General features: G+C 39.3%; 4 protein-coding genes and 3 long non-coding RNA genes across 41 annotated transcripts in view; 3 read left to right on the top strand and 4 right to left on the bottom strand.

The window, feature by feature from the left end:
• Positions 1-10,923: 10,923 nt before the first annotated feature.
• Positions 10,924-42,658, bottom strand: LOC111924302 (uncharacterized). 18 transcript variants are annotated; one of them, XR_015277359.1, is made up of 5 exons: positions 42,125-42,658; positions 37,030-37,121; positions 36,535-36,672; positions 30,906-30,999; positions 10,924-11,256 (listed from the first exon to the last, which is right to left on the bottom strand). It is a non-coding gene; the product is annotated as an uncharacterized LOC111924302 (long non-coding RNA). The 18 variants fall into 18 exon arrangements; XR_015277356.1 differs by lacking the exon at positions 30,906-30,999 and adding an exon at positions 16,740-16,834; XR_015277358.1 differs by lacking the exon at positions 10,924-11,256 and adding an exon at positions 23,290-29,605.
• On the top strand, positions 40,895-69,807 carry SP4 (Sp4 transcription factor). 2 transcript variants are annotated; one of them, XM_086854430.1, is made up of 6 exons: positions 40,895-41,001; positions 42,665-42,765; positions 43,226-44,774; positions 63,997-64,225; positions 64,460-64,659; positions 66,167-69,807. In XM_086854430.1, the coding sequence occupies exons 2-6, from the start codon at positions 42,685-42,687 to the stop codon at positions 66,412-66,414; spliced, it is 2,307 nt and encodes a 768-aa protein (XP_086710556.1). In that variant the 5' UTR covers positions 40,895-41,001; positions 42,665-42,684; the 3' UTR covers positions 66,415-69,807. The 2 variants fall into 2 exon arrangements, with proteins under 2 accessions (XP_086710556.1, XP_023776223.1); XM_023920455.2 differs by lacking the exon at positions 40,895-41,001 and adding an exon at positions 41,540-41,990.
• A 7,338-nt stretch (positions 69,808-77,145) lies between these two features.
• DNAH11 (dynein axonemal heavy chain 11) lies at positions 77,146-119,462 on the top strand. Of its 10 annotated transcripts, XR_015277341.1 has the most exons (13): positions 77,146-77,249; positions 83,954-84,119; positions 84,628-84,649; positions 100,183-100,266; positions 101,791-101,909; positions 102,195-102,306; positions 102,741-102,882; positions 103,012-103,055; positions 103,894-103,985; positions 105,929-106,023; positions 107,719-107,952; positions 108,211-108,341; positions 112,169-113,411. XR_015277341.1 is itself a non-coding variant. In XM_086854334.1 (11 exons), the coding sequence occupies exons 4-8, from the start codon at positions 95,835-95,837 to the stop codon at positions 102,767-102,769; spliced, it is 450 nt and encodes a 149-aa protein (XP_086710460.1). In that variant the 5' UTR covers positions 77,146-77,249; positions 83,954-84,119; positions 84,628-84,649; positions 95,669-95,834; the 3' UTR covers positions 102,770-102,882; positions 103,894-103,985; positions 115,415-115,455; positions 117,989-119,462. The 10 variants fall into 10 exon arrangements, 4 of the variants coding, with proteins under 4 accessions (XP_086710460.1, XP_086710462.1, XP_086710474.1 ...); XR_015277342.1 differs by lacking the exons at positions 84,628-84,649; positions 103,012-103,055; XM_086854334.1 differs by lacking the exons at positions 103,012-103,055; positions 105,929-106,023; positions 107,719-107,952; positions 108,211-108,341; positions 112,169-113,411 and adding exons at positions 95,669-95,855; positions 115,415-115,455; positions 117,989-119,462 and having other exon boundaries at positions 100,183-100,351.
• Positions 119,463-134,937: 15,475 nt separating this feature from the next.
• Positions 134,938-208,776, top strand: LOC111924413 (uncharacterized). 2 transcript variants are annotated; one of them, XR_015277343.1, is made up of 18 exons: positions 134,938-135,057; positions 135,848-135,948; positions 150,375-150,469; positions 152,216-152,319; positions 152,540-152,686; positions 156,805-157,000; positions 157,759-157,860; positions 161,125-161,256; positions 169,129-169,302; positions 173,646-173,795; positions 180,927-181,133; positions 192,672-192,799; positions 196,037-196,190; positions 198,061-198,232; positions 199,346-202,057; positions 202,161-202,276; positions 204,115-204,218; positions 208,489-208,776. It is a non-coding gene; the product is annotated as an uncharacterized LOC111924413 (long non-coding RNA). The 2 variants fall into 2 exon arrangements; XR_015277344.1 differs by lacking the exons at positions 134,938-135,057; positions 135,848-135,948; positions 150,375-150,469; ... (6 more) ...; positions 173,646-173,795; positions 180,927-181,133 and having other exon boundaries at positions 192,616-192,799; positions 199,346-199,567.
• CDCA7L (cell division cycle associated 7 like) lies at positions 206,431-239,462 on the bottom strand. Of its 6 annotated transcripts, XM_086854274.1 has the most exons (14): positions 236,099-236,329; positions 230,738-230,873; positions 229,697-229,827; positions 226,558-226,649; positions 225,162-225,534; positions 218,226-218,375; positions 214,878-215,009; positions 214,062-214,418; positions 212,256-212,330; positions 210,983-211,165; positions 209,452-209,586; positions 208,508-208,657; positions 207,720-207,856; positions 206,431-207,372 (listed from the first exon to the last, which is right to left on the bottom strand). In XM_086854274.1, the coding sequence occupies exons 5-14, from the start codon at positions 225,480-225,482 to the stop codon at positions 207,342-207,344; spliced, it is 1,671 nt and encodes a 556-aa protein (XP_086710400.1). In that variant the 5' UTR covers positions 225,483-225,534; positions 226,558-226,649; positions 229,697-229,827; positions 230,738-230,873; positions 236,099-236,329; the 3' UTR covers positions 206,431-207,341. The 6 variants fall into 6 exon arrangements, with proteins under 6 accessions (XP_086710400.1, XP_086710439.1, XP_086710410.1 ...); XM_086854313.1 differs by lacking the exons at positions 225,162-225,534; positions 226,558-226,649; positions 230,738-230,873 and adding exons at positions 236,911-237,560; positions 239,317-239,431; XM_086854284.1 differs by lacking the exon at positions 230,738-230,873 and having other exon boundaries at positions 225,350-225,534; positions 236,099-236,929.
• A 1,100-nt stretch (positions 239,463-240,562) lies between these two features.
• On the bottom strand, positions 240,563-248,219 carry LOC147655868 (uncharacterized). Its single transcript, XR_015277345.1, has 4 exons — positions 248,041-248,219; positions 247,463-247,562; positions 247,253-247,340; positions 240,563-242,903 (listed from the first exon to the last, which is right to left on the bottom strand). It is a non-coding gene; the product is annotated as an uncharacterized LOC147655868 (long non-coding RNA).
• A 30,041-nt stretch (positions 248,220-278,260) lies between these two features.
• The window catches only part of RAPGEF5 (Rap guanine nucleotide exchange factor 5), a 156,419-nt gene continuing 146,321 nt past the window's right edge, over positions 278,261-288,358 (bottom strand). For both annotated transcript variants that reach the window (XM_086854251.1, XM_086854259.1), the window contains 2 exons: positions 285,426-285,480; positions 278,261-281,996 (listed from right to left, as the gene is read on the bottom strand). In XM_086854251.1, coding sequence (XP_086710377.1) covers positions 281,878-281,996; positions 285,426-285,480 — 174 coding nt within the window. In that variant the 3' untranslated portion in view covers positions 278,261-281,877. The remainder of the gene's footprint in view (positions 281,997-285,425; positions 285,481-288,358) is intronic.

Below are 288,358 nucleotides of genomic sequence, written 5' to 3'. Positions count from 1 at the left end.
GTAAAACGCTTCGGGGTGTGCGCTTTTCAAATGATCTTTCTGGAGTTCATGCGAACAGCTTTTACAAAAAAAAAGGAGCCAGTAAGCGGAAATCTCTTCCCATGGGGAAGGCGCAGAACCCTGGCAGGAGCAGGCGGAGCCCCGGCCCGGAGCGGCTCCCGGCGCTGCCGGCGCCACACGAGGGCGCTCCAGCTGCTCCGGAGCTCCCAGAGGCGCCGTCTGAGCAGCAGAACTCCCCATTTCCCCCTTCTTCACCCCAGTTCAAAGATCGTACCTTTTACCCCTTTAGATAACGAGGTGGTGAAAGGATGGAGCCGAAAATCCTTGATGTGTCGCTGCACTTGTACAAGGGCTCGCTCAAGTTATGTCTCCCTGCTGCCATTGCGCTGCTCGAGCGCCCACAAACTGTTCAGTTCTGCTGAGGGCATGGGATACGCCCGAAACCATCACTGCAGAGATTTATTCTATGGACAGACTGAGCTGTTGGGCAGCATTAAAGAGAAGGAGAACTCACTCTTCAGAATGACATCAGAAGTGGGTGCAGAGCTCCCGTAGTACCTGAGAAGAGGGATTACACCGAAGGGACACGGTGTGGGTGTAAACACACCTCCACAAAATCTGTTTTTCTAGCAGGCTATGCCTTGAATGCAACATATTATACAGATAGCAGATAGCTGTAAGTCCTTGTACCTGACCCTGAAATATCTACTCTATTAGTCATTTTAAGGGTGATACACAGTGGCATGAACATAGAAGCTTTTTTCAATGTGTCTTTTCTATTGGAATAAATAATATTTTCTAATATTTTCTGCTGCACACAATAAATAAGGAACATTAACAAAAGTTTACAGGTATATTTATAAACTAGACACAGAAGGCTACCTTGTTTTTTTCAGTACCCTAGACCATATATAGCTTTAGACCACACAAGACTAATCTTCTAAGTAGATTTCCAAGTAAGCTTTCCAAGAGGAAAGCTGTCCAGGAAAGGCATAGGACAGTCCTTTTTGTGCCCATGCATCAGTCCTTTTAAAAGCACAGGGTGCTTTTCCTTGACAGCTGTATCACAGCAAGGGGAGGGGTGTTGATGTTTTCCAGCTTTTAAACTTGTGACAGTCCATTTCTGTCTGGAAGGCCTTTCTCTGCACACCATCATTATCAAACCACAAGCAAGCTTGGGCCCTTTAGCTGGGCCTTTACCAGGCCCATACTGGGTATTGGTATACAGTGACACACAGAAAGAGGGATAAACTTCACTCCATAGTTGTAGATTGTCTGTGGCCTGTTTCAAAAAATTGAAATTTTTTTTCAACTTTTAGCCTTCTTTCCTTCCCCTTGGCCACAGAAAACAAAACTGGGAAGTTCGATTCCCTTCACTGCAGTGCTCATCCCCTGCACCCTTTGAGCAGAGAGGAATTTCCCCTGCTCTGCTACCACTGCATGTTTTTGTATTACTGTGCATTCTTTGATAAAATCATCAGGAAAGGGCACACTCTCAGCAACAGCTACTGCATTGGTGGCAACTGCTGGAAGTATGCTGAATTAGATGGGCCAATCTGTTATTCTCACAGATAAATCTTTTCTCTTGTTTGAAACTGGAAAACACACCATTGAAAATTGCTCCTGGCTCTAAGTAATGAAAACACAATATATTCTCTTCATGCTGAATCCATCATAAGGTAAAAGTATATTAAGTCTCAAGTCAAATGACTTCCCAATTAGCCAGCCAGATTTGTATCCATGAAAAATGCAAATTACAGATGAGTGATGAGATCTTGTATGTGTTACTATTTTGCAGCCTCAGACTTTTTAGCTGGAACAGTAGTAATAAATAATGTTTCTGAGTGCTCATGCTGTGAAATTGCTTGCTGTTGTGAATACATCTCTTCACTACCTGCAGGTGCAGCAGTGAAAGTACAGGCACTGTTAATCACCCACAAAGTGATGAAAGGGAAAAAAGGAAAGATCCTTCCTGGTAATGTCTTTCATGTAAATCCAATGAATCTCGATAATATGTTATCTTCAGGAACTCAGCAGTGCACCTGTTTAGAGGATGTATTTGTCAGATATCCTCTCCTCTCCTCTAATCCCTTCCCTCTCCTCCTGCCTCTTGGAAAGGTCCCTATGTTGTACAGGAAAACAGGAGCTCTGACCATTTTTAGAGTGAGCAGGCAAAGATGTTATCTCGTAGTTACCTATGAGGGGACCAGCCCTGCAAGCTCTAGACAGCCCTTTCCTGCAGGCAGATGCTGTTGGTGGTCACCACATGGCTCAGCAGTAACTCCTTTCCCCAAGGGTGCTGAAATGGCAGCCTTGAAACGTAAGGCAGCTTACTCTCCCCTTCAAGGTGAGGGTATCCTGCAGAAGTTAGAGTTAATACAATTTATGATGCAGGTATTTCTTGTGTGGTGCATAAAATATTGCAAATATATCTCATGTATTACAGAGAACAGTTTTACATTAAAAATTTCCATCTTCAATCCCTTCTGATGATGGTCTCTGACTCTCCAGTTAATTGTATGCCATTGTCTAACCCATGCCTCCTACCTTGTGCCTGCTCTTAAGGGTGTCAAATGGAATGCTGTATTATGTCAGAATAATGAGGGCAAAGATGTTTGGCAGAACAAGTGGTATTTCTGTGAAGGGACAATATGACTTATAAAGTGTCTGAGAGTGTCCACCTGAACATATCCCTCTCTATTTCCCAGTTCTGCAAGGAAAATTTGTGTATTGTTTGAACAACTGAGGAAACTGTCTGAAAAACATTGGACAGTTGGTAAAATGCACAATTAAGTCGAAACAGATGTTCATCCTTCTGGGTTTCATGTGTTCTACTTGGTAGCTTTTTTCCATAGCTAGTTTCCCTAGCTGTAATACATAGTGAAAATATTATGAGCTTAACAGTTTGGTCTGATAAGTTTTATTTCACTCAGCCTTGCAAAGTGCTTTAAGAACCTAGATATCATCAGCAAAATACAAGAGAGGTTTTTTTATCCTCTCTCTTTCATTTTTATTGTGCCTGGAAATCATAATGTTGTAAAAAATACATATATTCATGTTTTCTTTGAAAATAAAGAAAGGGATGGAATATTTTGCAATTAAATTCCATTTGTGAAATTCACCAGCAATCAATCCTCACACACAGAAAAAAAAAATCATGTGATGTATCTATGACAGTTACACAAAGAAAAATAATATAATTTATCTTGCACATAGTTTCTGCTCTCCATTTGAAACACTTCTGTCAGCTGTATGTGATAAGATCACTTGTCTGTGTATATTATGATAAAAGAAAAACCAGACTAGAACATCTACATTTCTATTACCTCAAGAACTGATTTTTTTCAGCTTTTCAATTACAAAGAACAAGTCTGACTTAGCTGAAGGATTAGGTAGCTCCATCTAAACACTTGTTGCTGCAGTAGCAGATGTTCTGCTGTGCACTGCATGCTCTTTCCTTTCTCATTTTCCAAGTAGCACCACAATAGTGCCACCCAGATCATGTACTTGAGGTGCATTTTTTTCCTAAACTGCAGAACAGAAATACTAGACTCTCTCTTAGACGTTCATAAACATCTAGAGAATTCCTAAAATTGTAAAACTACACTGAACTTTAGAAGTAGGATAGACAAGAAATATTTGTAAGAAAGCGTGATTGTTGCTGTTATCTCCAAAAGCAGAAATGTTAAATCATGCAAAAAATCATGAAATTCAGTTGTTGATTAGCTTGTTGAATTAGGAGATCTGAGATCAAAGCACCCAAGCAGCTTGGAGTCTGCTCTACTGTGGCTTTTAGAGGAAGATTTTCATAGCCTGGAAAACATTTTTTGCTGCTATTTCTGCCAGATCACATCTATATTGCTATATTAAGACCACACTTCCTGAAAAACAGTCTCCTGACCACATCCACTCTACTTTCAAAGGTGTTTTTTCAGAACTGGAGGTATGTGGGCAGTAACACTAAGTTACTGAGGCAAGCAAAGTGGGAAAGTTGTTAAAAGCTATTTTCTTTTAGAGGTATTTCTTTGGCTAATTTTTAAAATATCTGAGGAAAGTAAAAGGTTTTAGTGATTTATTTCAACAAAATTTTTTCCACACTTACATAAATAAATCGGGAGCAAGAGGACACAAAATCTGCAGATGTTGCCAAAATTCTGTTCTAAAGATGTGAAGAAATGAAAAGGAGACAATGATGACTTCTGCCAGAAAATTTTTTTAAACATTAATTACAAGTTTCACCACCATGAAGAACTTCAGGAGGTTTATCTCATTATCTTCATTTCAAAGGTAGCAAAAGTTTCAGGAGGACATGTAAAAGAGAGGGTTCTTCCAGTTGTACCAGGAAGATGTGTAGGCTGAAAAGATGTGTGTGTTGCAGATGTGACTGTGCTCCCTTTGACACGTAGTCTTACTCAGATCTTTCAGAATTTCCCTTCTTTGCATGCAGGTAAGGAAATACTGGTGGAAGAGAGAGCAGGGGAAGCAGGAATACAAGTAAAGGTTGGTAATTATCAGTCCCTCTTTCCTCATAGGCTGTGTATAGGGCACTTGGGTGTGTCACTAGAGGAAAAGCAAAGCCCTACAAAGGGTTGTCTTCAGTGAAAGGAGGATGACCTTACCTCCATCACCATGTATGTAGCTGTATAAGCAGAGAATGATGGTGGGAAACAGCTGACAGTAGGGTTTATACTCCTTCAGATGGCTGCCTTCTGTATCTCACCTAGTGCCTCACTACCACTGCTAAGAAAGTAAGTCTCAGTCAACATTTAAATAATTATTTTTTTTTTAAATTATTTTAATTCATCTTGCTTAAGGGCTGTCTGCATGACAAGGTTAAGATGAAACATGCAGGGCTTCGTTTTTCAACCAGAATATATAGTCTGCTTATAGCACCTCTCATTTGTCTTTGATATTATTTTTTTCACAGCATTAAAAATATATTTCTTGGAACTAGGTCATGGTGAACTTTAAAATATCAGTGAGGCTATATCAAATTTTTATCAAATGCAAGATACCAACCCTCACTGATCGCTCTCTAAAGTGACCCAAAATCAGATGGCTGTGGTGAAGTAGTGTCAAATCAAAATTAATATAGGCTGTTGCTCTGCTGCACGCAGGGGTATAACTACAGGATATTACATTTAGACTTGGCATGCAGTGAATGAAGTCCCATTGTCAGTCTCATTATTTAAAAGTTAGCTGAAGGTTGTGAGTGGCAGCTGGATTAGATGATCATTGAAGGTCCCTTCTAATTGAAACTTTCCATTCTGTTCTAATCCGAACCTCTCCTCTCCGAACCTCTCCTCTCCGAACCTCTCCTCTCCGAACCTCTCCCTTTAGGTCATTCCTCTTTCTTTACATCACTCATCTTCTTTGGAACCACTGTTAACTTTTCAAATGTATAAAGCCATGAAAAAACATCACATTTCCAGAAACTGGTGATAAACATTCAGGTCTAAGTAGAACCAATAACTAAATGAACTGCAGTTCTTAATAAGTAAATTTCATGTTACAGAAATACCTGTCAACATTTTTTCCATGATTTAAAACATATGTTCAGTTTGTATGAAAGATCAAGCATGATGGATTCTTATGTCCTCTAAGTTCTTACTCTCTGGAGAGAAATAGGTTCAAAATATCTTGTTGTGAGAAGCATGCATTAAGCAAAACATGTGAACCAATCATGACAAAACCTGACACAGAGCAAAATTTGCTATCCAGGTGCTGAAAGAGAAAGATACATCCTTTCACATCTTGAAAACTGAAGCATTAACTCATTAAGCACATATTAGAAATACTAATAAAGAGGTCTGTGTTTTTAACTGTCTAGCATCAGCCTTGTCAGTTCATACTTTCTTCCTTTAAGTTTAAATCACATATTTCAGCATCAATAAACTGATTAATATATAAGTCACTTACACCACCATTATTGCTCATGATATTTGCTGTCAAGAAAATTGAAAAACTCCTGCTTGAGCAACTGCTCTCCTTCTATGACAAGGGGATCCACTTAATGGATGAGGGGAAGGTTGTAGATGTGCCTACCTGGACTTCAGTAACATTTTTGCCATTATTTTCCACATTATTCTACTAGAGAAACTACTGCTCATGGCTTGGAGAGGTGAAAAAATATGTTCAATGGGTAAAAAATATATCTGAATGTCCAGGTCCAGGGTGGTGGTGACTGGAGTTACATCCAGCTGGTGGCCAGCCACAAGTGGTATTCACCAGGGCTTAGTGTTGGGACCAGTCCTGTTTAAGATTTTGATCAATGATGTGGATGAGGGGAACAAGTGCCCCTTCTCTCAATTTGTTAACAGCACTGGGACAGGAGTGTTGATCTACTGGAGGGTAGACAGGGTCTACAGAGGGGTCTGGAGAGGCTGGATTGATGGCATGAGGTCACTTGTATAAGGTTCAGGAAGGCCAGGTGATGGGTCACAGCAACCCTACAGGCTGGGGGCAGAGTGGCTGGAAACCTGCTGCTGGAAAAGAGCCTGGAGGTGCTGGTCAACAGCAGCTGAATGTGAGGAGGGAGCCAAGGTGGCCAAGAGGGCAAATGTCTTCCTGGCTTGGATCAAGGACAGTGTGGCCAGCAGGATCAGGGCAGGGATTGTCCCCCTGTGCTCAGCACTGGTGAGGCCATACCTTGAATCTTGTGTCCAGTTTTGGGCCCCTCACTGCAAGAAAGAGAATGAGGTGCTGGAGAATGTCCAGAGAAGGACAATGGTGCTAAGGAAGGGTCTGAATCACATGTAGAGCAACTTATGGCGAGTGACTGAGGGTGCTGGGGCTGTTTAACCTGAAGAAAAGTAGGTTCAGGAGGGACCTTCTTGTTCTCTAGCTGAAAGGAGGCTGTAGCTAGGTGGGGGTCAGTCTCTTCTCCCAAGTAACTAGCAACAGTACAAGAGGAAATGGCCTCAAGTAATGCCAGGGAAGGCTTAGATTGGATATTAGGAAAAATTTCTTCACTGAGAGGGTTGGTAAGCACTGGAGAGGCTGTCCAGGGAAGTGGTGGGACCATCACCAGGGGTTTTTAAGAGACATGTAGCTGTAACTCTTAGGCTCATGGTTTAATTGTGGACTTGTCAGTGCTGGGTCAATAGTCGGACTCCATGGTCTTAGAGGTCTTGTTCAGTCCTAACAATTCTATGATTCTGTGAAAAGTCAACAAAATTTCAACTTTTTTCCTTTTCCTTACAGAATGACTTTTTGGTAGATATGAGTATCAGATATTGTACGTACATGAACATTCTTAAAAATTATCATATATCTAACATAGTAATTATTATTCCTAATATTCATATTTGTATCTCTTTACATAGTAAAGGATGGCATGACTTTAATATGGCTTGAACCAACTGTGCTTGAATGAAAATTGGGTTTCCTTTTAAAATGACCCAAAACAGAACCTGAGATTGTTAAGTGAAGGTGTGCATATCCAAGAGGAGAGCAGAAAAAGTTCAGTCCAACATATCATCCTCTGATTTACCAAATCAAGCATCATGTAATTGAGAAGTCCCTTTTTCAGTGTGTCCTTCAGGATTTCAATATTAGTACATTCTTTTTATTTTTTAACTTTCTGTAGGTAGAAAGAGGACAATGGTGTTATTCCTGCTAGCTCTGTCGGATTTCCAGCTTTGCACGAGCTAGCCATTAAATCAATGCAGTGTAATATTCCCTGTGTTTCCCTGGGAGAAGCACAGTGGTGTGCACAGGAGTGGCTGACCAAAGCCAGTTTGGTGTCTCAGCAGAGGTGCAGGTCCATGTGCTCACCCAAGGCCTCTGAGAGGGGCTGCTGTCACAAAACTCTGCTGTCAGCTATGGAATGAATGACCTGAGACTGGCACGTGCACAGCTACGATTCCCCACTAGTAAAGATTTTCCAGGAGCACAACTGTGCGTTATCTGACCTTCTACAATACTACCTGAAAGTGATTTACAGCCAGATCTTCCAGTAAATCTGAAACAGATCCCAAAGATCCGTTTCAGGCCATTTATAGACAAAATACAAAGAATTCCAGGGGATCTAAATGAGATTTTAAAACTTAAAAATTTCCCACAGCTTGCTTTCTAGAGTCAAAGATTTGAATTGCAATCCATATGAGACATTAAATACTTAATACATGCACTGGGTTTTTTTTATTATTATTATTTTAAGGCAGTTCATAAATTTATTGCAGTCTTATGGCATACCATTCAGATTGATTTATGGGACATAGCTCAGATTCCTTATAGCTGAATTACCAAGTACAAACCAGGTACACCATCCCATTAAAAATGAATTTACTATGGGAACTGCACATTGAAAGTTAAGTAATGGCTTGATTTTCAAGCTGAAACAGAAATATTTGCTTTTCTGCCAACTAATCCAAAACAGTCTATGAATAATTGCATTACCTTTGCTTTCAAAATGTTGTTTATTTTCACTGAAGGTCATAGTCTTTGGGGAAAAATTTCAGAATAATGAGCATTACTTTACATACTCTGGCCAGTAGTGTCACCACTGTCACGCCTGTGCACTGAAGGGTATGTTTATCTTGGCAAAAAATCTTAGTTATGCTGAAGAGTATTTTTGTAGATATTTTTATTTTATTTTAAGTGAAATTTTCCATATGTATACATACACATAAACAGCTTCAATTCCTATGAACTACAAAATTATGAATGAGTTCCAGATCAACAAAATCTGGAAGAAAAAAAGTTCTTAATCCCAGAAAGCTTATCATTGCCCATTAACTCATATTTCGTAGGAAGTAATATTTAAGCTAATATCCTAAAGAATAAGCAAAAAAAAAAAAGTGTGGGTTCTCCTTTTTATTTTCTTTCTTTCACCAGTCTGATCATAACAGAATGTATGATGTTAGAAGAATGATTCAGTGTAGATGTTTCTCATTGTTTCCATTCCACACTCTATAAGGGTAACAGTGAAAATACAGGGTCCCAGCCTGAAGTGCTGACCCACCCTTCATTTTAATTCTTAAAATTAAATTTAATTCCAAATTAAATTAAATTAAATTAAATTAATAAATTAAATATTAATATAATATAATTTAACAAATTAAATTAAAATTAAACTGCATTTTAATTCCTAAAATTTTCTGAATGTTAACTTTATGATGTTCTTAGGATTGAAGAGAAGATTCACTATGAAAATAAGTCCTCTATAAAATCTTTCATCTGATGATATGGGAATCTTGTCTAACGTATCAGAAGTGATGAGATAAGAAACCACAAGATTTTGATGTATGATGGCTCCTAAAATAAATTAAAATTAAAGAGGAAAAGAGAAAAAAAAGAAAATAAAAAGTAAAAAATAAAAAAATAAAAAGAGAACGAGAGAGAGAGTAAAGGTAAATAATTTCCTCTCCATGCCATTTGCAGTTTTATTTGCTTGGGTGGCTATTTGAACTTGTAAACAAGTTATGGCAGTAATTAAACATTTGAACTGTTGTCCATGCTGCTAGGTGAGATGAGCAGTTTACTCAGGTCAGCTGGGTTAAATCTTGCCCAGCATACTTATTCATAATGAAATCTCTAGTGAGCAAAAAGGATCTTTTCAGTCTCCATCTAGAACCTCATTATGTTCATGGTCTTGGGAGGCCAGATGAAGTCATTATGTGGTGATCCTTAAACACACAGGTGGCACATATTTAGTTTTGGGTTTTCCAGGTAGACTGCCTCGTCTATGTCATTTCTTAAGCACAGAGGTTCCTTTATCCACATATGACCTGTAGTCCCCTCCCATATCCTCCTCCCCACACCATTGCCAAGCACACAGTGCCCATTGGCAGCACACAACACACACCTGGACCAGGTGCTGGCTGAATGCAAAACAAGAAGTTGCATTCCCAGTTGGGCACAATAGAGCTGAACTAAAACTGCAGCACCCATTACCAGGTGAGTGACTTCTTTACCCGTGCTGTGTACTGCTGGCCTTTGGAGGAGGTGCTTGTGTGTCACAGAAGGACTGGTTTGATCCCACTTCTTCCCTGTCTGGCATACTCCCAAGGAAGATTTAAGTTAACTGTTCAAGAGTATGCTTTATGCAGAGAGTAATCAGCATGCTATATGCAGAAAGAACAATTAATTTATGTGGGGTTTGCCTCATTTGTAAGAATCATAGTGAAAAAATGCAGAACCAGCATTGCCTGATTAAAACATGGCTCCTTCATCCAGGTTTTCCTCACTGTTGGTATGGAGTGGTCCCATTCAGCTGTGCATTTGGAAAGCACTCTGGATTACCCCACGTTTATGGCAAATGCTTCACAGTCCTATAGCCAGGCTCTGTATTACCAGAAGGAAATTCACTCCAAACTTCCTAATGCAGGGGATGGAATATAATTTGTTAGGCAACCTACATAGTGTGTTGAAAGGAGACCATGAGAACAAGGGCCAAAAGCTGAGAGATTTTTGTGATAAAAGACTAGGACCAAGGCAGCTACTAGAAAATGAGCCGCATAAAGAGGCACATCCGTATTTATCTACAAATTTTACAGTGTACAAAAGAACATTTATAAAATGTGCAAATGTGATGTGCCTGCAGAGTACTGAGTGCTTCTAACACATTGATTTATTACACCACTTGACAATAGTTTCCCAGTAATGGATCCTAACTGTTAGTGATGATTTTAGAATTCAATTGGAATGAAAACAGGACTTTGTCTCTTTATTCTCTTATGCATTACACACCGTGTTAGAAGTGATAACCTGTGTTGTGATATTCTGCAATTGGCCAGTGGCACAGCATGTTCTATACAAAGAATGTACAGACTAAAGTTATTTCATACCCTTCAGCTTTCCAGCTGTGTTCACAAGTCTTACATTTATGTGTACTTATTCTTTTTAGAGGTACTAATTGCTTGATTTTTATTTCCTGAGCAATTAATACCATGAAGTAAACACACACACAAAAAAAAAGGCTTTATCCAGCACATTCAGAATTTATGACAGTTTAGGTAACTTTAAAAATACTTCCCCATATTTTTTCTTGTTAAAAACTACTTCACACAGAAATTAAAAATGGGTCTTCCATAATGCTTAACAACAGGCATCTGAATCATCTATTCAGTGAACGGGGTGCAGTTCTTAGGAAATGTGGGGCTCTCAGGCTCAGGTGTACTGAAGACACTGTCAGTTGTTAGCCTCAAGCAAGTGATGTTGGACAATCAGAGACAAAGATCAGGAGCCAATCACTCACTGTGCAAAGAGAGGGTTCTATTTTCTCAACTTCTGTCTCCAAGACTTGCACAAATTCTGAGGAGGAAATCATAGAATCATAGACTTGTTAGGGTTGGAAAGGAACTTTAAAATCATTAAGTACAGCCATTAATCCAGCACTGCCAAGTCTGACACTCCTAAGCACCTCGAATACACATTTTTTAAATACCTTCAGGGTCAATCACTTCACCAGTTCCCTGAGCATCCAGTTTGAACCTCCCCTGGTGCAACTCCTCTTATCTGGTCTCTTGTTACGTGGGAGAAGACACTGCCCCCCAACCTGATTACAACCTCCTCCCACAAAGCTGTAGAGAGCAATAAGGTCTCCCCTGAGCCTCCTTTGCTTCAGGCTGAAAACCCCCAGTTCTCTCAGCTGCTCCTCATAAGACTTTTGTTCCAGACCCTTCCCCAGCCTCTGTTGTCTTTCTCTGGACTCATTCCAACAGCACAATGTATTTTTTCAAGCAAGGGGCCCAAAACTGAACACAGGATTCAAGTGTGGGCTCACCAGTGCTGAGTACAGGGGCTCAATCACTTCCCTGGTCCTGCTGGCCACACTGTTGCTGATGCAGGTCAGACTGGCATTGACCTTCTTGGGCACATGGACACACTGGGAACTCATATTCCTCAAAGAACCACTGGTGGGAGAGGAGAGAGGATAATATTTCTGGGAAAACTAGAGTCCAAATTCAAAGTTCCTTGGAATAGCTTTTTCTTTTTTTTTTTTTTTTTTTTTTTTTGTTATATTTCCAATGCTAGAAAGGGCTTTCAGACATTTAAATTTGTCTTTCTACCATTGTTGTCACACTGTTGCCTAGAAGCTGGAGAACTCATCTTCCATGTGCAAAAAAGGTAGTAAGGTCAAAAAAGGTAGAGTTATTATGTAAGTATTCACCTCAAAACTCAGTTTCACCTTCTACTTTCCATCATCAACCTACAACAGTCATACTTTTAAAATATTCCTTACCGTGAAAACAAGGATCAGCTTAAGCAAAGTTGATGGTAGCAAAGATCAGCAGGAGAGGAGATGGGGCACAGTATAGTGAACACTGAATTTTATTCAGAAAATGAGAAAAGATACTGCCTTTGGGAACTAACATGACACACAACCAAACTGCAATAGCAAGAGAGCATCTCATCCACTCTCTTTCTTTCCTGGCATCATTTTGGTAGCTATTTTCTTAAATAGGTAAAACTCTTTTTTTGCAAGTTTCAGCTCATTTTCAGAGCAGAAATCGATGATTGCTCCACAACTCCATTTTACATCCACAGTCACCAGTCATGTGAGAAAGCTCATCTGCCTTGGGATATGCCAGGTATTACTTCTTCTAGTTATATTATTTGGTTGAATAAGGAAGAAATACAGTGAAAGTGTTCCATATGGTGTGTAGGGGTCACTATTAGTACATTATGCCCAAATCTCTGCTCACTTCCTCAGTCACAAAGAGATGGTGACCTTCTTTTCTTTGTTAAACTGTCCAATTGTAGTTTGAACTCTCATTTCACACATTTTCAGAGCAGACCCACTGCTTTGTCTGTTCTCATTTATTTCAGTTTCTTTAGCTAGTTTTCCTTATGTGCAATTCATATGTCGTAAAGGATTTTTTTATTTTATTTTATTTTGTTTTTGTGGGGAGAGAACCTGTTCCCAAGTGCTAATGTACAACTGATTAGAAATAAGCCGTATGCTCCCCTAAATTACTAATCCTGCTTACTAATGAGAAAAATCAGAAACAGTGTTGAGGACTCTGGGTGAAAGCCTCTTACTTTCTGCTATTGTTTATTTAGAAGTCAGAGTAATAATGATGTTCCACCATGCTGGCCCAGCAGCGCAGCCGAGCCTTCTGTCCAGGACCCTGGAGAGTGCCTCTCCCGTCCCGAGGGACCGCCCGCTGCTCCCAGGGCTTGGGGGAAAAGATTTCAAGAAAACACGACTTTTCAGAGGGGAAAAGTGTACTGGTTCGGCTACTCATCCTGTCAAGCGGGAGACAAGGCAGATATTTGTGCTTGTGATTTATGCGAGAAATTTTCCTCAGGGAATGTTTTCTTTGTTCACTCTACGTTCCACACTTCCTGCCTGTTCTTTGCCTCCATTTGTTTAATGAGATTTTTTTATAGACAGCCCTTAAGTTTTCTGGGTTTTTAAAGTTGTACCCTAAAAGAAGACTTTTATATCTTTTGATAGCATAGAAATATCTCTGAGTCCTTCCTTCCTCCCTCTGAGGACTACATAGAGACACTTTATATTCATTTACCTTTGCCTGCATTGTTTACATCCCTCAAGAGCAGTTGCACAATTTTCTTGTGACAACAATAACAACTGCACACATGAGCAGAGTCTTACAGAATGTACAATGTGTTTTCACCTGGCAGCTGTACCAGAGAACTCTCCTCTCTGAGGATTGTTTGCAACACTCTGCCCATCAAAGGGTGAAAACTTTTAAGATGCAGTAAGGTTTGAGTAGAGTTGTCTCTGAAGATGGACTCTAGAGCCTATTCTGGTTTTGGAGTTTCTTTCCCAAAAGGACTTTCCTGATAGGGATTTTACTAAAAATCTCATCCTTGGAATGACTTGATAGAATCCTAAAAATAGGTCACTGAGTGGATGTTAGCATACATGTTTGGAAATATGTGTTCAGTTTTAAATTGAAAAAGTATAATTCAGATCACTTTTCATCTCAGAGTTTCATTGTGATGATCAGCTGGGAGAACTGAAGTGTCTCCTGCTTTTTAATAACTTAGGAGAACAAATTATGCAGAGAAAAGAATGCACAATGGGATTCTTTTTAATACTTAATCAGAAAACAAACCCACACAATTCCTTACCAGAGGTGTTATTCCTCACCAACACAAAGCGCAGAAATTGCTTTAGGCATTCTCATAAAAATAATTTCAGTTATAAAGAGAAACACAAGGTAAGGAGGAAATGTTCACGAGCTGATGTTTTCTCTTATTTAACTGACAGATTCCTTGAATACTTGGCTGGCTTTTTACTTCATATCTGTCAGGAAAATTATATTCCCACAGGTAAGATTCCTGAACAAAAAGAACTCTGAGCAGAATATTTGTTTACTAATTAGGTACCAAATGGCTGACTACTTGCCCATGGATAACATAGATCAATACAGTGCACATGAAAGCACACATATTATACATATCAATAAGCATGTGGGTGGAGGATCAGATGATCACTTTACATCGGCTCCAACATTCCTTTTGGAGACTCTGTCTGTGAGAATACACATCCATGCATAAAGCTTCCTTGTCGATGAAGGATAGGACATGACAGGCATTTAGTTACAGGTTATTAATGATTTGAAAGAGGAGGTGTAAAATGGGGCTCTAAGAACAGCTGCAGAAAAGATTTTTTATTTTTGTAGAGAAAAAAGAGAATGCTTCATAGTACTAGAAAACAACAGATTTGAAAAAGGTCCAAAAGAATATCTGAAATTCCAGATCCTTTTCTAAGACCTTGAGCAAAAACCTCTTTGTGGCTGCTGGCATTAAAGACATGCTATACAGCTTGAGTAAACCTAATGCTTCTATTCAAGACTGTCTCAAAGGAATGAAGCCAACTAAAAGATTAGATGGAATCTGAGTTTTAGACCAGAGATTCATTGGTAACAGGATTCCCTTTAATAGCAAATGCTATTTAATATTATTGATGTGGGCGTTACGGTCCCCAGAAGCATGTCATCTCCTTGAAGAGCTCTGTAATTCCTTTGGTAAGATGACTGTACAGAAGTCCCCTTCCCTTTTGATAACTGACCCAGAGGGCATTTACTGAGTTCAAAGAAAAGGCATATTTTTTTTTCTCTCGCAAAGGCAATCTATATAGAAGAGGGAGTACAAAGCATTTCACTTCTTCCCCCTGCTATAGACACTTTATTTAATATGTATATTCATTAATAATGTTCTTTTTTCTAAACTGCTGATTCATTTTTACTTAGGTGCATATTGTCATACAGCATTCTGAGCAAGTGATGGCATAACCTTATATGTTACACAGGTTTATCCCAAATAACATTCTTTTTGAATCAACTGCCCAAGAGAGCAAAAATAATTACATAATAAAAGATGGTATGGGTGATGACTTGCAGGTAAAAATAACTGTACAAGTTAATACAACAGTGCATGGAACTCAGTACAGCCATTTTTTTGTGATTCTCTGATTTTAGCCCCAAGAAAAACACAGGACTAAACCCTTGAAAATCAGAATGAATCTCTGATAATTTTTTTCTTTTTCTTGATTTCTGAATATTGGTTAATATGTTCAGATTATTCTGATGCAGATTATTCCCTGCTTTCCACAGGGATAAAGTTGATTTTTTTTCCTAATAGCTGGCACAGTGCTGTGTTTTGGATTTAGCATGAGAATAATGTTGATAACACAGATGTTTAGCTGTTTCTGGATTTAGCAGGAGAATAATGTTGATAACACACCCTGTTTAGCTGTTTCTCAGCAGTGCTTATACTTTTCCAAGGACTTTTCAGTTTCCAATGCTCTGCCTGAGAGGAGGTGAAAAAGAAGCAGGGAGGGAGCATAGCCAGGACAGCTGGACCAAACTGGCTGAAGGGATATTCCACACCATGCCCGGGATATAAACTGGGTGGGAGCTGGGCTGGAGGATCTAATGAATGTTTAGGGTTGGGCTGGGCAGCAGTCAGCAAGTGGTGAGCAATTGTATTGTGCATCCTTTCTCTTCCTTGAGTTCAATTCCTGTCTCTCTTTTTTTTTTGGCTTCTTTTTTTGATTACAATAATTATTAATATTATACTCTATTTTATTTCAAATTATCCCACTAGGTTTTTTTTAGTTTTATTTAATTCAAATTTAAAAAATAATTTAAAATTAATTAAAAGTATATTGTGATTACTTCTTTCAAAAGGGAAATATAAACTTTATCCCTAAGGTATAATCCTCCATATCTAAAGTTTTTACAGCAAATCTAACATTGTGTTTAGATTGCACAACATGTGCAAGAACTGCAGCATGTGTTAATACATTTATTTTTTCTTAATGCTGTCCTGTGTATATGTCATCATACATATGCATGCAGAATTTGAATGAAATTAATTAAATTTTAAAATACAAGATTTCTACTTGTAATTCAAGAACAGTACCCAATTTCAGGTTATTAATCTTATATTTTAAGTTTTTCACGTCGAAATTTCCATAGAACTCATTCCAGATTTATGCCAGAGATTGATTGCAAAAAGGCGGCATAAGTAATTTTCAGTTACTTATTAATATTTTTTTGATCTTTGCTCATCATAAATACTATATTCAACATATGTAACTCATGAAGATACATAGCCAGTACATTTTCCTGTGGCAAAGTGCATTAAAACTCTTTCTGTATACCTTTCTTTTACAGGCAAATTAAGAATACTTTTTACTACTAGACTGTCAAATGGTGGACAAAAACCACTTCAGGAAAGAAGAGATTATTTCAAAAGGCCATATTTGCCATTTTTCTAAATACTACAGATTATATGAAGACTATGTTATAATTTACCTTTCATCTGCTTTAAGAGGGACAATTCTCAGCTGAGAGATCTTGACTTTCAGTTGTGTCAGATTTAATGGGAACTGGTGGTGTTCATCACCATCCTGGAGTAAAATTTGAAGAGAACAAAATACAAATCATTGCATTTTGCTATAAACTCTGTAACCTGGCTGGGTTTTGAATCAGATACCATATAATTTAAGGTAGAAAAATATCTCATTTACCTTTAAAAAGTAGGTTCTAAACAGACAACTAAGCGGAAACGCCACAGTAGCCTCAGCTGCTAAAAGGAGTCTGACACTTGGTCCCTGATCTGTGCTTAAGCACCTCCTGACATGGATCAGCCTGTTCCTAGTGTAGAACTTCTGGAGTAAAATAATCACCTTCTAGAGGTGTTCAATTAGTCTGTACAAATCTATAGCTGCACTTTCCCTGTTGCATACAGAAACATCGAGCACTGCAGACCAGACTGCTGCACAGCTAACATAGTTATCACCTGTCTATCCATAGGTGGAGACATAGATCTTCCAGGGATCTCTACAACTTTGGTGCTGTGAAGAAGAGGTAACACATATCCTCAGTAAAGCCTCATCTTCTCCCTTGCTGCTCCTTTTGCTGTAGCAATGACAGATCGGGTAAAATGGGAAGCATCGACCATCCCCCTGCTTCTTCACAGAATTCACTGCACAGGCTGATAAGGAAAGTGCTGGTGCTCAGACATGTCTATCACTATACTGGCCCTGTTTCGCATTCACCCAGTGAATTTTCTAGAAAAGAAAATGGTAAATAGATTTTTATCATATCCCTTTCATACCTTCTCCATCTTTGCAAGCCTTTCTATGGTTTTCCCAGCCCTAATTCATTCTCCTACCCCTTTTCTGCTGGCCCACACAGTCGGGGTTTCACAGCTCACCTTGACATCAGCAAACTATTTTTTCAGCAAGATGATGATATTTACTTCAATACTGGAAGCAAATGCTTTAGTAAAAAATTAAGCAGTAAGAGTAAAGTGAAAGATGCCTGATGAAGACACAGAAAAATTTAGATGACTAAAGTGAAGCTAATGCATGTGGGATGTTAATCAGTGAGATGACCTCTGAGACTATGTGGGACAGTTGTTGGAAAGAGCTGCCCTTCTCTCCTGATACAGCCTGAAGGAAGCTCATTTTTTGCCTTCAGAGCTTGATAGGTTGACTGATGAGTTGCAGAAAAAGCAAAGATATTGGAATTCAGTATGGAAACCTATAGTTTATATTTCCCCAAGTTTACAGTCAAATGGAGACTCTTTGATCTAGGCTACTAGAAGATAGCAACCCTTTGAAGAAGACATTAGAAATTTATAAAGTATCTCAGAGATTTGGTGACAAATAACAGATAGCATTTATGCAGCAACTTTAAAGCAAATAATCTTTCATTTTCTTACAAACTTCCTATAGAAATTAACCCCATTGCTACTAAATTTTTCAAGTACATTTGAATAGCTTGTGTACCTCCTTGAACATCTATCTTTTTCCATGTTAGTCAAATGAAATATTTAGGATAAATATTTGTCACATAGTAAATACTAGCAAAAAAAGGCCCAAGTAACCTTTTAGTTTTATGTATCTTGTTTCTTATCTTCCTCATAAATACTATATTCAACCTTTTAGCTTTGTATATAGTTATGCTGTGCTAAGGTTAGCACAGACATAAAACCCTTCATCTTTATAATTAATTTTATCCAAGTTTGCTCTTTTAGGATTAAAATAATAAAATAACTGTTAAAAAGAAAACTGTTAAAAGACAAATCATTATTTCTATAAATGAAAAATGGAATTATTTTTTTTTTTCATTTTGAAAGGTAAAAAATTGAGATAAAACCTAGTGAAATATATGTAGAGGTGTCTGTGGCAGACTGTCAGGTATAACACAGCATGCAAACCAGACATTTACCAGACATTTAATAATTTTAGAATAAATTCTTTTAGAATTTTAGAATAAAATTCTTACGATGTTTATGCTGCTAACACACATGAAAAATACAGAAAATTACAAGATTTTGTTGCTTCTGCAGAAGCAACAAATATTTGCAGCAATGTTATCCATCAACTTTCATGTATACATCACCTGTTTGTGACATATAGTTTTCCAGGTTGCACTCATGTTAAAATACACATTTATGAAGACCAAATGTTTTGTGTTTTGCCATGAGCTCTTTAGCTCGTTTTTCAGCTGAGACAATGTTGTTGCAAAATCTTATTGGGATGGAGTTGTCTTCATCTGTGGCCTCATGGTGCCTGTGACTATGGACATTCCGAAGTGTTTCTGATATCCTAGGCTACCAAATGGTTAAAGAATAATAATGTATTTATTATATAGAATATAATAAATTATATTGCCTTAAATATATTTTCCTTATCTGCTTAGAATTTCCTGAAGAAGACACCTGTTTTATTTCTCTGAAATAGATGGGAATGTTAGGGCACATTCTTCCAAGGGGATGCTGTCCTGGTTCTAGGTACTTAAAGAGGTAGGTAAGGTTTTCTTTCACAGAAACACAGAATCACGTAATGGGAAAGGTCGGAAAGGTCTTCCTAGAGCCCGCTGCACAGATCTGCATCCAGGCAGTTCTTGAATATCTCCAGTGAGGGACACTCCACATCCTCTCTGGGCAACCTGTTCCAGTGTGGGGTCGCTCACACAGTAAAGTTCTTCCTCATGTTCAGGTGGAATTTCCTATGCAGCATTTTCTGCCTCTTGTCCTGTTGCTGGGCACCCCTGAGAACAGCCTGGCTCCATCCTTTTGGTGCCCTCCCTTTAGACACTGACAGACATTCGTGAGGTTCCTCTCAGTTGTCTCTTCTCGAGGCTGATCAGCCCCAGCTCCCTCAGCCTTTCCTCGTAACAGAGATGTTCCAGTCCCTCAGTGAACTCTGTAGCTCTGCTGGACCTGCTCCAGGAGCTCCATGTCTCTCTTGTGCTGAGGAGTCCAGACCTGGATACATTACTACAGATGCAGCCTCACCAAGGCTGAGAAGATGGGCAGGATCACCTCTCTCAACCTGCTGGAAATCCTCTTCCTGATTCCCCCCACGATTCCTTTGGCCTTCTGGGCCTCCAGGGCACACTGCTGTCCTTACAGTGGTAACAAATACAGAGCTGTGGCTAAGGAAAGGCTGGATAGAGCACCTTGCTGAGGGAGAGCTGGAGAGTCCAAGGTCGGACTGTGGTTACTAAGAGTCCTGTGATGCATTTGCATCAATGGGAGTTTTGCAGGGCCACATCACTACGTGCCTCATTCTCTCCTGAGCACTTCCTCGTCTTTCAGCTTCTGCCACCCCCATCTCCTCACTCAAGACTGCAATTACAACAAATGACTATGACTTCTGATGCTGCTTAGCTTTTGCCCTGACCAGTATAGACAGGTTATTAAAGGAAGCTACAAGAAAGCTGTACACGCCTACTGACTCTGAATAGGTTTTTACTTACGCAGCAAATCAGAGCCTATCCCAACATCCAGGCTGTGATCAGAACTAGTTTAAGCCTAGGCTACTTCGGAGAGTATGTCCTAGCTGGAATAAGGCAGGGAAGCACTAACAAAATTAAGAATTATTCTAAGTAAAAGTCTTCATATTTGCCTTATGAAAAAAGCACAATCTGAAACTAAACACAGATCAAGCTTGTGGTTTTTTGACATGGTTAGCTCAATCTCCCTGTGACTAGCTGTTGTTTTTATAGCTACTGAAGAAGTAACTGGAAGCATCTGCCACATAAAATTAAAACATAATGTTTCCAGAAAACATTGGTAAGTTGGCTTTGCTATCTGTCATTAGAGAATAATCTTTTTTGTTGTTTGCTATCTGATATACTTGTAACTTGCCTCTTTTTCATAATAATTGTTCTTTTTTCCACCTGAGTAAGCTAACAGAAGGATCTGGGGTTTGAGCTTGTCATTCTCTCTTCATTCTCTCTTCCTTTCAACCAGGCACACAGAAAAATAGCTCTTGTTCAGTGCCAAAGTACTGGATCCTATCTTTTCAGTGCTGAAAAGAAAAACCACTGACTTTTTTTAAAAAGCCATACTTGTCATTCTTCCTGTTCAAGCCTAATCACAGATATTTAAGGTGTCTGACAGCCACAAGTGACATTGCTTACAGTCTCTTGAAACATGCACTTCTTAGTTTTAATACCCTTTCAAATAACTGTTACTTGTTACTTTCATTTAAAAGAGAAAACTGCTCATTTTTCAACAGCATTTCATTAATGCAAAATAATCTCTCTGGGTTTGTAAGAGACATCTGTTTATGAACCTAGCCCCTTCTTGTGCCTTCTGTGCAGCTGGCAGGGAAGCTGGCTGGGAAAAGCCAAGGGGCTGACCAGAGCCAGACACCTTTCCCCAGCCCATTGTGCAAGGGCCTGGACAGACAGATGAGATTCAGATGATCAGCTGTTCTAAACTGGTGCTTTGTTTCATTTGTTTTCTACTTCAGTTGGAACAGACCTGCAAAGATCTTCCAGTCCAACTGCATGACCACTTCAGGGCTGATTGAAACTTAGAGTGCATCATTACCAGCATTGTTCAGGGCCTCCTAAACAGTGACAGGGATAGCTGATCCACATGGTCTACCACCTCCCTAAGAGGCAACAGAATAGGATAGGAATGGAATGGAATGGAATGGAATGGAATGGAATGGAATGGAATGGAATGGAATGGAATGGAATGGAATGGAATGGAATGGAACAAGAGGTTTGTGTTGGAAGGGACCTAAAGGGTCATCTAATTCCAACCACCCATAGGCAAAGACATCTTTCAGCAGACCAGATCACTCACAGCTCCATCCAACCTGGCCTTAAACACATCCAAAGATGGGGCCTCCTTAACAATTCTGGCAGCTTGTTCCTGTGTCTCATCACCCTTACAGAAAAGAATTTTTTTCTCATCTCTAATCTAAACCTACTTTTCTCAGTTTGAATCCATTCCCCCTTGTCCTGTCACTAAGTGTTTTTGTAAATAACCCCTCTCCATCTCTCTTGTCTGTTCCTCTCAGGTATTAGGAGACTGTAATTATGTCACTGTGAAACCTCTTTTCCAGGCTGAATGAAGCAGAACTTTGGCTCTGCTTGTTCTCATGGCTTCACTGATGTATACCTGACATTTAGCACTGCCTGAAGTCATGAACACCTTATCATTCTGAGCAGTGATGACAGACTAGTTTGTGAGGAGATGAAGAAGCTGCAGTTTCTGGCATATGGCTTGGAAGGAACAAGCCATGTCATTCTATGTGGATTGGAAACTAAAAACACTGAAAAATATCTCTGCTTTCTTTGCAGTTTCAATTTCCCAGTTGCTCTGAACATCAGGTTGATTTTATCCAAGCACTAGGGATACAACCTGGTAGGTGCTCACTGTGCTTTGAACACTATCCTCAGTAGGTAGTGAGACTGCTGGGAGAAGGCTTCCTTAGTCTTCAAAACTTCATTGGGCTGCTGTGAAGAGCTGATGCTGTTAGTGTTAGAATTTCAGAGAGCTAAAGATCACTTCTGTAAGGAAATGTGGGACAGCCTCAAACAAAAAAAAAGAAAAGGGCATGTTGTAAAAAATTCTTCATTTGAGTATCTCTAGCCAAATCATTTCAGAATAAAGCAGATCTAACAATTTCTAAAACTTCTTATTGGCTAATTCAGTACCATATTAAATGGCATATCAAGACAATGTCTTTGTGATTGTTTAATCATGGTCGTTATTCCACTGGGAGTCACTCAGAGGTGACAGTCCCTCTAGGGGTTTCCCTATCTGTCTTCACAATAATTGACCTAGCAAAAAAACCCTTTCCTTTTTCGCTAAATGAACTCGAAGATACATTAAGCAGGGTGAGCTGATGAAACCACTCCTCACCACGGGAAAGGGAAGAACATTGCTTGTGTTTCCTCTCCTGTCTGTCCCCTATCACCTGCTCCCACCACGTAGGTAGCACTGGGCACCTCTTTGTGAGCTGTTCAGCTCAGTAACACAGCACACAAGCACAGGAAAAGAGAACACTATGAGCAGGGAGCTCCTTGAGAAGTGAGCTCAGCTGGCTTGGGGAGGGGGCTGATGAATATTAGAGCAAGCAGAGAAGGAGAAAGGACTCTGTGGGAGCCACAAGTGCTTGCAATGAGGCCCTGTGAGCATAGGAGAAGCAAAACTTCCCCTTCTCAAGGGACAGCGAAATGTTAGAAAAGGGGATTATGGAAATACATCCTGGAAAATTTGACCTGCTGTTTTTGTCTCAAATGTGTCAGTGTTTACTTGTGTGATTCTTATCAGGAATACAGGTCAGAGAAAAGAAGAAAGATGAAATGCAGTGCAAACAGATTGTTATTTGTAAAATTATTGGAACAGTATTAACCTGGGCAATATAAGAATAAAATATATCACTGCATAATTCCAACATGTTTTTCATTTTTTAAAATATATCACTGCTTGCTAACAATTTTTCATGTATTTAATAATTTCATTGCTTCAAGATTATCCAATAATATCTGTCTTTAATTCTAGCATTTAAAACTAGTTTCCAGTCATTAAATCAAATTCTGAACATCCTGAAAATAATAATTTATTATTATAACACATATAAATAACACATTTATATAGACTACAGAAGAAAATATTGTGAACAGAAAATATGGAACTGGTAAAATAACAACATTTGAACATTTTTCATTTTTCATTTTTCTATAAGAAATGTATTGCATAAAATCAGTTTTATTAATAAAATGTCATAATAAAAATTAAAACATAATTAAAATCAAATACTAAATTATGAATATATATAAATTTTATTGAGTGAAACTATATTCTGGAAAGTAAGGCTAGTCAGACTCGGTCATGCACAGATGTCAAGTCCAGTTCTGTTACCAATAACACTTAAAACTCCCAGAATAAGGCACGTCATAATAAAGTATATTCTGTCTGTGCCACCCATTGAGAAGTCACCTTTCTTTCTTCCTTTGGGCTAGTCTCCCTATATCAAACACAGGAGATTAGAGGTCACACCAAGAATTTATTTCATGTCAGGGAAAATTTCTTTGGAAAATGTTCGTTCCTCATTTTATGCACTTCAATTTCAAATTTGCTTTCTTAGCCATAAAAATTGCATGCAGGTCCACTATAAATATCTCAACCAAACTGCCTTCATATAAAATTGAGGTACAAAATTTAGACCCATGATTATATTCATAAATGATATTAAACACAGAGAAGTATTTTACCATCAATACACTAAAGCAAGCCCATAACACAAATACAGCACCTTATTTCTTCACATTTAAGACATAACTTTAAAATGGATTATTTTATAATTTTTTTCCATGCTATACGTTCTGAATAGGTGCACAGGCTGTCAGCACACTGGCTTTCTAACTAAAAACATCTTGTTCTAGAGCAATGTGAAGTTACTCTATGGAGTACCTCCTTTATTTTTCCAGTGGAATGACTATTCTCAACTGACTTCAATCTCTTAGGGCTTCAGTATAACCCAGTATTCCTTAATTTAAGCTTGTTTTTCATGTCATGGATAATGTGGTTTTTTTTCCCAAAACATTACAGCTTCCATTTTCCTTGCCCATAAAAGCCATCATGTGCATCAGCAGCTATTCTATATCCTTTCTGACCTCCTGTGACCTACATTCAAGACTTCCCTTAGAAGAAAATCTTTCTTTCCACTCAACAAAGTACTCTAAACCCAGCTTTAAAGAACTCTTCATTGAGATCTTAGTGAGACAGCAAAGTTCAGTAGTAAGGAAGACTCTCTTGGATTTGGCAGATGTAAGTTCTCGTTCCACAAAAGCTCTTCTTAGCACTCAAGGCAAGCCATCTAGTGGGATCTATGGTCTTAAATAACCTTTTTGAGTACAGATTTTAACATCTCTGTGCTTTGATATCCAAGCTGTAGTGGGAAAAATAAAACTCCCTTTTTTTACCTGAGTGTTGGAAACATAAGAATGTAACAATTTGAGGGTTCTTACACATCCTGGAATAAACATTTAGTGATAATATGCTCTTTATGAGCTTTTCAGGGATCTCACAGATTACAGACTCAAGCAATTTTTCAGAATGTGTGTATATTGGAATATACTCTTTTTTTACAAACAACAGGAAGATCTTCATTAAACTCTGGTGCAAAATGGGAACTGCACAAAAAAAAAAGTGCTACACAAAAATACACTCTTGCATTATTAATTAAGAAATAGAAGTAATAATTAAATTAAATAGAAAAATGAATACTACTACGATCAGTGCACTTTGTACTATTAAATTATTAAATACCATAAATAGTTCAAGCTTTCCTTAGTGTTCCAATTAAGTTTCAAATGCATATTACTCTATTATCAGTGGTGTACCTGCAGCAAAGGCAGGCTTGAAAAGCATTACCTTCTAGTTTTTGCTGTCATCAGTAATTGTAGAAACACTGTTAACCAGAGTTTATAAAACCTTATTGATGAGTATTTTTACTGTCATTGGCTGCAAGACAGACTGTTCATCTTCGAGGGATGGTACCACAGCTCTAGGCTGCTGACTCAACACTCCTCCACAGCTGATGCACACACTGCTCCCTGCCCTTCCCACCCTTCCTTTCTGCCTCAGCACTGACCACTCACTCCTGATGCTTGCACCATGCCAGCTCCACAGCTAATGAAGTCTTTTTGGGAACCACTTTTAGTCAGCAGTGGGTCATGTCAATTCACAGCAAAGCCTGTTATAACTGGAACAAGGAAGGATGGGTGCTTGAGGAGACGAGAACATGTGGATCAGGAAGAAAGAGAGCAAGGGCATGGGGAGGAAGGCTTTCTTGGCCACTGAGATCATTTCCAGTCACTGCTGACTCTTGCCTTTAATGTGTTCCTTCACTAATAGGAAATATAGGCTAAAAAGGTCACTAGGCAGGGCAGGTTCATTCATACTAAAGTGATACTTTCAGTTCTTCTTTCCTGGAGTGCATTTGGTATCTGCTGAAGAGTCACATCCCAGGCACATTCTTCAGATTTTTGGGTCTTCTTCTGAAGAAATTAGAAGATCGGATACTTGGGCTAACACCAACAGTTTCTTCCCCAACTACTGCACAGCCACACAGCTATTGGCATAAGTATCTTCTCCTCAGAAGCCAAATAGAAAAATTGGCAACAATGGTCATTAACTTGTGACTGGGAGGTACTGAGCTGGTCAAGAACTCTATGTTTGTTTTTTTTTGAAAACAAGTAAAAAAATGCCTACAATAAAGAATAATTACTGTGTATATATATATATCTATATCTATCTATATATATATATATAAAACAAAAAATAATGTCTGTTATAAAATATAAAAAATAATGTCTGACATGTTTTAGACCTGAAATTTTTTAAGATTATGAAATGTCCAGCCAAAGAGCTTCTCCAAATTATAGAGTACTGTGAGACTTGTAGACCCAGTGAAGTGGTAGTGCCTGATCACTCAGTTCAGCTTTTGGCTTAAGAGAAGTGGCTAGGAGCAAGGCCAAAGAGGATACTAGAGTGACATGTCTCACATGCCACAGTGTGATGTGACATGTGTGAGTGACATGTCTCACATGCCATAGTAGCTTTCCAGAGAGTGTTACTGTATTGCACCATTTAAAGCAGCATTAGTCTCTCTTTGTAAATATCTGTATCAGCAACATGATAGACAGGGGATCAACTTTCGCAAGTGCTTTCAGAATGGTAACAGTTTCATCCTTCCTGCTTATTTTTAGGCTCATCCACATATTCTATGAAACTTTAATTATATGCTTTAAAATCACTATGAGGCCACCACATGTCCTGATGCTGCTCGTACACCATGTCTCATGCTGAGTCATTGTGAGACATTCCTCATCCTGGCCTTATTTGTTCACTAGGTGTAACTTAAGCTAACTCTGCCCCATGTGTCCTAATGTCAGACTAATTTCTCCTGTTTGCATTTCCTACTTAGGTTTTCTCTCTTAGTATATCTGTCAACTTGTCCCTGTACAGGTTGAAGCTGAAAACCAGTGTGGATAATTGTGGAGTCTGGGCTTGAAACCTAAGCTGAAGTAACAACTATAAGGCATTCATGTGGGTCATACTGCCAGCAAAGGCAGCTCAGGAGTCCAAACAGCATGCCTCTTTTTCCTACTATGATACAAGCACAGTCTCACAGCACGGCTGAGCCTCTTACAAAAGAGAGGAAGAAGAGGCCTCATGAAAGCAAAGAGAATAGGTGTAGAGGTGTTCTGCTAACCCCACAGTGAAGCAATGCTGTCACACCTCTTGTAGCTGATCTCCACTGCTGCTGAAAGGTGCAGTCTGTGCCTGGCCACATATTCTCACCTTCCGTTTGTGCTGGGGCTGTGCTGCTTCATCACCACAGGCAGCTGAAACAGTTTAGCTGAGAAAATATCTATTGTGTGACTGTTTTTCCAATTGGATTAAGTGAGTTTCTCTAAGCTGTTGCACGGCCACACTTGTACAACAGCAAGGAAATCAATGGTGATGCACACTTAGGCAAGAGGAAGAATCATTCTTTTTGGAAGAGTACCTTCTCAAATTGGCTAAAGGCAGTTGTGAAACCACACAGCTGCATATGAACCCAGCACAATTAAGGACCTTGCTGTGAATCAGCACATAAAACTAAATGCCAAGCCCAGAAGATTTTAATTAGTTAGTGTAGCACTGCATTTGCTAATGACTAGTACTGCAATGACCAGTGGGATCAGTATAGAGCACCATGGTTTGAAAGATCGTGGCTTTTCTGAGACAAGCATTGTCAAGAACAAGCAAACTTAGAGAAAGCACAGATGTTAAATGTTTCTGAAGTCTTTCTGAAACTAAAAATAGGAGATTACAAACTCTGTTAAGAATAATGTTTTAAAATGAAAGTAAAAAATAAAGAATCCACAATACATCCTCTGATACAGAGTAGCAGAAGGGATCAAACTGGCATAAGCCCCAGCATGTCAGTTTTCTACTTCTAGAGCTGCTACCTGATTTTCTGTGCCAGCTATCTCAGCTTTACAAAGAGACCGCAGGAACTGTGCACAAAGTATTTACTGATCACATGAAACAGGTGTCAGGTTCACTTTGGTTATCCTGGTTCACTTTGGTTATCCTGGTTGCTCCCCTTCTCACTCTCTGTTTGAACCAGGAAAAACAGCTAGTGTCAGCATAGGGATACGGACCAGGGCATTTACTTAGAACAGAATTTGTTGCCAAACTGACAAAATAGTTTAGCTGGTCATAGCCAAACATTTCACCTGCACCACTGTGTGGTTTCAGCAGCCATTGTTTGGTTTTCTGCCCCTTCCTCTCCCGAATGATTAAATGCATATATTCCTAAAGAGGGAGACTTAAAGGTACCCAAAGAGTTTGTCACTCCGTTCAGGCTCTTTAATCATCTCAGCTAAGAATTACAGCAATCTTACTCTAGAGTTGTGAGGTGCCCTTGTGAAGCTTCAGGACAGATGTCACTTCAGTGAGAATATCTTCCATTTCTTAATATGTAAAATATACACATTAAACCAGAAAGCTTCTGTCTGTCTCTCTTAATTATGTTTTAATTATTATTTTTTTCAGGTGGGTAAAGAGAGAAACAATTTCCATATTATATTTTATGTTGACCTTTAGTCATTTGTTTGGCAAGTTTAATATTTCATTGTAGGAAAAAAAAAACAAACAAACAACCAAAAAACCCAAAAGATATCTTTCATTGTCTAGCAACTGAATTTAGCAGTGCTCATACATTTGTCATTGCCAGTATGTATTTCATCAGGAAACCACATGAGATGAATTAGATTTCCTGTTCAGCTTAGAGAGCAGCAGAAGGCATCTAGCCAGTGCAGAGTTGTTATCCACTGTTACAAAAGAGACATAACTCTGACTTTAGAACTCTTTAGTAGTTCTTCATCTGAAGACTAACATGAATAGGCTGCATGATGTCAGATTGGTTCTGTTCTCTTCTGTGAGCTGCTTACTTCAACATACAATATATTCATCACCTAGGAAAGCTGTCTTTCATGTCAGGCAACTGTGTCTGTGATCTAAAATATACATTTAAATATACAGCTATAAATTAAGGTGTTCTTCTAAGGCAGATGGAGAGCTGTTCAAGGCCACATTCTTCTGCTAAGAAGAAAAACTTGAACTCTGCAATTTCTTGCCAACAGCTTCTGTGAGCACCATGTAATTCCAAGGAGTATCCAAAAGCAACTTCCCTTTTTCTCCTCACATAATAACTGAAACTTGATTTAAAGAGAATTTTGTTATGATTTAGAATGTGATTTTTAACTCTTTGGAAGTGAGTCTTGGCAATCTACATGAAGCTCTTAACAAAAAAGAAATCACTTATATTTTCATCATAGTTTAACTCAAAAACAAGGTAAAAAGGAAACCACTAAAGAAACCATGAAAGTATGACCAATGTAAAATGGCACATTTACATCACTGTTTTTCTGATATTTTTACCTTCCAAGAGAAGAAGGAACAGATCCCAGTAATCACCTCCCACAACCCATAGCATCAAATACCTGTATTTACAAGGCCAATAGCAAATGGGTGCTTTCCTCCAGAGAGGCTTAAATTTCTCTAACAAAAATCAGTTACAATTGAAAGGTTAAAACTATTTGGTGGATGAGGGGTGGTTTGGGTCTTTTGTTAGGTTTTTTTTATTATTATAATTATCTGGAGTGCCATCTGTTGCAGAAGAGGTATTCAGTTGTGTGATAAAGCTCACCTGCACACCCACAAAGATGCTCAGAGAGACAGTGGAAGGATTGGAAACCCAAATTACACCCTGTCGAGCTACCCTCATACCCATCACAGAAGCCATCAGACCACTGAGGACACATTTCCACAAGTCCAGAGGAGTACAATGGCAGGCAGGAGCCTAGAATCATACAATCAAAGAATCATTTACATTGGAAAAGACCTGTAAAATCATTGAGTCCAACTGTTAATCCAGTACTGACAAATTCATCACTAAACTATATCCTTCAGTGTCATATCTCCACATCTTTTAAATACCTCCAGAGATGGTAATCCACCACATCCTTGAGCAGCCCGTTTAAAGGCTTGGCAACCCTTTTAGCAAAGAAATTTTTCTCCATATTCAATCTAAACCTTCCCTGGTGCAACTTGAGGCCTTTTTATCATGTCCTATCCCAGGTTAACAGGAAAATAGGCTGAACTCCATCTGGCTACAGCCTCCCTTCAGGCAGCTGTAGAGAGCAATAAGGTTCCTCCTAAGCCTCCTTTTCTCCAGGATAAACAACCTCAGCACCCTCACAGGACATGTACTTCCCCAGCACCACTGCCCTTCTCTGGACACTCTCCCACACCTCGATGTCTTTCTTGTAGTGAGGGGCCCAAAAGTGAACACAGGGTTCAAGGTGTGCCCTCACCAGTGCTCAGTACAAGGGGACAATCCCTGCCCTGCTCCTGCTGACCACAGCACAACCTGAACCAAAGACTACCAAGAAACAAACAGTTTTTTCAGGCCCCTCCCTGGACTGTCTCAGCAGGGACCCAGAGTCCAGGTGAAAAAGTCAACATGACAAGGTGCTGCAAGCAAGCAGCTCTCTAGATCCCCTTTCAGACCAAGCAAAGGTGCTGCTTAGGGGTGGGATACATCATTCAGTGCAGAAGAAAAGCATTTGCAGATTGTAGGATGTACTACATAATGTTTAGGGGAGATCCAGAGGCTGGAAAAGGGAGATATTTAGGTGATTTGGGGAGAGGAGCAAGAGTGGGAAAATTGAGGGGTAAGGGATTAAAACCAGCCAGGTTTATGTAAATATAGTATATTTCAATATTTCTGTATCTCACTACCTCTACTCTTTTTTCGTTCACATTTTAATTCTTTTCACCACTCACTTATTTCAAAGAAGCAATTTGGAAACCAGGAATTTATTATAAATGTAGTTTGGATACAGAAAATTAGTATCTAACTAGCTTCTTCTAGTAAGTATCAGCAATATTTAGAAAGAAAAGTATCTTAAAGCTCCAAAGAATACTAATAAACTAGTTATGCAACTTCCCTTCTGAAAAGTTATTTTACTTTATTTTCTGTCTTGCAAACTTTGTCTTTAAAGTGTTTACTTAATTTTCCTCTCTTGACACAAGTGTCAAATACTGATATTGAGAACAGAGACACAATTTTTATGTTCACACAGTGTCTAAATATTTACCTCAGATATTTTCTGTGAAGTGGTCCTAGAATTAAAACATTTCTAACACTGCATTACCATCACTGTCTTCAAGAATTCTTGAACAACAGGTAGTCTGAATAGAGGAGAATAAAATATCATCTTCAGAAAGGAAAAATCAGCAGTCGACATTATTTCAACATCAAGAATAATAATAAATTATTCAACTGACACTTTTAAAGCACCTGGAGGGTCAGTGAAAAAGAGACAGGCAAAAAAGATTTGTTGCAAAAAAAAAGTCTGAGAAACTGCTGTGTTTTCTTTGTGTAACAGATTATCTGTCTCATAGCGAAAGAAGCAGTAGAAGAGATGTGTATTGACTTACAGGAATCTTTGGGCACTGTCTTACTTGACATTCTCATTAACAGGTTACAGAAACATTTTGTTCTGGGCTAACCTGCTGCACACAATAGGTGCATAATTACTTGCAGAAAATACTCCTAGACTTATTTACATTTTGTTTTCAATTAAAAGGATATATAATATAGAATTCTGATGAGGCCTGGCCAAAATCTGATCCAATACAAAATTTTCACTTATTACTTAGTTGATGGAATGGAGAGCACACTCAAAAAGAATGCCAAAGAAAAGGGGTGCAAGGAACCTGAAGGATTAGAATTCAAAATGACTTTGATAAATGGGAGAAGTGGTCTGTAATCAATAAGATGAAACTCAACAAATATAAGAACCAAGTACTATATTGAGGCTAGAAAAAAATCAAATGCATAAATACAAAATTGAGAATACTAACAGCACTGTAGAAAGAGACTTGGCTGCAACAATAAACCACATATTGAATAGAATCAATGCTGATGAAAAAACAGAAAAACTCATCTTGGGACATTCTAATAGATATGTCATATGTAAGGCAGGATTAGTAATTCTTTTTCTTAACTCACTTTTCAGAAGCCTCAGTTTGGGGTAGAGAAATACAATAGCACATAAAGAAGAGTACTTTAAAAAAATTGTTTAAAATATGGAAAATGATTGAAAAAGGGAGAGGAAATATTTGCTCTAAAATTAAAGGCTGATGACAGGTGTGGAGGTGATTTCTCAACCTTCCAATATGTGGAAAATCCTGAAAAGCAGGGACCCCACTTCATGATTGTTCTTCATGACACTGAAGGCATGATAGAACCATGCTGGCTTTAATTGCAGCTGGAAAGGTTTAAGATAAAATAGGAAAACCTTCTGACTCTAAGGATAGCTACAGACAGAAATAGGTTACCAAAAGCTGAGGTTTAATTTCCGCCATTCAACTTTCAAAGAAGAGGTTAGAAAAATACTCATCAGAGTTCCTCCATTCCTTTGTGGAAGAGGAAAACAGTGGATCCTGATGGATTTTCATTCTTGCTATTTTTGTTACAGTCTCAAAGAAACAGAAAGATGCAACTTAAATTAGCTATATTTTTTAATTACTAAATATTTCCATGAAAGTTTCTGACAGTGACTTGCCTTTTAGAAATTCATGCCCTAGTGGTCTGCTCATTTTAAACAGTAATGTCTGCAGAGGTTAGAGCTCTTGCTGACTTTGATCCATTCTCTCAAGACAGCTTAATGTATTTCTTGATGCCTGCAGGTCTTTGATTCCAAATATTTATCTTTTCTTGGATTCTCTTCTGACCACTTGAATTTTACATTTCCTCACAGAACCTCTCTGACACATTCATCAGGTACAGAATTCAGATGACACTGTTCTTGATGCATCCCTGGCATCATGGGGGCTGCTTTTAACTCTTTATAGGCTGATTTATTACTCAAATTATCGAACGCAGTATGTTCATTTAATCATTATACTATAGTGTAGTCAAATATTTACCAGATTGATTTTAAGCATGTTATTTTTTTAAAATACTTTGACTTTTATTTCATGCTTTTATGCCTGTGGATACCCATTCTACAGTTAAGATCACTACACTAATCTTCACTATCTTGCAGCTACTGTGACAGAGAGAGTCAGCTATAATTACTTCTTAAATCAGATCTCATTTGTTACTTAGGACTAAATCTCTTGTGCACCAGCAAAACCACCTACTGCTTAAAGTAGTCCTTTGTGGTAACAAGAATTTGCTGCTCTTAGCTATGTCCTTCAGTGGCATTTGAGCCAATAATCCTGGGTACTTGAAATTATCTATTTCTACAAGTTTACTTCTATCTGGAAATAAACTGCCCTTGTTAATGCACTTCTTTTGCAAGGATTATTCTTCCAGAATAAAATGTACTGAAACTTTGAGCTAGGTAAAATTTAAGTCTATGGCTCATGTTCTTGGCTCCCTCTCCTCAGAAGTTTTATGAAAGTGTAACTGTATCCTACTGAAGAGTCAAGATTAGAAAATATATTTGAGACTATGAAATGTGCTTGTTCATCTGTTTTCTTTTCTATTAGAGTTCAATAGTTACAACAGTTCAATAGGAGGAAAAAAATCTACCTCCCATTCACCCCTCCATCTGCTGTATCTGTAGACTTGAATTTTCAGGTACATTCATTTATTTTCTCAAATAAAAACCAACATTGTAATTCACATGTCCCTCATGCAGCTTTTGTCTAAATTTATTAATACAAGACGTGTGCAGAACTATGTCACTGGTACAACATACAAAATTTGGACTACAAATTGCAAATAACACAGAGAATAGGGTATCCTGTTTATGACTGTATCTATATTACAGGTATGTTAACTAGTATCCTCTAGCTCAACTTCATCCCATTTTCCCATCCTCTGGTGCTTTGTAAACTGGCAGCGCGGTTTCACTGCAAGAAATAGGTGAGAGAGGTTATGAGTCCACAAGTTGAATCCATCATCCTGACTGGGTCCCTTCTAACTCAACATATGCTGTGATTGTGTCTTTGAACTGTTTAAGTTGAACAACTTTAAAAAAACCCATAAAATGCCCTGGACCTATCACCACACCTGCCATCACAGTGTCTCCATTTTTGGAAGATGAAATGAGCAAAAAGCACATATGTGGGCAGGGCAGCAGTGCTTTCGGTGGCAGCACAGATGCAGGCAGACTTCCTGAGCCAGAAGCATTTCCTGCACACAATGGGCCACAAAAAATGAGACTGCAAAGTTGGTTACATCAGACATGACTTTCTGTGTAGTCATATATTGCCAATGATGACAAAGACAGGATCCTTTTGAGCATCACATCTGGCTCTATGAGAAGAGTTCTGCAAAGGCAGGTGGGGCAGCTCAGCAGCAAAAAGATTTCAAGAATGGGAAGTACAATATTAACTATAATAAGTTCAGTCCTTTTTTTGGTGAGAATATTAATGTATAAGCATGTTGTTGAGCAAGTGGAGAAAATAACTAGTCATGCAGAGACCCAAAGCACAGTTCTCCTATCTCAGTGCCCTGGCAGCATTTTGGGACTGGAAAATCAACAGCTAGCAAAGCTATTTAGGAAATTAAAACATTAATTTCATCATTAATGAATAACCTAATTAAACAATTTTGATAGGAAGTGGTAGTAGACTTGGATACATCCTCATCTGCATCAGGGTCACTGATGGGGAAAAAATTCTCTCTGCTATCCTGGCTGCTGCTGAGATAGACTTTTGGTTTGTTTTTTTTCCTAGTAGCTGGTACAGTACTGTAGGGTTTGCATTTAGTATGAGAATAATGTTGATAACACACTGATGTTTTAGGTGCTGCTGAGAAATAATTACTCTGAATCAAGGACTTTCCAGTTTCCCAAGTTTTTCTAGTGAACAGGTAAACAAGAAGCCAGAAAGGAGCACAGTCAGGGCAGCTGCCCAACTAGACAAAGGCATATTCTATACCATAAAATACTATGTCCAGTACATAAACTGGGTGGAGTTGACAGGAGGAGATAATTACTGCTCAGGGCTGGACTGAATGTTGGTCAACAGGTGGTAAGCAATTGTATTGTGCATCATTTGTCTTTCTCGGGTTTTATTTTTATTTCTCTCTCTCTCTTTGTTGCCAACCTTTTCATTATTACTATTATTAAAAATATTATTACTATTATATTTTATTTTATGTTTGATGTTTAGTGTTTTATGTTTTATTTTAATTATTAAACTGTTCTTAAGTAAACTCCAAAGTTTCTCCTCTTCATCCCGCCGGGGCCAGGGGGCAGTGAGCGAGTAGCTGTGTGTTCCTTAGTTGCTGGCTGGGGTTAAACCATGGCAGCCACGAGTCTCCATGCTCTAGATCAAAACGAAGGAGTCACTGTGTTGCAAGCTTTTGTAACTAACCATGGAAGACAAGGCTAGGGTGAGGTGATACATGGAGGTGTATGGTATCTGCATGTCCTACAGCTCTCTCCTGGCCATGCTGACACAAGATTATGATCCCTCAACCTCCCAGCACACTGAGATCAACAGACTGACCCATCAGATCCACTGGACACAGTGCCTGCACCCTGGCAGTGAAGCGCATGAGCTCATCTTCATTAAGACCTGTTCAGTTACTGATTTAATTACCTTAGGGTGATCACTGGCTGGGTGTACTTGTCCATCTCAAAGAAAAATCCTTGATTTTCTGCCAGACTTCATTCTACTCATAGCTTTCATATATATATATATATATATATATATATTACATATTTAAGAGTATCTATCTCCTAATCAGAAGGAACTACACCTCAAGGTTTTTCCTTCCCTATTTAATCTAGCACTGATGGTAGGGTATGTCACATACTTAGCCAACAGGGGCTCTCTAGCTCGGGGGAAAGGAGAAGGCAAGATATCTGCAGAGACTTATACCTGGCAGAATCTTGGGACAGGAGGAGAGGAGCCAACAATACATCACAGCAATGACACCTAGAACCAAGTAATTCCCCGGGTTCAAACATACTTCAGGCAAGACTTGATTTTAGTTTTCAAACTTGTGATAGACTGACCATAGAATAGTGTAGAGAAGAGAAATATCACCCCCTTAAGATATGCAGATCTTCTCTATGCTAGATGACATGATTCTCGGTGTTGGAAAAACACATTTTTGACCTAGTAGGGGAAGCTCATCAGTGAATGTCCTGAAGTCAATTTCCACACTGTGTCCTTGGATATGCTGACATCCTGGATTGCAGCTATCACTTGTTACTGTGACAAAAAAGAAAGTCTGATGTCTTGAGTAATGTCAGATAGATTTCACTTTCCCCTCCTAAGAAAAAACCTCACTTTCACAATGTCTAATACAATGTCATCCAATAGCAGTCAGAGCTGACATGGTAGCAGGGTGCATGGGCCCTGTCTAGAGCCACATAAATCTTGTTCAGAATAAGTGTTTGATTCAGTGCTTGAGACATACCTGCTTTCTCATAGTAACTGCAACACAGTAATGACATGAGAAAATCCTAGGAGAACACTAGGTAAGTGAGAAGCAGGTCCAATGGAATGCAGCACAAGGAAGGGGAGCTTTGTCTTTCAGGCCTGGAGAAGTTAGGACCATGGCAATCATAACTGAAACACTCATTTTTACCACTGGTCTTCCTGAAGGCAGGATTCTGAATCCAATCCTGTGCTGTCTGAGGTTCCCCAGGTTGATGCATTTTCAAAGAGAGGATACTGAAGAAGAAATCACTGCTTGAGCTCCCACAGTGTTGTCAATAGATATTTTCCACAGAATCCAAGTAGGTCAAATACCTCTTGCTTGGTTCACTTGGGATCACATGGAACAATGCTGAAGGAGCTTGCTTGCCAAGTACAAGATTTCCACTGTGGCTCTGGTCCAGGCACTCTCAGATCAGTAACACTAGGCCATCACCAAACTCTTCAAAGCTGCTGTTGATGGAATTGAGACAGTTGTTTACAAAAAAAATACCAGATGTATGAGAATAAATATGCACCCAAACCTGTATATATTTCTTGGGAAAAATTCAATTTCCATGGCAAAGCAGCACCAAGAGCACAAGGGAGCATGAAAGAATTGGCAAAAAAGCTTCATTCAGAAATACGGTTACTGATATTTGATCTTACACAATCCTGGCAGACAAAAATTACTCCTTCATATGTTTATATAAATATTCCCACCACCACCCCCAGCTTGAGTCAAACAGTGTGGTCTTATAGTAGTTCAGCACTTTGTGTCTAAGGGCTGCATTTTTAAACTAATACCAGCTACCTTACAACTGGACTTACAGTTTTGTGAAGCCACCATGTCATTACTGTCTCTGCTGTTTGCAGCTGCTGGCCTCTCATCTCTCTCTGTCCAAACACAACCTATGTAAATGCTGGCAGAGAGTAGAGAAGGGAACCAATGAAACTGGAGCACGCAGACAGCTGTCTTTCCCTCCCCCTTCACGCCCCCTCTTTTTTTCTCCTTTTGTAAAGATATTTGGATGTTGTTCTGTTCAGCATTACAAGCCCCACTGTGCTCTGGAGGGTCATGCCTAAGTAGGTTCAAAAATATCAGTCAGTGTGTTAGGTGAAAAAGCAAGGAGTGCTAAAGACAGCTTAAAGAGCAAGCCAGAAGTGATACAGTAGAAGAGTTTAGAAGCTTAAAAAGGGGAGAAAAAAAGGGAAAAAAAAAAAAAGATAAGAATGCAACATACAGGTGGGGATTTGGGGTGAGAGAATATTTTTGAGGTGGAGAAATGGGTAGCTATTAGAACAAGGAAAGAAAGTAGCAAAAAATAATGGGAAAAGCAAGACCTTGAGAATTAAATTCACACAGGAAAAAGTTGGAGAAAATAAAGTAAATTTAAAGATTAGGAAAACAGAAACAAAACAGAAGAACTGACAAGAGAGAGAAAACTGCACATATGGATAGAGAGAAAGGATAATTAAAGCATCAAAAACAAGGAGCTAAGCTCTTTGTAGTTAAAATATATACACACTGTGAGAGACACAAAGTAATAGAGACAGCATTAAGTGGATTTTCTTAGTTTGGGCTGTTGTGGAAACCAACCACCCTCATGTGATACTATGCCTGAGCTACATCTTGCCAGGAACCTCATATTTCAGTGGGTCTCTGCTCACCCACACATTTCCATGCTGTGCTCTTTTCCTGGGTGACAACACACTTCTAAAGTTCTGAGCCTGAAAGAAAGCTGTGATGAAAGCCTTTTGTTTATTTTTTTCCTGTTTCTGATATTTTACTTTTATAAATCCCCATTAGCAGTTGGGACTCCTGTGCCTGTGACACACATCCCGTGTGTGACACACATCCTCAGACCTGATCTTTCTTTCATACCACTCGTCAGGTGACTATGGCTGACTTCAATCAAAGCCCACAGAGAACAACCAGTGTCAGGGTGCAAAGGGAAGGTACTGGTTCATGTGGGAACAATGCTGAAAAGGGTAGACTTAGCTTAAGCTGGCAGAAAGAATTTGAGCAAGAGTGACATTTGGAATTTGGGAAAGAGTAGGTGGTATAGGAAGAACTATGGATGGTAAAAATAAAAAATGAAAATCATGGTGCCCCTACTGAAACCACCTACACCACCACCATCTTTTATCTGTCACTTCAATCACTTGCTGAGTTGACACAGATTTTACTCTTTGCACCCTAGAGCAAATTTTTCAAAAGTACTGTACCTACAGCCTCAGATGGAAAGCCAGTAAAAGTTTAAAAGCTTCCACAGGACTTAAAACCTCAGTCTCTCACTAAAAAAACAAAAAACAAAACAAAACAGAAAAACAGGAGGGTGACATGGTAGCATATTTGCCTGTTCTTCATACATCCTCTCCTTCAGGAGGTGCCCCATACTCTGCTTCCCAGAGCTGAATGCATGGGAAAGCTGAGATGCTCTGAACAGCCCGACTGTACACTCCCACACAATGCCCAGGGGCTGGAGCTCTCATGGAGCTCAGCCCTGGTCCTGTGGTGGAGGTGGCCCAGTCTCCTGCTCATCTGATGACCACTGGATCACCAGCAGGTCTTGTCACTACCTCAGACCTGCTTGGATGTGAGGGATGGTGCCTTGACCAGGAGGGCACTGCCCTGCCTTGGCAGGGTGCTTTCTAAGGGGGAAGCCCTACTCTTGCTGCTCCCTGGCACTGACTAGGAGGAACTGGGACTTGGATGAACTGTAAACTGTGAGCTACTATCACTTGTTTGTCTGAACACAAATAATTCAACATTTGTTAGGGCCATGATCCCTTCCCAACTCCCAATTTTGTTGTTCCTGTGCAACAAAAGAAAAAAAAATGCCATGTAGATAGGGCAGGAATTCAAGCAGTTTTTGGGAATTTATAGATGAAAGAAAAAAGCTTTAGTTACGTTCTCTAAAAGCACAATAGTGGTATGTCCTTAGAATTCCAGTTCACAGCTGGGCTGGACAGTTTAGGGGAGCAAGAAGTGAAAATACATTTATGTGTATTTTTTATATATATTCTTTCTGTGTAGAAAACACAGAAGAAACAATCTTAATTATGTTATGTGTGCTACCATTTCTTTGTACCTTTCTTTGGTATGTTGTTAGGAAATGGGTCAATTTCAGGAATGTAGTTTTTAATTTTCACTACTACAGTGGGTAAACTGATAGCCTTTCAAAAATACGGAGCAATGCTCTGGGGATAAAACTACACCACAGTGACTGACACACAAGAAAATTGTCTCTTTAGAAAACACAAACCTTTAGAACTGAGAATTGTGATGGATTTCAGAAAATTACTCTGTCTAGCCCTGCTCTGAGGTGGAATCAAATACTCCCAGACCAGCCTGGCACGTGCACACCCTAACTTTACAAAAACTTCCTGTTAAGGAAGTTCCTTTGGCCCAAAAGTTTGTCTGTTCTGGTGTTTCACCACTACAATACCAAATAACAGAGAAGAGATTCAGAGCATGTCTGTTAATAGTAGGGACAAACATCATCCATTCACTGCTATGACAATGTAACACTCAAGTTGGATTTGATGATCCTTGTGGGTCTCTCCAATAGAGAGTCTCTCCAGACTATTCTGTGTGCTGTAATTTTCTGCTTGTGACCTGTGATTTTTGTCTATACAATGTCTGGAAACAGCCTGTGCCATGCTTACGTCTATCGCTTTCTTACTCTACAACGGTATTTCTACATTTCCTTTCTTCCAGAGGGTTTGCTGGAGGCCTGGAGTAGAGAGTGGGTGGAGGATGGCCTCCTCCCTTTGAAGGATGAACAGCTGGTAAAGAACTGTTTTGGCACTTTCGTCTTTGACTTATCATAGAATCATGGAATGGCCTGCATAGGGACGAGACTTAAGATCATTCAGTTCCAACCCTTCTGCCATGTAAGACTCATTCCACAGGTTGCACAAAACTCCATCCAGCCTAGCCTTGAGTACTTCCAGGGATTGAGCATCCACAACTCCTCTGGGCAACCTGTTCCAGTGCCTCACCCCCTCCACAGTAAAGAATTTATGCCTAGTATCTAATCTAAACCTACTCTCAGACTGAAGCCATTCTCCTGTTGTCCTATCACTACAAATAATCCTTGAAAATAGCTCTCTCCATCTTCCTTGTAGCCTCCCTTTAGGTAGAGGAAGGCTTCAAAAAGGCCTTAAGCCTCCTCTTTTCCAGGCTGGAAAAACCCAGATATCTCAGCTTTCACAGTAGGAGAGGTGCTTCATGCCATTAATCACCATGGAGGATGGTGATACTTCACTTGACAAACTTGAGCATGTAGTATTGAAAATTTAAACTGACAAAATTTGCACACGTGCACCAATTTTTTTCCAAATCTGAGTAAAATTAACAGGCTTTGCCACGGAGGTGGTTATTGTAGATTTACCATATTTGTACCCCATAGCTGCCACGACCAGCTCCGGCTTGCCCAGCTATTGCTCCAAAGCAGTCAGGCTGAGGGGGGGCCGAAACCGCAGGGAACAGCGACACAAGCACCGGGAGGAAACAACAGCACCACGGCAATTCATCTACTTGGAATCCAACAACAACCAGCCTAGTCCAGCACAGCACGCCGGGGACTGACTCCCGCTTTGTGAACCTGCAGCGAGGCTGAGCACTGACGGCTCCGGGCTGACCCGCCCCGAAGGCACCTGCCGGGCACCGCCGCCACGCATGCGCGCTCTCGTCACCGCCAGCCCAGAACTACATATCCCGGCGTGCCGCGCGCGCCCGCCGCTGCGGCCCAGCCAATGTGGAGAGAGGAAGCAGTTCCCGCCTCCACACAGCAGGTGTGGACGCAATGCCGGAGCCACCCTTCCCCCGCCCGCAGGCAGAGGGCTGGCGCGGGAGCTGTTACAAAGGCGTACCGCGGTGGCAGAGCGAATAGGCCCTGCCTTCCCTATGGAAGCCGCAGGGGTGTCTCCTCCCCGCTCCCTGGCCAGCCGGGGAAGCGGGCGCGGGGGCCGCACCTCAGGGGAAGCGGCGGCTCGGGGGCTTCCCGCGCGCTGTCAGTTACGAGCGCGCGAGGCGGGCGGGCGCCACCGGGTTGGCCGGCGGCCGCGCGCGGCCCCGCCCGCCCCCTCGCCGGATTCGCTAGCGACCGGGGCGCGCGCGCCGTCCATCATCGGCCCGAGCCGCGGCGGGACCTGGGGCTGAGGGCTCGGCCGGGCCCCGCCCCGCCCCGCCCGAGGCTCCGCCCCCCCCGCCCGCCCCTCCGCCCAGCGCTGTCAAGCGAGCGGCGCGAGCGCGGAAGCCCGGGCCCCCCGCACGCCCCCGCCCCCGTGGAGCGCGCGCGCCTCGGCGGCCACGCCCCCCCCCGCGCGGCGCGGACGGGCAGAGGACCGGGAGAAGGAGGAGGAGGAGGAGGCCGAGGGCCCAGGGCCGCGGCCCGCCCCCGGCCCGCCCCCTGTGCCTGCGGCGTGGGGAGCCAGGCTGAGGCGGAGCGGGGCGACCGAGGGGCCGGCGGCTGGGCTCGGTTTCCTGCTCAGTGGGCGTCGTTGGGGCCCCGGCGGGCCCCGCCCCCGCACCGCCCACCCCGGCCCCCGACTGTCACTCAAGGCGGCGGGCTGAGGCCGGCGGCAGCGGCGGGCGGAGAGAGAGGCAGCTACGCCACAGCCCAGCGGCGGCCATTCGTGGAAAAATAGGCCGTCCCGCTCCTCCCAGCTCCGGCTGCGACCGGCCTTCTCCCCGCTACCCCCACCCCACCCTCCGCCTCCTCCTCCTCCTTCTCCTCCCCCCTAGAGCGGCGCCTCAGCGGGGCATTAATGCGGGATGAGCGGTATGTAACCCCCTCCCTCTCTCCCTCCTGTGCACACCCCTCCCTCCCTCTGCTCCTCCCTCCACCCTTCATCCCCCCTCTATCCCGCCCTCCCGGGTTCCCCCTTTTCTTCCCTCTGTTCTCCCCCTTCTTACCCCTCTCTTCTCTCGCTGCCCCTCCGCCCATCCGTGCTGCTTCCTCTTATGCCCCCTTTCTTCTCTTCCTCTCCTGCCTGCCCCTCCGGCTTGCCTCCTCCGTACCTCCCTCCTCCATTCCCCCTTTCTTCGCTAACGCTCCCTCCTGTGCACATCCTTCCCTCCTTCATTCCTCTTTTCCTCCCTCTTTCCCTCCCATGCACAACCCTCCTCCTGCCCCCTAAAGCATCGACGGCCACTGAGTGGCCGCCGATGCTTTAGGGGGCAGGAGGAGGAGGAGGGTTGTGGGTGGTTTTTTCCTGCTGTCTCTGGGAGAGGAAACCAAACCTCCCCTTTCTGGGTGTTAACTCTCCAGCCCCCATGGGTTGGGTTTCAAACCACGTTTCTTAGGACTCGTTCTTTTGTAATAATGATTTGTACTTTTGTTTTTATGAAGAGGCAAAAGCGACAAGCTGGGAACCGAAAAGGATATGCTCGTAGGTTTTGTTATTGTATAAATGAAGGTGAATAATTAACCTGTTACACTTGATATTTTTGCAGATCAAAAGAAGGAGGAAACTATGCCCACAGAGGGAGAGAAATCTCCCGAGGCAGAGAATAACAACAATAATAATAAAAAAGGGAAAACTGGAGGCTCACAGGTAAAGAACACACACCCGAATAGGGAAGTGCCCAAACTATTAGCATTTAAAATGAAATGTTCAGCTAACAGCGTTTCCTGCTCAGGGCATCTTTCTTTGGGTTGAATGAAACACAGTTGGTTGGGTGCAATGTTTTTACTGCCTGGACATGTTTGTTTGATTGCATTTTGCAGTGATCAGCTGCTTTCCGTGTAATAGGAGCATTTTTTAAATTTTTTTCTTTATTTTGAGGGGGTGGGAAAGACTGAATTGATGATGCAGTTGAGGTCTTGGCTGTCATATAATCATTGATAATTGATAAATAGAATACTATGTTTAAAGATTATTTACAGCAATTCATACTTCCTTGCAGAAGCACTCTTTTTTTTTTCTTCCTGTGCAAACCTTAATGCTGACTTCTGATGGTTCATACTTACACTCTTCACCTGAATCCTTACTGTTTTCCCTTTTTAATGGATAGGATTCTCAGCCTTCACCTCTCGCTTTGCTAGCAGCCACTTGCAGCAAAATAGGAACTCCTGGTGAGAATCAAGGAACTGGACAGCAGCAGATTATTATAGACCCAAATCAAGGTTTGGTGCAGCTTCAGAATCAGCCACAGCAGTTGGAATTGGTAACAACTCAGCTTGCTGGAAATGCTTGGCAGCTCGTTGCCGCTGCTCCTTCTGCTTCAAAAGAAAATAATGTTGCTCAACAAGGATCTTCTGTTGCCTCAAGCGCAGCAAGTCCCTCCAGCAGTAACAATGGAAGTGCATCTCCTTCAAAAACCAAATCGGGCAATTCTTCTACAACGACCCCTGGACAATTCCAAGTCATTCAAGTACAGAATCCAAGTGGTAGTGTCCAGTACCAAGTGATTCCACAGATTCAGACAACAGAAGGTCAAATCAATCCATCAAATGCTACTGGTCTACAAGACATACAGGGTCAAATTCAGCTTATTCCTGCAGGGAATAATCAAGCTATTCTCACAACCGCAAACAGGACAGCTTCAGGAAATGTTATTGCTCAAAACCTAGCAAATCAGACAGTTCCAGTCCAAATCAGACCTGGTGTTTCCATACCACTGCAACTGCAAACTATTCCTGGTACTCAGGCACAAGTTGTAACAACGCTGCCTATAAACATTGGTGGGGTAACCCTGGCTTTGCCTGTGATTAACAACGTTGCCACTGGAGGAAGTTCAGGGCAAGTTGGCCAGTCTACTGAAAGTGGAGTTTCCAATGGAAATCAGCTGGCATCTACACCTGTCACTTCTGCGTCTGGTAGTACCATGCCAGAGTCTCCTTCCTCCTCTTCCACCGCTACAACCACTGCCTCAACATCTCTGACTAGCAGTGACACACTGGTAAGCTCTGCAGAAACAGGCCAATACACAAGCACAACTGGTAGCAGTTCAGAGCAGGCGACTGAAGAACCTCAAACAACTGCTACGGATTCCGAAGCCCAGAGCTCCAGTCAGCTTCAGTCCAACGGACTACAGAATGTCCAGGATCAGTCAGGTTCCCTTCAACAGGTCCAGATCGTAGGTCAGCCTATTCTGCAGCAGATACAGATCCAGCAGCCTCAACAGCAGATCATTCAGGCCATTCCTCCACAGTCATTTCAGCTCCAGTCAGGCCAGACTATACAGACCATCCAGCAGCAGCCTTTGCAGAATGTTCAGCTTCAGGCTGTGAGCCCAACTCAGGTGCTCATCAGGGCTCCAACTTTAACACCGTCAGGACAAATCAGCTGGCAAACTGTGCAGGTTCAGAATCTGCAAAGCCTTTCAAATCTGCAAGTTCAAAATGCTGGGTTACCCCAACAACTAACCATTACCCCTGTGTCTTCAAGTGGTGGCACAACCATTGCCCAGATTGCTCCGGTGGCTGTTGCTGGTACTCCCATCACTCTGAATGCTGCCCAGCTTGCTTCAGTACCTAATCTTCAAACAGTAAGTGTTGCCAACCTGAGTGCTGCAGGTGTTCAAGTTCAAGGAGTTCCTGTTACCATTACCAGCGTTGCGGGTGAGTGGTCTCAAAGTTTTGGGGTTTTGCTTGTTTGTAGGGTTTTTTGTTTTGTTTTTGGGTTGTTTTTTGGGGTTTTTTTTGATTGTTTGTTTTTGGTTTTTGTTTTGTTTGTGGTTTTGGTTTGGTGGGGTTTTTTTACTACTACGAGAGTACCAGATGATTTTAGATTAACACTCTTTCCTTCAGAATTTTCTGTAATGAACATTAAATGCTTAACTGTGAGGAAATATCTTACACATAACACTAAAATTCAGATTTTAAATAGCTGACACTTTTGCTAAACATTGAATTAATATTACCAATTGCGTCAGTTGAAATGGAACTGTTTGTATTTGATAAACTGTCCTTAAATATTTCTGTCCTCCATCTTACTAAAGACGTGTAGGCTCCAGAAGTGAACATGAGACTTTACTGTTAGAGCTTCAATATGTTTGAAAAACAACCCGAAAAAGCTTTTTCCAACAGTATTCCTAATCTCCTTTTGGGGAATGTAGAATGAGAAGTAACAATATGTGAGCTGGGATACCTTGTGTCCTGGCATGCATTCATATGGAATCACTCATTGCATTCTGCACTAGCTCATGAAGTTGTTCCCTTAAAAGTCTTGAGTTCTGCAAAGAGATTGAGTGGAATGAGGTGTGCTTGCACATAGTTTATGTGGCTTGTTTTAAAATAAAAGGACAAAACCAACTGGTGATTGTACTGCAGTACTTGCTGCTGAAGTTTTGATATGTACTGTGGAATGCCTGTTTGACTATGCTTGTCTAATAGTTGGGAAAGGAGCTGTTAAAAGGCTCTAGGCTGGATTACTGGACTTAGTTTTATGGTTTACTCTGTGCAAGGTCTCTGCAGTGTCCCACAAGGACAACTCTTGATGTAAAATTTGCTGACTTTTAATGTTTCAGATAAAACTTGATTTAAGTAGGAATTTTCTTTATCAGCTTGATAACTAAGCTTGGGTTTATGTCATAGAAGTAAAAGTCTTCTATTGTAGTAGTTACAATTAACTCTTCTCAACAACAGCCTGACTATAGGCACAGTTTTTTTACTATAAAACTGTTAGAAAAAACTCATCATGTTTAACTGCTGTCCAGTCTATCATATTGACTCTTAAACGGTTTGGCTTTTTACAATCATTATGCTAAGATGACAAATGTTTGACTGGGCAATAGATTGTTCTCTTTAATTGAAATGTTTTGGAGGAAACATAACTACTAACATAGTTTAGTAGTTAGAAATCTGTTATTGGGAGAATTTCATCTGCTATGGTACTTCTCAGCATGGAATGGCATGTTGAAATACTAAGAGCTGAGTTAGTTGCACTAAACGTGGCTTGTGTAAAGTGTCACAGAAACATTAATGTGGGTAATCAGAATTAAAATCTTGACCTTGTGTTTGGCTGTAATGGTTCAAAGAGAAGTTTTGGTTAGCTGTAGCTGAACAGCTGCAGTCCTATTTACCTTGGAACGCTTTTTTTCTTGGTGGGAAAGCGCTGGTTGATGGTTTTCTTAGCTGGAAGTCCCTACTTTGGTAGGAGACTCTACAGGAAGCCTGCTTTGGGAACAGCCTAGATTTGGGGGTGCTGGAAAAACCTTTCTGCATCTAGTTTTTGTTTTTTTTTCTCTGCTTACTAATGGTGTACTACTATTCAGTACACACTAGCAGGTATTAGAGCAAGAGATTCCGAATATAGTCTGTTGGTTATATTGACCCTACCTGTGCTTGTATATGATGTCTTTTGGAAACTAAAGGAATTGAGATTAGTAACTTGAGGATGAAAAAAGGGCAATGAATCACAAGTATGGTCCTGGACAAACCAAGCCTTAGTCATACAGTGTTTGTATGTTAACTGGACTATGTTTTGTCACCATTGAATTCCTCTTCATTGTGCTCACTTGCTTCTGCCTTGCTCCCAGTTGACCTTACAGCTGTTTCCATAATTTTTTGGCAGCAGTGAATCATAGAAACATAGAATAGTTTGGATTTCAAGGGACCCTTAAAGGTCATATAGTTCAACCCCTCTGCAATAATCAGGGATATCTTCAACTAGATCATGTTTCTCAGAGCCCCATCCAACCTGGCCTTGAATGTTTCCAGAGGTGGGGCATCCACCACCTCTCTGAGCAATCTGTTCTAGTATTTTGCCACCCTCATTGTAAAAAATTCTCTTTCTTATGTCTAATCTACATCTACCCTCTTTCATACTAAGGCCATCGCCCATTGTCCTATCACTACATACCCTTGTATAAAGTTCCTCCTCAAGTCTCTTGTAGCCCCTTTAGGTATTGGAAGGTGCTATAAGGTCTCCCCAGCACCCTTCTTTCCTTCAGACTGAACAACCCCATTTCTGTCAGCCTTTCCCCATACAAGTGCTCCACTCCTATGAGTGTTCTGACATTTTTTCCTTTCCTTTGCCAATAAGGTACTATTACTCCCCCAGGACTTGATGCTATGGAGAAAGAATAAGCTTTGTGAATGCAAGATTAATTGTAATTTCCTTCTTTTACTAATCTCTGCTTCTGTCCTATGAAACTTCCTTATTCTACACTCTGGGAGTTGGAGACATGGTAGAATGGAAAGTGAAGAACATGATGTGTAGTCCTTAGTGCTGTATTAAGATTCCAAGGAAAGAATGGTTATGAAATAGAAAATTGCAAACATGCTAAGATCTAAACTTTGCTTGCCACCTAAATAGAATAAGCTGACTTGATCAGGGCTGCTAACTTCCTCAGGTTTTCTGGTTTTTATTTGAAATGTTTTTTTCTGTTATTCCCAGGCATCATTACAGGAAACCTTTTGAAAAACAAACAGCTCCTCAATATCTGCAGATTGTATTTCTTTTCTGCAGTACCTGAGCTTGCCAGTGTGAAGTGTCTTGAAAGTAAGCTGAACTCTCCACAAGTAGATCATTCACCACAAATGAGCAGTAGAAGTAGGTGTTAAAAACGAGCTGTATGGAGGATGTCCAGAAAACTTTAAGGAGAAGGCTGAGTGAAGAACTCATCCCATGCATTGATTCAGGTGCTCTAACTTTGTTAGGGGAAAGAAGTTACTTTGTCCTTCAATCAAACCCCTTCAATCAAGCCAGCTGAGTTCCTAGGAAAAAACTTTTAAAAATAAAATTTAAAAAAAAATCACAATAAATAACTTTTTTTGTATTTGTGTCATATTTTTGTTTCATGAACAGTGGTTTTCCTAGTTATTTCCACAGTGAGATGTTTAAGCATTTTTTTTTTTAATTCTTAAGTAGCAAATGAAATAGTAAAGCAGAAATATACTTAGTTTAAAATGATAACAGAGTTGTTAATTTATACAAAATTTTGATAAATGGGGGGAGTTGTGATTTTTGTTGGGATTTTCTTGTTGTTTTGTCAAATACATTCTAAATTCCAAAAGAGAATAGTTTCACATTGGGAAGAAAAACATTAAAATCTTCCGGTAAATATTATATTTTTGTCTACCTTTCATAACCTTTGTTACTTAAAATCTACTGCAAACCTAGCAAGATGCATAAGTGTGTTTTGGGTTTTTTTGTTATGTTTTCAGTAAAAAGTTCAAAAACTGATCCCGGTAAGTAGCATATGTAGGGTTATATATTGCATCTGGTCAAAAAGCAAGGCAAAGCAAAGAAGTTCTCACACTGTTTCACCTTCTGACCTGAAGGAAAACTACAATGTCAATGATAAAAATAATTTTTTTACTGTGAGAGTGACTGAGTACTGACACATGTTGCTCAGAGAAGCTGCAGACTCTCCATCTTTGGAGATATTCAGCAACTGTCTGGACATGATCCTGGACAACTTTCTTTAGGTGGCCCTGCCTGAGCAGGGTGATGGGGCCAGACGCTTTTCAGAGGTCCTTTAAAGTCTACACCAATCTGTGATTCCATTAAATTTTATTAAGGTGTACAAGGTGTCAGTCAAAGGCATAATTAAATGTACAGAAGAAAGTTTTTAATCTTCTCATCCAAGTTTCTGAGTGTTAAAACCAGGTCTTTAAACAGTTGTTTAATTAAGAGGAAAACAAACAACAGGCTACATAAAAACCACTGTGGTTGCTTGAACATTCAGGGATCTACTAATACCTGCCTTGCTATTGGATCAGTGCCTGTCATAGTCTTTTACCAAGCTAGTTCTGCACTAAGTATTTCTTCTCTGCTCTGTCAGTTGTTTTGCACATGGTTCCCTGTGGAAGGGGATAGCCTGGAATGTTATAGGTGGCAACTTCCTGAATTTAGCTCCTATGATCTTGGAGAAAAGCAGATACTACAGAATACCTTTGCCTTTTTTCAGTGCTTCTGCTGTGAGAGTTGCAGATATAAGTTCAAAGGATTCCTGTCCCTGGTCCCTTTTTAAAATAAGGTGTATTTTGCCTCTTTAAAGCTTATTTTCAGGTCCTTCAATTTATCTAAGTGTGTTAATTGACAATATAAGGGACTATGTGAAGGAAACTGATTTTTAGTACTAGTTGATTTCAAGAAAAATATACAGTTCTTAAAATAGTTTCCTTTTGGTAGGTGGGGTTTTTTTTTTTGCTGAGTTCTCTGGGGTTTTTTTTTTGTTTTGTTTGTTTTGTCCCTCATAAAAAAAATTCTTCTTTTTTATGAGAAAAAATAAAGTAATAGATCAAACTCATATCTACCTTAATTATATGTCTTAGAGTAATTTTGTTAGATGGTTGTGGAGGTGTTTTCCCCATACAAAAATGAATTAGATGCTTTTGTTTTAAAATACTGAAAAACAATATTTGTATTTTATGTACACTTGTTCCAAGATTTTTTCTTGTTTTAAGCAAAAGTCATCAGATTCCATCACCTTGCAACACAAGTTCAAGCCTTTTTCTTGAAGATGAGTGGTGACATGGCCTGAATTATGGGAAATTTGGAGTTCATCCACCCAAAATAACCTGGGGCAATGACTTCTGTTCAGTAGAACAGTCTGTTGCCTGGCAATAGTAAAGCTGGAGAGTTTTAAGTCTATTGTAGGGGTGTGCAATGGTCTCCAAAATAGTTCTTAATGACAAGGAAATCCAATTCCAAATGTTCTTATTGGGGTACTTAAAAATACAATGACCCTTGCCATTGTATTTCATACTCTGTAGTAATGTGCTACTACGGCATTTCTCTCTTTGGCCAGATGCTTTCACATCACTGTGACTAGTAGTTATACAAGTTGTCAGTACCTTGAGGTCTCCTGATTTCTTGTGCATTTTCCCACTTGTCTGCATCTAGCTTCAGCCTGTCTTCAAGGCTTTCTCTTCCCTTTCCCTCTTTATTAACTCTTCTTGTGTGACAGTCACTAGTTTTAGGACTTGCAATTCTAAGATTTGATATATTGTTTAGACATGACTGTCATTCTGGGTCAAAGTTTGATGAGGACTTTGAATCATTCTACCCAATTCTTTAAACAGGAAAGAAATGGATTAGATTAACTGTATGTCACTCAGTGACTGGAAGAAGGCAAATATCACTTTAAAAAGTGATCTTTAAAAAGATAATAAATAGACCCCTGAGAACTACCAACCAGTCAACCTCATCTCTGTGTCTGGTACAATCATGGAACATACCTCCTGACAGCTTTGTCCAGGCATATGGATACAGAGGTGGCTAGAGACAGCCAACACATTGTCCCAAATGTACACCAAACGTGACTTCACAGAGGGCAAATCATGCATGACCAATCCAGTGGCCTTCTGTGATGGAGTGACTGAAGCAGTACGTAAAGGAAGAGCTGCTGATAATAATCTACTTCATCTGCCATGAGGTATTGTAAGGATTTTTGACATGTTCCTCACAGTAGCCTTGGAGAGATATGGATTTTATGGATGATAGGGAAGTGGCTGGATGGCCACATTCAGAGTTGCTATCAATGATTCAATCTCCAAATGTAGATCAGTGATCAATGATGTCCCTCAGGAGTCTGTACTGGGGCCAGTACTGTCAGTATCTTTACTAATGATGTGAGATTCTGTGCACCCTTGGCAAATTTGCAGATGGCACCAAAATGAGTGGTGCAGTTGCTGTGCTTGAGGGAAAGAATGTCATCCAGAGGGGTCTTGGCAGGCTTGAGACGTGGGCCAATGTGAACCTCATTGTACTTCAGCAAGGCCAAATGAAAGGTCCTGTACCTGTGATGAGGCAATCCCTAATCTCAGTATAAATTGTATGATGAAGTAATGGATTGAGAGCAGCTCTGTGGAGAAGGACTTGGGGATATTAGTAGATGAAAAATGGGATATGCACTGACAATGTACGCTTGCAGCCTGTAGAAAGTCTATTCTGTCCTGGGCCACATGAAAACAAACAAGGCCAGTAGTCCAAGGGATGTGGTTCTCTCCCTCTTTGCCACTGTTGCGAGTCCCCATCCGTGGTAGTGTGTCCTGTGCTGGGATCCCCACTAGAAGATAGACATGGATCTGTTAGAGATGATCCAGAAGATGGCCATGAAAATGATCAGAGAGCTGAAATACATCTTGTGTAAAGATGGGCTGAGAGAGTTGGGGTTGTTCAAACGCGTGAACAGAAGGCTTTGGGATCCTTCCTGATATACAATGGGATCTTATCAGAAAGATACTTTTTACCCAGACCTGTCCACAGTAACAGCACAAGGGGCAGAGTTTTAAGCTGAAAAAGGGTAGGTTTAGATTGGACATAAGGAAGAAATGCTTTACTCTGACTGTGGTGAGACACTGGAATGGGTTTTTCAGAGAGGTTGTAGATGCCACGTCCCTGGAAGTGTTCAGGGTGAGGTTGGGTAGGTCTTTGAGCAACGTGATCTAGCTGAAGATGTCCCTGCCCATGGCAGGGGGATCAGAACTACATGATCTTTAAAGGTGCCATGTGACCCAAAGCATTCTGTGATTCTATGAAAATTAGAAAAGTGTTTCTTACCCTGTCTCATGCTGACTGCAGGTGATGCATACAAGAGCAGTGCTCACATTCTCTTCCCTCATTCAGTCATCTGCATATTTCTGAGCCAAAAGTGGGATTTTTCTTTAAAACAAGTTTAATAGTTCTTGATGGATTTATTTTCTCTGAATTTGTCTTTTCTGAGTCTGCCTGATTTTTTATGCATTCAGTATTTGTTTGCAATATATTGTTTTAACTGTTGCATAAGACATGTTTTTATTTAAAGTTCTTAAGTTCCTCTATTATAAAAACTTAAAATACCTGATTCATTTTCATACTATTCACAGTCTTCTATTATTCTCTATTATGTATGCTAGATTTTGGGGGAGGGGAAGATGTTTAGTCTAGAGTCCTAGAATATTACACTTACATTGTTGAAAGAAAGAAAATGCATTTTTATGACAACACGTCCCGTGGGGCTCCTCTTGTGTTAAGGTAATAGTGAATATATCTAGAAACAGAACTCAGTGAGTGGTGTAGTTACTCAAGAAGGGATTCCTGTAGGTGGTAAGAAGGCAAAAAGGCTTCATTCAATACATACATAGCCACATTACATGGAAGAAAACTGGCAAATATAAACACCAAAGGTGGAAGACAAAGGAGCTGAAGGATAGGGGTTGCTTTATTTATTTATTTTTTTAAAATAACATGCAGTGTTTTACTCGATTTTCATTGACAAGCAAGATGCAGCAGACATCTTGAAATAAACAAGCTGCAAGCTGTGAAATCTGTAGTAAAAAAATAAGTACAAAGTACTGAGCTGTATTAAAAAAACCCAAACAAACAAAAAAGGATTCTGTCTTGGTCTTTCACTTCGTAGTATGTAACTTGGCATTCTGAGAGCGTAATTGGAAGGAGTATAGAAGTGTAGCATACTTCTTCCAAAGTCATGAAAGGTCACAACTGTTCTCAGGCTGCCTTGAGCTCAAAATTGTTCAGAACCACAGTGTTCTAAATATTATATACTTTTCAAATGTTTCAAAGTAATTACAGGAGGAGTATTTAGTCTCCTAATGACTAAATTACTTTGGTTATAGGATTTTCTTAAACTGAAATTCAATACAATGGCAGAAACAGTTTGACGACGAACTGCAGTTGAAAACAAACATTTGCCATGGTGATGGTAGAATAAAAGTGTCAATATAATGGTTCTGAATTTGATGCCTAAGAAATGTGCAATCTGCCTATTCAGATTAAGTGCCAATGGAGAATAACCCGGTAAATACGCCTCAGTAAAATGAGTCTTTTCTGTCTGACCTGTGAGTAGCAAGACATAATTTCACATTGCTTCTAAAATCAAGTGAGAAGGGGAAGCATTTCAACTACCAACTTTGCTCATAATTACCAGGTAAAATAGGTTTATAATGAGCTATTTTTATGCTATAAACTTCAAGAACAAAGTATAAGCCTTAAAGTCTTCAAAGTAGAAGGTTGCTAAAGCTGTATTTCCATATTAGGTTATGTGTGTCATCGATACAGGTGCACTCTCTTGAGAATATTGGGTTTTGCCATCCCTTCTCTCAATCCCTATTGTCAGAAATCAGAACATATAGAACAGGAAAAGAATTGGCTGAGGTTTTTGCTCATAAAAATGCCAAGCAAGTGAGTTGAGTGATACGGCACATCTTCAACAGCTTCTTAGTATTTTTTTTTCTTTTTTAAAGCATACTTATATCTGCACTAAACCAACCTGCTTGTTCTTCCATTACCACCTGGTGTGAGGGAAAGACAAGAAGCATATTCAAAATCTCATTTCAACAGCTTCCACACTATAACTTAAATTTTGGAGTTCTAAGTCTTGTATGATTTTGGAGCTGGTGGATGAAATAAATAATTTCTTCCTGTTTTAATATATTTAAAAAGCATTTTAATAGCAGTGGTGATTATTGAAAAAGCTGTTTATGGAATGGGGTGTTCTATGGAGTATTAATTTCAAGTGAAACTGTTATTATTGGGGGTTGCCCTGTGGAGAGCCAGGAGTTGGACTCGATGATGCTTGTGGGTCCCTTCCAACTCAAGATGTTCTATGATTATTGAAAAACAACTATTTTTTTTAGTGGTCAGTAATTTTTAAGGGATAATTTAGTTAATAGAAATAGCTTGATTTATATGCTATAGCATAGTAGCTTTGGAAGTAGTCAGGACTGCATAATGAAGTATAATTTTTTTAATTAATATTTTACTCTGGTTATGACACTTTCAGCAAAGCAATAGCTCTGGACATCTGTAGTCTCTTGAGAAATGTAGCATCTCTTAATTTAACGTATGCTTAGTTTAGTTTGGGGCATGGTTATACAGTTATATTGATTTCTGGATACATCCATTCCTAACAGTGGAGTCTCCACTGATGTTTAATGCTGCTGACAATTGGTAGCAGGCATACACCTTGATCAGCTGGTCATTGGGAAAACTGTATCACTCCAACATGCATATTTAATCTTCACAGGTTGGCAGACTCGTATTATTTTGTTGTAAAGAAAGAATTATTAGTTAATATCCCAGAAAACCCCTTGGGATACATGTTAAGTAAAAACCTGACTTTCCTTAATTATAGTGATGTGTGATGAAATTATAATGAAATTGTAGTGAAAAAGTGATGATGTGACTGCTTTTCCCTTGAGAAAAATACTGAGGTTTAAGAAATATGGACCTTGATTTTCTTGTTTCTTTGGTCACCAGGAAGTAACTGGCAAAAGCATGACGCTTTTCAGTTTGTTCTGACCCAAAAAACAAGACTAGGTAAACAGTTTTGTAAACAGTGTTACAGAAAATGTCAGAACTCTTATGGGTTTGGATCTTACAGATTTATGTGGCCCTTCTTTTGGGATCCTATATTATATAGTTTTGTTTGTCCTTGCCTGATGAAGGCTATAACAAAGTTTTTACATCTTTCATAAACAAGTTAGTTTTCATATTAGTCAGCCTATTCATCCATAGGCTGTTAATAAAACCAAAGCTTGTGGCTCATGTTTAGTCTTGCTGTGTAAGATCTTCAAAAGTGTTTTATGAATCTTGTTTTTTTCCTGATAATATCCTTTAAATTCCTTTTAATTACCTTGCCTTTTTTTAAAAAAATATTTACTTTTATCTTGATCAACATACATTTCATATAGCCAAAATACCTACTTTAAGAAAATCCATGAACCTTCTAGTCAAGTGTAAAATCTGTAAGCCAGCTAAAGCATAGTCAAAACCCCATAATTCCCACCCAGAAAAGCCCCCAGCCTACCTCCCAAAATCCAAATAGAGTACTTTGCTTATATTTTCTCGTGTTAGCCTCCTTCTGTCCTTTCAAGATTCAGTTATTACTACTTCATGGCAATCAATACTCATAAATTGAATGGAAATGCAGAAAATTACACTTTCTGTGCATGTGTTTTTGTTGCCATATGGCAGGAGTGTGTAAGATAAGCATTTGATTTTTGTTTTGGGATTTTTGTTTTGTTTCAGTTTGTCAGGTATTGAGCTTCTCTAGTCAGACTGTGGAGACTGGCAGTCCACAGGTTTCTTTCTAGGCCTACCCCTATTTAAGAGTTAGGGGGAAGAATTGAAGGAAATAACTGGGCCACATTGTGTTGTGGCAATAAGCTGTAGAATAACCTGAGAACTGGGGCAAGGGAATGAGGGAGAGGGAGATGTTCCATAAAAGTAAATCTAAGAATCTCAATTTCTTATATCTGCTGCCAGTTTCCATGCAATGTGTCTGATACTTTGCAGCACAGCTGGTACTTGGGTTTTCAGCTGTTGCTCTAAGTTTCAGCGTGCAGGAAACTACTTGTGTTTATCTGCAGTGAAGTGTTCTTGCACACTCACCCTAAATATACTTTTCTTTTTGATTTTTTATTCTATAATGATGAAAATCAAGAATTTTTTTAAAGGGTTTCTTTTCACTAGTTACTTTTCTGATTTCATCTCCTCTTTTAGAATACTTAATTAATTTACCATATTTTCTTGTCATTTTAAGTCACAGTAACCAAAACAACCAGAGACATTGCCTTGCTTTAACTGAAACCACCAGTTGGTTATTCAAGACTAAATTTTGTGAAATTGTAGCTCTGTGTTTGATTTTTATATTGGTTTTATATGGGTCTTTCTGTGTTGTATTTGTGGTAGCTCTTTCTTACATTTAATAAAGTAATAAAAAGTAAACTTGCTTTCAGTTTAATGAAAGGTTCTACCAGCTGTGAAAACTTATTTTTTGTCTCAAAGTACTGAAGTGCCCTCAGGTTGTCCTAAAGCACTTGGGTAAAGCCTTACATTTTGAAAAATCATTAAAGTAACTTGGTGAAACTTCTGGGGCATTGGTTTGATTTTGTGTTACCAATATAGATCTTGAACTAGGGGAAACAAACTTCATCTTTTTTAAGATGCTTAATCCCCTCAAACTTTATTGCCTTAAATTTCACTCTTGAAGCAGTGCTTTCAACAGAAATTAAGCATAGTTATTATGCTGTTCAGTAATTTTTCAACACTCTGAGGCTCAGAAAGCTTTTGGAGTATAACAAGTTCTTACAAATCTTGACAAAGTTAGCCATGGACAAAAGATAAAAACTAGCTGCAGTGCCCCTGTAGGAGGTAGAAAAAACAGATTTCTGTTTGATGCTGCAGTTTGTACTGGAAACTTTCTGCTTGTAGTAGTGTCTGGACACAATGCTGTGATTTGTGATGACCCTTGTAGGAGTTGGGTGAATCCAGTTCCTCTCCTCGCTCCAAACTGATGTTCTCTACAGAATGTGTGGGTCCCTTGTATCAGTGCTTGCAATTTCTGTTCTGGGGAATTCTTATTTTGTCACATATTGTTTCTTCATAAATCTTTATTAACCACTGTTTAGAAGAGAGAGCAGAGTTGCATCATCTTCTGCGTAAATACTTAAATTCAGTGTTGTCTTTACATAGATGTAATTTTAAAATATGATTTGTTCTTCTTTTTTCAGCATGAAACCTTCATAGTAGATTAAAAAAAAAAAAAAAGAGGATCTCTAACTATATTGACACGAATTTTAAACAATATTTAAATCTTGTCTATCACTTAATCAAAGTGCTATATTCTATTATTTAGACATGTTATTATATTGTATTATAAATAAATATATAAAGTGTATAGATATTATCCTAGTATAAATTATGTGTATGCCTTTGTGCAAAAATAATATTAAAGGATGTTTTCAAGCTTACAGTACCTGGTGTATGCAAGGCAAGGGAAGATGAGACACTTTTTTTCCCATTGTTTCATATCAGTGAGTTGTTAATGGGTGAGTTGCTGGATCAGCTCTGATGCCTGTAGAGCTTTTGAACTCTGCAAGCTGTCTTGTAGTGATGTACATTGAATTATGGATTCTAACTGCAACCTTCTCTTTGCTTTTTAGAATACACAGTTGAAAAATTTTCTTTTTTGCTGCATTAGCCACTGTACCTTTAGGTACATTTTGCAAAGTGTTTCTCAGATTTTGCAGTAAGGTGCACCCTACTGAGGTAACTCTTGTCATTGGTTGCACAACAGCAACAGGAAATACATATTTTTTTTTCTAAGGAACTATGTACCAGAACTTAGAAGTATCCTTTTCTTAGTTGTTTCTCTTATTAACATGATACAATTTTCTAATGCTTTACTCTCATGATTTCTGTAGATCAATAAAGTTAAGTCCTTTTCTTCCCTTCTGCTCTATTTGCCTCAGTGAGTAGTCTTTCGTGCCTGCTAGTTCAGGTGAACAACAGTTGAAAAGTAGATGTAGCATGTGGTAAAAGGGAGCTTGGTTTGACTTAAAATGGATGGCCCAGCCTTTTAACTGGTGGCCAATCCCTCTGTAGAAAAGTACTTTTTAGGTACCATGCATTAGATTTCTTAAATCATTCAAGTGCTGTTACAGCTTTGCAAATCAATTTTTAACTGAAATTGTGATTTATGTGCATATTACTTGGTTTCACAATAATTACTTCAAGTTGTTAAATTTTCTTGCATATGTTACAAACTCATGTATGGGAAAGTATATGTGAGTTTTACCTGCTAAGATGCATATTTACTACAAAATTGGAAAGCTGAGCAAGTGATGCTGAAGAATAAAGGATGTGCAATCATTTATCTTGATAATCCTGTATCTCGTGTTAATAAGTAATGCATTTTCTTAATGGCTTAAATGGGAAAGATTAGTGACTAAGATCATGCAGGTTCTTTTATGTGAGAAATTAAAAATTTCTGTTCAGTCATAATCATACTTGTAATATTGCAATAAGTGAAACTTCTGTTGCACTTGATTTGTAAACACTCTATCAGATGTCCTTCCTGTATGCCTTTTGTCCTATGGTCAAATAAATGGTTACTATCCAATAGCAAGAGAGAATTTAGGCCTGAGAGGAAATTAAATGCAATTGAGTATCAATGTTATTTTGTAGCAGTGTTATTTTGTAACATTTGGTTGTAACTTTATATCCTGACAACATACACTAAAGCTGAGACATAGGCAAGTTCAGGAATGATTTTTTAATAAAGATATTTCACAATTTCAGAAATCATTCTTAAAGAAATTATGGGAACTTGAGGGAACTTTCTCTATTCCAAAAGCAAGTGTCAGTGTGTGGTGACTGCTTTCACAGTTCATACAGAATAGCATAAATGAACTGAAGTGTGACTTTGTTCACTCACGTAGTGATTTGTTTAGACCTCTTTCTGAAGCCTGTGCTGGGACATGAGAGCTGTTGTTACTGAAGGGTTTGATTGTGAATGGTGAAACGTAATGACATCAGGTCTTGTGGTTTGGAGTATGTCAGGAAGAAGCAATTTCAAGTGGTCTCTTGATTTTTGCAGCATTTCTGAAAGGCTTCAAATAGAATTTAATGCCTCTAGTAAGACATTGAAAGGAATATTTTTAATAAGACTTTTTTTTCTCCATCTAGAAAGTGTCAAGGGATCATTCTGTTCATGTATGGATGTTATTGTCTCAATCACCTGTTTTTAGAGCAAGCAGTTTGTTTGTTGGGTTTGGTTTTGTTTTTTTCAAATAAGAAGCCAGTTTAGACCTAGATCCGATCAACTGAAAAATCCTCTCTGTTCCAAGCTTTTAGAAGTTGCCTTCATTTAATTTAATAGGCTGCTGATAGACTCATGTCAATATTAAGTTTTCTCAGTATCTTTTCTTTGATAGAGGTGATTTAAGAAATAATTAAATTCTTTTATCTTCCCTTTATATTCCCTTTATTTTCCTTCTTCTTTAATAAGTGCAAGTGATATAAAAGTTAGAGCCCCTGTGATCTAGTATATAGTTTAAAAAACTAGAATTCTAGTCTATAGTTTAAAAATAGATCCCATAAAACTCAGACTCCCCTAGCAGACTCATTTTGAGATTTTTAGGCATGTTCTATCAGTTGTTTTGTGAAAAATGTCTACTTTTCTTCAGGAGAAAAGATATTTCAATGGTCTAAAATACATTCACATTATTCTCAAAGATCAAAGACTTTTATGTGCAGCTACTTTAAAATGAGAATAAATACATTTCTACCCTGTGTATTAGTAGTGTGCTTACTTGTTGGGGTGCTCTCTCAGGAGTTCAAAAGAAAAATTAAGTCCAGTAATTACATTATTGAACTTCACCATGTTTTCTTCTAGCTGCATACATCTTTGACAAAGAATATTTATTGTGTATGTGTACTTTCTTCAGGTACTCTTTTACCTCAAAAAACTAGATTTGCTTATTGAATGTTGTGGCCTGGTTCTTCAAATAAGACAATTTGTATGATATTTTGAGGGCTTCAGAATCTTCTGTTCTGAATTTAGTAAGTGGAGTTCAAGGGAAGGGAGTTTAAAATAGTGACTCCATGTGATTAATTTAAAGAAGAAAAATCAACATGCATATTAGAAAATGTATCTAGTTAATGTTATCTAAAGAGCAGTCACCTAATTACTGTTTAACTGAAACCATGTGGGGAATGTAATTGTCTGCCTGAGCAACCTTACTTGGCATTGTGCCCTTTGTATTTTTATTGTCATTTTTACAGTTATTGTGAAGAATTTCTACTTGAATGTGTCACTGTATTATGTTTAATAAATAGAGTAAGGTTGTAGCTCAGTAGTGTGTATCCTGTGTTCCAAGATATGCCCTGTCCTCACATGGGAGAAGGGAAGTTCAGAAAGGTAAGGTGTGTGCCAGCAGTGGTACTTGATATGCTGAGGTGTCAGAAAACCCTTGCTTAGTTGGTCATTTCATTACTTGGACAGTGAAAATTGGTTCATATGGAATCAGCAAAATATACTAGATTTTTAGAAATTAGAGGCTTCTCTATTAATATGGATTAGTCATATCCTAGAATTATATCTTGAATATTAACCAGTAATCATCAGATGAGAAAAGGAGTCATCCTCCTCAGGGTTCAAGTGCCTCAATTCACATCTTGCTTGAAAAGCCTTGGTTTGGTACCTATCTTGGTTTAGGGTAAATTTAGGGAGGGAACTTTTAAGGGATTTCTTTAGAAAGTAGATTTAAGTGGTCCCTCTTCCAGCCAGTTCAGGAGATAAATTTTTTTCAAGAGAAGCAGAAAAAAACCTATTTCTTTAATGAGCAAAGTACTCAAAAACATTAAAAATTATTAATATCAAATAATAAAACCTCTTGTTGCTCTGAAGAGATGGTAGATTCAGAGTCTAAAGTCTTTTTTGTAGGTATGGCTTTTTTTGGGTTAGCTGTCAAGGCAGCATCCAAGGTGGGCGGGGTGTGGGCCTCTCCACACTAGGGTTTACTGGCATGGGTTCTTGGTGTTGGTCTTCTGAACCAGAGCATCATTGAACAGTTTCTCTGAAGAAGCCACAGTCTAGAGAAAAACCTTTTGTCTCAGCTAATGAACTAGAAGCTACTTTAAAAGTAAAGAAATACCTCTCCGTTTTCGCTTCCCAGCTGCAGGGCTGTGAATTCCAAGAGCATTCTGAGTGCCTTATATTTCTCTGGCTGTTTGTGCTAGGCAGCCCAGTCTATGAGAAAAGGAATTTCAAAAGAGTAAAAATGAAGTTTCTGCAGATAAATGGTGAACATCTCCCCTACCCTTCTCTCTCTTTGTCTCTCTGGGCGAAGTTTAGAGCTACGGGGTCCATTTCTGAGCAAAACTACAGACGATGGGGATACTTTCTTTCTTTCTTTTTTTCAGGATACCACATCATAAAGTCACCTCAGGACAGCAGCCCAGGGAAAGGTTGTATTGAAACTTTAATATCTGTTCAAGAAAGTCAGAGAGAAAGATAATTGTCCTCTTCAACTGAGTTCTGACCACAGACTGATTAGGTCTCGGGACTTCTTTGCTCCAACAGGACTTTGTGACATAGGTGGAGTCATCTTTCTAACAGACTGTAATTAGTATCATTCTTAACAATGTACTCAAAAATGTGATTGAAAATGAAAATATAATAGGAGGCTGCAGTAGATCACAATATCTGTTAGCATCTTTAACTTTTGTAGTGACCATTCACAGACCCTTCATTTCTAGTGCTGGTCTGTGAGTTAAAGGAGTTTGCACCTTGGGTGTGTTTAACAGATGAAGAATGGAATGTGCTCTGCAAAAGACTGCACATTGGGCAAGTTCTTCCTTTTCATTTACCTTTGCCTCACCAGAAAGTGCAACTGTTTTTTACCACAAGCATTCGCATTATCATGTTAACATTATCATATTAGGATAAGCATTAGATATAAAAAAAAAATTAGCCTTTTTTTGACTGTGGCTGTTTATAGCACTCAGTCAGTGTTCCAACAGCTTAACAGCCTAACAAGGAGTTGCCCCAAGACTAGCACTTTCTTTGGAAGCTCTAGTATTCTCTTCAGCTACTGTTACACCAAAGTACTTGATATTACTATTTGCATTTATATCATGATTTTCTTTTTACCCTATCATATTCTCCCTCAAGGATTATCATGAGTGCTTTTCTTTCCCATTAAAGTATGGGAAATAAATATATTTCTAGTACTTTGCTATTCTGTAAAGAAAGACTTGGTTCTGTCCTAAGCATATGAAGACTCTGCACTCAAGGTTAAGCCTGTAATTATTTTTCCTTTGGTGCTGATACCAGAATCCTTTTAGATTTTTTGTTTGTTATACTGTCTGTCCAACAGCAAGTGGAGTTTAAACACTATCTTTTGTGGGCTTGTCCTTGTTCTTTTCAGAGAACTGAAAACATTCAGTGTCTGTCAGTATTTATGGCCTTAAGAAGACAAGGAATTCATGTTTATTCATATCTAGGCAGATCAGTTACAACTTCCAGTCACAAATTAAGGGAGAATACTGGGAAAATTTGGTCAATGCTTCAGGTAAAAATAACCTGGTACTGACCTTGGCAGAAACAAGATTTATTATATTTCCTGTAGCCAGCAGTGGCCTTTAGATGACAAATCAAGTCACTTTGGGAGGTTCTCTGTATATCATGTTCTTCAGTCCTAACCTATGTGCATGTATGTGGTGGTGTTAGGTGGTGTGTGTTAGGTTTCATCTCTGGCTGGTAGCATGGTGTTACACAGGATAGTCTGTCCAAGCATCTATTGCCCCTCAGCAATCACAGGAATGACGTAGTCATTGTCCCATGCAGGGCTGTGTGTCAACTCACTCAGTAGTTGGGTACTTCAGGCTTCAGAGAGAGCCTTCTTATCCCCATTGGTGATGTCTGTTGTGGATGCTACAGAAGTCATTAAAGCCCATTCAAATATCTCTGAATCATGTTATCCCCAAGGACTTTCTATGTTTTAAATTAATATTTAAATACTGAGGACTTTCATGTCTTAAAATATTGTATTCTGCTCTGAAGAATTCTGGTTGCCTGTTACACTCTCTAAATAAGGAGATAGTATTTCTTTTAATTTCACAGTTGTATGAAGGCAGTGAATTTTTGAAAATGGCAGTATCTAATTATATTTTGTCCCATTCCTGTTACTAGGAGGGCTGCTGTTCAGTGTTGTTATATTGTGGCTGGAAGTCATATCTCTGTGTCAGATTTAGATTATTATATGTATTTTCTAAGTCTGTGTATTACTAACATTTAAAACAAACATAATATTACTTTGTTGTTCAAGAAACTACACTTCTTACCTATATTGGAATATAGTTTATTTTGCTTTAATATCAAGCCAGTAATCCAGATTTCATTAGATCAAGAAAGCCAATGAGATAATGGACTTATGCAATCAGGCTGAATTCTTCGTTCATCAAGTCAGCCTTGGAATTTCATTTGATCCCTTCCCTGGGGAGGCTGTTCTGGTGATCGACCACCCTCTCAGTAAAGAGTCTTTTCTTAATGTCCCACCTGAACTTCCCCTGTTGCAGGGGAATGCCATTCCCTCATATCCTATCACTAGTCACCAGAAAGAGGAGAGAGGAGATCAGCATCTGTCCCTCCACTGCCTCCCTTGAGAAAGGTGTAGACTGCATGGAGGTCACCTCTCAGCCTTCTCTTCTCCCAGCTGAACAAACCAAGTGCCCTCAGCTGCTCCCTGTAAGTCCTTCTCTGGAGAATTTTCATCATCTTGCTCCCCTCCTCTGGACACTCTCTAACAGTTTGTTGTGCTTCTCACATTAAGGCACCCAAACCAGCACAGAGTGCTCGAGGTGGGGCTGCACCAGTGCAGAGCAGAGGGGGACAGTCACTGCCCCCTCGCTCGGCTCACTGCACTCTGCTGGATGCAGCCCAGGGTACAGCTGGCCCTTTCAGCTGCCAGGGCACTCTGCTGAGTCTTGTACAGCTTGTCATCAACCCAAACACCAGATCTCTTTCCCCAGGGCTGCTCTTGCTTCTTGTCCCCCTGTTTATACATCTAACCAGCATTACCCCATCATCAGTAGAGAATCCTGCAAAGCAAATCTCAAGAAAGCTTTGGTATGTTAGCTTGTTCAAGTCTAGTCCTAAGTATCTTTTTCATTCTAAAGTTCCTTTCTGGCTCGATGTTGATTCAAGACAGATTGTAAAAGAACTGACAATTCTGTAAGTGCCATAAAGCAACTTGTAATTAGCTAATTGTGGTTTTCTGAATGCAAGGTTATTAGAGAGATATTAATTGGCAATTGACTGAACAATATTTCTGTGTAAGATTTTGTCTATCTCATCTTTTAAGAAAAAGAATACATTTTTTAAACTAGTTAATTTTTCTTAGTATCAGTCAAGAATTTGCAATCTTGTGCTGTTTTAATACCAAATTACATTAAACTAGCAGGTAAGTAGTACTTCAGGAAAATGGCTGGATTTAATTTTTTTTTGTGGCTTCACTTAACAGTAGGTGGATTTTTGTCCATCTGATGTAAATGTATAAAGGTTATTTGTGCATTTCACTTATTGAAACAATTTTTGTTTTACAGGTCAACAGCAAGGACAGGATGGAGTAAAAGTACAGCAAGCCACAATCGCTCCTGTGACTGTAGCAGTAGGTGGCATTGCTAATGCAGCAATTGGTGCTGTTAGTCCCGATCAGATAACACAAGTGCAGCTTCAACAAGCTCAACAAGCTTCTGACCAGGAAGTGCAGCCTGGCAAGCGACTGAGAAGAGTTGCCTGCTCGTGTCCCAATTGCAGAGAGGGAGAAGGAAGGTAAATGTAACTTCTATCAGTATATATTTAAGCATCTTATCACATCTTGCCTCATTTGGGAATGAAGTTGTCCTATATTGTGTAGATTTTTAATGCTTTCTATTAGAAAGTACATTTGTGGGGGCTTTTTTAGATGGGGATTTAAATTGCCTCTGTTAGCATAAAATGTTTCTCCTAATAGCTGGTAATGTTTTAGAATATAACTACTTAGCTGTTTAAATATGATCTTTTTAGAGGCAGCAATGAGCCAGGAAAAAAGAAACAGCATATCTGCCATATTGAAGGATGTGGAAAAGTTTATGGCAAGACATCTCATCTTCGGGCACATCTGCGCTGGCATACTGGTGAAAGACCATTCGTCTGCAACTGGATTTTTTGTGGCAAGCGATTCACAAGAAGTGATGAGTTACAAAGGCATAGAAGAACCCACACAGGTTGGTCATCCCTCTCTGTAGCCATAGTACAGCAAGTCTGAATCGTAGTGGCCATACTTAAACAATGGTATCAAGGGTCTCACTTACTGAGTTAGCTGAAAACTACCCCTAAATGTAAATAAAGTAACTTTTAAGCAAGGAAGAGGTAGATTGTTGCAGTCTGCAACCTCAGGATCCATGTCCAGGGAAGCCACAGGTTCTGGGGACCTGCATGGAACACCAACAAGATGGGCCTCTGTTCATGAAACCATTTATTCAGCATGGGAACAACTCAGATCCAGAGACAGAGAGCTCCGAGCAAAGGCAGGGTGACGGGTTTTGAGGAACAGAACCAGGTTGGAGTTCAGGGTCAGGGACCACTAGAAACACAAGGGAGACACCCCCAGGGACTCAAACCCAATCAGAACTTCTGGGCTACCCTTCACAAGGGGTTTGGGGTGGGACAACTTCATCCAGGGCTCACACTGCCCATCCCCCAACACAGGGTGTCAAAATTCACACACATGGCTTACAGCCATGCCTCTCCTTTCACAATGCTTATCTGAAACTAACTCTTTGCCTCCCTGAGGCACCTCACAACAGTAGATTCCAGTTTTCATTAATTTAGGCTGACTGTAAAATCATATAAATAAAAAGAGATCTGTTCCAGCTTTTGTATGTAGGCTAGAAAAAGATGACCATTTCGTCATAGATAGCTGATGTACATTAGCTAGTGCCTGATCTAAATGTAACAAATTTAGGTAAGGCACGTAGGATTGGCCATGGACCAGGGTTATTGTTTCCTCACTTGGATTAGCTCAGTCCTTAAGAAATTCATTAACCTAGTCCATGCGCCAGATTTGGTCTTCTTGGGAAATTTCCTAGAGTTTCAAGTGGGAAGTGATAAAGCAAATTCTCTTAGCAGTTCAGAATGGAAAAGTTGGTCTTTTAAAAGCTGAAAATTTTATCAGCCTTCATATTTTTTTCCCCAAGAGAGTGTCCCCCCTTCCCTGTCCCTCCTTTCTCAACTTACAGCACCTGATGTCTAAGCACTAATTACATTTGAACAGTGACAGGACATTTTGGTAAATTGAATTTGTCTCTCTTGATGTAGATTTCATACATCTTCATGGAGCATTGGAATTCAGGTTTCTGATTTTTTATCCCATCACTAAATAACAAAAGTATTCTTAAAAAATGCTACCAAGTTGTTCTCTGAGTGCTTTTACCTTCCTTGCTCTGGTAGGTTCATGTAAGTTTATCAAAAATCTCTGGTGTCCTGAAATTCAAACTCCTGATCAGGTAATCACAGCATAGCAAATACTTGTTGAGAAAATGTTTGTAGTGAAGAATAAGTGGCCAAAAGCCTGTGGCCGAACAGAACACACCTGGAAATGAGTCAGATGGAAAAGAAAACATGTCCTTTTAAAGACACTTTGAATGTTGAATAGGGTGAGATTCAGATGATCAAGCAGTGTTCAGCGCTCTCTTTCAGTAACATTTTGGTTTTCTTCTTCTTTTTAAAAAGGTGAAAAGAGATTTGAGTGCCCAGAATGTTCTAAAAGGTTTATGCGAAGTGACCATCTCTCGAAACACGTCAAAACTCATCAGAACAAGAAAGGTGGTGGAACAGCCCTTGCTATTGTTACCTCAGGAGAACTGGACTCTTCAGTTACTGAGGTTCTTGGTTCTCCAAGAATTGTCACTGTTGCTGCCATTTCTCAAGATTCAAACCCAGCAACTCCTAATGTTTCAACAAACATGGAAGAATTCTGAAAGGATCATTTATATGGACACCTAGTGCTGCACTTAAGTTTACATACCTTTCAGGATATGGAAGTGGGCTGGTAAAGTGGATTACAGAGCAGGAAATCTTTTTTTCAGTCATGACTTCTGTAAGTGTTCCAGGTTGGAGGGTCAGCATGGGAAGTGTACACCGGTGCAACAAGACAAAAATTTCAAAAATACAAACAGCGCAAATTGATGACTGGATAAACAGATAGAGGAATAATATTTCCATACTGTACTTTTTTAGTTATATGTCTGTATATTCTGTAATGATTTTAAGTGAACTCTACCCCCCTATTTTAGCACTGTATGTTAATGTGTTTATAAAAGCAGATAGTGTCAATGTAAAATTGGGTGGATCTTGACTAGGATTAATACCATTTGATGAAGGCACTTTGTTTTTAACATAGATTTGTAATATTTTCATGATATCATCCTTTTCCCATAAGGCACAGCAAAACAGAATACAGGATGAACGACAGTGGATATATTTTGGGGTTTTGCTCAGTCCATACAACACATCGGTTAATTTTGGCCATCTTTTCTCAAGTTTTGGAATTACTCAAATAGCAGCTGGGTGATGCATGCTGCAGAGTGGTTCTGAGGTGGGCCTCAGATTAATTTTGACTACTACATTATAGTAGTGTGTATAAATGACAATCAGTGAGTTCTAATTCCTCCCTTCGTGTGGAGAGCTAGGTTATGTAGAATTAGTGTAAACAGTAGGAAAGATAAAACCTTAAGATATTAACATAAGATTCACAAAAGTGATGGTATCTTTATGTAGAATGAAAAAAAAAAAATTGTGTCAATTTTTGGTAATTCATTTCATTTTATATTTCCCTGCCCATGGCAAGGAGGTTGGAACTAGATGATCTTTAAGGTCCATTCCAACCCAAACCATTCTGTGGTTCTATGATTCTGTATTTTAAAACATCTGTGGCCCATTTCTAACTCATAGATAACTTGAATCTTGAAAACTCAACCTTAGGTGTTTGAATGTTTTAATTTTGTTAGAATTCATGGAAATTAATCAGACAACTGAGTGTTGTCCAGTGTCTCCTCTCTGTAAATACTAGATTATTATGTTGTGGATAATGTGCTGAGTTCTTTGTGCTTTGACTTAATAGCCAAAGAAAAGAATTAATTGTCACATTTTAATAAGAAAATAAGTAAGTAAACATTTTATCTTTCCCCTTAAATATTACCGTCTCTTTTTTTCTAGTCCAGGATAATATGTAGGCTGGTAATAAATATCTGTTGCCTATCAAGTCTTATATTGACCCTCTAACCACAAAACAAACTGGGAAAAGAGAAATATTATCATCCTTTTGGGACATGACTTTTGGTCTCAAAGGTTTGATTACATTTTCAGATGTGACAGTGAATATCGAGGAAATATGAAAAAAAAAAAAAAAAAAAGAGAATAAACAACAACAAAAATTGCATTTTCTATGTGAAAATTCCAGTAGGTACAAGGAGGAAAGATGGCCAAATATTTCATACTCAGGATTTTTAATTACTTCCCCTAGGCATAAATATAACCTTTTACATCTATAGTCACTTGTTAATAAATTCTCATGACCAGTTTTTAAGGAGATTTATACACCGAAAATATTTTTAATGTAACTGAAGGAAGTACAGTGCAAGAAAACTAAGATGTTTTTCTTTCCCCTACAAATTATGAAAGGAAGAATGTGTGTGGTAACTGTTGGTTTGCGAGACATAACAGGTACCCTGTGCATTCCCCAAAGAGCATATACTTCTCATCTGAACAATTTATCAATCTTGTGGTGTTTTCTGTATTTTTGAAGCAAAATAAGTACCATTGTTTACACTGTGTACACTTTAGGCCAGCCCTTTGTAGCAAAATACTAAGCTGAGGGTATTTTATACTTTCAGTTTACATAAAAAGCTTTGAGATTAAAGAGAAACAATTTTACACTGTGGTTATAAATTTCAAGTTTCTTAAAGCTTTTTTAGACTTGTGACAGAGTCTTTAAATTTTAGTTGGGTTTTGTACATTATTTTGTATATTTTATTTAAAGTACTCTTAACTGATGTATCTGGATTTAAAACGTCAGAAGCAATTAGGTGTTACATTTAATACAGATGAACATTAGGTAGTATTAACTGTTAATTTTATTATAAAGGAAATGAAACGTCAAAGATATATTTTATCATTATGCTTCACAATCAGTGCTCTACATTACTTTATGCAAAGAAGAACTTTCCTAACGTTAATATCATATTTCCTAAAAGTTAACAGTTTTGTAAACTGAAGTTACAAGCATTCTGCACAACCATTTCATATGTAATTTTTTCATGCATACTTATGTATGCAGATAGGAAACTGAAGTAATTTTTAATCTGCAATGAATCCCTATTATAGATATTTCCAAATCTAAATCTGGTTGGCTTCATAGCATCTCAAGTACATTAACTTGTGTTAGCAGGTGCACATTTTACCGCTGGAATTAGAAACATTCTGCCAGTCTGTTCTGCATACCATTCTGAATCCACTTTTCTGTCTTAAAAGGATCGTAAATTTCAATGTCCTTTATTTGACTCAGTGGGATATAGCTGTTGTAAGTAATAGGGCACAGATGTGCAGTAGTATCTTGTTTAATGGCATTTCACTGTTCATTCCCTTTGCCACCATTAAAAATTTTGCTTTATTGTAATTATCAGTGCAAAGTGTATTTACCATGGTAGAACTCCAGTGTTAGAATAGTTTTTTTCTTACAATATACTTTCTTTGGTTAGGTTTGTGTATGTGTTGCCGATTACATTAGCAATTGGTGTTAAGTCATTATTTATCACATTCTTTCACGAGAGCAGTAATAAAAGTGTGTAATCTAGGAGAAAAAGTTAATTTGTCAAAGTTAAGTAAGCATGATGTTTAGGTCCTATTTTTCAATTTTATAACTGTTTTATTGCAACAATATTTGTATTTAAGTCTTCATTTTAATGCCTTGTGGTGTTTTTTTATGCATGTCACTGAATTGTCATCCCGCAAGAATTGATGTGCAGCATAGGGTATTAAATCTACATAATGATTTTGAAACAGAAAAATAGTTGATGGTAAAAATGTAAATGTTTTGCAAAAATTCCTTATAAAAAAAAAAAGTTTTGTAGTAATATTTCACTTGTAAATTTTTCTAAAAAAAAACGGAAAAGGAAAAAAATGAGAGTAACGTTTCCCCACATGTAGAATTTAGAAATTAATTCTGCCAGCAAAGCCTGTAAGGCATTAATCTGACACTTTTACAATGCTGATTTGTATAATTTTTTGGTGGGTTTGGAACTAAAATCATGTACAAGTTGTTGCCTGCAATAATATTTTGCAAGTAACCTATTAAAATTCCCTTGAGTTTAAAAGGTTTCTTCATTTAATTGCTTACAATATAAAGCAGCAATAAATTATGTTTGTATGATAATCTGTTCATCAAGAAGAACACTAGAAAACAAATGCTTCTCAATGGGGAAAGGTTGGCAGCAGCTTCTGGATTTGTGTAATTAAGACCTGTACTTGCTGGTCAGCGTTTCCCAACTGGCAAACTCCCAGCAGGGAATTAAACCAGCATATTCTAGCTCAGCATGAATTCTGTGGGGTTTGTTCAGCTCTTGCTAATGGAAGCTACGGTTGTTCCTAAATACACCAAAGGAATATTTCCTCTTTTTTTCCAAAGGGAAAAATTTCCTAAGGTAAGGAATATGTATACACACACGCAGACACACAGATGAAATACAAAGTTAGAAAATGGAAGATAATTCAGTTTGACAAAGATAAATAATAGAACTGTCACTTTATTGCACACAGGGAGCAATACAACAAATAAATGGAAACCTGAAAGTACTGACTTCAACTCATAGAAAATATATTGAGCTTTCTTAGTGGAAGTCGGCAGGCTCCTGCATTGTGTTATACTAAAATAACTTTCATGGTATGCCAAATTGCTAATGATATTGTTATACTAATTTTTTTAAATGCTAAACGTTTTTATGCTAGATTTTACCATACTTTTGCAGTGAATAAGTAGTGCTGTTTCACAAATGAAGAAATACATAGAGAATCACAGGATCATTTAGGCTGGAAAAGACCTTTAGCATTGTTGAGCTCAAGTGAAAAGTTAACACTACAAATGCCACTACTAAAATAGGTCCCTAACCACCATATATACACATATGAAGGCCACTTTCTTCCAATTTCCAAAAGAAGATGAATTTTTAATTCGGGATTCTAACCTCGTACAGCAAAACAGAATCATCTTTCCTAATGGAGATATAAAATACATTATCTTCATTATGTGCTTGATTAAATACCTGTTACAATCTCAGTAACCTCTATTTGAATGTCAAACTGCTGAACTCAGTCTATGTCATCATTCAAAGTAAATGGACATCTGACCAACTAATATGTCTTTATTGACCAATTTTTTAGTATTGTGGCACTGGTGTACTTTGAAGCAAATTCTGCATTGCTAGTCCTCTGCTTACACCATTTAAATATAAAATATCAGAAAGTAACAAATTCTTACATAAGGATGGAAGTGCATGTTACATTTTACCTTTTAGTCCTTCAGCTCTGATTGTTCTACTCTGGGAAGCATGAAGTGTGACACCAAATTGAGTATTTCTGTCCGCAACTGTAAATTCACTACCATTGCTAAAATTATTTAAAGTTATATTTTGTATTATTCCATTAGCTTTATCTTCTGTCCAGCAAGGTAGCAAATATCAGGATTAATTCATATTGAACTTCCTAATGCCTTCAATGCCCCTGCTTCCCATTCCTTTTCCTTTCCCCAAAGCTACTTGCTTTCCCTGATATCCTAAGATTTGTCAATGAAAATGGAAGTGCTGTGGGGACCTAGAGCTGGCATGTGCTATCTTTGCTTGTTAGAACACCTTCCATGGAGAGAGGACAGTGAGATACCTTTTCTAGAAGAGCCTCACTAAAAATGACAGAGGCTATCACAAGCAGGTGGATTGGTGCTTTGCCCAACTACTCTGCATGTAGTGATGGGCATTTTTGTTTTCAGTTTATTATGGTTTGTTGGATGATTTTCATAGCAAGTACCAAAAATTGCTTGCTTCTAAATTTCCAGGTGAAGAAACATAGGCATTTCTTTAACTTACGTGACCAGCAGTGTGCAATGTAAGATTCATAATATACAAATTCAAAGCTATACCTATCGTTTCTACTTCTGTGTATGGAAAACGCCTAGTCTTGAGCATTTAACAATTTCTTAACAATATTTTAGCACAACATTTTAAAAAATATGTTTCAACCTTCATAGTTTGTCCTAGGAAGGAGAAACTGTTCTTAACTGAAGTGTATTGCAGACGATAAATATTCAGAGTTTTTTTTTTTTACCACATACACATTTTACAGCATTTCTGGACTTTTTCACTTTCTCTCTTGTATCTTTTCCCTCATGCATCTGTGCTGTATCCTAGCCTAGGTTGCCATTAAGACCTCTCTCATTTCATTTTCAAATGCTATAGTTTTTTATTTGAATAACCTCTTGCTTCTTGCTAAACACATTGCAGAAACACATAGACCAGACAAAAGAAGTACTCTTTCTTAAATATTTATATTGGAAAACTCCTTTGTAAAGTATTTCAGTTGAATGAGATCTCTGTTTCATCCCCACATATTATGGAAACTTAGTCCAAGCTAAGCAAGAGTAAAATAAAAGTTTGCAGGGCAGGGAGTGTGTTATCAAAAAATGTTTGTGCTGCTGATCTAAAATTCTGTTGAGCATTTATTTTTATGTTGCTTTTAGTTGAATGCATAGCTTTGTGTCACTTGTATGTGTTTTAAAGGAAAGTCTTGTACTAAATTCCAGGAAGAGTCCAATCTCAAAGCTGGCTGACCTTTTGGTGTTGACACATTTGTCAAAGTTCTGAAAAAGTTTTAAAACTGCTCAAGAGAAGCATTCTCTGCATAGACCTAGACACATTCAGATTTCTTTAAAAAGTAAGTGAATTAATGGGGTATTGATTTGCTTTCACAGCTCAATTGCCTAACTTAAACTGATGCTGATAGTTAATATGTGTGTCTGCTAAGTGGGCATATACATCTTTCAGGACTTAAAGGTTTTTGAGTTTGTATATCAACAAGCATATAAAACACTATCCTCTAGCTAACTCCTTTTTTTGTCAGTTCTACTTCAGTCTTGCAAATAGAGATTCTCTGCTTACAGTTTTAAAAATCTAAGGGATTAATATGCAAAATTTAACAGGTGAGTGGAGAAAAGCCAAGAAAGTGAGAGTCAAACCAAATGAGGTATTTTTTTCTAGTCACACATTTTACTTTTGTACTGTTGTAATTTTTGCTTAGGCATGCCAGATTTTCATCATTTTATGGTAGTTCCTAACAGGAAACTTCCATAACTGGATGTGGAAGAAGTGTTTATTTAAAGGAGAAAAAAAGGTAGCTAGAGCATGTACAGGGTTATGGTTGGTGTACCTTTTCCCCCTTAGGTCTTCAGCCACTAAAGTTTACTGCTGTTCATAAAGGGAGAAAAGTCAAGATAATTGAAGGAGGCAAGAATTACCTGAGAGGGATGAGAAGGGTGATAAAATACTTAATTAGGAAAAAAAAAATTTAAAAAGTACATTACAAAATAGGAAACTGAAGAACTAAAAGAAACCTGAATGGAGTCTGAAATGATACTACGCAAACAGGAAAAGCAGTAGTTACCATTGTACAATTGTACATTATAGTACATTGTACTACAACAAGTAAGTTACCATGCTGAGCTAGAAGGAGGAGGAGAATAGGTAGGATTTTCCCTTTGCAAATACATATTTTTTATGCTGTTGAATTTTGACACAGCACTGGTCTCGCACGTGGTGCTGGCAGCTTCTTTCTGTCTTTAGCAGAAGTCAGTATTCAGTAGATGCACTATTGAAAGGCCTTTGAAAGTGGAAATCCTTGTTAGTGTTTATTTTTCTAAACTGCTGGATTTCCAGACAGAGTAGAATATGGTTAAAAGTAGAATCTCCTGGGAGCTGTGCATGGGCATAGTAAATGTCAATCATCCTGGATGTTACCATCTGTTTACATTAAGAGAAGCAATCAATTTTTTCAGATTGTCTTAAACCAGAGAGATTTTTCTACTTATATAAAAAAAATTCAATTTCCCTCAGTTTTTTTTCTCTTCCTCTTTTATAGCAGCATGAAACCACACAAATAAAGTTAGTAGCCTTGATGGAATAAATACTCTGGTTTAAATGGTAGGAGCTTAAGACATGAAATAGTCATACATTCTCTTAAATATGAGAAGAAGTGATTCCACTGGCATCCAGCATCAACTTACTGAAAACATTCAAGTGGTGTAATTCAGATATATTGTATTAAACTAAATCTGCACTTCCACATTGGCACCTCTAAGTTTCACTTTTGTTGAAATAAATGCCTGAAGCCTCTTCTGAAACTAAGATTGAAACCTTTGGGTAGTCCTCTATTTTTATACTTGCAGCTTTCAAAAGTAGTTTGGCATTGAGGATCACCTAGAAACTGCTATGATTGCTACTCATTATTGCTATTATCCAGTAATAATGAGTGATTGCACCCTTGTTCTTCCTTTAGTTGTAACTCTTCAATAGCCTCTATGTTCTGCTTGTTTTAGCACAGCAGTCTGTTACCACAGTTAGAATAAAATTTCTCTCTTTTAAGAGCTCTAGTCTATATTAGATTATCTAATTAATTGGTGGTAGCTGACTGATCATGTGCTAAAATGCATATAAAGAGTAGAGAGCTAGAGAACAATGGCCTATGTAACAAGCCAATATGTAAAGAGGCATTACTTGCAAAAATGCTAGATTTAATCCTGTTTCTATTTGATCTCTTCCCTCCTTTCAAGTTCTGCTTGTGCCCTGCAGAAAAAAAAAAAAAAAAAGAAATAATCATCTGTGGTCTTGAGGAGATATCTAACAAACACACAGCAACACATGCAGTGAAAAGAATCTGACTGAGACAAATATTTATTGCAACAAACCCTTACCAGTTGGACAGCAATGATACATGGAGGAAAATCAAAAGTGAAAGTTATTGTGGAAGATGATAACAGATTTCAAGTGTGTCACGGGTTCAGAAAAATAATTTGGAGATTACCTTTTTGTCATATTGAGGAAATAAAAAGTGCATGTACCACAATAATCTGTATGAATCCCTTCATTTGAATGACATGAAAAAATGTACCAGGTGATCCCTCAGCTGAACTAACTGAACAAAACTTCCCACAAAAATTCTACAGGCAGTTTTTAATAAGGATCAGAAAATTACTTTTTGAGGGTGCCAACCTTTTTCATTTCAGAGAACAAAAGCGTCTATTATACTACTTCGCTGAGATCATAGAGATCAATATCTTCTTCACGTATATCTAGTCAACTGTCACCTTATATCCCTCAAAATGTATTATTATGATCTCAAATTACTGTTGAGCTGGTCTGTTAACCATGTGTTAATTGTCCTTCTGACTGGCCAACTAAGAGATTCTAACATCACTCTATACATTGTGTTGAATATGTCTATTCACTGTGCTACAGCTGCAGCAGCTAACTAGAAAATTTGCATTGAAGCTTTTACCCATACTCTTGCTGGAGTGCACTCCCAGAAGATTTTCAGCTGAGTATTTGGGATAAGATTTAAAGAAACAAAAGGATTATCAGAAAAGAATAAGGCAAATAAAGCTTGAGGACAGATTATGAGGAGAGTCACTGAGGTTACAGAAGTCAGGAAGAGACTTTGGGTCAGTTTACAGAATTTTTCATGATTGTTTAATTATAAATCTTTCAAGTTTTCTTTAAAGGGTGTTTTATTTAATTTCATCACAGGAAATGGGGAAATTACTTGCCTTCAATAGGTGGATAGATTAGATAGATAGATGATAGACGATAGATAGAGAGATGATAGATAGATAGATAGATAGATACATACATACATACATACATACATACATAGGCAGAGAGATAGAGAGATAGATGATAGATGGAATGTTTTCATCAGTGCTCATTTAAGTTTGTAGACTCCTTTGGCTCCAAGAGGCAGGTTTGTCTCTAGGGAAGCCTGGAAAAACTCCTGCACTTACACCAAGGCAGGTGTTTTCTCTGCCACTGTGATTCTAGAAAAGAAATGTAGTTCCATCTTAGCTATGAAGAGCTATATTACACAGATCTATGTCTCCAAAGAGCAAGAGGAGTCAAAAAAGAAAAGAAAAGATTTCTCTTTCTGTTTCCTGGAGAAAGGTGGAAAGTGCTTTGAAAGTTGGTTACATGCTAAGTGTTGACCAAGTGAAGCATGAAAAGCGAATGGATGGCACTGGTGAGGGAGCCAAGCTCCAAGCCCTAGCAACACTGCTGAATTCTGGCTGACCCCTGCAGAGGGGAAAGTAATCGCCTTCTCTTAGAATATAAGAACAAAGGTGCCCACAGGAAAGAAACCAGGGGAAGAAATTCAATGTCCCCTGTGCTGTTAAATTCATCAGGCGGCACTACAGATTGCTGCACAAAGAGAGCAAGCCAGCTCCAAAGGTCTGTGGGGCAGCAGCCTGGCACAAGGTGGATTGCTGGGCATTGCCTCTATTTGTACTCATCTCCTGAGAGAGTGCTACATGCAGCAGTGCAGGGCTCTGTGCAGACAGAGGTACCAGTTTAGAAGGTACATTGTTGTAGAACTCAACTCATAGCTCCATCCTAGATGTTTTCTTGAAAACAATCCATGATCACAGAGGTCTCCAGATGCCCATGCCAAGAGCAGGCACGTATTTTATAAGGGTGTTTTTGCATTAGTCACATGGCAGAAATCAACTTTTCCTGGGCTGTCTACAGAGATGTTCTACGGCTTGGGCTGACCACCATGGGCTGGTAGAGACAAAAGCAGCCTGTAGGTGTCAAACTGAAGAAACCTTAGAGAGAAACCTGTCACACACCAAGCGAAGCTGGCTTCCCTCACAGCTGATTTAATGGGTGTTTTTCTCAGACATCCACAGATACTTTGCTTTCACTGGGTTGAAAACATGCATTATGAAAATATCTGTGTTTTGTTTGTGCTTAATCAGATGCAGTTAGGCAGCTTTAGCAGCTGTGAAGTTGGGAAGGCAAACATTAGTGACTTGTTCTTTTTTTTCTGCAACAAGCAAGCCGAGAAGAAGTTTTAAATCCCGGTAGGAAATGTTTCTTACACAGTGAGCCTAGCTTCAGAAAGCGGCTGTCTGCCGTGGAAGAGGCGGTTGCTGCTCTCACGGCCTTAAGTTTAACTAAGAGCTGCCCAAATAAAGCCGCTGTTGGCGCATGGCTTCCTCCTGAGCCCCTTGTCCTTGTGTCCCCGCAGCAGCGGGAGCGGGATCCGCCGGGACCTGTCCCGGTGCTTGATCTGGAGCCCCGAGCGGGAGCTGGAAATCTGTGTGCTCTGCTTTATGTCTAACCACTCCTGCCGGAGGCGCTGCCCTGGCATCCCCAGGGCGCTGAGGAGCAGGTACGGGCAGGCAGTAAACAGTTAATTTATGCACTTTTGTACCTATCTGGGGAGAGAGATGCTGAGACAGGGATTCGCGTTTCACCGTTCCCTGCGGCGCGGAGGAGGATGCACCAGTGCTGCTCCGTAGGGGCTCCAGGCTGTAAACGGTCCGGAATTCCCTCAGATCCCGCCGTGCTGTCGTGCCCTCCGCCCCCGGCCCCTCCCGCTCGGCTCCGCCGCCCGCCCCCGGGGCCGTCCGGGCGGGGGGACCGGGCCGCCTCCGCTCCGCCGGCCCCGCGCTGCGCCGGCGGGCAGGGGCCGGGGAACACCATCCCCAGGGAGACGGGACGCGGTGAGCTGGGGCTCGGGACGGGGAGGCGAGGGGTGTGTGTGTGGAGGCAATAAATGTCTGAGCCGGCGGCAGCGGAGCTGCGTCCCGAGCCCTCAGCGCGGCTCCCCAGGCGGCAGCGGCAGCGGCAGGTGAGCGGGGCCGCCCTGACCCCCTGTCCCCGGCAGAGCTCCCCTTTTCCCAGCAGAGCCCCTTTTCCCAGCAGAGCCCCTTTTCCCAGCAGAGCCCCTTTTCCCGGCAGAGCCCCTTTTCCCGGCAGAGCCCCCCTTTTCCCGGCAGAGCCCCTTTCCCTTGTCTCCTCGGTCCCGCCGGCGGCCGCCGCGGGTGCCTCCTGCCGGCCCATGGAGAGCTTTCCTCAGGGAATTCCAGAGCGTGTTCTTTCCCCCTATGCCGGGGTGGGATAGTGGGAAAATGCAGCGGGGTTGCGTTCCTTATTTTCAGTTCTGAAGGGTTTGTTATTTTGAAAACCTGAAGAGCGACCAGCAGCCAAGTCAGTGAGAATGTCGTCTCTCGATGGATTTTAGCGTCGGTCTGAAACAAAAAAGTTTTTTGGTTGTTTTCTTGAGGGAACAGGAGTTGGACAAAACCTCAAGCTGATTCTACAGCCTTGGTTTGACCAGCAGAGCAGATTCAAAAATTAATTATTTGTGCACCTTTTCTTTGCATCACTGTGAGGCTCCACTTGTATCTCTTATCCAGTAAGCTGGATGCATTTTAAGAACAGTTTAACTTTAATAGAAACCAAGAGGTAGAAATACTGATGCTTTACAGTGTCAATCGTCTTCCTGCCCTCTCCTCCCTTGACTGTGTACGGTTTTGAAGATCTGTGCCATTTACTTAGACAAAGGTCATTGATTTCTCTGCTGTACTGGCTCTGTGACATCTATGTTGAGAACTAGAAATACAAGAACTGTGTAAATCTCGGTCCCAGTTAAAATCTTTATAGCAAATGAGTTGTTTTCATGACCGTAGTGTCCAACAGGGAAATCTGTGAACGCTTTAGTTGTGGAAAGCACAGCTCCCCTTCCCCCTCCCGTCCTTCTACCAATGGAGTCATGCTTATGCTATGGCAGGGATTCCTGCTATTTCTTACCTCCAGCTGCTGACCTATGCCATGAGTAGGCTGACCTTCTCAGAGGAGATTATTCCTCTGCTGGGGAGCTGTCTCTGTCCCTCTTAGCCCTCTACCCTACACCATTCAGTGGGCTACAGCCTCATTTCAGGAGTCACTTAATGCTGTATATGCCTGTTGGTGTGACAGAATTACCCAGTTTCTTGTTGGTAAGGTCCCAGACAGCTCTCAGTTTGGCCTGTACTCAGTAATGGCTGTTAATTCTTTCAGGTAGGATAAAAGCAGCTTTCTCCAATGAAAATTTCAGTGCTGTGTTTCTGAGCAAGCAGAGCAATTCACAGCAACTTGCAGAGCTGCCAAGTCATTAAATACGGAGCCCTGGCAAAGAAGATTCTGAAGAGTTAGTTTATTTTTGGACATGAAGACACAATTTATGATGAAATTACGCTGTCAGAAATATTTTTCCAGTTCTCACTAACTTAAAGAGTCAAGTATACACAGTTGAATGGAGCTAAGTCTGTGAGAGCCTTGTCTCTCCTAAATGCAACTTGCTGGTATCTGGGAGGAGGACCCTGGTTCTATATCTGTTACCTACCAATCAGGCTCTCTGGAAGATAAGACTATATGGATTTTTGGCAGAGCAGAGATGACTAAATGTGATTATGTATATTAAAATATGGCACTGATGAAAGGTGTTAAGGCATATCCAGGGATGGTTTTCAAAAGATTACGTGTATGATCATATTTCCAATCCCAGAGGCTTGGGAAAGGTCACTGAATATCCATAGGGAAAAGCAAGTTTAGGAGGAAGAACAAGGAATATGTATGTTTGTGCAGTATAGGTTCTCTGGAAAACATTTTTTTGGATTTGAAACTTTCCTATTTATATGTGATGTTTTCTTCACTCTGTCCAAACTAAACATGCTGAGGTTCTGACTTCTATTATGCATCATTTGTTGGAGAGCTCTGATGGGCAGCTGGAGCCCTCCTCATCTTTTGTCTGTCTAAAGAGAAATGTGGCAGTGGAATTGTCAAACCAATAACCCACACATCACTTGATTTGGGTGCCACATGAGGTGGTGCAGAAGGCTGTCTGTGCTATGAGGAACACCACAGAGTGCCTCGGCATGGAGAGCAGCAGCAAGGACCTCCAGTTTGGAGAGCTGGCTCAAACACTGCTCCAGCACACAGTGGTCTTCATAGAAGAGGTTTTTATATTTGAATACTTGTGATAAAGCAGGAAAAAAAAGAGAAAATAAGAAGAGAATGATATTTTAACTGGCACCAGAGACAGCTTATGCAAAATAGCTCTTATTAAAATGCCTCCTTAAAAAAAGTAGCTATCCTACTTCTAACTCAATCATCAGAAGTGACTTGGAGCTGGAGGCTTAGCTCTGTGCAGCATGTCACTCTTCCTTTCTTTTTGTTGCCTTTTGTATAATGGATGTGACTGCTGTCATCTGAACTGTTTACTGCATGAAGAATAAATTCTTCCTTGTGCTCAAGTCTCCAGAGCCATCCCCAGTACGGTGCAAGGTGATGTTCTTCTTGTCCAGGGTTCGTCACTGTGAAAGATGAGGCATGAGTCACCTCCCCCGTGGGCAGTGATGAGTAACCGCCTCTCCTTTGGGAGCAACAACGTGGAGCTGCCACACCAGCAGCTGGGCACACAAGGAATCATCACCTCAGATCAGCTCTCTGATGACTATATGATGTAAAAGCAGTTTAGTAAGTTGCAAGATTAAAGACTTTTACAGCTCATAAAAGAGGAAAGCTCATAAGAAGGTAATAAGAGAAGGAATATTTAATTTTGCACGAGTCTTCCTAAAAGTGCACTGCTTCTGAAATGTAAATCATTAAAGATTTGTATACAAGATTTCATAATGTGTCATGTAAGAGTTATTAGGATTAAACTATAAAAGCAATTACTTGTATAAGATTTTCTTAAAGAGAAGCACCTTCTTCTAGTGTACATGTCATAAAGCTCTTTAGAAATCTCTTGCCTTATTAACAATATGTAGAAGACACTTAGAATTAGGAGCAGGTACAAAATGTTCAGGGCAATTTAAGTGTTGTAAATGTTTTGGGACTAACATGAAGTATTTAGTTTTCAGCTTTTCAACTGAGTCTATATGAACACTTAGAAGAAAAAAGAGAGATAGAGAGAGAGGGAGAGAGAGAGAGACTGTAAACCAGACCAGACTCCTATCTTTGCAATAAAATTTCCCTTAAAACTGCTTAGGAAACTCTTCCTTATAGCAAAGGTGGATTTACACTTGGTACAGAAAGGCAGCATCATGGATTAAAGGTTTTGTACCTGGTTCTTTCCAACTCTCGAGTCGTGCCTCTGGTCCTGATCTTGACTCTTTTGGTTTCTTTTCCAAAATGTTGAGGTTTGGCTCACAAAAATAACATGTTTTTAAATGTAAATACTTCAGTTCTGTGGAAAATTTTCTGATGTACAGATGCAGGTCCAAATTTTGGCTGGAGGGAGAAGAATGTACTGGTCCATGTCCATAGCTCAGGCTTGGGGAAACCCAAATTTAAGACCAGGAAAGCCAAACAGGTTTTACAGAACAGTTTTTAATTATTACTCCTGCATTTTTATGGAAGAAAATGAAGTTTCAAAGAGGGAATGAATGTGTGTGCCATTTATGCTGCAGTATTACAGATATTGTGTGTAAATACCAATGGCAATGAAAGGAAGATGAGAAGTATTCTTTTTGTCTGCTAGTACTTTGTTAGCAGCGTTGGGATTTCAGGCTGGTGATTATCTTTTCAGTTTGATCCTGAGAGGCAGCAGTTATGAATAGGGGCAGGGATGGAACCACAACTCCCCCGCCGAGACGGAAATCTCTTCCCGATTGAAGCCCGCGACAAAACTCCCATCAACATCAAAGCAGAAAGATTTCAAGCACAGCAACCTGAATGCATCTGAAATCCACTGTTGGGCAGCTTGGAAAGGTCAAGGTTTATTTCAAAGATTAGTAGGGGAAAGAAAAAGACTGAGAGCAAATCATGCTAGCATAAAGAGAAGAGGAAGTTGGCAACTAACTTCACAGTTCATTGCTAAATCTGTGTTTATTAAGGAAGGTAATTTTTGTGAAAACTGATACAGGCATTCAGCTGGCTTAGGTGTTTCCGCTTCAAATGAGAATGGGATTATTTTTTTCCTTGTTTTGATGTTAGGGAAACAATTATATAAGACTTAGTTGTCACAAGTGGTATCTATAGCACTATTGTGGCTGTTTACTTAACTAGCATATTCTGCAAAGAGAATTCAGAGTTTCCCAGATTACCTGCTAAAGTTTGTGTCTTATGCATATCATAACTTTCAATTTCCATGTGTTTGTGTTATTAAAAACAAATGTAAACAACAAAATATTTGTCATCACAGAGTGCTTAAAAATTTATTTTAAAATATTTTAAAACCTTTTGCAAAGGAAATAATGAAAGAGAAGTAAAAGGTTTTGATATGAATTTACTGCTCACTCTGTATACAGAAGGAGTTTAATTTAGAACTTTGGTATTTAAATCAAGTAGTGACATCTCATAACATGGCTTTAGTGTTGAAAAACAGGAAAATAACCCCCCACAATGACAATTTTTCTCCATTTTTCCATACTGGAGCAAATCCAAACCCTATCAGATTTATGAAGTCTGTGAAGTTTAAGGAGTTTATTGTGTTAAGGAAGTATAAATTACTTCATAAAGCCACAAATGAACTCGTTAAATAAATGTCTGCCTTGTGAGTCTCTTGGGAGCACACAGGCAGTGTAAGGCATGCTCTCCTCACGGATGAGATGGGAACTGACCAGTGTGACAGATGTCAAGAGGCTTTTAGGAGGGGAGGATGGGCTGAGCAAGCAGACTTCTGCTGCCCTGGAGCAGCTGGTGGTGCTCAGGGGCAGGCTAGGATGGAGCCTGAGCTTCAAGGTGCTGGAGAAACTGTTTGTTACTCTATCAGGCCCTAATAAATTAGATTTTTGGGAGAAGGATGATGGTTAAAGCAGATAAATAGAGGTGCTGTGGTTTCCATCGTAGCTTCTCCAGCTTTTTTTTGCCCACTTACTTACCTGTTGCTTTGCAATTTTTACTCACTTAATGCATATGCTGAAGTTGCTCTTGTGCTGTTCATGTCTTCACTGTCAAAACAAGTTAACTGCACCATGAGTTTGTAACTACTTCTGCAAAAGCAGACTTGTATTGCTCTTTTCCTTATTGCCTCCTTTTGTGTTATTTTTCAGTTTCTTGTTTGTGAGTCACTGGCACAGAAAGGAATCAGTGGGACACATTATGGATGTAGCAGCACATCTTAAGCTGCACAGGGACCTAGAACTGAGTTCATAGCAAGGGTTCATCTTCCTGAATTCTGTAACTCAAAGGTTACTTGTCAGTTTTGATGTTTGGCACTGAATGATGTTTTAAAGTATTTTTTTGGTACAATTAATGTATTTTAAACTGTAATTGTTTGGTCATATTGAAATATGAATTGTCAGGAATTTATATTTTGGGTTTATTAATTTCAAAGGTAAGACTTAAGCAGTCTGTAGAGTCATCAGAATTTGGAATCAGTTGAAGCTATGCTTCCAGGGTACAAAACAGCATTATTCTCTTGACTTGCCTTTCAAAAGTGTTTTCAATAGACTGCACTTCTCTGTTGCCTTGAGCATTTAACACGAACTAAACTCATATCATAAAAGGTATCTTATTGTTTTTGACGAGACTAATGCTAATATCAAAGGACAGCATCAAAAAGAAGAGTGCCACTAATTATTCAGGTGTGCTTGTATTGTCTCTAGAGATGGCAATAACATGAGCTGTGTTCCAGAGAGCTCACAGATTAAGCAAACTGAAGTTTTGATTTCTTGATTTCAGTTTGGGACTGACTATGTACAGAGATGATGGATAATCAGTTGTTGGATAAATGAGGATTTATGATCCTGTCAATAATAAATGATCTGAGGGCTCTGGCCAGGGTCAGCTCCTCCTGCCACTGTGTCATGGCAGTGAAGCAGGTGTTCCAGGCAGAATAGTGTAAGTACTAAAATCTCAACTAAAACTTAGGCAGAACTGATGAATTGGCTTAAGTGAAAGGAAAAAAAAATAGAGTGTGGAATAGAATGTAATCTTTAATGCTCCATTAATATTTTACTGAAATGCTTTGCTGTGTATTATTAGTTTCTCTTTTTGTAAACACTGGCAAAGTGTAATAAAACATATTAAATAAGATCTATTTAATATTTTATGTTTATGTTAACTCTCATGTTTATTCAAAAAAACAAATTACCATGTAACATTAGGAAATTAAATAGTAAAATGTATATTTTTCACTTCTGGAATAACTGCAAGGAACCATTCAAAGGATCTGAAGCCAATAATTTTTGAGAGGGTGTTTGGGCATGGTGTTGATTAATAAATACAGCAGAAATGTGATCTCTGTCTTTAAAAACATTCTTTTAGCTCTGTCTTCAGGATTTTTTCTTTTTTAAAATCTTATTCTAGTAGGAATTAAATTCCAAATTTCAGTGGTTTTCATCCTTAAAGTGCAAATAGAAATGGGGGGTGGAGAGATCTGTGTTATTGTGAGGTAGTATTTCCTTTGAAATTCAGGCACTTTTTTTGTATTTTGCAGACTAAATTCTGATTCCAGGACTCTGCTACATGCAGCTGAATCAATGGTGGTGACACTGTGAGCAGGGATTCTGCTGATCTTCTGTGTGGCCATCATACGGGCCTCCAAACTGAGCTGAACTTCTGGAAAGCAAGAAAAGACAAGATTTTAATCAAAAATTAAACAGGTAAGAGATTTCAGGTATCATTGCACACATCAAGGAGAACTTTGTTTTGGATTGCCTTTCTCTATGCACTTTGAAAAATGAGGCACCAAAACGATTTTGTGTTGTTTCATTTTGGCAAATAGCTTACAGTGGTTTCCCAAAGTAATCAGGGTTTGCGTAAATCACAAAAGAAAAACTGAATTAAACATAAGAGAAAGTTGATGCTAAGGGGTTAAACAGCTGTAAAGAATTCTGTTGCTCTTGTCCATCTCATCTAAATTTCTTCCTGTGACATTTCTCACACTCTTGAGTGTGAGAAACTATCTTGAGAACAAAGTTTATATTCAAGAAATTATTGCCAAATTTGGCCATGAATCAGAAAATGTTGATTAATGATAATAACCATAGCTTATTACAAGCAAAATAGCTCTTTTTAATTGAAAAATATAGGCAAGGTTACTTTTCAGATGGGAAATATTGTTGGGAGCTGTGTTTAATCCTCTTCTTTTGTCATGCTTGTTATTCACAGTGTTGTGATGCCATGATGCCAGGTGAGTGAAGAATCCACTTAATTCCCCATGTTTTGACCTTTCCAAAGCTTTCAGCCAGCATGCATCAGTCTTTATTTGTCAGTAGGTTTGGGACATATTTATTCATTAATTCTCTGAGTGTACTTGTAAGTTCTGTATTTTTGACTGGCAACCATGATCTTCAACTGTTCTCTTTCTTTTTTTATTGTAAAATTATAGCTACAGTGTTTTCTGGATAAAAAAAAAAAATAAATAAAAAACCCTAAAATCTTAAAAGCCAAAGAAAGCAGCTGTTATCCTGCTTTTCAGGACGTCTTCAAGGAATTAGGAGATGGTAGAGTGATTGAGATGTATAGTTTGTGTTTATGTGTGTAAATGTAACAAAGTAACCCAAAATTTGTCTTAACATGAGAGTGTAAGTCATGGTACTAAGTTATAAAAGACATGCAGGATCTTTTCAGGTGCTGAGATGGCTTATTGTTCCTTTATTTGTTTGTTTGTTTTAAGCTTTATGTGGATACTTTTCCTGTAAAAAAAATAGGTGAGAGAGATAAAAGTAGCAAAATCAATTAGAATGTGCACTTTTTTTCAGCATTGTTCTTGATATTTTAGATGCAATAAATCTATAGATAGATAAATTCTACTGCTAAAATAAATTAAGGCAGTTAGCAATAAAGAAATAACTAGCTAATATAATATTTTGTCTATAAAATTAAACTGTAATGAAATATAACAAAACACCAGCTTCTCTTATCATGTTATTCAGCTTAGAAGACACTAGTTCTGCAAAAAGCTTACACTTACAAATATTTTTGTAATTTGTTTTACTCCTGGTTAAAGATCACTGATAAAGGTTTGTAATAAAAGCCCATCTTGCAAAAGCCCCAGATATTGAAGTTTATCTGACACCACTGGAAAAATACATTATTCTCTTTTGGAAGATGAAATTCCCAAAGATCTTTAATTCAATCCCACCTTTATTTTACACCATCTGCCTGTTATGGAGCTGCTCTGAGTTCCACAGCACTCCTGTGTGATTCATAGTCACAACCTACTCAGGTAGCTGCAAGTAAGGGGTTGTAAAAGTAAAAGTACCTAATAAATAAATGTTACTTGATACACAGTACACTATTAAAAAATACATGGATTTAATCTGTCTTTTAGCTGCCTAATAAACACCAAGATTAAATTACAGATACTTTCAACCAGTTCTAGATTATTAAATTTGAAGAGGAGATGAATAAATAGTTGCCAGATAGTCATCAGCCATACAGGTGCTCTATACTTAAGAACAAAATAATGCTTCTTGTCTAGTGAAACAAATTCTCTAGAAGCCATATAACCTTTTCAGAATGGGCTGCTACTTATTCTCCTTTGTTGGTATAAGTTTGCTGCCTTTTTTCTTATCACATTTCTTAGTAGGTATTTCTGTTTGTGAATTTCAAAATGCTGGTAAGAGCTGCACACACGAAGAAAATATAGGCTTTGCAAACAAGCTGTGAATGACCTGCCTTGAGGCACTTTTTGGGGTCAATAAGCTTTTCCCGTGCTTCCACTGAAACCAAGTGTACCACTGGGAGCTTGAGCACTTTTAAATGCTGGCAAGCAAAGACATTCTGTAGGGTTCACTGTTCTGGAGCATTTTGTTGGTCAGGAAGTAGGAGACTTATGCATTACATATGCATGCGTGCTAGGTTTGATTCTGGGGTTGGGGAAGCTCTCTTCTGCAAGTTTACTAAATGATAAAATCTAAGAGGACTCACATTGCCATATCTGTATTTGTTGGAACAATATATAGAATTGGTTCCCAAAAGTTATGGCAGTGTTATGTACATTGGGTGAATAAATTTCCAATATTACTTTTATTGAGAGGAAGAAAGTCTCTTTACTGTGTTATTTTCTGAATGTTCACTGTACAGAAGATGATATGTAAGTCAGTTGAGGATGCTCTGGGAGCACCTCAGAAATGAGCATAGCATTATAAGATAATTCTAAAACTAGAATCATTAGAGATAAAAAATTTAAAACACAATACATGTTGAGGTTTGTGTTTATACACAAGTTGAAAAGTAACTTTATGACTGATGTCATGACTACATTTTGAAAAGTAACTTCTAATATTTTTTTCCTGTGGTTCATTTATTTTCATTCTAGTATAGATTGTATCTTTCACCAAAAATATTTTTGAAGAAGAAACTGAAGAAGCATTAGAGTATGTGAAAACAGCTAAAACTACCTTAAAAAGCTTTAAGGATTTATTCTTTAATCACAGAAACATGTTGGAGAGTTATTTTGCTTGAGCCAAGGAATTTAAACCATGGGATTTCACATCTGAGATTTTGTTTTCTAGATTTGGTATATTCCCTCAAAGCTCACTGAGGATTGAGGTATTACTTATTATCTATACTGTTGGATAAATACAGTATCTGAGAAATATGGGCTGCTTTCAGTCATGCAGACAGCAAGGCTCAGGTTTCTAATATCCAGAACACAAAATCACAGTGCACAGAGGAGAATTAAGAGTGCTGAACAGAATGTCACATGCTGTGCAAGGAGCAGACTAGTAATAGCATTATGAGAAATTGCAAAGGTGATTCCTAAATCCACCCCTTCTTAGGGTTTTGGAAGTTGCTTCAGTAAAGTGCTGGTCTGTACATGCAGCCCATGTCTAGAACTTTCTCCTGAGCATGGCACCTGACTCTAATAACTAAGGATTCATCTATTTATAGCTATAACTGGAGAGTTTTAGGCTAGTCCTTGGATGAGACAGAACACCCTTCATCTCCCTTTTTAAATCTCTGCCTTTAAGCACAGGAAATGAAAAATTTGAGGTCAGGAAAAAAGTGCAGAACATTTGTCTAATATTGTATGTAGTTAGTCAGTTGTGTAGGATGGGGGCAGCCACAAGTTTTGGTTCCTGCTCCTGGGGCCTTTTTATTTTTCTTTACTGGAGCTGGAAGAGTTGTAGTAGGAGTCAGGACTGGCATCTGATTAGAATTACAAAATCATAGAACAGTTTGAGTTTGAAGAAGAACATTGAAGGTCACCTAGTCCAATTCCCCTGTGATGAGCAGGGATATCTTCAACTAGGTCAGGTTGCTCAGAGCCCCATGCAACCTGGCCTTGAGTGTTTCCAGGGATAGGGCATTCCCAACTTCTTTGGACAAACTGTTCCAGTGTCTCACCACCCCCTCATACTAAAAAGAACTTCCTCCTAATACTCAGTTTAAATCTACCCTCTTTTAGTGTATTATCCCTTGTCCTGTAGCAACAAGCCCTGCTGGAAAGTTTCTCCCCAGCTTTCTTATAAGTCCCCATTAAGCACTGAAATTCGCAATAATGTGTCCTCAGGGCCTTCTCCAGCCTGAACAATCCCAGTTCTCACAGCCTCTTCTCAGAGGAGAGTTGCTCCATGCCTCTCAGCATCTTTGTGGCCCTCTTCTGGACCCATGTCCTTCCAGGAAATGTGGGGCTCCCTTTTGGGATCTGAAATGGAAAATTATGTACTTCAGCTCTGCAGTTATTGAGGCAGTGTGCTGATCCATCCCACTCTCAAAACACTGAGGGTAAGAAATACAGTCTTACAGTGTCTGACAGTGCCCACCAGGGTGATCTGTGAGAGGGATTTGGGGTGAATGTGTTGGATCTTGGCTGTCTGTCATCAGAAAGACAGGTTGAGGTGCTTTGGCTGAGGGAAGTCTGTAATGACAGTGTTGAGAGGAGGGGTCTGCAGTGACCAGGGGTCTGCCTGGGCAACTCATGACTGCTTTGCTGCTAAGGAGAAGAGCTGTTGCTGAGCTCTAAACATACAAGGAAAAAGTTATTTTTATCCCTTTGGGGCATAGAAAAATTACTTAATTTGAGTGAAATCAGAGACCATAGAAATTAATTTGGCACATGTTACAAAAGAGGTTAAAGTGTGTTCAATTTTATTCCTCTGGGAGAGATTTGAGTTTAATTTTCATAGCAACATTTTCTGTTATTATAATAAATCATGTGTTTATACAAGAAAGTACGTATTTATGAGAGCTTCTCTTTTTCTACTAGGAATTTTTAAACTCAGTCTGCTGAAATTGAAATGGAGTTAAATGTGTGTGTTCTATGGGACATTTCCACTTGTGTTTTAATCCTGGAAGTGAATCAATCAGGATGAAGCCTTGCTGGAAATATCTGTTGCTCCTCTACCTTTTCTTTCGTAGTAATTATTTAAGATAACACAAACTTCTCATTCTGCCAAACCAGAAGGGAAAAGGCCAAATGGCAAAAACCATCTCAAACATAGGTTTTTCATTGACTTTTTTGTAGAGGTTAATTAACTTTTATTAATTTAATTGAGGAAATTTCCATTATTATGTTGCAATTTCAAAAGCTGAAAAAACCATTTTTTTTAGTGGACTCAAGGGGCATAGTTAAAGAGAGCAGAATGACTGAATAGTTTCTGGAAAGCTCTTCAGAAAGAAAATACACAATCCTTTAGATTGCAGTATTATGTTAACATTGCACCCTGTGCACAGGATATTATGATTTCCTTGTTTATTCAAAAGTATCTGTAAACTTAGAGTTGTGACACTGGGAATGTTATATTGCTGAATTGAACTAGATGGGCATGAGAAAGACTCCCAACTCAGCTGGGTACAGTGTCTATTATTTGTTCTTTAGAACAAAAATTAATTTTCTTAAGGATAGATTTCTGGATGCATTTTCCTAATCAGGTGAATTTTTTAGAAGTGTCACATTTAGTAGAGACACATTCAAATGGCTTTTGCCAAAGATTTTTAGCGGATAAACTAAATTTTAGAGAATAAAATAAATTTGGATAAAGTGAAACAAAATTCCCCAGCACAATTTCCCAAATATTTTTTTAAAAAAGAAAAAAGGTTAAATTTTACACATATAAAATACAGAACTGTCAGTTCTGTAAACTTTTTTTCCTGTGTGTTAGGATGCAATTTGCATGCAGTTCTGGTACAGATACAAAATCAGTTAATTCTACTCAGAAGATAGAGAATGTTTTTAAAATGTTGGTTTGTAGAAATATCTTGCAATAAAAGCTCTAATAATTCCTAACACTATGCTCACCACCAGTCATGGAATGTCTTCATGAAAAAACAGAATATTACTGTATTTTTTTTAGACAATTTTTTTTATTATTTTTAAAAATTTTGGTGTTAATTTATTGATATAAATATCTGTGATCTTGGAAAATTAGGTTTTTGGAGGGATTTCATCCCCTTCTAACACAAATTCAAATAAAGAAGAAATACCATAGTATGCAGTTGGCTTTGCCTCCTGCTGGCTAGAGCACTTAGCTGGCAGGAGGGCAGCCAAATTCTGCCTCTTCTCCTTTATTTTTACCCTGCAGCTTTGTGGAGCAGGGTAATATTGATTAAATTCCACTTGAAGTGAGGGGGCTGGTGAAGCCCAGGTGCATCCAGCTCCAGGTGCAGATGTAATGGGTGCCCTGGGATCACCCTCTTCTTCACTATCCTGATCCAGAAAGGGATTCTCCTAGCTGTGCCCCTGCCATTTCCCTGTGCTCCTGGCACCTGTGTGCCCACGAGGCTGCAGGGTTTGCCCAGATGCAGACCATTAGAAAGAAGGTGGGCTATAAGCTTTGCTGGTCTCTGCAGGCTTGGATCTGCAGTGTGGCAATTTTGGCAGTGCGCTAAGGAGAGAGGTTGCTACATGTGTGAGGAATGCATTTTTTTTTTTTTTTTGGTAAGGTATTATATAAACAGGCAAGTTTTTGGAAACAGACACAAATATTAAAGTTGTTAAAATAGCAAATAAAAGCAATTTGATAAAATACATATTAATGATACTTACAAGAAAATTATTAGCAGAATATAGAGATTTACTGTTCCATTAGATGGGGTAGGAAGTATATTCTCTGTGTGCATACAGTGATTTTATTTTATTTATTTATTTATTTATTTATTTAAGTATATATCTTAATCTGGGTAATTAAAAACCCAGAAGAATGGTTATACACCAGATCTCAACTAAATGAATGGCACATACTTAGTTCATGCAGAAGCCTTATAAAGCTGTTAATGCCTTTGGACTAAAATCCTGTTACTGCTTTCAAATCCATGGCAAAGCTTTCTATGTCTCAGGGTCAGGACTCACTCTACTGTACTTCTGAGTTTCATTGCTCCTGATAAAATCCCTTAGGAGTCACAGCAAATTCCTGCTGATCCCTGCACAGAGCTGCCTCAGAAAGGAGAAGTGAATGGCAGCAGTGACCTACTGCTACCTTTTCTTCTTCTGAAGCAGCAGGATGCTCTGAACCAGCCTTGTCTGTGGGAGATGGGGATTCAAGACACCCTTCTGATGTCTGTTGCAGTTTACCTGGTCTTGCCCTTACCTCTGGAGGATTCCCTGCACACCCAACATATAAACATGAATTTGGTGACATGCTTGAATAACAGTTGTAAGCTGCTAGGTAGAGTGCAGCAATTACCACATTTGGTTAGATGAAGACTGTAAGAGGGTCTGAATGGACCCATTTTTGAGGTGATGGGTGCTTCCTTAGTGACTTGACTGACTCAGGACAAAAGCAGCCTTTCTAGCACAGTTCTGAATGAGCATTCTGCACTGTAAATTTGCTGACTTGCCAGCTTATTGCCAGGTAAAGCCCAGTCAGTGAGTATTGGTTTTCAAGTTTGAGCCACTCTTCCTCATGTATGCAATCTTAGTGCTGACAGCAGAAGCACAGGTAAAATGGCAAGCACCAATTACTGCACCCATTTTACTGTCACCGCTGAAATATTTATTTTCCAGGTTCTTCATAAACTATTTGCCTTTGGGTTTTACAATTCTAATCAGGAGCTTTATCAAACAATAGCTGTCGTCTTACAGCTAATTTATTTCTCAGAAGTTTCAGAGTTCATGCTGTTAAGTGCATGATATATGAATAGTGTCCACATATTTCCAGGAACAAGCCTTACATGCTTCTGGATAGGCAGGAATATGTTTGGCTAAAATGTGAATGGAATTTCCCAAAAACCAGAACAGAGCAAAGATCTGATTTGTGGTGTGACTGGGGGCTGGGGGGTCTGATCCCAAAGAGGATCAAAGGATGCTTAGCTTTCAGGGCATAAATGTGGGCTTCTCAGACTAATTGTTTTAAATCAATTCTTGATGAGTTAAATATATAAATTTTTAAAGTGAATATATTCTAATTTAGTCTCAGAACTATATCTAAATTCCTTTATTTGCCTTGGAGAAGCGCAGTAGTTCATCCTGTCATGGGTTTTGTGTATATATGAGCGGTCTCGTACTGTGTATGCAAAAAAAAATTCAAACAAACAAAATCCATGTTAGTTGAGGGATGGAGGGAGTTAGAAAGGAGGAAGATTCTTAAATAAGTCAATTTGATATGCCTATTCAAAGATGCTGGGTTTTATTTAAATGTCCACCTCGGCTACTGATACTTCTACTTGTTTATTTATTTTTCAAGTGGCTTGCTCTAGAAAAGAGATGCAATCTGCAAAGAAAAATATTCTCAGGGTTGATTAACATTTAACATATTTAGCAAAGTAACAATGTATCTTTACATGTATGTGTTGCATGTTGCTGTCTGTGTTGCTAATGGAAAAAAGCAGAAGCTGGAGCTCTCCCTTTACGGCCAACATGAGCTTCCATTAAAATGCACTTCTATTTTCTGCTCTGCTATTATTTTTCCTAAAGTCCTCATCTGTGTACATGGTTAATTACCTTGAGTATTAATAGAGTACATCTGCGCTGTAGAAAATGACTGTTCTGTTGCCTGATACATGTGGTAGCCATGGATTAAGACAGCCTAATTAAATGTAACAATGATTCAGAGTCAAAAGATACTGTTTACTTAGTGAGTTGACTTCAAGTATTTGAGTAGCTGAAGTCTGATGTGCATAATAACCTTCTTATGTAAATGCATAGGTATAATTTGGCCTTGTAAAAACTTGCTGAGAAGATCTCTATTTAACAGGAAGGTTAACAGGATGAAACAGTATAAAAGTATGGAGCAATATAGATTGGAGGCTATCCCTCTCACTATGCTTCTTAAACAGAGGTGTCACTAGTACACACACGTATTGATTTTGCAGTGCTACACTTGCATTATGTCTTAAACTGATATTTAAAATCAATCTGTATTTTTAAGCAAATGTTTCAGTTGCCAACTCAGTTTCTGTTAAAAAAAAAAACAACCCAAACAAGTATCACTGTTAACACTATCGACCATTGCTCATTGGTTAAGAGAGAACTAAAAAATCTCAGAAGTGTGCTCAGTGACAAAAGTGAGCTAAGTGTTTAGCTCTACCATATGCCATCCATCAGACTTTTCTGCCATTGGAAAAACATGTATTTTATGCTTTTCTCTCTCTTTTTTTATGTTTTATTTTTTAATATTACAAGAGTCTGAAGATGATTATAATGATATTAAAGTCAAAACATTGAATCCTAACAGACGTGTTGCCTAAGTTTTGTGTGGGATTTCATGATTGTTCTAGTTTAGAATCTCTGCTCAAAGCCAGTACCCATATACATGAAATTGTTTATTTATTATTAAGGAAGATAGTTTTGTGCATTGCTTAAATTACAGCTTTAGTTAAGCTATTTGTGAATTGAATGCTTTGAAATACTGACATATGTATTGCAGCTGGGAATCAAACTGTGTTCTATGATTCTGTTCTTGCTTCGGTGATGTTCTGACTGCAGGTTCCTTTCAGAAGCTGACCCATAGTTAAAGCCAGATCTAAAATGCACTTCTAAGAAAGAGGGAGATTTTCATCTCACTACACATACTGTATTTTGCATTTTTCTGCATGAGACACGGAGAATGCACGGAAGGCAGGTGTGTCCAGGTTCTCCATCCAGTGTAGCACAGAGTTAACCTGGATAGCTGGAGCACACGTTATTCTTACACAGGAATAATGAAAACTTAAGATAGGAAAAAAATGGCTGGAAACAGGTCTTCAAAATATGACTTAGGAGTTGTAATACATCAACATGAGTAAGAGAAGTCATCTTGTGAAGAAAGAGGTAAGTATGTAAATGTTCAAATGAGTGTCCTGAAAGGCACAAGGATGTGCAATCTCACATTTCTATCAGTCTTGATGAAGCCCCTAGTGGAGTATTGTGCTCAGGAAAAAGATCTGTTGGCTGTCATTGAGGCTGAAGAAGAGAGAGAACAGGCATAAATCTTCAAGAACAATAAGGATTTCTGCATACAGGAAGGAAATAGTCTATTCTCTACACCCAGAACATACTGAACTTAATTTAAAGTGTAAGGCTCAAGTCTGATGACTGAGAAAACCACTTTATGCCAAGCATAATGAATTGCTAGAACAGATTGCTAGAGGAGGTGACAGGCTCTTCATTACTGAAAAATCTTCCAGGGAGAGCTAGAAAAACCTCTTTTGCAAATTGCATAGGTACAGAAACCTCTTCTTGGAGCAGGAATATGGACTAATTACTCTTGAAGTAATTTTTAGATGTACATTTCGGTGCCATTTTATTACAGTCAAACTGTGGCAGAGTTTTGTAAATTAGTTGTCGGTATAAAGCATTAATATTGAATATTTAGCTACCAATTTTGAATAAATTAATTTTCCTTACATTGACACTTTTAGCATCATTAGCAATTAAATGAGTGTCTTGCGTTTAATGTTTACCCTGTCTCTTTCTAAATTTGTTTTCTCTCTGATTTCAGATAATACATACATTATTACATCTGTTCTTTCAAAAGGCAGATAACTTGTCTTAATTTTACACATATCAATGAGAATGGAAGGCAACTTAAAGAAATCACTTCTGCTTGCCACTGTTTTGGTTAGCTTTTACAGGTGTAGGTGCTGCTTTTTTTTCTCTAGAAAACTTTAGCTTACAAGTAAGACTCGGGAGGAAGAGCCCAGTGACTTATGAGAGAGAATATATCTGGGGAGAAAACAAACAAGTTAGAAATGTACAGCATAGAATTTCACTTAAGAAGTTGATTCGATCCTTGTGTGTCCTTCCCAGCTCAGAATATTCTGCGATTTAGAAAGTATCAAGAGTGTGGGGTATATGTCTAGATCTGGAAGCCTAGTTCCATACTTTTCAGGATATGAGCTAATCTGCCATTCTTTAGCATTCTAGAATTCATCTGCTGGGGACATGTTTCGAGCATATTTAGAAATATGTGGTTTGTTGGTAAGCACATGACACATACCAGCAGTGCAGCTTGGTACAGTGCCGATCTCTGTTCCTCAAAAATATTTTGGATGGAATTTCATGTTGAGAGTATTGCAGAAAGAGAACTCTACTGCTTTCTCTGCTGTTTGGGTTTTTTCTCTTTTTATTTTAATTTCAAGCTTTCAACCATATTGGAAGCTTTTTAAAAAAAACCTGCCTGTGGAGAAAATTACCTCAAATTGCAATATATCATTGCAGTTGTTTAGTGAAGAACTAGATAACTGCAAATGAACATGATGAACACATTAAAAAGGTATTGAACGATGTAAAAATAAAAGTGCATTTTCCTGCAGGTTCATAATACCTTAACTTATAGTCTAATAAGTGGGGGGATGAGGAGGATGTTATAATTAAATCATTAACAAAAATACACTGGCTACTTTGGGAAAGCTTAAATGTTCTAAAGAACTGAAGGAACAAGTAAAGAAATTTTGGTTCTACTTTTCAGAAGGACCAGGAGTCCATAAAGAGTTTTAGTGTTCTATGGGGACAAGGTTGTCAAAGATACTCATGGGGGACCTAGACATCCAGGTTATTTGAAAATTGTGCTCTGTCTCTTCCTCTTGTCCTGATCCTAAGCAAACATACATTCAGGTGGGAGTTCGAAGGATGGAAGCTCCTGTGAGAGCTTTAGATACACATAAATTAAATTATTAAATTAAATTATTGAGTAATAATGATTCCAGCACTGAAAACTGACATATATAATAGCATGCAATGAGGGGAAAACTAAAACTTTAACCATAAACTGTTCATGAGGTGCTATCAGTAAAAGAAAACAAAACTGATTTGGTGTGTGTTTTTGCTTTGTACATTTTTTAGAAATTCCAGAAAATACCTTTATTTCTCAGAAATATGTGGAGAAGTTGAAATCTCTTGACCAGTATGAAGAATTAAACCTACAGTAAATGGAACGTTCAGGTGGATTAAACTTGTCAGTTTAACTCAAACCAAACTAATTAGCTGCAATCCTCAAAACTGACTCCTGATGGTGAATTTTGATCCTGAGGTGTGTACTCAGAACAGTAACTAAATGTTTTTCTGATGTCTGTCTTTGATTTCACAGTCAAAAAATGACAATAATCTTCTAGGGCATGAATGAATCTTAGCATCTTATTAGCATCCTTGCATATTTTTATAGAATCATGCAAAAATTCAGGTTGGAAAAGACCCCTAACATCATCAAATACAGCCTTAAATCCAGCACTTCCAAGTCCAACATTAAACCACATCCCTAAGTGCCACATCTATGTGCCTTTTAAATATTCCAGGGATGGTGATCTACCACTTCCCTGAACAGCGTGTTCTGATACTTGACAGCCCTCTCTCAGTGAAGAAATTTCCTAATATCCAATCTAAACCTCCCCTAGCACAACCTGAGGCCACTCTCTCTTGTTCTGTCACTTGTCACCTGGAAGAGAAGACTGACCTCCTCCTTTCAGGCACTGGAGAGATCATAAGGTCTCCTGAGCCTCCTTTTCTCCAGGCTGCACAAGCCCAGCTCCCTCAGCTGCTCCCCATCAGGCTTGTTGTCTTTTTTTTTTCCAGTCTGGAAATCTAGTTGCCCTCTACCTGCTCAGGGAAGAGTTCTTTCCTCAAACAGAGAAGAAAGCCATTACTGTAGTAAATGGTTTCCCCAGAGACACGTGCAGGAATGTGATGGTAAGAGTTATCTCTTACCCTCTAAAATGCAATGGTTCTTTTAACTTTTCAAACTTCAAAAAGCCCTTAAATCCTTACTACTAGATTGCTGAATGCTAATTAAATGGTGTCTCCTGTATACTTCCTTGTACTCCAGTCATTAAAATGGTATTTTAATGCCTTTGTATCTGAGGTTAAATAAAAAGTAAACAAAACATCTTTTTATTGAAGCTTCTGAAAGGATAAATGCAAGATGAACTCTTTCTTCCATCCTTTTAGAGAGAGGCTATTCCTCTATTGAGAGAGGTGAAATATTTGCTGATGTTGAACCAACCCAACATTCCAGATTCTGCTTTAGGTATCTGTTAGAAAAGGAGCAGTTATACAAATCTTCCTGACTGTGGGATGTGTGAGGTGTGTGTATCTTTTCTTTTGTTCTTTAAAGACTTGTTTTATATAATTGATGGAAAATCAGTTTAAAAAAAAGATGTTGTCTTTTGTTGTAATGGGGCCCATGGTCACTTTTTGAATTTTTCTTAATAATGACCAAATTGTGTTCACTTTCATCAACCTCCTTCCAGACCCATATAGAAACTCCAGTGACTGTGTTATACTTTGCCTTCCATATCACAGGTAACAGCAGTTTGGGACTGTTCAAATACAGATTCAAAAGGTAGAATTTGATGGCTGTCAGGTGGTGCTGTCTTACAGACATCCCCAGCCACCTTTTTCCCTATATATTCGGCCACACACCCATCCCAGTTACAATTTTTGTGAGTGGCAAATGTAATTTGGTGGAATTCCCTGAATTGAGAAAATCTGGTTAGAAGAACAGATGGAAAGGCACAACAGCTGTAGGGTTTCCTACTGACACTAAAAGAAGAACTGATTAAAACATTGTTTAAGAGCAGCATCTGCATATGAGAAATTTTGTTTGGTCTGTTTCAAGATATGCACTGAACTGTAAATTCTGTTAAACAGAGTTAGGTGAAAGTTAAACCAATGTTTTTAGTCAAATAATTAGAACTTCTCTCCAGAATCAGTGAGTTTTCCAGTGCATGGTGGAATTTCTATTTCCGTGCCCATCTGGTCTAGTGTTTTAGTAGGATTTTTGGTGTGTACATTTAGCTGGTTTTCTAGTTACTCTGAAGTGACTGACATTCAGGCCTCCCTTTCTTGTACTTTTGATACAGACATAAACTCCCCATCAAGGTATCTTTCCCATCCTGATGGAATTTTTTTTTTCACATTGTTTACTGGATGTTTTTTTCTTGGGGAGATTTGTGGAATGAGAAAGCCATTTCCAGGTCATCTTTACATATTTGAAAGTGTGTTAAAGCAGCAGGTGTAGAATTGTTTTACTTTGTGGAAGATTCCCAGCTTAATTAAAATGAAGTTTTATGTGATTATACATAAAATAACTTGAGTTTATTAAGTTCAACTAATTTATAATTACCAATGATCCATAAAAAATAATTATTTTAATTATATTATGTTTTAGGACAAAAATCCTAGTAGAAACTATGACATAGAGTACAGTTTGAGCTCAATAATTTATTCACTATGATTTTTTATTTGTAAGTAGATGCTTGAGTATTCTCACTGTTAATAAACAGATTTTACTGATATAGTTCTACCATGTGTGATATTTTTTGTTTAAAGAAAGTAAGTAGGAACTCTGTTAAATAGGAACTGTCCAAAGAATGGAATGTCATTGAGACTACAGCTCTGTCAGTATGGCACAAAGTAATTCCTCTTCAGGCATCTGACACAGCAGTTAATCAGAAGAAAATGCACTTTCTTGATGTATGTTGAATTCTGGAATCAGTCCTTTTTATTTCTGGTTTTCTTAATAAGAACAAAGTCAGTGACAACTGACATTACCTGTTCTTCACATATAAGCAGATGGAAGAGAAGGATTCAAAATGGAAGGTCCCTTTCATTTTGATGTGGAAAATCCATACGCTCATCTCAATAAGGTTATGAGTGTTCTCAGAAAAAAGATACTTGCTTGTAATGTTTCAGTACAAAAGTTAATGATATTTCTATGTACACATTAAATATTTGTGAATTGGGTCTTCTAGGTTTTTGTTAGGTTTTTTTTCCACTGGGATTTTTTGGAGGGTTTTTTGTTTTACTGCTGTTTTGGGGGAGTTTGTTGTTTATTGGTTTGGTGATTTTATTTTTTTTTTTCTTCAAGATGCTGGTATAATTCTAGTGCCACCAAAATCAGGTTTCTTGTTTCTCTTCCAGTGTTGCAAGTGCCTATGAAAAAAAAAATTAAAAAATTCAGAATACTTTCATGTTCCTTTACACAGTCATCATAATGTGCTCTTGAGAAGAGTAGCCTAAAGCAGGCTATTAAGTGGTTCTTTCTTAAAACATCATGGGGGGACTTTGTTAAAATTTATACAACTTTAAGAAGAAGTGGTTTAATAAATTAAAGAACACAAGAATATAAATTAACTTCTTTCTATGCAGCTTCTCTTTTGTGGTTTCAATACTGGGCCCTTTGTATGCTTTTGGGTGCTTTCAGAGGCAATGCAAATGCAGGTTTGTAGCCTCCTTGATACAATTCTCTCAGCTTTTCTTATCTTGAATCATGTATGCAGGATCTACAGATTACAGTGACAGGTTAAGTAAGCTCAATATATCCTACAACTGTACTTGCAGTGTTCCTTCCCTTCCCTCTTCCAGGCAAATCAAGAGCTTGAGATGCTGGAAAAAGAAATGTTTCTAATAGAGGAATCTATCTACAGAACTATTTGAAGTATCTATTCCAGGCTACAAGCACATGAAACAATGTTGGAAAGAAGTGCAGCTGCTCAAGAAAGTGTGGGATACTCATGCTTACATTAATATAAGATTTTTCTTAAAATTAACTATAAATTTGGAATATATTTGAATGTTATATTTTTAATTTGATCCTAGAAGTGCTATATATTTTTTAAAAAATTAAATACTGAAGATGTTACTATTCCTTTTGTTTTTGAAATAATAGTTGCTATGTTTTAGGATAGCCAGAGTAAAAATATCTCTGTTCCCAAGTCAACCAATTTCAAGATAATCCCAAAGCAAAACAAACTTTGTAGTTTACTTTAGAGCTTTCTTAATACCCAGAACTTGCTTGATTAATTAAAATGACTGAGTAAAAATTCAGAACTCCGTAAATCTAATTCAGAACTCAGGACTGTACATTAGAAAGCTCTACAAATATAGAAGCAAGTGTCCAGACAAGTCAGTGTACAGACCTGTGTGGGGAATCAGTTTTGCAAAGTTCCATTTCCCTCAAGATGCTGCCTTTCACAGGCAAGGTTAAAAATACATGTGCTAGATCTTCTTTCTGTAATTTTGTTTGTAGCTCCCCCAGGAGGAGTTGCAGGGCATCTTCCCAAAATCTCTCAGGAGTTACTTGTGGATATAGATGTGTGTTTAATAGCAAAAGTAAGTTGTGCATGCATGTTTTTATCAGATACTGAAACAGAAAACTGTTAAAATGCTTGGTCTTTGAGTTGAGTTTAGAGAAGACAGATTATTATGTGTGCTTTCTAAGTAATGGTGGTGTAGGAAAAAATTAAGGCCGGTGAGCTATTGCTGTAGGATGGGCTTTCCCCTGCATCCATTTATCTGTTTTGTAGCAGAAGGTTGTCTTTACCAAATGTTGTTGATGCTTTTATCTGTACTTTCTGTTTCAGAGCAGCATTGATGATTGGACTAAAACCCAGTGGAGAGAGATTAATGTGGAACAGATGGATGTGCAGCTCAGAAGGTTTGCCAAGGCAGGTTCCACAGCCGCCTATTTCTGCAATTTATCTGTCTCAGTGCCACCCCTTCCTCACTCTTCCCACCCACTTGGATGCTTTGGTGGGTTTATTACTCATGTCCAAGCTGCATGTTCTGGAACATGCTTTGTTTTGGGGGCTTTCCTTTAAAACTTTATTTTTCTGAATGCGTTTCCAGCCCCTGTGGAGTTATATGTAAAATCATGATTCTCTGAGTCGGGGCAGCGTGGGAAATAAAAAAAAAGAGGGTGGGGGTTTAGGACAGACCCCTCCAGACAACAATCTCTTTTACAGGTGGAATTTGCAGAGGTTCATCTGCTCTGCTCATAAATGTAGCTCCAGAGGGTTGGGAGCTGCAGGGAAGGTGCTCATTTCTAAAGGGAGGGCACTTCTTTTGCCTGATGTATTTCACTGTTTTGTTGACAGTAGCCCTACAGAAGAGAATTCCAATGGGAAGAGAGAAGTATGAAGTAAAAATAACAACAAAGTTTCACTCCCCAGGCTATTTTCAGGACACTACAACTGTGCCTCACAGACAGTACAGTGGTTGAATAGGAAGTCTTGAACTTAACAGATATAAAGTTTCTTCTTGTTTACACATTTGTTTCATTCAGAAACAAATAATTGCATGCCCATTTGTTAGTCTTCTAAAAGAAAAATCAGACTTCATCGTAGATGTCTTCTCCTAAATTGCTTCAAAAGTGTTAACTCTACTTACCCAGTTCAAAAAGATTCCTGTGGTTTTGGTACATAGGCTGTAACATGGAGCAGTTGTTGGTTTTAAAAATTTGAATAAAACTATTTTAAACCATTTTGAAAAAAAAAAAAAAAGTTGAAGACAAATTTCCATATTTTTTTTTTTCATTTTTAAAATGAAAAAACTGTGAAGCTGAAAGTGTAGAAGAGAGCATAACAGAATTTTTCTGTTTTTCTTCAATAGACCAATGATTTATACCACACAGTTTTAATAAAAACACATTTAAACTTATTTTTAATGCAGGAAGCTCCTAAACAGGATTAGCAAAAAATTGTGATTTTTTTTTTAACAAAATGAAAAAATAATCAATTGTCATTTTTTTCAAATCATAGATAAAAATTTTAAAGTTTTTTTTTTTTTAAATTGAATTTAATTAATCTTACCAAGTAGCAACAAAATACTGCAAATATCCCCATCACTCCCCAAGGTTTCCAGTTTTCAAATACTGAGTATCTTACATCAGCTTCAATGGCAGCTGTGCAAGTAAACTTACCTTCAGTGTTAAAAAGTACAAAACATCAGAGTAAAAGAAAAAATGGGAAAAACCACCAGAAAACCAAACCTATAACATCAATAAGTATTTCTGCTAGGCTGATTAATTCCACACTTTGGTGGAAGATCTGAAAGTGTATCTGGCATCTAGAGTAAATATAACTCATTTAATTGTGTTTTTTACTTAGATGCCATTTGAATACTTTGTTATATACTTATGTCAGACTTTTTCATTCATTTAATTTGCTCCCTGCTGTGTCTTTTCTCTACAGGTCAGGCTTTTAATAGCAGAAGACCTTCTCAGGCCTTCTGGGGCTCCAGTTTTGTAAAGGGAGAAGATGAAGTCCAAAGTGTAGCTGTCGATGCTGTGCATGACTTGAGCACTGAGAAGGTGGGAGGTGTACTTTTATTTTCCTTCTGGTTTTGCAGAATAGTAATAATATATAACAAACTGTTGGTTTAGATCTTGTTGCAAGAAATTAATCATAGAACTGAATATTTTCATGAGACTTTCCTAGGTATCAAAATTCACAGCCTCACAAAATGAACTTATTTTCTGTGGTGTAGTTTACCATCACTGTGAATTATATGTAATTTAATTAAATTCCTCAATTCCAAATATGAAATGTGATCTATATATAGAGACAGACATTATTATTACTCTTATTATTTCCAGATTTTGGAAGAAATCTGCCAAACATGGACTGCCATGGAATTTTCTTACCAAGAGCAGAAAAGAATAGAAATTCCTCTATTAAAGTCCAATGAACAGCTGCTTGAAACTTTAGGTAACAATCAAATAAGAATTTAATTGTTAGAAATATTGTTATTGTATCAATATTATTCACTCCCCTGATGTAATTGGCAAGTTAAAACTTTTTTCCTAAATCTTGATTGCAGATTTATATTTTCTCCAGATGTTAATACTGGAAATTTACATGTACACTGTGTAACAATTTTACATTCCTGTCTCCTTGTAGGAGTTAAAAAAAATAACAGCTTTCTAAGTTTTTAATTCCTTCAACTTAAAAAAAAAATCCTTTAATAACATGCTGTCCATTTTCAGTGTTGAAAGATGTCTTCTCTTATGATATACAAGAATAACAATTACAGGAGAATTTGTTTAGGCTCTTGTTAGCTTTAGTTCCTCTGTTTGATAAACTATTTTGATTAGTGCAGTTTTTTCTGGCTTTTTTTTTTTTTGTTTGTTTTGTTTTTCTAGTTTCAGATGCAAGTGATTCTGAAAAGTAAATATGTGGAACATTTCATTGAACAAGTGAAAGGCTGGAAAAGTAAATAAAACACGGCAGATTCTGTCATTTCTATTTGGATGGAACTTCAACACATGTGGTATCTTCATCAAAGTAATTATCTGCCTTGTTTTCCTTTTACATGGGCCTGTAGGGAGTTGCTGGTGTCACAATTTGAGACAAAGATCTGCAGGTCATTCTTTCACATGTCTTTAATATCTTCTTGTATTTACTCTTTGTTAGCTTTTTAACCTCCTGGAGGCACATAGAGATACAATACTGCTGAGGTGAGGAAATCTTTTCATCAAGCTCCATATCGTTTAGGAAAGTGGTGGTTGAAATACAAGTTTCTGGTCTGTTATTTATTAATGTCTAAAGGTAACTACAACAATCAACATAAACACTTGAACTGACACAAAGAATTGTGCCTTAATTGCTCACTCTGACCAAAAAAAAGTCGCTGATCCCTTGCATAGTAAAGATGATAATTTTGTGTTGCCAATACACCTGTAATTCAATCCACAGATGCCAGGGAAAGTTCTCATCGTGTGCAATTCTGAAAATCTGATATAGGATAATGTTCTACAGGGAGCTTTGAAATTTCAAATATATTTCTAATTGTTTAAATCTGCAATTTAGAAATATTGACAGCAACATGTCTCACTGTATGCCAAAAAAAGTGTATTTTTTGTACAACTTGTGAACCTTGCTAAGAGCAATTAAATGATTTGTGGTGTTTAACATGCATAAGTTTCTTCATGGTGCATATTGGAAAAGGCATTGAGCTTGCATGAGCAGAAATACTCTAAATTAATCATCCTGCTAAAATCTGTCATTTTTCTCTTCAAGAGTTTTTTTGGTATCATCAGTGATATTTGCAGTTCTCTCCATTAATATTACTTTTTCTTCATATTCAGTCTAAACACTGTCAAAATAGGTGTTTGTGGCTTTAATTATTTTTTCCCCATCTAAGAAATAGAACTTAAAACAAAGTGATTAGGCATATTCTTTATTCCCATGTATTCTTTTTCCCCATGTTTTTCCTTGTTTTTCCAGTTCAGTAAACCATATGAAGTAGAAAAAATAAATTTGAGAGTTGAAATAGCTCCCTTTCTTTCTGTACAGCATTTGGTGACTGACATAACAAATAAAGAAAATGTGATGGAAGCTGTAAGAAAACCGAAGGTGTATGAAAGCTTTGAAGCTCTGCAGCAGAGGTAAAATTTCCAGTATGATTACAAACTGCTCTAAAATGTAGTTCTGCAGCAAGCAGGAAATGAGAGCTGTCAGATTGTTTCCTTTTTGTACAGCTGTGAGATGTTCTGAAGATATTTTTGTCATTTGTTTCTATTTGACATACTGGATTTCTACTGCTTTTTACATGACCAGTTAAACTTGAGGCATTGGTTCATTATTTAGGGATGGCATGATGTCAAAATTGTCAAAGGTCTTAAAAAGATGTTCTGTTTGGATCAAATTCACTTTCTCCCTATCCACACTCTGGGAGCTGGGAGTCCTTCTTTCACTCTTGCAACAGGAGGTAGTGGATTTGTGCAACCAAAGTCCGTCCACACACTTGAAGGAATGATTTGAACTTCCCACCTTTAGAAGAGGGAAGCTTTCCCTTAAGAAGCAGCCGTGTTTGGAGTCACAGTCTATTACTTCTTTCAGGAAAATGTTGCAATAGGAAGTTAAAAAGAACCCAACACAAACCCGTTTCTTGAGATGTCACTTTTGTTCTGAGAGATACAAAGCTAATAGCTGGAGTGCATCAGTCAAGCATAAATAAATATGGCTTCTTTTTCTTTCCTGATAGGCATATAATTGAATATTTTGAATCTGAATACCTTTTATTTTCAATACTAACATGTGTTTTCATATTTTTAACTCTTTGTACATCAAAAATATGTGTATCTTTTGTAAAAGTGTTTTCTTTGCTCACCCACTGAACTAATTCTTATCTGTTTTTTCATTTGTTGCTTTGGTGGTTTTCTTTTTAAATTTAACTGCACATAACTGCGCTGTTGAGTTAGAAAGCTTTTTTCTCATCCTTTATTTCCTAAGGCTGGATTCTTTGGAAGGTTGAAGAGGTGTTTCCCCTGGCCAGACTCACCTTTTGGGAGACTTTCCTGGCACAATTCCATTCCCTTGGTTTCCTTGGTCTGAATGAAATTGTTCCCTTCTGTTTTGTGGAAAGGAAATGTGAAAGGCTTGCCAGCATCTCTGATCCTTACAGCTGTGTTCATCGTTATCATTTTAAATCAATAGTGGATTCTATTGTTCTGTTTTAATGTTTGTTCTGATTTTTACCTTAACTGAGAGGGAATTCCAGGCTTTAAGATTATTTAAGGCATGTGTCATTAAAATCTGTCTCTCTTTGTGAAAAAGCTTTGTCAGTATACTTAGAAAGCAAGGGCATACTTTTCCCCCTCTTCTATCTTGTTTTTTCAGCAGACTTGCTAGGCATCCTTTGAAGAGGAACACAGCCAGAACAGCTGAGACTCTTTGTGTATTAATGTACTCAATTTTCTCTACAGAAAGGGAAGTTTTCCAGCTAACCTTGTGAGCTGATAATATCATTGAACTGCACCTTTGTTCTGAGCAAATTTCTAATTTACTTTGAAAATAGAAACATTTTGCCTAAGGAAGGTAGTAAATACTTTTTCCCTCCAGCTAAGACAAGTACAAGGTGTTCAGCAAGAAGAGATGAGAGATGTTACAAATCCCAATCTGTCCTTGCTGGAAATTTAGCCACGTGGAAGTTGCATTTATTTGGGTTTTTGGGTTGTAGGTTTGCAGGAGTTAGAAATGGAAAAGGTCAATGAGATCATCAAGTCTATTCTTCTTCTTCTAGAATTCCAGGCAAGCAATGCATAGTGATGATAAGTAAGACTGAAAGATCTATGGTGTCTGGTAGCTGTTACTGACTGAGCTGCTGACCCTTGCATGAGGCATGTTTTTGTAGCTATCCTTCTGTGTTCCTCTCTTGAACAATGATCTGCTAGGTTTTGTGACACCAGTCTGTGTAAAAACACAGGCACTTTGATGTATTTCAGAAGCTTCATACTGTGTTATCTACATGCCAGATGATACTTCTGGCCTTGGTTGCTCTCCAGCCACGGCCATCAATTCTCTGAGTGCTGTTTTTAGTGTGCCTCAGGCAAAACCTTTTTTTTGGAGGACTGTGAGTTGTAACAGAAGAACTGATATTTTCAGAGATGATGAAGACTTGAACATGGAGCCTTTTCAAACATGGTAGGCCCTCATAGATTCTTCACCTAACTAAATCTCAGGGATTTGTTTCATCCACACATAAGGCAAGCAAACAAATCTTCTGTTTTAGGTGTCAGGCAAAAGAGCACACAGGTGCGCAGACAGTGATTTTCAAATTCCATGGTCTTTGGAGAGATGTGTGGCTACAAAAGGCATTTAGACCTTAACAGGCAATTTGTAAAATAAGCATTAGCCATAAATAATAACAATTTCAAGACTCCTCAGTTTTATATTGAGCATTGTCCTTTAGACTCTTCTGACAACTGACAGAAGTGTAATTAACTCCATTCACTGATTTATCATTTTGGCCCAGCTTTTCCCCATAAAAACCTTGTGTGTAGTAATCATGCAACAGTCAGAGAGTCATCCACTTTAACAGAGGCGTGATTAGTGTGATTGACACAAATCTTATGTAAATGGTTTCCTTATACATCTGGTATTTTTGGATGCAAATAGCCTGTCATCTTACCAAACTTTCTGACAATGTTACTGATCTTAAATTTTAAGAGAATACAGAGGAGTATATAAATGTTGCCCATGGGATATACAGCACAGAAAAGAAGCATATTCTGTTCCATGACATATGCAGACCTAATGATCACATGTGTTATGTGAAGTCTCCTTGATAAATTTTGCCCTATTTGGGATGTAGATTAAATAGATCCTTTCAATTGTGTGAAATGCTACTTTTAATTATATAAATTTGGAAAAAATAAGAAATAATAATAAACCCAGAACACTTTGTTACCCAGTACTCTGTAATTTACTAATAATTTAATACATTTTCTGTCTTCCTCTTGTACATAAAATGTTTTTCAGAAGAAGTGTAGAGAGTACTGTTTGGAAGTAATGAAAATGGAAAAACAAGTATTAAAAGTCACAGTACTACTGATCAAGACTATGGTTGAATGTTGCATTTTTCATACTTTCTCTCTTCTGCTTTTTTTGCTTTGCCTTCTGTTATAGTTTCAGGTCCCCTCTGCCTTATGCTTTAGCACACACCTCTCCAAACCTCCAGCGCTCTCACACATCCCCTATCAGCTGAATGGGGTTTCAGCTGGTCCTGAGCCTCATCTTTGCCAGCTGGCCAGCCAGGATGTGTGCTAACTGGATAGTGGTAGTTCAGGGAGAACAGATCAGCAACTTCTGAGACAATAACTTTTTGTTCTCAGAACAGTGCTGAATGCATTCACATTGCATAAAATCAATGTTGCTTGTGGTTCTAATGATTGATTGTCGCAGCAGGGAGGCCCCAGACTGAATGCACAAGTGTATGCAGCTTGCCTCTTGGAGGTAGTTGCTCCAAGATACAGCTATGTTTGAGCTCATGGAGACAAAAAAATACTGTATTGTCTGTGCTTTACTGCCTGGGCTGTGGACACAAAAATTCCCGACTTTCATGTTTGTAGCTCTAAGACAGTATGTCTGTGTTTAAGTCAAGTGGATATGTAAAAAAACCCAGCATCTGATATCTCATCTAAATCCTACTGAAAGCACAATGACAGAGAAAATGGAGGGAAAATCCACTCTCATTTCAAGTTTGTAAAAAGTGCTGACGTAAAGAAAATCCTTTGGAAGATTAGTGAGATGGTCTTCCTTTATTTTTAGTACAAAATATACCATTTATATTATGTGCATAAATTTATGCATGGTTGGGGATTTTTTTTTCTGCAAAAGCTGAAGTCTTGGTTGCTGTGCTTTGAGGAAACTATACACAATGCAGTTCATCTCTGCTCCATGGAAGCCATCCTGGCCTGTGAAGAGAGACAGAGAGAACAGTGAGTTTTTGACCACCCAGCCCAGGTTGAACTTAGTGCTTTGCAAACCTGATGGGTTTTGTATGCAGAAATGTCATCCAGTAGGCTGAAAGAGAGCTTGGCAACAGCCCTGAAGGATTGCCACAAGAAACAGGTATGGATACCTCCTTTTTGTTAGATTCAGAGAAAATAAATACAGTGTGAAAATAGTCATACAGTTTGCATAATAAATGTTAAACATATTAATATATTACTATTATATATTTAATGTATTATTTTATATATTATATAAAATACATATTATAATATATTATTATATATTATTATTATTTGTTACTATTATATTACTATAACATACTCAACAATACTTTCAGTGCACCTACTGAAAAAAGAAATATGACTTTTTCTTCAGTTTCTGCTACCTCATGGGCATTTTTATCACATCTTAATTACTGGGGCTCTGTGGGATTGTTCTGAACTGAGACAAAAGCTAAAAGTGAAGATACTGCCACAACAGTGTGCTGAGAACAAAGTAAACATTCAGTATGTATACAAATATTACATCTGTATATTTGTGTAAAGAAGCCAAAACTATTGGGTTTGTTTGTGTCAAACCAAGCAGTTTACATCTATGTTTCATTTTAGTCCCATTTCAGTAGCTTACCTCGTGCCATTTGATTTTTTGCTTTACCCTTTTTTACCTTAAACTTCTCCTGAATATCTCTTGCTGTGAGTAGTCTTTCTCTTTGTGAAAACTTTCAGTAGTTTTGGTTTTGTTTTCCAACACAGAATATCTGCTGAAGGGAAATACAAAATAGGAAAGAGACTTTAAAGGGGTCGTGAACATCTGACAGAAATGTCTAAATTTTCCCTGTAAGAGGAAAGGCATTATATCTTTCTACTGATATTTCTATGTATTTTTATATTTTTCTCTTTAGAATTGCATGCAGTAGCTGAGATTGGGGTTTTCCCCCCATTAATATGAAACCTGAATAATTCCATGGTCACTTTGTATTGCATAACTCTGTATAGTCACTTGTATTTTGTTGTCATCCCCTTATTGCTTTGTCTATTTTTGAAATGACCTTTCCTAAGGGCTGTTTTTAGTTTACCAATAAATGTTCTTGTACAATTAGTACAATTTGGCAAAGTCTGGTACATATCTCTCTGGAGATTATAACCACAGAATTTTCAGTTCTATTTCATGTACAACTTCTTATCCATCCATTCCTCCTACCCTGCTTAGCTGACCATCTGCAGCATTTGTCCTCACCTGGATTCTTGTTGTTTTGGAGATGGTTCAGATTTCTGCTTAAACCAGGATTTCTTCTGGCATCTCATGTTGAATATAAAAAAAATGTTCACTTACAAGCCAGTTTTTATGGTGAATTAGTTCATGATGTAGGCAGAACTGATTTCTAGTAGTAATAATGGTAGACAGTACTGGAAGCCATCTGGTTTTAGAGGGTCACATGAATCTTTTCAGGTCGCTGAGCTGGATGCTCCTCATTGCCATCCTGCTCAGAGATCTTTCCTCGGGTGATCATGTAAAAGTCATGGCCAATTGCACCAAAGATGTTCATGGCAGAGATGTGTCAGCAAGCCTTCAAGCCTGGAAGGTGCATGTTTGAATCTGCCAGATTTTGCATCCACAGTTTCTTCTGCCTTCAGTAATTCACAGTGTGTTTTGCCCTCCTTTCAGAGGCATGTGCATCTCCAGAGCATCTCCTTTTCCTGTGGTGACCTTGTATAAGTGCAGACAACTGGAATTTTGAATGTTTATTTAAACCAAAGTGTTTATGTTAACTTCAGGTGAAACTAATGCTGTTGGTTTGAATGAACAAAGTGTTTCACCGGATTGGAATTGAAATAGGAAAGAATTCTCATTTTCCCCCTGAGCCTCAGAAATAAAATGGCCTTTTAAGGTGGCATTCAGATAAGAAGGAACAAGGCTTGAGGAGTAAAATGAAACTCATTGTGGTCAAAGTAAGGTCAGTTCCCTTACAAAGAGTGCATTGTTTGTATGGAGAGGCCTTGTGTTCTGCTGCAGTAGCTCTATTAAAATTACCTTCTATTACACTTGCATCTGTATAAAAGCACAAATGCCTCGAGGTGCATCTAATCCTTTATAACAGACTGTAGTAATTATTAGTCATGAGTGTCTAGGAATGAGGTGTGAGACCTGCTGATGACAGCTGCAGCTTTGTGATGGGTGGCATTTGTACCACCTGAATAGCTCCTACCTGGCACCATGACTCTTTGATGACTCTTAGGTCTCCAGTTCCAGAGCTTTTGCTTGGCTGTCACAAGTGTGTCAGAGATGGGATGATGTCCAGAAACCCTGCTTTGCCAACATTTGTGATGCTTGGTTTCAGTACTTTTATGAGTACTTGGGAAATACCCCTTGTCAAGTTATTACATCTTTGACTGACAGATAATGACTGCTACAAATAACAGGGCCTGGTTTATCTATTTCAGTGAATAAAAAGTTAAATGCTTCTTAACAAGTTCAGAGTTCTTTCTTACCTCATATGTATATTATGAGGTTATCAAGACACAACATATTTGAGAAGGTATGTGCACGTAGGTGTGTGTACTTCAGAAATGGTATGATTTTAATGGCCACTATATTTACATAACTGAAATATTTTTTGCATAACTTAAGCTATATCTATACATTCATTTTCTAGTCTGAAGGGAAAAGTATGATGAGCAGATCTTTGCCAAGCTTAATCATGAGTTTTCAGCAAAGTTTTTTTGTTCATTTGTGAAAGTCTACACCGGTTTGTTTGTTTTTTTCACATCACCTACAGTGAAACTTTTTTTCTTCAGGGCATGTTTTGGCTCCAATATGGAATTTCTTGTTAAAACAAGTGATCCAAAAAGATACACTCAGGCATCATTGTTTGCTTACTGCTTACAACCCTCAACTGGGAGACCAAATTCTGGGGCTCAAGTTTTTGAAATAGGCAAAGCAGCAACTACAGCCTCCTGTTTCCTGTCCTACGTGATCACTGATAGGATCTTCCTTCTTGATAAAAAATGTTGTAGTTAGTTTGCTTTTCTAAAATAAGCATTTTCCTAGTAGTACATGTAGTACCATGATTTTAGATTAATATGGAAGAGATATATTTGTGGTTTAGGACATTAAATTATAATGAAAAAGTGGACTTGGAATAAATTATCCATGAAACATAAGAGTTACAAAAATGCTCCTGATGTTGTAGAAGTTCATTGCAATGTGAACAATCCCTTTTCATATGTTAAGGTGCTGTATTACCCCAACCCAGGCTCTCCACCTAGCAGTGAGTGGTGCTCCTGCAGCACCAGCTGGCACAGATAAAGAGACCTTGTAAGATTTAGGCTGTGCCCTTGGTATGACAGTGAAAATTTTCAGCTCTCCAGAACACATGGATGACGAGGTGAGATATTCTGTTAAGCAGTATGGAGATTGTTGTTTAGCTTCTTTTTCCTGTGAACTACATTGAAAACTGTTGCTGTCAAGAAACAGATGCCAAATTTTTTAATTTTAGTCTGCAGGGAATATCTATAAAGGCTTGGTCCAGACAGGAGCTTGAGGGTGCTTTGAGGAATTCAATCATCTCTTGGTAGAAGTCTAGTCAGTACTGGCAGTACAACTAAAGTCTATCCATGATAAAATTAGGAAGAAAAATAAGTGAGTATGTTAGGAGTTTGCTTCTTTGTCCTTTGCAGGCTATAAATACTGAACCCATAGTATCTTCCTCCAAAGTTCCTGTGAAACTATTTGTAAATGACAGACTAGATGGTAACACAAAATCATCTGTGTAATGTTTTACCCAAAAAAACCCCTTTCTCTTCAAACTGTAGGGATAAATGTGAGTAAATCCTGGTCCTACCAGATTACAATTTAAGTTTTGCTATTGAAACCGGTTCAAGTCCTACCATGTGAGATCATAGCATCCTATGGTTGAGAAGTTTGGAGGGACTCAACTTTGCAAGTCTCAGTGGTTCCAGGACTTTCCAGTGCTTCTGGGAAGTACCTTCCACTTCTGGGAAGTGTTTTTCCGCTGTCCTATGTTTGCTTTTCTCCATTCTTGGTTTTTTTACTCAATATTGTCTCCTGGCCTTTTCAAATCCTCTGCATTCCTACTAGTCTCCTTTATTTTATGTTTCAAAAGATGATTCTTCCTATTGACATGCTTCAGCCACAGGCAGTCTCTGTGGCTCTAATAGTCCAGTGTTTTCCTTCTGAATTCAATGCCAGACAGATTATAAAAGCTGATGCCTACCAGTGAAATACCTCTGCTTGATAATGTCTAGTAGGTGTTCTTTTTTTGTAAGTAATATCTTTCTTTTAACACTTCTTTGTGTTATCTTTCTTTTAACAGATTTAACAGAGTTGGAATATTTAATACTATTGTCCCTGGATGTGCAGGTCAGACAAAACTACGTGAGAACCCCAGGTTGCCCATTCATACTTAAATATGACAAAATTAAAACTGATCATTTGGTTCAGCAGTGTATTTCTGAATGGGGAAAAAAGAAATATTTGGTTTTTTCAGTAATAAGAAAGAACTTCAAGGGACAAATTTACTGTTTTGTAACTGGCATGAACACAAAATTCAAGATCCCCTCTTTGCTAGTATGTAACTTAAGATTTTTAATGAGGAAATTGTGAAATTGTTTAGCAATGACATTTTGATTTTGTGTTCCTTTAGAAATGAGATTTAATGAGATTTTTTTTTTCATTTGTGTCATTAAAGTTTCTGGGGTTTTGTTCTAAAAGTTTGAGCAGTTATATTTAAAAAAAAAAACAAACAAAAACAACAGTGAAACCTCTAAATGCAACCAAGCCTTCAAATAAAACACTAAAGCTCTCCCAGAAAAATCGAAGTGCTTTTAAAAAGGATGGCATTTTTAGCAATGGTTGTGTTGCACTTGACTTGCAGAGCCTGTGCAGCTGCTGGCTGTGCCCCTGTGATGGGTGGCAAGTGACACCACTGCAGCCTGTGCCTGCTCTGAGTTTGGGCAGTACCTGCCTGTGTTTCTCAGATGTCTCTTTTGTGCAGCAATGTTATGGAATACTAACAATCAACAGTGCCTAATTAGCTCATTTTGCTTTGAACTGGGGTTCTTGTCAGCTTTGATTGACACTCTTAATTGTGACTCTCTTGAGCTCTGTTCTTAAAAATGTTTGCACACATCAGATATTTGATTTAGCTGACTTATTCTTACCATGTTTATATACTCATCTGTGTATTTGGATTATGGTTGTTTTTTTTCTTGCTGCCCTAGAAGCTGTGTCAGGTTGTCCCTGACACTGAGCTGGTCTCTGAAATGATGTTGGCTGCTGAAGGGTTTATTGACACCTGTCTGTTAGCCAGGAAGTTCATCACCTCATGACCCCTCTGCAGGGAGCTGCTCCCTAAACAGCTGAAGGTTCTTTGGGCTTCTGGGTTTGATACATATCCATTAACACACACTCCTCCATAACAGTGCAGCTGAATTGTATAATAGCATATTATTGTATAATAGGAGGGACTTATGCATATTGTCTTTCTTGTATTTTTAAAGACACTTTAAATCACATGTCCATCCTTAATAAATTGTCAGACATGAATTTGGAAAAAAGTGCCCTTTCTTCTTACCTTTGGATATTTGTAATGTGTTAATTTTGTATTAAATAACAGTACACCACCACTTCATACCTGGGATGACCGACTACATTGTGCTGCTGTGTGACACCCATGTAAATACCTATCTTTTGGAGAAGAAAATAACAGAATAGAAATTACTTTGAAAAATAGCATATTGTAATTGAATGAAGATATCTTTAAACTTTCCCCAGTAAAAACAGTGGCAACTGTTTGAAAAAAAGGGGGTGGAAAAGCATTTCCAAATAATTTAATTATTATAATAGAAAGAACCTGTGTTCAGAAATATTACCTTAAAAATGCAAACCCTAGAAACTCTATGATCTCTTCCATGTATGTATGTTGTTTTGATCATCTCCAGCTGTATAATTTTTCACAAGATATTCCTAATATTAATTTTTATCAATGGAATAAAAACTTGAAGAACCCTTCAACCTTTAGCCATAAACTCAAATAGCAGGCAGAGCCTTTATGAAATAAGAAACAACTTGATTTTCCTGCCTGCATAATTTTGAAATTATGTCTAAATATCCTGAAGATTTCCTGACACATTCTTGCAATTTTCTAGAGATGAAATTAAACCATGCATATCTAAAGATAATTAATACTGTTTGCTTCACTAGAACAAGGATTCCTTGAGTCTAATGATTACTTTGTCCCAGAGGCGTGTTCTGAATGGAGAAAAGTAATTTATAACATTGCTTGCCACTTCATTATTAATTATAGTTACAATAATAATATTAACATTAATGTTTGAAGCAAAATCTAGAATGTTCTTCTTTGTTTACTTTTTAATTCTCATTTGGTTTGCTTTCAATGGAAATGGGAGAAATCAAGTATCTCTGAGAAAAAATTCTGGGTTTCTGCACAAAATATACAGCAGTTCTGAGAGTATTGCTCCAGTGTTGGGACTTCCAGAACTCAAAATATACCTTTGGGGCACAAGGATCCTAGCCTAGGGAAACTGCTGCAGAAGGGTTTTCAGGGCTTTCCTTGTTGTGAAGGGACTCCTGGTCCTGCCATACCATGGCAAATAAAGTCCTTGTGCACTGGAAAAGCCACACACCAGGCTGCTGTTGAGATGCATATCGTGCTCTTTAACACCCTTTCAGACAGAAAAACAACAAATTTTGGAAACAAAAAAAACAAAAAAAAAACTTGCCTAAATCTAAACAAAATCTTATTAAACACAATTTATTCCTAAATTTCCTGGTTTCATTATCAACTCTGTTTAATTTCTTTGCCCAGATGTACCATTTCTAAAATGTGGAGACTCTTTTTCAGTACAGATAACTGGCATCTTTATTACTTCAGAATTTTTTTTTTTTATTACTGATAATGAACTTGAGTTTGAAAATTGAGTTTTCTTCAGTTTGAAAATTACTTTTTTAAAGTTATTCTTTGTGATGTATTTAGTGCATTTGATTCACACTTACAGAGTTACCACTGTCATGGTAGAGGATAGAGGCATGGCATCTGACAACTTAAAATGGTATATTTTAAGTTGTGAATTTGCTTCCAGTTCTGTTTTTGTTTTGGATTTTTTGGTTTGTTTGGTTTTTTTGCAGGGGAGCAATGTCTTTCTTTTTTTTGAGGGGGTGGGAAATCGATAATACTAATAGACTATATTTGTATTGATCTCCTAGGTGTAGCTGCTGAATATGTTTTCAAAGTTTACCCAGTTGGTAGCCAGTTAAGAATAGGGAAACAAATTCTGGAACACTGAAAATTAAATGGATATGCAGATATATCTATATTTTAGCCTTTCATATTTTTTAGTCGATCTCTAAGGCTGACTGAAAGCCACTGAAAGACTGTAAGTGAATAAAAATGTCTTGTTTCACTCTGTGTAAAATTGTTTCCTTCACAAACATTGCCATTTAGCTTTATTTCATGTGCTAACATGACTAGTTAAAATGTTTTTGTAGAGCTGTTATGACTGGGGACTTCATGCTATCAAGTCAGTTTTGGTAATTGCAGGGTCCCTGAAACAAGGAGACAAGAACAGACCTGAAGATTGGGTAAGATATATTTCTGGTGTTTTGCCTTTGAATAAAAACAGAATCCTAAAAAAAAATTATTTCATACTTCTGTGATACATTGTTTACCCTCCTTTTCCATGTGCTTATATGAGCCTTAAGAGTTCAATTTGCATAAAATAGTGACAGATGATATCCCAATTTTCACAAGCCTGATCAGTGACCTGTTTCCAGCTCTGGATGTTCTGAGGACGAGGAACCTACAGTTTGAGCAGATGGTTAAACAATCTACCCTGGAGCTGTACTTGCAGCCAGAAGAGAACTTTATTCTCAAAGTAAAAGAATTTGTTGTCTTTAATTATCCCCCTTAAGATTTTTGATCAAAATAATTGCCAGTGGGTTAGTTGTATTAGACAGGAAGATTATTTTTGAGTGTATTAAAGCACTGATAAATTGTCTCTCAGTGAGTCAGTATTTCAAAGGCATTTCATCGTGGCAGTAATGTTCCTCAGTATGATAAATATGTCCATATGGAAACATGTGTCCTGTTCAGAAAAGCTGTGTACAGTGGCAATCTAGAGTGACATAAATGTTTGTGCACAGTAAGAAAAATTTGTATTTGGCAGCAAATTCATTGTTGGTCAGATATTTCTAGTCAGGTAGAAGAGCAAGGGGAAAAAAAAGCATAAATAAGAAGGTGTGTATTTGGAATGTACATGACTACATGTGACTTTTTTGTGCTCTGACCTTCATTTATATATTTCATTTTATTTATATATTTATTTATATATTTTTATTTATATAATGCATGTTGTGTTATACACATTAAATGTATGCATGTATACTCACAAGAATTAGTTGCCCATAAGCTAAATTTAAGCACTAATTTTTTTTATTAATAATGAACTTAATAATAATAATTATAATTAATTCATAATAATTTAATAATAATAATAATTTAATTAATAATTTAAAGACAGGATGAAAAAGTGAAATGTAGAAACACTGGTTAGTACACAGACCAAATAAAAAGTGCATACATTCCCACCTTTCTTCAATGAACATCCACATCTGCTGTGTGTGACAGCACACACCTCACCTTTATTGGGGTATGTTGGAAATAAGGCTGGTTGAATGTGACTGATCAGAAGATTTATAAAAGATTTTGTGGTCTTCTCTCTCTTGTTCCATTATGCTGACAGAAGGGTGAAAAACTAAAAGGTATGCCTTGGGGTAATGTGAACTTTACAATCAGCCTTCTACAGAGTGTTTTGTTTCCTGACAACTGGGTAAATCAGAAAACAAACACTAAGCATCATGAAAATGTTCCTGTTAGGCTTTGGAAAATCAGACAGAATATTCTTCACCAAAACAAAAATCCACAAACAGCCAAACTATTTCTATTCTGTGACTCATACAGGAGACTGACTTTGTATTTTTCTGAGTTACAGCTGTACAACAGATTGCGGAATCCGCTCTGCTAAAGCAATGGCAAAATTGTGATAACTGTTCTGTGTCCTTGGGTTTTCACAGTCCTGCTGGACTGTGTGGCAGTCTGGCAGAACAGGATTTGTCCTCACTTGCTGAGGCAACTGCTTTAACTCCATTCCACTAACTCTCTTATCGTTTTCTGAGAGACTGTGCTGCTTGATGCAGCATTAGCTTTGCTGAGGCAAATCTGCCAAGAAAGTACAAGCTTATTTTTTCCTATTAAAGGGAATAAGAATGTGGAGGGTGAAAAAAATCTTGTGAATAATTATCTCTGTGATAAGAACTACAGCAGGAGAGGAAAGGTGCTCACTGTGTGTCCCTCCTGCATGGTAGGATGCTCAGCTAGAGGAGCAGCCAGCAGTGTGTCCCTCAGTGTTTGTGGTTGGAATTGCAGGGAATGGAAAGGGCAAGGTACCTGCCTGCCTGTGTAGCATGTTTTCCATCTCTCATTGTAAAGAAACTGCCACAGCTCTTGCATAAAAAATTCTTCATGTTGCCTTTGCCTGAGGCTGCAGGGTAATGACACTCTGCTGAGGGCACTCGGTCAGCCACATGATGAGCAATAGAAAGCTCAAACGTTGCAAGCAAATTCTACATTTTATGTGTTGTTTGCATGTCCCAGAGGACAGTTAATCCTGGCATGAAGTAATGAACATTCAATTTGACAGATAGACTAAGTAATACTTTGTTCTGGAAGGAGAAGCAGGATGTTTTAATTAGGCTTCTAGACAGACATAATGGAATTCTTGCCAAAACACTAGACAAATAATTCTAATACATAATGCTTGCCTATTTCTGCTACTAACTGTTGGCAGCTGCATAGATTTTCTTCTCCATTTAACACTTTCTATTAGAATTTAGTGCAGAATACAGCTATTTCATACTGGGACTCTTCTTTCCTATCCTTAGGCTTAATGGAAATTTGGGACTAAACTAGCACAGAGACAAGAGTAAATGAATATAAACTGTTGGCTGAGTGCAGGGATTCAGTCAGAGATCCAGTTCAGGAAAAAGTCCAAAATTCCTACTATGTGAAAATGGTGAAATTAGTGTCACTAACATTCACCCTGTTCCTTCTCTTCAGGTTCTGAAAGTTCATCATCACATGTATGCGGACACAAAAGAAATGCCCATTTGGAATGAAGTTAATGCAGAAGTTCTGACAGCTGATAAACTGTGTGGCTTTATACCCCAGGAAACCTGAGAGTGGAAAGCTGGCAAGAAACAGATGTGCTCTTGCTAGAATATCATTCTCCATCCAAAATGGACAATACAAACATGTAAGAGACAGAATTCTTCCATTTTTCTGAGGTTGTGATGTAACGAGTGGTGAGTGCAGAGCACTGGTGGCTCTGGAAAGGCAGGAGGGCAGGATGCTGGTAGACAGAAAGTATTTACCTGAACAATGCTGATCCAGCTGCCTTGAAGGGCCTGTTATTTCCTCCCCAGACCCATGGTACCTCCCTTATCTCACCCATATCACTAAGACTAATGAGCAACTCTCCTGTAATCAAAACAGAAATAGGTCATTATTACATAAAATGCAACATATTTTTTTTCTGTATTTAATTTTGCTGTATTGAGTGTTTACTGAATTTTTTGTTATTTTAAATAGCCACCTAATAAGCAAAGAAAACATGGGTTTGGTGCTACAAAAGTTTCTTGTTTCAGTGATGTGTTATCTTCTGAAGTTTTAATTGCAGTGTTTAATTGCAATGTTGTTGAAGCACTTAAGTGATAAGATTCTATTGAAATATAATTTTCAGTTCACCTATCATCTTCTCTGAGTGGACAAGCCAGAATTACCCATGAGGGGCCAAAAAGGTTTGTTTTAAATAGGGATACAGATTCTGTGTGCTATGGATGCTAACAAGATGAGCCATACACTGGCTCCCCCTCTACCTGTTTTCCCATTTTCTTCTTCCTCTATTTTCTGGAGACAGTTTTGCAGTGTGCATTCCTTTTTTTTGTATTCTTATAATTTCTTTGCTTTTCACTATTTCTAAGTAATATTTTAGTAGCTAATTAACGCTTTTATGTCTTGCCTATTTGGCACCACAAAAAGCCTTAAGTTAGCCTATGAATACTGTAATGCTGATTGTGCCTCCTAGATGTGAGCTGATGTAATTCAAGATATCAATGATAAGATTATTGAAACTGGTATTTGGAAAGTCTCTCAGTAAAATACATTTAAGATAGATGTCCTTGAATCACTGTACTATGGAAGGCTAGTGTAGGAAACCTGAATCAGTCAGTCTAGGTGCAGTAAGATACAGACTTCTTCTTTCCTTCTTATTAATTATACTACTAAACCACTTTTGTGGGCCCTCTGAAATGCTGTAATGTAACAAAATCCAAATCTGAGATCTGAGTGTAACACTTGGAAAGGGATTGGAGTTTTATGCTTTCCTGTCTTAGAAACTTAAACCCTAATAAAACTTAGGAAACTTAAACCCACTGGTTACTCAGCAAGGTGCCTGGTGGAGTGAGCCATATAACCTAACTTTATCTGAAAAACAAAAAGTGGCTTTTTCAATAAACATTTTTGAGCACCTAAATTTAGAGTCCTGCTCTGAATCATCTTCTGATTATTTCTATTGACCTTGAGGGAGATTTTCCTTCCTCTGCTTTTACTTGCTTTCAGGAGAACTCACATCAACAAAGCAGGCTTGTCACCTTTTGAATTAATTTAACTCTAACAAGGTCAAGTAAAATCTTTTGAATTTTTCATCCCCTGTGATTCTGGTAAAAAACTCTAGGCTTGTTCAAACAGTTTGTTCAACTTGTTCAAGGAATAGTGTATGCATTGTGTTGCAGATAATCTCCGTGGCACTGTAATAAACATGATTGTTCTGACCACGTTCTTGTTAAGCAATACACCTTAGGTTTGTTTTGCTGAGAAGTGTATTGATGATTTCTAGGTTCTGACCCTTACAAGCAATGCATGTGTGCCTATGACTCTGCCAATGTGGCTGCTGTTTGAGGTACATGTCCAAGAGCTCCTGCCCCAGCTACAATATCCAGAGCTGGTATTCATCACCCGAGACCCCAGGACCTGAAGTAGAACCTGCAAGCATCTGATAATATTGGCTGGCATTTTTAACATCCAATTTGAAGATTAATTGGTATAAACTCCATTATTTATACTAGGTCTTCCTTCTAATTTTTATTCTGTTAATTTATTATTTATTTGGTGGCCGCATATATCCTCAAATAGGCATTTCAGAGAATTTTGCCATCAGTTAAGTGGGGTATTTTCCTCTGTGTCCTGCTTAATCAGAGCAGCAGTGTGGAGGGCTGATCCTGGTTGAATGCCAGGTTCCCACCAAGCCACTGTTACTCCCCCTCATCAGCTGGACAGAGAGAAAAATATGATTAAAGACTCTTGGGTTAAGATAAGGACAGGGAAATTAAATACTCAGCACTCTGTCATGGGCAAAACAGACTCATCCTGGACAAATTAATTTTATTTATTACCAATCAAATCAGAGTAGGGTAGTGGGAAAAAAACCCCCAACTCTTAAAAATACCTTCCTTCCACTCCTCCCTCTTTCCCATATTTTTTTGGACTTTTTATCCTTAGTAAGAGAAATTCAGTCTCCAGGTCCATTTAAACCATTGAGAATTATGCCCACTGCAAATTGTACACCACAAACTGAAGATTTAACCTTTTCCTATGGCCACATTTATATACAGATAATTTTTTTTTTTCCAGCTAAATTAGCTTCACACAAACAAAGTGTATGAGATCTGTAGGAAGCAAATCACTTCATCACCTTTCCACTATGCTCTTGAACAACTTGCAGAGTTATATTTGTGGAAGACAAATTGTAGAAGGTATGATAGTATGATACATACCTGTCAGTGGAAGAACAGAAAGCGTGAGCTGTTAGTTGAGATTGCCTCAGTTTGAAAGTATGGTTATTTTTGCACTTTTTTTAAAGTGTGTTCTGCATAGGATATTCTCAAGTGAGTCATGGTGTTATGATTGCATTAACCTGTATCGTACAACTTTTTAATGCTTAGATGAGTAGGAATTTTCCTGGGGAGATTAGAAGTCTATGGATGTAGAAACTTGGATCTGATGATCAAAAGATATAATCCATTATCAACTCTCCTGTTGCCTTTGAGGGTTAATATATGATAGAAAAATACAGAGTTTAGAAATGAAGTATTTATCAGGCAAGGAAGCTTTTAGGTGCTCACAGTAAATAAAGCTGTTTACTGCCAGCTGTTTGTCCAAATGGTTTTAGGTAAGGTGAAAGCCAGGCCACAAATTACATTGAAATAATTGAGAAATTAAACCACCTACATCTTTCATCAGACTTTGCTTCTCTTACAGTTATGGGGAGACTGGTGTTCTGTAAAGCCAGAGGTGGAACAAATGTGTTACAGCTACAACCAGATTTCAAAAGCTTCCTGTTAGAAGAAGTTGAATTAAATTTTTCATGTAAAAAATAATCCACTAAAAAAAATTTTTAGTAGTTCTTTGAGAATTAAAGAATGGGGTATCCTGTTTCATCACTTTCTAGAATTTAGTTCTAGCCAGAGAGAGAAACAGAAATTATGTTTCCTTTTAAAAGTAAACTGTAATGTATTTGATGGGATTTTTTTCCTTTTTAATGTTAGTCAATCTTTGTTCACACATTTTAGACTGTACATCTCCAGTATTTTACTGATTTACTCGTAATAAAAGGCAAAGCAGTCTTGCTTGCTGGAAATGCTGGAGTAGGAAAAACAGCGTTTGTAGGCAATAGGCTTGGTGCTGTCTCTGAAGATGAGCTCCAGACCAACAATTCATCCTACTGCCACACAACACCAGCAGTGCTCCAGAGTAAGTTCCATGCAGATGTGAGAAACTTATCTTCCCTCAACAGCAGTAATAAAATATATTCCACAATTATTAGAGTCTTTTCACAGCCATTGGCTACTGCTCTTGTCTGGGACTTTGCAAAGTTCATTTCTTTGCAAACTGGAAAACTTTGAAAGTTGTGCCAGGCAAGGGGAAAGGAGGAGGATGGAACTGCTTGGTGCAAACTGGAACTGACACTGTGCTCCCAAAAGCTGGTGTCTGATTGCAGATGAGAAAATTTTGAATTTCCTCTGTTCACCAGAAGGCTTGAGCCAGCTTTGGCATAGCCTGGGTGTCTCTGCATGGTGCCTGTAGGTGTACTGAAACAGACAGTCAGAAGCTGAGTTTACTTTTGCTAGGTACCATAAAACATCCAAGGAGGGTTAATCCCTGCCTGGTGGAGTTTGGAGTCTCTGTAGATGAGATGGATGCAGATCAAGGGAACTGTTAATATAACACACAAATGGAGAGGGCTGTATGTCGGACAAAAATATTAAACTAGTGGTAGATTTTGGAGCAAGAGGAGTCAGATGGTCAAAGTAAATAGGTTCATAAAAGCTGTCTGTTTTGCTCTTCATGAACAACACTATCAGTGGATATGCCCTCTTTGCCATCCTTTTTTTTATCCTTCCTGTAACTTGAACGGGAAACAACTATAAAAAAACCCCTATGTGCCCTCTTTGCAGTACAAATTTCATGCCATGAAAAACACTAGAGAAGTAAATTAATACACTGGCTTGTCCTTTTAAATATCTGGGAGAAGATGCCAAAAATATTTTCAGTTTTAAAAAACTTTCTATGATTTTAAAAGTCTTCAGATAAAATCTTGAGAAGAATTTGTGTTTGATATGTAATTTAACTGCTTTTTTAATCAGTTGTCTAATTTTCCAGCCAATCTACATTGCTGCTAATGGATTACATTTTTACCTGTTTTAAAAAGGTAGGTATAAATCAACAAATCTTAATCGAATAAGCTTTCACCATGTTTTTCTTTTGTCTTGTGTTAAATTCTTCTGTATTCACATCAGAAAAAGATCATTTTGTCTTCTTTATCCCTTAGTTTATTCTTTGAAGTGTTTCCAAATTCATATTAACATAGAATCCTGCATTAACAGAACTTAATCACCTTTTTGCCCATCAAAATGAATGGAAATATTAGGAGAAAAGAAATTTGCTGTGCATCAGAGTGAGATCATGAGCTGTTGTACACTGTCATAGCTCCTTTAATGGGGAACCAGCCTTTAAAGGCTTTCAGAGATCCCTCTGATCAGGGAGGGATTTTTCAGCTAATGACTGCCACTCCAGTAGCAACCATGACCATGGCTCAAGAGTACAAAAACATACACACTTTCCATTGCAAAGAGAAGCTGAGGAAAGGTGCTCCTGGGCAGCAAAGGCTGTGTCTTCTTCTTGCAGGAAACTTCTTAAATAAACCAGAGATGTGAAGTCAACATTACAGAGGCTTGTTCTCCAAGAGTGTTACACCCACAAATAGTCTTGTGGCATAAAATTTGAAAGTTTATGAACCTGTAAGGATTTGATGTGAAATTTTAGTAGTATTCCTTCACATTTTAAGTCAGTGTTGTAAGCCACCCTGCTACTTCTGTAAGCCAGCCATGCTCCTTCTAAGAAAAATTAAGACATATACAAAGCAGTGGATTCATCTCATTGTCTGTGGCTCTTTCTTCTGCCCACTGCTCTTCAGCCAAGTTCCTCTTGTTAAATGCTCTTCTACCAAGCCCCTCTGCTAATCACACCAGGTGAACTGCATGAAGATCCAGAAACAAGTATATTGTGTTCCTTTTCTGCTGTGTTTACAGCATTGTCTTGGTGAGCTGTGACAGAATGATTTTGTACTGTCATGTGTACATCAAAATGATGGCCCCTTGCATTATTTTTGTGTTTGTGTGCACCGATATTTTCCTCCTGGAAAAGGCATTCAAGTGATACACTGAAGTGCCTTCGTGTGTCTGAAGCCATCACTCCAAGCAATTATTTGGAACAGTCAAATTGTGGATTGTTTTCATAATGGAGAGTCATTCACAGCAAATTGCACAAATGAGCAATTTAAATTAAGCCTTATTTCATAAAAAAGAGCTTAAGAGATGAACTTGTTAAAGTACAGTGATTCAGTACCATTCATTGCTGTGTTCTTTCCACAGTTCAGAGGTTAAAAGATTTTTTCTCACTGATCATATCACTTTTAATCTGCAGTATTTTCTGTCAGTTCTCATCTTATCTATAGCCACATAACTTCTTTTGAGGTATCTGCTAGAGTGGGTGAGATTATCATGTAGTGTAGGGTTTTATTTAGCATTCCCCAAGGCGTATGACTCATCCGCTCTGCCTCTAGAACAGCAGAAAATTTCAAAATGTTGCTTGATGGAGGCATGTTCTGATGCAAACTAATATTGGTACATTAATTCTGGGGTCCCCAATAATGCTTAAGTCTGGAACGCTGCCACAGAGAATAAAAATGTGCAATATTTTTTCCTAATTCTGGGCATTATTTAAAATTTAGATAAGGCTAAGGATCAAGAGGGATGATTCCTAATTTGGGGTTTAAAATTACGGGTACAGCTAAAAGACCAAATTGTCTTTTATACAATTAAGAGGCTTTAAGCCTTTCATATGCACATAGTTTCTGCAAAAAGTTTTTTCCCTTCTGTGATAAGAAATCAGGGTAAGTGCAGCCACAGCTTTTTCCCCCCAAAGCTTATGATCATCCAGTTTCAAATACGTTGAGGTTCTCCATTTCTGTCCTGTCTTCCAGCACACCTTCAGTCTTTATCTGCTTGTTTTACTTCTCCAGCCAATAACCATCCTTTCAGCTGACTCTGACTAGACAGGAGTGGCCTTGGAAGCACTTGCTGCCTTTGTTGAGTTCAAAATTCAAAATCACTGTTGAGGTTTGCAGATGATTCATTTCACTGCAAAATCTATGACAATACTTCTGTAGTCCTTCTGGAAACTGCTTGCAGTGATGTATTTGTTTATTCTGCTTTGCCCAAGGAACTAATAAGTCTGATGTGTGTCAGGACCGTGGCAGTGCTGTGGTGTTCAGCCTTCAGCTATCCCTGTGCAAGTGCAATTTCTGTTCCCTACAGACTCTCATGAACATGTTGCCCAGTTTTTAAATAAGCAAGACAAGTTTAAAACCATATACTTATGTTTCATTCTCTTTTTTTTTGGCCATCCCAAAGTATTTTAACACACAGTGCAATAGAAAAAAAAATTTAAAAGTCTGTAGTGTGCATTTTTTCCTCTTCTACTTATTATACATAGAACTGATTTTTTTTTTTTTAAATACGTATAGGCATTTCTTATTGACAAATACTAAAGTCTTATTAAATTCTGGCTTTCATCATCTCAAAATCAATAGCAGGTATATCCCAAATTCATTACATTATTGACTGAACAAAAAAAATCTGGGTTGGATGTACAAAACTTTTGAGAAATACCTTTTCTCTTACTCTTTTCAATATTGAGTTTGCATTAAATTCTCTGATGTGCTGCAGGGATTTTAACCACTGTACTCCCAAAATTTCATAACCTCCTTTGGTTCAAATCCCAGCTCTGAGACAAAGAATTTAGGCTGCTTGTTGAAGGTGTGCCTCAGTCACATACTGCAGTTTTCCTTGAAGTCCAACTATTGCTGTGGTTTTGTTTTGTGCAATAATAGCAAAATATTCCTGTGATAATCTGAACAAAAAAAAATACACAACATAGAAAGGAAGATTTAGTTTTCTACTTCTACTTTAATAAATTCCTGATGATTTCTGCAGGTTTTTGTTTCCATGCACAATATTGAAAGAGTGCAATTAGAAATCAGACTTCTGTGGATGTCTTATGTGTCTGTGGAATACTTCACTAAGTGGCAAAAGTTGAGGATCACATCATACCAGAGTTCAGCATTATAATAATGCTTAACAAAATTGTGTTCTTCTGTGTTTTCAACATGACTTAGCAGCTTTCTGTAGCTATTTTTTTTCCTTGCACATCTAAGGGAAACAGTGTAGTTGGATAAAAATTGTATAAACTCAAAGTTTATGTCTCAATATTTTACAGTTCTGATGAATACATGAGGGTATTTTAGTTAATTTGTTCACTGTCATAGTAAATTTGTAACCTGATGGTCTGCATTGACCATCGTGTGACCACCACATTTGGGGGAACAGGCAGAAATTTAGTACAATCACCTTAATATGCCTTTGTCTGGGAGATGATATTGCATTAGTTTCCTGATTAAATGTCCTGATTAAATGATATCTATCATTCATATTTTTGCACTTTACGTATTTTGGTAAAGATCTTATTTAATCCTTCCCAGGAGAAGGAGAAAATAATCTACTCACTGATTAATTTTTTGAGTGCCAGGATACCTGGGGATTTCACACTCAAAGCATTTCAGTTTCAAAGGATGCAGATGGATATGCTGTGAAATTTTCAAAAGCTGTGAAGTAGTCAATCAACTAAATCAACAAGACTTTTCTGGGATTCAGAATCCCAGGGTGATATATTCTCAAATACTATCTGTGAGTTTCACTGATTGCTAAGGCCTTCAACAGTTAAAAAAACCCCCAGCCTTGTACATGGTGAAATGTTCCATCAGTTTTAGCCAGCATGATTTTGAATTCTTGATTTTGTTCAATTTCAGTGTTGCTTCATATGGTAGTAATTTTTTGTGTCTTTGTATTACATTTGAGGGATGTTTGGAAAAAGGTGGAGGAAGAACATGGTCATACCTATGTTCCAGTAAAAGAATGAGAAACTTTTCTATTTTATTGGTGATTTGAATATGCCTGAAGTGGATAGATATGGAACGGTTCAGCCTCATGCATTGATTTGTTTCCATACTAATCAAAATACTGGTGAGCTTTTGCTTCTTAATGTTATGATATAATTTTTGTGCTGTGGTCCATGATGACAACCCTAAACCACAGAGGAAATAGAAAGCTTTGAAATTAATTGATTAAAGAGAAAAGCATGTGCTCCTGGGAGGTTATAAACTGTTCTAGAAAAGAGAAGCAGAAAGTGAAGGGGCTATGGAGTCTTGGAAGGAAAGTGTCCTTCAGCTGCTTTTGATGGAGCTGCTGGACTTTGGCCCCAGTGATGGACTATAGAGAGCAGGGGTGGCTGAGATACAGAAACTGATTCCCTAAATTGCAGGTGTTTCACCTGGAACACCTGTGTTCTTCACCTGTAGGGACAACAGACAAAATCCATAGAAACTTTATGATACTGGATCAAATGAGCAGTCTTTTTCTGCCATGAGAATAAAAACATAGAAGATGGCCACTGAAGGGTAATTCAGTTGATTTGGACAATTAAGGTAGTTACAGAATCACAGAATCTCAGATCTGTTAGGGTTGGAAGCAACCTCTGGAGATCATCCAGTCCAAGATGTCAAAGCAGTGCTGCCTAGAGTTGGTGACAGCCTTCTTACTTTCCAAATGACAATTTAATTTTTTAATTTCAATATTGAAATCTATTGTATTCCTTCACCACAACAAAGTTTCCAGTCCAAAATCAACAGATTAGTGTTTTAGTTTGTTCTGTTACAGAAAGACCAATATTCTGTGTAAATACTTCACTGTTATCATAAATACATGTTAGATTCTTGTTCAGATACAAGCATGTCATCTAATATGACATGAAGAAAATATGTGACTTACAGAAAAACAATTTGAATGATCTGTACCATTCTTGCATCTGTTAATGCAGATGAACTGGATATTTTTTTTCACTGGGTCATCCCTCATCTCATGAAGGAATGGCATCAGGCATCAGCTGAATATCTTGTTAAGGAAAAAGATAAAAAAAGAAAGAAAAAGCAAGTGACTACTCATGTCTGAAACATCTCTGGCTTGGAGAAATCAGTCAGGTCTAATTTGGTGACATGCAAAGCTAATGTCTCAATGCTCTCCTGTTTTCTTCCCAAAACTATATTATTTTTGAGACAGGAGAACTTTTATCTTTAACAGAGATTTCAGAGCTAAGATCTCAAAATCCTTAGTGCTTAAAAGGGTGGGTGTTTCTTTCTTTTGAATGGTTTTGAATTCTTTTAAAACAAAACCTAGCCAAAAATTAAAAATTTCAATTTTTACAAAACAGATAAAATCAAGAAAGATGTTGACCATGCAATTCAGGAATTTAATGTAACTACTTAAGAATTCTAAAATAGAGAAAAATTCATTGCAAACACATGGAAAGTAAGAGAACACATTATTTTATGAAGTTCTGGTAAGAAAGGATTTGCTGGTTTGAGTAGGGAGTAACTGCATTATTCATGACTTTTCCTTTTACAGTATTTCTTTCAAAGACCTGCTTGTCCTAGTTGAGATGTACACTAAAGTCTGAAGAAACAAGATTGTCTTCCCATTTGGACAAAAAGAATACAAATTGCCGGCAACTCCAGAGGCCTTTTTTATTTTTCTCTTTTTTTTTTTTTTTAATTTTTTAGGTAGCCTCCTTTTAATTCACCAGGAGTTGTGTCATATGGAGAGCCAGAAAGAATATTGGATAATGCAGCAAACAGAGGATCATACTCCCTTATACTCCATGATGGTCTTTTCTGGTTTTTTTCTTATTGACATGAGCTAATTTTCCCCTGCTCTGTGATGAGTGATGATTGTGTGCATTCTCAAAATGATTTGTACTTCTTTTGACCATGCTTTACTCATCCCCAGGTGTGTTTGGAGCCAGTTTGATTACAAAAAACCCTTTGCTATCAGAAGCTTTGTAAAAATATGGTATCTTAATTGCAACAGAAAATTTGAACAAAATATTAGCTGATAGAAACTGTGTGATTATTCTGAATTTAAAAATGTCAATCCAAATTGGATGCTTCCATGGATATTTATATTCCAGATTTCCTGTAGGACAGAACTGTTGATTGTTCAAATGAGGCTAAGCCTGGAAACGTACAGTGTTTCAGTGTTTTGTAACTAATATTAATCAAGTTGCAATTTCTTTCTCAATTATGATAGGCAGAAGCTAACTATCAAATAAATTCATAATTTTCAGTATGTTGTCTATATGAATCTAGCTGCTGGCAGCTACATTATCAAGCCTAAGCTGCAGCTAGGGTTTGAAATGTCATATTATAGCAATCCTGTATTTAATACATGAAATAATTGCTATTTAGCTTTCCACTACAATAGGTGGCAGATGAAAGGGAGCTGGAGAAAATATAGTGTTAGAAATTTAGTACAGGTTGAAAATCTTGCTGTTCTTATAGCTAAACAGAAAGAGACACACTGGATTTATTATGACATTGAGAGTTCCCTGAATTGCAGTCTCCTGTGGTCATTCACCTGTCAGATGTGCCCTTGGGGCTCATAACCAGGCATGCAACTGCTGTGGAACTGCATCAAGGATGAGGCTAGAAATGAAGTATTTTCTGTGACACACAAGTGGCTGTGTGCTCAGCAGGCTGTGTTGTCATTTAACACTTCATTGACTCTTATCTGCTGTCTGATGCTGGAGAATCTTCATCTCCTTTTCCCTTTTTATTTTCAGGGATATTTTGCAGTATTTGCCTCCAACTTGCTCTGGACTGAAACCAGGGAATCTGAATTGAAATTCAGATTCCCTGATTACCATCTACAGAAAGGTAGCTTGCTTCCACTTGCAGCAACAAGCTTTTGTTCCACCAGTAATCAGGAACGTTTGAGCCATAGTACAAGAAGACATACGTCTTCACCAGGCAGGGATTCAAAACTTCCCACCAACTGATACAAAGTTCCATTAGATCTTTAATATTTGAGACCTCTCCAGCAGCTTTCAGGTCTATACCATGGGCTGATGTACCTGACAACACTATTATTGCTGATCTTTACAATCTAATGGTGGATGTTGGACTGTGGGCTGATGAAGAACAGATGCTTTTTGTACAAAGCAGAAGACAGTCCCTTCCCTAATGTGAGAATGGTCAGGTAGAGCAGATGGGTAGAAAGCAAGAAAGAAAATGTATTTAAGAAACAGAGCAATGGTTTGCAATGGTTTGCTGTCCTTACTTTTTTGGTTGGTTGTTTTTTGAGAAGAGAAGGTCAGCATTTCTAAGGGTAAAGCAACTTTTGTAAGACTAGGTAGAATAAAACAGAGATTGAGGAAGCTCTGAAACAATAATCATATAATCACAAAATCATTTGGGTAGCAAAAGACCTTTAAGATCAATGACACCAACCATTAGTCAAGCACTGCCATATCCACCTTTAAAACATGTATCTAAGTGCCACATCTACACATTTTTTAAATACCTCCAGGGGTAGTGACTCAGCTGCATCCCTGGGTATCCTGTTCCAGTGCTTGACAACCTTTTCTGTGAAGCAGGGTCCTCAAAGGGTAGCTGAACACCAGAGCTGAGATTAAAGACAGAGGGAAGGATATAATAGGGTCAGCAAATGCTGGCCTCTGTTGTAAAATCAGGTGAGTCTGATCCTGGTTTGTTTTTATCTGCTTTCCTGTTCCTTGGAGGGAACCCAAAATATTTTTGTTCTACCCACCCCGTGGATCGCTGTGAAGGCAAGGAGGCAAGGACTTGTCAGGTCCCCTTGTACACCACACTCCTTGTTTTGGTGGGGTTGCACTGGCCCCTCATGCATGTCTGCACCCATCCTGGCGTGGAAGTTGTGAAATACAGAAGTTTGAGGTGGCAGTTGAGAAAGTGCTGATTTTGTCATGTTTTCTTGAGCAGTATTGAAAAACAGGGCTAGTGACCATGGAAGGTCCTGGCAGTGCTGATGCTTCTGTGTGTCCTGTACTGCCCTGGAGCCTCAAGCCATAAGGGCCCACCTAAGTGTGCCAGTCAGTGCAGAGCAGACATTTGTTCTAACTGTGTTTTACATGTTCAACTGGCTGGAGAGCTTGCTAATTTTAGAGACATCCTGGTTCATGTTCAAGAATATATAGATTCAAGCACAATGTCTACTGGATATTTATTAAGCATAAGTAATGTCTTTGCAGAATATATCAGTTAGTCTTCCTTAAGACATCCTATTTTGATGCCAGATGACAACATTACAAAAGAAAATATTTTTTTTACCTTTAGGGCATTTGGTTTACTACACCCAAGCACTTACAGCAACCAAATGAAATTCATTATCTCTAGATCATGGATTGGCACATGTCTATGGGGATGAACTAGTGGAAAGCAAAGACTGTAATTTCTGTTATAAAATGGTGGTGGACACTATGGACAAGTATTTTAAGGTATGTTGGTGGCTGGAGAGTATTCTACCTAGTGCCAGCAAGTTAAAAACTGAGTGATGACAAATCTTATTTATTGGAATTCTAGCCATGGGGAGCTACTTGAGTAGCTCCTAGGGATCCTACAATGACATGCCTGCTTCAGTGAACCCAGTGCTGTCTGAGGGTTCCGTGCAGTGGGTATAACTGAAATATCTATAAAGGGAACATATAATTCATTCTGATGCTAACTATGCTTGCATGAAGTCTTTGCTTTTTGCTGTTCAGGAGTTGCTGCTGTGCAAACTCATAACACTCCTAATGGAAGGTTTATGCAGGGCACCAGGCAGCAATAGAGCTGATACATAGACTTTGTTGGTGTCCTTGTGGAAGAGCAGATTGTGGCTCTGTGTTAAAAATAACCTCCATTTTGTTTGTTTGAACAGACATTCACCGGGTTTTTTTGCGCTCCACAGAAATTAACAGCACTTATTTTCTGAGACTGGAGACATAATCTGTAATGTTGTAGATAGTTTTATCTTCTCTTTTAATTAGTTAATGATGTATCAGGACCTTATAAGGAAAGCAGTCTTTGTCTTTTGTTTCCAAGAAAGGGAAAGTGCTTTTAAAATTCAATTAGTTCAAAGCAAGGACAATACCTTAAGCATATAGTAAATAATGTGGCTGCATGGCAGACCTGGAGTTGCTTTGCTGCCCAGCCTTGTACTTTTTTAACATCTAAACTAGCCAAGACTTCTAAGTGTTATCACAGATCTATTTTATTTATCCATACCATTTTTTTCATATATGTGCTTCCCTTACCTCAGTTTAATGTAATTTGTCTTTTTCATGTCAGGCAGTATTTTAGTACCATCATGGCTTCAAATCTCAGCTTCTGTTTCTAAAATCTGATTTACTACATTTGCTTTGTTTTCCTGCTCAGAAGAAAATCAGCCAGTTTTCAGAAGATGAAGGTTTTGCTGAGTAAGTGAGTCACAGACTTCATTGTTGCTCCTTATCATTGTTTGTAACCTTTCTTCAACAGATACCATCACTCTGGTCATGTGTAGTATCAGTGATTTCCAGAAAGAGACAGAGGCCCCTGCTGGCAGAGATTAGCTTTGTTGAAGCTGTTTGTATTATTTGCAATGTCAGATGGTTTAACACACAAACTTTTCTTCTCAGTGGGTTGAACTGGGATTTCAGTGTCATCGTTTTTCACTTTACACATAATCAGACAGGAACTGTATGAGAAAAGGCGCTCTTGACAAAGTAATCTATTGTAGGAGTTTCACTCCAAAAGGATTAAAGAAATGCTTAAATTTCAAAGATAATCATGTGGACCTTTCATAGGGACTGTAGATTTTTTTGTTAGGCTGATTTAGAGGTTGATGTGATAATCATCAGACCTGCAGACAGAAGCCTTCTCAGGTATCGCTACTTTTGCTTGAAAATGCTGGTAAGCTGTTATCATCTCTCTGAGGTGACTGAGAGTGGTATCTCAGTTTGGCAAACAAAGTGGTGGGGTATCTTAGGCTTACAGTTTGGCAGTCCTGGAAAAGGGGTTGTGAAATTAAACCCCGTAAGTTTTTTCTGCATCTTTTATGGGATTTTTTTATGGATCCATTGTGAAATCATGAATAGGGCTGACAAAGTCCTACAGTGAAGTCAAAGCAAATTGGCTCTCAGTAGTGTTTTGGTTGGACAGGTTTTTAGCACTTTATTAGATGCAACCAGATTAGACACATTATGCCTTTATTTAAGAAGGTTCCCATCAATGTTTTTTCAAGTTTTTTTTCAAGTTTTTTTTCCAGTGGAATGAGACATAAAGAGAATGAAGGGGGTATTTCATTGATACATGTAGGAAAAATTAAGCAAAAGGTCCAACCTGCTGTCTCTAAGCTCTGGTTTTTCATCCCTTAGAATCTGCATCTGATTTTAAAAAATGAAATTTTGAAAATAATCTTTAGATGTTCATATAAATTACTAGAATATAAACTACAAGAGATTCATTTCAATGTGTCAAACATAGTTTTCTGTGGGAGGAGTTGCCTCAACTTACATTTCAAAATTTTAGCAATTATTAGATCTCATGTAATTTTCCTAATTTTCATTTTTCTAATGAGGATAAGTCCTATGATCAACAAATAACAGTATGCTTTAATTAGTCTGGGAGAGATATTGCAAGAGTTAATTAAAGTTTGATGCAAATTTGTCATTAAGTGATTCATTGTCCTTTAGCCTTTGTGGGGCAAACTGCCAGACGTGAAATTCTCGTGTGCTACAGCCCAGTCAAGCTCTCTTCAAGTTCTCCAGGTCTCTGTTCTGAGTTCAGTCAGGCCCATCAGAACCCTGGTGGGGTACTTTGGAGCAATTCAATGTAAAGAACAGCTCTGGTCACTGGAAACCTTCAGTATTTGATAAAGGAAAAGAACATTTCTTTCCATTTGCTCAAATATTGCAAACAATAATAAATTCTGAGGTGAAGATAATTCACCTTTAGATGCCAGGAGAACATTATCTCAAAAAAAGACAAAAAAAAAGAATGGGGGGAGTGGGAAGCAGGCTTTGTGCAATAAAAAGGAATTGAGAAACTTGATAGTAGTTGAAGCTACTTTATGTTGCTTTTCCTTTATTGATGTTTCGTCATCAGGTGCTGAATCAGTCCTATCCTATAAACTTGTAGGGGTTATGAACTTCTGATTGGAGTAGGTGGTAAACAGAGCTTGTCTGAACTGGCAGGATACATCTGCTCCCTGGAGGTTTTCCAAATTACACAGAAGAAACCAAGGCCTCAGGGTAAACTAATAGATATTATTTGAGTTGGTTGAGTTCATGACTTCAAGAATGCGTTTTGTTGTTGCACAAGCTTGATAAAATCACAGACAAAACTGGAATTTACACTAATAACTCCTGTGGTTTCCAGCTGTACCTCAGTTTTTGAAAACTGAAGAGGGAACATTTTTGTCTTCCTCCTATATGGACAAGCACTATTTCTGAATCTCAGATGTGCCTGAATAAGGATCTGATTGTGGCCAAATTTGGTGGATTCCAGTCCCCAAAAAGCCCTTCTGTTACCTTGGTCCATGGCCAAACTACCACAGCATGTGTAGCTCAAGGCTTTGTCAGTCTCTGGTTTTCAGAGGGAGGTGGATGCTGTTCTGCTTTAGAAAATGCAGCATGTTCTTCAGTGTGTTCTTGGTGTCCAACTTCTTGTGCCCTCCTTCCCTGGTCAAACGAGGTGCAGTGTAACATGTGGACTTAGGTGGTCATTTCCTCCCTGCTGTTTCCAAGCAGGAAAGTTTCTAAGCCTCTGTTAACAAGCCTGAGGATTTGCTTTGCTAGGTTTTGTGACAGCTTGGTCATAACAGCCAGCATTGACCTTATTCTGTATTTCAAATGTGGTCACACTCAAATGCAACCAATGTGGGTTGTTTTCTTTCTGGAAAGCCAAGCCAAAATGCATTCCATGTTTATACCACATGTTCCCACACCGTGTCTCTTCAGGGCAAAGTGCACACCTCTGTTTTGTTGGGGTTTTTTTGCAGCTAAGAAAGCTTTCCTAAATTAATTCACTAACAACAACAAATATATATATATATATATAAAAGAAAAAGGTCTTTCAGAAATTTATGAATTTATAATGGATCTGACTCTTCAATGCCATTCCCACACAATTTTTGGTACAATAAAGGTTGTTCTCGATGGGAGCTTTCATGGCTTCAAAACCCCTTTTAAGTACATTCATGGGGAGATTTCTTCAATCTTTACCTCTAGGTCTTGTCAAAACTTCAGTGTCTGATACAGGGGAAAAAAAAGGCAAACTGCATTTCTCTTTGGATGTTATACAACAAATTAGTGATATGTAAATAAGCTAAAAAAAAGTAAGGAAAAGACAGCAATGTGTTGCCACCACAAACATGTATTTCACACTTTGTCTGTACCAACATTTTAACAGAATATGAGTGATTGCCTCCTTTCCTTACAGGTAGATCTTGCCAGTTTGTACATCAAGACAGGTGCCAAGAACATGCCCACAGTGTTTTTGCTGACAGATGCCCAAGTTCCAGATGAATGCTTTCTTGTGCTGATTAATGACTTGTTGGCATCAGGTGATTAAACCAACAAATTTCTTGAAAGATCTTTTCCAATGACAAATGATCTGTGTTTTCATTGAACTTTGAAGAGATTTTTTCTCTTTCAGGTATTTGTAAGGGGAGATTTTAGAGAGTTGTGTCAAATCATCCAGCTTGAGCATTGAGTCAAACTTGGTTAAGAAAGCATGGTCCATTGAGGAGACAAATTGCTAAGGCTTATCATCCATAAGTGCACTGATCTGGGGGAAATGAGAGTGCCCCTTTGACTTAACATTGTGTTTGCTTTGGTGTGATTTTACTAATTTCAAGCAATGTCCCCATGACTGCACAAGTGTAGCATGTAGCAACGAAGCTTCACCCATGTTTTGAAGGTTAGAGAACCTGGACTTTGAATGTGAGGATAGGATGGAAGAAAAAAAAATACACATCTGCACAGCTGGGAGAGCATCTTGAAAGAGTTTTTTTAAAGTTATATTTGCTTTTGTAACCAGAGTAGTAAACAATTTACCAGCAGCCTGTGAAAAAAGGAGCCACCTTTCTGAGGGGAACATAATTTATAAGTAAACTTCCTATCAGGGAAAATTCAAAACAAAGTTCTTTCCTAACCCTTAAAAAAATAAAAAAAAAATAAAGAAGTTCCTTCTGGGCAAAAAGACATAGGGAACAGCAGGAGACTTTTGTTGCTAGATATATGTAGCATCATACCATAGCTCTGGTTATCTGCTTAAATCCCATTGGGCTAAATACCTTGTAGGACATTAGAGGACTATTTGTAGCTGTTACCTACCCCTTTGTCTTTTCACAGGAAAGGTTCCAGATCTGTTCAGTCATGAAGGTCATAGTTGCAGGAGTTAGAAAAGAAGTCTGAGCCCTGGGCCTGATGGACATCAGAGAACACTCCTGGAGGTGATTGCTCAGAGTGTGGTGCAGTAGAAAATAAGACATATTTCAGGGGCAAGGAAGAGTGATGAGCTGATCAAAATAGCAACACATTTCAGTTATCTCATAAGCCAGCATATGTTGGCATACTTCTCTTGGAAGCTTACTTGCTGATGTGTGGCACCGGATTTGCCTCCCTGTAATAACCTGCCTGTGTGGAGGCTTGGTGTACACCAAGTTTTGCTCCTAGATCTGGCTGTTGACTGCCTGCCTGTTCATAGGAAAGTCACACAGCTGCTCTGTGTCTTAGTTTCACATGTTGGACATCATGAGGCCCTTCAGAGAGAACCAGGTGCTCATGAGGAGCTTGTGGTGCTGTTAATGCAATTGGAAATACTCTTCCTGATTATACTATGTGTACTCAACTGTTAAACTTTTGCACAAATGATTGAAATTTCACAGAAAATGTTAATTCTTTCTACTTTTCCTTTGCTGTGTAAAACTGGAAAAATTAAAGTATCCATGTAGGTGTTTTCAGATGTAAAATTGTTCAGCAATACACATAATATGATATCATAATTGCAACAAGTGTCTCTCCTAAACTCTGTTTTAGAGGCACTGTTTTGGAGGGAAACTGTGGTTCTCTCCTGAGAGCTGGAAAGCAGCAGCTGGGAAAACTGGTTTGGCAGTGGCATCCTTAGGAATTTTCAGGTTATGTAGGCTTCAATTCACACATCATCTGAAGCATCTATGTAGCTGATAAGAAAATGAGAAGTCTGAAAATCATTAACCCTTAAGAATGAGAATGTTTTGAAAGGGATATATGCCTCATATTTTTTGTATTAAAATGATCTGCTTGATTTGGGATTAGAAGAGCCTCCCTATAGCAGATTATTTCTGAGGTGTTTAACCACTACTGTTCTAAAGAGAATTCTGATTTGACTGAGTTTTTGTCAAGTTCTTATGCTTTTATAACATACCATTTTCTCTTCCCCCCTCCCCTTCTCTTTTTCCAATCCTGCTTAAATTTTGCTGAAGTTCCCTCCTAACTCTAATTTTGTTGCCATTATTCCTTCATTCCAAAAATTTATTCTGCAAATTAAAGGCCAATGGAGACTGGTATACAATCCAGTGTGACATATTCTGTATCATTTTCAGTTTTACAGACTTCAGTGACATGGTCAATAGTGGTGCTTACCTTCTGCATTTTTCTTTCTGACAGTGCTATTTCTCTCTGTTTCACTGCTATTGAGTTTATATATATATTTAAGAAAGGACAGGGAAAAAAATATTTCTAATATCTCTCTTCATTTTCTCCTTTCATATTTTTACCCTTTATGTTTTCCTTATTCCCACAATAATTTTGTCTTTCCTTTCTTTTTTCTTTTCTTTTTAAAGGCTTTTTGAAAGGCAGCTTTCAGACTCCTTTTACCTCACAACAATTTCACCAGTCCCCTACTGTGCAAATTAGCACTTCTGGAGGCAAGAACAGGACATACCTATTCATGTTGCAGGGAAGCAAAGTAGTGACATTATAGTACTGAAGTAGACATAAATTTTGTGAGTTAACACACTGGTAGATATCTAAATGAACTTTTAGTTAGTGCAGGGTAACCTATCACCTCCTCATTTCCTTAGATTTGAAGAATAAAAGACTAATATAATGTGAAAGAGAACAAAAGGGTGAATTTAGACAGTTTCATAATGTTAAAGCTCAGTGAAGTGATGTAGTCTCATTTTTCCTTTTCATTTTAGAAAAATCAACATCCTACATTAAGCCACGTTTTCCCTTGAGCTCACTTATAATTTTACATCCTGCAGTTCTGTTTATGCTGAGGAATCTGTAGCTCAGGAACCAAAATGACACAGTGCTGTGCTTTGAATCTCTTTGGGTTTGTTTTGCTTGTTTCAATCTGGACATTGCAATCAATTCTGCTGCCAGTGTACTGAGAACACACCATGTGTGTAGGTGCAAACCTGAGTTGAAAGTTTGTCAGGTGAAGACAATGGGTTGCATCTTTATAAAATATGGGTCCACAACTGAAGGGTAAAAGAGGAAAGATAAGCACCTGAGAATTTCAAAAACTTTCATAAGTTTCATAAGTGAAACAAATTACATAGGAAGAATGATGCTCAGGAAAACAAAGTTGATAAACACTGTAAGTGTTAGTGTGCTGATGGCTCTAATGCATACACAAGATGAGACATTTCTGAAGCTCAGGGATTTACTTGGGTTCCAGATTTTTTTCAATATCCCAAATCTTCATGCAGTAATCACTCTTAAATACTCTGCACATGACCAAAATTTCTTGGAAATGTAAAGGTCAGAAGAAGCAATTATTTCTCAAAAGCATGAATATGATGCAATCAGTCAGTCTTGCTGGCTCTGGAGCTCCATCTGATTTACTTTACTTGTCATGGTAACCTTCAGCTTTTCCCCAAAGATGCAAACACCACACCTAAATACCTCTCATCCCTCATGCCCTACACAATGATTCCCACAAATGAACTCTTTCTAGTAAGTATACTCTTTGCAGCAATCCATCTTTGCATGACTTCCAGGTTCTAACTTCAGTGCTCTTAAACATTACTATATATTCCAAAGTTGGATATCTTAAATGACTTTTCTTTTGAACTGAATCTCTGTTATTCAGTCCACCATGTGCAGCCGGTTTTCTTCATGAACTGCTGATGGGTACTTCAAATACTTGCTCCTCCATCCTTGAGCAAGTTTCTTCACAGTGTATTTTCCTCATGTAAAGTTTACAGTTCCTCAGTGGCTGTTGTGAAGTCCCAGCACTAAGAACTAAATTTTCTAGTTTTATGGGAATGTCATTTTTCCAATTTCCTTCCAACTTGGCATGACTACTTTAGTCATCACACCTTCATAATGATCTCCTCTTACTACAGTCCTGTCAGGATTTACCTGGCTCCCCATTTTCTATTGAATTTAGTAGTACAGTAATTTTGTGCTTCAACAGAATTAAAGTCAAACATAGGCAGAGTGGGTGTCCAGTGTTGCCATAGGCAATCTTGTCCATATTTTTATGATTTCTTTTAAATTATTGTCTTTCATTTCCAAATCTTCTTTCATTAGGACGCATTAGCCTTTTCCTTGTGGTTTGTCTTGCTACTGGCAGAACATCTATCTTTATCTGTGAGTCTGAGAGGAACTTGTGAAACCCCATCAGAGCTCAGTTTTGGCCAGGTCTCATGGTTTTTCCTCTGAGGGCATTAATACACATCTATCTGCTTGAGTGCTTAAATCCCAGCCAAAAGAGCTATATTTTTAGGATTTATGGTTCTATGTTAAACTATCACTGCCCCCAGATTGTTTTGGATTTTGGTTTGGGTTAATTTTTTGTTGTCTGTTTCATTTGATTCAGTGGGGAGTAGCTATCAAGGATTTCTAAGTTCTGTAGCACAGAAAACATCTGTTTCTTCAGTTGGCAGGCTCTTACAGAGTTCCTGTTTCTCTATGAAAAGCTCCAGGCTTCTCTGATTTGGATGTCAGCCATATCTTCTTGAGCACTCAGCTGACTTTCAAGGCTACATCTGTATTAGTAAAATTATGGAGGGCATTTTGTGGCCCTGAGGACTAGTAGGATGAAAAGGCTGGCATCCATACGGCTTAGCATTTCCTGTGCTCTGCTCACAAAACGATGGTGATGCCACAGAGCTGGTCAGCACTAATTCCTGGCCTGTGCAGCTCCTCACTCCTGCCACAGAGCTGCTTGGTTTTATATGGTAAAATCATGAGATTTTACATCTTTATTTGTTTGTTTGTTTACACAAACACTTAAGTAGGATGGGCCCTGCCAGACCAGTGGCCAAGTGTGTGCCAAGGTGCTCTTTACTTTTCTGTCTTGCTCTGTTCAAAGCACTTAGTGAACCTAGAGGGCTTGTGTATTTGAGATGAGCAGGAGGAGGCTGAGCCAAAAAATATGGTGTAAGATGCACATCTGTAGTGGGAGTGACATGTGTGAGGCTCAGATGGACACTTAAGAAAACAGGGGGTTTGTGTTCTTAGGCGTGGTGAATGCTACATGGAAGTTGATACTGATTTCACAAGATAACAGTTCTTTTTTTCTGCAGTGATTGTCTTCATTGCTCCATTGTGTGTGTTTAAATCTCAAAAAATCCTCAAAAAAAGGGAAGTGTCTGTCTTCAAGAACTAACTACTTTTTTCCTATTTCTAGATGAAATATTTTCACTGTGATATTTATATTTTGTCTTGCAAGACATTCTCCATTTTTTTAAATGGAGAATTTCTTATTCTTTGGGGTTTTTTTCCCTCTGTCAAATTAAACTGTAATGTATGGCTTGGACAAAAGATAAATGTTTTCAAAATAAGACCTTCTTGCTTATGCAAAGATTGTTCAAAATGTAGTCAGTAATAATTACTCAATTTTCCTCACAGCTCTCTTGCTAGCAGATCACATGGCATCTTCATTATTCTGTGTGCAAAGCAAGCAGTGCACAAGGTCCTTTGTAGTATGGGGAATTCACTGGGGAGAATGCAAATGAGGCCTGAAAACATGCCATATCAAATCTATCCCTGGTGTGAATTTACCAAACTTCACTAAAGCTAAAGGAGAAAGAAGGCTTATGCTGTGGTCAGGATCTGGTTACATTCTTTTTGTGACTACCCTTTTAAGAACATGCTGTATCCTATATTTTTGTTCACAAAAAGTAATTAACAAATTGATAGTTATCTAATTATCTAATATTACATTATATCCAGGGCTGTGCTGGAATTTCCTGCCTAGCAATACAGTATAGTAAGAATCTCTTGGCTGTGTGTTTTAAGGAAAAATAATGGAAATTATGAATAGTATGTCACAGTTTGAGCTCTAGGACCAGATATTCCAAGAAGTAATTTATTAAATAATTGTGAAATTATTCTTCCACACTTCATCCAGTCACAATAATCTCCAATATTTTTGTGTAATTCATTTTACCTATCACTGTATTCAGTCCCTGTAAGGTTTCTAGAATTCAGTTTTGCAGAATTCATCTACTTTCTCAAGTCTTAGCCTTCATAACAGTTTAATTCAATTGTTACCTGTTACTTTGTAAACCTGTACTTATAAAACTGTACTTACACATTTGAATACATCTGCCAAGGCAAGGAGAGAACAGAGGAGTTCTGGGTATCACTTAGTAAATCTAGAATTTAGATGCTAGAGTAAGGTTTAAAGTAAACAATCCTAAGAGCCCAGTATTGCCTTCTCAGGGATCTGCAGTTCATATAAACTAATGCAGCTCCTTATATATACAAGTAATTCTTCTAAATCACTTCTAACAAATTACATTGGGTAGGGAAAGCATCCTCTCCCCTAAAGTCCAGTGTAAGATTGATGTAAATAGTAATCATCCCATACAAACAAATTGTTCAATATTTAGGGAGATTAAAATATTACTTGGGATATAAGACTAAAGAAAACACTAAATTCAGATTTTTTTTTTCTGGTGAACGGCCCAAGACTTTGATTGGAACTCTTCTTGCAGTCCAGTACTTAGAGAGTTAAGTCCAAATATGAGCAATGTGAGGCGCGTAGGAGGGTGTAGAAGATGAAACTTCAAGCAAGTCTGTGTATGGTTTGCAGCTTTGGAGGTGTGATAGATTCAGTTTGGCACCAGTGCTGTAGCAAGGGCACTTGTGGGCAGCACATCAAAGCATGGACAGATCTCTCCAGGCTCTCCTTTGCTGCTGCTACCGCAGCAGGGATGGTGTGCAGATCTGAGAAAGGTGGCCACTTAGAGGAATAAAGAAGAGAAAATTGGGTTCCCCAGACTTCAACATTGCTCACTGTGAGTCTTGGTATTACAGCTGAGCATAGAATTTTTTCAGAAAGTGAGGTGACACGAGGGAGAAACGTCTGACTGAAGGATACATAGTGTAACCAAGAGCCAAATTCAGAAAACTCAACAGCCCTCGAGTTGTGAAACAGACCTAGCAGATTCTTCTCCTACATTTGTTTTTCTTCTCTAATTCAAAGTTTTGTGGTAGAGACCATTTATTCTTGTATTTCTTTGATTGCTTCTTCTGTGTGTGCCCATTTTTATCATCAGCAGTAAATTCCAAGATCTTTCTGTGTCTTTGTACTTTTTACTTTGTTTCAGTATAATTTTCACTTGGCTGGAATTCTACATGGGCATTTCTGCCATTTGTCTCTTCAAACATTCAAAGTAGATTATTTCTTCTGTACCTTAAGCCGACTTGCTGATTGGCCCATCTTTGCAAACATTTCTGGAGAACCTGGGTATTCTTCCTTTGACTTGGTTCCACTATCTAGGTTATTTACATAAATTCCTGGTTTTTTTCCCTCTGTGTTTTCTAGTGTAGAGATGTATTTTCAGAAACTATGAGATAGTGGCAATTCTTTTCCATCTTCATCATTATTTTATCTTCTTTCCAGATACCGTTTAACTATTTTCCATTGTTAGTATCTCCTCATCACTTTGCCTCTTCTATCTGACTGCTTTACAATTCAGTGAAGTATTGAGCCAGGTCAACCTCTTCCTTTCACTGCTTCTTTTTTTTTTAATTCTTTTCTTTCAACTTTCTTCCCTTTTTCCATTTTTTATGCAGTTTTCTCTTTATAAGAATGTCAATTCTCAATCAGACTAAAGGAAGAGTAAACTTTTCACATCCCTGGCATGCCTGATGGGGCTCTGTCCTGGCTCTTGTGGCTGCTGGACAAGTTATAAACTCTTCTGAAAATTTTTGGTTTTATTGGAATTAACCAATTAGCCAATAATTGGTAATTATTGGAAATAACAGCATTAGTGATGTGATTGTTTGAGACAATAAAAAAACTCCTTTTGTAAGAAGCATAGAGGAGAGACTCCATTCCTGTCTTAACAGCCTGATGTCTGTCATTTTACCAATTAGCCAAGAGCATATACAATGGCCAAAGCGTGTGCTAAAGCAGTAAGAAAGTTCACAGAACTGGCTGAGGACTAGAATAACCCCTCCTTCTAAAATTCAAGCTGCTTTGTGTAGACCTGGTGATATCAAGACCCAGTCACAGTTTTATTTTCCTTTGAATATTTTGCCCTACCCTTTTTGTACATCTCTTTCCACTTTTAGTAAGAATGACCCCTTAAAATTCCCACACAAGCTAAGATCCAAATCTCCTTTTCTTCCTGCTCTTTTAGAGGGGTCGCAATGCTCGTAAAGAGGCTTGAATAGGTTTAGAAACTCAGTAACAGGGTTTCTGTCACCATGACCAGCTGCAAGTGAACCTTCTGGCTGTCTGCATGCCATCCAGTCCCTGTGCCTGCCTTATCACCTATAGCTATCAAATTAGCTAAATACCAACGTCGAGAGAGCAGCAGGAAGCTGCAAAAGTGCCATGTCTGTACAAGGGAAAAGGAGCAAAACCTACTTGCCCAAGGCTGCTGGCAAAGTTTATCAGCTGCCAAATTTGGCTTGGAGCCTCAGCTGTGTACTGGCTGCTGCTGGACCATGGTTTATTGCACGTTGATGGCCTCCACTTGCCCTGTGGTTCTTTTCTCTCCGTGTTCCCTCCCTCCTCTCTGCAGTTTGTCCTGTGTTCCTGTCCCATCAGTGCCACGCTGTGAGCACGAGCTGGGAACTTCCTGGCACAGTTAACTCCCTGCTAGTGACCAGCTTCATGAGTAGCCATGGGAAGCCCTTCCCTCCAGCAGCAGGAGGTTCACTGGGGAACCTGAGGGGGTCGAGGTACAGTTTCAAGCTCATCAGTTTCCTGAGAAAGCAGGGGAGATCACTGAAAGACTGATAATTGAATAAGCTGTGAAAAAACAACCCTCCTTTTACTCCATGCTGCACACTTATTGCCTTTGGTGTTGTCCAAGTTCACCCTTGCTAAAAGTTGAATTTTAATGATATGTCACTGCCTGATTCCTTGAGGAGATTTCAGGGAGCTGTCTAGCACAGGCAGAGAAGTGAGGGAAAGAGAAGCACATGATTCATAACACTGTCTTTGCAGAATCCTTCCATTCAAAACTTTTTAGGATCTCATAGATACAGAGTTTATTTAACCCTTTCCCATGCAGTTAAACATATTCACTAGAGCTCTAGCAAGTAAGGCTGAAATATTGTTGTGCACAGTTCAGATGAACCAAAGAGTTCTCCATCTATTCAGCAATCAGACAGGTAGAAATTTCCCCTGGAAAGACAATCCATGGTAGAAATTTCCCCTGGAAAGACAATCCATGGCACCACACAACAAATGCATTTAGCATTTTAATATCTGGTAAATTATTCTTTTTTTTTTGTTGTTGCTGATTGATGCAGAGCATGTTTGTTTTCAGGAAAAAAAAACCCAAAAAAACCACATACATTAGTGAGTTTCTCTTCAGGGGAAAGGAATGTTCTCATGTTCTAGGAGTCTTAACAAGCTGCCTCTGTTCCTCTAGCATGGAACAGCATGCAGCAACCTGATGCTGACAGTGAGACTGCTGGAGTTACTCCTGTAGATCTGGAAAATGCTTTCTCTCCTTCGGAGACTGCCATTGCACAAGTTTCCTTCTGGAGTGCTGTTACACTTGAGAGCATTTATTAGCGTAGGGGTTTTTAACCAGGTAAGAGTGAGGATTTCAGGGGGTCCCAAGGAAGTGCCGCCTGGTTTTAGTTGAGCACAGCAGCAGGCAGCCCTGATTTGCAGCGTGTCGCTCCGTTCGGAGCCGTACAGAACACAGCAGCAGCGCTGAGATGCAGGAGAAGGGAGGGCAGGGGATGGCTGGGGCTGCCCTGCCCGGGGATGCGGCTCCCGGCCCGGGCTCCAGGCTGCGGCTCCTGCAGCACACGGATGCCTCCTGTAGGCCTGCGGGGGAGGGAGAGATGTTTGCAAATCAACCTGGCACTTGTGTGCTCCATCAGCTGTCCTGCTTCATCTCAACAGACTCCTAGTGTCATCGGGATAGTTATTTGTTGTCTGCTGAGCTGGGGGGGATATCCAACTGAATTAATTTTTAATGTCATACCAAGTTTTTTATTTGAAAGAAGAAGATATAATTTCATGGAGAAAAGAGATTTTTTTTTTTTAATAATTTTAACATTATGTTCCTCAAGAATTCTTTTCTTTTTAGATAATTAATAAAGATTTCTCAGATCTTAGCAACTGTTAATGAGTTTCTTCTTTCATCATTGGTGTTAACTGCTCCTGCTAAGTATCTTTCTTGTTTGATTCCCAGCAAATAAAATAAATGTCAACTAAAAAAAATAACATGACACTTTATTGACAGGGAATTAAGGGGTTTGTGTCATCAATGTATGTAAAGCAGTACTGGTAGCGTGAGTCATGTGCAGCCGATGGGAAGACCAAAAAACAACGAGCAGAATGCAAAAAATAATAGGGTGAGGCAGGAGAAGGGTTTTAAAGTGATGAGGGAAGGGTACTCAGAGCAGAGGCATTGAAATAAGAGGAGCTATGTCAGTGTTTCGAGTGGGGAGGAAAGGGGAGGCAGGAAGAAAAACCAAAACTGAACCAGAATAGTGGGAGAGGTGTAAAGCAAAGGGTCTGAGGAGGAGTAAAAGAAAGTCAAGAGAGAATGACCAAGGGAGGGGCAGCAGGACAATTGCAGAGATGTATTAGGATATCAAAAGAATGAGAAGGGCTGGGTGGAAAAGGACCACCCTGAAGAAGAGGGAATCTTAAGAGTCTGCCATCACCTCTCCATCCAAGATTTATAGGAGGTGGTGTCCTCTCCTTCTCTCTGGTGCTGGTGTGTTAATGTGTCATTTTGCTAGCTCTATTTTAGATACTTCGGGAAAGTCCTTTGTTCTTAGCACAGAAATCTTGTTAGCTTGTGCTCACCTGTGTCTGGCTCCTGCTGTTCCTTATCATTGATCAGCAGTGTGAGGTCTGCTAATGAGCACTTGTTTTGGCATAATTTGCACTTAGCTCCTAATTGTCTTTTTCACACTTTCAAAAAATTGAGCAATAGTAGTTGATAAGGGATTTTTTGTTTAATGCTGTAAAACGATATTACAGATTACTTTTAGTTAGGTTATCTTGAAATTATACTAATGATATTTTCTCTTAAAACAACTATGTGATCATATTTATATTGCTTTAATAAAAAATGCAAAGTTTCTGAGTTTAAATAGTGAAGAAAAACCATAAAAAGCTCCCAGTGATTGTGGGAACTGAGGAGGAAGTTTTGTGGGATTTAGTTTGGGGTTTTTTCCTCTATATCATTGTTTTAAAAAAAACAATTCTACCCTTCTGGAAGATAGAGTTTGTTTGGGGAAGGAAGTGGGTCAGGTTGAGCTCAGCAGGGAGATGGTAAGCTGCAGGTCAGTATGTTCTGTGGAGGGTGCTGCTGTGAACATCCCTTTCACCCTGTGTGAAAGCATCTGAACAGAGAGAGCAGTGATCCTCCCGAATTGTGCTGCCTGTTGGAAACAGGCATTGCAAGACACTTTTCACCTGGAAGGACACTGGTCAATGTGTGGGTTAAGGACAAGAAACAGGGAGCTCAAAGGTATTTTGGAGGGAAATGGAAAGCATCAGAAATTTAATCAATTCTGATGTCTTTGACTTCTTGGGAGAGAGGAGAGGAAAAGAGCCCTCTTCTGTTTCAGTACGGAAATTGCTAAACCTCATTTTAAAAGAGCACAAGAAAAGAGCAGGATGTAGCAGTTCTGAAATCCATGTACTGAGCTTCATGAACTTACAAAGGTGCTTTTATACCTCATTTGATGTAAGACACGATCTACAGTATTTTAAAATAATCTGTGTCCAAATTCAGCATGACAGGCACCCCCCCTTTCTTACTTTCATCTGATGTCACATATCACTCAGTGCAGAATAAAAGGATCAGTATTCTTTAATTCACCTCTTTGAAAGCAGCAACCCTGTACATCTCTATGATCTTTGAGTATTTTCTTGTCTACTCTCATGCTGTCTTTTATGCTGCTTTTCCGCTGCTTGGCACCAAACAGCACACACTGTTAAGCATATCAAGGAAAAATTCATTATGCTCTTAGTTCATCCAACTCCAAGGTGTTTGAAAATGTTCAGTGTGGCAAAGAAGTCACCTGGAGTAATATTTTGCTTTCTTTCCTTGCCTCTTAAACTCCTCCCTGTCCACCCACTCAAGCTTCCCAGTTACCTTTTCCTCCTAGCAAACACTGACTTGGCTTTTTTTTTCTCAGTTTTGATAATTGCCTGCCACGTGTGTTAATTTTCAGTGATATTGGTCTTTTTGGTTCTTTGCTTGGCATGTTTCAGCTAGCTCAATCTAACTGCAAAGAGTTAAGATTTATGTATTTGTTAGCAATGACTATTTCACATCCTGAGAAAAGATAGAGGGAGGATGCAGGCAAAATTCCTGCATAAACTACTCATAACTTGCCTTGGGTTTTTTTGGTTTTTTTAATGTTTAAAGTCAATCAGCCAAGGCCTGGAGTAAAGAGATTGTGTAAGAATGAACCTAATTCACCCTCATATTTTCTTTCAAAATATATATAAGTTTAATGCTCAGTTGTCTTTAGCACTAATGAATGGTTTTGATTTGTACCAGCCTAATCTTCATTATTGGCTTCAAGCTACTTTAAGTTTTCTAGCGAACTGCTGTTAAATCAGATTTTGTTACTGTGTCAACTCTTTTTTGCTTGTTTTTTGGGTTTTTTTTCCCCATAAAGAAGGCTAAATTAGCAATAATAATTTCCTTTGCCTACAACCTTGAATGGCCATATATTGAAAAGTACAATGTAGTATTAAAAAAAAAAAAAAATAATCCTGGAGATAAATGAATGGCAGAATAAATAATTTATGCTAATGAAATTACTGCAATTAGTAGTTCCACAATGACCCTTCTAAAAGCCACAGCTGTTAATGTCAGGAAGTGCTGTCACCGCTGACCTTATCATAAGAGAAAGTGACAAATTGAAAATGCAGGGAAGACCAATCCTCAAAGAGGTCTGTTGGGGAACGATTAGTGTTTTCTGAAAACCAGTGTGAATTACAACCAGCTGCTCTCTGGCTCGCCGTGTCTCCCATGCTGTGCCATTTTGTTAAGCTCCATAACAATAGTTATTTTGCCCCATTGAGACAAGTTGTCTCAGGCCACTTCCAGCTCCAGCGGAACCCGCTCCGTCCCTCACTGATTCCCAAATCAAACTGGGAATTTGTTAGGGGGCTTTTCAGGGCTGCTGAGTGGAGCCCTCTCATAAGGATCATGTGTGAGGAGGCTGTCTTTCACCGGGAAGAGCTGTACTGCAGGGTGCGTGTGTGTCACAAACAATGGAAAAAAGGAGAAAAGGGCTGAAACGCATTTCGGTTGGAAGCTAAATGCTTCTCGAATCTGCATAAAATGTCTATTCCTGCTGACTAGCCTTGCTTTTACAAGCAATTTTTTAAAAGATGAATTTGTGCCGCTTTGCTTCCACTAATGATGTTCTGATTTTTCCTATTTGTAAAGCAATTTGCCTCTGCTTTCCCCCAACGCAAATCTTTGTTTATTTGGTTCTTGCTTTAATTTCTGTTTTTCTGATTGTAGGTGAAATAAGTATTCTTCTAAACTAGCCCTGAAAAGGCACAAGAAAATAATGAGTTTTCTTACTGAGAAAAATGGAAAGCCTTTCTGCATCAACCTGATTGTAATATTAATGATGTAGGTTTAAAACATTTGACTGCATCAACAGCCACTCATGAGCAATTTTCCCAAAGTTCCCTAAGCATTATTGACAATGCTTTGGTAAATTATGTGTGACTTTCCTAAGAGTTGGTGTAGCTCATTTAATTCATATTAATTGATTTTTAGACTTCCCTTGATTAATTGAACTGGGTTCGTCTTGTATAGAATGCAATAAATAATCATTAAAATGAGGGAGATGTGACTCCACAAATGATAAAGTTTAAGTGTGCTAGAAGTCATAGAGGACAAAATGAAAGTTAGTTACAGTGATGGAGTTAAATGGGTTTTCTTAGTATTTCTCTTTTAATTTTGCATACAGTACTGTTGCTTAGACTTGTATATGAATTTATTCTATTAATATATAGAATAGAGTGGATAGAGTCCTTTAAAACAAACAAAAATTAATTCTGGGGATTTCCTAGTTCTTGTTTATGCTGGGAAAGTATATTCTAATTCAAAGGACTGGAGTGGTACCTTGTATTTGCTAGTTTAGTTTTCAACAAATTTAGAAAAAGGACCTTCGAACTTCCATCCTGAACCCCTCTTCTTGCTGTCGGAGGTGAATAAAGACAGGCATTTTATCTCTGCATTTTTCTCAGAAACACATGACTTAATGACCATCTGTTAGCTGTTTTAAATGTGCCTGGCCTGTTTTGATTTTTATGTAGTATGTGAGGAGAAATTTCCAGTCTCCAGCTGCATCCTGGTCTCTGTGGTGAGAGAGGAACCCCAGGTGGTGCTGTGTGGGACCCAGCACAGGGCCACAGTAGTGCTCTGGGTGTGCTGAGGTTTGCTTGCAGCTGGAGTTATGGTTGGTGGTTTGATGCCTGGCTGCACACAGGGGAGAGCCTCCACTGCCACAGCCTGGAGTGTGACTGAACTCCATGAAGTCATAGCTGCTTTTCTGGTTAATACCCCTTGAAGCTGAGAGAAGGTAATTTTAGCTCAGAAATGTTGCTGATTTTCTGACATTTTATGACACCTAGAGGCTCAGCTTTAGGGAGCACTCCACAGTGGTCTAAATCTTGCCCTCATTACATTTTTTAAGTCTATCTTTTAGAAGCACAGATAAGCAGGGATGGTACAGCTTTGGAAATCTAAATTGTGGTGTTCAGTTCTGTTCAAACTGAAATTGATGGCAAAAAAAGCACTTAACTCCAAACAGAAATTTGATGATATATGAAGTGTGTGAGGACCAGTGTGATTAGAACAACCACTCTACTGTATTTCTGTAACCTAGAGAGGATTTCTCTTCAACAGAAGTTCCAGAAGTGAAGTAGAAAATCCATGGAATATAAGCTCTGCATGTAGCAGTATAGTGAACTAGTTTAATCTCTGTTCCTAGTTTCTAGGAGTGTTTATTAAAAAATAATAAAGTATGTTGAAGCACTGAGCTTCTGTAGTAATGAAGACTTGATGAATGCCAGTGCAAAATTAATTAATTTATGTGCAAAACAGTTGGGGAAGGCTCATTTTTCTTTAATGGTTTTTTTTTCATGCTGACAACATTATATTTAGTGCAGACTGAAGAGTTTTGTGAATGAGTCATCCTTAGAAACATATATGGATATGCTTAAGTTACACAGATGCAATGAATTTGGGAAGGATTTCTTTGTTCCTGTGTTTCCATTTGTTCCATTTCCTCGGGTATGTACAGCCACTCATGCAGGACTCCATGGTTTATGCTGATTTCATGGCTTCTGCCCACACCAGTGTGAGTGTCCTGGGTGCCAAGTACAATCATAACAAGAGGCAGTACAATTACACCACTCCAAATAGTTTTCTGGAGCAAATAATGCTTTATAATATCCTCCTAGACAAAAAAAGCAAGAGGCTGTCATGACACATGGAGCACTTGGTAAATGGCATGGAGAAGCTCTCTTCAGAAAGGAGAAAGGCAGCAGCTTTCCAGGTAAACTATGAAAGTCACAACCTTTTTATTCATTCTTTATAAATGATCTTTGTTTTATTGCAAATCATCATCACCTTTCCATTACACTGATGAGTTGCAGAGTGGCATTTTTGTGTTTCATTGAAACTACCTGATTTTTGAAACTGGGTTTATTTTTTTTTGGTTTGTTGGGAGGTTTTTTGCTTGGTTGGGTTGGGTTTTTTTTGTTCAGTTGGTTTTGTTGGGGTTTTTATTTTGGTTTGGTTCTGTTGTTTTTTTTGTTGTGGTTTGTTTTTTTTATAGAAGCTCTTTGAGTTATTTAGCTGCCTTTGGAAAGAGGAGACAATCCATTTAAACAAGAACAAAGTCTGGAGGGAGGAGGAGTGCAGTGAGGCTGCTGTGAAACGGTGGGAAGGAAACAAGTGCCACAGTAAAAGCTGAACCCAGGGACAGAGAAAAGGCAGCTCCATGTGTGTGGATGTTGTGCATGGCCAGTGACCAGCTGAGGGGTAATGAAAGCAGGAGGAACATGGGTGAAGCCTCTCCATGAGGTGTTGTCACCTGCTCGTGAGGCTGGTGCCACAGCCCCCAGTCAGTGCTTCTGCTTGCTGTTCTTTGGTTGTTGCACATCCCAAAAAAGACAGAAAGGAGGGGAAACTGCTTGGAAGCCTTTACCCCATCCCACCCACACGTGTTCCCTAATCCCCTTTGCAAATGCTGAAGACATACCATAATCCAGTGATTTCTTTATTAAAAAGTAAATTTCTGTGTGCTTTTATGCAAATCAAATGCTCAGCTGCAGCCTTTGCATAACATTGCATCTTGATGCTGCTGCATGAGGTTAATAATGGGAGCTGGCTGGTTTATTCCCACTTTGTCAGCTGAAGACCTTCAAAAAAAAAATTGGCCAACAGACAAGAGTGGCCAAGGTTTTAAAGTCTGGTTTTTTCCTATTCCTGCTAGTAAATTATTAAAATGCTCTTTTTCTCTGATTTTTAATTTGATGAGGACCAAATGGTAATTGGACAATTTCATGTGCTGCCTGCTCTGCTGGCTGACAGACCTCCAGCTCCAGGCACTGTCTAGCCAGGCACTTGAACATCGAGCCATTTTCACCCTGTACTCTGGAGCTTTACAGAAGACTATCAAATGAAGCACTGTTTAATATTTTCTTAAAGAAAAAGACATAAAGTTAGCTCAAACAAACTGAAAAATAAAGTGAGTGGAGAGATTTAAGATCTCTACAGGCATCTGTTAAAACTCAGTATTACAGCTTTGTCAGATCAAATGGTCAAATTTTGAAAAGGTGAATTCAGTAGATTTTGTAAGCTTTCAGGAGCCCACCAAATCAGGAGAGCTCTCAAGACCTTCCATGTGATTAAAATTTAAGCCCTCGAATATTTGTCTTCCACTTTGTCTTATCAGCGCTATCCAGATCAGATTAACAAGGCCCCTCTGGTTAAAATGTATCTTGATTAGCTGCCAAACAAAATGATTGGTAGGTTAGCAGAACAACAAAAAAAACCCAAACCCTGCCAAACTCAGAGTTATTTGAAACAATTCCTTTACATGTGAAAAGATATTGTTGCTGGATATTTTTATATGAGTTTCTCAACTGGTAGGCAATGAATTGCTATTTCAGCAATCTAGCAGGTAGTTTTTGTTCATCAGTCTCTGTGTGTGCCTTAACATTACAGCAGAGTTCTGCTGGAATTATCTGCTCAGAGTGAACACCAAGCATTTTTCATAACATCCTTCTGCCTTTAGGTTGGTGCCTTTGCTGCGTGCAGCAGCTGCCCCTCTTTTTCCCCACTGAGACATCTGATTGCAGCCCCAACCTCAGCAGCAGGACAGACATCTGAGCATCCCAGGTGAGCTGTGGGGTCTGTGGTGGGTGCACTTAGACTGTCATTAGTAAATTATTTATGTCAACAAAATTCTGTCAGGTATAAACGGAAAAAAGGCTGAAAAATGAAAAGACAATGCTTCTTGTTAGAGACCCACAAAACATGTATTTTGGTTTCAGTTCAGCTTTTGGGTTTCAGAACCATGCCTAATGACCTGAATAATGCATTACCTTTTGCCCTGTAGGTAGAAGATCTAAAATCCAAACTTGCTACTCAGGCGGAAGAACTGCGACTGAAAAATCGAGATACTGAAGGTTTGATTGCCAAGATAGGGTTTCAGACTGAGAAACAAAGCCAAGAAAAGGCCATTGCAGATGTAGACTAGCTAAAGGTCAGTCTAATTCTCCTGTTTACTGATGTTGAGCTATATTTAGCACAAAATAAACCTTCTTAGGTGAACAGTTTTGAACAACTTCCTCTCCAGGGAGGATAAAATCTAAAGAATTATTATACTTACACGTGTAACAGCATTTCACACCATGATTACCACTTGACCTTTCTTTACATTATGCCTTTTCCTAACCTTTTAGCTGTTTTAATGAGATGAAAGAACAATAAATACTGAGCTCATTCAAGCATTTAATGGATGTGGATCTTGAGAATCAGACCTATTTGTAATACAGGAAAGGTCAAAGAGTCATCCCTTAGTACTTCAGATTTCTAAAGGCTTTGAGACTCTAGGTAAATTGAACAACTCAATTGATACAAAAGTTCATTCCACCATTTTACAAGGTACAAACCTTGAATCTTAAGATTATAATAGCATTCCTGATAATATATATCTTCAGCATTGACTCTCCTTTTTTTTGCTCTCAGTTTAGTCTGTTAGCATTAGTTATCAACATCTGTGTCTGAAATGCAGAAGCTCACATGCTTTACTGCTCACCACAGAATGAAAAGAAATGTATAATTTCATCAGGAGTCTAAAATTTCTATCTACAGTTGCAAGCATGGCTTTTGAAATAAAGTACCAGCAATGTGGAGTGCTGTAAAGTGAAGTTCCTCTGCCTTCAAAGTCTGGAAGGCCCATTCAAGTCTGGCATTTTGCTACAAAATCTCATGTACGTTGTGTAATCGGCCAATAGTGCAGAGAAAAGATCTTAATTGACTTGTAATCGTTGTAAATGCCTCATTTTGAGATATGGAGACTTCAAGTTTCCAAGGATTTTGTAGTTTCCAGATACTGACCAGCAGGGAAGACTGTCCTGTCTAAACATTCAAAAATGGTCTCTCATTTTCTTCTGTATTGTTTTTTAAATACTTACAACTAGATGATATTTTTTAAATACTTACAACTAGATGATATTTAATACCTTTCCAAAAATCTTGTGTCTAATCCTAATTTTATTAAGGGAAAAATGATTTTTGATACTGAGGTAGATGAAGACATGATCAGGACCTTTATATTTCTCTGGATTATGCTAACTACAGACTTCAGCCTTTTGCTGATCCTTATCTCACATAGGACTTAAAAATGGCCATGAAGTTTCAAGTCCAAATAGTGCAATTAATTAAACTTGTACAAATGGGATCCAACAGTTCAACAATCTACCAAACACTTTTCAGTGATGCTTTTCCTGTATTGCTTCCATATGCTTCTGATAAATCTGGATGTTCAAAATACACCCTTAACACAATTTTAATTACTTCATTAAGCAGCTAGGTGAAACACATAGAATGATTATTGTGAGATAATCACATCTTTGGGCCACTTTGTTTCAAGGATGAAGTTCAGTGCCTGACACTAATGATTACTGTACTCCACTGTTCATTGCTTTATTGCACTTCTGAAATGTTTTCATTGGAAATGAAAGTGTCATTTTGTGCTACATTAATCTAAAACTGTTTCATAAGGCTAACGATAGTTTCTAAACACTAATCTTCTCTCATTTTTTTGTTACCAAAAAAAGCTCAGCAAATGAGAATACATCTTAGCTAAGTAATTTGTGAAGACCCTTCCTAATTGATTAAAATATGTCACCCTTTAAACAATTATTTTTGCTTTCCTGTTCTATAGATTTCAAATTGGAGTTTACAAGAGATTTTTGAGTTTTACAACCTTAAGCAAGTAAATACCTTGGAGGTATTGGCTTGGAGTGAAGTATTACTTAAGAAAGAATAGGTGAAAAATGGAAATCACTTGAGATCAGACTTACTAGGTCAGTCAGGATTCTGCATGACTGTGGTAGGGCTTCACAGCTGTACAGTAATAAACAAGGGTTCTACCATGAGCATGACACTGGTAGGGTTTTAAAATAGTGGACAGTAACAGTGCTGTAATTTTACTGGCCTTTATTGTGCTCTGAATGTTGTCAGACAGAGCAGCTTACATGTGAAGGTGTGGATGCCATTGCCTTTTAAAACAGGACCTACCCCTTCAAAGACAGAAAACGTGCAGATCATGGTGTGATATGTGTGACAGTGACACCAGTTGAGGATTAGGAACAAATCAAAAAGCTACATCACAGGAGATGAAGGACATATTTAACTTGATTAGTAACTTGTTATTTGTAATGTAATGCATATTGATTTTTAATATTTGTTATTTCCACAGACAGCAGCTGTGTGTATCCTATCTAATAAATGTGTACATGGAAAATATCCCCGACAATTGTAGAAACAGGTTTTGTAAGGATATTAAATTCTTACAGAGACTTTTTACTGCCAATGCAGAGTGCTTGATCCAAGTATTAACATCTTGATCAGTGTAATATCTTCTTTCTCTGTAATTAAACTAGGCTTAAGCAAGACCTGACAGGAAATGAGCCTGTGAGATGAGCATGAGGTACAAGGATAAGGATGAACTAAGTATAACTGACTTCAGCCTCAAGCAATGTATCTTTAAAAGAATGTATGGTAATCTGCCAAATACACAATTGCTGATGATACAGAATGCCCCCCAGGTTTACTCTCCCAGATAAATTTGCACCAATGAAATCCTAATCTGCTTTTAAACAGATAATTAAATTGTTGCAGAAAGTTGTGGAGGCAGTCAGATTGCATGTAAGATTGATGCTAACTGATGTAAAGTCACTGATCTAAGCCACTGTTAAGCCAAAATAAGTGACTTGACAAAGCTGTTTGAACTGATGATTGTTTAATTTCCAAACCTGAAATTAAGTAAGTACAGTGTTTTCATACAGTATATTTCCATTTCTCCCATTCCCTCCCTTGTTTTGACCTGTGGTTTCAGACTTGAGGAATAAAAAGAAGACAAATTTGGCAAACAACAGAGGCTGGTTTGACAAATTTTATATGTTTTCCTATACATCAAAACTGGAGTGAATATTTTACTATTTTGGGAAAGCTCCAGTGCAACACTACCAGTCACTGCCTTCTTGGTATTTCCTCTAATTATCTGGAAGAAAGCCCTTTGAAGGGGAAGAAGGGGGAGTGAGGGAAAAAAAGTTCATGGGTCTCAAAATCTTAGCAAAAAGTCTTGTTTAGCTCCAGCATTTGCATTTGATCCCAGATCATGAAAGGCTGGCAGTTTACCTCCAGCAATGGCATAGGCTGCAGAGTTCCTCCCTGTGTTCAGCAACTCCTCAGCAGTAACAGAGTGCCCTAATATCCCCCAGCTTTTTTGTACAAACACCTTTCCTGCTCTCCTGTCCTGCATTATGAGATAACACCTCACCCCCCAGGCATGTCAGTCACACTGCTCCCTTTGGTACCATCTGCCAATTTGCTGAGGGTGAGCTTGATCCCACTGTCTGTGTCACTGCCATGAAACTCTTCTGGCTGTGACTCCTCACAGCCTCTCATGCACCCCCAGCCTCACCAGCACAGCAGTGCAAAAACCAGGAGAGACCTTGGCTCTGTGTAAGCCCTGCTAGGAATAACAAAAACATCTCTGTGTTATCAACCCTGTGCTCAGCACAAATCCAAAACACAGCTCCATACCAGGCATCATGAAGAAAATGAACTCTACCCCAGCCAAAACCAACATCCTGCCACATAAAGGGAAAGGGCCCAAGGATGGAACCTGGGAAAGCCACAAAGGTGATTATCAAAGGGACATCAGATAATATCTGAGATGAAAGAAGAAAAGAATAGTTAAAAAGGGAGTCAGAGAAAAAGAGAGAAAATCGTAACTTCATTTTCTTGCAGCTTGAAGATACGACCCTGCATCACTCTTTTCTGTGTACCTTTGGTGACAAACTCAAGCCAGCCTGAGCACCACTGGGATTTATTGAATGCAGAACCAGGAGAAAATGAAAGGGAGAGCATTTCACTGTATTTATCCCATCTTCCCCTAATATCTCAAGCAAGACATAAATCACAAGTAGTGCTTCACAAGAATACTTCTGTGTTTTGGGGGAAATACTTTTGCTCTTTACTGAATAACATTTCTAAACCAATTAGCTAGTGCAGGAATCCAGTTTTACCTTTGAGATGAAAGTAGGATTTAGCTTTTTCTTCTCAAAATATTGAACATTATATACACAGGAACTTCTCACATGCTGATGACTCTTTGTGAGATATAATCAACCATGATAAGGAGCATATTTCTCAGAACTGTCTGAAGGTCGCCAAGAAACATTACTTGAAGGATCCAGACTTCAACCCAAATTATGTTCATACAAAATCCTTTGCAGCAGCTGGTCTCTGTGCCTGGGCCATCAATATAGTAAAATTCAGTGAGGTATGTATACATCAGTTCTTGGACTGGCCCTGATGGGGGAATTTCAGTTAATGATTTTTTAATTATTTTAGTAGGCTCAGCTCAGTATTCTAGGGGGCATGTAAAAACCACCAGAGATAAAGTGGTAAGTGTTCAGTATTTGGCATGTATTTATTCTTAGTAGGAAGAGGTAAAAAAGATGTATCTGTCCAGGGCTTTTCAATTGTCATTACAATGCAACAGTTGGGAAATAGTCTCCAGATGTACATGTTTCACTTGAAACATCCATCGTGGGTCTGGCTGCCTGCAGTATAAGACAGGGCTTATCACTTGTGATTCCCTGGAGCACCTGGCAGCAGGATTGCTCCATTCATCCTAGCATTATAGCATGCTCATTTAGTTACAGAATAGTAAAAAACTTATCAATTGTAGATGAAGTCTACTCAAGTGTAGTGCCTGTCTGATTTCCACCTGTATTCTAAAATCATGAAAGTGATACATATAAATTAATTTTAGTTGGAAAGTGGACCCACTACGATTGCATTCAGTTCTGCTTAAGATATCCTTCTATAGTCTATCATAAAATCTGCTGTAGTCAGTAATGAGAGAAATCTTTGCCTGACTCACTATTGTGTAGAAAGATGGGTCTAAAGCAAAGATATGTAATGAAGGACAACTAGGATAATCATAAGTCTTTCATCAGGAGTAATTTGTAATTTTTGCAATAAAGTGAGATGAATTTCCTCTGTAATGCACCAATGCAGTATGTCTTTTTCAAGGTGTATTGTGAGAGAGAACCAAAATGTTGTGTGCTGGCTCAGGCTAACACTGAATTAGCAGCAGCTACAGGAAAACTAGAAGTCAGCAGGAAAAAGTTTCTTGTAAGTACTGCTAGGTTAATAAGCTTCATTCTCTAATGCCTTGAGCCCATTTAATTTCTTTGATTGATTTATTTATTTTAATATGTTTCATTTGTATTGATTTTATTACTATCTAGTTCAAATATTAAAGGCATGGTCTCATATAGGGATTATCACTATTTTCCCCACAAATGTACTGAAGGACGTTCTGCAGTTTGGGTGGCAGCCAACATGAAGCTGTTAACCCAAAATGACTGAATTTCCTCGAAGCCATCTAGGCACATTATAACCCATAGACTAACAGCTGAAATGGTGCTTGATAGAAGTAACTGACTGTGAGTTTTACAAGGAATATATGCCAGGTTTTTATACCTGTAATGACCTTCTGCAGTACAGCAATAACCTCCAGAAAGGGCTTTAGAAGCTCATGCTCTTTTGTGTTAACTTTTGTCATTAAACATACAATAAAAACAGCATCAAATATCCTCTGATTTTTTCAAAAGACCCACAAACACAGGTACACGTGTGCACACATACACATAGAAGAGGAAACTCTGGTTAGTCTTTTACTGACAAGTGTCTTGTGAGTTAATGATGTAATTGAAGACAGCACTTGTCATCAAGTACCTATTGAACTTCTGAGAGGGATTATTTGTTGTTTAAGTAAGCATTTAATGGAGCAACTGCAGCACAAAGCACTCTTGATACAAAGATGTCTTATGGTATCTTGGGAGATGGTGAGTGGAAGGAATTTCTGCTGCAAGCTTATCAACCTTATTTAGCAAAGAAATCTTCAATTGCTTTGAAAACTATGACATTAATTAGGTTTAAAAACTTTGACTTGGCTTAGGACTTTTTTATTGGTAACATTTAGATCTGTAACCTCACAATTTAAGATATCAAGGCTGAACAAATCTGTAATGTGGCATTTGTTCTCACTGTTTTCTCTTGAATTAGCATTCCAAAGGAATGACAAACATCCACTTTTATGGAAAGTCTTGGAAGCCTGTGAGTTATGGTATTTTAGAACTTCATTCTTTATTTCAGGAATTTCCTGATTTTCTTCCTGCTAATTTAATATCCAATTTTTGTCTTGTTCTGAAGGACATGCAGTTTTAATGGATAAATAAAGATAACTTTTACCATCTCACTTTCTCTTCTGACCCCTCTGACCTCCACCCCAAAAATCCTGGCAGCTGCTACAGCAGGTATTTTTCTTCTATGTGTAACAGCCTTAGCCTTATGACCTTGGAGTTGCCATTTATATCAAAATCTGCCCTAATGAAGCTTGTATCTCCACTAAAAGACATCTTTATGGAAGTATCATGGTTTTTTATTTCACACATCTTTACTGAGGTATGTCTATTAAGTACAAGCACTTTTGGACAAAAATAGCCTTTTAGTGTTGTTTTAGGAAGCTGGGGTTTTTGGAGGTTTTTTTTGGTTTTTTCTTATTTTTTTAATATACAGCAGTCACCCCTGAAACTCATGGAATCTTTTATTGTTTTAATCTCCTCCTCTGAAAAAAGCACCAATACATCTCTGTTCCTTGCCTGACAGTATCTCAAATAACCTTTTCCTGGTTTAGGTGACCTTGCATCCAATCAGCCTCCAAATCCAAATCATCATTTTTTTTACATTTATTTACTTCCCCTTTCCTCTCCTCATGCATTTTTTCTGAGGGTTGTTAGCAGCAGTCTTTCTCTCAGCTATGTTTATTTCCTAACAGGAGGAGTTCTGCACTACAGGCAAAGTTGCAATTCCTTCCTTTGCATTTGTCTTTGCATTTGTTTCCTGTGTTAGGCCAAGACTTGTCATGCTGATATTTACTATGCATATTTTTACTAACCACTTTTTAAAATCCATACTGCATATTCAGCCAGGATTCTCTTTACATGGTGGGGGGATCTCATTAAAACTATTATTTTTATAACTGATTCATACCCTAGCTGATCCACCTGATGAGCTGTTCTAAGGAACAGCAGCTTTAATTTTTAATTCTCTAGCAGGTATTACTCATAACAATAATAAGCTCCAGGGCTCATGGGGCTGTTGAATGGATAACTCTACAGTTGATCAAATTCACTGTTGACAAATGCAAAATAATACATATTTGAACTTTCTATGAATACTTCTTGATTGCTCTTTGTTTATTAGTATCTTAGGGAAGAAAGACATTGGGGTTGATCATGAAGAATTCAAAGACAACTTTGAAGTCAGTCCTGTATTGAGTTGAGAGTAGGAGTGTATTACCCCCAAAGATCCTTCTAAACTATACCATTTTATAATTCCAAAAGTAAGCAGAAATTTAGTTCATCCAGTAATATTTTACAAAATGAATTTCATCTGAAGAATAAAAAGGAAATACCCACCTATGCAGTGTGTGTACTATATATGCTAAGATGTATTTGTAACATTTAAGTGAGTGTTAGTAAAACTCCAGCACATGTCACTCAGGAAAGCTTGGGTTTGACTTGTTTCTTGTAACTGAGTTGTGACTTAGTCCAGAAACTTGAAAATGCCAAGGGATTCAGTTTTATTATATGAAAAACCTTTAAAAATTGTATACACTTACATAAGTCATGTCTTTATCTACCATTTCCTTACTGAGCATTGTTGGAAAAAATAAAATTAATCTTTTAGAAGAATGTACAGTCACTGTTTTTAGGTGCTCTACTATAGCCTCTAACCACTTCACTTCAAAAGCTTCAGCTACAGTGCAATCCTTTGCACAGACCAGTGAAAAATATTGTTCATTCTAACATCTTGCAAATTCCAGATAGGAATAGGATTCTTATCTAATGTGTCATCCTTTTCCCATTTGTGAGGTGATTGAAGTCACTGAATTCCACAAGCTGCTTATATATGCTATATCCAAACAGCTTCCATACACATGCACTAACAATGATTTCTCTATCTATTGTACTCAAACCATATAGTGTCTTGTTAATGGAGAGAAAATGTTAAAATGTTATTTAAAGAAAATATTTGAAAGTGATTGAAGTAACCTAGTCTTAATTACATGTCTAATTTTATCTAATAGCTGTATGGCTGACTGGAAATTATCAAAATGCCTATAAGTAGTGCATAAGACACATATAAGAGACACTGACAGCTTCCTCAGGACTGGAAACTAGAAGGAAAAAAAATAAGTTGCAAGTTAGCAGGCACCAGAACTTCAAATCATCTATGAAGCTTAGAAGGACATTTTTTTCCAGAACTATGACAAGTTGTGAATGAGACACCCACTTTATAAAATGTTAATTCCAAAAGTTTCACCTACAGGAAACTATATGGCTGAGAGATGCAGTTGCTCTGGTGGATAGTGCCTGGTTTCCTACCTGTGAAATGTTAGAGGATGGTGAGAAGCTGAGTTCCTTAGAAAAGTTCAGCAGATGGAATGAAGTGTGCAGACTGGTGAGTACAGGATCCCTTCCTGTCTTTGCTCTCTGGGCTCATCCTTTTTGTCCACCTAAACATGTACAACATGGTCAACAGTGAATAAATTTCTCTGCAGACTTTCATCCCTGTTAAATGATCCTGAACTGCACTGTTGAATGTTACATTTAAATTCAGCTCGGCTTCCTCAGCCGGAAACTTGCATTAATACATATGCTAAAGGATATAATGTGCAACATGCTGCCCATGGGGATGACTGTCATGTACAGCAGTGCCATAAACCAGAATCAGCTGATGAAAAGGTGCAAATTCAGCATGAAACATTGACATTTTACTGTCATCCATCTTTAGAGTTTGAATAAAATGCTGTAGACATATTCTGCAGTTTTCTTTGTCTTTTCCAGAGAGTTTTGCATCTAGCAAAGTTTCAGCAGTTGCATTTTTCTAACCATGGTACTTCTTGATCTGCTTGATTTAGTTCTTTATTCAGTATTTTGTAATGTTGGCCTATGCAACCTGTTCCAGCTGGTCCATGTCAGGCTTTTTAAAGGTAAGATTCACTGTGAAAGAAAGTCTGTGAAATTAATATAAAGGGAAGGCAAACTTGTGGTTTTTTTCTGGGAAAAGAAAAACGAACCATGCAGACACTTCTTAGCAACAGGTACTTAGATTTTACTTACCTTAGAGGCTGATAACCCTGTGTAGCCCATCAGCCTGTAGAAAGCTCTTAGTGCTTATCTGAGCTGTGTGAGTAAACAGCTCAGAGCTGTGTCCATAAAAACAACAATTCTTCTCATGATAAAGGAAGGTCACTCTCTATATGTGGACATTTTTCTGTACCTGTCTCTCTGGGCTATCAGCTGACTGTATCCAGTCAGGATAGGGCATTGGTCCTTATTCTTCAGTTCATTTCTTGCCCTTTTCCATCTCAGCCATTTATTTGCCTCTTCTCCATCTTCCTCTATTCAGTTTCCAAAGAATAAACTTGGAGGCAGAGCATCAGATGCTAGTGATCTCTGCTTCAACATTCACAGGTATTCTGTGCTCCCTGACTCATAATTCAGCTTCTTTCTGTTGGCAAGGAGAGAGGGGGAAGGAGAGTTGTTTCGTATTTTTCATATGGAAGGTTTTGTGGCCAGCAATTCTCAGCAATGATAACCAGTGCAGCTGTTAGTAATCAATAACACACCCTCAGTCGAGGCAGCACAGTTGGACTGACCTCCTTTCACTTTTCATGGGCTCCAGAGTACATCTTTAAATGAGAAATGAGGGGATCAGCTGCCCCCTCAGTCCGCAGACAGCACCAAGTGGGGCAGGAGTATTGATCTGCAGCAGGGTAGGGAGGCTCTGCAGAGTGAACTGGACAGGTTCTCTCCTCCCAGGCAACAAGGACAAGAGAAAATGGCCTCAGGTTGTGTCAGAGAATGATTAGATTGCATATTAGGAAAAATTTCTTCACCAAAAGGGTTGCCAGGTGGAGTCACCATCCCTGGAGGTATTTCAAAGATGTGGGGGTGTGGCATTTAGGGACATGTGGTTGGGCTTGGTAGTGCTGGCTTAACAGTTGGACTCAATGATCTTAAAGGTAATTGCTGACCAAAATTATTTTATGGTCTGTGGGCAGCATTGTAATAAATATTTATATATTTACAGTAATATTTACAGTAATCTTTTTTGATGGTAAATACAATCAGGCTGGTACTAATAGAAATACAGGATGTAATTCAAACATTTTAAATGTTCTGAAGATGATTAAAAAACATTCTCTGGAGGATGATGGTTATGAATCCTTTCTTGTATGTTAAATTTTTAATATCCCATCAAGTCCAGCCATTGCTATATAAATTGATTACAGTAAATTGAATGAAAAGGTAGTTAGGAAATACATAAAAGCATTGCTTCTTCACAAGCAAAATTATTTTAGAAGTATTTTGAGTGGAAATAAATCAGATTTCCATCCTTCATGAGGCTAGTTATCTGCTAAAAATATTTGTGAAAATTATCATTTTTACATTCATATATATTTCTCAATAAGTATTCCTATACTATGCAAGAAAAAAAAAAAAAAGAGAAGTTTAGTAGTGCTGAGATTAAAAAGTTGGGGCAAGCTGATTCTTTTTGCAGAAGTGATGCAATTTGTATTATTTATCATTATCAACAATCATTGTTATATGAGAGCACTTAAAATATACTCTGTTCCTGACAAGGGTTTTACAAGGGCACAGTCCAGCAGGCTTGCTATGGAGAGTAATGGCTCTCTGCTGTGATTTGTGGAACAGTTTCCTGGCATCAGCTCCTCAAAAACAAGTGTATTTAAAATACATGGCTTATCCCATGGAATTTAGGGTGCTGGGGTATAAAATGCAATATGTAATTCTGCTGTTGCAAGGCTTTATTTATGTTGCATGCTATGAAAAGATGACAAAAGGGAACGATGTGTTTTTGTAGTGACAACTTTCCTATTCAGAAGTCATAGGATAAGAACTGCTGTGATAAAGGAGACTATTATGTATCAAAAAAAGCAAATCCCACAGATACTGAGGCACTGCTTACTGTTTGTCTCACTCTCTCATCTTTACTGCCTGAGCCTTTGATGGATGAGTGTACTTGAGCTATAGTCAGCTCTATGTTATCCTGCAGGCAAACTTGAGGTGTCTAGAAATCAGTCTCTCCCAAAAAAGGTCAGAGAACTGTTACTGTGTTTGTTCTTCTTATGCCTTGAATGCTAGATTGGTGAAATTTTACTTATAGCCCATCTCTGTTAGATGCCCTTATCGAGTACTTATTGAGTATAAGCCCTCATTAGTCTCTCAATTTAAGATTCATCACCATAAGAGGTGTATTGGCTGCCTCATTATCCCTAAAGAAATCAAATCAACCTTCTTTATTAATCTATAAGATGCATCTTCCCCCTTTGCCAATAAATTTCTTATTTTAAATTTATAATAAATTTCCTGGTTGCACACCACCAAGCATCAAACCTGACAGAAGAGATCCAAATCTCTGATCCTGAAAGAAAATGGTAAAAACCAGCTTTTGTAGAGGTATGCACAACTAGCTCCTGCTGCTGTTCTTTCATTAAACCCCACATGGGAAAATTTTGCCCTCGAGTGGAAGTCACTTAGCTCTGTATGTTACTCTAGAGAAAGAAATTGGTTTGAGGCAACTTGTTTTGAGGCCATCATGCAGTGTGAGACCCCTGAAAGCCAAGTCAGGGATGTTGCTGCCTTCTGAGCAGAGTGCAGAGAAGTGTGGTTGAAGGTGCAGATCAGAATGCAGAAAATCTGCCTGTGAACAAATTACTGAATGTTTTTGTGCCTCCAGGCTCTGCATATTTGCTCATATGCAAAATGAAAATAATAATTCTGTCTTGCTTTTTTTTTTTATTTAAATTGTTGTTAGTTAATGTACTTACAGTGTTCAAGGAGCTGCAGGATAAAACACAGAATTTAGCAAAACATTTCCTCTGAAGTTTTTGTCCCTCAAAGTTAAAGCTACTGCCTACAATTATTGTCATTAAAATATATTATTTGATATAAAAATAATGATACTTTTAAAAAACAAACAAAACCTCCAAACAACAAACCTTAGCTATGCTATTTACCCATCCCTTTCCTGCATAAGCTCACATCTTCACTGGAGAAAGCAGTTGGAGAAACAGTCCTATGTCAAGATGATGTAAACAGAATAAACAAAATTACTGGGCTAGCCAACAGGTTGGCTAAGTGACCCAACTAAAAAGATTTTGCATGAATGTTCATCTTAGTGTGACTTTTTAATTGTTGAAATTTTTTTTTTGTTGAACAGGAGGCTTGGCCTGAACACTTGAAGATCGTGTGGGGAAAATAGGTGGAGGGAACACAGGGGAGGATGAAGGTGGCAAGATGACAATTATTAGAAATCCTTTAATCTACAAAACAAGACTCAACCTAACAACCCCAAACCACAAATAAACTCTCAATAAAATGGCGTGAAGTAAAACGTGCTGCACCACAATTGTGTTTCCTAAAAACCAGGTATTGCTGAGAAACTGATATTGGCAAGATTGCTAGAGAGAAATCTCAATAACGAAGTCACCACATTTATACATAACTGTGAACACATTGTGACAGCCTGGGCAGCCTCTGGTTAATGAGCAGAAAGACTGAATAATTCTCTAGGTCAGGATGGAGCCGCCCTGCATCTGCCCTTGTTGCACTTTAGATTGCAAATAAGTGGAAGGCACCCGTCAGATATTCGCTATTTGCTTTGGGTTTTTTACAGAAACTAATAATTTTTAAATAAGAATGAAATGTATTTAGGTTAAAATTATATATATTTCAGTGTGATTATTAGCTTTATTTGCAGACAAACATCATTAAAGCTACAGCATGCCTTCTTAACAGAACCATTGGAGTCAGCCACAGCATTGCTGAGCAGCCTCTCCTAGGTCTTTACAGAAATTTTCTGTCTCAATTCATCATCTGGAATTTTAGCAGCTCCTTTTTTGACAAATAAGTGTATATGACAGGAAATAGAAGGTACAAGGAATATTTACACTATGACATGAGCTCCCAAGGCAGTCTGAATAAACATTTTAAGTTGGATTTCTTAAAATCCCAGCGACCTTTCTGTCTAAGGTCAGAGTGTGGATACTTCTGTTTCGGCAAATATCTCAGCAGAGGCTAGCAATCAATACTAAATCAGTTTGGGAAAAAATGTCGTGTGAGCATAAAACTAATCAAAAACCCCAATGCAATTAAAACAGAATATATGTATTTTATATCTGATTCTGAAATTACTATGCTAGAAACTTAAAATATGTAAATAATCTTTCCTCTGATAGAAAAGCAGTGAAGTTGATGTTACTATCTGCATATGAAAACTTTTGTTTGCCCCAAGACACCTGAGATGGTCCCTACTAGCCTGGCCTTGCAGCCCTCCAAAGCTTTTGGAATCTCTATGCAAGTCAGGAACCTTAGCCCATAGTTAGTCTCCAGCTCTTGAAGATTTACACATAATTAAAGGAAGTTTATCTCCAAAATTTGAGGTTTTATTAGTGATCTTATTGTGTAAGTTAAGGGGGAAAATATTGGATAGGATTAATTGAGAATGTCAAGTCTTTTCCTCTGAGAATAAATTCTTTTTGACTAGAACAGGAGACAGTTAACTTCTGAAAAACATCAAGACTGATGATTTTGTCTATATAGCATTGACCTGGAAGCTCAGCCATTCAGACTAATAAATCAGGCAATTTATATTTAATCATTAACTAACTCCCGAGCTGAACAGCTGTTCAAAATTAGAAATGGGTCACCCCGGCCAGGATGACATTACAGGCAATCTATAATGCATTAGAATAAAATTATAGTGATTTTTAACTGTCTGGAAATTTATTACACTGCATGTTCCAACTCTTAAACCCTTGTTAGCCAATGTCACTAGTGATTTATGGTGCTTGGCTGGTATGGTAAAATTACTGAAGATTTAAATAGACAATCATTCTATGTTTAGCAAATCTTCAAATTTCAAAGCTATTTTGGAGAATGAGGTGGGTGCTCTTTATTGTTTATGACTTACCCGTCAGTGACAAGAAGAGAGAATGGATAAATCAAAAAGCCCTCTTGTAAATGAACGGATTTATTGTCTTGTTGCCCTCAGATAATGATTTAAAGAAAAATCCAATGACTTCTCTAGGCAAAAATGGATGTCTAAAATGCTTCAAAGCAAAACTGCTGCATTGCAAACATTGCTGTTAGAAATTTTAACAACAATGATCCTTTACTTGTCAGTCTTTGAGCATCTCCTATGGATGGAGCTGGGGTTTAGGAGGCCTTTACACCCCAAATTCCTGTGTTTATACTGTGAAACATAGATATGCTAGCTCTTTTAAGCAGCATGCTTTTATTAAAGATACTTCTACTTTATTAGTGGGTCTTCTATATTTCTCTTTCACAACAAAAGACTTTGAGTCTTCTGTTATCATTGAATTCAGTGCCTGTCATCCCAGGATTGAATGTTTACCTATTTCAGTAAGTAATTCTGATTTTTCTGGAAAATGTAAGTGGAAAATGCTTCATGAATATAAAATTTAACAATTATTTTATTGCTTTGGTTTTTTACACATACAAAATTATTTTTTTTAATGAGAGTCAGTTGTTATTTGAGATTGATTTTATAATCTGTGCAGCTTTCAAAAATGACCACATTTAAAAGTTTTCTTTTAAGCTCTTAAGCAGATGGCACCAGAAAAAAACAAGCATTTAGTATCAAATTACATAGAGGATATTTTCCATTCTGAGATTTTTCATTGATTTAGATTACATCATGTAAAGGACTGGAAAAATATTATTTGATTATTATCATTGCTCTGAAAAACAATTGTCTGTATGGCAGAATGTAAATGGCTGTCCTTATAAGTAATTCTGAGGTGTTTTCCTTCTCTCATCCTGGTCTTTTCTCTGCTTCACTCACTGGAGAATGATTTCCTGGGGTTTCCCTAATGCAAGCAAACAAACTATGAAACTATTTTATCTGCAGTATTTCAAACTGTACAAAGAGGAAAGGTTATGACACTTTATTCCTATCTTACATCTAGATTTTTATCCATTTGAAGATGACTCTAACGAGTGATCAGTTTTCACCTTCCTCTCTGTGCCAAAGTTATTTGAGCATGCATTTATGCATACGTTCATTCCTTTACTGGGAATTGTACACACAGAACAATCAAAGCATAATGTGCCAAAACTGCTAGTTTTGGGTTTATGCCATGTCACAAATCATGACTGAAAAGAGAGGATCCATATCTTAAGTGTTCATTATCTTTAAAGAAAATGCTTTCATTTTCTGAAATGTTTTAGTAACCAGCTTAAATTTCAGCTAGATGGTGTGCTGTCCTTAACACATAACTGGAAAAAAATAACAGCTTTCCACATATCTGCTTGCAATAAATCATCAAGATCTGAGGCCACTCCTGACTATTCATTCTAAATATCCCAGGTTAAAAATCAGCTCTGCAAAACAACAAGGGAAACCAGGACTCTCTGTAGGAAAAAAACCAAAAAAAATTCATAAAGTTGTTCTAGAGTTAAACTTTGACAGAATCCTTGCAGCTGGAGGGAACCTTCTGAGATGTTCTAGTCCATCCTCATTGATCAAACAGGATTGGTTAGACCAGATTGCCCAGAACCATGGATATTCCACAGCCTCTCTGGGCAGCCTGTATGTTTGGCCACCCTCACTTTTTCTCCTGTCAAAATCCCAAATCATTGCAGCCTTAGCTGAGTAAGATGTCTGTATCTAGTAGGTAAAAGAAGAAAGATAAATAAGAGCAAGAAACCTTGCAGGTCTTCACAGAATTTTGTGTTTGAAAGGACCCTTAAGAACCATCTAAGTTCTAAACCCCCTGCCACTGGCAGGGATACCAACTCTGCTGCCTTTCTCCTCTCCTTGGAAAAAAGCGTGAAAAAATAGTAGAGGTGACATCTTTATTGAGGTTGAAGCAGCTTTTTCTTCTTCTTCTTTTGTCTTCTAATATTCTTGTTTCCTTAGATTTTTTGAATGTTGCTGGAAATGCTTGCACTGGCAGTAGGACACCAGATGCTGCCAATATTGAAGTGTGTCCACCATGCTGTATCTGATCTAGACAAAAGCACCAATTACTGAAAAAATCAGTAGACAGAACGTTTGACAAAGAGTTCTATCCTGTTTTTTACAGTTTCAAAGGTTTCAAGTCACCCCCAGAAATTCTGGATTGTTTCCAGCCTTTGCAGTCTTTGGAAGCGTATCTCTTGTGGATGGAGTTCTTCTCCTGTTGTATTTTTGTGTGCTTCTTGTTAATAACACAGAGATTAAACATTCTGTCACTTCCATGGTGCTCAGGAGATAACATTTTCTAATTTTGCTTTGCAGTCCAAAAACCTGTTGGAGACAGTCCATTGAAAACCTCAAAGCACAGAAGAAAACTTTTATGTGGTAACATCTTATTGACAGCAGCATTTGTGTCTTGCTTTGGACCCTTCATAAAACAATATCACCAGGAGGCAAAGGGACATTTCTGGATTCCTTCTCTAAAGGTACAAAAAGGTAAAATCTGAAATACAGATGTGTATAAACAAATATAACTCACTGAAGGTATTTGTTCTGCAGGCTATGTATATATGTGCACTTACATATATAAATATATATATATATATATATATAATATATATACACACACACATAATGTGTGTGCACACAGGCATGCTTTCCTCAGATTACAGGTATCTTTTGAGGGAAATGAAGAAGAGAGAGGTTCTCTGGCAGAAGAATATCCCTTCCCTTTCCAATTCTCAATGCCAAAGTCTGTTCTTTGTGACACCTTTGTAACAGCAAGTGCTGTGAGGATGATAGAGCTGTACAGAGAGACCTATTCTGCTTAGTTTGTCAGCTCCAGGAAAAGCATGTAGTTATGATCATTCCCATTTTTCTGCACATAGAAGAAATCATGATAGTACTGACTAAATGCATAGAAGTTCCAACCCTTGCAGCTGTCTCTGCAAAACTTTCTCTCTCCTTACTTTTGAAGCTTTGGACCATTCTTTTCTTCCTTAGTGCAAATGCTCCTACTTGTTTCCTATTTCTTATGTGCATTATATAATTATTAATGTCATTCTCAGAAATATGTGAAATGGGCAGCACTTACCTCATTTTCAGTCATAGATCTATGACACAGCAGGTGAGCTGGGTTATGAGGACCCTCTGGAAATACAGTTAAATCCAAATCTGAGTTTCCAAGGTCAGCACTCAGAACTGTGGGGACATCTCTTTGTAGACATTTGCTTTGTGCTAGAGTTTGACAGTCACTAATTTGTCTAGAGCTCTGCTTTACCTGGAACCTCTCCCTGTCCTTTTCCACCAAAAACCTGCTTGCAGATCAAAATCCTTTCTCAGAAAATTCCTTCTACCTTGCAGCCTAGGTAGAAAAAATTGTCTCATATATTTTCAATAGTAGGACCGGAAATAAATGTCATTCTTAACTCTTTTAAGACTCTTCTGAACTGGATTGAACATTTTTATGAATAAAAATAAACCATACTGTGATGTTTTATTTTATAAGATGCTTTCACTGAACAGCAGTGAGACAAAATACCTCATTTCAGTTTTGATTTTTTTCCTGCAAGTGAGGAAGAGTGGAAAATAAGAGACAAATACACTTGAGAAGTTATGTAAAATAGGTGTTTATTAATAGTCCTCTATAGAAGGAACAGCAAGTAGTTCTATGTCATTAAGTATCAGCTTTGTGCAGATACAGTGACAATATACCTATATACTCTGATATTTTTCTGGCATTGTGTGAAAATTAATATTAAGAATCCTGATAATACCCCAGTGGTATTGTTTTTCACAAGGAAGTATTTCAGCCCATGGAAATTATTGTATTGGTTGTCTTACAGTCCAGAGATAAAACAAATTATGTTTTCAGTCGTTTGATATATTTAGATGAATGTGTTACACATGGGAGATAGATAAGCTGCTCGCTTGCAGAGGGGAGTGTATGCCTGCTGGGACCCTTGTGCTTGCATTTTCAGAGCATTCATCAAAAGTTAGGTTTATTTTGGGCTCAGAGATTAGAACCAAGAGTTAGGCAATTTAAGGTGGTATGTGTTCTGTAATACTATGGTAACTGTGCCACAGAAGCTGCACTAGGGGCATGGTGCCCTTCTTATTATTAACAATTTTACAAATTTGGCTCAAATATACTTAATGCTTTTCATTATAAACAACTGTCAGGTATACATGGGGGTTGGTTTTTGGTTTCAGTGCACACTGTTAGAAGAAGTGTCAGTCTAAAAGCCAGCAATGAGGGCTAGACATGTCCAGGGAGAAGGAAAATTTTGATGGAAGAGTTTTTGAGATATTTCTGAATGGGGGACAAGACAATTCAGGCTTAAAACTGATGACACAGTGCTGTCCTTTATTTAAGGCTTTTGAATTCAATCCAAAAATCACTAATAAGGAAGCCTGGAATAACACCATGAAGGAACTGGTGGGGGTTTGTCCTTTGCTACAGTAAGGAAAAAAATTAATTCCAGGCATCTGGAATCCATCTCTACTATTATGCTTCCACCAGCCCCTCTTGTTAGTTCCAAACAACCTATTTATTCACTCTCTCCTATTCTGTTGTGCTGCATTAGGCATTTCTCCCCCCACCCCTACCTGTTTGGTGAGCACTGATCTCAGACATTCCACTCCATCTCCCTGCCTGTGAGGGGCTGGCATCCAGCAAGCGTGGCTGTGTGCTCTGACAGCCCCCCTTGGTGAAGGGACACTCACAGCACAGCTTGGCTGCAGCTGCTGCCCCACGGGGAGCCCCACGCCTGCCTCTGCCCCCAGAGATGGCCCCATTCTCTGGCTTTTGAGGGTGGCTGAGCTGTACTAATAAGATGCCATGGGAATCCTGCTTTCATAATTTTTTCTTGTGGATAAATACTGATTTATGTTCCAGAAATAGGTGCTCAAGAGCATACATAAGCATTGAATTTGCAATATCAGACTACACTGAGATGTATAATATATGATGCATTTTTAACTTTATTGAACTATAAATATTTTTATGAAGTAAATGTCTTAAGAGAAAACACTTTTTAAAAATCTGTTATAAATATGATAAACCGCTTCTCGTCACTTTCTTTTCATCTGAAACTCCACAGGGATCATCCTTACTTTTCTGCCTTACTTTAATTTATATCCCCCCAGTTATCCTGTGCATTGCACTGAGTCATGTGGTGCCTCTTGGTAACGTTGCTGGCTGATTATATTGCGCTGTGATTCTTGGGCTCCTTTTCCTGTGGCGGAGGGCCTGGACCCAATTGCCGCGTTGACAGATGATGCTCGGGCTGTGGCGTGGAGTATCGAGGGTGATAGGCTGTCAGCAGAAAATGCCACTATTCTAACAAACTGTGAGTGCTGACCTCTGATGATAGATCCCCAGCAACAGGGAATTAAATGGATAAAGAATAAATATGGAGCTGATCTTAAAGTCGTACGTCTAGGACAGAAAGGATTTGTGCTCGCTGAAGAATTGGCTTTTGCGTTTACTGCCTTCAAGCTCCCCTATTTTCCTAAGGGTTTTTTTGTTGAAATGCACTTACTTAAAGAATTGAAATATTACAACAGTTGTGCTCACTTAACCATAGCATTATTTTCCCTTTAAAATGGTGAAAAGACACCCTTCTTAAGTTGTTTTCTAGTGATGAGGAGGAAATGGAGGTTGAGCTGCACTTCTTGTGAGGGGGGTCAGATCACTTTTTCAACAGGTAAGGTGCAAAGCTCTAAACTCAACAGTTTAGTCAGCAGAACACAGCACTGTGCACCTCACGTGCATGTGCAGCATTCAAGGCAAAAGCCAATATTGGGTCATTTCCTGGTAAACAACCATGTTTTTAATTCTTACTCTTATTACTGGATTATAGCGGATAGCACTAGCATGTAACTGATCACTTATTTTCTTATTTTTGCTTAGATTTAGGGAGATAATTCTCCATTTAAAAGGGCTTTCAGAGTTTTTTTACTAAATTCCAGATATAACACACAACTACACAAAAGAGTAAATGATCACAGTAATGCCTGATATTTAAAATAGATCTTAATTATCTAGCCTGTCTGCTCATTTGAATCAGCTCTTTTCCCTCACCTGTCCTGGTCTGCTTTTCATTCTTTTTCCAACCCTCACAACTAATCATGATTTTCCATTCACACTCAGTAGTACCCTGCTCTGTGAAGCTATATTGTCTGATTACTTACTTACCTTTCCATTATTATCCACTCCTTTTACCATGCCCCTTGAAACAGAATTCTCCCAAGTAATTCAGATTCTAAGTGTTTATAATTTAAATGAGGAAATAACAAAAGCTGTAACACAAGAATAGACAGATAGATATAGATTAGATATAGATTAGATATAGATATCGATTATATATATAGATATAGGTATAGATATAGATACAAATGATATATATAGGTATAGATAGATATAGATATAGATGCAGATATATAGATATAGATATAGATATAGATATAGATGATATAGATATAGATATAGATATAGATATAGATAGATAGATATAGATATATGCTCCCCCAACATTTCTATGTCAATTCCAATGTCCACAATGTGGGGCTGTACCCTCAGATCTGCTTATAAGAAAAGCCCCAGCAATATATATATATATATATATATATATACTTCTTTTTTTTTTTTAATATGATGACTAGCAAAAGCATAGGTAGAAAGATGTTAAACTCAAAACTGTCAAACTCTTAAACACTGGGCAATTCTTTGTGAGCAGTTCTCCATGGTTTAACCATGTGCTTTTAGAAAAGCTTCATTATTTATAGTGTATAAAGGAAATCTTTCTATAACCTGTATTTATCTAATATTGGGGCAGAGGGGGAATTTTATTTTTCAGGTAAAGTTTTCTGAAGACCATTGAAAGAGCTTTAGCTTTTGATGAGACTCTATTAATTGAAAACATGTGTGACTTTATTGATCCCATACTTGATCATCTGCTTGGAAGACATGCAGTCAAAAAGGGAAAGTGAGTATGCTTGAGTAATCAGAATTTTTCCATGACAACTGGATCTATATTGCTTTGATCGCTACATTTTACTTAGTGCTTCAACTCCTCATGTAACAAATGATTTCTTTTTAAAATGCAATGGCTAAAATCTGGAGATGAGTGGATTTTAAAATGTTAGTATCTGTATCATATTAGATAGCAAAATAATGTTCTCAGCTTCCAAATTGGACTCAAAATACTATATTGCTAGAGTGGAATTCTTTACTTTTTTACTTCAAAGAAAGGAGTAAAACCAGGAGTTGCATATATTATGACTCAGCTCAAAAGAAAGGAAAGTATTTCCTTTCCATGCTAGGCACTGATAGCAAGGGGGAAGGCATTGGAAATTACAAACTAGATTTGGATTTAACAATAAAAGGTTTTCCAGATGCAATATCGGCTTAAGAAAACCATGCCTTCACTATGGTTTTTTGGCCACCTCTTAAATAATGAAGCAGCTTAAAAAGGAAAAACAAACAAACAAAAACAAACAAACAAAAACCCTGGAAAGTAAGACAAATGATGAAAAACTGATACGGCTGGACACAGGGCAGAAATAAGTCAGCCAGAGATGGGGACTGCTTACATTGATATTGCTGCCAACTTCCCATGCACCAAAGCAGTCCAGCTGATCCTGGTTAGGAATTCATGGAGGCAGATGTCATGGAGGTGTTAATGCCCGCTGAGTTTTCCCCTAAACCTGGTCTGCTAGCACCAAAACTCATTTTTCACGTGAGTGCTCCGAATACTCGAATTTGGGGCCCGTTCTTGGCTCTCCCTCCCAAGGGAAGGGCTGCAGCTCCACCCTGGAGCTCTGCACCATTCCTCTAGGAGACTCAAACTGGTGACACAAGGCTGACATAATGAGTTTCCTCTGTTCTGACACAGCAGTGGCAGGAGTGGTAGATGGTACAAGGGAAGGTAACCTTATGTTCTGACCTTTTTGGAGTGATGTCTGTGAATCTCATCTTTGATTCCCATGCCCTCTTTCTCCTCTATATTTTGAAAAATTATCAAACTTTAAAAAGACTATTAAAAATGTTTCTTAATATCTCGTTTAGATACCTTTTAGATACAGATTTTCAGGATAATAATGGGGAAAAATAAAGAAGTTTGTACTTGGTGCAAGAGACTTTCAGTCTGTAATGTCTCCCATAACTTTTCACAAAAAACTTTGGATGAAATTATTGAGTCCTCCATGCAGATGCCAACTTAAAGAATAATGCTGATTTGTGGTTGCTCAAGAGTAAACTTATTAAGCCTCATTAAATATTTAATCTGATGAACTAAAATGCCATGTCAGTTTGTTTCTTCTCAAATGTAAATTCATTTTTAAGTCTGAATGTGTTCCTCCCTCCTATTCTTGTTTGCAAGCAACACATCAACAAGCTAGATTTTTCATGTTGGAGAATATGATGTTTAGATACCAGACATACTCCTGGGGCATTTCTGGATGGATCTCAAATGTTAGTGAAAGAGTGGTTAAAGTGCCTGCACAGCTTCACGTTATAGAAAGTGAAAATATGAAAGAAATTATAAATAAAGAAGATATCATTTTAGACAGGATACCAAATATTTTTTTTCCCTCCTTCCCTCCCTGTATTTCAGGCATTGGTGCCTGCTCAGTAAATCTAAGCAGTGAAAACCAGCTCAAATTTCCTTGTACACATGAAGCTCCTGGAAGATGCACTCTTGCCCTGTTCTGTGAGACCTTGAAATGATCCCACTTTGTTGCATTTTTCTATAGCTGCATTTGAAGTACTTCATAGTGAGAGCATACAGCTTTCTTTTCAGAATCCAGAGTGAAGAAACCTTGCTGAAAACTAGTATTATACTGCTCTAAAAGAGAGATCAGAATTTTCACAAGATAACAGACTTTTAAGGAATGGGAGGATGTGAAGGGATATGAAACAACAGAAATAAGTTGGATTGAAAAGGACAAGGGTCACAGCAATATAGCTTTGAATTTATTTAGCAAAGGCTTCCACGTAGAACAATGAAGCTGTGCACGTGGACACAAAAGCAAATATATGAAGCTATTCAAAAATAGATTCTTCTGCCCAATGTTTTAGGCAGCATTACTTGAAGTGGCATTCTGTGTCCTACTGAAGGTGCACATGTCACCTTTGAGGGGCACATGTGTGTCTGTGTATAGAATTACATACATATATATATATATGTATATAAATATGCCACAATATATATATATATGCACCACTATATATATATACCCACACAATATATACCCCATTTATTACCAAATAAGCAGAGTTTGCCTCATTCTTGATTAATTCCTGTTATTTTTTTATTTTAGTAGTCCTGTTGGGTACCTTGAATGTTTTTTTTCCTAATAAAGAAAGACCAGAAAGACTGTTTGTGATAGATATGGTGCAGTCCAGCAGTTGAAGTTCATTAATAATTGGAATGTTGCAGAGTATGAAGTAATGAATACTAATTACTCCTTTCATGTCTGACAGCACCCCATGGACCAATACATCAGCCCAGACTTTAATTTGGTTCTAGTAATGGTTTCATCAATAGTACATTAATTCTGTGTTTGAAAAGATGTACAGTTGAACCTGACCCACACAGTAGATACCACTGTCATAAAATGGCCACATACTGACAACAACTGGATAATTACAAATAATTAAATCCACTGAGCTTCAGACAATCCTAATTTTAAGTAAAATATATCATATCAATCGACAGAAAGCATAGCAAGGGAGATTTATCAGCTTGTACTCTTTCCAAAGCAAATTTACTAGCCTGTTTATTAGAGAACTTGCTGATCTGTGAACCACTTCATAAAAGTACCTCTCCCCTTCCTTCTTTGCAAGGTGGCTCTTATGTTGCACTCCTGGATATTCTGCAACACCAGCTCTTGGTATTGCTTCTGAATCAAGCCTGCAAAAGAAAATCTCAGCCTTAGAGAACTTCAAATGAATAAATTAATATTTTCCTCAAAACCAGGTCACAATAGGGTGAACTAAAGGTACTTTTTATCTCTGAAAAACAGACTTCATGCTGAAGTGCTTTAGTATATATTTAGAAGCCTAACAAATTTTGGGTGTTCAAATTTGGATACATTTTTATTTTTAATTTTAGAATGGCAAAACTGCTCAGTTTTTTCTAACGCACTTTAGACTACGGCCTTATATTCAAAATTGCTTTAAAATGCTAAGATTTTTTTGTTAAAATATTTCAAGATATTTGCTTTGAGAAGGAGGAGAAAAGGAAAAAATATAAAATAATTTTAAGAAAATATCAGTTGTAGTACATACTTTTCTGTAAGCACGGAAGCCACAAGAGAAAAAGTAAGCAAAATTTGGGTGCAACATATTAGCACTGTGTGTAAAAATTATCCACTATGCAAATACTTGGATTTTTTTTTTGAGCAGAAAAACCAAGACACAAAAGTAAACAGGTTCCAACCCTACATGGTGCTGGGTTTTGGCCTTCACCTGCTATAAGAGAAACTCTGCTATTGAATAGATTTGATATGGATGGCCCTTAATATTTTAATTTTTACCTGTGTGTGTCCTATCCTGTTTCCCCAGCACCTCTCTTTTGGAAATCACTGGCTATGAGCATTAACTATAACAGATCAATGTTATTTTGGCTCATAGGAGAGAAGGCAGAGGAATAAATTGATTGTTCATAAGGCTCCTATTTGCATTTGCACGAGCTGTTACCCTTGCTGAACTCCTTTGCACAGTCACAAAGAGGCAGTCATGTCTCTTCAGCTGCAAGATGGGGTTATTAAGAGATTTTTTAAGATGTCTTGAAATTTGATTTATGTGCAAGTGTAGCTTGTATGAACAAGTTTCCATTCTTATGAGGCATGACTATTATTCATGAAACAGCAAGAAAATTCACTCAGTTTCTCCACAGGGAGAAGCTTTCCTTGCCTTGAACGTCTCGTCAGCTGTGCAGCTTCAAGGCAGTGCTTTTCCCACTGAACTAGTTTGACCAACTTGCACAGTTTGCCTACTGAGATTGCCTAGTAACAGCTCCATTCTGTGCTTGTTTTCACCTGATTTATTCAACTTCATGCTCTACATTACTTGTTGGGGTTTGCAAGTCGGTTCCAGAAGCTTTTAATTTTAAGCAGCAGGAGCTGAATGAAAGCTCCTCTGGAAAATGTGTTTATCCCTCTTTCTTCCCACTGAAAAATATTGTTTCCCTTTATTTTCTTGTCCAAAAATTTATCACATATTTCATTCTTGCTGAGCTGATCCAAAACATTTCGCTACAGGAAGCTATCCTACCATTCTACCATTTAGAGTTATGGTGTGTTTTGGAGAACATCTGCCCTGAAAGGTACACTTTAATTTTGCATTGCATGAAAGTGTCTGATAAGGAAAGACGTCGCGTAAACTCTCAAGTCATTGCATTATATGAAGTCATGTTCCTATACTTGAAATTCATGAGTTCCTGCCTTTGAAAGTCCTAGGCTTTGTTACCTTAGGCAGAACATGCACAAGGGAATAGCAGGTCTTTGTGTCAATCAATCAAGACTGACAGATCAGAAAAGATGTTACACACGTCCTGGTCTTCTCATAGCTGAGTGCTCATGTTACCTCCTAGAATTTATTTGGTTTTATATTTGCTTTGGCTAAAAATCATTTACACTCAAAGCATATACAGATTTTTAAAATTTTTTTAAATCTTTTTTGAACCCCTTAATCTACTTTATTTCAAAATCTATGAGAATTTCAACAGGTGAAAAAAAAACCAACAAAACTAGTGGAGAACAATCTCTTTTTAATTTACTTTGTTTGTTCTTAAATACCAGGGAGCTGGGACTCACATACAAGATGCTATGTCTGTTCCTGGGTAGAGTAGTGCATTAGTTCCATCCATTCTGCCTGCCTCAGCTGAGGGAATAGGACATTATGAAGAAAATATTGCCAAAAGTAGAACTTGTCTTCAGAAATTTCTTTGGTGACTGTTTTTTGATATTCATTCTGCCATGGACTTCCATTATTCATGCCTATTTTGCTGGATTTCTTCATAATCCAGAGCTAACCTCTAAAGAGATATATTTTACTGAAAAAAATTAAGTCATCCTACTGGGTTCTCCACCTCTCTGTTTATCGTTGTTGCTTATACTCTTGAACCGTGCGAGAGCAATAACAGAACATTTCTTTTTCCCAAATCTGTAATTAACAGAAAACCTACAACAGCTGCAGTAATAAAACCCACGAAGTCATTATGTAGGTTTTGCCTTTCATAGGTGATAATCACAGAAATTGGTTATTTATTGCTTCTGTGAATTGAGAACTCCTAAAGGAAATATTTTAATCCAGAGCTCTAAAACTTGTTATATTGCCTCATAGATGTTCTGAAACATAGTGTGGCTCCCTTAGCAAAGGTTTTTCTTCAGACAAAGCAAACTGAAGAACTTGTCTTTTGTCAGATCTTTGTTTCATCTGTGTGTGTGTGTCTTGAAAGCAAAGCAAGATTGCTTTCTCCGTGTCAAACTCTACAGTTTTGTTCCCTCCAGCTGTAACCAGTTTTGAAGGCTGTGGAGAGACCATGTTGCAGAACTGGACAGTGAATTCATGTCCATCTGAGAGAGGCTGGATAATCTGAAGGATAATCTGAAGCAATTATACAAGCACAAACCTGGAAAACCCATCTCCACTAGTTTGCATGGCACTATTATACAACATACATGTCTGATGCTGACTTTTGTAGAATTATGGGTTTCCCAGCTCTAGACACAGTAGGTTTCCTTAAAGAATTCACTTGAAATATGTCATAAGCAGCTCTCATTTCTTCCTTCTCCCTGGTGGAATGCAGAAGGGTCTCAGCACACCATTTTGTTTAGGCTGTGTCTTATAGCTAAGGGCGTGTCAGAAGCAGGAAGGGATCTTAAGAGCAGAAACCTATGTTCTGGCAATGTTCTGTGATAGCCTAGAAAGAAAGCAATGTTAAAATTCCTACAGAAAGTACTGGTTTTATTCATGTTCTGATGTGACTTTCATAAAACGCGTTTTAAGTGTTTCATATCTATGTTAATGCAATCACTTTGAAAATCGGGTTAACAACTGTCAATTTGAATTTTATAAAAGAGTTTGTGTTCCATGTTACAACTGCCCTATTTGCCCTTTTTTAACAAAGTTTCATTACTAATATTTGAATCTCTTTTCTTGCCAAAGAACATTCAAAACTGTTGCTGTACAGAAAATAGTGGTTTTGTTCTCATGTGTGACAAGTGAATCCTGGAAATTGACAGATCATTCACTGGGCAAGTCAATGACAAAATTTGTGTCTCTGGGTCACATCAGACCAGACACATGGCACACACTGTAGTCTACAAGTAACCTTTCCATTTTTTCTGGTGCTATGCCACAGCAGTAGGAAGGTGAACTTCAAGTTGCCTCACTGCTGGGCTCCAAAATGGTAAATCAGCAGTAGCAGAGTGGCTGTATGGGATGGGCTTCACCCCTCACTGAAGATAAGGATCAGGAAATGACAGATCTTCAGTAAGGGATTTCAGTAAATAAAAGGTGAACCTAGGATAACTAGTTCTTTCATCCAGCAAATAATTAATTTGCAACAAAAAATTTAGTAAATTACCTTTAAAAAACATTAATTTGGAACAAAAAAATAAGTAAATTACCTTAAAAAAATCATTATTTTTGTTGTTTCAGTTGCCAGCCAATCCCTGTCCTCTAGTCTCTCCATTTGTTATAAATACATGTCCCTGCTTATTTTTTTAGGCTACATATTTAAGGAAATGATAGTAAAAACTAACAACTATCTCACTGGCATTTGTTTGAAAACTTTCCTAAGTTTCCAGTAAGTAATGATAGACATTTATCTCTAAGTCATGTTTTTCAGTACAGCAGTGAATAATCTCCCTGTGTCTGCTGTATATGCAAATGAAACTGCAACAATTAATAAACACTCTGTGTATTCTTCATATACTTTTGGTGTGTTCAATCATTTCATTTCTTAAGTTGTAGGCACCTAAAGTTTGGCTTGTATGCATTTGCTATGCTGCTAAGACCATACAGTCCCCATCGTCTGCAATCTGAGATACCTATGAGGTTTTAATTTAGTGAGATCCCCATTCTTGTGCATTTTATTCTTTCCCAGATGTACCAAGACTGAAGACAAAAAATGTGAATTCAACAAGAATTTTCATCTCATCCTTCACACTAATCTGGCTAACCCTCACTTGCAAGCCAGAACTGCCTGTTCAGACCACCTTCATTAATTTCACTGTCACCAGGGACAGGCTGGAAGACCAGCTGTTGCCTGAGGTTGTTAATGCTGAAAGGCAAGACTCACAGAAAACATAAGGTAAGGACTATATTTTGATTTGGCTGTTGCTTGCTCTGAATATGCCTATGTGAATCCACTGTACTGTAATTGTTAGTAGTCCATATTAGAAAAATTTTAAGAGTCTGGAAAGTGTATCAAGCTATTTTAGTGATTTGTTAAAATCTGTGCTTTCAAAGGGCTTGTCGTGACCTAAAGCTCTGCTAGAAATTAGATTTATTGTGATATTATTCCCACACTTCTTTCTACTGCTTGGTTTCCTCTGTGCATTGCATTTAATTTACAGTGCAGGATTAAAGCCCTCTGCAGTGCTTTGTGCTTCAGCCAATAAGTGTAAATAAAATTCCATGCCAGTCTGTACAAGGATATAACTGGACTGTTAGGAGCTAGGACATTTGGTTAATAAATCACAATTTATTCCTGCAAGGATGCAGTTCTGTGGCTGCTGCAGTCATAACAATATATAGTATGAGGAGAAATGATTTTATATGTGGTTATAGGAAGGGTTTGGGCAGACTGTAATCTATGAGATAAAATATGATGAGAAAATACTTAGGGCTGTGGAATGAATAACAAGAATACCTCCTGTTTCTCTAGTGTGTCTTTTCAGTTATCTCATATAATTAACTAACTTCATCTGCAGAGATTTGCTCCACCTGCTTGAGTTACTCCTGCTTCATGCAAGGGCAAACTGGGTGAGGGAGTTTAATTATCCCTTGAAGAGAGAAAGCCATATACATGGGAATGAGAACTGAAAACAGCTGTCCATTTACCTGTGCATCTGCACACTGTTCCACCTGGGACTGCATGCTTACAAGGCCTGTATCACCCAGGGTTTTGGTGTGAGTCAGAGGCTGACTGAGAGCTCCCCACAAGACCAGTCAAGCTCTTGCACTGTCAGAAGGTCAGTCCAGCAGAGCAGACTATGACAATGCTTTCCCACTCTGTTTGCTGCCAAAGTGAGGTTCCTCAGCCTTGTGCTATCCTCTGGTTTTCTCAGCCTCCACATAGATTACCACTTGCCATCCCTGGCAAGATCACAGTCCTTTTGTGTAGTCTCAGGAGGAAGGACACTAGAAGAGAGATAAAGTTCTAGTCCATGATGACCTAAACCTTTTCACTTTGGGTGTCCAGCACCTTAGATCTAGTATACAGGGACAGAAATTAAATTAAATCAAATCAACTGATGTAACTAAACAGAAAATATATCTCACAAATGCTATAGAACGTATTTCTTGCTGTGGCTGTTTAAACATGGTGTTTTTGTTTAAAACATTTAAAACATTTAAATTTAAACGTTTGTTTAAAACATTTAAAATCCTCTGCTAGTCAGTACTTAGCAAGAAGCAGAACAGTTTCACCACTGAGCTCAGGCAGCTGGAGGATGACAGGCTGCTCAGCCTGTCAGCTGCCCAGGGCAGTCTCCTAGACGACAGTGAACTTGGAAAGAAAAGCAAATCAGCAAAGTCAACTGCAGCAGAAATACAACACAAGGCAGTAACAATTGAACTGTTTCCAACAACTTAAAGTCACCTGTAAAATGTCTATTCTTATTATACTATTATTATTATTATTATTAAGAGTAACATTTCTATGAGCTAGAACAGGAATAGTCAAATTGCTGTCTTTCCAGAAAGGGCTGTCCTCTCCATACTCATATCTTCATGTCTATAATAATGTAGTTGTCACATGTTTGATTTTTTTTTTTTTTTTTTTAGGTGTTTGAATTAGTACTCATAAATGAATACCAACATGGTATTTGAACAAAGGTATTATTTGATTATATTATTATTATAATTATTATGATTATTAATGATTGCCATGTTTTCACAGGTAAACAGGCATATTTCTGCAGAGGACAGTTATTCCCTAATGTTTATCTAAGATAAGAAGCTTACTTACTTTAAATATTTGCTACTGTCTGAAATAATGACAGTTTTCTAGGGTATATCCATATTTTTTTCTGTATGGATAGGAATATTTTGGTAAGTGTGCAGGATAATCATGGCATATTAAAAAATAGACAGGACAACTGTCATCATTGAGGTAGCTGAAGCCAAAGAAAATGAAGGTCAGGGTAACACGACAAGAGAGCATTGGAGACTGACAGCCAGAAGAGCTCCTTTACCCTGGGAGTATCAGCCTGGGCAGTGTCAACCCCATCCACCAGTTTTCACTGAAGGTGAAAATATCTCTTGCTGACTTTTTCCTCCAAGTGCAAGAAAGAGAATTCTGCCTCCAGCAGTGATGCCTGATCCATTAGTTGTTCCTTGCAGCAGATGTTTACACTGGCAGGGCTGCGTGTCTGAGGAAGGAGAGCACGATGTGATCTCCTGCTGGTCTGGAACACGGTACATCCCCACGCCTCTCTTTGTTGGCTGCCTCCACTCTGACAGCGCCTTCCGACTGGGCTTGCAAAAGTTTACCTTCCTTCTGCTAAGCCATCCCACAGGGCCAGGAAGGAAGAGTTTGGAGGAATTCTGTATAAACAACTCCCAGTTGTAAATCTACCAAGTTATCTAATGCTGTGAGTAAGGGAGATCACCCACTGCAAAATTACCAGCTTGCTCGAGTGAGAGAGTCTCCATGCTGAGTTAAATAAGGAAGTAGAAGAGTATTGCTGTTTGCAGCCCTCAACCCTGGTTTGCTGAAAGTTTCCTCTAAAAGCCTCTTTTCAGCCTCTTACATTTTACACTGATTAGGCCAGCTCTTTATAGGAGCCTACAGCATGAAACCAATTATTTTATGAGTAGTAAAGCAAAAAAAGCAAATGCAAATACATAAAAATGATTGTACTGACTTTCAGGCCTTCAATTTGTCTTCCACAAAGCAATTAAACAGGTTGCAAAATCAGGGGATATTCTGTGTTTTATCTCTAGCCTGAAAGAAGTTGTCACATATTCAACCTATCTTTTCACAAGCCAAGGATTTTTGAAAATTATAAGCCCATTTTCCTGGTCCAAATGGCTTTTCAGGTGAGGAAAAATTTTCATATTGGTGATGATGACATTTACTGGATTTCTTGTTTCTTCTCTGGAAGGTGATGCCTGTGCCCAAACCCTGTGGTTGTGCAGTTTCTCACACAGGGTGACTGCTGCTTCATTATCAATAATAATTGCAGAAATTCCAGAGATGCTATCATGTAATTCTTTTCGTTTAAAATACTGCAATGGCTTCATGAAGCTAGGTTCAGAATAAACAGCATGACTTAGCTGCTTGCACTTGGATAATTAGTGTTGAAATTGAGCTGGTATATAAGTAAGGAGTAAATAATACATATCCAAATTCAGGCTGTTCCTTTCCTTTTAATTATAGTGACTGTGTGCCCTGGAAAAAGTCAGGACTCGGGTGTCATGGGAGGCAGAGGTATTTCTGAAGCAAGTCTGTTGACCTTTTTCAATTTTGTGTGCTGTCAAGGTTCTTCTAAGCAGTAAAGAGATAGAACTCCTTGAACTGGATTTCCTTTTACAGTTCAGAGTTGAACATGAAAGAGTCCAGTTGACTTTTTAACTACTCTGCCATAGAGTATCATTAGAGCAGTTTGGGAAAACAGCTTTTCAGTTCTAAATCTTTTCTTGTCATTATTTCCAGACACAATGCCTCAACTAGACAATTTCCCATAAAGTCATACATTCTGCCATGGTTATTTTAATAAAACTAGTGATGTTTTCAAAGTGGAGTTTTCTTCACTATTTGAGTGCCTTTTTCCTTAGACATAATGTACTGACTGTATCTTGTGAAGAAGTTCTGTTTTACCATAAGTTGTCCACTCCCCTAAGAACAGAATTTTAACTCCATGCCACCCCTTAGTACAGTAAATGTCCCATACAGGGTTTCCAGTTTGTCATATCTAGATGTTTAACCAAAGTAACTCCTTATCAATAATACAACTTTTATGTATGTGTGCTTTTCTGTATAGACATGTAATGTAGTATTTTAATGCAAGTCCTGAGTGCCTTGGTTGCACTAGGGGTTTTTTTACACACCCCAAAAATTATCAGTGTCATTCTGTTTCAGTCATCATGCAAAGGGAACAACATCTGTATTTGGCATGCTTCCAGGCTATGGCAGTGATGGATGTGTTCAGAGGGATATATAAAGATATTTAAAAATCCACCAAGAAATGGAAGAATTGGGCAGACTCAAAACATCCAGAAAAGGAGAAATTCCCCTGGGAGTAGACAAAAAAACCCCTCTTTTCATAAACTAATAATACTGTGCATCAGGACAGAATGAGGTAGGAAATCTGAGGGTTCATTTTTCATGGCAAGTGGGTGTGAGGGTGGTGCCTTGCATGTGTCTGACAAATTCAGATCTTAGGAAGCAAGCAAATAACTTCTAGAACTGGGTGTTCACCAGAATTTGAGATCAATTACTGTGGTCCTTCACAGCCTCTTCTCCTGGTGAAAAGTTTATGAAGAGGTAGTGTGGTAAGACATGAGTCACAGCCTATTTGGAGAGCTGTGCTTGTGATTTCTTTTAGATTGAATATAGGTACCTGAGGAGAATAGTCATTGACAAATAGGCATACAGTAAGCTATTCTGTTAATAAAACTGTATTTTTTAGTGTTAGTTCTTATTATGATTTTAGATTCTGTGTGTATTCAGTTGTGAATACTGACACAGTGGTTTTCCAGTTTTACCGTTTTTGTCTTTAGATGGCTTTAGAGACCTGTTCTTCACACCCCACCGGTTTTATTCATTTTTACATGATTTCTGAAAATGCAAGCTTGGTTCTGGGTATTTCTTTTGCCCAAGTGCCCCAGCTTTATGTGACAGCATTGCCTGCATGTAATGAGGTCCTTTGCATGCAGAAGTTGCTGGTTTTTGTATGTGACCACTATCCTGCAGGGAAATGGGAACAATCATCTTCTCTCTTGCTTCCCCACCTGCTTCCCTTCTTGCCTTCAGTTCACTCTCCTGATGATTTCTCCGGTGAGATGATCATCAGTGTCAGATGCTCAAGTCTGAGAATGGTGCAGACCTGAAGTACTTATCAAGGCACATCTTTTGTGTTTAGTGGATGTTTTGTCATATGTAGGAACTTTGTGGAGAAAAAACTTGGCTCAAGCTGTGTGAAAAGCACAAGGATGGATTAAGCAAAATGCTAAGAAGAGAGCAGTCCAGCCACTCACTCCTGTGTTTTTCATCCTGTCTTCATGGCTAGACCCACTTGAAGATATGAGACAATACGTAAGCCTCTATTTGCTTCTAGTTCAAGGACCACTTAACTGTCCTCCCATTAAAGAAAGAACACTTGAGCTCGAAAGTGAAATGGGGCATGCAGGGCTAGAAATGTGGAATGATTGACGTATGGTTATATGCTTGTGTGTATGTGCTTCTACACATGCATATGTAGATGTATTTTTTTTACTGGACAGAACAAAGCCTTCTGGATTCATCTATCACTGGGATGGAATATGCCTTGCTGTGGGAAAATTTGGCACAGTTTATTTTCAGCAGAAGATTCCGAAGTTTCTTCCACCCCCACCATATTCATGGCAATGGGGTGGATGAAAAGTGTAAGGCCATAAGCACAACAGTATGAAGAAATTTTTAGAGCATTCCTCTGCTTGGCATAATGCAGGTTTCCTTTGTACTGTTTTCTACCTTTTGACTAAATGAGGGCCAGAGGGCAATTTTCTCCATGCTCATGTAATCTTGTGCCCCCTGTGACTAAATAATGGTCATTATACAAACTATATTCAATTGTATAGGGCTCTGTGGCTTTATACTTAGGATTACTATTCCCCACAGACAATAGTGAGAATACCAGGTTAATACAGCTGTGACCTCACTGTGCTCAATTTAAGCTCAGGCCCCACAAGGTGAGAGGCTTGTGCATTTACCCACTGAACCAATCAGTTAAAAAACTGATGTGATATCTACCACATGTTGCTCCCTTTTTCATGAGGGAATTGCTCTGTACCCCCCATAAGAGTTTCTAAAGCTCAGTAACAATGCTGAGCATCTATCAAAATGTCAAAAGGTTCATTATCTTAAAACCAAGGGAACAGATTTCTGCAGGCTTTTTCTAATACCAGCAATAAGGCCGCTGTTGAGAGCTCGCAATTTTGCTTGTTGAAATTGTAAGGGTTTAGTGAAGTGCTTCAGAGGAAGTAATACGCATTGCACAAGTGATAGTGAAATTAATGGGGGCATTATCACTCTTTTTCCTTTCTGCTCTGCTAACTTTGCCATCTCCTCCCCCTCCATCACTCACCCTTCCCCAATTATTTCTATTGCAGGCAAAAAGCTTGAGTTCCCTATAGACTCTGGAAGATTTCATAACATCTAGGACTAAAGCAGGAGATGGTTGCAAAGGAGGCACTCAAGAAAGCTGCTCACATGGCCATTGGGTTCTTTTCCAAGAGAGTGTCGAGCTGCCACTCTGATGGGGAAAATCTCCTCAGCTGGAGGGATGTTCCCAGAACACAAAATATGCTGTGGATTACGGCAGAACTTCCAGACAGCTAAAAATCTTGTGCCTTTTGCTTTTGTTTTTGTTTGTAGCAGGATAAACATCATATTAATAGGCCGTATGTCATGTTTTGCTGAACAGTGCACTCTCCCAGGAGGAACAGGAGAGATAAAAGAGAAAGCCCCCGGTGGGTGGGTAGGACTGCCCTCAGGCACACCCTTCCCCTGCCTAATGAAGAGCTCCTATTCCATTCAGCAGCCCATAATGGAGACTTTAATGAAATGGGTCCGACTGTCCCTGGGGAAGCTGTATAATTAGTCCTGGAGTGCTGCTTTTCTGAGATAGCAGCCACGGCTTTGGCCAGCTTTGTATGGAGCAAGAACCCACTCTGCGGTGGACAAAGAGATCCGTGGGATGCCCTGGCAAGCCGTGGATTGGCAGCACAGTAACAGGGTGAACAGGGGCACTGCAACTCTAAATGCCACTGAAAAAATGCTCCCTCCCCACTGTTTCATGCTAAATAGCCAATGTTTTTATGTGACAACCTGTCAGCCCCGAATCCAAACAACAAGTGCATGTTCCAGGCCTTGGCATTAAGGTGGTGATGGGAATGGGGTGGTTCTCTCCTCTCCTGGTTTCAACCTCAGCTTTGTCTGCCAACCAGGTTGCCCACAACAAATGAAGAGATGGCTTAGAGTCAGTGTTTTCTGGCAGATGAAACAAAACCACCATGGGATTAATGAGGGGCCCTGGTGTGCTAGGCACTGTGGGAGCATGCACAAACTGCCCCCTTCGTCAGCAATGAAACTGGAAGTGTGCTTAACCATATCTCATGTGAGCTAATCATGCTGGTCTGAAAACAACCCTGCATAGAAATGCTGTGAAGGGAAGAGTCAAGTTGGTTTTCAGGGGAATTTCAGGGTTCTCAGTTGCTCTGGGGGCAGGATGAAAAAACGGGAGATGGCACAGGCAGTGTTTGTATGTCTGAAGCCACAGGGATGGATGGGGAACATTTGAGAAGCTTCTTGAGTTACAGATCTGCTCAGTTTTCCAGCCTGTTATGCCTGGCTTTTGAGGGAAAAGAGAGGCAACCATTTGTTGTAAAGGTTTTTGATAATGGAGGATTGTGGGAAGTCTGAAAGGAAACTGCATAAGGACGTTGGAATAAATCCCAAATGGTGCTAATCTATCTAAAACTATTGGATTTGGATGCACTCAGTGCTTCTCAAGCTTTAGTCTTCTGCATTTGGGCCCAAAACCCCTGTAATCTTATATTTCAGAAAAATTTTGGAGCAAAAAGATGAAGTATTTTACTATGAATTTTATTGGAGGCTAGAGGGTGCATAATTAGATACTAAAGAGAAAAAACCAAATCAACCTATACCTGCTATTCTGGCTGACCTGGGAAATGCATTAAAAATTACTTTGGCTTCAGATCTAGCAAAAGCAGTTGACACAGTGGTTGACAAACTGGAAGAAGAAAGACTGACTTCAATTTTTTGTCAAATTTAACTCTTATGTCACTCATAATTAATATCTCAGATTCAGATATCTGATATATTGAATGTTTATTTTGTTATTATATTAAGGCATGAATCACTTCCACTTTGCATTGGATGGATGCAGTCTATATGAAAATTCAGGTGCTGCCAGGCTGCAATCATGTAATGTGACTTGAAAGTCTCACTCTTCTCCCATTCCCCTTTTCCTTTTTCCGTGTGGTGAGGGTCAGTTTTGAATATTCCCCCAGCAGACCTCATAATAAAATGATGCAGCAGCCAGGGTGTGACTGACATGTTGTATTCTTTGGCTGTAATTCCTCCTGTGCTGCATGGAGATTGACAGTGCAATCAGGAGGTTCTGGCATATCAGGGCCAAAGAAAAGCTCGTGGATGAGCTACAATTTGAGTTGAAGTGTTAGTACTGTAACAAAGAAACTTGGAGTCAGGGCTAACAGTGTGATTAAAACATCTTTAGCCCAGATAAATTTTTAACTTTTCTCAATATTCCCATCACTAGGAGTTGTTTTGGAGGCAGATGCTTTTCCATTAGATCTCTCTTCTCTGACCCATCAGTTGTTTTCTGCCATCCTCATGTATTTAGAACTTTAAAGACAGTTACACTCTGAAGCAGTCTGAGACACAGTCCTAAGCAGCAGGATAGATGGAACCATTTTTCTGTCTAGCACTTCTCTCTTGCTCCTGGTATGTCTTGGACATGTTTTGTCCTAGGTCCCAGTTCTACAGGGAACTTAAAGAGAGTCCGGGTGTCTTCTGAGCTAAGCTTGTCTTTGTATGTGATAACACTCACAACCACAGATCACTTAACCCTGAGCTTATAATATTTTCATTAGCTTCAGAATCAAAGCCTTAAATTTTAGAAGCTAACAGTGCATACCAAGAAATGACAATGACTTAACTGTTACCCCATTAAAAAGTCACAACAACAATGCCTTAAGGAGAACAGATTTATTTGGTTTTGTACAATAACCATATTGGCTGCTTTTCAATGGAAAAGATGAAAGTAGCTGAGTAGTTCAGAACCTTGGGCAAACTCCGTGAGCAATACAATATGTTATCCTGATTTCTGTGTCTTTATCAGTGCTCAGCCAGCTGCAACCACAGAAGAGCATATCATTTCCCAAGGAATACTAAAAAATTCAATTAAAATTACTGGTGAACCTCCTACAAGGTGGCTGGCTAATTTCCATGCTGCTCCCTATGTTTTTGACCTGGTAAAAGTAAGCTACATATTTTTTTTTTTCCTTTTTATGCTTTAATTACTCCTTCCCCCGCATGGACAAGTGGCAGCATTGACGGCCATTCTGTAGGAGACCAGGACTTGGGCCTGTTGTGATTCCAAAATAACCTGAGAGCTGCAGGGGACAGCCCTCTGTGTCCTGCACTGCCTCTGTGTTTGCCATCAGTGTTGGGCAGGAGGGAAAGTGTAGCAATGACACAAATTGGTACCATTCAATATAGACGTGCACAGGTATGCTTACACAGACAGAAAAAGCATTTATTGCACCAGCTTTAGCCAGTGGTGCACTTATGGAAAATATATGTACATGGTCTGAAGTCAGAGCTCTTTCATTCCATGGTACTTGAGTATTTTGCTCTGCTCTAAACTTGGGTTGGCCAAGTGCATGGTCATGCATATAAATGCATATAAATCCACAGAGTGGATTTATACACCTGGCTGTTCAGGCAATGGCTCAGTACCCTGTGTATGGGCTCCTGCAGTCAGGCATAAAGAAAGGAATTAAAGAGCAAGGGCTATGTGCTGTTTGTTTTGTCTTTTGCTCTTTCCCTGTGTAAGGCTCTGCTTGGTGGGTGGAAAGAGGAAGGAGGAGAAAGACACGAGAATGTGGAGAGCAAGCACATCACAGGGAGGTGGGAGCCTCCTTCTCTCCAGATCCCTGGCTATCCCTGTCTGCCACCCCAGGAACTTGTAGAAAGATCTTCAAGCCCCGTGTGAGTCAGCTTCCCTGCAGCAGTGGCAGTGCTGGAGCAGTCAGCTTGCTCACATCAGCAAAGCAGACCACGATGAGGGCAGCTGGAATTGCACACTTCTGCCTTCCAGCAAGGTATTCACATGTAGCTCAAGTAGCTACTTGAGCACAGCACACATAAGGGCAGAGCTGGGATGTGAAAAGGGTAAGAGTTCCTTTAAAAAGGAATACTAGCCAATGCTGGGGGAAAAACAAAAGAAAAGGAGAAAATAAAAAAATAAGGGGAAAAAAGCTGTGTCAGAGCTACAAATAGATTGATTTTGATGGTGTGAGATGAATTGGAAAGATATTTGTGAGAAAGGAAGAATAGCTGCAGTTTTGTAGCTGAGCAGCTATTAATACAGCATTTTGTTCTTTTTTCAATTTTTTTATAACTTCCTATTGTAATACTTTTAATGGAAAGCTGAAAAATTTAGACAAAGTTTTTATTAAAGGTGGTTCATATACATTGTTGTCCTGCTTCAGTCTGTGTTTAGTGAAAGAATATAGATGTACATATTTGAATTAACCAAATTCTAAGCTTCATACTTTAGAGAACTCTCTATTCTCACCCACTATTCTGAGCTATAGGGGTTTGTGGCTTACCACAAATTCCTGTGCAGACACTGTCTTTAATATATTTCTGGTTAAGGTATTTCTTCTTATTTTAATTACAATAAGAAAATCAAAGTATCCCTAATCCACATGGAATGCATTTCATGGATTTGTGGTTTTATTCAGGGTAGAAACCTGTGTTGTGTTTTTCATGGTTGAACTTAGCATTCTGATTTAAGGAGGTTTTTTCGTCAGACATAAAATCCTTCACATTTGCCCAAATTCAACTACATGTTGTTCAGCTCAGGATGATCTATTTCCTTTTACAAGACAAGAGTTTATCCATCTGATATTCCCTCCACACATCATTATTTTCAAGGGTATAAAAATTAATTTTGTATGTTTATTACTTCTTAAGCTGAGAGATAAAATATAGAAAAATGTCAGAGACATAAGGATTAATTTCTGCAGCTTTTACAGACAAATGGCAAATAATTTAAAAACCAGCTGAAGCCCTGTGCTGAATATCATCTTGCTGAAATTCTCTACTAACACTATAAATAATGGAGCTAAAAAGAAAAATATTAAACTTCAATTTCAAACATGACTCTTTGGCAAATTGTGTAAAATTCTAGCGAGCTTGAAGTCTTTTTAATAAATGTTAAACTAGTAAATTTTCTACTTGGGATGAAGTCTATGGATGATTTATCTAGGAAACTATAGTGGTTATCTGAGTAATGTTTATAGGCACCTAGGTAAAGACTGCTTTTGTTGGCTTCAGTAGCACAACCGCTCTTTCCTAAGGGACATTTGGGAATTAAAATGTCACTATCAACAATTTTGCACTGCAAAATTGAGAGAATTACTGCAAAAAGTACTGCCCAATAGCCTCTGATTCTTTAGAAACCTGTTTCTCACTCTCCTTCCAACTCCAGCCTCATGAGTGCTCCCTTTTGGCAGCTGAGGCCGGCACAGCTCTCGGCAACACAGCTTGTTGTTAGTGCAGAGGTTACTCCCTTTTTCTTTGACAGGATACCCTTGAACTGCATGCCAGAGAAGGGGGATTTAAAAGCATCCTTTTTCCTCTGTGCAGTTTTCACACCTGCTTTCCTGGGAGACTGAAGTTTGGCCTTTGGGGCTGGAATGGAAGGGACCCGATGGGCACCAGAGATCTCCGTCTGTGTCGCGGTCCTCAGATACCACCCAGAGCCCCGCAAGAAGGTAAGCTGGGGTCAGGTAACCACACATCAAGGTCATTTCCACTCAATCACATGTTTATACTGAATAAGGGGGACACAGTTCTTTCCCTGAAGCTGGTATTTAAGTAGCTGGCGTTATATGATGCCTTTGGTGAGTATGAAAATAAACCAGATCAAAGGGGGTGGGGGGTTGTGGGTTTTTTCTGGCAGTACATGCTTGAACTTTGCAATATAGGTCAAACCAGTTCCACATCAGTAGCTAAGGGGGGAAAAAAATGCCCTTCATTATGTTAACAAAAACAGGGGTTTACATGTGCATATATGCCAAATTCATTAGGCAGGTAATGAAGCATTTGCACAAATGTAATTACAAACAGCAATTCTGACAGTTCATAACACTGCATTAATAATCACTACAATTAGTTCTGATGATGGAAGCAATTTACAGCACGTCACATGTATAAATAATGGTGCATTTCCTGAATGTGTCATTATTATGTATTAAGGATGCCACCTTGTTGTGACTTTCTCAGTAATGTTCCCCTTGAGTCAAAGTTAAGGATACGAGAGCGATTTTTTTCTGAGCTACAGCATATTTCATACTTGCATAGTTTAAATACTGAGTTGAGGTCATTTGTGTAAGTTCTGTATGTGAAAATGTGAAATGCCTAAATAACAGGCAGTAATTATTTGTTACTGAATGATATAGGATATTATTGAATAGATCCTCCCATTTTAGTAATTTAAATAAATTTCAGAGATATTTATAAAGAGAAAAAAAAAAAGAAGTGTCACCTCTTGATGATATAGTTTATTCCATATCTCCCAGCTTCTATTTACTCTGAGACATTCATTTTCTTTTTGTCTTCATACCCCTACTAACCTTTATTTAGTTAGTAGGACATCAAGCTGTTTTTCCTTTTTGTGGTACTTGGTGTCATAGTGAAATAATTGCTGAATTTTATTATGATGATTTAATAGTGCTTCCCATTTAGAAAACAAGTCTATGAAATCAGCTTATTCCAACCCTTTGTTTTCTTTGCTAATAAATCTTGCCACTTTAAGTTGTTCTTTTCAAACCACAATTCATAAGCTGGAAAATTCATTTTGCTAATTAATGAGAGGGAGGATTCTGATGGCAGGGAATACTAGAAAGGACTGTAAGGGCAAGAATTATTTCTTTTCTCCTCTTGGTAATATTGGTTATTGGCCTTTGTCATGGTACTGTTTAGTGATTCATTACCCTGTGGCTTCATAAGGATTTTTTTAACGTAGATATTGGAGAAAGAAATAAGACAATAGGTTTTTCTAATGTGAGTTCCTATGTATATATGCATGTCTATGACCTTACGCATACACACACACACACACACATATATATATATAAAATCATATGTATATAATCTCCCCATTTATTGTCCTTTGGGAATAACTTCCTGAAGACAATTAAGCATTGACCAGAAAGCATAAACTGGGCAACTTGAGCTAGCCCATCAGTAGTGGAAATTGCCATAACTCTGTTTTAACTTCCACCAGTTTATAGCATTTTCCCAAGAATATTTAATGCTGTATGTCAGTTTTTCCTGCTGCTAAGACAAACTCCAGCACACCAACCTGCAATAGTTAAGGTCCCTTTATGTCAAGTACAGGGTGCCTGATCCTGCCTCATTGTCCTACTCTTGCCCTTCACCTTCTGATCCCCATACATGTTTTCAAGGAGTTGTCACTGGATGTTCTTGTGGGGGGAAGTAAATTCTGTCCTCCCCATTATCCTCCCACCCAGCAACGGCTCTGTGGGTTTTTTGGGTACAACAGAACAGTTTTGTATAGAGTACAATGGCAATTATGTGAACCTGACAGCCCAAAATATTTCTAATGCAAACTCCGCAGTTTTCTCACACTCGCAAAAATGTCCCTTTTATATCACAAGCTTTGATTATCCCAGTATAATCAATGTCCCAGAAGTGTGCAGCTGAACGAGCTTGTACTGCATCGGAATATTGATATACTCTTGCAAAAGACAAAGGGAAAAGCAATTTCTTGAGATAAATATATATGAAATTAGAAAAGCGTGAGTTTTTGTTGCTGACAAGGAGAAAAGCAGGTTTATTCTGACTGCAAGAATATTTTTTGTTCTAAATATCCAAGTTTCTGGTATTTTTCACAGGGATTCTCTGTTCAGCCTTCTCATCACAAGCATGCAGCACTACATATTGTATTCCAGTGGCTTTTTTTAAAACTATTTTTTCATTTTCTTTGAACCAGCTTAAAGTGAAGATGGATTAGCATTTCACATAATCAAATTGTTGCATACAAGTTTATGTAGCAAGCAGGCTGGAATAGCTACAGCTATTTTACTTGTTCTGTTCTGTCACATCATGCAATATTTAAAGCCTATAATTAAGTTTTTACTTGAACTGTTGGGAGGCAAATACTGCCCCCAAGGGCGTAAAGGTTCCTGTCTGCAAAGGTTTCATCACAAACTGGCATATTTTGCAAACCAAAGGGGAGCAAAAAGAAGCTTCAAATGCTGTGAAACCAAATAAAAGAGAAAGACAGTGGTTCCTTGAATAAAATGTTTTACCACCTTTATCCACATGCCTTCTCTGTGGCATTATGACTAGAATTCTACAATAAACTTAATGCTTATATGGTGTGGCAGTAATGGGATTAATATGAATTCAATTTTTACCAAAGTTCTTGAATACTTCCTAAATTCAAATAATGTAGAATTTCAGTAACTGAATGTTCCCTAGTGAGGAGATATAAAAGACTGCAATCAGATACAAGTTTTTTATTTCTCCTCCAAGAAAGGCACAGTAGGTTACTTTCCTGTTAGTCATGAGGATTATGTTTTTAAAGATCTGCAGGAGAAAATACAGGCACTTGTTCACGAAGTTATGTTCTCTCATATCATGTGGTGTTTTGAAAATGTGGTTTTCTCTAAAGATTTTTATAAGGGCTAAGGTAGAAAACATAAAGCAAGGATAATACATTTTACACTGTTACTGAATTTTAGTCACAAAGTTTCTATTTTTGCTCAGATACCTCTCATTGGAATTGAAAAAAAGGACATCTGGTTTTAATATTATTTGCTGAGCAAACCAAACCCAGCAATGCAAATGTGCAGCCATGAAGCTTTCTGAAAGGAAGTAGTTGGATTTCTTTTATATCTCCTAACAGTGTTTGTTCTGAGCAGCTTTGGTTTGTCCTTTAAGCGGCTGACTTCTTTTATTCAGCGATGCATTCTGTTCCTCAGGTGGGCTCCACAGGGAGACTTGCATAACCTCCTCGGGGAGATCATGTCAGGTGGCCACATCATGGGGACTGCAGGCTCTGCTGGACCTGTCTGCAAGAATTCCTCAGCCCAGTCCTGCTGAGAACTTTCACACGTGCCTAAAGCTCTTGAACAGGTACAGAGTGTGTTTAACCTAAGGGAAAGAGAAGACCACACGCTTTCTCATCCAGGCAGCCCCACCTGTGGCAAGGTCTGCTTGTGGGGGGAATAAATTTGTTGATGATTTATCATGAGCAGATTTTGGCTGAGAGGGTTTGTGAGTTGGCATACTGCTTGTCTACTTTTTCAAGTACCATTAATTGGTAACTTGAATTCAGGACTTCATAACACTGCCTGTATAGTGAGCTTAATGACATTGGATACACCCAGGTTTCCATTTTACTAGGAAAACTATTTTAAGGTGCTTCCATCTAGAAAGTTTTGGGTGGGCATGGGAACGTATCTCTTATGGAACAGCACTTTAACCAAAGTAACTGAAAGACTCACCAGTCAGACCAGTTTCAGCAGTCCAGAATGGCACTATCCTCAGAACTTACTCTTCACACATTTTCTTCCACAAAAAAAAAATAATGGGAAGTTTATACATTTCCTTGTGTCTCACTCCTAAAATAAGAAAAGTACCTTGTAAGACCGTTTTTCATTTTCCACCACCCTCTCACACATCTGTTTCTGTAGCTTTGTCAGGTTATCACCAGCTGACATATACTGAATTATTCAAATTTCATTAGTGAGTTTTCATTCTGGACAGCAGTGTATGTGGAGCATCCATGACTCCAAAGGGCCAGCCTGCCAAAGCTGCTTCTAATCAGCAGCAAATGCTAAAATTTTTGAGGCTACAAAAAGAAAATGTTGCTTTAACTTTACTTCTCAGAAGTTTTGCATGGAAACAGCTTTAATCTATTTCCATATACACAGCTATAAAAAATGTGGATGTTTATACGGGGGGGTGTGCATATATGTACACACGTATATAATATAGATATATAATATATGTATTATATATATATATATGGATATATGTATTTCATATATATATATAAACATTATAAAAAACCCCTGTCTGCTTCTTCTTTAATGCTGAAGAAGCCACTTTAGAGAACAGATTGTACACTATTTGCTAAAAAACAGCCAGGAGATTTTTCAAGCACCGTTTCCAGGCATTATTTTTCATCATCCAAAGGTAAAAAGCTCATTTATGAGGAAATTAAAAATAAAAATGATCATGTTACGTGTGAGCAGGCCATTTGTGGAGCTGGTCTAAGCTGGGAGAAGTGCCCCTTTCACCCCTGCCAGTGGGTTGAAGCCTCTGTTTTGGCTGAGAGCGAGAGGAACGGGCTGGTGTCTCCTTGGTCCCGAAGAAGTGGGATTTCATATGTCAAAGAGCCACACTGAGATGAAGGCAATTGGAAGTAACTGCTCAGAAGAAGATGCCCAAGAGTAAGTTGCCATGGAGATGGAAAGGCTAAACACCACTGTACTCCTGACCTCGAAAGAGGCTGATTTCTCCACATGACAGCTGAGGTCGTGGGGGCATGGTGGGAAGCTCATCCTGCCGGCTCCAGCTCTGCCTCTAGCCTATGGATAAGTAAAGAATTACTGCTTTACTACTTTAGGTAGTCCATTAACCTTCACAAGCCTGAACTTTCATTCAAATAATTGCAAAATAAGTATAGGTGGTGAAACCTGAACAGAATCACTGCTATTTGTATGCCCTTTGGAAAGTTTAGGGACCCAACCCTTAGTGTGGATCCACTGGTATTTTAAACAGTGAGGTATCTTTCTTAGCTTCTTGCTGTAATTGGAAAAAGTTAAAGCCCAGAATTACCAGCAAAACCCAAAAACCATTCAGTGACTGGCCACCAAATGAATGTAAACAAAATGGTCCTTCATCAGCAGTGGGGCTTTGTATTCAGCGGGGAGATTACCTTCTGTTTGTAACTTATTACCTTATGGTGAGTTCTTTTAGCTACAAATCCATTCCACAGGGTCCATTAGAATAACCCACCATGCATCATGACAGACCTCACCCAGGAACAGCCGTAAAGACAGAAGGGCGGCAGGATCCTGCTACACACCCCAGTAACCCACAGCCTCCCTCTGTGCACACAACTCCCACGGATGCAGTAAAACCTGATTTAAGTGCCAGCAGAGAGACTGGTAAGTACAGATTGTCTGACAGAATTGATCTTCCACTTGAGGTAAATAACAGGGCTTTTTTCAAAACCTCACCACTACTTCAAAGTGGCGTCTTAGGATACAGCTTATTGTGGGTGAGGTTAGTGGTGCAAGTTCAGGCACAGGTAAATGGCTGGTTGCAGAACCAAAATGACTTCAGAAATAAGTGCTTACCAGTGTTATTTTGAGCAGTAGCTTGTTGTGGACTGTTCTAAATGCCAGAAGCTCTTAAATGTTATTGTGGTTTTGTGGAGTGGACTCTGCATTAGGAAGAAATAGCTTTTGCGAAAAGTACCACTTAGAGCTAGAAATATTTTTTAACAAAACCAACTTCAAGCATCGTTTAAATTGCAGACAGCTCTATGACAATAAGTTCAGAGAAATTCTTTGAATTCAGTGAAGTTCTTACAGTACAGGAGATGGGGAAGTCTGAAAAATAAATGTGATGGCTACTGCTTTCATTCTTATTTATTCCTTTTTATTTTATTTAGGAGGTTAGCCACTGAGAGTACATCTCACCAGTCGTGTCTACATAAATCTTGATCTGTTCCAAAGTCCCAAGTCTTATCTTAAATATCCCGACAGATTTAGGGTCTTTCTGCTCTATAGGAACAGTGCAGTTAATAGTACTTGGCTCAATACTGAGCTGATTGAGACCTTAATTTTTTTCTCCTGTTAAAATCACCACCACTGTCTATCTCACTGAGGCCAAAGCAGCGGTCCAAAACCCTGTGCAAGACTCCTACTTCTAGAGATGCAGTGGAGTGGCAAAATGGCATAAGAATCCTTGCTTGGCTGCTGAGGTGATGCAGACTTCCAGTACTTAAAATACACTTGCCTCAGTAATGACAGTCCTTAAAATAAATTCAAAGCATCCTCATAAAGTATGAAGCAACCCCGCAGAAAATGGAAGTATCCAGAAATTATGCAAATAGTAACTGTGCTGGGAATACTTTGCTAACCCTCTTCCATTGTAGCAGAACATGCAGGTGTCATGTACACAGACTTCAAATAAATTTCTGAAACTTTGTAGATATAGAAGAATGTTTCCTGGTGTCAGCATTACCGATAACATTATTGATTCTTTTCTTACAGCTTGAAGGGGAGCTTGGCACCATGTTTCTTGGCCCCACCAAATCTGGATTATGATGGATACCATAAATACATAAAGGAAATGTTTCCATGTGAAACCCCTGTACTATATGGACTGCACCCCAATGCTGATATGGGATTCTTGACAACATCAGATAATCTCTTCAAAATTCCTTTGGAAAACAACCCATGGGAGAGGGATCAGGCCAATCTGCAGTTAAAGAGGTGAAGTTCTTCATCCAGTGTGTTGTCAGTTGTTGCTATCCAGCTCCCCGATGGGACCCCTCTGTCCCACCCCCCGTGGTGCCAGCCTGCTCGTCTCTGGGCACAGGCGGCGGAGGGGGTCCTGGAGTGGATACAACACTCAAGAGGCTCAAACTTGCTGGAATAATCCCGGGTTTATTGTCTGTCGTCCATCCGGGGCAAGAGAGAGAGCGAAATGCTCTGGATCTTATCTCTTATACCAGGGGGCAGGGGGGATTAGGGGATGCAGGGAGGTCACAGCCAATGGGAAGGGGGGGGAGGGAAAGAAGGTTTTCAGGTAGGATCTAACATTACACAAACCAGAGGTGAGTTTTACCCTTGGGAGGTACCAAGATTTCTAGATGCACTACAACAGTCAGTGCTGTTAATGACAGGTGGAATACACATCTTAATGTGTTATTTCAGCAATAGACATTCTGGGGAATAGAATTTCTGGGGAGAAGAAAAATGCATCAAATTAGAAAAGATCAGATGAGTGTTAATGGGTATGATAATGCACCAGCCTTGTCAAGGGGTAAATGCACTAGGAAGATATTTGGACCAATTTATTTTTCACATTGAATTTATTGTGGGGTGGGAAACAAGCTATGGATCTCCTACTTTTTTATTATTTTTTTTTTTGGTACATTTTCATAAACAAGTACAGACTTACTGGGGAAAACATGTGGTTGGTTGAATCAGTGGGTCTAGTCTTGACCTCTGTCTTTTGTTTCCATCTCCTGCATGATGAAACTCCTTAGGGTATCTTTCCTACACCTTCCCACTTGTGCCAGTCATAGGAAGTCCCTCCTAGCCTGCAGTCCTGACTTTTTCTGCTGCGTTCTCAGCACAGCCTAGCAGAGGTGTGCAGGCTTTACATGTCAGGAAGAGCAGGCCAGACACAGGCTCTGTCACTGCTTCCCTTGCTGGGCACTTGATCTGAGCAGGAGCCTTGTAGCTGCTCCAAGACTTCCTTTGCAAGTAGTAGATGAAAAGGAGGTTTAGTTTTTGGGTAGTCTGACAAGGTGTATCCTGGCCAAGGAGGGTGTCTGACCGTCTCAGCCTCAGCTCCTCACCAGGAGTCTAGCAGAACAACAACATTAATGCTGATAAACAATCAGATGCTGGGTTAAAAGGACCAATCCTAATACCATGATAAACTTTGTCACTTAATATGGAGTTGACTGGGACATTGTAGTTCTGTTCATAGCCAAGATATGTTAGACACACAGACACATTAGTATAGCCAAACTCATACCAGAAAGATTTTAAAGGATGGGTTTTAAGAATGGAACATCACTGGTGCTGTGCTTAAGAGATTAAATGAATAAAGGAGAAGGGAAGGAAAATGTAATCACAAATCTCAGCTAGTTCTGTTTTCAGATCTTGCCACTTTCTGCATCTTCCTTTCTGAGTGCAGACCTGAGAAACTATGTCCAGATGCCCCAAAGCCTGGCAGATGATGAGACTGAGCCTTCAGCTCCTTATCCTTACCAGGGTTAATTAAAGTCCCCTGTGACTGCCATGCTGGTTCCTTCCTTTACTCCCTCCTTTTCCTCCAAGCACCCTTTTTTTTCTTTTCCTCTTATCACTATCAGATCATGGAGGTTTTGCAGGAGGAAATGTGACAGCTCTGCATGCAAGTAGCCAAACACTGCTTCATCTCCTGGGGGGAGCTTGTGCTTTTCACACTCAGTTCCCATCCAGTTTAGGGAGTCTGGACTATAACATATGGCATTCATCATTAAGTCTGCCAAAGCTAGGGCTGAAACAGAGGCTGAGCTGCATTAATGCTGTGATTTCAATTCCTGCTCATTAGTACTGTTATGAATTGTTCTTCATTTATGTTCTGTCTCAGTTCCAGAGCAGGCCTGCAGGGAGAGGGGCTCTTTTTGGGGGTAAGGCATATGTGTGCCTGTGTCTGTGCTGTATTACCTAATGCCTGAGACAGCAAGGACTGTGGGTGGTGGAGGGGGTGATGGAAGCTATTAGGTACTAGGGAAATACAAACTAGTGATCACACTTGACTGAAAATCAAGAAAACTCCAGGGTGTATCCTAGAAACAGCAGTCATTCCAAGTCCAGGGACAATGTATTAGTAGACTTCAAGGGTCAATGCTACCTGAAAATGCAAAGCTAAATGGAAGCTGCTAAGTGTTAATTGGTTTGCTGTCATTCCTCTCAATACTGTAGCCAAGAAGACAGCAAAGGTGATAGAGGGAGCATAGCTGGTTTTTATCTAAGAAAATGAGATATTTGTGCTCTTCTGAAGAAATCAGACTTCAAAGTAGATGAGTCAGAAAGAGTTGATTGCTGGGATTTCTATTGGCTCTGTTTTATTGTCCTGGCCAGGTTAAGAATGTCCCAGATGATAGTCTGGGTATGCTTCCTGAGAAGCTTAACATTGCAGAAGTCATTCAGGGAAGACCATTGCCTGGAGACCCTATGCTCTTGTTTGCCTCAAACAGTAAGGTGATGAACCTTTTCCTTTCAGAGATCCGTAGGTCTTTTAAACAGCTGGACCTTGGTCTCAAGGCAAATTACTTATTTCAGGGCTTTTTATTTTTCTCCAAAGGGGGAGCTGATCTTTTCTGCTCACGTGGAAGTGCTGCAATACACACTCTTCTGTGATGTTGTGCCAGACACATGGACTAAACCAGCATATCCATCCACACACAGCTTTATCCACTGGTAAGTGCCCCACAGTGACAATGTGCAGAGCTATTCCAGTGATTTATGTCCATCAGCCTGGTTCCATTCATGTTTCTTCCAAATATTGTCCTTATGAAAGTCAGTTTTCCTTTGAAGCAGGTTTTGTAGCAACACCAAGCACTTTGCTAAAGCGAAAGCTCCGTCACCTCCTTTTGTTCCAAGTACTGGACGTGTTCAGCATCTTGTGGGATTCCTTTCCCTTAGCCTGCCACCGGCAGTGGTTAGACATGAATGAAACAGGCATTGTTTTTGGAAATTCTTCTGATACCTCATGGCAATGCATGCTGCATTATGCCATTATTCAGAGCCTCTGTCAGAATCTCTTATGTTCCTGATTTGCACTTTGCTCTGGCTTATTTAAAGTTTAAAAATGAAGTTTAAATACCAATGAAGATGATACCAGACAATTTGTATTTAAGAAGCCATCTAGCTGTTAGCAAATTCTGGCAGTTTCTCATGGTGATGTTCAGGTTTCTCCCCTAGACAGCAGATTCAACAGCACTGTGCATACTCACATTCTCTGCTGCCAGCAACCATCCCATGCTGATCACCTTCTGCAACTGATTTCAGACATACTTACACGAGGGAAACAACAAATTCCACTGAAACAATTGCCTTATACTTACATAAGCTTATACTTTCTGGTGACTTCAACAATGTACTTTCTCTATAGACAAAAGGACTCTTTACATTTGAAATCTGTAGTTTATTTTGTCTACAAAAGCAGTTCACATGCAGTTAAGGCAGGAGCTATTGATGCTTCTCTTTTAGGGTTACTGATTTTCTCATGAGGTACCAAGAACTTGACATCTGGACACAGGACCTTGTGCTGCTAGCAGTGATGAGGCTTTCTGGCTTGTTCCATCCTCACTGCTTTCTGACAGATCAGCAGTGATGGGTGTAGGGCACCAAGCATCTGATTTCAGTGCCAGACATTTTTCTTTAACTTACTGATGGTTAGCTATGTTTGTGATGCTGTTTGGAGAGTTAATCACAGATTAAATAAAAAGATAAAAATCACCTTAACACTAGAATAATCCTTTGCTGAAAACAGGGGGAACAATCCAAACTTGTCTTCAGGCTACTCGGAAGTGTGAAGACAAAGCAGCTAAGGAAATAAAAGCTTGAATTTTATAGTTTAAAAAAGGTTTAAGAGTGCAAGTTTTTCCACCATTGTTATTTAACTAATTCAGTGCATGTATCATAGTATCATAGTATCATAGTTTTCATCTATAAAAGAGCTATGAGGCTGAAGACAAAAATAAATCAACCCTCCCAGTCCCCTTTGTGTAGTTGTTGCCACAGCAGGGGATGGCAAACTTTCAGCAGTATAGTGAATAAGCAGTACATCTCATTTCCTGTCACAATCACAACATTATTAGCTGAGTTGGTGCTAGTAACACCAAGGTTTGTGGGTTCAATCTCCATGTGGATCATTCATTTAGGAGTTGGACTTGATGATTCTTGTTGGTCCCTTCCCACTCAGAATATTCTGTGAATCTGTGAATTTATGTTTGCATTTATTCTGAACATCATAGGAGTGCTTGGTAACAGTCTCCCAGTGTAGCAGTAACAGTGTAGTGTAACAGTGTAGCTCAAATTCTGCATGGTCACCAATGGCATTGAGCCAAATGCTTCACTTGGCCAGCAGAAAGACGGCCAGGAGCTCCTCACAGGACACTGGCAGGGGTTCTCTGAAGAAAGGCAGACACCACACAGTCTCAGGCTTGGGCAGGATGGCCCAAGAGGTTGACAGTTCTAACATTAAACTTACTGACTGCATATTGAATTATTGAAATCACTTTTTTTATTTAAAGCTGTAATGCAGTGCAGGAAAAACTGGCTTTTGGATAAGGTGTGCTCAACTGCAGATGTTACCAAAAAGACCAAAGAGCCTGTATCTGTGTGCCTTCCATGCAAGGTAAGAAATAAACTTAAATTACTTGATCTCCTAGTTCAGGGACTCTATTAGGCAGTTAAATTGCATCAGGAGTTGCACTAAAGCATTGTGACCCTATCTATGAACAAAACCAAGAAGTTTAGGCATGGTGCTAGATTGCTGGCATTTGTCACTGTGACTTTAAATTTCATACCAGCTTGGTGTTCTAATCATTAAATATACTTCCTGAATTTAAATAACTGAAAAGTATGTCTGAACAAGGTCTGCATTGTAAAGCAGCAGCTCTAATCCAGCTGAGGTTCAGAAGTTTAAAGACTATTCTAGAAACTGTAAATTTCACATGAACGAACTTCTAGAATTTTTTGCAGCTCTCAGAGGTGAAGAATATGGTTAGTAGTTACCACATGCTGGCAACCTGAATCAAGTAATCTACACAACTGCAATTTGAAAAAAAATACAACCTAACCCCCACAAAAAAAAAAAAACAAAAACAAAAACCAACCAACCTACCAACAAAACCCACAAACTAACAAACAAAAAAAAAAACCCATAAAAATTGTCTTTATCCTGTTTTTTCTTCTTCCTTGACTGAAAGTTGACAATTCTAAATAAACAGATATAAGGAATTATGAATGTTTTATTTCTGGGTCATAATGCATATAAAGCTTTTGGGGAGATATACCAAGAGTAAAGGAACACCTTGAGAACACCTGTATTGTGAGTACCTTCCAACTCAGAACACTCAGTGATTCTGTGATTAGCATGAGGTACAATGAGGTATAATTAGGTAGGCAAAGTGTAAGAATTAAGAGATTTTTTAATCTGGATTTTCAAGCAGTCAGGTATTGCAAGAGCTGTAATACAGTTGCAGGCTGTCCCTGAATGGAAACAGTGTTCACTTTTTGACCGGCAACACCTCTTTTAACATGTTTGTCATCACATGACAAACATTGTATTTTGTTCCTTTGAATCTGTATCTTCCCAAGCCTGAAGCATCTAGTTCAGGAAGGACAATTCAGGCCTGCTGTCAACATGAAATTTTAGTTCTACTTAGAAAAGCTGCCAACAAAGTTATGGCTCATTAGAGAAAGGTGAGTGACTCCCAGTGGCAAGAAGAGAAACACCATCGCTACTCATACTCCACCAGACCCGAATATACTAAGAGGAAAGCCACTCTTTTGGAAAGGAGTTGCTACTACAGCAGGTAAACCCCAAGGTGAAAGGTAGGGTGGGGGAATGGAGCAATGGCAAGGATGAAATTTGAATGCTGCTTTTTGAAATGGGGGGCATCAACTTTTCAGAGTTTTTTTTTCAGACAGCTGTCAGTCTAAGAGCAATACAGTTCATTCCTCCTGTGGAGATGAGAAAAGTATCAAGGAACCTTGTGAGCACAGTTTGGGCTTTTGTTGGTGTTTGCATTTAAAAAATTTCCTATCTCTACAGCCTCTGGTGTTAGCAAAAGAGCATGTTGATGAACCTGCAAGTACAGTCCAGACAGATGTTATGTACTAATATCTGCAGTTGTAGAGAGATGATGCACAGCAGGCCAACAAAATCTAAACCTAAATCAACCAAATCTAAAGTCTGCACTACATCTGTATGTTCAAATGTAGCCTTAACTATTTATCAACTCTTTAAACACAAATGATTCTGGTCTTGCACTACAGAACATCAGGTAAAGCAGGTGCTACTCAACAGAATTGTACTATTACTGCAGGCACCACACAGGACATCCTGTGGGGCCCAGAGCAGAAGCATGGTTCAGGAACTGACTTCAGCAATGCCAGACATTTTTTTTAAAAGGCTATTCCATGGATCAAAGGGAAACTATGAATGTCTAGCTTATAAAAAAAAAAAAAGCAGGAGGACAACTTACATTTTGACTTTCAAGCTGAAAATCAAGAAGTCAGGTAAATGGGTTCTGACAGGAATAGCTTTACTCCTGGCAGTTTCATACTAAACTTTCAATAAAATGTGCTGCTTTCTCAATCTGCCTGATAGTAAAAGAAGACAAGCATTTTTCACAGTCAGCTGGAGCAAGAGATTTGTCTCACAAAACCACAATCCTTAATGTAACACTTATGTGGTCTATGTTGTTATTTCCTCATCAGTCAATGTTGTGCTCATGTGTTTCTCCACAGAATGATTATTGATCTCCAAGCACCATTACACCTGCTATGGGAAAGTAAATGGGAAACATCAGTATCAGGGTGTAGTTTGAATCACAAAATACTCCTCTTTAGATCAGTCTTTATTCTCTCTACATAAAATGAAATGTATATCTTACACAAATTTTAACATACTTTAACATGCAATACAAATACGTTGCATTTAAAAGAACTTGTTTGAAAGCCTGGTTGTACAAATGACAAAAATAGCTAAGAATAAGTAGAGAAATTAATCCTGAACTCTGATATAGACCAGTTACAACAGCTGGGCAGATGGTTCAGGCAGCAGGTGTACTACACAAAAACTGCTGGTGAGAAGTTTTGTTGTTTTGCTTTTTTTTACTGGGATATTTATTTTTTTTAAACACTCTTCTATTTTCATGTTTTGGTGAATAATTGCACTTTGGAATAGAATTAAAAAAAATCCTCCCACCAGTTGATTGTATCAGCTTTGGCTGGAATATAATGGCATTCAGGTGAAAGTACCTTCTCCTTCTTTGCAAGGACAAGTTCTATAAACTACAGGTGGTGGAACAGGTTCAGAAAGCCGAGCTGGAAAAATGGATCTTTATGGTTGAGCTGGTAGACAAAGGTGTTTTGTTTCTTTGAAGACCGGATGCTTTGAAGGTAGCTGTTAAACATCCTTTCTGCAAACTTGCACAATTATATAAATAAAAATATTGCTCATTTTGACCAAGCTCTCCATCATGTGGTTGTGTAGCTCTATTAAAAATTAACCACTCAAAGTTCAAGAGTGCCATTTCACTTAACATATAGGTCTGTGCACGTAGATTTCTCTACCAAAACATTTTCCTGAGATCTTTTGCATAAGACCATATCAATCAAAAAATTCCCAATACAGAAATGAATATGCTATACACTACAATTCTATTTTATATAAAACATAGTAATAAACTTCTGAAGTCAAATTGTTAACATATTGACCAGTTGCAGGCACGGCTTGAGTTCAGTGTTCTCAATTGTCATTTGCCAGTTGTTTTTGTAAACTAGAAGAAATGAGAAAACAATGTTAGTGCTTTTTAGGAAACTCAGCATCCCCATAAATTTCCATTGCTGAAAAAGATAACTTCCAAAACAGCACATCTATACACTTCAGCCAACCAACAGGGATTTCAAAATAGGCAAAAGTCTTTCAATTTTTTAATCAAATTAGTTGTTTACACAGACAATATACCTCACTTGAAATAAGCTGATTTCAGCCAAGGGAAGAACCTGAAATCCACAGAACTTCTCTTGTATAGGCACAGGATTTGCCCCAGAGCGCAAGAAGTCAATTGTTATTGAAAGGGCTACAACAGTTTAAAAAGAAAAGACCAGAGGGCAGAACTCTTACCTTTCCAGGTACTCCTTGACATTGTTGTAGCCATAGAACTTGGCCAGGTGAATGAGCATGCCGGTGGCACAGCGCCCATCCCGCCGGCGGCAGTAGCTGCAGTTGCACACCCCACGACAAGGAGGACAGATCCAGGCCTGCAGGGGCGTGAATGTGGGAGGGAGGGTAAAAGCAAGTTATGAAAAATGTTATATTTGCCTTCCTGTTGCTCAGAGAAACATGAGTATGGCTTCCCCACCACATGATTGTTCAGGGCAAGGTTTTACAAGCCTCTGTCAGCCAGCCAGACAACCTTATTAACATTTTCCAAATTCTGCAGATTTAGAGAAATTATTAAGTGCTTGAATACTTCTTACTCTGAAACCTCAGGTTCTCTGATGTGCCCAATATTGATTTTCAAATGGACTGAAGTCATCTGTAATGCCTAACATTCATTTCATGTTACGCTGACTGTTGTCAACTCCCTAGAAAGAGATGGGTACCCACTGTGACAAGTTCCTTTGTCTCTGTCTGCTGGCAGGTACAGGACAATTCCTGGGACTGAATTAACCAGCTGGTACACAAAGTCAGGCATCTCCAAGCTGCTCAGCAACTGCATATAAAAGTACTAATAGAGCAGGCACTGCCACACTGGGCCAGCACACCAGAGCCATTAGTTAGTACTACAGATCTACTCTTGGCAATAAAGTTTCAACACCATGTTACTACGAGCATGTTCTTGACATCAGAAATTACTAACAAAACTCTGTTCACTACACCTTCATTCCAGGCTCAAGAGTGATACTTACTGGATCAAGCAGAGCTGACTTCACATCTTCACCGTATCGATTTCGAAGACATGGTCCACAGAACTGCCCCCTTACTCCTCCACAGCCCTGGTTGCGACAGATTGTCTTTGTATCGGTTGTCTTCTGTCGACACTGATGGCAAGTACTACCCTAAAGGTGGAAGAGAAAAACATTTGTATGAAGGACATATTAAATGCCCATTGATGAGCTTTCCTAAGAATAATAAGCACAAACTTCAAACCAAAGTCAAATTAAACAATGAAAAGCAAGTTCTGTTACTATGATAAATCATTTAACAATGCTAGGAATTTTACAGAGACAGTGCCAAATTTCGGTTGCACTGGATGTCTCAAATTACACAAGCCTCATAATCACAGTTCTGGTCCTTTCTTCTCTCTAGGAAAAGCCTAGAACTGTTGAGAAAATGATCTTGTGACTCATCCCTGCCAATACCATGAAGCATGACACACATGGTAAAATGATCTTTATGATAATCAATAATAGCCAAATCCAGTGGAAGCAAGGAAGGAGTTCTTTTAGAGAACACTGGACACTATACAACCTGTACAGAAATATAATTTCCAGGGGTACAAAGAACAGCAGGGATCACTAATATTTAATGGTCAAACACAACATTTTTATTAGTGAGAGACAAAAAGGATGTCAGCTCTTAACAGTGGCAAGTAATAGCTACAACAAACTTAACTTAATAGCTCTGTGGCACAAAAACACTTTCAGTGGCAAAAAGCCAGTAGGGAGTATCAACCACTACAGCCAAGCCCAGAGAAGTCTGGCAAAGCTTTCAAAGCTGTATTTGACATAATAATGATGAGCTGAACTTCCCAGAGCCTCATGAAAGTACACCTTTCAGCAAACCAGTGAAATAGTGAGAGACTTTTCATTTCAAGCACACAAAAACACTGAAGAATAGGGCAACTACTTACTAGAACTTTGTCATAGATTTTGTCTCTAACAGTGATTGCAATGTTGTCCAAGTCCTCCTCAGTTATGTCTTCTACCGGACGATGAGACGAATATTTAGATGATCTCCTTCTTTTGCGCACTCCACAATCCCCCTGCTAAAAAAACTCATCTCAATACCTTTTGTCTGATGTCATGAAGCCTCTGTCACCACACTTGGTGACAAATTCCTTCACTTACAAAGAGTATGCAGTCCACAGCTGGCAAACTACAGGCTCATGCACCACAGGAAGAACGGGGAATAGTTTCCAAATCATCCCTGCCTCTTTCTCTCCCTCTCCTCCATAATCTTTTCTCTACTATATTTTTTATTTGTTTTATTTAATTCCTTTCCATCATTACTACTTCTATTTGCACAAATCCCTGACATGTTTTACTGCTAACTATTCTTTGCATTCCCTGTCCTCCTCCACTGTAACTATACTCCATTTCTACTCTCTCAAAATTAGGAACTGTGACCATCTGCCTTCCCATGCTTTCATCCTTCAATCTCCTTGTATGTTCTCTAGTTGCTTTCTCCAATGACAATCTCTTAATGTCCTGCAAAAAAAACTCTACTGAAGTTTTAGGTTAGTCCTGCCATACCCAGCCCTTTCTTATTAACCTGTTATTTGGAAGAGTACTCTACTCAAGATTAAGTGATGTTTTTTCCCTTCTAAGTATCATTCTCTTTGACGCCTATTAATGAATAAATCTTATCTGATTCTTAGCCTTCTCCATACCTGTCTGTGAAGACCTTATTTGTCCTTCACTCTAGATCAGCTCTGTTCTGTCCAAAATAGTCATTTACCAGCCCTCATTTGGTGCTACTCTTCTTCTAATAGCCAACTTCCCTCTATAATGCTTCAGGTCTGCCCAGCACTTATTCCTACAAGCAGAACTGGGATCCAGCCTCTAAGGATTCAAACTTAAAGTGTGTTCCTCATGAGGGCTATACAGAAAATATAAGCAAGACAAATGACCACCATAAGCTAGAGAAGGAAAAAACCAGATTTTTAAAAATAGGAAAGACTAAAACCTGCAACTTTTCAATTACTATCCTGTACAGTAGTGGTTTGTTCATGCAGATTCCCTGAATTCATTCTTGGTTCATCCATACAACTCACATCTTCCCTCTGCTATTTCCAGAGAAGAATTTTTGCCTTTTTTCACCTGAGTCTGGTAGCAGGGAAGATCTGCTTTGCCACTTCTACCACATTGCCTTTCCCCTCCAAGGAATTCTACATTATGAGCTCTAGTAACTTTCAGATGAAGAATTAGTAAGAGACCATAAATTAACTGCCTTGTTATGTGAGAACAATGCTGGTCACAAATAGAGCCCACTTAACAGGTGGAAGATGAGACAGAAAGGCCTGGTGATAACTTCTTCTGTAGCTATTCCCAACCAAAGATTTTCAATAACTTTGTGTAGGACGTGTCTGGTCTAAGTGCTGGCCAACAATTCAAATGTTTCCTAGTTCCCGACTACTGGGGATATCAAAATCTGGCAAATACCACACTGAGTCTCTTCAAGAGGTTTTGTTGTCTGTAGTTACGGATGTGTTCTGCAAATTTGACAGCCGACACAGTAAATTTTTCCAAGGCAAATTTTTCTGGTGGACGAGCATTTCTGGTTGGGTTCATTCGACGTGCTATCTGGCCTTCAGAAAACGTCCTCCTTGGGGTTTTCCTCTGTTTCTACAAAGAGAATAAAATTCCAGTAACTGTCTTTTCAGTTATGTTTGTAATGTTAAACACTAGAAACAACCTGAAAATGTCTGTACCACACTTGTACTATCATGAACTGATCTACTGTTTTCCTAGTCCTTACTTGTTAAGTCAACCCCACCAAATATACTCCCTACACACTATACTATACCTTTTGGCAACTTTTAAAACATCACACCTTCACATCAAATTCCATTCTAATTAACATCACAGAACTATACCAAAATTTAACACATGGCACATTGAGGTAGAAGCTACTTCTCATTGCTCTTTGGTAGCTAAATATTCAGATTTTCCCACAATCTGAATACACAAGCTGAATGCTAGTTAATTTTCTTTTTAACTGAAATTTTTTAACTGAAAGGGCATTGAGAAGCTGCTTCATTTAGTTCAAGATTCTTAATTTTGGAGATTCTTAGGAGGCACAAGTTACCCTCTTCACTGTCACACCTGCCAGTTACTGTGTGATTGAATCCATGCAACACAAGTCCTGCACGGACATCTACCAAAGGCATGGCTCTTCAAGGTTTCCTCAAATCTTTTCAGTTTATAATGTAAATGGAAAAATGCTACTTTACAGAAAAAGAAGGATTGACACTCCTCTGCTTAAAGCTGAGAAAAGTCAATTGAAATGACTAATGTATCATTTCTGTTTGTGCTGAATGGTCCAACTTCATGAGCACAGTTCTACAGGGAAGTGCAGATTTTAGAATAAAAGTCTACAAGAGGAAATTAACAGGATCTAAACCCAAAGAAAAGCAACTTCTCTTCCTTATTCCCACATACACAGACATTTGTCTAAGACCTCAACAGTATTTCTGGAACAAAAACAATAATGTAACATCTCATCTTGGTCTTTGTATTTATTCACAAATTATCTTACAAAATTCCATTTCCTCACATAATCTCTGGCACTTCCCAACCAGTAGCAAATCTATACAAATGAAGTGACCAAACCCAAAGGAAATCAGAACAAACTTGCTGAAAGTTTCTGATGAAACATGTTAATCCTAAGTCTAACAAAAATTACTGTCCCCACCAGCCAGTACTGGGAACTTACTGAAGGAGTTGAGGCGGGCGTTTTCACTGGGAACAGGTCCGGTATGGAATTCAGTTCTGCCAGCAGTTGGGCAAGCTGGAATCAAATGATGTCACATTGAAAACTCACTGCAACTTGCAAAAAAAGCACCACCCACCATTCATTCTTCACATGCACTTGAATTATAGCTAAACCATGTGCAAGGGACCTTTATGGAAGCACTTAAATAAAGTGGGGCTCATAAAGGGGTTCATTTACTCTGCCATGAGCAAAACCTCTGCCAACAATACTAACCTCATAGCTCCCGCTAATTCTTACTGAGAATTAGAACTAGCCAGGTTTATACAGTATCATGTCAAAACAGGACCAAAGGAGTGCATTCCAACATGGTAATGATTGAAAATGAGAAATTAAGTTCATATGATAGGAGGGAAAAAAGAAAGGCAGGGTGCCAGAAGATAGTAAGATGTTCCCACAGTGAGCTTTTACTGACTGCAGATACCTCTGTGCTCTTTGCTGGGGAGCTCAGCGTCGCCTTAAGCAATACAGACACTGGGTACACACACACTCAGTACAAAGTCAGAGAGCAACTAAGCTCCACTGGCAGTTCCCGCAATGCATGCATGTTCTGATCAGGTACAGCATCAGAAGTACTTCAGCAGGATGATGATTTCTTGCACCATGTACAAGAGGTATATTTCCACAGAAGCAGTGGCTGACAGGTACAAAAAAAACCCCCACTGACCTGATCTGGAATTCCAGATGAGGCTAACTTCTGAAAAGCCAATGGTAGTGGGGATGAGCCAAGCTGCTAGCTCTCTGAGATTGCCACAGCCATCAAGAGATTAAAAGCTGAATACAGTATTTCTCAGTAAATACTTCAGTGTGGCATTTATTAAGAGCTATTTAATGCCATTACAGTACTGCTCCTACGATGCCAGTGAATTTCACAGTGGTTGAACTGCAAGGAAGAGTAGAAGGTGAGAAGGACCAAGGAGCAGCAAGACCAACACAACAGCAGTGGGGACACAGATTAGAAGTGCAGGTACAAAGCAGAAGCAAGATTTTACACAGGAGCTGCAGGCCCACACCAAGAGGTATTGCTTCAGTCCCAACACTGCTTGGAAGCTGCAACTTTCCCTGAAACATAGTAAAACTATAGGAGCTACTGAAGACTGAACATCAGTCTGGATTACATAGCAGCATGATAATTAAAGATTAAGCTTTAATTAAAGCTTAAAGAAAAGCTGGTGGCACGTTGGATAATAGAGGAAAAAACATTAGGAAATGATCAGCTGCTCTTTTCTGCACCTACACACACATACACACACATTCAACAGTTACATAGTAAAGCAATACTGTAAAAATCACATCCCACATAACTGAAAAATTACATTTTTCATCCTCAGCAGTTTTTAACTGGCTTTCCAATCAGTAGCTGCAGCAGATCTGTCACACACAAACAAAAAGTAGAAACACTGTTGTGCAAATGACACCATAAACCACCTGAAAGGACAAGCTGGTTTCCTGACATGTTCTGAAGGCTGCAAAACTTGGTCATTTCTAACTTTGTTCACATCCACATTAAAAATTCTTAGTTCTACTCTGGTTTTAAACTTGACCAGGCCAGTCCCTACTTGAGGGTATTTTAGGGGCAAATGTCTGAGTCCTGAGGGTCCTCTAGCGTTTTCCCTGGTAGAAAAATTCCCCATAAGATTTTTGCAAAGTTCCAGCACAGCACCAGCAGGGACCCTAAAATTCAAGTATGCTAAAGCTACATATTTGGATGTAAATGTCAGAAAACAAAATACTGCTCTTAAGTCTTACCATGGCTTTATTTTCTTTAATATTTATGGCTCTCTTAAGCAGTGCACTGGAACTTTCCTCCTGTGATTCTTTAATGTCTTCTTCAGACTCTGAAGCAGAGCCCTCTACTTTGTCTGATCCCTTGAGGCTTATTTCTTTTGAAAGAGGTGTGAGGGATTCATTGTCCTTTAGAGGTAAATCAGATAAAGCCTGTTCAGGCACTTTTTTCTCAGATGACTTCCTAGTTGGAAACTGTAAAGCAACACGAAGGCCAATGCTTCTTCTCTTGGGGGAAACCTTCTTCACCTCTTCCCCCTCTTCTTTCTCATTACCCAACACATTATCACGTTCTTCATCACTCAAGTCTGACTCCAGCACCTAGAGGCAGGAAAAATCCCATGTTACATTATTGGCTCTGACACAAGAGAGGTCATTTTGAAAACACTAGTTCTAGACAGCAGTCTTTGCACCCAAAGCCAACACCACAAATTCACCTAAATTATCATATTTTTACAAGTTCACAGTATGCAGCTTCTGCCTGTGCAGAGATCAACAAAACATCTACAGAGTAGTATTGTCTGGCATACAGTGGCTGTCTCCACAGGAACAATCTTGCCCAGTACAATCTACAAGCAGTGGAAGTAGTTCTCGTTTCTAATATGTGATGCCACATTAAATAAAGCATTTTTACTCTTTTAAGACAACATGGTTTAATTCAGCATGAAAAAAGAGCACCACAGTGTATCAAAAAAATTCCTACAAGAACATGAGGTTTCTACAGAAGACACAGAAAAAAAGCCAACATATACATTCACATGTAGGTGTGACTGCCTTTACCAGAACTTCTTTCTTGTTCACATGCACCTCGTTTGAAGCGAAGCCCTCAAACACTTCTGTTTCAGAGTCAGTGTCCTCAGTGAAAATCCTCCGCAGCTCTTCAGTGAGGTATCTGGACTGAAACCGGAGACCCTGCAAAAACACCACTCAGTAGCTGTGAGAGACAGTCGGATATAGAGTATTCACACTGCCACAATAAACAGGTTTTGAGGGTCAAGACAGTGCCAACTAAATGGCAGATTGTGAAAGCACTTGGCAGGCAAAGCCTGTCAAAAGAAACAAAACACAAGAAGACAACATTCAGAGTTTCAATACTGAGTTATTTTAACTTTGCAAGGTTTTTTTTCTTCATTTTGAGGACAGGGCTTTAACTGAGCTACCTCTTGTGGAGGAAGCTTTGTTCTTCACCTCTTCCCTTCTTCATTACTACCCAATAAAAATAAACTATCACTTTTCTTGTATGTAAATTATCATATTGTTTTATGTATTTCCTTCTGGATGAAAAAAACAGGCCTTGAGTAGAAGAAAATACAAATGAAAGATGGAGTGTGCTCCTCATGCTATTACACCATCACTGAACTGACCAATACCAAAACAAATGATCAGAGCTTTGAAAAGCCTGACTAATATCCCTCCACCTTTTAACTTCTCAACTCTCTGGGTTTTTTTGGTGCAATTTATCATTCACATGTGTTCTTGGGTAGACAGCTCCTTAATTTCAGTCTACAAATCAGGAAGTAAAAAGATCTCATTAAAACACTCTTCATGATATGAACATTACAGCCCAATTAAACACAAGACTTTTACTAAATAGAAATGTATTTCCATACTTCCAAAAAGAACTAGTAGAAAACTATTTAGTCAACTTGTTCCTGTTAATCTCTTGAAAGACTTGATCCTGGTAGGAATATAATCCACGATCACATCACAACTACCTCTTGAAAGTCAGCAACATGTAAATTCATTACCTCAATTTTCCTCTGTTACTTCTTCTTCCCACACAAGAAACAAAAATTACCTTTAATACAATGCATTTGCTAAATATCTTTATTCTTCCTTTCAATTCCCTCCCTTTCCTGACTTTAATTACACACTTCTTTATTTTAAGATAATATCTGGTGAAAAAAAGATACAATAGATGAGTGGAAAAACTTAGAGGGGAATGGGAGGGGGGAACCACTGCATATGTTGTTTCTTTACATTTAAACATCTACAAATTATTATGGGTAATTGTAATGAGTTTTCTCTGAGGAAAATTACTTTATTCTTTTGTTGATAGCTGCAGTGCAGCTGCTTGAGAAAGGAACAAACACAATAGGGAAGTTACTTTAAAGTTAATTTGCACTTCTTGGAGGAAACTGAAGTTTTTTATGTATTCTGTGTTTTTATGAAATTCCACAATGAAGGTTGATGGAGGGAAATATGCTGTTTGTTAGCTAAAGTAACTAAAAATAACACACCTAGAGCTATGCTGCTCATCTATGAAGAACAGTCTACACCAGGTAAAATACACATCAGGGATATCTATTGTGGGAGAAATTTTGGGAACTCGAAGAAGCACAGAGATTATCAGAGCAGAACTGCAGAAAGCCCTGAGGAAAAGCAGGCAAACAAAGGTCACTACTTGTTAACTCATCATTTGCACCTCACCATCCAAGGGAAACGCTGATGCATTAACAGCCCATTTGCCACCCCAGCAGGGCGGCTACCTGTCCTCCTTTCTCAAGAACTGCTGATTTTTCCTGAATTTCCCATAATTTTGCCCTCTGCACCAAAATCTTTTTGTTTCCTGCACAAGTACCAATGGCCTTTTGCAGCAATAGTGGTGTATGGCATCATGAACACTGGATGATGCTCATCCTGATGCAGGGCCCTGATGTGCAAGGACGGCAGATTATGCTGCAATTGGATGGAACTCAGGGTATTTTTATTGTACCATTTAGTAGTAAGGAAATTAAATTCAATACTGATCAAGATTTAAAATAATTCTCATTCCAAGGGAAACACAGGAATGGCAAGGAAGGTTGCAGTGCCAGCTGTAAATCTGGAACAAGTCTCACTGGGATTCTCAGCAATGCATGCTAAACAGTACCTATCTCTTCCACAGCATATTTCATGAGAGGATTTTAAAATGCTTTGCAGAAGAGATCATTATCATAAACTCTGTTTCACAACTTGGGAAATCAAGGGAGAGAAAAGTACAGTCAGGTGCCTGCAGCCCCCAAGCAGGCAGAAGCCCCACACAAGGCTTCCCCTCCACCACCTCTCCCCACTGACCCTTCTTGATCCTCCCCACAAAAACACAAATGCAAGAGCACACTACCTCCTGATTTTCTGAAGTTGCTAGTACTGCTGTCTATCAACAAGATTACAAAACAATTTAGAGCCCTGTACATTTCATTATATTTTAGACACTATCTTTGTCCATAGCACAGACTGTGGCTCTACTCTCAAAAGGTTTCTGCACGCTCCTGGGGTCACTCGCCTGTAAAGGCTCAGAAGCAATACATACTTGTGTACAAGCCTTATTCCAAGGCTTGGTCAATACTAATCATCTTCCTTGTCATCAGCACCTCATAACCAGGTGCTGACCTGATGGACTAGGAAAATAAAAGGAAAAAAAAATTCAATTATCTTATTAATGAAACAGAGAGACCTTTGCAAGAGCACAAACGACAAAGGTATCTTATAGCACATTAGCCCATGGGTATCAAGCATGTAATTATAAGTTTCTAAAACACTAAAAACTAAATTTTTTGCAACCCAAGACAGCACACCAGTTCTATTCTTTTCTTGTGAATTCAGCTGGTATCTCCAGCTACCAAATCAGAGAATAAAAAACATCAAATCATTGTGCTGATCCAAGCCACTTCATCATCAAGAGATCAAAGAACCAGCAAATCACACTACTGCAGCAGAAGCTGATGATTTCTCTGTGTTACCACTATTAAAACAGAATTTTAGTGCAGAGACAGCACTGGAAGATTTCTGGAAGAAATGCTTTGAAGTCTACATATTCACAAATGCCCATCTAATATTATGTATTTGCAGTGTCTTATGCATCCAGCAACATCTTTCCAGGATGGTAATTCCCTTTTTCCTTTTTGCTACGCTTACCTACTTCACTTAAACTCACATTCCAATGAAACACTTTTTTTTATATTATGAGGTATTCAAAAGCAACCACTAAACCCAAAGAAGGATACTAAGTTTGTTTACATTTATGTTTAATATGGGGAATACAAATTACAGGTTAAGGTGCAAGTTATAATTCACATTGTTTTGACACAGGCTCAGAGTATTACTGCATCCCAAGAGCATAACTGGACTATGGCAATCTGTTCCTACCTCTTTTCCAGACTCTGGGGAATCAAAACTAGCACAGTTGTTCTCTGACAAGAAGCTCTGTTTGGAAGCATCATCTTCCTGGAATCCTGGAAAATCTTCACTGTCACTGGGGGCATTAAAAATGTTGGCCACATCCTTGGGTACCTGTTTCTGATTCAAAACAGACAGAGAATATGAGTCACACACATCAACTTAACAGGGAGAACTCAAATTGGCAGCAGTACAACTTATTTTTATATTCCTATGCAAGTACAAGTCTGTAGCACAAAATACGCTATGTATAAATTGTACGTTATTTAGCTTAAACTCCAGGAAAAATCTGTATAGACTGTTTTAATCCCTGAATACAGACTCAGCATCTGGGATTAGGGAGGGGATTCAATACATAGGGTGTTCAACTCCACAGGAGAGTACTTCAGAGACATAAAAATACATGTGTGCCCCACCTTTGCAAGCAGGAGCTCAGGATGTCCTTATCCATGGGGAAACCCACCATCCCTCCTGCTCTTTCAGAGCAATCATAGCTCAGAGGTGAGGAACACAACTTCAAATGAAACACAATGCTAAAGTACAAAGAAACCTGACCTTTAGATTCCACAATACCATTCTGGATTTTAGCAGACACTTAGCTAACTCCAAAAATAAGAAAAAATGCAACTTGTTCTCCTTGGTCACTACTGTCAAAGAGCTTCTTCTGCAATACTTGGTAAGAGGGTTAGCAAAGTGCTAACCAAGAACATTTCTCCTTTGCTAGAAGCCCATGATGTGGCCCATCAGGAGAGGAGGAAGCACAGCCAAGGGCAGGCAGCAGCCTTCCCGAGGTAACCAAGGTCACAGCTTCAGAGTTCAAGAAGTCTAGTCCCAGCCTAGGACACTCATACCACTACATCCAGCCATTCCACTGGGCCATATACTTCACAGCAAACACTTTGGACAAGGCTTTGCATGTACCAGGATAGTAAGGAAGCCTTCAGACAGTTCCCATGTGAGCTGCATTAGGATCTGGTGTGTGTAAGAAAGGAGTGAACAGATAAAGCCTCAAAAACCAAGGAAGAAGGCATTTTGCCAAGTTTCAGAACACATTTTTACACATCCCAATATCACCTGCAAAACCATTCTTCTAGTCACACAAATACTCAGGAGAAAAGTGCTGGCATTTCTCACCAGCATCCAGACACTCATCCCCTACATGCCCTGGACCACATATCCACCTCACGTACACCACTCTAACTTGAAACAAACCTCTCTGCTGTTTGCTAAAGCCACACTCTCATTAACTCTCAGGAACATGAGATCATTGACTGCATGGTCAGAGGACAGTTCCTCATCTCAAAATGCTGTTTTCAAGTCCTGAATATTCACCAGTACATCTGAGATGAGGTTCAGAACCAATAGCAGACTGCCCTTTTCCACTGTCACAGAAAACCAAAGTTACTCATACAGGGCTTATAAGGTTTGTTGGGGTTTTTTAAGTTTACTTGTGACAAGTGACCCAAAGGAGGCTCATTCTCCAAAAGCAACGTTGCTGTGAGCAGCAGTACCTTCACCATAGCATCACACCCTGAAATAAGCTACAGTAAAGGGTGAACATGAGCCCAACTTTACTCTTACTCTACTTTTATAAAGCTGATGTAGGCTGATGCAAAACCAACTTACTGTTGCTGGAGCAAGAGTAGAATTCACCTCTGAAAAACCGACCCTCCTGGGCCTATAATGGTATGATCCAAAGTACAGTTGCTAAAGTCATGCTGTCCACATCCAAACCCCTTTGGATATTCCCTCACTCCCACCTCCTGCAGTGAACATCCAGAATCCACTTCCATTGCTGTGACAGAATCCACTCAGTACAGAACAGTGCTAAAGTACTAAAGCTTAAGCATTATCCATTTTAATGGAAAAACATACAAGGAGCTGAGAGCATAGCTGCTATGAATAAATTGCTTCCAGGAGCCACTGCATTAGTTCTTGTGCTAATGTACAGCTGAATTAGCCACTGCTGTGATTACTATATGCCTGATTTCTTCTTCTTCATTTATTGCTTCTGCATCTGCACCAGAGGAGTCATTATGAGATTGTAATTACTGATTTTGAAAAACAACAAAAAATTTATTTTCCAGTAGTAGACTTAAATTTCTTGCATTCCCAAATTCTAATGTACCGGTACTGACTTAAATAACTTACTGCAGAGCTTCAAGGATTTTTAGTTTGTGACTTGCTCCCCATAGCCTGACTACAAAGAATCTCAATTTGGCCACTGATGAGTCCAGTTCTACCAGAAGGGCTTTCATTAATAACAGACAACACCTGACATGTACCAGGTGGTGGTACATACTCCAGAAGTTTAAAAAGCCTCATGATGAATCTTGATTAGCAACACTACTTCTGCACCTGAAATTGCAAGCCAAGATTATTTCCAAGAAAAGTCCACTGACATAAAAGACAAGCTTGCAGCAAATATCTCTGTTGTGATGGGCTTATTCACTGTCATTTATCATGTACTCCTGGAAGCCACAGACATTTCCATCTTCAACTTCCAATTAAAATACATTCTGAAACTGATTTACAATCAGCATCAGAGCCTAGGATTTCAACTATTGTCAACTAATTATACACCACGAAATAAAATACATATTTGTCTAAACAGAAATGCCAAAATGTTAATCTATTCAAAATACCTGCAAAACACAGGTACTCCAGGAGAGGATCTTTTTGCCACTAAACCCCTAAACAAGTCATGAAGGCAAGGATGTGATGAACGTTCCAAGCTTGCTCAGGGAAAATATTTCAACATGAACAGATCACAAAGGACTGATCAAATGCTGCAGATGTGAGACATACTGTCTTTTAAAGACCTGTTACAAAGGATAAATACCAAAAATCTAGTAGAAGTTGGAAATAATTCATAGCTGCTAAAAAAGTCAGTTTTATTTCTGGCAGGAAATTTTATATCTATTGAACTCATTTATTTTTGTACATAAAACACACTTAGTTTCTTAAAACCCCTACAAGGTACTATTCAAAATCATCAGCAAACATTCCCTGCTACAGATGGCACACAATCCAACAACTGCCAGAATAACAAATTCTATGTTTCTGCAAAAGTAGTCCAAAGCTCAAGACATCCACGTCTCTCAGGTTTTCCCTCTCTAAATTAGACAAAATACCACCAGTACACCCAGGAGTATATGTGTTGGGCCGCATGGAGATCCCATTCCCACAGAACCAGGGGCAAACAGCTTGCACGTGCCTGTGGAGACTGGCAGGTCTGTCACCAAGGGCAGAGGGTGACAGATGTTGCTACGGTTGTCAGAACTGTTTCAGTCACATGAGTGATTGAAAAGTAAAGCACACAAGGTCCCCAGCAGTCACAAGAACATTTTTCCAAGCACTATCCCCATGAATTCCACTTTGTTATGCAAGGAAAAAAAAGAAAAGCCTGAGGTGAGCTGTTTTGCTATCCACATCATGAAATATGAGAAAGAATTTTCATATTTCAATTGAAAAAGCAACTTTCCTGACACCAAAGCCAAAGAAAAGATGCATCTTGCCCTGTAGGTTGTGAGGAAAGAACACCTGCCTGCATGCAAACCCATGGATTTGGTGGGAAGCATGTTATTTCTACACCACCGACTACCACGTTTAATTTTTTTGAGTTATTTGCACACATTATTTTCCCTGCCAATTGTCACACTAGCACATTCTTCTCCAACAGTGATGTATCAGGAGAACCTACAGCACAAGAAAGCAGGGCTAGATGTAATTCTCTATTTTTATTCCTCCCACAGGGGAAAAAATCAATTGGGCTGTGTTCCCTTAATTCAATTCAGCACAATGTATGGGCATTCCTACTCAAAGGACAGACAAGTTCAATCACACTCAAACTCAGTCAAACTGAAATAATCAAAGTTCAATCCCATGCACATACTCACATAAACCAAACCTGTGCAAAGTCACACCTTCACCACATGCTGGAAAGTCTCTTGACTTGTCCCAGGTTCAGCAGTCCAGGAGCCAGCCTCAGGCACACCACCCAAGGGTTACAGGCACTGCATTTGGCTGTACCTCAAAGGAACAACAGAACAGGGAAGCACTCCAAGGTTGACAATTGTGGGCAGAGCTACAAGAATAGAGGGGCCCAGCCAGAATGTCAATAGGTGCCAGACCAATAAGCCAGAACTATTCAGAAGTCAAGATCCTGGTTTTTCCACTGGAGTCATAAAGACAAACAGCACTCTAAAAGCTTAATTTTAACCATCATACAAATATGTGAAAGACATGGAAAGCATAGAGATGCAAAGCCCCACACTGCAGTGCAAAAGAATCACACAGTCTGGATGCAAGGTCAAAAAGACTGTCAACCACAAAATCAGCCTGAGACTCGTGGGCATCAACAAAATCTAGGAAGACAAGGAAGATAACCTCCAGAATTTCTCAACATCATTAAAGCACAAGAAGCTGAAATCCCCTGGACAGTGAAGTGCATTCCTGGCATAAGCGGCAGGAGATGGTAAGGCAAGTGAAGTGTTCTGAAAGAAGAAGGAACAACTGATAGCACAAGCAGTCATCGCCCACTTTTATCTTTGCAGGAATAATTTGATTCTAAAGTGAAGATGGATTATGCCTGAGCCTTTAATCTGTCAAAGCAACAACTCCTGGGACTTTGAGGGTGCCTTCAAACTTTTTGCTCCATGGAATTTTGGTAAATTCTGCTATTTTCAGAACAGCCGAATACGGTTTCTATATTGCCTTATCTAGGCTGATAATAAACTAATGCCCATAAAGCTACTTTATCCTAAGATAAGGAATTCCCAAGTATCATAATCACATGGCAAATCATTCAAAATGCCACCTTCCATAGGTAGTACCTTCCTGGAAACTATTTCCTACTCTTCAAAAATGCTGATAGTACTGTGAATATCAGCATGCCAGCGTATGAACACAATCCAAACACTGTCAACTGCTACTATTTCTTCCTTTGTACCATCTAATCTCTCACTAATCCAAACAGTTGTATCAACTATTTCTGAATTAATTCTGCATAATTCAAGAGCATCCTTTTCATCTATGGTAATGCCTAAGTATTGTCCAAGTCCCAGCAAGGAACTAGTCCAAGTTTTCCATGTCCAAGGAAAACATTTTCATGTAATACCACAGGCATGTGATGCATCCTTGCTTTGTGACTGGACTGCTCGAGTCTAGGAGCAGAGTTCAGGCCTTCTGGGTGCAAGCACTTTGTCACAACCAGCACCCCTCTAACAAGCTCTGAGTACTGAAACTGCTGTGCCAGGACCCAGTAAATCAGACCCCAAGACAGGAAATGGAACTGCAGATTTTGCGATTCAAAACAGTTTTGTACTGCTGACTTATTTGGCAACTGTTTTCAAATGGGGGTATGTACTCAACAAGCAAATCTGCCTGTCAGCAGTGATGATCCATGATTTCAGAGGCAAAGAAACCTTCACCCATCCTTCTGGCCCAGACAAGACTGAACTCACTGCTCACCAATGTATCACAAAAACATGGCAGAGCCAGCAGAAGGCTGCATTCAGACAAAAACAAACTCCCATGAGAAACAGGAAAGCATCAAGTACAGACCATGTCCTTCTCCCTTTTGCTGAGCTTTAAAAGAAACATGATGTGCAGCCTTGTAGCTGTGAACCAGAAAGGGAACTGATGGAGACTAGTAACAGTCTTGTATTACAGCACCAGAGGTGAGAACCAAGTGCCATTTGTGCTATTGTCAAACAGGGTTACCCCAAACTGTTTTATAGCGCCCTTATCTTCACAGTGCCAATGGTGGGCCTGAGGTGATACAAAGATGGAAGGGTTAAAAAGTCTCTGAGAGGACAGAGGTTCTAATATTCCAGTGGCTCTACTACTCTCCAGTTCTACAGAAACCCCTGTAGAGCTCTAACCTTCCATCATCAAAAGCTGAAAGAGATACTGAATTTCTCCTCGCTCCTTCCCCCCACCTGGGAAGCTCACCATGACTTAAAGAGAGACAATTTAGAATACATATAAGAAGGATGGTAAAACACTGGAACAGGTTACCTAGAGAGCTGGTGGATGCTCCACCCCTGAAAACATTCAAGGTCAGGCTGGATCTCTGAGCAACCTGGTCTAGTTTAAGATAGCACTGTGCATTCAAGGGGGTTGACTAGATGAGGTTCCTTCCAATACAAAGTATTCTATGATTCTATAACCAATACCACCTCTCAAGATGTGAACCATACAATCAGCCTGATGCATCCAAGCATGCGGCACCAGGCTTGGACCTGATCACAGCTGATGGAAGTGATCACAGCCTCTCAGGGGACTCAAATACGTGTCTGTGTTGGCAGAGCGGCGTTTCAACAATAAAAAATAAATACCCAAAAACACCCCATCAAAAAACAAAAAAACACAAAAAACAAACCGACCAAACAAACACCGCCCCCCCCCAAAAAAAAAACAACAAACCACCAAAAGGTGGCCAAAATTTGAAATAAATAAATGCATTATTTCTAAAGTGGCATCCTCAGGCTCACAACTAATTAATTATCAATGATCCACTCCGTCAGCCTTTATTAGCGCCGCTACAAATCCCAGCACAGCTGCAGTTGCCCCACGCCGCTGCTGAGTGTCTCAGGGCCGCCCCGAGGGCAGCTTCCACCCCGTTCCCGGCCTTTTACAACCGCGGAGCCGCCGCGCCACGTGGATGGCCCCGGCGGGACCGCGGGCCGCCCGGGGCTCCGCACGGCGCGCTGCGGGCGGGGGCGGTGCGGCCGCGCCGGGGGAGACCCTGGCCGGCGCCGGCGGGCAGCTCCTCCGACCTTCACGCCCCGGGCAGCGGACAAAGGCCGCCGCTGCCCCGGGCAGGCGGAAAGCTGCGGGCCGGCTCCCTGGCCCCACCGCCGGCCCCGCACCCCCGCTCCACCAGCCCGCGGGCCGCCTCACCTTGCCGCGGGTCCCCGCCGCCGCCGCCCCCCGCCGCCGCCGCCGGCCGCGCCGCGCCATGGCCGCCCGCGCTGCCGCGGGATGAGGAGGAAGGAGCAGGAAGGAGGGGCGCGGGGCGGTGGCGGGGTGGAGCCGCCCGGCAGCGGCGGGAAAGCGGGTGGAGGGACGGGGTACTCCGCGTGGCCTGCCTGGGGATAGGCCAGCGCTGTCCGGATGCTGCTGCGGGGTCCCTGGGCACCCAGCATTGTCCGTCCTTTCCTGCACGCTTCTCGCTGTTCGTCTGAAAGGGGCAGGCTTTGCCTTGGGGAAATAGGCTTTCATCCTCCAAATAACTTAAAATACAGGCAGAGAAGTAGAAGCCTCTTGAAAACCTCTGGGAAAAAAAAATGGGGGGGGGGGGGGGGCGGGAGGGTGTGAGTCGGAGAGGGAATGCAGTTGATGCTACTTTCAAATCATAAAATCGTAAAGTCCAACCATTAATTCAGCACTGCATATTCACCGCTAAGCCATGTCCCGAAATACCACGTCATATGACTTCAGAAGCACTTTGAGGGATGCTGATTCCACCACTTCCCTGGGTAGCCTGTTCCAATGCTTGACCACCCTTTAAGTGAAGAAACCTTCCCTGGCGGAATCTCAGGCCATTTCTTCTTATCCTATTGCTTGTTCCTTGGGAGAAGAGACAGACCCCTATCTCCTTACACCCTCCTTTCAGGCAGTTGCAGAGAATAATGTGTCCCCTGAATCATCTTTTCTCCAGTCTAAACAACACCAGGTCCCTCAGCTGCTCCTCATCAGAGTTGTGCTCCAGGTCCTTCACCAGACCCTTCACCAGCTCAGTTGCCGTTCTCTGGACACTCTCTAGCACCTCAATGCCTTGTAGTGATGAGCCCAAACCGGAAAACAGGACTCAGAGGTGCGACCTCACCAGTGTCAAGTACAGGCAGACTTTAAATGCATTTCCCAGCTTCCCAACTCAACCTTTAAGTTTTTTAACTTCACTGTGAAACTGAAATCTAAAGGTGAAAGGGATGGGAAGCAGAACTAGAAAATAAATCTAATCAGAGAAATTTAATTGGGAAAAAAAAAGGGAATATATCAAATTTTAAAGCACTTTTCCTCCACACAAGTTCCTATTTCATCATATTTTCCACTGTGCAGCTAGTAGAAAGATGAACACAAAACCAGGCAAACTATTTTTTCTAGTTTCCTCTGAATGACCCACGTTCTTCAATTAAGATGTTTAATTTTTAATAAAAACAATGTTTCATGTGTTCCTTTTTACTCAAGGGGATTGGTACTAGATTAGCTACTTTGCACCCCCTAATTCAGTGAGAAAAGCTACCTTTGAGCAGAGTCCCAAAGTTGTCCAATTGGGTGGGGTGGAGGTCTATACCTGAACTGAGGGATCTCAGTATAAGGTCTCAGGGTGTGTTTCACAGCCAGGTTTCTGTCTGGTGTCTTCCACAAGCCCTCTAGTCTGTATAGCTGGAGTAGAAGAGCAAGAAATTCACTTGCCCATGCAATCTGGCTGAAATAAAACAATAATAACTACCTTTTTTGTTTTTGAATTGGTAAAAGCAAAGCAGAGGAACCAAGTGTGTTACTCTGTAGCTTACCTTCAAATACAATTGTGAATTGCCAAGCTAAAAATAAATTCAGATAGTTTTGACAATTTCAGTACCTTCTGGATGACATAGGCTTAAAAGCATTATGTATTTTTTCATTTAGGGGAGTGCTTCAAAATGTGCTGTGCAGTCTGCATACTGTGATGAGTTCCCAGGCCTGACTAGTATTTTAAACACTCCACTGTAAAAATTGACTTAAAAGTCAGAGAAAAGTAACATTTTTTTAGAAAGTGAAAGACAGATGAGATGAGTTTTTCTCCTCTCTCTGAGAGGAAGAGAATCTCCATGTACCATTGCATCTGATCCTCAGTGTAACACATGGTGGACTACCCATTTAAGTACTTCCAAGCCTTTATACTCCAATCATATGGAAGGTATTTGTTAGGAGAGAATGTGAGGGAAGTCGTTACATGCAAACAAAGAAGCATTTAGCCAAAGCAGGCCATTTAAAAACTGGTTTGCATTGCAATATCCACTATTGAGGCACCTGCGGTTGTCACTCAGGGTGCAGAAATAAGAAGCTTTGGGCATGAGGTGGGGAGGAGGGAATTCAGTAGAAGACAAAATGTGGGAATTATGTGTAATATCAGCAAAATTGAAATGCAGACTTCTTGAAATACAAAAGAATAAAGATCTCCTGTGCAATGCATTCCTGAAAGGCTTGTATATTATGTGTCCCACTGCTGACCCTGGGCTTGGTTCTTTCCCTTGTCCCCAACAGTCTATGTTATGAAGCGCTGTTTGTTAAAAGCTGTCAAGACGCTATCTTGGATTGTGAACAACAGATTTGAAATGGCTGTGTTGACTGTCCTGTGCTAAATTAGAGTGAATAAAATTGAATTCTCTTACAATAGAGATGTGCAGCTATTATGCTGTTACAAATACATTATGAACTGTCTGATATCTTCAGCTATTTTATGCAATTTGTTGCTTTGGCTTTGTTTCTCTTTCTTTTCCCCTAACTTTCCACTTCATTTTGTACTTTCATAATCATTATCCTTCTCAGTATTTCAAGCCCTCTTGTCAGTTATTGTTCTTTATGTTGCCTTATTATAAGTGTGGGTTTTTTTTTAAATTTTGTTAGTTTAATTTTTCTGTAGCTGTAGCTCAAATATTTCTCAGTGTGGAATTTCCATCACTGAATTCCTGCCAATTTTCTTTACCTCTTGTCATAGTATTTCAAAGTTCTTTTTTCTAACCCACATCAGTTTTTGTGGTGTTGCCTTGTCAGTTGGATCTCATCATCTGCTCAGACGAGTTTTAGCTGAATTCCAGGTACTCTTCAGCTTTATATATTAAGCCTGAATTATTTTTCAATGGCTGGATCCAGAATATTTTCTGACCTTGCTTATCATCTCATGAGAACATTGCTGATAATGTCTCAGTCCAACTCTTTGGACTCAAAATTGTAAAATGAAACTCATAACAATGAGCTCTGTCTTGGGCTCAGTATGACTATTATAATCAGACTAAAATTTCCAAAGAGAACAAAAGTGTACTAAAGGAATAATGAGCTACTCAAAATATATATCAGGTGTAGCAGATGATGAGTTTATGGGATATTCAGTAACAACATGCACTGTAAAATTACAGGACAGCACCAACATCTCTCTAAAGTGGCCATGGAAACAGAAAATTTGTTTCCTGTGAGTTTCGAATTAACAAATAGCACTCTAGTTTATAAATTTGGACTTTACTGCTGTGAATTTACCAAGCTGGATAAACATTAAAATCAATCATTGCTCCTGAACTCCGCTTTCACTGCTCCCTCTAACAGTCTCTAATTTGGAGACCATTGTAATCACAACTGGGGGCTTTACTCCCATCTTCCTGCCACCACGCTTCTCTGAGACCTGTCAAGCATTTTAAGTAGCATGCACTTTCCCACACTTCTCAATGAATGCTGACATACCTAACTTAAAAGGATTACTTTCTGCTGAGAGGAATTGTAATCTTCTTTTCCTGCTCTGCAAATCCTCTAGTAAGTGAAAAAGAAAGGCCAAGATCTGTTCTGCTGTGCAGGGCAAATCACCATCGCAGAAGGTATAGAATAAAACAACAAATCTAAGATTTACTTGTGGTCACGCTTGTCCAGGAGCTGTGTCCCTGACTATTAACTCATTGGCATCTTCTATCACTATTTCTGGTGCTTTGATATTTTCTGTGTTAGTTTCTAACAGCTGTATGAATACACACACAATTGCTACCATGAATGGTGTTCAGGACAAAACACTTCTCTCAAAGATGTCTAAAAAAAAGGTAGAGACAGAATTGCCCTAATTTGAACCCAGTTTTTAATATTATGTATTCTGTTAACAAAACCCAGAACCATACTTTAAGTTATATACAAAAACCACTGTTTTTTCAAACTGCCTATGGCCAATTTGCAGAATATTTCCAAAAGCTGGCACGGAGGACTGTGGTGGTGGTGAAGGTTTGTGCTCCAGCAGTGGGTTGTGGGTGGTATCTGACAGAACAACAAAAGCACAAATGTTCCTGCTACCTTGATTTCCACCCACTCATCTCAAAACCTTTCCTCATACAAGGTGATTGGTGCAACAAATTGGCTTGTGGGCGAGGCTGAGGGCTTGGGTGATCTTACACTACCAACTGAAAATGAAGCCACAGGTTATTCTTTTGCAGAAGTCACCTGAATACTGTCCAAGAGAGCCTTCCCCATGCTATCCCATCATTCCCTTAACATTCCTGCAAAAATGGGGGGGGGGGGGGGGGGGGGGGCAGCAGGGGGAGGAGTTTGCCAACAAAGCTTGTATTGCTGAAAATATAATGTTGTTGTTTCATATTGCAAAACCATATTTTGTTGCCAGTCATTCCCAAAGGAGATGAGCCAGGATTAGAGTCCAATTCCCCTTTTCATTCACTTATTAGGCAGACAGCTATACTCACAAGGTAGATGAACACCAGTTCCAGGCTTCCTCCCATGAGTTTTCTTTCCATTACTATAGTGCTGCATGCAGCAAAAAATTCAGCCTTCAAATTTATGAGAAGATCTTTGAGATACTTTCCTTGATCTAATCCTGCAAAACATAGATCCAGGTGAACAGACATGTCCTTAGCTAATTCTTCCTAAAAATCTTCGTTGATATTTGGAGGTGTCTTTCATGTGTTTTTATTAATTCTTAGTTGTATTTCAGCCCACACTGATGGATGGCTGCTTCCAAACTGCCAGTGAATGGGCTGTGTTAGTTGTAGCTAATTCCTCCTTGGTTAAGTTCTGCAGCGTCAGCAGGGCTGGAACATTTCAGTTGGACATGGGAAATGCCCTTCTCTCCCCTACCTTCCCAGCCATTCATGTGGGACAAATGAGTCTTATTGTTTCAGAGAAATGAGCTTAGGATTTTTCCTTCAGAGGAAATGGGGTTTTTGTATCCTGTGAGTAAGGATTATCTGACCTTTCTCCTCTTGTTTTCTGTGGTTTAAAAAAAGGCTAGGAACATATGACAAAGCCTCATTTAATCCACATTCCTAGTCATTCACTTCCCAATTCTTTCTCCTTTGTCATCCTTTTAATTTCTTTCTGATGCTTATTTGTCAGTTCCATAAATCATCCTGAAGATCACCATCATTAAGAAACTCCAGGCTCATCAAAGTTTGCATAGCATAAAATTCCTCAAAAAACTGTCCAATTGCCAGTTCACTCAGACATCAGAGGCTGGGAACGCAATCTGCTCTGACTTCTCATACCCAATAAAGTCTTTGCATCAAAGCTATTCTTTTGCATAAAAGGTCATTCTTTAGACTTCTCAGGGTGCTCCAGGTTGCTATTTCCATCACTTTTGCAAAGTTCAGCTTCAATTTCAAATATATTAATCAGTATTTAAGTTTTGCAAGTATTGCTATCACCTTACATAAGAATTTCTTCAACTCAATTACATCCTGACTCAATGGGTTTTTCTCCCGGACTTCTGGATCTCCCTTAGAAATCACCTGCATGGTTCAAACCATGAGTTGAAAGTACAGGAAAATATAGCTTGTCTCATTTAGAAGTAGAAAATGAAAATAATGGACTAGGTGTTCCTTTGGTTCATTCCAGTTTACTTGCAATGCACTTAAACACCCTCTTCTGCAATAAAACAGAAAAAGAAGGAAAAAGAAAAACCAGGCTATTTTATTCTGCATGGTTCCACTTTATCCATCCCATCTAGTTATTTATCCAGAGTTCCCTTTCTTTTAGCTTGCATTCAGGCCATGTGTCCACACTGCTTTCTGCCTCTGAAACAACTCGAGTTCTGCATTTGTATTCAGATTCCTGGGAAATTCCTTCCCTTCTTTCCTCTAAGATAATTTTTGCACTGGTGTTTCATATGGCAAACACTTTGGCAGGTGGCCTCTATTGTGTTAGCTCATTTAATCCATAAAAGGCTTAATCACTTCTTTTGCATAGCATGCCCAGAATCTGGCTAGTGCACCCATCAGCTTCAACTTGTATTAGACACACTTATTAGCAGCAAACAGTATGTTTCAGCATCACACATATGGTGTCAATGGCCGTGTGGGTTTGACTATGAATACCCCATCTCTACTCCAGTACTGAAAATATAGTGAAAGGAGAAAAGAAGAATTTATTTGCTGTCTGCATAGTTTCAATTTCAGGTGAAGGAAGCTGTGTCTCCATTCTGTAATCTACCCCTTTCTTTTGCCTGGCTGCCTTTTGGGAGTTCACACAGGAAAAATATGTCAAGTTTGCAAGCAGTAATATTAAGGGCACTGTGCATTAACTGACATAACGAACAGGTATATCATTCACATCTGGAGCCACAAGGGCAGAGGATGCGAAGACAAAGCATAAATGCACTATGAGGTAGAAGTGTATGGATTTGCCTTTCTGTGACCTGGAGTGTTTTGCTTCCCAGGTTCTCCCAGCCAAATTATAAGTGTTTTACTTCTTCCCACAGCCACTAAACTGAACGTGGAATAAACTTATTACCAGGACTCGCTAATAGTACTAAATCTTTGCAACAGAAGGAGAAGGAGCCAAGACAACATGCCAGAGTGGACTGGATAAAATGCTGGCAACTGAGCCAAAGAAGCATGGATCTGAAGGGAAGGTGGAGAGAACTGGGAGACACAGAGCAAACTAGAGGATAAGCTCCTTCTGCTTTTGCCTCCTTTCCTCTCAGGTAGCCAAAACAAAACATCTCTTGGGATAGCTAAAGAGGATTCAAGTCTAGTCCTGACCATGCTACCACCACTCAGCCTTGCTGTGACTGCCCGGCAGAAACTCACAGTAGAGGCTGTGCTGCCCAGTCCCAGAGGACATGAGGCAAGAGGTTCCCAGGACCTCCAGCTCCTGCCAGTGGGAGAAAAGGGTGACCCTACTGACAGCCATGGCACTCTACTCTCTCAGGTCTCACATGATTTAGATTTTGCATTTGCTCTTGCCCATTTGCCTGTGCTTTATTTTCTGGTAGCTGGGCTATGCCTTGACAAATGTGTCTGTGTGTGAGAGATAGTCTCTTAGAGAAATTGTTTCATTTCTGGCTCACATTCAATCCTAGCATCTGGGAATAAGGTGTCTATCTTTAGTATTAAGGACTTCTGTTCCTCACCCCACTTTTCAAAAAGCTCCTGAATTAATTTACACAGAGCACAAAGTGCTGAGATACCTTCTCGTAGCCCACTCTTGTGGTAACAGCCTTGTTCCTCCAGTTCTCCTGGACATAGTCTAATATCTCAAGGTGCAATCACAACCTGCTGGCATTGGTGTAGAATAAAGCAGAATCACTAACACTTTCCCCTTTTTGTCTTATAGATTGGACAGAATTGTCAAATGATAATCTGCCATCACCATACACCTGCTGAGGTCATCATAAAACCTTCAGCCAGATGTGGCTTCACTTCTAAACTGAATAGCCAAGGACCTGTAGCAACCTGTCTGGGCACCTTTTACTTCTGTCCTTTTCCACCTGAATCTGTTAGAACTGTGTGTGCTAAAACAACTTCCTCACACAGCTTCAGAAGTCCCCCATACTTATGCAAGATGTCTAAGGTCATTGCTAGGCATCCTGTGCCTGGCTTGAGAGTGCAGTGTGTGACTGTGGTGTGACAGCCTTTCCCATCAACAAGGAGTGTTGCCAACATCTCCAGCTCAGCAAGGAACCATACACCCTCCCTCAGGAAGAGCTATCTGGAGCAAGACCCCTGAAAAAATATTTGCCACCATCTCTTGGGCATTATCACTGGAGAGAATGAGACTTGTGCCAGTGCTCAGTGTCTGGTAGACAGGACTGCCTGTGTTGGATCTGTCTATGTTTTGTTACCAGCTGGAGGACAAATTGCAAATACAGAGCTGGACATTGCCCCAGTGGAATTAGCTTATTTACTTTATCTCCTGGGCTTTATCTGCCCTTCATCTTCAAAGCAGCAGATAACCCTTCTCACAATGGATGGGAGAAATTATCAAGAAATAGTGTATTTCATTAGAAATGCAGTGTTTGGGAAGTAGGTGTTCTGTTGCCTGTTTTATACTTAACTATGTCATACTCCTTCTTGTAATACGCTGGCTGAACTCCACCATGAAAGGATTTTCAACATTGTCTTCCTAGAATAGTTTCAAAACCTCATAGCTTTCATGAGAAGGACTGCCTACCTCCCAGAAACATGCTAGAAAATTTTATGCTTTGCATTTAAAAGTTGCACAAGTCAAGAGAATTTATATTCTACTACAGAAAACTTGAAAAATATTGTCTACTATGCAAATTAATTTAAATGCAGTTTAAATCCAGTCCACAGGATTGTTAATGGTTCCAATGATCACTTCAAATCACTTTAAAGTGAAACCAATAAGCTCTTTTAAAAATACATCAAAGTTCTTTGTGATTCTAACAATGTTTTAGGAGTAAGTTTTAAAAGGTACTAACAGGACTGAGTGCAATAAGCTCAAACCCTTGCAAAAGCCTACATGGTAATTTATCAGTACCTGGTGCTGGATTCCAGGGGAATGTGTAGATGCAATACTCACAAACTGGGAAACCTAGGAAGAGTCACAGTTTTGAGATGTCCTGATTGCATCTGTGCTCCCAAACCACCATAATTTCCTATTTGGGGAAAGGACATGTGGCCCAAAGGGAATCATTTGATGGGTCTATCACATTGCATCTGACTTTCTTACGGTCTTGAGCCCTAGGTACCTAACCTGAGACACAGCTGCTGTTCATGCTGCTGACTTTATTGGAAGGAAGAATCTTACTGAAAAATTTGTGCGTGCATTCTTTGACCAAAACAATGGAACACAGCAGAATTCACCACCTGGTCTTACAAAGCACAAAACTGAACTCACAGTAATTAGTTCTGTTTTAGAAACATTTTCCTAATCAGTTGTGTTTCACTGTGGCTCAAGGAATTCAAGAATGTAAAAATAGTGCTTAATGTAGGAATAGCCCCTCTTCTTTCCTTTTGTTTTTTGGTATAGATAACTGGAACTATCCTCTCCATTGTATCAGTGCAAAGACTGTCCAGATCAGACCCTACCTTTAATAATGATAATCTATTACTCCAAAGACTTATGGGCATATCTATTAGAGAGTGTTGGTTTTATGCTACCATACAACTAGGAAAGTACTCTACATTTAAGGTCTTTCTGTCATTTGTTAAGATAGATCTCCTTTTTTTCTGTTGCTGTTCTTGTTGCAGGAGTGAACTCATTACAAATAAAGCTTGCTCAATGCTTCCAAGGATGGTAAGGTAGTAATTAAGTGAATTTCACACACCTCTACCTGCCCTTACCAAAAGTAGAGCTCAAAAGAATTGGGATGAGAAAGACCATATTTCCCATAAACATACAATAGCTTCTGCATAGACCCGAGGAACAAAATCTCAGTCCTAGCATGTTCTCATGTTCTAGCATCCTCCTTTCCTTGTGCCTGCTGCTACATAGCTATCACCCAGTTTTCAATAAGAACACATCCCCTTCTCGAGAAGAGATGCAGTAAGGACTGCAATCTGCACAATTTGCAGGTTCATGACAGGTCATGACCTCTATTATTCTCCTAAAGTTGGCCCCTGTAGGAACAAAGACCAGTTAGAACAGGAGAAGCCTTTTAATCCTGCCTACCCTTTTGCAACATTAATAATGCTCAACTGCTGTTGGGGTCAATGAAAACTGTAACTTAAGACTGTGAGAAAAATCCCCTTAGTCATGGAGAGCAAAATATTACCCACACTGAGCCCTGAATAGTTGTATTGCTAGAAAGTTCTATTGTTTCTATGTTATTAATGGTTAGAATTTGGTGCATTATTTTACATATTCCTAATCCCTGGTTCTTATTGGTTCCTTCCTGTCAAACTCAGCCCTCCACCTACTCTATCTAAATTACTTTCTGCCCTGGACCCTGGCCTTTTTGGTACACCCTGTACTGTTGTTCGGCTTATGTGTTTGTTGTTTTGATATTAAAGATTTTTACTTTCAGGTCACTGGATCGTGCCTGTCCCTCTTTTATTTGTCCCTCTTGAGAATCTCTCACCGAGGATCCTGAGGTAGCACCCGGCCAAGCCACCCGGGCCCGGCACGCTACAAGCTGTTCCCAGCAACCACTCTCCTGTATGCACACACTTTAAACTGACTGTATTTCTGAGCAATTCATAAGGCAGCAGGTACTGGTGGAATCTGGTATAAAGAGGAACAGACTGGAAGTTCAAACAGTTTGAGAGACATTAGAACACAAGCAAAAACCCGAAGAGAACAGTTATGTACCCTCGGTAGATGGTATGTTCTGTCATTACATTTTTCAGGTTATTTACAGAACTTTGCCTGATGGTGACAAAACCTCCTACATGTTTAAACAGAGCTTCACAAAATAAGGCCTCAAGGCAACTGGCAACACTGTTAAAAGCCATATATCCCGGTTAAATGACAGAACAGGGAGAGAGGGATGGCTGCGCTTAGATTTCTTTTGGGAAGTTCCTGTTACAAAATGGCAAATAACTTACCAAATCGACTAAATCCCTCAGGACAGCAGACGAGCCCTTTGTTCACATGCCACAGTAGACAGCAATGAGAGCCTGAAATTTTTCCATGGGGAAGCATGCCACAAAAAGGGTGGCAATGCCTGCCTTGGCTGATCTCCAGGACAGGCTCTGTACCTACTCTGCTCCAAGAAAGCAAGGACCCAGGCTGAGGAATAAACTCTTAACTGCCTTTGTGGAACTGAAACTCTTGACTGACATTAAGTATTTATTCTCAAATGCTACCTCCCTTGGAAACAGGCAGGAACGCAAAGAAAGACTATTTCCCTGTAGCCACACAGAGAATTCAAGCGTAGGGACAGGTTTGTATGAGCTCTGCCTTACCTTTCTTTCCTCATGCAGTTTTGGTCTGATTCCAGATTGGCTTGCTTTCTTTGCTCAGCTGGCAGGATACTAACTCTCTCCCTTGGTAGAATGTGAAGGAAGTGGTGGCTGGCTGTTTTACCTTCCTCTCTTCACTGATCACTTTCTTTCCTGCAGTAACTCGCCCAGTGTCCCTTCTTCCCTCATGGGTTCTTGGCAGCAATGCTCCTTCCATCATCCGAAATTTAATAGCTGGACAGGGAAGGCAGGACTTTGTGAGAAGTGTTCTCACATCCCAGCAAAGACAAGGTGGTGACAGCCACAATATCTCCCGTATCTCCTGTATCTCTTCAAAATGGCTTGGCAACACCAAAACTGTGATTTGAGATTGTCAGTGCTCACAGGAGAGCTCGTCAGAAAAGAAGATTTCTTCAAAATAATTCGGGTGATGGAGCAACACCACTACTACATACATTTTCTTTCTGGCCTTTGCAGAGCTAAGATTCTACTGCTACTAAACCTGCTAATTTTTTACAGCAAAACCTGTTGAGCAGTGAGGGCACAAGGTGGTCTCAAATGGCAAAGAATGTCATGGCTGCCTAAGATGTTTGTCACAGTCCAAAGCAACACGGGTTCCAGCTCTGCCAGAGCAGAGGAACTGGGTTGTGTGTGTGCACCTGACAAATGAAGGGAAGCAAAAGATTATTTGTGCCAGTATTTTGAACAGACTAGGAGGAATTAAGATCTGAATTGGCCTAAACACATGTGTGTTGCCAAAAGTGAAGTTTCACAAGTATTTTGACAGAGATCCTACAAGAGTCTATTTGACTCACCATCTCTTGAGTTCCTATATTCTAGCCACCAATTTCCTCCTCCTGCACATTTCTCACTGAGTTTCACTAGTTTGTTGAAGGACACAATTTCTTTCCAGGAATCATGATGTTTTGTACAGTTTTGAGACCTAGAAAAAGGGATGGTGCATTGCAGTCACAGCCACCAATTGTTTTATATCCCAAGAGTTTATAGAGTTCAATATTTTGTAAGCTGCTTCCCTGACTGGAGGCTAGGTAGGAAGAATACCTTCAGGGCGCTTATTAGCATGCTGTATCTCCAGCACTATTAACTACACAAATGTTTTACTGTGAAAGAAACAGACCAGTCACCCTGAAACCAGTTCTGTATCTGCCCCTTAATGCCTGTACTTTATACTGAAACATGTGTTATAGAGAAATATGAATAAAATGTATTTGCTTGTTCAGTCTAGCAGGAAACCTTGAGCCAAGCCAATAAAGCACATTTTTTAAAAAGCCTTTTGCTTCCTGTAGAATGCTGCTTTGTTTGCCATCATTGTTTGGCAAATAGGAAAGGGCTTATCTCTTCTTCCCAGAAACTAGTGTGGCTATAGAAGAGGTCCAGAAACTTGTCAGTCTTTACTAAGAAAAAAATATTGGTTTAAGAGTCCTCGCCAGGAAATTATCTGAACCTGCAGAAAGAGAGAAGGTGTAAAAATTAGTTCACCGGGCTATGCTATTCTTTTTTGATTATTAGTTCAGTTCCAGTTTGAGGCTCTTATCAAGCATATTTTCAAAGGTAAACTACAGTAACCTTTAACATTAGAGCCTTCCAACATTAGATATTTCATTGTTAGCTGCAAAATTAGCATTTAGCCCTCCAGTGAAAAATGCACCATATTTTTGTTTTATTAATTTGTAATTAAAATTTAAGCAACTATGCCTGGTTTCTAGCAGATGGAGGCAACTGCATAGCTTTGACCCTAGTTACAGTTTTGTTTAACCCCCTCCAGAGAAACATAGTTACTGTGCATTAATATACAGCCTTTCACTGCCAGACCTGTTAGTGTACATTATGGACTAATAATAATAATTATATTGTCAAATTCAAATACACAATTCAAACTGTGTAACAATACAAGCTCCTCTGAAATGTGAAGCACTATAGGTAATGAAACCTACTTTTCTTTATACAGTCAGCTCAAATCTCTTTTTTTGAGCAATCTGGTGCTAAATAAATAATGGGCCTCATTGCCCCCTCCTCCAGGAGGAACCACAGGAGGGAGCAGAGTGGGAGGAAATCTCCAGGAGATTTTGCCTTGTGCATGAGCTTTTGTCGAGGGTGGAGTTGCTCATGCCCTCTCCTCCCATGCATTTGAATGGAATGCAAAAAGACATTTCACCTGGAGGAGATTTTAGTGAGCATCTCAGGCTGGCCCAGATCTGGGCTCTTCTTGGCATGACAAGTTTGTGGTTCACTGGGCATGCAAAATGGACAGTCCTGAAGCACAGCATCACTACCACGGCAATTTTTGTTTCTCTTTAGGCAGGCTATGGAGGTTGATGGCTGTACAGTACATTCTTCTGAGCCATGACCAAAGCTCTGTGGTAGGACAGGGATCTGTTTTGACTTTCGTGTTAGTAACTACCCACTCCTAGAGTATAGTTTTCCAGTCCTGTATGCACTGGCTTGACTAAGCGTATCTAGGTGACTTCCTGACTAGCACCTTTTGTTAATTTAGTCTCTCACTGTAAACTAGAGCTGTGAGAGCACGTAAAGCTCAAAGTCTCCTGCAATTTCAGTGTGGTAGAACTGAAGGAATCTGGCAGATGTTTTCCTAAATCTGACCATATGTTTGTGCAGAGTTAGCGCTACAAGCAGAAGTCACAGGGTTCAGCGCAGCACTGGCATGCAGGTGAGTGCTTTGAGAGGCTTTGTTGGTGGCTCTTCATTGCCCACCTTTGGCCCAGAAGTTGTTTCCTCACAGATGAGATGCTGCAGTAGCCACAGTTCCTTGCAGCTCCTGCGAGTCACCACAGTTGATGGGGATGGCTCTGCCCTGGACCTGGGCAGAATCACACACAGGCTCTGTGGCAGTGGCTGATGGATGACAGGCCCTGTGGCAGTGCCTGAGGGTGACACCCTCCAGCAGCAAAGCAGCAACAAGCAGGCAGGGACAGTTTAGCAGCAGCTGCTGCTGCTGCCTCAGACACCCCCGTAGGATTGAGGACACTATGGAGAGTTGACACCGGCAGCAGATAGAGCTAGGGGTTATCTGGGATAGATATATCATGGGCCTGGAGATGATCCTCCTCGCACCTTTTCAAGTGACCTATGTCAGATGCAAACCTGCCCTTCCAGGTCAAGGCCACGTGACACAAATCTCAACTACTTTTCCTTATAGGAAAAGCTCCCTCTCAGGTACACACAAACAAAGGCGCCCTCACCCATTTCTTGGCTCCTGCAGCTGGTTTGCGCTTCACCGCTCGTGTCCTCAGCCTGACCTGGACAGAACGGGAGCAGGGACAAGCTCAGGCAGACTCACGGCGGCCTCCCGCCCTCAGCTGAGGCCGGGCCCGCGGCAATGGCGCCACCTGATGGAGGCGGCGCTGAGGCGCCGCAGGAGCCGCCACGTCCCCGCCGCCTCAGCGCCCGGCCCGGGGCGCAGGGCAAGTGTCAGCCAAGGCAGATCCCAGGGGTGAGAACCCAGCCGGAATCTTCACTGGAATTTCCATGGCGAAGCCTGGGATCCGAGGTGCCCAGGTGACGCCTCTGCAGCGTGCTGGTGCAGCTCCCTGCGCTTTGCTGGAACAGGTCCTGTGAAGCTGAGAGTGGACCGCTGGAGCCGAATTCATCACGCTGAAAACCTGGCTGAACCATGCCAGTGGGACCCAGCGCTTTGGGAACCGACAGAACAGTCCCTTGTACCTGGGCTCTGGCCCCTGAACGGCTTCTCCCCCCGCTCCGAGGCACCTGTTGCCGTAGCAATTCTGGCAGGGAAACCTGCCGGGGGGTGCTCAAGCTAGGCAAACTTTCACTCTGCCCTGCCCTGCACTAACCAGATGCAACAATGATTAATACTACGGCAAGAAAATAACCGGGATATAAAACATTCCTAAGGAAAAAAAATAACAAAAAAACAATATAAAAAAACCCCCGAAGAGACCAATTAGTTCATTCTGTTTGCCCCCCAGCAGTCAGAAAAACAACAGTGAAAAACAATTTGTCCTGTAGCACACTGTACTGTACTGTGTGCATCCAGATTCTCCTCCTACTTAGACTGGTATAAATCAAGACGCTAGTGGAGTTACACGGGTATAAAAGTGGCATTACCAGTTCCTGGGTCTCTTTAAATATTGCTGAACCCTACTGCTGATTCTTCTTTGTTTCCCTGTTAGAAATGATTGTTTAAAAGGCACAGGCATTTATCCATAGCACACTGTATCATGCAAAGGGGTTCTTTTATTGGTTCTGATCTTTCCTTTTACTTTTATTATTTCTTTGAAGAAAATGTGGGATTATTACCTCAATCTAGGCAGCTGGCCTGCTGAGGCTCCCTTTGCTACATCAGGGGCTTCTCTTTTTACTAATCCTCTCTTTATGGATAATCTTTCTCTACCTTCTAATGACTCTCAGCTAAGGAATGTATTTTGTTATTACTACCTGTTGTTAGGAAATTCATTTTATTTGGTGTGGGTGTTGCTAATTGTTTGCTAATGAAAACCTTACAACAGTCAATATGGTCAGGATTGCGCTGGTCTTCATGTCAATTAACCCTTGCTTCCTATCTGTTCTGAGTTAGATTTTCCTCATGCATTTTTCAGACTTTAAATATCAAGATTGATTTTATGATTTGAGGTCCAAGGCATAAGAATCTGTGCACTGATAGGTTGCATAGGGAACTTTTATTTCCCATGAGAGATTTTTAAAAGGCAGAAGCTGTCATTTTGTAATCTGCAAAATGTTTGTACATGCAAATGCAGGGATGTCTAAGGTGAATGGTGGAACAAAATGTGCAGGAATATCTACAGTTTAAGACAAGGAATGGATATCATTCTGTTTTACATAAATGTGGATAATCTCAAGGCAGGGAAGATATTCTTAAAGACTCTCCATGTTCCTCTATCATATATGCTATTTAAATATATGTATCCCCTTTACACACAGAGAATGAAAATAAGTCCTGCTTATTATACAATTTACAGTTTAAAAAGATCAACAGCATTAGGAAGACAAAGAGAACAGCTGTGCAACATAACAAAAACACAAAGCTTGTTGGTTACCATTCCCTGTTTTCCCTTCATGTCATTCCCTCAGCCTGACCTTTTATCTCACTACATACCTTACAGCCACCTTATCAAGAGCAATCATGGATTCAGGAAGGTGATGCCCCAGCCCATACACTTCCAAAACCATAGGATCTCTGAATCTAAAGTGTATATCAAGACTGGTGCCTTTAGGAAGAAAGTGCTATGCAGGATGCATCTCCTTGTGCAGAGGTGCCAGAGAAGCACACACACACTTTGGGAAAAAGATGAACCTTCAGTGATATAAAGTGGAACCCACCAGTATCACTGTCCCTCTCTTCCCTAGGAAGGGAGAGGTGAGGTAACAAACAACTAACATGGGTCCAGATGCAAGCAAGGGGAAAGCAGCAGCTGAAGCCCTGACCCTTCGACCTGGAAAACCCAGGAGACTCTTTCTGATGAGAGATCCATAAATCTGACTCTTGACTCTGCTGAGGGTAATTGCAGCACATCTGAGACTACACATCATTCCACTCCAACAAGCCTTGGAGTGGCTTTTTTGAATTAATTTTTCCTCAAATGAGAATTGTTTTAAAAAACCTGATCCAGAATGCTCTGAATACCTCCAGTTAGAATACCATGGCTCAGAACTGTCCTTAGCTTTGTGTGCTGTATACTGCATTAGATATTGAAATGTGATGAAGAATTCAGCACTGTAAGTGACCAAAGGAAAACCAGGAATATTACTCTATTGTTCCAGGTAGCATCTGGGACAAGCAAGGAAGAAATACTGAAAAAAAGAGAGGGAGAGAAAAGGTCATATCACAAAGGTCTAGACAGCTTTTTTTTCCTTGCTTCAGTATTGTCACAGTTGCTGAATGTTAATGTATTTTAACTCTTTTTCACTAAGAGTCAAGACCTTTCTGAGTATCTCTGACAGTCAAGGCGTTGTGTTATATCACCAGGATGTTATTAAGCTGATCTTTCCTTAATAAAAATATAAATGTCTTTATTATTTTTTCCAGTCACCATTGCACTAGTTCTGCAGGGTGCCAACCATGCTACTGTGTGTGACTAAATGGCACCCAGCCAGTCTTAAGTAACTACATTATACATTTGTTCATTGATGCTCAAAGCAAAACCAGGTTGGCACTAACTTTTCAAACCTGGCTTCAGCAAAGACTCAATTCTTTGAGCAACTAATGAGCAGAAGGAGGAAAAAGAATTGTAGGAGGACTGGGGCTGATCAGGAATATATCTAAGCATCCCAGAGAGCAGAATGTCAGCTTGCTTAGGTATAGATCTGCTACCTGTCTGGGAAAGTGTGGGAGTGGAAAAAATCAGGTAACCTGGATAATAGAACAGAACTGAGCCACTGCTGTAGCAGCTTGGGTGATGCCCCTCATCCTTTCCTATACAGCTCATGCTTTTTGGCTCAGGTAGAGGCATAGCATGAACACCAGTCCAGGACCTGCTGAGGTGCCCTCTGCACTGACCTCAGGCTAAAGGCCATTCTCAGAAGCAGGACTGAAGAGTGACAGATTGGTGACAGACATGTAGCTTCAGCCCAGCTGGTGCTGAGGCTACATTGAGCTGCCCTGCCAGGCTCAGGCACTGCCAAGCTTCTTACCTTGGGCTTGGTGCCACACAGCTGCAGGTGACTACTGGCTTCAGCAGTAGCACTATGGCATTTGCACAGCAGTTTCAGACATAAGCTGATGGGTCTGGCTGGACCTAGGCTGGATTTTCCTACAGTTATCATAAGCATTTCTGCACCCATGAGTAAGCTATTGTCAAATAAAGGAATAAAAAGTGTAGGTCAGGCATGCACTAGTTAGCACGAATAAAAATCATTTGGAGTCAGAAGGGCTTTTAAAATCAGGGTAGAACTTTCTTTCATCCTTCTCACCATGGAAAGTATCTCTCTCACTTTTCTGCCATTTAGCTCTTCATTACTGGGGACAGTCTTCTCCTGCCTTTGGCTCAGCATCTCAGCATGGTTTTAGGGTAAGCTTTGAAACCAGACAGCAATCAGTACTGCTGGCATGCTCAGAGGCTAGACATCCTGTTTCAGTTGAACTGTTTCTAAGAGCAGAGGGCTTCAAAGGACTCTTGGGGTTTTTTCTTAAGCTTGGGCCTCTTTGCTCTGCTCAGCTGCAGCCAGAGCATGTCTGACAGACACCTGGAGCTACAAACATTCAGTGATGGGTAATCAGCTCATCTTTTTGATGCAGTGTTGTGGTACAAGGGAAAGGCAGCTGGGTGTAATGGCAGGGAGAAAATAGTAGTGTAGAGAGCCAGAGGCAAAAGTCCAGCTAAAGGTTTGAGGTTTGGTTCTGTCCAGCAAAATCTTTTGGATCTCAAGAGTTGCCAAAGAGAGTCCTGAACTTTGCCTTAATTTTTTTCTCCTGTTGGAACAATGTGGCAGAGGGTTCTCTATATTTTGGGATCTGTTGCTGCAGCCAGTATAGTGCTGTGTGCTCTAGAGGAACTATCCTGTTTCATGAAGGACTACATTTTTCCATGAGGTCATCTGGTTTCAATTTTGCTGAGTTGTCACTATTTACTTGTTGTCAAAGTCAGCCTTGTTTTGAAAACAAGTATCAGTGAAGCTTTGTTTTACTATGCAAGACTTTTAATATACTACAAATTTTGTTTCAGTGTGAGTACCCTGAATATCCAGTGCCCCCCAGAATGTATAAATAAAAATTTAAATTAAATTAAAAAAATAAATGCCAAAAAAGCCAAATTCATCCTGATGTCATCTCTGATTCTTTTTTTTTTTTTCTCATTACAGGAGGGAAAAATGCATAATGAAGTAATTCTCAGATTCTGAAAGGCTAAATATAGAAGAAATCCTTACCAATATGTAGTTGCCTAGGCTAGGTTGCTGTTTCGTGTCTCTTTTGGTTTGCTTTGGAAGCATCAAATCCCCACTAGGGTTGGTGGAATTGATCTTCTATGACACTACATGCTTTTATTCCTGCCAACAGTGGATTGATATTTTTAGAGATCTAGTTAGTATGGTAGTACAAAGTCAGAGATCCAGCCTAAGAAGTAGGAGGTATGGTTTATGCTTTTGTTTTGCCTAATGAAAATCAGCCCTGACACTGCCTTGTCTATTAAGCCTGAAAACACTTTTTTGGGGAAAATCCTGCTGTACTGGGCATCTCTATGTCCCAAGGCTAGCTGAAACAAAAAGCACAGTTGTGGGAGCAATAATCAGCCTAGAAAGCCATTTCATTAACCCTGTTAGAAGGTTGATACACCCAGCACTAAACTTGTATATGCATCCACAAGCAGTGTGTTTTTCATCCTGAGTAAAAAATCAAGCAGTAATGGAATGAAGGTGGAAATGCATCCATAAAATGGGATTTCCAGCAACTTTGGCTACATATATGGAGACAAAGAAGCTGACATTGGAGGTGCAGGAAATAAAATGCAGCTAATTTAAAATACCTTTTTAATAGCATTGCTGCCTTTCATACATTAACACAAGGGCATCTGAATGAGGAGATTGTGCTTCCCATAACAGTATTTTTTTTGTCATAAAATGTTTTTTTTTTATCTTTTTCCACTCCTGGAATAAATGAGTGATGTGGAGACACATGACTGGCTTGTTGAAATCAGCCACTTAGCAACACTAGGACCAGATGCCCATGCAATAGAGTGCCAAAGCAGAGCGCTGGCGTCCTTCACAGCTTGGACAAATGTCCAGGTCTAATGACTCCATGGCAGCCCTGTCTGCAGAGAGTTCAGAGGCACAGTCATACTAGACAGAGAGCAGACAGAGAGCTGCACCCAGCAGTAAAGCCTCAGGTGGCAAATTTGCATGTCTACTCTATATCATGCTCTATATCTATATATTTTTCTGGTTAAAGTGTTGGAAACCTGGTAAGTTTCCTGGCAAAAAGCAGAATTTTGGTGTGCTTGACCCTCTCACTAAAGGTGAAAATCAGCCCACAAAAGAAAAAAAACCCTCAAAAGTAGCAGTATGCCTACAGTTGTAGTGGTGACAGCAAAGAAGTTATAATATGTGACTTGTGGGTGTTCCATTAATTTGTATGTTGTCTTTGTGGGGATTTCAGTGTTTACTCCATAACAAAAAACTGCTTCATGTGGTATCTCAATAGCTTAATGTGGCTGCACTGCAAAACACTTATTTAAACAAAAATGTAAACCTTCAGCCCTCCTTTCTGAGTAGAAAAGATTGAAGCTGTGAGTAAATTAAACATACATTTTTCAAGCAGAAAGAAAATACAAGAGCTCAAAAGATACTTTGTTTCTAAATCTGTCGTTTTTTAAGCCAAGTTCATGATTTTTGGTGGCTGAGAAATATTTTTTGAACATTTGATGACAAAACTTGTATTCAGAGTCAGGAAGAGATAGTTTAAAATCTCTGTTGATAAGAGGAAAAGTGTCAGCAAACCCTCAACTCTGGACATGAGGAAAGCTGACTTCAGGCTGCCTAGGGAATTAGTAAGGTTCCCTGGAGCTGCTGGGGTCCATTGGTGCTTTTCACTTTTTAAACATTACCTCCTAAGGGCACAGGAGCAGGCAATTCTCAAGTGTCAGAAGTCAAGAAGGTGAGGCAAAAAGATGGCTTGGCTGAACAAGGATCTTCTCTTGGAAAAAGGTAACAAAGGAAGGTGCATGCCAGTGGAATCAGGGTCAGGTGACATGGAAAGAATACAGAAACACTGCTTGCCATTATAGGGACAAAATTCATATAGCCAAAGCTCAGCTGGAGTTGAAGCTGGACAGAACTGTGAGGGACAATAAAAAGATATTTTTCAAATATATTAATGTCAATAAGCAGTGTAAATATAGCATTACAGGATGAGGATGGTCACCTCACAAACAGGGACATGAACAAGGCAGAGATGCTTAAGGCATTCTTTGCCTCTGTCTTCAACACTCTTGGTATCTCATCTCCATGAGCAGATATATTTGAGTGGCTAAACTGTGGAGGACCATAGGGGCTGCAGACAGCAAGGACTGGCTTCCAGCAGGCAGAAAGAATGGGAAAAGAGGTGAAAGCAGCAACTCAGTCTTTCTAATGTAATGAAAAAACCTGCATGCTGAAGGTCAGGCCTCAGACAAGGCTTTATAGGAAAGACCATAAAGATGAACACTGTTGGAAGGCCTCTTCCAACAAGTCACAAACATTTGTCTTGTCACTTATAAGCTCTGAGAAGAAACCTAAATTGCAGCTGAGATCAGTTACACTGACTGATTATAATACAGAGCAAAGTATTTCTAGCAACAAAAACCCTGAGCATATTAATTTATTCAGCTCCTTGCATTGTGTGTAATTCTTGCTTACACTTGCTGTCATGAAATAGAGTTAAAATTTACAATCTTACTGATGTGAGAAGATATTTTTATACATGCTACTTTGTTAGCCATTTTACTTCCTAATAATTAATCAACTCCCCAAAGAAGTATGATGTTGGGGAATGTGGATTTATTTGTGTTATTAAGCTATTCTAGCCAAGTATTTCTGTGTGGTAGCAGCTCTGTTATAATATGGCCCACTTGTTTTATGACAAGTTACAATTTTCTTGTAATGTTAGCTGTAATTCATCTCAATAATTATGCCAAATTAAGTACTCATGCACATACAGAAATAAACATTAAATACATTAAAATAAAGCAAGAAACATAATTTAATCTCTCTCAAGCTAAATAGAATGGGGATTTCTTAGCAATCCTTAACTCAGCCATCAAAACTTGGCTGAAGAATCCCAGGGCTTTCAGCGTTCTGGGATGGGGAGGGGCAGATGCTGTGGGCCACTGACTCAGTGGGTCACTGATTTCTGCCACCTTCTAGCAAACCCGCAGCCTTTCTGACTTTCAGGGGGTTCAAGCACTGCCCTTATTCAGGCCTGGTTGTACAGCACCGCAGCCCCTCCAGGGGCTTCCCCAGAGTGTCACGCTCACATGGCTGATCTTTAAATCCAGAAGCCAGGAGGTGTTATGATCATGCTTCTGCCTCCATCACTGGTGAGGCAAGTCTGGGGAGTGCTGAAGGCCAGGAGTCGCTGCAATTCCTGTCCTGCTCAGCCAAGCTGAATACTTGAACTAGAACTTGTGAAAAATAATCAGAAAAGCAGTGGCATCTCTAGGGACTGACCTCAGCTTCTTGGTAGACTTCACTTTCTCAGTCACAAGTCCATCCTCATCTACTGTTTCCACTCAGCAGTAAAAGCTCCTGAGGAAGGCTGTTGGTACCATGAGGGCAGGAGGAAATATTACAGGGGCTGCATATTTATTTGCCCCACATACAGGCTACATCACTGCTACAAAAAAAATTATTGCAGAGGGAAGACAATGCTCTGCTTACTTTTAGCCAGCAGAATTTTGGAGAGAGTCCTGTTGCCTTCCCTTGGTGACAGTGATCCATGGTGAAAGCTATTTGACTGGGGGAAAGGGTGGTAAGTAATCTGGGAAGGAAGCAGGAGGAGAAAATGTTGTCCTATTGCTTTGAAAAGTTGCTTACCTTTCCAAATATGAGCAAATAAACCAGTCTGAAATTAGTTATTGAATCCACTGTCAAAACTTTTGTAAATGGGGTGCACATGCTATCTGTTTTCTCTCTATTTCATAACAGTAGAAAAGGTCAGTATTAAAAAAACTTTCAGATAGGATTATGTTCGTGATGGCATCTCTTCAAACATCCATCATGAACCATGAGTCAGCTGAGGGTTAGACCCTCAAACCACGCACAGCCTTTGGAAAGGCTTTCTCTTTCCCACAGCTGGAGAAAGTTGTTAAGGGAAATACACCAGAGACCCCCACCTTGTGCAGGTATGCTGTGAACCTTTCTAATGAGCTGCATGTTTTTCTTCTCTCCTTTGAACAGATGTTTCCCTAGAAACCATTTTTCTAGTCATTAAAGTCACTGATCATAGGTAGACTTACCTAGTACTGCTGAAAATGCTTTAATGGCCTCAAAACATAATGACAGGTTGTGTGCCTCTGACTGTTACTGGAAAGAAAAGAGTGACAGAAAGGAAATAAGATAAAGACCATTGGAAAAGCAAAATACTTGGAGGTTGAGCTTTTTAAAGATCTCTTGGTTTATGCAGGATTCCATTGTCAGAATTATCTAGCTGGCCACTGCTGGCTCGGTTCCAAGCATTAGTTGGAGTCACAAAGCCACGTGTGCATATGGTCACCAGTCACAGCAAAGCTGCATTGACCCATAGCTATGACAGGGACTACACTGTTGTCCCAGAGAGCATGGCACAATGATCTTTCCATGATACAACACTTTCTTCTACCTGTAACTACAGACTAGCATTCCAAATAAAGTAGGGGCTTCAAGATGAAAAAGAATATTTTATAGTCACTTGCTTTTCCAGGAAAAAAATAAATTCTAGCCAAGTGTCTCTCTGCAGTATCTTTTCATCATTGCCCACCAAGTTAAACAAGTGTTGGCCTCCTCTATTTCCTTGCCTGGAAACCAAGCCACCTGCTCAGATACAAAGTAGCCTATGTTGCCCCTCCAGTTATATAAAAACATTTGCTTGATCATGTACTAGGTATTTTCTTTGGTTTTGTTTTTTTTTTCCCTAGTGTGGAAGAGCTGGGGCTATAAAAGACCTATCCTCTTTTTCTTTCTAAGCAATCCTATAATTTGGATATATTTTGTCATTTAAGGACAGAAACACCATACAAGATAAATTCTTGGTTGACTCCAGGGCCATGAATGAATGTGACATTTGAGATTGCTCTGGCTTGTCAGTCCAAATCTGGGCTGCCTTGCTTGATTTATTCATTGTCAGCTACCAGGAAGAGATCAGCAGATATGCTCAATGTCTGTGAATTCTTCTTCACCACCTGATTTCTTTCTATAAATCCATTTTCTGTATGATCTGAAAAATTAGTGATAGCATCTTTAAGAAATAGCCAATTGCTTGGAGCGAGACTTGGTCATAAGACACAGAGAGCACTCACACCTTTGCCTACCCATGCTCTGTTGTCATGAGCATTAGTTTATTGAGAGTCAGACTGATTCAACACTATAACCAGAGCAAACTCCTACTAAATTAAATTTTCCCTCACTGCCATTCAAAAGTTTTAGATGCACGAGGGAGTTTGACTGATACTAGTTGAGGCAATGGCTTAATGTACCGCGTTCCTTATTTATTCCACCCACCCTTCTCAACTTTTTTGGCGGTTTACCCAGATAAAGGCATAATCTTAATTAAGACTGAATTAGGGGCAGAATTAATTCCTGCAGGCTATTACACAGTGTGTGATATAAAGCAGCAAATAAACAAGCATGCAGCACACCACGTCTGTAATTACTGTGCTCAGCTGTATAGAGTAGGTGAATTGGCGTTGATTCCCCCATGTCAGTTCTCTGCAGCATCCTGGCTTCCTCTGCTGCACTGTAGGATCTGTAAATCCTTCCTGAGATGGTTGACTCATTTCAGGGGACATTGGTGAACACTGCTTCAGATGAAAGACCTTTCTCCCTCATGATTACTGGGTGAGAGCTGGGCAATGGGCTGGAGACAACCACCAACCAAATAGGAGGACAACCTAGCCTGGCCAACAGGGACAGCAGTTGGTAGGAGAACATATGGCACTGGTACATCTCTGAGCCACATATGAGGCTCAGGGTGTCTCTCAGGAGTGCAGGTTCACCTGCAGATGCTACTGGTATAGCTGGTTTTGCTCCTGACAGATGGCAGTTGCTTCACTTTTGCAGTTTGTGCATTGACCCAGAGATGCTGTGACACCAATAACACCCCCTTGGAAGAGAATATTTCTCCATTTCACATTACTGTGGGAAGCAATGCAATTGTTTGGTTGGTCTTGACTTGTTTTTGATGCAGCATATGCAGCACACATTTCAGTTGTAGAAGTTTCTGGTGTCAAATTTCATATACTATGTCGGTGCAAATAACTCAGGGATGTGTTGCTATACAAATACTGAAATATGTAATTATAGCATCTTGTTGTCTTTGAGCAAGTAGTCAAGTGGTTTTGGGCCTGAATTATATTTTGAAGATTGACCCTACTAACTTCTGTATCTCCAAACTTAAGAATTCCTAACCAAGTTCTCAGATCACTCATTTTTGTTTACTGACTTTATTTTATTTTCCAAACTGAATTTTACTTAAAATTGAACATATCTAATCTGAAATGTTTTGAATCAGTAGTGTTTAGATTTGCAGTAAAATAGATTATATCTATTCAAAAATAGTTAAATACATATTGTAAAAAGCTGAGTAAAAGAATCTGCTATATCTTTTGAATTTTTTCTTTAATGATAACACTGTCCAGAAATACTCCATGCTTCTTAAATGTAGTTGGGTATTGGAAAGTACATCCATACCCAAAAATCCATATTTCCTCAACAAATTCAGAATGTGTTTCAAATGCAAACCAAAATAAACAAAACCATTAGGTCACAAGCCTTTGCCATGAATTGGTTGTGAATTATTCTGGTCTTTGGAGGCCAAGTGTAAACTCTTCTTCTCCAAACAATAGATGACAAATCAAGCTGCCCACCAGTAGCTAAAGAGCCATATATTGTTATGCTTCACCAATCAGAATAAATTTATTATTTCCAACATATTTGGAAATTGTGATTGCTCAGTGCACATGAGATATTGAAGTTTACTATTTTTGTTGCAATTTTCTCATTTCTTCAAATTTTGCTCAATTATTTTCATTCTTGGTGTTTGTTGATGCCCATCATATTAAAATACAAAAAAATGGGTGTCCAAATGCTTTTTCAAATACTGTAATGAACCCTAGATTCACATCAAATACAGTTGGTGAGCCATCTGTTACAACACATATAGTGTCTGATGTAACAGTATCAATTTCAAATTATCACTTGCACTATTACTTCACAGGCATTTTCTCCCTTTTCTGTCCTCAGAAGTTTTAGCAGCTTTACTAATTTTTCTTTCAGTTCAGTGTAATTTTCAGGTGATTTCATCTAGTCAAATAGAAGACAACTCACTTTTCAGTGATTTAATTCATCAGTCATGTCTCATTCTTTATACTTCTGCTGTATATGGGTTTTTTTTGTGACCAAAGTCCCTGGGTAAGGACTCTGCACATCGGTTCTTTCATGTAATTACTGTCAGATTTGTTTTTCCACAGTAAGCCACACAGGCTGCCTGTTGACAGCAAGCTGGAGCAGCAGTGATTTTTGCAGACCTCCACCAGTGAGGTAGTGCAGTGGTAGGTATATAAGTAGATAGATAGATAGATAGATAGATAGATAGATAGATAGATAGATAGATAGATAGACTCACCAATAGATAAAATAATATTTTTATATGGCATAGATATATAACTATAACTAAACAAGTAGGTGAAGTAAATTAATTTCATGTAAGAGATTAGTTAATTTGCTTTTGTTCTTCCACTTTGGCATGTGATGTGAAAGTTAAAAACAGAGAGAAAATCGAAATTTATACTGAATTTCACACTAACAAAATTTACATTATCCACTGAATTTCAAATATTTTAGCAACATCTGCATAATATGCTTTCTGAATCAATATCAGTATTGACACTGTGCAATCCAGGTACATGAGAGCAGAATAAAGGTTTTTTTCTCTGATATTTGGTGACTTTAAAATTATTCTAGAGAGGAGGAGGGAGGGACATTTCCTTTCAACAAACTCTTGAAGGTCAGAATTTAGACAGCTACAGAAGAAGGACTTGTTAAATCTGCATAGATCTGAATTATGAGTGACAGGTAAGGAGTTTAATGACTGCTTGCCTCCATGCAAGGCTTGCTTTCCTGCTAGGCTGACTCACAACAGCAATCCACCAGGAAGACTGCCTCCTCAGGGACCATTACAATGAAACCATGGGACTCCTACAAACAATTTACTCTGTGGGAAAATCCCCTCTTGGAACTACTATTCTTTCCTGGAGACTGGCTTGACTTTTCATTGTCACAGCAGGAGCAACATTTTCCCTCTCAATTCTTTCCCTGAAACTCTGCCTGTGAAAATGGAGAGACTGGCTGCAGAGGAGGCTGTGGATGCTCTCACTCTGTAGCACAGAGAGGATTGCCCTTCTTACTTTTCTGCCACTATGCCCATTTAATTTTCACCATGGTGTATCTTATCTATAGGGGAAGTCCTGGAGACGTTTTAGAGACAAGAAAGGGAAACTAATTATTCTGAAAAAATGCAGGATTTAGACTGTGAAAATAGATTGCCTTTGCTTGGACCAAACTTTTTATTTTCCTCTCACTTAAATAAACCAAAAATTCACATGACCATAAACATTCCTTTCAGCTCTTCACAAAATTCCTTGTGTGCTCCTAAAAGAAGATCAGATTCACAATAGAAATGAGTGAGTGGCTGTCACCTTTACACTGATGTGGTCAAAGGAAGAACATCAATAATGAGAGTTTTATCTCAGAGAACTTTTAGGTATCCGAAAGAGTATTCCAGTGCCCCAGGAAAATCTGGCCTTTCTTCCTGTTTTGGCTCCAGCCATATAGATGGACAGCCACACTCTGCTAGACAGCCCTTCTTCATCTCCCATATTTTTCTTTTTCTTCCTTTAGCTTCCTGAGCTAGTAAGAGATGCAAGTAATGGCCACTATGGCCTTAGTGACTATCTCAGTCCTCTGGACAGTGCTGGATGGACATCTGGGCTCCAAGAGTAGGGTCACTCAGTTGCCTCCCAACACCTTGATCACAAACAGTTTGTGCCATACAAGTTCTCTAGTGAACTGCTTACTGTGCAGACTGCACAATTCTTAGGGACTTTCCTATATTATCACAGAATCATAGAACTGGGTTGGGAGAGACCTTAAGGATCATTAGTTCTAACCCCCTGACATGGGCAGGGACATCTTCCACCAGACCAGGTTGCTCAGAGCCCCATCCAGCCTGGCCTTGAACGCTGCCAGGAATGGGGCCTCCACAACTTCTCTGGGCAACCTTACGGAGTTGTGGAGGGCACAGCTTCATCCAGTGTCTGGAGGACTCCTTGAGTAATATACAGTAGGATATATCCACCTAGCTATAAAATTGTGCTGGGTATAGAAATAATGTCTGTCATTATTTCATACTGTGTTTTACTTTCAATGGTCAAGAGGTTTATTAAAATACCTGATTTTTTTCCTCTAAATATTTGAGTTACAAGAGTACAGAATGTGGAATATCTGCAAAATACTCTAATGCTTTTAGCTGAAGACAAAAGTGGCTTATAAAAAATCAGAATGTGGCAGGTAGCACTCACAGCCTTGCAATTTGAGCATTGTACAAGAATGCCAGCAACAGCAATAATTGCTTTTTTCTAGTTTTTGCTTGGTCCCCATGCTGGCTCATAGTGTTAATCTCCATATGACTTCTTTGTTTCTGAAATCAAGTAAATAAAAGAAAACCAGGGCTCTGAAGGTACACACTGGTTTTACTTGTGTAAATGCAAGAGGAGGATGGATTATGGGGTCATATGTAATATACTTAAAGTTGGTCTGAAGCTATTCTGCTTCTACTTGGTGTTACGGGAAAATAATGTCATCCATAGTTCCTTGGTTAGAAAAGTAAAAAGAAGTTAAACAGAAATATTTTGAAATCTGTTGAGCATTTAATACCATTAGACTTGAAATATGAGGATGGTGCACTGGCTTATTTTGAATTATTTTCAGATTTATTTGCAAATAAAGTTTAAAACCAGAATATAAAAATAGGTTTCCTTGAACTATTTTTTCCCTATTACTTCTACCCCTTTTTTTTTTTTTTTTTTTTTTCCCCTAGGGTGAAGTTTGCAGGTATCTTTGGTTGATTCCTACATGAATTTTGGTGATCAGAAAAAGTGATGGAGCAAGCCAGGCAGATCTCTCATGAAGATTTCAGTGATTTTCTGTAAATTCTCCAGTATTTCTTTTGCTTTACTTTTTAAAATAAACTAGGTTTTCTTAAGGAACTCTGCCAGCAAAGATATTCTTATTTCAATGAGTAAATAAATCAACTATGAACACATTTCTTAAATATGAGTCATTATACATTGGCAGCTGTCAATGTGAGGCTGTTGCCATCAATTAGGATGCAGAGACTGCGCCTCACCATCTGAATGCATGAAACTCACAAACTCAGTATGAGCCAGCGCCTATTAAATATTTTATAGCTTGCACAATTTTAACATTTGGGTTAAACAACTGTTCAGTTACCCAGACTTTATAGAGTTCACCTTGCAGTGCTTATGAATGCCTGTCTCAAAGATAGACTTTCAGTGCTATTGTAAATTTTTCATTAACGTTGGATAGCTGAACTTTTCTTGTCTCAATGTGAGACAAGTCTCATCTGGTGAGATGCTGCTCCACTGCCATTTGGAGACCAAACCAATAATAAACACAAGTGAAAAGTTGCCCAGAACTTCTTAAAACAACAAGCTGAAATTCTCCAGGAGGGCTGCAATTACCTAGATCCTTCATGTTCTCCAAATCCAAATGTACAGATGAGAAAAAATAATCTCCTTTTTCATTAATATTCCTGTTTTGAATTCCACAGCATACTGGAGAGGAATTCCATGTGCCAGGTGAAAATATACTATTACATGTATTATTATTTGTTTCAGAAGTGCTATCTGACATTGCTCCTGTATTGTGAGAAATTCAGAGTAATTGGAGTTTATGATCATATATGACTCTCTTGTTTTCCACCCTGGTGTCACTTTTCCATTTGGAAATCCTAGTCTCTGGTATTTCTGCTGCCCTTCTCTACACCTCCTGTTGCCTTATCTATGGTGGACCAATTAGGAAGACAAAGGGTGGCCAAGGTATGAGCACATCTACAGTTTAAAGAGTTGAAAAATGATGGTTTCTGTCTTGTTTTTAACTCCCTTCCTTGTAACTGCTAACTTTCTGTTTACATTCCAAGTGCTCAACTCTTGAGAGATATGTGATCTCCTTTGGACTTCAGCAAAACTTTTGATGTTGTCTCTCACAGCATCTTTCTGGACAAAATGCCCAACACACAGCTGGATAAACACCTCAGGAGATGGGTGAGCAACTGGCTCATGGGTCAGGCACAAAGTGTTGTAGGGAGTGAGATGACATCAGTGAGGTTCCACAGGGCTCCGCTCTCAGCCCTGTGCACTTCAACATCTTCATAAATGACGTGGGCACAGGACTGGAAGGGATACTCAGCAAGTTCACAGCTGATACAAAACTGAGAGGAGCTGTTCACTCCCTTGAAGGCAGGGAGACCCTGCAGAGACCTCAACAAATGAAGGGCCTGGGCAATCACCAACCACATGAAGTGCAACAAGGGAAAGTGCTGCATTCTGCACCTGGGATGGGGCAACCCTGGATGTTGGAAAGAGGAAGATTGAGAGCAGTATCATGGAAAGGGATCTGGGAGCCTTGGTGAATAACAAGGTGATTCAGCAGTGCCCTGGCAGCCAAGTGAGGGGACTGTCTTGCTCTGCTCTGCACTGCAGTTGCCTCACCTAAAGTTCTGTCTGCCGTTTTGGATGCCACAATATAAAAAAGACATGAAGCTGTTAGAGACGATCAAAAAGGAGGGCCACGAGGATGATGAAGAATCTGAAGAGAGGAAGCCTTGTGAGGAGTAGCTGAGGTCACTTGGGCTGTTCAGCCTGGAGGAGACTGAGGGGAGACCTCATTGTAGTCTACAAGTTCCTCATGAGGGGAAGCAAAGGGACAAGTACTGATATCTTCACTTCGTGACCAGTGACAGGACTGGAGGAAATTACATGGAGCTGAGTCAGGAGAAGTTTAGGTTGGACATCAGGAAAAGGTTCTTCACCCAGAAAGAAGTTGGGCAATAGAACAGACTCCCCAGGGAAGTGGTCATGGCACCAAGCCTGACAGAGTTCAAGAAGTGTTTGGACAACACTCTCAGGCACACAGTGTGGCTCTTGGCGATGGTGCTCTGCAGGGCCAGGAATTGGACTTGACAATCCTTGTGGAACCTTTCCAACTCATCTAATTCCATGATTCTATGTTTCTGTGAATTAGTGACTGTAGCCATCTTTCACAGAGGTCACTTGGTTTAAGGCTTCAGCACCTTCCCTTTGAAGAACAGATTGGTGGATTGCCAGAAAACAGAAATTCAGAGCGTATAGGCCTAGTGAATTTGAACTGAATAGAGCAGAGAAATACTTTAAGTTTTCAAGTTATACAATACCCAGTGAAATTTTTTTCACTCAAGGTTGATAATTCCATTATCAATTGCTGATGAAATTAACTTCCTCAGATATAAAGGTTTTCACCTCAGAGTGAACAGAGTCCTACCAGGAGAACAGCTCAGTATCATCTCCTCCCATGTAGGTGCAACATGTCAAATCCTGAAGCTCTGGTACTCTGGCGTTGGTGAACTCAAACCATTTCTATCCCAGCATCATAAAGAGTCCTTCATTTCTGGAAAACCAGAGTCTATGCTTAATGAAGTAGAGGGTGTGAACTGACAGGAATGTTGGAAATGGGTGGAGAGGAACCAGCGGATCACAAGCAGAGTTGGCAGGCAAGGCGGCTGGCCATTAGCCAGAGGGAAATAGAGTGGAGCTGAGTGTTGGCTGTGGCCAGCTGGTGAAAACAAAAATGGAGCACAAGGAAGTACTAAAATCACAAGCTCAGGCAAGACAGAATTTGATGTAGAAATCCAATTTACTCTTGAAGCAATAAACCTTAAAAAAATAACCAACCCTGCCAGCGCCATACCTTATGGTAAGTGGGTGAGACATAGAAAATCCCTTGGCCTCCTAGGTCAGTAAGCAAGTCCAGAAATGAAAGCTTTTCCAGGAACAAATACCAGACATAAAATAGGAGAGAAAAAACAAAATGCTTTTACAGAAGGACTCAGGGCCTGAATTTTCTCTAGTTTGCCTTTCATCATCAGAATGATGAAAATTAGAAAAAGTAAATTTTAAGTTCTTCTGAAAAAATAGCAATGTATAAACAGCCGTGCATTTAATAAATTATTGCGTGTTCCTTTTTAATGCCAAATTCCAGTGTCTCCTGCCGTACAATGTTTTACCTCAGTAGCCTGCTACCAAAATCACTAAAAATGACATACATAAAAATTTTAGATTTTCCAGTAATTTTGTGCAATGTGAAGCTCTTCTAAAGCTGGCAGAAGCCTTGCCTAGGCAAGAATGAGGATATTTCCGATCCATTCATACTTCCATATTTCTTCTTTGGGGATTATATTCCATTATTTAACTTTATAAAAACTCGCCTCTTGCTGATTCCTGTTATTCCACTGAAGGAATCCACATGCTCCAATCGTGCTTTTTTACTGGTTTGCAGAGAGGGGGTGGCAGGGTGTGTGTGTATATATGCATGAAACAAAATGGATTATGAATTTTAAAATTGCCAATTATGTTGCATCACACAGCTCAGAGCACTAGCACAATGATGAACCCCAATCCAGATTTTTCAGCTTAAATGGCTTTACATTCAAGCAAGCAAATTAACCATAAAATAAAGGGGGGGGGTTTTACAAAATATCCCAAGAAAGAATAAACTGCAGATAATAAGCACCAATCTGGTGTTGAATGCTGCCCAAGATACCAATTGTTTTAAGTCACGACAAAGACAGCTGAATGCTCATCTTGTGGATATAGAGCATGGATGATTGCTTGCCATGAGTATCTTCTCTCACAAATAACAGTTTTTTCGCTCTTAATTTTCTGCTAAATTGGAAGCTAACTGCTTCCCACATTGTCGTCGGAGCACCTGCAGCTGTGCTGGATTTCTGCGCACCATTTCTTTTAGGTAAAACAGCACTCCACTTCCTTGAGCTCATCATTATGTTTATGTCTTCCTTTCATTGCACTGCCGCACTAATGATTCAGGCAGGCTGGTCAGTCATTAAGTGACAAGCAAATGATACCATATGCAACGTGTGACTAATCGGTCTGAACAAATGAAATCACAGACTTGCTTTTCCCATCATTCATTTCACAAACAGTGGCAATGTGGTGCACAGCAGGTAGTTCAGTTAAAACCAGCCTTGTAAAACAAATTTCCCGCAGCCGTTTAAGTGCACTGTGATGGATTCAATGCTTTAGCAACCAGACGATGCCCAGGGGAATGAGGGATGATTTGGGCGAAGGGAAGTAGGGAGGAGGAGAAATGCTCTGTTACATACATTACAGTAATTAAAGGTTTAGTTACCTTATTGGTTTGGGTATTTTGTTTGTATGGATCACAGAAATAACTACTGGATTACCAAACCCAAAACATACATAACCTACCCAGTGCTTATGAAGACAGAATACACAGCCCTTTAACTAAAAGTTCCCCAAAGATGCATATTTTATGTAGATCTAAGCAAAATTATCTCTGATAGTTGTAGTGGGAAGACATACATATGCAAAAGTAGAACTTACATGTTTGTTTCTCTGTGCCCATAACGCCTTTCACTGACTTTAATGAGATACTTTTCCCAGCAACACTAGCATTAAAATATTTAATATTGAATGTATTTAACACTGACATTAAAAAAAAAAAAATATAAAAATTCACCCCAGTAAAGTCAAATGTACAAAAATAATGCCATCTGCTATCTTTAAAATTTTGTTATTATTAAATGAAGGCCCTGAGTAGTTATAGCCATTTCCTAAGTGCCTAGATGAGCTGTTTAATTTTTATTATGGCTATATGCTAGTTCAGAGTTACATGCTGTCCATACCTCACTGAGAAGGTAATAAAAATAATTCTGAGTTTCTTATATTAACTTTTCAGGATGAATATGAAGAGCCATCTGTCCTAGGTATTTTCTTCCCATCCTTTACTCAAAACTACTTTTCAGAGCTAAAAAAAACCCAAGAATAAAAAGAAGTCAAGCCAATCTATTTTTTTTTGTTTGTTTTTAAGGGAAATACACAAGAAAATCCAAGAGCATGGTAAAAGGTAGAATATAGATACATTCACTTAACCCAAGTCAAGGCTTTGAGAAGTTGCAATCATAGTTATTGAGAAGACACAAGATGAATTTCTTAAGCTGCTCATGTACCATTGACAGGAGCCTAAATAAGAAAGAACAGGACTCATTCATCTTCCAGCATATATGTCACTCCACAGGTATTTCTCAAACCTTGTGGAAACATTTGCATAATTAAATGCAAAGCCAATTCTTAACGAAGATCAAACAGTCAAAGGGTACCCCTTTTGACCTTCTTTGTCAAAGTAGCTTTGTAGGTTTCTGAGCCACTGACAATCCAGAGGCTGAAGAGGAGTAATGCTCGCAGATCCATCCCCCAACAGTAAAAACATACAGTGGGAGCAGGTGGCAGTTTTTGCACATCACAGTGGATGACCACCTTCCACAGCATCCTTCTGAGACAAAGAAAGTACAAAGTCTTTTACAATTTAAGAACTATGTTGATGCTTTCATAATGATCAAACAAGTGCCCTGCAGTCAAATCTGCCAGAGAGCACAATCTATGTATTCAAAGAGCACATAACACCTAAAAGGTGTTCCTTAACAAGCTGTGCAAATATCCATAGGAGAACTATAAGGACAGCCAAAACAGATCAAAACAAACATCAGTTCAGACAAATATCACCTCTCCAAAAGTACCAGATATGGACATCTGGAAAAGAGGCTATGAGGACAGAGAAAATTTATATTTGTCACTGTAGTCTCCTGCCCCAAACCCATTTTTAGTTCAGGGATTTTTTAGTGCCTCACATTTCTATGCATTTAAGAATCTGACATGGATTTTTCTCTCATGAATATGTTCAGTGTCCTGTAGAATAGTAGGAAAAAAGTAGCAAAGACAATAATAAGATCTTAAAGCTGGAAATGGAAGCTCAACATATTTAGGGTATGGATTTTGCAGTTGGAATAACTAAAAATTGCAATGTTGTAATGAGGTTTGTGGACCCCTAATGAATCTTAAATCAATTTGACAAATACCTGTAAAATCTTACTCTGCTTTAAAGGGTTGTAAAGGCAGCCAGGCTTTATAACCTCAGAAGTCTCCATGTGAGCTAAAGATGTACTGCCTTGGTTCTATTTATTGATATCACTCTAGTTCTACAGTTTCCACATGGTATCTAGCTAGTGCTACAGCTTGTAAACTGCCTTTCAGGAATCAAAACATTTCTGCAACAGCTATTTATGGGTTTTATTTGTTTGTTTTCCAAGAATTGCTGTTCATTGTTTAAGTCATTGCAAGAGGGAGGAATAATACCCATTGCCTGTTTCTAATGCATTTGTTCTTTATCATGCCCAGAAAGCTTCTGACACAGGATGTCTCATTCAGATCAGAGAAAATAAAGGCATGAATATCCCAATTGCAAAAAATATGGGATTTCATAGAGGACCACATGTCATTCAATATAATTCAGTGCTTATCTGCATATATGTTTATCCACATATTTATTGCTACCTAGTACAGATTGGAATAGAATGTTATAGGACACAATTATATACCTTTTACACATCTTGTATCTCCGAAGAACCTTTTAAATCTTTTACAGAATAGAGAATGATAAAATGGAACAACACAAGGTAAACATAATTTTTAAAACCTTTAAAAGCAGCATTGTAAACTAAAAATCAGTGCTCAGATATTTCCTAGTGACTTTTGGTTCTTTCTCTATTTTCTTTTAAATACTGCCATTAAAAAGAAGAATTACAATGGAAGATGCCCCCCATGGCTTTCTGTCAGATGCTATCTTATTTGTAAATACTTTTGGTCGTTTAATTATTCCCTTTGTTGTTTTTTTTTTCCCCTTGGTTAAAGAGCAAGCCTCCAAATTGTTCTGTGATCTTTGTGTCTATGCAGATGAGATTTGGAAATTAAGGAAACTTGCATTAGCTACATAATTAAGTACATAAAGAGATCTGCCACACTTTTAAAAGAGTCTTTATTACTTACAAACACATATAATATGAAACATTTGGGGGTTTCAGGATTTAAAGAAGTATTTTCAGCTGAAGCCCTACTAACATCAAGTTGCAAGTGATAAACTGGTGCTTTAGTAGAAGCTTTTAGCTTTTCAGTTCCACTGCTCCTGTCCATTTGGCATTACTCTTTCAGTCCTTTCATCTACTTTAATGAAATATACAACTGTCTTTACTTATGGCTGGTTTTGCACAAGCGTCCCTGGAGCGTGCTGTACAAAACTGAGGTCATGAGCAAGAAGATTGTAAAAGGAACAAATCAGGCTGTACATCCGGGACTGGGAATGTCACATTGCTTGTTCCTGTTATGAAACCACAGAGGTTTTTAGGAGCATTTGGATGCAGATCTGCTGTGGTACAGTTTGTCATAGAGTTACTACTGCACTAATCCTGCAGACAGATAAGAGAGGAAGCAACAGGTTATTTGATTCTCCTCTCAGTGTGTTTGGTGAGGAGTGTCAGGAGGTTCAAGGAAGAAAGTTATCCCATTTACACAGAAAACATCCTCCTCTCAGGGTGTGTTCTCAGGGAATGTTGCACAGGGCATGCACCTCCTCCAGACAGCCAAAAAACTGCTGGATGAAGAGGTGTCTTCCCTGAAATCTTTAGAGGCAGGACTTGTAAGCATTGCTAAGAAGGATTTTACAAAAATCCCCTCAAATTGTCAGTGAAAACAGAGATGAAAACCTAATTTATTTTTACCTGATTGCCCATTTTGATCACAGGCTGCATAGGAAACAGCCTTGTTTCCTACAAAGAAAACTGGTTTCAAGGCAAGCAGCACATCATGTGTCTGTCAATATCCAACACAGACCATCTTCATTTATTTGCTTTTCCGACCATAAAAGTACTGTGAATTCTGCTTTGCTCACACATATGGGGCTGTATCCCCAAAAAGATACAGAAATGCTGCACATTTTTAATATCCCAGAGCTAGAAGGGCCAGATGTTTGTTTGAACATAGCTCAGCCAGCCATCATGACCCAAATTGCCAACCGAGGAGTGTCCTCTGAGCCCAAGTTCTTCACAGGGCTCAGTAGAGGAAAGTGGAAATATTTTAACATAGACATAAATGCCAAGAAGATCCTGTCCCTGCTTGATGTGCAGCTCACACAGTTTTTCCACTCTCTTGCTGTGCCAGGTGTCTCACTGTCATATTGTCAAACTACTAACAAAGAGTTCAGTGCTATACCCCAGAGAAATGCTTTCATCAGGGCTGCCATTTGAGGAGAAAAGTACAGCTCCCTAAGTGCACACAGAGAATCATACAATTCTAGAATTGTTTGGGTTGGAAGGGACTTTCTAAAGATTGCCTAGTTCCAAACCCCCTGCAAGGGGCAGGGGCACCTTCTGCTAGACCAGATTGCTCAAAGCTCCATCCAACCTGGCCTTGGACACTTCCAGGGATGGGCCATGCACAACTTCTCTGAACAATCTCTTTCAGTGCCTCACCACCCTCACACTGAAGAACTTCATAATATCTTATCTAAACCTTCCCTGTTTCAGTCTGAAGCCATTACCCCTTGTACTATCATTTCATGCCCTTGTAAAAAAATCCCTCTCCACCTTACTATAGGTAATGGAAAGTTCTCCCCAGAGCCTTCTCTTCTTCAGACTGACTGCCCCAACTTCCCTGAAAGTCATGTGGAGTTTTATCAATTCACAGTTTCCTTGCGCAGCACTACATGACATTTGAAAGGTTCCAAAAGCTTTTAGAAATCTATAAAAATTAACTTGCAAGTACATATGTATTTATTATCTCACCTAGAAACTGCTTCCTGGTTTGCACTACCTACTGGGGAAGTACCAAGACTTAAAGTGTGTGGGGAGTCATTTCATTTTTAAACACAATTTCAAATGCATGTAGAAAAGATGGACATTTCTAGACAGATGAAAGTAGACTGAGTTCCTCTGCCATTCCTACTTTTCACTCTCATCAGGCTTTTTTCAAGACACTCATTTCCCTTAAGTTTTTCTTGTTGCAAATGTCTCACATTGGCAACCCCTCCCAGTTTACTCATCTACTTACTTCAGTCATTGTGTCACCAGCAGCTCTCAAAATGCTCTTCTCGTGTTCAGGTATTTGTGGGGCTCAGGTTTCCCAAGCCATTTTAGCCTAGTTTTCTAAAGAAGGAAGACTGATGCAATTGTAACATTCAGTTACTGCTCCATCCCTCAATTTTACCGCAGGAGCTCCACAGCCAACTGCAATTTAAAAAAAAACAAAAAAAAACCCAAAAAAACCAAAACAAAACAAACCAACCAAACAAACAAACAAAATTTAAAAAAAAATTATCATATATTTTGTGAAAAGTTGCAGCTTGAGAGAAGGAACAGTCCCAGGTTATCATCTTCCCTCTTTCCCTGAAAACCTGTTGAGTGAAATCTGTTTTCCATTGGGCTTTTGCAAAACCAGACAACCTGGCCAGCCTGTGCCCAGCTAGGGATGAGCCATGATGGACACACAGCCTGATGATCTGAGGGTGCTGAGCCCTGGGGAAGGCTGGCATGGGGAAAATCAGGACCAAAGACAGAGGAGACGGAGGTTGAAAATAAAATGGAACATGGGGGAAAGATCCAGGATCTGCTGCAGTGGACATGAAAGGATTGAAGACAGAGAAATTAACATGGAAATTGCCAATTTAATTAACTGAAAACCAGTTTTCGTTAATTTCACTGTTCACAGAACAAAGTGTTTAACAAAAAAATTAGTATTCAGCAATTCAGTGGTTTTATAATGGTGGTCTGAGGAGAAATAGAAAAAAAATGAAATTTATTCTAAAAAATTGAATTTTGCTAATGGAAACCTAACTTTAGCCTTATTGGCATCATTGGCATTTGCAGCCACATTTATTATAGAAAGCATTTCCTCCTGCAGAAGCTCTAGGCAAAAGGTAGCTCTGCTGTCCAGCTGTAACCCCAGCAGTCAGCACTTGTAGGCATTTTGTTAAAATGAAAGTCTTGGAAGCAGGAACAAGAAACTAATCTGAAAAATTTGGGAAAAAAATGCAGAACTGGTTGTGATCCTGATGCACTCCCACAGAACATCTTGAAATCACTTTGCAAAAACCTGCTGCTTCAGGGAGGTGTGAGAGGTGCCACCACAAAGATGGGGAAGGAAAAGAATAACCTGTAAGAGGGAAACAAACACTCTTTCACTGCTACCCTCCTTCTCCAAAGGCAGGGAAAGGGTATCCAGAGGGCTGCCCTTACAGCTTGCTTGGATTCTTGGATTTAATGAACACAGCCCCAAGGAAGTAATTCTGTGGAGAGAGCACTTGTATTTGTCCCTGCTCAGAGGGGTCATTAATCCAAATAGTTCTGATTTTCTGATTTACTACCAGATAATCTAATTTATAGAATTGACAGTATTCCTTAGCAAACTTGCTGTGCTGTGTAACAATCCAGTTCCTGGCCTTTCACAAAAAGAAAACACTTGCTTAGTTTGATGTTTTGTTTTTTTTCTCTTAAAGATGTATATATGTACATATAGTGCAGATCTATACAGGTTTTACATTATAACATCTAATTAATAAAATCCAGCAATTCTACTGAAAACTGACATAGTTCTACCTAAATACTGCAGAATTTCCCTAATGCTGGTGTGTGACATTTTTAGAGTGCAGCAGGTTGGATCTGAAAGCACATCTGATAGCAGGGTTTGTGCTGTATTTAGTATAGAGAATAAACCAAAAGAAGCAGTTCAATTTTCAGTGTTGTCTGCAAACATTGCCATGCCAAATTGCATGAAAATGGGCAGAAGGTTTGATATGCAATATTAGAAGGAAAATTCTCTCCAGAAATTAGAGATGGCAGCAAAATATCTCTTTATTTTCTCCTCTTAAAAGAAAATATATTGTCCTTGCTTTCCTCCTCCCCACAAAAAAAAACTATTTTCTTTTTCTCCTCTCCTGACACCCTTTAATTAATGCTCTTTTTTGGGTGGCACTGTGCTCTGTGGTTGTGTGGCTGAGTGGATGCCTACCCCTGCTGAGGGATGAGGCACCCTGTGGAGCCCCAACAAAAAGCCCCAGCACCCAGCCCAGCCAGGCTCCTATGAATAGCTCACCCTTTCTCTGTAAGAGATGTGTGAGTGCCTGCGTGTGCCAGATGAGGAGAGGGAGGAGATACACATGTCTAGATGCAAATGCAGTGCATCTCCAAAAAAATTCAGAATGTTATAGGCATTGCTAACCCCAAAAGGGATGTTATCCTTGCCAGCAAGCTAACATTGTCAATGTTTCTCAACCAAGGCCACCACCACACCAAAACAAAATGAACAGAAGATGCCAAACAGCCATGGGACCTGCTGCCCATGACCTTGCCTGCCCTTAGGGCTGGCTGGGCATCCACCACCCTCTGTGGGAGACCAGTAACCTTGGTGGAGGGAGCAACCAACAGGGTGTGGGCTGTGTAGCCAGGGAGTGGGAAGAGTCTTGAGTTTCAAAAACTAAATTCAGCCGTGAAAGAGTGAAATCCAACAGGCATTGAAATACAAATGTGTCACTGATGTCAACAGACTTGATCAACACCTAACTCACCTACACAAATTCATATGGGTTGGTACTTAAAGCTAACAACATATAAAATTTCAGGTAGCTGCCATGGCAGTAACTTGCTCCTGACATTGCATCTGATATGGTAACATGAAATACCATTCCAACAATGCCTTCTTCTCAATTTTCTTTCAGCTGAATTCTCATCATACCAGGTGCACTCAAGAGGGTGCAGGTCGCTGAAATAGAGGTAAAAACCAACTAATGCTGCTTGATGTGCAAGGGGACACCTGTTTACCTGGGGCACAATGGTGCAAAGCCTTCAGAATCTAATGCATGTGAATAAAATTGTGAAGTAATACACATTTTAATTGTGCAATCTGTCACTTGCAGGAGTATTATCAGGAAAATAAACACAAAAAAAATCTGAACTAGCACTGCTATAGTCAGTCAAATTACACAGGTGAAAAAATATCCTGAGGATATATTATATGGAGCAGAGCTCAAGTTCTTAGTTTTGCTCTCTTAAAAATAATGAAGATCTTACTGACTTGCCAGAAGTTTTAGGGACTCTAATCTAAACCTTTTGACAAGTTTCAGATAGAAGAAATGGTGTTAACAGAGCAGAGCTGCCCCTGACACTGATGCCTGTGTGCTGCAAGAGTTGCATGGCACTGGTTGTGCACACTGAATTACAGAGCCCACATTCCCATCTTACCCTGTGTTATATCCTGGTGTGTGTTCACCCTGTAACATCCTGTGGGTAGCTGTTCCAACATTGAAACCTTGAGCTGACCTTATATATCTGATAATTATTGCCCCATATGTGAAGGAATCTGAATTACTTTCCACTCTTAAACAGAGCTTTGTGCCATTTCCAGTAACCCAGCAAAATGGCAGATAAGGACTTTGCTTGATGCCTTTACAGAAAGTGGAAGCGCAGAGGATAATTTCAGGATGTATGGGGCAACTGAGGGGCTGATGTGTGGTGAAGACCCTGGTCTGAGGGTTCAGGGAGAAGAAATTCAGCTCCCAACTCTGTCCCTGCAAGAGTGATTTTCAGCTAAAATCAGTGCCAGTAAAAGTCCCAGATGCATTAAAGTTAGGGCTTGCTTCCAAAGTGGGTGCTGGCTGTCGGCTGCAGACCCTGGGGAGGGCCTCTCCCGAGAAATGTGGGTGCTGAGCACACACAGCACAGGAGGCTGGGGGCTCAGGCTCCTGTCTCCCATGCCCTCACATGCTCTCAGGCACCCTTCTGAGGAGTGAGTGCCATTGCCCCCAGACACCCCACAGCGGCTGTGCTCCTCTCAGAGAGGTGATAAACCTGCTCCAGCAGCACCAGTGCTCTTCACCCACGCCTGCACCATGAGAATGGAGTGGCTGGGGAGATGAAACATGAGGTCTGTGCTGTGTTTCCTCCTCACTGCAAAGGAGTTCAAAAACATATCCTACACCTCTTGTCTGGCCTGAATGGGATGCTCTTCTACTTCCTTTGATGTCAGGGGGAAAGATGTGAGATTTGACTTTGTGGTCCAAATCCTTGGACATCACCTGGGGCAGGGGAGTTCTGAAAGTTAGGCCTGGTGTCCACAGAACCTAGTACAAGAGCCACTGAACGAATACAGACAGAGCTTGGAGCACAGGGACCAAGCTCCAGGCTCCCCTTACTGTTTCCCAACACACAGCCAAGAGCCTTTAGCAGGATGCAGAGTCTGGCTCCCTCTTGTGCTCTCTCCTTTTAACAAATTCTTTTAGGAAATACAATGCAGTGGAATATTTTTTAATATCTGGCTTAGAAGTACTTCTAACCTTGGGCTGGGCCCCCTATTCATGCTGCCGTGATCTTGAAGCCATTCAGGTGAGGAATTCAACTTCTCACTCATTTGGGCAAGCATGCTTTTTTGGACAGGAAAAAAAACCCAAACAAACGTGGAATAGGATTGTCAAAATGGTTTTCACAGCTTGAGGTATGACAGTCTGGGATGCATGTGTACAGCCTGGTAAGGAAAGGACTTCTGTGTAGAGATGCTTGTTTCAGCCCCCTGCCAGGTATAGGTTAGGAATTTCCAAGGGAAGAAGCCAAAGCAGTAAGACGTGACATTTCTAGTGTTTTACAGAAGGTGTCATTGTTGTGCTGTTCCATTTGACAAATTTCCCTGTAGTGTCCAGAATGCTGCAAGTCACTGCAGAACATTAATCTTTTTCATTATCTTTCAGCTACAGTCTATCCCGAATTAAGCTCAAGGTTAAATATTTCCTGACAGAGAATTTATCTATACATATAAGCAAATATCACAGGCTAGTCCTCCACTTTATTTCCTTTTAAGGAGGATTAATCAAGTATTTGTGTGTGTAATCTCACAGAATCTAACCTTAAATCACTGGTAATAAAGGAAAATCTCTGTTTTAACCAAGTGTCAATAAAAAGTAGGTTGAAGAGGGTGTGACAGTGGTTATAGAATGTTACCTGCACTCTTTTGCAGCGTCCAACAAGACTGTGCTTGGTAATGCTTTGATCATGACACGGACAGCAGGAATACAGAGGCTCCCAGGGCCAAATGTGGTCCCAGGAAGGTGCCTGGCAGCCATCAGGAACCTGCTGGTTACACCTATTCAGCAGTGTCACACTGGTTATCACAAATACCCCAAAGATCATGCCTTTCTGAAGGCTGCCTGGCATCTTACTCACAGAATTAAAGCAGAGGAAGTCACTGATGTATAAAGCAAGCCTAAAATACCTTCTGCTGTGGTTGCTGAGGAATGACCCAGGATGCCCAATGTCTGTGTCTTACTGTGATGTAAGACACACTTGTAGCTTAACCACCACAACCTGTATCATCCCTGCTACTAGTACGGCTATGGCTGTGTTTGATACTTTTGCTCCAGCACTTTTGCTTCAATTGAGCTGCTATGATGATGCCATTTTCCCAAATCAAATTCTGTCATAGACAGTTACCTCGCCCACAAATGATTTTTCACTCCACACAGGCTTTCAGCGAAACAAATGTGAAGCCTTGCCATAGAAACAAGAGCAGAACGAGGTCAAGACTGGAGAGAAATGAGCCACTCAAGACTCTGCTATTGAGTGAAGAAAAAGAAAAGTCTCATCCAGTTCCCTGCCAGAACTAAAATTAGTTTTTCCTTGTCTGCAGCCAGATTAATGAAATAGTGAATACTTATCCACGTGGTTTTCAAATGCAGGACTTACCTGACATCTCCCACAGGCTGGGCATAAGTGCCTAAAAGTTATGATACTGTAACTTTTTTTAAAATTCTTTTTCATTTATTTTTTCTCTCTCTCTTGATTCTGCTGCACTTCTGTACTTTTTTTCACTCCTGGATTTCTCAGCCTCCTGTGAGCTGAGCTCCTTGAGGACATTCCCTCACAGGGAGTCCTGCTTATCACAGTCCTCCAGGTCAGGACAAAGACTCCAAAGCCTGTTAGGATCTTGTTTCTCGTATTTGGTAGGATGTTTTCACAAAATTTGGCAGGTCTCTCCAGACTATCTGCACAAGTTCAATTCACTGCAATCTGGTTCATTTCTTTCTGATGGCACAGAATGGCCTTGTGGCTCACTTTGGCTTTGAAAGCACAAAATGGCCCTGAACTATGCAGTTCTTTTAACTTTATACTTATTCTTGTCCAATTAACAATAGACACATATATTATTTTTCTTAATGACCCAATGACCCATCATCTGTGTGCTGCACTGCAGCATTTCTATCCAATCACTTACTATTACCCAAAAAACCTCTAGAAGAAGAACATGAAGAAGAGAGAAGGAAAAGAAACAACAGTTTAAAACCTCCATCTTGTCTTCTGCTTTCTAAACTATTTTAAACTCTAAACTTTAACTTTTTCACCCAGTGACTTAAGAAAACTCTCTAATCTACACACTGACACTTTTAGCTTTTCTATCTAACTCTAACAGTTGTTTTCATGTATCACCATGAAAACATGCACATGCATTTCATGTTGTATGAAATTCAGAGTTTTTCTGGATCTTAGAACTAAGTATCAGAAACAAGGGCACACACTGTGTGTCTCAGACTCCAACAGACACCAGATCTCTACAATATTGTAAGGCTCTGTCCCGTATCAGAGAAGCTGAACAGATATCATCCATGCTGGGAATTGCTCTTGCACAGGTAAGAGCAGTTAAAATGCATTGCCAGCTCCCAGCTAGAGGGACTTCAGCATAGGTAGTTTTCTCTCAAGCAAATGAGCCCCTAGGTGCCATTGTGAGACTCCTCTTCCACTCACCAACACTGAGCTGAGTTGGGATATTTCCTGCCTGTTTGTTCCTTTTTATACAAAAAAAAACCTAGTCCCCCCCAAAAACAAAACCACCCAACCAAACAAAATAAAACAATAAACAATAACAAACAAATTAAAAACCCCAAAACAACCACTACACAAACTTCAGTTTATATTACTTAAGCTCACTTGCATGCTATGCAATTGAAATTAAGACAGGAAACTTGATCTGATGGTTCCCAGCTTGCTCCAGCTAGAAACATCTCTTTGTGGATTAAAACACAAGCCATTATGTCTTCATTATAAAGTACACTTGTACTATTATTTGCTTTGTGCAACTGCAGCTCTGCCTAAGATTGGTGCCATTATGGCATATTCAAATTATCTTGCTTGGCCAAACAACATTTAGGACCACCACAACTTCTTTCTTCCTAAAGCACTTTGCTTACCCTCCTTAAGTGAGCTTCAGAAAAGGTAGTCAAACATTAGTCTTTTCACCATAAAATATTTAAGATACAAATAGGACTGGTATTCACTGTATATTTCCCTGAACCCCTGTTTTCTCCATGCTGTGGCTGAGGACTTAAAGAGAAGAAATAAGAAAGTAAAAATTATTCCTGTTCTCCATTAAATATAAATATAAATATAAATATATATATATATACTGCTGTTTTTACTGGTAACAATCAGCTAGGAATGGTGTAGCAGGAATATTGTGATATTATTGTTATGTGCAGAGCTCACAAGTGGTCACTCTCCTGACTCAGACACTTCACCCTCTTTGCAGGGTGTACAAAAAGGCAGGACTGGGAACAAAGCTGGAGGAAAGGACTATGATGTGAACCAAAAGAACACCAGAAGATTTGCCTAAAGTGGTAAAAGCAGGAGCTAGATTATGGCCCTGGATCAGTGCTTTGCTAGCACCTCCAGACACTAAACCTCCAGGGTAAAAAGCAAGGTTTACCAATGGTACCTTGCTCAAATGTGCCCACAGGTTAATTCCTATGACCAGAAAAATTTCCACTGAGCAAGAACTGACATGAATCAGGGAAGAGTTGGCTTCTTCCTGGCCACAGAGCACCACAGGGATGAGCAGCAGTGCTGCAGTCTCCTGTTTTACCTCCCCTCATCTCTTCCAGCTGCCTTTTGAATTGCCTCACAGAAATATTTCTGAGCCTTTCTTGACTCTTCCAGATTTGGACATATATGTCTTAAGTATCTAGAAATCTACAAGGACAAAACCTATAAAGGACAAAAAAAAATCAGTCTTTTTTTTCAGAAACTAGGTTAAAACCAGTTCTTTCCCCTCAATTGCATCACTTATAAGTTCTTTCTCCTACAGGTACTCTCTATGACTCCAGAAGTGACTGCTGGTATAAAGGAGAACAAAGCTCAAAAGCAAAATTTAGTGGCATAGTTTCTAACTTGTCAATCAACTGAAGGTACAGCTCTGTGCACAAGACAGGACACAATTTTCTAGGTCAGGTTACCTGTTTTTTGGCCACAGTATGCATTTCCTGCCATTCAGCCTGAGATTCTACAAACTAGGAATGAAAAGCATCCCCTCTTCTTTCAATTAAATGATTAACAGAAAAAAAAATAAAACCAAATAAGCTAAATGCTACTACAGCCCAAACTATTAAGAGCTGGTTGATATTTTGGCAAAATAAGAGATCCAGGGAATAAGGGAATAGTCCAGTGGCAAGTCATTGAGGAAGATGCAAAGGATCATACTGGAAATGTGCCTACCTGTGGCCAGTGAGGAGGCCCCACAGTGGGAACAGCCCCCAGGAAGAGGAGGGTCTGTGTCTACTGAAGCAGGTTGCTCCAATGAGCCTAAGAAATGTGCAGCACCTTACTCCACCTTCCAAAATACTTCCTCCGTGCTTGCAGTTGTGGACTGCATCATCTATCTCTGCTCAAGTCACCTTCCCTACCCATCAAACCACCTCATTTCCCCAGAGCAGGCTCATCCAGCCCATACAGGGAGCAGACAAGGCAGCAGAGGAGGAACAGCTGTAGGAAGTTCACCATCTGGGGTGGGAACCCTGCTAAAGAAGGTGAAGATTTTCCAAGCCACACTGATTTCCTCAAAACAAAGTAATATATGCCTCAAAGAGTAGAGAGCCAGTGTAAGCAACACCAGGGCTGCTCCACCAAGCAGAAAATTGGGCACTTCTCTGGGGACAGAGAGGCTGTGGGCAGCCATCCAGGAGGAGGCTGTGTCCTGCCACCCTTCAGCTTCCAGTTGTCTCCATCAGGCTCCTGCCTCTTTGGCCCTCACTGACTCTCTTACAGTGTATAACTGGTTTAGTGAGCAGCTGCAGGGGAAGCACCGATGGCTTGGAGGTGCCCAAGGATGGGTGAGGTTCGATCTGGATAGTGCTCTAGAGCCATGTGACCTTGGCCACGTCTCTCAGCCTCTCTCTTTCTGAAGTTTCTTCTCCTTAAAACAGCTCCTCTCTGCCTCCCGGTGCCTTAAGCTGGCGAGCATTCTCTATTTGCCTTTAAAGCCCTCAGAGTGGCACTAAATAAGTGCTACCTACTGATGGTACTTTCCGCTGCTGTCCACTCTTCTTCCCCGGTCCACAAAAGAGCAAGTGTCAGCAGTCCTTGTTACAGACCCCAGGCTGTCACTGTGACCACAGCTGCAATATCACAGCCAGTCTGGGGAAAACCCTAGTGAGCTGCACTCATTAGCTGCAGCAATGGCAGGGTAAAGCACAAATACATGCTGCCTGTGTAGCTGAAATATGAGGTTTACGATGCAGAGGAGGCATGTATATGACTACAAAATGCTCCTGTCTTATCTATTTGCAGCTTCTCTGTGACACCCTGTGGCAGCTGCAGCTGACATGGGCCACACACTATCACCAGCCCGCCAGGAGCACATGTACAACAGCACCTTCAGAAGAAAACCCACTCCTTAGGCTCACAAAACCCATCCTTTGGCTAAACTGTGAATTCAGCCTCACACCATTAACCCAGCAGGCTGGGGATTTGCTTGCTTTTGTCAAACACACTGAGACAACTCTGCAGCATGTTTGGAGAAGCTGCCCCAGACCAAATGCTCTCACTACAGCCAAGAGCTTTGGATGAGATGCTGACTCCAGGGACTACTGACAGATGAGAAGGCTGCAGTCTTTATTGCCATTAGCATCTGTCCTAAGTGAATGTGCACTCTCATCATAAAACCTGAAAGTTAAATCCAGGGTAGAGCATGCACAAAAACCAGCTGAACAGATAATCCCATCAGTCCACTTAAACAGGAATCTGAGTCAACAAATCTAATAAAATGGGGTCAGTGGACCACACAGATGACAGAGGAGCCTCTCACTGCTGCATTATGTCCTGCAGTCCCTCAAGCTCACACCAGCGGTTTTGATGCAATAAACTGACTCTCTGGGCACAGGATTTCACCACTAGATGTCAATGGTATTCTGAGTTTTTGAAAGGGAAGATACTGCTAAAAGCAGGTTAACTGCAGGAAAAGTTTGTTCTGGCTGACACCCGCCAGCCAGGATGCTGATATACTCTGTGCAGAGATGCCCCCAGTAAGAACCCTGTCTGTCTTCCAGTAACATGTGGCTCCAGTTGTTTCTTGTCTGGTTATGTCTGGGAAATTATACCAACTTACTACTTATCTCTCAATGTCCTCTGGAAACCTTAACATTTTGCTGAAGTCTTTCCTTATTTGCATTTGTACAAAGCTGGACCAGGTTCCCTGGAGTCACTCAAATTGCTCTGAGGAATCAATCAGGCTTGCAAAATGCACAGAATTAAATTTGATTGGCTAAACTACTTTATACTCTTCAGCAGAAACTCCAATTTAAAAGTAAAGTGAATTACCTCACTTAAAATTAGGTAAACCTCATCAACTAAGCAGCAAACAAGGGTCTAAATGAATTTCAGACATGTGTGAGTTTTCTTCAGATTTGCATGGTATTTTCCCTTAACAGTAGTTCCCTGTTCTACCTCTGCTGTGCTGGACTTGTCCAGTTTCTTCTACATCCTGTCTTATGCCCCTCTTCTAGTTCCTACTATCACATCATCACTTATTTGGACTTAAAAAGTGGCCTCCAACCAACAATGTCCCCTAAAGCTGGAGCATGTAGCTTTGAGCTAAGTTCAGTGCTGGCAGCAGCTGGCAGCCACAACAGTTTTCATCACTGTGAGTGTGACAGGGCACCCAACAGCTCTGTCTGGTCCTCTTCTGACACTGCACCATGATGAGAGGGATTTGCCTTGTAGGAATCCCAGTAGCAGATAATGCAGTTCAGGGTTATTTGTATTTAAAGTATTTCAGATTGGATAGAGAGACCATATTCTGTTTTGTAGTATAGCCAGACACTCAGTCTGACAGCAGACATTTGGGTATCCTGGGCTTTTAAAACCCAGTGGAAATCAATTGAAGTTCAACTTGGTTTCACACAGTCTTTCTGAATGAGAGGCAGACAGACTTTTGACAGCAGCTGGCTTTGTTTTGATGAAAGTTTTACCAAGCTGCTTGACATAACTTGAAGACTTCAAACTTTTGAGGGCTTTATGACCTAAGGATTGTCACCTGGAGCTGCTGAGCTGACTTTCTCAGCAGACACTTGAGTGTACCACAGTCACCCCCACCAACAGCCACGCTTGGCTGGGGGCAAGCCCACAGGGACCTCAATACCAGCTTCATTGCTCATGAAGCAACAAAACAAAACAAAAGCACTACAGAGAGCTCTCACAAACACTTGTCAGGAGCCTCCATAACTTACCAAGGAGGCGCTTGATCTGGGGCTTGATCCTCACCACCCTTTTTTTCATTTCTAGGTCTGAAACATCCCTGCTTACACTTGCTAGTAAATTCCCTTCCGGCAATCCACAGCTCTTAGCTTTCAAGCCATCTGTCACGGCTGGCAGTACCTCTCTCAAGGGACACTTCACCACTTAGGTTAAATAGACGAGTCCTGCCAGTGCCATTTTTCCCTGCTAAGCAGCACTCCCATCTAAGTCATTTCCTACAGAGGCAGCCTCACACTCAGCTGGGACAAGGAGACTTTTCCTTTCCTTTAGTTTTCTTTATAACCTTATCTGGAGCACTAGCAGTCACTCTGAACCAGCCCTTTCTCTGCTGCAGACAGGAGATGAATTTAATTTGTGTTAGCAACAGCAGGAGAACAGAACAAAAAAGGTGCAAGTTTTAGAAGCCCTGACAACTTTCTGCAAGAAAATCTGTTTGAAAGACAAAGAAATTTATAGCCCATCTCCTTGCACAACAAAAGATGGTTATCTTTTAAGACTTATCTACTCAAGGCAGGCTGCCCACCCAAGTTACCGTCCTTCACTGTGGTTTAGCTCATCTGATTCTGCTTAAAGGCATCTGCATGTCATGCTCATGTACTTCTATAAACTTATACAAGTGAATCGCATTTTCAGCTAAAAAGGGTAAAGTTTGGTTTTCCAATCAAATTTTATTCTCAGCTCTTTTGATTCACTATGCCTTAGCACCCCCCCAGGTGTACTCTGACTCCTTAGCACAGAGATGAAAGGTGAAACCTTAGGCATAGGAACTGGTGGCACTAGGACGGTAAAAAGCACTGAAGGCAGCCCACAAAAGCTCTGATTAGGAATCAGCCCCACTTACAGTCAAACCCAGCACTATCCACCTCTCCCTGCAAAGTAACAACTTCACCAACCAAAAATCCCGGAGCAATCAGACCCATGCAGAGAATGAAAATGCATTCTCATCTGCTTCATTTGGGTGACTTCCCAAATGGCTCTTTTCTTTCCTGACCCTAAAATGAGGTTTTCCCTGGTTTTTAGCTGCCTGGTGTCTCTAGGATGGCGGCATTTTTCTTAATGGGGAGGATTGCCTCTACCCTGAAATATCCTCTGGGGAAATCGACCCTGGAAAAGGTCGGCAGCACTGTTCAGGGTAAGGAAGTTTTCCGAGGCTTTCCAGATCCTGCTGAGAGGAAAGGTAATGTCTGTACAAAAAAAGCTTGATGGGTGAAGGTGTGGGTGTTACCGTCTTTGAAATGGGTCTTAATGTCTCTACTAACTTCGGGCTGTAGGTTGGCTGCAGAGCCCAAACAGCTCTGCAAAACAAGGGTCTGCACAGCCTGAGTTTCCGTGCTTGGGGGTAAAACAGTAGATTCAAGGGGGGATATGTGGTATGCGGTTCGGAAAGGCTGTACCTCCTGAATACCTCAGCAAGGGGACAGGAAGAGGGAAACATACAGCAGTGAGCTCAGGATAAAAGGGGGCTGTGCCCTCCAAAACCGAGAGAGAAAACCCCGCGTGTGTGTGCCCCAGTGGGCTCTCTCCCTTTATTCGAATAAAGCTGAAGAGCTCCTCTGTCTCCTTTTTGGAAATAAACCTTTGGCGTTTGTGGATTTTCCTGACAATGCCATTCCCCCTGCCTGGCATAAGAAACAGAGGAAAACGCCGTGCTGAAGTCCAGACAGTTCTCTGAATGCGTGGATTTGCATCTCTGCAAGTGAGCGGTAGTGAGAACCTCCTGGGGAGACCACCAGCTGCAGCTGCTTACCACTGCAGTGGGCACTGAAAATCAAAATGATGCAGACTGCATCACTGTCATATTTTTAAAGGCTCTGAGGCAGATGCTGCTCAAGGGTGTTAACAGGGGTCTTATGAAGTCACAGAATATTCTGAATGAGAAGGGGCCCAGAAGCATGATCAAGGTTTAGCTCTTAAACCCCTACCGGGACCAAACCCACAGCCTTAGCATTGCTAGCACCATGCTGGAACCAGCTGGGTTAACCTCAAAGCCATCAACAGACCTTCCTCCTGACAAGAGGGAAAGCAGGAGAACTCTGTTTCTTTCAGAAGCTGTTTGTTGGCCCACCTTTGCAGGCCTCCTCAGTCCTCCAGACTTTAACTACACTGCTCAATTCTTTTAATTCCCATACAACAACAAGCATTTCACAGGATTATTGTACCCATGAGTGTACGGTGTCATCCCACAAGTCTCCAGTGTGAAATGGTGGGCACTGTAGGAGTGGGAGACTTACCTTCTTTGGGTGTTGCTGTTGCCATTTCAGTTGCCATCCCGTGGCAGAAGACAGCAGGCTCTGGGTGGCATGAAATTTTCCTGGGATGTGAAACACAGCAAATATTTGGGAGGTTTGGTTCTCAGCTTGAGCTGTGCTGGCCCCCAGCAAACTGCTCCCACCTGCTGCCTCTGGGGTCACACAGCTCCTGGAGGAATGGCTCATCACAGACCCCTCCGATTACTTTAGTTAAAATTCAGAGTCCCTTCAGCACTTAAATTGCAGGCCTTCGCCAATCAAGCTCTTTTTGTTGGAGAGAGATAGAAGAGGGAATGAAGAACCCTTATTGGAACAGATTAGTAAGATGGTCTCAAGGGACAACATTCGCAGCCCAGCAGCCTCTTCTCGTGGCTCTTCTAGCACACCTGGAGCTGTAAGGCTGCTGTCCTCAGCTCCACACCCTGCCATTTGCAACTCATCTAAAAGATACCATCACTCTTCTCTTGTAAGTCTCGCAGCAGGGGCAGTAGAGGGAAGGAGAGCCCTTTCTGCGAAGTTAGCTGCTTGCTTGTGTGGCTTAATGACTGCAAGGCGTTTGGAGGTTCTCTCCCAGTCCTCTGGGGTACACCATGGAGAGAAAGCAGTGATCCCCAATGAAGGGACAGTGATAAACCACTGAGACCATAAATTCTTCAGATTGTGCAACTGGATCTGGAAAAGGATGTCTGTTTGTAATGTATCTTTAAACATCATTACGGGGGAGTGTAAACAATTCAGGCTTACTTTAAATATTAAGGTTAGAATTGACCCTGTCTGTATACTAACACTAGCACACTTTTAAGGTCAGGCTTAAGACTACTTAAAGTGCAGGCACTCAGAGGATTAAGTACTGCCTATTTGTAAAGCACTGTGAACAGACATCATGTTGTAAGTACCAAGTGTTATTTCTGCCCGAAATAGCCAGGTTTGGCTTGCTGGCTCCCGGGGTTTGCAAGTGGAAAGGAAGGAAGGACAAGGCAAGCCTCAGCTGCTTTACAGTGCACTTGCAGCCCATCCTGAGCTCTGCCTTCCTGCTGCAGACCAGTCCAGAGGAAGGAGAGGAAGCAGCTCCAGGGATGACTGATGACAAGGGAAAGCATTCGCTGTCCTCAGTAAGAGGATCAAGTGCCAATAAGCAGACTCCAGGGGATATGAAGATAGATTTACTCCTCCCCTCTCCCACAGGGACTTCTCATGGTGGCTGGAGGCCCCCCTTTGGCTGTGCTGTGATGACAGGGCACAGCTGAGGCCCCATTATCATCACTCCTGCTTTGAAACATCGCTACCAGCAAGTCCCACTGACCAGAGACAGATGAGCAGCTCTGAAAGGGGTCAGGCTCCCGAGCCTCTGTGTGAGTCTGCATCCATCTCACAAATGCAGTGAGGGCCTGTGGAACTGAGTGACTGGAGGTAAAATACTCCACAAAGGAACAATAAATATGTGTGGTAGGCATAAAGGCACAGAGCCCAGACTTCATTAAGGTAGTTTTTATATTTTGAAAAGCAATATTAAAAAACACTGGAAAATGCAAGATAAACATAACAGTAGCTTCTACAAGTTTTAACCTTGTATTGCTTGGCCATTTTGACATATAAATTATTGCTTACTAGCTCTCATAAATACACGACACAATAATATGTACAGAGGCAAACAAGCATGAAATATGCAAAGGAAAACATTGGCAACATCGATTCTGGTAAATCAGATTATTTCATACATACCAGGTCTCATGATGGTGGATAACTACTAGCTGTAGTCCCTGAGAAGTTAGGTAAATACCTTGATTTGGGGGTTTCTATTTTATTACCTTTAATGCAAGCTGACACCATTATGGCACTCAAGAGAGAACAGGCAGGTGTTCTTACCTCAGCTCATTGACTTCATCCCAGTGTTTAACAGTGTATAAGATGACAATAAATAGGCTATGCAAATAAATATTACTCTGCTAAAATGTTTAATATTTACATCTTTCTTTGTGATTTTACAGCACAGGCCTTATTTCTGATAACACCCTTTCTTTTGCCACTGTTATGCAAATGAAATTTATTGCTATTCAAGATGATGCTGGAATCAAAAAGCTGTGTTAGAGAAACATCTAAATTTGTTGCCACAAAATCCCACATCAAAGATGTATAAAGTGACACAGCTCTTTCCTTTGTTCTAAGTTCCTCTTAGGTACTAAAAAAGAAGGGTATGCAGAGTATTAAACCCCAGATGCAATTGTGATAAATAGAATTTACAAGATTTATAGTTTTTATACCACATAACCTAATTGCACTATTGAAGGATGTAAAAAAATCACACAATATCACCAGTGCTGGACCCTGGCAGAGGCTGTATAATGTTGCCCTTCCCTAATACAGGGTTTACTTCTAGTTCTCCTAACTTCCACATCTTCAAACTGCTTGCCAGTCTGCAGCAAAGCTCTGCAATACTTTACCTGTGGAATGAAGACATAGAAGGGCCTTTTTTTAATTAGACATATTAGCTACAGATTTGGGCTATTTGCTTTTCCTTTATAGTAACATTTCTAAGGCCCAATTTTTGACTTTAAATTGATGCAGCCATGTTGCACCCTCACACCTAAAACGTAAATCCAAGCTGTACAAGCCACTATAAAAACTAGTTTCTAAAGCTGTGACTGGTTGTCTATTTAGTCACAGCACAGACAGCAAGGTTAATGCTGGCTCTGTGCCTTCAGACTGATTTTATGCCAGCTGCAAGTGGTAGACAACACCTGATTTAGTGTGAAATTACAGCGGTGCAGAAAGCCAACACCTCAGCTGGCTCAAAGCCTGTTGGTATGAGTTAATCCATCCCTTTACTTCATTTTGAGTTGGCAGAGTGAGGAGTGTTCCAGGTATGTCTATCAGGCTTTCAAATCAAAGCATCAGCACAGAGTCATCTTTCTTTCTTTCTTTATTTTTTTTTCCCCTTCTTTAATTTCCTTTTCTTTTATTCTTTTCCAACACAGCTGCTGCTTCATCATCCATGGTAGCTATGAAAACTGTCCCAGAGCCAAATGCAGTGAACTGAGAAACAGCCCCACCTTCTCACCCTGACTACCTTCGAATGCTCCCTCTCCCACAGATTTCCAGAACAACTTTGTGGACTAGAGTGTTACACCACACAAGCTGAAGCATGCAGGCTTGTCTACATACAGGCTCCTAAAAATAATGCCACAGTAAAAGAAAAAAAAAAAAATTCACAAGAGGGAGCTCAAAACCCAGGAAATCATCCAGGTAATGCGTATAGGTTGGGAATTCCAAGTGCTGTAACCCTAGGAAGAACTGCAAAAACACAAGCAACAAATTGCATCTGGTTTTTGTTCTTTCACTGAAAAAGGAGCCCACCACAGCTAGTATCTTCATTTGAACAGTTTTGGTCTGTTTGCACAAAAGAGTTATTTACAATATGTGCAGTCACATCTACAGAAGAACATAGGAAATTTTTACTCCATGGCCAGCAAGAGTTTATTTTTTTTTTCTTTTTACTGGGTAAAAAGAATTTTTTTTTTCTTAAAAAAAAAAAAATCATATAGTATTTGATAATAACAAAGTACAAGCAAATACATTTCTGAAACATCTGTTTCCTTTACAATAGATCTATACAATATTTCACAGACGGGAAAACTGAATGCATTCTACAGATTCCCCCACAGACTACTTGTTAAAGCTGCTTTTTTTTAAATCCCTTTAAACCAGAGATAACACAATGATGAAGAGCATGCTACTTCAGTGTTCCCACATTTTAGTAAAGGAGCATTTTCTTGGAAGTCTTCCTCAGGTGGAAAACATACAGCAGAGATGGGCAAGCAATGCAATGTATCCTCCCTGCTCTGTAAAGGGACCGTCACTGGGAGTCAGTGCACAAACAAACACGCGCCAAAGGGCACCCTGCACATCACCTGTGGCATTCACTAGATCATTTCAGGGCAACTTATCACTGGAAACCAGGTGATGGTGGTGCTCAAGATGTAGGTCAGCTGTAGACATGACTTTAGAAGTGCTGCCTTAGCACAGGCCCAGATGCAGTACTTTTAACTAGGTGAGATTTGTCATGGGGAGAGCTGTGAAAGGGACAAAAGCAGAAAAGGGACCCCAATGCTGAGAGCCTGGTGTCTATGCAGGTAATTACACTGGTTCCCTGTAAGGGGCACCTTTCTGTTCTTTAAAAACTTTAAAAGCATGTGCAAGTTAGGTGAAGTTTTACTTGCTGAAATGGTATTTCTTGTGGGGAGAATATTAGAAATACAGATGGATCTAGGCATTTGCCTCTGAATAGATATCAAAGAGGCTGTAATCCAAGCAGAAGACAAAACTCCTGCTATTATAACACATTAACTGCAGGAGCCAGTGCTAAATCTGAGATAACTGAAAAGGAAGGAAATAACATGTTTTCAGTATACAAACAATTGTGTCCATAAATTGCAACAGAAGTGGCTTGGCTCTTACAGCGTGTTTCATAAAGCATATCCTTAAAGAAGCCATAACAGAGTGAACTGTTTACTGCTGACCTCCACATCACAACACACTCTTGAGTTTCATCTGGTTGCACTGCCTTGTTATATTCCTGTTCTAGGTTGCTCACACATCTCAGATACTATGCTCCAGTGGACTCATGGGAGCTGCACAGATTGCACATTATTTTTGGCAACAATACTTTGGCAGCCTTGAATCAGTGAGGTACATACCGTGGTGAACTGGGAATCAAGCCCCTTGCGGCATGTTGCTTGCTGAAATGTTTTGCTGCTGTGACACGATGATTCCTTTCTTTCTAATACTGGCAGAATCTGCATTGAAAGCTGCACTGGACCAAAGGATATTTTCACAGAAACCAAGCTCCTGAGCTCAAAGGACACTGCTCCACTCCCTCAGGTCCCAGTGACCAGCGGGACTGGCACCAAGCTTGCCCTGCAGCTCTGCGAGCAGCTCCTTTGCTGGCTCTTGCCTGATTTCCCTGCGCATGTCGTGTGAGCTACTGATAAAACTCAGTAAACCGTTCTCATATAGGGAAGCAACATGCTTGGCATAAACATTCACTTAATTCAAAGTGCTGCAGTTACAAGGTTATGTGAAGCTGTGTACGCTCACGCTCGCGGCTCTATCCTGTGAGAGAGCTCAAACAGAGCTTGCTGGTTGTCGATGACGTGCAGGTGGTGGACGTATGGCTTCAGCTCGTGGTGCTCTTTCGAAGGAACTTCATTGCCTGCAAGACAGGAGAAAGGGGATGGATCAGAAAGCTGTGCCTTGCCTGCTGCTTCTCTGTCCTGTGTCACAAAGTCACCGCTGTGCCACCTGTCAGGTGCACACAGGAAAGACAGCCGGTGATCCAAGGGACTTGCTGTTTAAGTGCAATGCGTGAGGTAACAGCTAGATAGAGAAAAGGGGAGAAGAAAAAAAAAAAAAATAGGCAATTCTAGGCAGCCAGCACTCATAAAGGAGAGGGACATGAGGATGGCAAGAAGCTGACTCTTCCCAAAAGGAAGATTTAAGTTCTGCTGGCAGTACAGGCAGTCCATCCCTGTAAGGGTGGATCAAGGCTTCCTTTGTGCTGCTCTGGCAGCACAATGGGACCTTGAGCAGGGGTGGGCAATCCAGCTTGCAACTTTTTAGAAATTTTAACACACTCCACAAGACAGCAGGCCCTGGATGATTTTCTTCAGAGCTGGTGAAAGGTGACAGTGCAGCAGATGGATACGAAAGCTCTTCAAAGCTGCTCTGACGGGCCCCCGCGTTTTGATCTGATAGGCTTTTGATTTCTGATCTAGTAACAGAGACAAAAGCCATGCTCTCATTTCATGGGAGTTTACACAGCAAGAGGAATTAGCTGTGCAACAGACAAACTGAAGGGTGGCCTGAATAGCAGTTGTTCTCTGTTACAAGCTTTATGCTCAAAATGGGCTTGTGGGAACTCACTGTCTGTGAAACCCTCCAGCACGGCTGGTACTAGCAGAGACAGAAAAAAGAAAGCCAAGCCCAAGATCTATCCAGACAGGCAGAGAAAGCAACATTGCTGACTTCTGGCAGACGAGCAAAGGTTGGAAATCTCCATTTGTGTCCATGTCCTCAAGTAATTGTTAATAATATTACCATAAATTGAAAAAGAAAACCTTTCAAAATTCCCTGAACCAATCACTGACACACTTCTCTCTCCCTTGTTTCATTATCAACCTTTTCTCCACACTCTCCAGCTGTTTGAGAAAGTTTCCAGGAATCACCAATCCCTCTTGTTCCTGTGTGCATCTCTGTGATGCTGTGTGGGTAACACGGGATGTGAATGCAGCCAGTTCTGCATGTGGCTGCTAATGGGGCTCCTGGGCAGCTGCTTTAAAGAGCTCTTGCAGAGCAGCCATCTAACTTGAGCTGTGTTGGAGAGAACAGGATAATGTGATAAATTTGTGTCAGGATACAGAGCTGACCTTTTTGTTCTGAGGGAATAGGATCCCAGCAGCTGTGCTGAACATAGTGAAAAACATTTGTATTTCTTATTAACACCTCAAATGACAAAAGCTTGAATTATGTTATTTTCTCAGGCTGCTTTTCCTCACTTTGGAAATGCTATTATTTGTATTCAGGATTTAGGATATAAAAGCTATTTCCATTAAACAAGCACTTCAGTTTCACTTGGAACCTAACCAGTTTCTAATCCAGAAACACTTTGGCCTGCAAGCTTAATACAAGTGATACAGTTCATAAACAATAATGATACTCCTTGCTTAGTTTTGTTTGAATTCCTTCCTACAGTGAGATGCCTGCTGCTCTTAGGCCAATCTGGGAATTGATGCAGTAGAAAGATTCACATTCCTGAGAGCAAAATAAGCCCACTAGAAAAGGAAACTGTCCATAAAGTCTCAATAAATATTCAGTGAATTCATTTCATGCCTAAATGAATTTTAGGGGGAAAAAAGTGCCTACAGGGATGCCTGTATAAGCTGCTTTTTAAATGCCAGCTTCACAATAAATCAAGTCTGTGCTAAAATAAAATAACAATTGCCTACTTCAAACTACCAGATTATATTATAAATCTCAGGTATTAACCTTGGATTTATGCTGCAAGACTTACAATATCACTTGGAAAAATAAAAAAGGCAAAAACAAGATGGAAGATATGCAGAGAAAGAGCAAAAAACCCTCACATCACTGAAAGGAACCAATGGTACTTTTCATAATGCCAAGTAGGAACCATTTTAATTTACAGAGGCATGGTTTGGACTTAACAATATTTCTTTCAGTATCTGAATTAAAAGAAGGCACATCGTGTTCCTTCCCCCTCTCTTACATACATTTACATACATGTGTATATGTATTTTTTGTTGTTTATATATATATATATATATATATATATATATATATATATATATATATATTTAGAAAAAATACTCAAGAACTGTAGTACTGAGAAGCCTTTGTTTAAAAGTAATACTGTATATACATGTGGTAATTCTATAGGGCAAATGTTTAACAAAACTCTTAAAAGTACCTATTATTCTCCAAGGTACCTGTATTTATAATTAAAATTATGATTATTATTCTTTTTGTTGGAGTCAATGCTGACAGCCACTGAAAAGTCAGTGTAAAAAAGATATTATTCAACTCTATTTTCCCCAAGGCTGCAGCACAATTATGAACTTCTCTTTGAAAGAAAGGTTTCAGTGGCCTCAATAAACAACATGTTTAGTGGGTTTGGCTTAAAAACTAACTGCTTCCCAACGTAGTTCTTGTGTCCCCTTCCTGTATTTAACATCTCTGCAGAGAATAAGAACACTGAGAAGGAGAGAAGCAAGGTTTCTCCTCTGCAAGCAGCAGAACAAAGAGAGCTGAAGTTTTCTGGCACGGTCCCTTAGGGTTGGATTCTCTAGTGGCTAATAAGGCGGAAACAACAAAAAACATATTTTTAAAAAAGCAAACAAAAAAAAGTCCTCTGTGCAGCTGAGGCACTCGCAATCATTGCCTTCAGCATAGATCCTCCAGTGTCTAAAGCAGGCACAGCTATATTTGCAGCTTCCCTTAGAAGAGGAAACAACCCCCTCATTTCTTCCTATTCAACCACTTTCACAAAACCCACAGGACCTTCATACCTCCAAGACTTCTACAGTTTTGTGAAATGTCCTTAAGAAGCCCAGATAAGCAATCAATTGCTCTTGGTGAAGAGCTGAGTAAAAAGCTGTGGGGATGAGTAGCATCTTTGAGCTGCTGGAAGCCAATGTAGCTGTGAATTCCCTACCAAACCACTCAGACTGGCAGGAGACTGAGCTAACTCGGTTATAGCTGGGAAAGGCAGAAACAGCAGCATACGCCAGAGACCTCCATGACTAAGTGCAGCTGGCACAAATCTTACACAGGGCTTTCAAGAAACGGCAATTTTTGCAGGAAAGTAATTTATTACAATTTGGAAGCTGTTCCTAGAAACATTTTGTAAACTAAAGCTTCCTCCAACTGTGGTTTTTGCTATGTCAATCTTCCAACAATGATGTCCTGCCTCGCCCATTGGTTAAATAGTTTTTGACCACATTCTGCTGCTGTAGTAAACCTGAGCAATTGGAAAGAAAACAGGGGGAGAAAAACCGAACCAAAAACTCAACAAACCCTCAAGGACGTACAAAGGCAAAATAAGTAGGAAATTTTGTCTACTCACCAAATTGGTTATTTCTGCAATGTCTCAATGACCTAACAGTATCTGCAATCATGTGCTGCAAAGACAAAATAATAAACATCAGTGCAAAGACCTGGGACAGATTCCTTCATTAGAAAAGCCTGACAAATCTCCTTGCCCTATCCTGTACAGCAAAAAACAACTGTGGTAAGGTAGAAAATGAAGACAGCAGGAGAAACTTTGCTCTTTACCTTAGTGATACCATTTTTTGGAACAGGGTTAGTCTAGATATCTTTTTGATATCACACAGATTAAACGAGAACAATTCCCCAGGAACCCATGGAAAGTGGCAGTGAAAAATAACCAAACAATTGCTACAGCAAGGAGGGCCTGTGGGCTGGGTGAGGGCTTTGGGGTTCCACCCCAGCTTTAGTGCATTATCTGAGTACTGTGTAGTCTGCAGCCTGTCCTGCTGTCTCCACATTTGTATAATCAGACTGTAAGCCTCTTTGTGGCACTGACTGCCCCTCTTAGTGTACACTTGTGTGATTCCTACCACACTCAGTCACCACTACCAGCCAGGCAGTTCTCTGCAGCCTAACCAGCACAAAAATAAAGAGCCCATAGCCTAAATGCTGCGGAGCAAGCACCTTGACATCTCCACACCTATGAACCAAGTTAAACTGTCCTGTAGGTATGCTATTTTAACAAAAGCTGGTGCTTACAGGGATATTGGATGTTCACTTTCATTAAGCAGAGGAAACAAAAGGTTTAAATTCAGTTTCTCATTCAGGCTCAGGTCATCAATTTATACAAAAATTGGGATAATTCACTACAAATCAGTAGAGGGAGCTTCTTTCCACTAGATACCACCCATAAAGTTCTTAAGCCATTACTTTTCTAAAATTTTACTGTTTCTGAGGCAATTCCTCACCGAATCTAGTAAGTCCCGGAAGCAAATTGCTGTTAGCAGGAATGATCTGAAAGCTCATGCAAACAGCTGATTTCCATTTCACATCTCCCATAAAAATTATTAGCAGTGGAAGGGATTAACCATCTTGAACAGAGTATGTTTAAGACCAGAATGATGTGGAAAAGCTCATCTCTCAATATCCTGGGAGTGGCTTACAAGGCTCCTCCACAGAAAAGCTTATCACAAGAGCACATCTAATGGAAACTTCATATTTCTTTCATCAGTAAATCAAAATAATTTTTCTTGTTACCCGCTGTGCTTCATTTGCCATGAAATTATACAATCTCTTGTGCTGATGTCCTTGCACTGATTATAATGAAGTTCTAATGAGATGATCCAGATTTCACGATCAATAATGTGAGTGCTGGCAGTACTAAAACTTCCACCAGTGCTGCTACTGTGATGTTTCCCAGCCAACAGCCTCTGCATTTGGATTTTAGAAGTCGGAGACCCACACATCACACACTCTGTAACTCTTTTCTGTGTCTCCTTTGTAGTCAGTCACTGTGAGGGTCCTTCCCAAGAAGGACTTGGCTTCTGGAGGCAATGCTCTGGTAAGGGAAGAGCCTATCTGTGCAACATTTAAAGCAGAATCCTAAATCCTCTGGTTTTAGCACCCTAATTAGGCATTTCTCTCTGGTTTCAGTTCTCTGGGATCCAAAAGTAATGCAGAAAGTCAGCCAATGTATCTGCAAAGCAAATGCTATCTCCTGACTGCTTAAACAGGTGCTTGCACACTTGTTAGTGTGAAGAGTAACACACATTTCTTGGGGCTTTTCAGCCTACCCAGGACCATTAGCACTCCTCCCACTGATGACAGCAGAGCCTCAGGCTTGGGGCTGGACAGATATTTGGGGATGTGGGTTGAGAACCCACGGCTGCATGTACACTGTCCTTACAGCTGAAGGCTCTAGGTAAGCAGGTGTTATCAAAAATGGCAATGGCCATTGACCTGTAATAGAGTTTGCTGGAGTGTGGCTAAGACCTGTCATTGCTCAGACATAGCTGATGGCTGGAGAGAAAGACCTGAAGAAGCCACATTTCAGTGAAATAGCTAAGAAAATGCCATGGAAATGCCTTGAGATGTGACTGTGTAGGACTATATTTTCATTTATTCCTTCAGATTTAGTTGAAGAAGTAGGTATGATACTAAATTAATCTAATAGTGTAATAGACTAGACTTTACCCAAAATGCAGTTAAATAAACCACTGCAACCCCTTCACCTTTGTTAAAGCTAGGTAACATTCCTGAGAAAAAGATCACTTATTTTTCTTCTCTTTGTAAATTTCCTTCTTTACATTTTGAATTAACTTTGTATCCACTGCTATCATTTCATGTCAAATCAAATACAGTCATGGTAGGATTGCTGAGTTCTAAGAATATAAAAGAAGCAGGGACTGTAGGGAGAAAGAAGATCTTTTATTAACAAAACTAATATAGTTGGAAAAAATAATGGTTCAGACTGACAAGTCCTCCTTCAGGTGAGATGTTTAATGCAGAAATGAAATATTTCAAAATAGTGATCCAAACGGAGACACGAGAAACCATCTTTGCTTTGAAATTCATAAGTGGAAATTCTAGTCATTTATGACAGTGAGTAAGTTCTTTCCCCAAAGCAGTAATCTGCTATGGTAGAATAATTCTTTTCTTCTTTTTCTGCAACAGCAAATTTGCAGGTGAGGTTCAGTGGCTTGATCCAAATCGAGCAGGAGTCAATGTCAATCCTAATTTTTCTCAGCAAAGGCCAGAAAGTGCTCAGCATTCCAGTGTTCAGTAGAGAACACCAAGGAGGACATTATTCTTCGGGACAAAGCCCTTATAATTAGAGAAGAAGCACGGACTGATGAATACGTGATCACGTGTAATGCATCTTGTGAGTTCGTGGCCATTGACTAAATCCCTGAACGTCCAGCTGAGCCAGGGTAATACCAGCGTGCAGCCTGAGTTTCCACTACACTGATATTTAAATCTCTCCTAAGCCCCCACTTCCTAAGCTTGCAC

The sequence above is a fragment of the Cyanistes caeruleus genome, chromosome 1, assembly GCF_971803275.1.
Source record: "Cyanistes caeruleus chromosome 1, bCyaCae1.hap1.1, whole genome shotgun sequence".
Classification (NCBI taxonomy): domain Eukaryota; kingdom Metazoa; phylum Chordata; class Aves; order Passeriformes; family Paridae; genus Cyanistes; species Cyanistes caeruleus.
Note: the sequence above shows the minus strand (reverse complement) of the source record. Positions and strands in the feature narration are given on the sequence as shown.

Bases quoted from the DNA above. Each gene is read 5' to 3' on its own strand.
- SP4 (XM_023920455.2), top strand. The intron at 42,766-43,225 runs GTAAAGAACACA...TTTAATGGATAG, and splicing joins GGAAAACTGGAGGCTCACAG to GATTCTCAGCCTTCACCTCT. The intron at 44,775-63,996 runs GTGAGTGGTCTC...TTTGTTTTACAG, and splicing joins TACCATTACCAGCGTTGCGG to GTCAACAGCAAGGACAGGAT.
- DNAH11 (XM_086854334.1), top strand. From the start codon at position 95,835: ATGGTGAATTTTGATCCTGAG. The intron at 100,352-101,790 runs GTGGGTTTATTA...TTTTCTCTACAG, and splicing joins CCACCCACTTGGATGCTTTG to GTCAGGCTTTTAATAGCAGA. The intron at 102,307-102,740 runs GTAACAATCAAA...TTGTTTTTCTAG, and splicing joins ACAGCTGCTTGAAACTTTAG to TTTCAGATGCAAGTGATTCT.
- CDCA7L (XM_086854274.1), bottom strand. From the start codon at position 225,482: ATGAAAGCCTATTTCCCCAAGGCAAAGCCTGCCCCTTTCAGACGAACA. The intron at 214,419-214,877 runs GTAAAGGCAGTC...TCCTGCCTCTAG, and splicing joins TGAACAAGAAAGAAGTTCTG to GTGCTGGAGTCAGACTTGAG. The intron at 208,658-209,451 runs GTAAGTAGTTGC...TTCCACCTTTAG, and splicing joins AAATCTATGACAAAGTTCTA to GGTAGTACTTGCCATCAGTG.